The 207,831-nt window shown below is 39.8% G+C and overlaps 2 protein-coding genes, 1 long non-coding RNA gene and 1 other non-coding gene across 6 annotated transcripts; 2 read left to right on the plus strand and 2 right to left on the minus strand.

Annotated features, from left to right (window-relative positions):
* Window positions 1–8,515: 8,515 nt before the first annotated feature.
* CTDSPL2 (CTD small phosphatase like 2) lies at window positions 8,516–84,354 on the minus strand. 2 transcript variants are annotated; one of them, XM_043920407.1, is made up of 13 exons: window positions 84,110–84,354; window positions 59,288–59,497; window positions 40,678–40,816; window positions 38,927–39,076; window positions 34,772–34,987; window positions 31,510–31,588; window positions 31,110–31,221; window positions 28,889–28,975; window positions 18,921–18,983; window positions 18,737–18,816; window positions 15,703–15,829; window positions 13,948–14,043; window positions 8,516–13,342 (listed from the first exon to the last, which is right to left on the minus strand). In XM_043920407.1, exons 2-13 carry the CDS (start codon window positions 59,471–59,473, stop codon window positions 13,277–13,279), a joined length of 1,401 nt encoding a protein of 466 aa, XP_043776342.1. In that variant the 5' UTR covers window positions 59,474–59,497; window positions 84,110–84,354; the 3' UTR covers window positions 8,516–13,276. The 2 variants fall into 2 exon arrangements, with proteins under 2 accessions (XP_043776342.1, XP_043776341.1); XM_043920406.1 differs by having other exon boundaries at window positions 84,105–84,354.
* An 8,106-nt stretch (window positions 84,355–92,460) lies between these two features.
* On the minus strand, window positions 92,461–176,107 carry LOC122705177 (protein GOLM2). Of its 2 annotated transcripts, XM_043920408.1 has the most exons (10): window positions 175,518–176,107; window positions 140,898–140,952; window positions 135,732–135,834; window positions 134,104–134,194; window positions 129,960–130,104; window positions 129,585–129,665; window positions 113,697–113,795; window positions 112,695–112,865; window positions 101,121–101,288; window positions 92,461–94,534 (listed from the first exon to the last, which is right to left on the minus strand). In XM_043920408.1, the coding sequence occupies exons 1-10, from the start codon at window positions 175,842–175,844 to the stop codon at window positions 94,464–94,466; spliced, it is 1,311 nt and encodes a 436-aa protein (XP_043776343.1). In that variant the 5' UTR covers window positions 175,845–176,107; the 3' UTR covers window positions 92,461–94,463. The 2 variants fall into 2 exon arrangements, with proteins under 2 accessions (XP_043776343.1, XP_043776344.1); XM_043920409.1 differs by lacking the exon at window positions 101,121–101,288 and having other exon boundaries at window positions 175,518–175,988.
* A 15-nt stretch (window positions 176,108–176,122) lies between these two features.
* On the plus strand, window positions 176,123–194,466 carry LOC122705178. Its single transcript, XR_006344049.1, has 3 exons — window positions 176,123–176,390; window positions 191,460–191,508; window positions 194,056–194,466. It is a non-coding gene; the product is annotated as an uncharacterized LOC122705178 (long non-coding RNA).
* On the plus strand, window positions 181,669–181,770 carry LOC122706009. Its single transcript, XR_006344270.1, has one exon. It is a non-coding gene; the product is annotated as a U6 spliceosomal RNA (small nuclear RNA).
* Window positions 194,467–207,831: the final 13,365 nt, after the last annotated feature.

Here is a 207,831-nt window from a genome sequence, read left to right on the forward strand (position 1 = left end):
CTGCGACCGCGGCAGATAGTCCGCACGCCGCGCCCGGCTGTGGGCGGCGGACTGACCTCCGCGGCCCAGGGGCGCGCGGTAGCGCGCTGGGCGAGGTGGGCCTCTGAACCCCGAAGGGCGTAGGGCGCCGGGAGAAGCGAGCGGAGAGCACCGAGTTCCTGGCAGCCTCCCAGCTAGACAGCTCAGATTCAGCTCCCGGCCCGTTTGCCTCCACAGCATCACGAAGGGATCGAAGGGAACCCGGGGCCCGAGGACCTTCCTTTCTGTGAGCCCCCTGAACCCAGTACACGATTCATTCTTTCGCAGAATGATTTCGGAACTCAGTCTGAGTCTAGTCTTACCCTCAAGGAGCGCACAATCAAACAGCGAAAACAGACACGGAAACAGATTTCGATACAGTGCAATGACTGCAACAACAAGAAGCGTTTTGAGGTTAAATTCAAAAGGGTAATGTTAACCGCGGAGGGGAGCGGTAGGGTATTTGAAAGGCTTCCAGAAAGCGCTGCAGTAAGGAGTTTCAAAGACCAAGTGAAATTTGCTCCAGTGCGTTTCCGGAAGAAGGTACGCAGGTGGTCCCTGATCTGACTGGCAACTGGAGATAAGCTGAGCAGGTAAACTGATAATAATAAAGGGCTTAAGATGGGCTATCAGGGAAGCACAGTAATGTTGAAGAAGCTGAAGTTGAACGGTTCTGTAAAGACATACAAGACCTTCTAGAACTAACACCCAAAAAAGATGTGCTTTTCATTATAGGGGACTGAAATGCAAAAGTAGGAAGTCAAGAAACACCTGAAGAAACAGGCAAATTTGGCCTTGGAGTACAGAAGGAAGCAGGGCAAAGGCTAACAGTTTTTCCAAGAAAACGCACTGGTCATAGCAAACACCCTCTTCCAACAATACATGAGAAGACTCTACACGTGGACATCACCAGATGGTCAACACCGAAATCAGCTTGATTATATTCTTTGTAGCCAAAGATGGAGAAGCTCTATACAGTCAGCAAAAACAAGACCGGGAGCCAACTGTGGCTCAGATCATGAACTCCTTATTGCCAAATTCAGACTTAAATTGAAGAAAGTGGGGAAAACCACTAGACCATTCAGGTATGACCTAAATCAAATCCCTTAAGATTAAACAGTGGAAGTGAGAAGTAGATTTAAGCGGCTAGATCTGATAGACAGAGTGCCTGATGAACTACGGGCAGAGGTTCGTGACATTGTACGGGAGACAGGGATCAAGACCATCCCCGAGAAAGACATGCGAAAAACCAAAATGGGTGAGTTGGCCTTACAAATAGCTGTGAAAAGAAGCGAAAAGCAAAGGAGAAAAGGAAAGATATACCCATTTGAATGCAGAGTTCCAAAGAATAGCAAGAAGAGATAAGAAAGCCTTCCTCAGTGATCAATGCAAAGAAATAGAGAAAAACAATAGAATGGGGAAGACTAGAGATCTCTTCAAGAAAAGTAGAGATACCAAGGAACATTTCATGCAAAGATGCGCTCAATAAAGGACAGAAATGGTATGGACCTAACAGAAGCAGAATATATTAAGAAAAGGTGGGAAGAGTACACGGAAGAACTATACAAAAAAGATCTTCACAACCCAGATAATCATAATGGTGTGATCACTCACCTAGAGCCAGACATCCTGGAATGCCAAGTCAAGTGAGCCTTAGGAAGCATCACTTATGAACAAAGGTAGTAGAGGTGATGGAATTCCGGTTGAGCTATTTCAGTTCCTAAAAGATGATGCTGTGGAAGTGCTGCACTCAATATGCCAGCAAATTTGAAAAATCCAGCAGTGTCCACAGGACTGAAAAAGGTCAGTTTTCATTCCAATCCCAAAGAAAGGCAATGCCAAAGAATGCTCAAGCTACTGCACAATTGCACTCATCTCACATGCTAGTAAAGTAATCCTCAAAATTCTCCAAGCCAGGCTTCAGCAGTACATGAACCATGAACTTCCAGATGTTCAAGCTGGTTTTAGAAAAGGCAGAGGAACCAGAGATCAAATTGCCAACATCCACCATATCATCGAAAAAGCAAGAGTTCCAGAAAAACATCTATTTCTGCTTTATTGACCTTGGCAAAGCCTTTGACAAGGCTTTGTCAAAGCCTTGTGTTGTGGAGCAACACAAACAAAAATTCTGAAAGAGATGGGAATACCAGACCACCTGACCTGCCTCTTGAGAAATCTGTATGCAGGTCAGGAAGCAGCAGTGAGAACTGGACATGGAACAACAAACTGGTTCCAAATAGGAAAAGGAGTATATCAAGACTGTGTACATTTAACTTAATATATACAAATATATTAAATACATATCTTCTTTATTTAAATACATTATTTAACTTATATGCAGAGTACATCATGAGAAACACTGGGCTGGATGAAGCACAAGCTGGAATCAAGATTGCCAGGAGAAATATCAGTAACATCAGATATACAGATGATAATACCCTTGTGGCAGAAAGCAAAGAACTAGAGAGCCTTTTGATGAAAGTGAAAGAGGAGAGTGAAAAGTTTGCTTAAAGCTCAATATTCACAGTTACTTGTTAGCTGGTTTCTAGTTGAATTGGTTGTCTATCTAGTTACCAATACTGCAGTCATGCAGTCACCTATACATTATTTAAATGTATTTAACTGTTAAATGTGCTACCCACCAATAATGAAATAGACATTTATGAAAACTGAAGGAAAAAAAAAAAAAAAGCTCAATATTCAGAAAACTAAGATCATGGTATCTGATCCCATCACTTCATGACAAATAGATGGGGAAACAGTGGAAACGGCGCCAGTGATTTTTTGGCTCCAAAATCACTGCAGATGGTGACTGCAGCCATGAAATTAAAAGACGCTTACTCCTTCAAGAAAAGTTATGACCAACCTAGACAGCATATTAAAAAGCAGAGGCATCACTTTGCCAACAAAGGCCCATGTAGTCAACGCTATGGTTTTTCCAGTAGTCATGAATAGATGTGAGAGTTGGACTATAAATAAAGCTGAAGGCCAAAGAATTGATGCTTTTGAACTGTGGTGCTGGAGAAGACTCCTGAGAGTCCTTTGGACAGCAAGGAGATCCAACCAGTCCATCCTAAAGGAAGTCAATCCTGACTATTCATTGAAGGACTGAAGCTGAAGCTCCTCCAATACTTTGACCACCTGATGCAAAGAACTGAGTCATTGGAAAAGACCCTGATGCTGGGAAAGATTGAAGGCGGGAGAAGGGGACGACAGGATGAGATGGTTGGATAGCATCACCGACTCAATGGACATGAGTTTAAGCTCCTGGAGTTGGTGATGGACAGGGAGGCCTGGCGTGCTGCTGTCCATGGGGTTGCAAAGAGTCGGACATGACTGAGCGACTGAACTGAAGATGGGCTAAGCTGCATTCTGCCCTTTTGGCCTTTGGGCTCCACTGCAGGATTTTCAGAGGTGTACAGTTTCAGATATTTTTTGTTTTGTTTTTGCTGTTTCCTGGTTTGTTTTTGAATATGTAACACCTCCTTGGTACAATATTCAGGTTGTAAAAAGGTATATACAATCATCAGCCATTCTGTTTTTTTCTGGTGGCAACCATTGTTGCCCATTTCCGGTGTATCTTTTCGGAGTCTACAATAGTACACATTTTATAAAGATAGTCTTCCAAAAAATATTCTACAGCCCACTTACTCAAAGTTTGTTCTTGATTAGCAACACCTGAGAGCTTGTAAAACATGAGACTCTCCAAGCCGGTGCTAGATGACTATGTTAAAGTGTGAGAGGCAATGTTATGCAGCCTTCCATTTATAAAGAGGGATTGGAAGGAGGCAAAATAGAAGGCAAAGACTAGAATGTAAGGTCCCTAAGACACAGTCTTTCATTCACAGTTATATTTCCAGCATTTGGCACAGTATCTAATATATAAGTAAATATTTTATGAATTGAGAATACAGCCCTAAAGTAAGACAATGGCAACTGAGAGGCAGGAACCAATCTGAAAGGTAGTTAACTGTCAGAATCAACAGGATTTAGTGGCTGTGATGATTAATTTTATGTGTCACTTTGGCTAGGTACTCAGGTTTTGGTCAAACACTAGTCTAATTGTTGCTGTGAATGTATTTTTTGTTTGTAATTACCTTTAAATCAAGAGAATGAGGTGGTTGGATGGCATCACTGACTCAATGCACATGAGTTTGAGTAAGCTCCGGGAGTTGGTGCTGGACAGGGAAGCCTGGCGTGCTGCAGTCCATGGGGTCACAAAGAGTCAGACAAGACTGACAGACTGGGCTGACTGAACCTTTAAATCAACAAACTTTGAGTGAACCAGGTTACTCTCCATAAGGTGGATGGGTGTTATCCAACCAATTGAAGGCATTGAGGAAACACTGAGGAAAAAGGGATTCTGCCTGCAGACTGCTTTTGGACTCTGCAGCATCAGGTCTTCCTGGGGGCTCCAGCCTGTGGACCTGCTGTGTAGAATTGAGACTTGCCAGCTCCCACAATTACGTGAGCTAATTTCTGATTTTTTTTTGGCCACACCCACCCCACAATTTGCACAATCTTAATTCCCCCGACCAGGGATTGATCTGAGCACTCAGCAGTGAAAGCTGGGCGTGCTAACCACTGTACCTCACAGGGAATTCCCTGTGAGCCAGTTTCTTAAAATGTTCTCTCCATAGAGACACATCCTGTTGGTTCTGTTTCTCTGAATCAACCCGATTAATACAGTGACAGACTGGATGTGGAGGAGGAGGGGAAGGGATCAGTAGAGTATGATGCCTTTGGAGACTGGAGGAGTGGAAGTGACACCCACCTATAAGTGCTCAAGTCAAAAACCTGGGCGCTATCCTTGCATTCCTCCTCCCACTTACCTCTTAAATTCAGTCCATCACCAAGGTGTGCGATTTGATTCCACTATTAATCTTGAACCTATTTAATTACCCCCATGTCTCTTGCTACTACCATAGTCCAAGCTTTCTCTAGACTCTTCTCCTATAATCTGCTTCCAGTGGGTTTTCCATCTTCTGCTCTTCCCTCTCCACAGTCCATTCACTACATACCAGGCAGTTTTGATTTAAAAAATCAAACATCGTACCCCTTCCTCCCCGTTGAAATCCCTTTAGTGGCTTCTTGGTGTTTGCTTGGGACTTAAATTCACAAGGCTCTGCATGGTCTGACTCCTGCCTCCCACCAAGCCCCTTATGATGCCATTCTGTCTCACTAACATCATTGCTACTGGCCCTTTGAGGCTACTAAGCCTTTTCCTGTTTTTGGACTTTGTACTTGCTATATTCTGCCGACAGTGCTTTGTCCACACCTTTATACAGTTGACTTTCCTTCCTCCTTCGAAGCCCTGTTACCTTTGCAGAAAGTTCTTCCCTGACCTCTCTCCAGCAAGGGGCCTCCCCAGTTACTCATCTTGTCACTCTGTTTTTGTCATAGCATGTATCAGAATTTCTTATGGTCTTGTTTCCCTATTTAGTATCTATTTGGAGCACAGGGATCTTGTCTGTGTTCTTTGCTACTGTATTCACAGTGCCTGGCATGTAGTAAATGCTTCATAAATATTTCTGAAAATGCCTGAATGGTGGTTCTCAACATTAAGGAATGAGGATAAATTTGGGCCACACAGATCTTGACACTCCTTTGAGGTATCCAAGTAGAAATGTGTAGTGTACATTTGGAACTGGAGCGGTCTGAACCTGTTTTAAGGAGAAATACGCAGCCAGCGCCTGGCTGTTTCAGATTATCTCAGCAGAGGTGTCAAACACAGGAGCAGAGAAGCCATACTGGACGTCCAGCCTAGTTGAGCTGTCAAATGGTTCCATCCACAAGTATCATTTTTTTGGCCCTGCAGCTTGTTGGATGTTAGTTCCCTGATGAGAAATTGAACTTGAGCCCCCTCCAGTGGAAGCTCAGAGTCCTAACCACTGAATCACCAGGGAATCCCCAATCTACCACAGTCATTTGAACACAATCACAGAAGACCCCTGGGCCGCCCTGGTGTCCCAATAGTAAAGACTCTGCCTGAGATGCAGGAGACAAGAGTTCCATCCCTGGAGCGGGCAGATCCCCCGGAGGAGGAAATGGCAACCTACTCCAGTATCCTTGCCTGGAGAATCCCATGGACAGAGGAGCATGGCAGGCTACAGCCCATGGGGTCACGACCGGGCACAAACTGCTACAGAAGACTCCGGGCAAGAGCTGTCCAGCTGAGCCCAGTCGGCCCACAGATCTGTGAGAGATACCTCAAGCTTCTTAGGTCTTGAGGTGAATATACTTTCCTAGAACTTTAGAATTTGGAACTCAAGACTCTCAGGCCTGGCAGTTGGTGGCAGATGACAATAGACACTTCACCTCCTGCTGAAGTGATTTCCCAAGCCACCTTACTTCCTCACCTCCCCTTGAGGTCCAGTTGTCCAGCTCTTCCTTAAATGCCATGAGGTATCCCAGTATCTTTCCAGTCAATTCCATCATTGGCCTCAGCTAACATTTTTAACAAATACATCCTAGTAGTCTTATCTGCAGGTAAGAAATCTTGAGAAGCTAAGGTCTGCCATACTTAAGTCTGTTTGGCACATGGTGGGCACTTAATAACTGGAATGACAGCATGAATAAATTTCTAGGGATTTTTCTTAAAAATCCACCCATCAGGTCATTGTTTTTCCTCATGACAGGTAGCCTCAAAAGAAAATTAAGAGAGCTGGGTCCCAAAGAAAGCTGCTTTTGTATTATATTACTAGTCAACCCACACATTGTAGCATGACCTGAACTAGGAAACAGTAAATAATTGGCTTTAAAAGGTGGCAGATCCAATCAAATACACCAAGGTGAAGACACGGGAAAGCAACACCATTTCTGAAGTGGTAGTCATCTGTATTAACTTGCTTGAAGATGTTCTAAGACAATGTATCTTCAATGTTAATAGAAATAAGGTGAGATATAAGGGATAGGAGACCAAAAACCAAGATTCTCACAGTCCCCAGAAATAAGGCTAAGCTGCCCTGTGGATTTCTGGCAGATACCCAGGAGAGATGAAGATGAGAGCGTCTGGTCGCCTTGATTTTAGCCATTAGGATTCTCTTTAGTTCTACCCTCACCAAGCAGCCATCTGATTGTGATTTAGTTTCCTAAGAAGGTAAATGAGTGAAATTGAGCCTAGAAATTAGTGCACCAAGTTACAACTCATTTATAGGGACTTTCCTGGCAGTCCCAGTGGTTAAAAGACTCTACACTTCTAATGCAGGAGGCTTGGGCTCAACCCCTGGTCAGGGAACTAAAATAACACATGCTGTGTGCCCCACCTTAAAAACAATTTATAAAGTACCAAAATCACTGATTTGAGGTCCCTCCTCCCCTAAAGAGCCTTCCCATAACATGAAATCAATGACAGCATGTCTCCTTTCAACTCCTATACATCTTTTCTGTATTTTATACAGTGATATAAAATCAGAGTGCCTTTCTGTTCGTCATTAACCTGGACAAGCCACACTCCCCCTGGAACTTTACCAATCTCCGGGCTCAGATTATCCATTTATAGTGCTAGCACCCAATACATCAACCATTTGTTGTTACTGAGAAAGGAAATTGGTTGCATGGAGAATTAGGTAAACCTGTATTTCTTCCAACTGGTCACCCACTCAATCTGTCCCCTATTCGATGGCCAATGATCTTTCTAAAACAAACCTGATACACTCCCTTGCTTAACTTACCCCCACCCCAACCAAGCTTGGCTTAACATTCCATAAATGTTGCACAGATACTTCAGCCAATCGAAGCCCGACTTCAGATTGTGCTGTTAGCGCTCTCCAAGTGAGTCTTTTCCTTCACATCCCTTTTCTCAACAAATGTCAGTCTCCACTGCTGGACTGTTAACAGCTTGAAAGCAGTTATCAGGGTTGCTTTCTTCTGCCATCCAGAGCCTGGCATAGTAAGGCAGTGTTTTTACATTACTTTTACCGTCATCAGGAAGTCTAGTCAAAGATACCTTCAAGGGTTGTCATACATCAAATATATTAAAGCTCATTATATGAGCTACTGAAAGCTCTAGTTCATTTGGTTCACTAAGAGAATGCTAACTTTGCAAGTCATTTATATGAGCCTGCTACCCCAATTACTTACCAGATTTCTCAAACCATTTAGTAATCATTCTTTAATTTCCTCAGCACCCATTTCTTCCTTCACACTCGGCATTCCTTTCATCAGACGTATTCATAACACTCATGGGTGGCCTCCCCATTAGCACTGCTCCATCTCTTTCCAGACTGCTTACTGCTCCTGTCGCCCCACCCCCACAAACTTTCACTTTTTATCTTGTATTGGGGTACAGCTGACTGACAGTGTTGTTGAGTTTCAGGTGAAGAGCAAAGGGACTAAGCCACATATATACATGTATCCAACCTACTCTGCTCCTTAGAGATCACCGAAAGCGAAAGCAATGTGAAAAAATTGTGTACTTGTAAACAAAGCACTATACAAATATAAGTTGTTAGATATTATAGTTTCTAATGGCTGATAAAATATCACCCAAAAAAAGTGCTTCCATAAAAGTTTTATTTATCCCCACAACAACCCTGTGAGGTAGGGTGATCAGGGCATTTGAAGATGAGAAAACTAAATCTACATTACTTGTTCACGGCTATACTGCATAGTAAATATGTAGAAATTAAATTGAGTATTTTAAACGTCCATGATTTATATTGATTCATGTGGAAAAAGGCAGAGAGAATATTAACTCCCCACTACCTTAATGCCAAAAGGACACTGCCTTGAAAAATCCCATTTCAAAAGATGAAAGTAGTATTTCATTGCTTATTTCTACAAAGATTTATAAAATAAAAAAATAGTGAAATATTTTACAATTAATATATATAATGGTCTCATTCAGGGATATGTCCTTCAGCTGTGTATATGATCAACTATTTCAAGTGCTAGAAACGCAAACTCTTAAAAAGTATGAAAGACAATGATAATGAGCAGTAGCCTCAATCTTCTTTATTCCTCCATGTATCCTGAATAAGTTCTGTGAAATCTGGTAAACTGGTAAACTTTATTTTGTTGCCTACTCTCAAACCACTGTCACATTAGGCAGTGATTGCCCAAATCTATTAGAATCATTTGGAGAGCTTTTTAAAAACACAGAATTCTCAAGCCCCACTCTAGACTCAGACAATTTTGCAGAGGTTAAGGCCTCAGGAATCTGTATTTCGAAAGCTCCACAGAGTAACACAAATGAACAATCAGGTTTGGGAACCACTGATGTATTTTAAAATACTAATATCAAAACCATAAAGTAAGTATAAACCTCTTGCTCTCAACTCCCGTTTTTAAAAATTTCTCAAAATGCATTATAACCCTGGAATTCTGCCTCTGGGCAAGTAATTTTAATTCAAGATACAGAGAAACATTTTATAAAAATGTATCCTAGTGAGTTGAGACTTGGATTCCAATAAGAATTTATGTAGCATTTTGATCTTAAGATACTGAGTTCTGTGGTTCTTATTCTGAAATTTTAAATTCTATTTTATACAGGTTCCTAGTAGGCTTTTAACTCAGGGGAAGACATGAAAAGTAATGACATAATCAAGCACATAAGCACTGAAAAAAATACTACACTCAAAAATAGCTTCATGAGAGGAATAAGAAAGTGGATGAATGACAACCTAAGGCCTTTTGGCCCATACATTTTTGTTCCCAGTCCACTCTTCCCCTATAAGGGGAAATAAAATAAACATTCTTTCCTAGTTGCTTGGCATAGTTATTCGGTGGGTGACTATTAACACTAAGTTAATTTAGATACACAAGATTAAAAGAGATAACAAATAAATACCTAGGAAGACAAAGAGAACTCAGGTCAGAAAACCTTAACTAGCTAACGATGTAGCATGTAACACCATCATGTGAATACAGTTAAATGAAGGCGTCAGTGTCCTTTACATTTCAGCTTTATGTGATTGACAGAAGGTGTGGAAAAGATCTGGTCCTTATGAAGAAGTCTGTGCTTGCTGTAAAGATTTGTAGGAATAATGAAACGCTTTCTTCATTGATGAGATGAAGTCTCTGTTTTTCAGGGAAGTTGACTGAACGAAACAATGGAAAACTTCTTTAGATGGTTAAATGAAAGAAATATCTAATTGAAAAAGTCATTGGCCAAAGATAACTTGAAAAAAAAAAAATGATTCTACATTTAACCATCCCGCCCAAAACAAACAAACCAGGAAAACGAGAGAAATATAAAAAAACAATATACACATCCATTTTCACTGACAGTTACAAGAAAATAGCCATTTATAGAAGTTACAATGCTTTCAACAAATCCCCCTCCAAATTCTGGGAAATAAGATAAAGCCATTGGGTAAATAAATATACATACTAGCTAATATAAAACAATTTATGCTTTTAAATTGTTGTCAACTTTAAGACCCAAGGAGAAATACGCTGCTATAAATCTGATCAGGGCTACATATATTACATGGCGTTAAAAAACACAACTGATTAAAACATCCTGACAATAATACAAATATTTAAAAGAATGTCTTTAAAAGTCAGACATTTACCACCGGAAATATCACAATTATAATATGTACTTCAGAGTTGTAATGTGTATATAGGTCACTTTTTCTGTGTCATATCAGGTATCCATCTCTCCTGCATTTACTATGGTCAGTTTCTAAGAGTTCATGTTTCCTGTGTGAACTGAAGGGGCTGGGCACATTAATTCATAAACACCTCCATTTAACTAAACGGAAATGTTTAAGATAACATCTACCAACAGATAAAGGAAAGAAGGACTAATAAAACATATTAAGGAGGAAGGAAGCTGGATAACGGTCTCTAACTTATTCTAAATTTTGTATTAGTAACAAATTTAAAATGACTCAAATCAAGTAAAGAAAAAATATATTAAATTGATATCAAGAAATTTTCTCGGGCCACAGAAAATTTTCCCTTAGCTTATTTCTTTACAGAATCTTGTTAGGCTTGATTCATTTGTCAGTTGACTTAAAGGAACTCTCCAGCAGGGGATCAAAAGCAGCTTTACCAATAAAAGGTGGCTAAAGTAGTTTTTAAAGTGCCTATCGGCACAACGGTTTATACAGGTGCTTACATTTCCCTTCTAGTTGTGGGAAAGCCCATAGAGTCTGTATGTACTTAATCGGTAAAGCTTTCAGCAATTATAATGTAAGTTCAAAGTTTAGATCTTATATAGGTTTTGCTGTTTGAACATAAAAAGGGAGCAAGGAGAAATGTAACCAGGTTCACAATTTTGAGCAAGAGCATATGTAAAGGTAACGTATGTACATTTTATTTCAAGAAAGACAGAAGACAAACAGCATAAAGATGCCCAGATGCCCTAAAGATAAATACATTTCAAAGATTCTCATTAAAATGAATCTGTATTATTTTTTCCTGCAAGCAAAATACCTTTCTTTAAATTAAAAACAAACAAAAAAACCCCCAATATTCTGAATTGCAAATTTTTTTTTTTTTTGCAGAAAATCTGCCATGATTATTTTTTTTAATGAATAAGGATTTTCCACAAAACAGGCTTGCTCTACATGCTAGATTTTTAAACAGTTCAGTGACACAATATGCTAACTACATACACAACAGATAATATAGTAAGAAAACACTCAACCTGATGAAAAGTTAAAATCTTCATTAATACACTGAAAATTGACATAACTCATGCCTTTAAAATCAAAAATACAAAAATTAAATGTTTCCCTAAAAAGATTTCCTTATTTTAAGGATTCATTTGAAAATGAAGCTGCATGTAATTTGTACAATAAGTTGTACAAGTAAACAGGTAATATACATAAAAAATTAAGTGACATACTCCTCAATTATCAGTTGTCCACCTTTAATTTCCAATACTGTACTTTCTTAACAAGCATACAAAATATCAAACTTCTCTTTAGAAAAAGTGCCGTTCTTTGACATCCTTTACACAAAAACAGTCTGAGCCTGTGGCATGTTAATGCAGTTGAGAGGCAATGCCTACTAACTTTTACAAATTCTACCTCCATAAAAAGCCTCCCGAAAAAGAGATTACACGCCACTATAAAAATATCAACCTCTTGTGGTAGCTGCATCAGAGAACCAAGGCTTGAAGACTATTTTCATATAGCATAGAAAACCACTATGAGAGCACATTGACTGCACTGGTGGCCTGGGCGTCTACTGTGCCACGGGGTTATGCATAGCTACTGCAAGGTACCAAGACTGTTACACAGAGCTTAAATTGATTGTAACCGAGAGCATAACAGAGGTACTACCAGCCCATGCAAAGTAACTAAAAATACTGAATCACTGTGCTGAATACTTCATTCCTGGAGAAAACCAAAGGCATCAGTAACCAAGTCAAGCCCAACAGGTGACCCAATCCACCCTCCTCAAAGACTGGTGAGCACAGTGAGGTCTGAGGTATACCTTTATCCATCAAGTCTGTGTGCCACTGCGAGATAGTACCACTTGGAACACAGGCCATCACAACGGTCTACACCTTTTGAATAGTAAGTCATTCATATATTCTTATCTACCCAGTCTCTTGATTTTTGAAAAGATTTCACCTACAGTAGAATATTACAGAAACAAAATATAAATGCATGTTCTCTCTAAATGAAACTTACATGGACTAAAAGTAGAGGATATTTTTAAACAAATATACAATATGCAGGCAGACAAAGCAGGAAAACGGCCATTCAAATGTATAATAAAAAACTAAAAATTTACTATTTCCAGAAAACTATGAAGCGCCTCAACTAAAAGGAATGCATAATGAAATTCTAATCTATTAATAATACAGGTCAAAAATGTAAAAAGGTTATAAACCTTAACAGGAAAAATAAAACAACTTTTACTGGCCATTCCTGTTGAAATGAGAATTTTAAAGTAACAGAAAAGTGGCTACAAACCCACTTAGAGCACCAAACAGAGAGAAAATAAAAGTCCATTTTCATCTCTGTTATTATCATAAAATCCTGTGTGACTACAGGTCAAACTGCTGGTGGCAGAAACAGAATTCTTTATAAACTGCAGATGTCCTGTACATAAAAAAATTTCACTGGAGTTGCACTAGTTCTAAAGACTCTTCTGTTTTCGCCTACCTACTGTGTGTATTCAATCTGAGATAAAGTCTCTTTCTGTAACCCTTGATTATTATTGGGCACCAAGATAAGAAAAGCAAGACGGGGTACAAAAATGCAAAATTTCAACAGTAATGGCAATGTTTTTGTCTTAGTCCAAAAGGGTCCTGCATCCTCTCCCCCTTCAGTGATCTGACAAGTCTTTGTACTTAATCAGGGGGCAGCAAGTCATGCAAGCGAAACCGGTCTCTGATGTGCGGTCGAACGTCTTCATTCTGTTGGAGAAAGACATTTTAAAAGCCACGTAACTCAAAAGACATGATCCTTACAGCATTATGAACATCCTTACTTTGCAGGGAAACTATGGATATTTATTTTATAATTTACATTATTATCATTTTTGCCAAATACAAAGACACTACACAGAAGTAAACTTAAATTTAGATTAAAAAGAAAAGCCTGTCATTAATGTATCAATTTTGTAAGAACAATTATGCAGTAAGAGATCAAACCAAAAGACAGGTAAAGCATTAAGCCACTGAAGTCTACTTTACATGGTAGTTTTAAATTTAATCCACGGATATAGCAGAAAAAATTCCCAGAATGAAATTTCAGTACCATAAGCATCAATTCTAGACCTGAACTGCGAAACCTACTTAACACAACTAGTTAGTGACTTGCCATAGGGAGTTTGGCGAAATAAAACAATGTATAGAATTTTAAATACTGATAAACATAATAATCTTTATCAACCTCTGCCCTAGTCTTTCACCATGTTTACTTGAAACATCAGTACACATAAAGCAATTGAAAAGATTTATTTCAACAGAGTTAAAGCAACAAAAACCTAACAGAAAGATAAATGAAAAGATATACCTACCAGTTCTACTAGCTTCTCCAGAAATGGAATCAATTTTAGCAGTTCATTGTCATTTTTATCCATAAACCAGCTTTCTATAGGGATTCCATTAGATAGCTAAAATGATAAATAAGGAATTAACTTTATTTTTCATTTACAGTTTGCCTAAGCTGGAAAAGCTTTAAAAGAAATAACAGATTTTAGTAAATATTAATCCATTAAGTTCCTTTAAAAAAGGAATGCCATCAGAGTTTATGCCTGTCACATTCTTTGACATCTTAATAGTGCCAGACACAGATGTTAAGGAATAAACTGAAACCTAACTGGTTTTTCAGAGTAATTCTTAGTGTACATAAAACTTAACAAGAAATATTCATTAAAATAAGTTTTGCATTAACATAACTAAAAACATTACTCATTAGAGAACTATTAGTCAACGCTAGGCCTTCTGAATAAAGGAATACTGCCATTTTTAAACAGAGAGAAAGCATATAAACAAGGATTGTGTCCCATTCATTGTTTTACTCCCAACAAATTTTACTCCCTAACAAGATAACCTGAAACATAGTAGGAACACAACAAATTGACTCAATGGTATTTCGTTGAAATCTAAAAGCAAAACTACAAACCATATTTGTTTTATAGTAAATATTCTCTAGGATACTATATCTTTTAATATTTACACAGAACACTGTGTTTAAGATGGAGGGTAACTGAAATTATTTTATTTACAAACCAATTCTTAAAAACATTTCAAAATGCAAGGAAATGAAAGTAGTGACCTAAAAGGAACATACTTCAATACCATACGCCATCTTTCCCCCTTGTCTTTACTCTTTTTTATGTTTTATTACGGACATTGTGAAACACAGAAGTTGAGGGCAGTCTTGTATCATCTACACCCAAACCCCTTTCCAACATCCCAATTCTGCACTGATTTATTCTGACGAAAAGCTCAGTCGTATCTCGTGAACATGCTCAATGTAAAATCTATCTTGCAAAGACGGCCCATCTCTGTCTATCTATGTATGCATCTGTCTGTCTGTCTATGCCGTGCTGCATGGCCTGTGAGAGCCTAGTTCTCTGACCAGGGGTGGAACCCAGGCCCTCAGCAGTGGAAGTGCTGAGTCCTCAACACTGGACTGCCACCGAACTCAACCAGAGTTGAATTTATATGTCTAAGAGACACTGACAAAGGGTACAAATATGTTGACAAAATACTCTAATATTTCAAAATGTCAAATTAAACAGACCAGAAGAACACGGTATAATTCTCAAACTTGTTTACAATTAAAATTACTGATTTAACAACTGATAAGAATGCTATTGGGGCTTCCCGAGTGGCCCAGTGGTAAAGAATCCACCTGCAATGCAAGAGACATGGGTTCGATCCCTGGGTTGGGAACATCCCCTGGAGGAAGAAATGGCAACCCACTCCAGTATTCCTGCCTGGAAAATCCCATGGACAGAGGAGCCTGGTGGGCTACAGTCCGTGGGGTTGCAAAAGAGACACGATTTAGCAACTGATAAACAACAAGAAGAATGCTATCAAATGGTATGTATCCTACAGTCCCTTCTTAGGGTTTTACTATTTCAAATTTACATGTATGTTGTATTTCATTTAAAAGAAAAATTTCCACAAGGAATATACTAATTTGGCGCTTCTAATTCTAAAAGATGACACTAAACAAGGAAATTCCACCAGTGAAAATCCTGTTGCCCCATCACACTGTTCGGCAGCATTCGTCTTAGTTTGTTTAACAGCCTTCTTCCTACCTGATATGCAAAGGCTTGCGGTGAGTTGTCAATTATTATAGTTTTTGAAAGATCTCTTCCAAGGATATTTAAGTCCTTTATATAGTTTCCTTGTACACAAACACAATGTTCACGGAAAAGCCGGTGCCTAAACATAAAAGTAAAAACAAATTAACTAAAAAATAATACATCTGTAAAAAGCACAACATATACTGAAACATATACACAATACACGTACCACAGGCTTTACAATTTAAGCCTTATCATTTTCTCTCACAAAGGAAATTCAATTACAAGTGTGGGCCTAGGCTTCGGGCTATGGTCTTATTATAAAAATTCTTAGCAATTATTGAAACCTTACAACCAAATATTACCATGCCTTAAAGAACTTTGGTTTATCCCAAAATGTTATATTAAATGATAAAGAGGGATGAAAAACTCTGTAAATTGTTTTTGTAATTTATTTACCCAGGAGAGCTCAGTTCAGATGCAGCATCTGGTTGTCATCGAGGTCCTGCTTTTTAACCAATTTTCCAGATTGTTGACTGAGGCACCAGGAGGTCAAGTGACCTGCCCAAGGTCACACAGTAAGCCAGCGGTTAGCCCCGCAGTGGGACCCAGGGTCCTCCTGGCTCCCAGGCCTTTGCTCTAACCCGAAGACCACACAGCCTCCCTATCCCTGCACATGCCAGAATAGAAAAGGTAAGAAGGAATGTTTCCGTGTTGGCATTAAAAAAAAGTCTTTAGTTTCTCTTACAGGTTTTGAGGAAAGGTGCAGAGGCCAGAACATTCCATCATTTCAACTTTTCCCAAACACCCGTGCTTTAACTGTCTGTGTGATCATTTGAAAAAACAAGGACTGAATGAAAGGATGAATTCAGATTCAAGTGTTACAAAATTGATCTTTCAACTGTGAAAACTGAAAAATGCTATATCATTTTAAAAAGAAAGCTATTAAGTTTTGTAATATATATATAATCTCTATTTAGCACTCAAAATATATTAGTTTCTGAATATTACTAATAACTGGTACAGATCATCTTGAAACACTACTTACATACATTAATAATTTGGTAGTTTGGCTTCCTTGTGTCTTAATCCTACTATAAAATTTTTCAGGAGCTAGGATTTACACATTCATAATATTTTTAATTCTCTAATTTTAAGAAAGGGCATTTTCTACCAACAAAATCTGTCATAGGTCTAAGAACAACCAGTAACTGGTATTGTAATCAGTGGTAATGGAAAAGAGGAAGAATCTTAAAACCAGACGAAACGTAATAGTACAAACAGTTTTTTCTAATGATCATCTACGTCTGAAAGGTTTAAAGACCGTCTTACTTTGAAAATATAAGGCTAGACAAAAGAATTTAAGTCCTGGCTGGACCTAAATAAGATTCTACATTTTATCTGTATAAACATCCAGATACGAGGACACTGGAGGCAGGCACGGTGGGTGCCTGAGAGTCACACTGACAACTTCTCCAACGGCAGCAACTCACCAGACATGAGTGTACATGGAGACTAATGTTTATTGTAATTTAATTATAAACTCCTTCCAGTTATCAGGAATCTGAGGGTTGGTTAGTAGCATGTATTTGCAATTTGAAAAATAAACTACTTTTGCTAGTCATCGAATTAGCAATTCAGACTCATGGGATTTTCTGAATCGACCTTGTCACCAACACAGATGATGCCCTATAGCACTCTTAGTGCATTCAATACACAGTTCAAGAAGTTTTTCCTGTTTTAAGTTTTTCAAAATACAACTTGATGAAACAAGTTTAAACTCCCAAAGGCACAGGTTTTATAAAACTAGTTTAAAAGAGGGCTTTTAACTTGTCACATCACAACTGGATGACTATGATCTGTCCCCTAGTAAAATGAAAGCTCCAGAAGGGAAGGGCTTATGCTGCTCACCACTGTTCCCTGAACACTGGAGGTGCTAAACAGAAATCTTCAGAATGAGTGAAGTCATCAGAGCAAAATCACTCGTATGCTTTTATTATCAGGTAAAAGGAGCATAAATTATAATATACTTTTATGAAAATAAAATACCATTTTCATCTGTGTGTCTGAAGCTTGCTTATATGGAAGATAAAATGGAAACTGACTAAACGACAAATTTTGATCCTTGAAATTAAAAATAAAAAAAAAAGAGGGAAAAATCTCCTAAATGTGGACATTAGGAAAAGCCTTTCACTATAGTTGAAACCACTCAATAATAAAGGTACTATTAACAGTAGAAATTAAGTTTAGGGTTTTCTACTAAGACAATATGGGAGGAAATATTCAAGAAAATGAACACTCAGCTACCAAAGCTTTCAGGAGCCTTTTCCTGTATCCCAGCTCTTGATCAAAAACCAAAGATTAACTCCTATACTCCAGAGGATACAGCAAGACTGCTGAGTCTTGGTATCTCACCTCAGTTGACAGAAGTAATGAAACTAATCTTCAAATTGTCTTAAATTACTGGGAACACTCCCACCTAACCAGTAAATACACTGCATCTGCTGGCTTAGGACACACACGCAAGGAACTGAGTCCAGATCAGAATAACCTGAGTGACTAAACCAATGGCAATTTCCAATTAGACTCGTGTAACATCTTCTTTCCATGGAAGATAAATTTGCTCTTTAAAATAACCAAGAGTTTAATTTGATCTTTTTTGTTAAAATTAACTTTCAATTTCTATGTCACTAAAAAGATGACATAACATGCATTATCTCAGAGACATTAAGTGAAAACATCATGCACAGTGAAAAATTCCACATACCCCCAATTTCCCCCCAATCCCGAAGTGAGGATACAGATGTACAAGTGAAATAAACACATTTGATCTTTGTATCCATTAAAGAACGTCTGTCTGGAGTTTAATTAGGAACTCTTAAAGAGTTTGGGGGCTTAAAAAGAAAAATCACTTATTTTCACCATTTAACACAACAAATCGCTATAAATGCAGCCAACTAAAAATGGCCATCAAAATTAAATAGAATCATAGTAATTTCATTGTTCAGTGTGACAGACATTTCCACTATTTCTTAATTAAATTTACCTGACCAGTTGCTTTTTAGGGTCTAGTATGTTCAGTAACTTGTCTGCATACACCTTCTTAGAAGCAGTAAAAAGAATGATCTATAAATTCAGGGGAAAAGAAGTAATCATTATACATGATCTAAATATGGGTACTATATTGAATAAAATAAAAATACTGTAATAATTAACTTAAGTATGTTTACCTCATACATCTGAGACATTCGTTCCAGGAACTCCCTGAAGAATGGTCTTAATCTCACATAAACCTGAAAAAAACACAAAGATAGGCTTCAGCAAATAAAAATATGAAACAGAAACAACTTATTTATAAGAAATGTTCTAACTTTGAATATGATTTCAAAGTTCATATGAATAAAAAAGTTTACTAAGTACCACTTGACCAAATATATTTCACACACCAAAAATCACTTAAAACAACCTTTTGGTAGGGTAATAATAATTGCTGGTGATCATTTCACTTTTTAATAGTTAAACAGCAGCATATAATAGACCTTCATGGAATGTAATTTCAATAAACAGTTAAACTAGGAATGGCAGGTCTCCCTCTGAGATTCTGATCCACAGATCAGCTCCATCTTCCAGCCAGGCAGCATCCATCCAATTATTAGGCAGGCTGTGTGTCCACCTCTAGCTGACCTGTCTCAATGACCTTCCTCAATGATCACTCAGAATTTCTCCTCACTTGCTTAAGAATACCTTTATTTTCAATTTCTATTAAGGTAAATAATGTTTAAGAAGGAGATGTCTGGATTGGTGGGTTTAACTAACAAGAATTTTTCAGAAATCAAGCTTGTTCTACACTTACTGATTCAGATATGGTATCTAAATTAGCACTACTGGGCTACTTGAGATTGAAAATATAATAATCAAACACACGAGTTATCAAAACCAACTGACAATATCAGGAAAGACTACAGTAACCAAAGAACTGACTCTAAATATATTATTCTCTTATTTGTCTGTCTTTCTGCCTATATTTAACACAGCTCTTGTAATATACTCAAGAAGCATAGAAATATAAGTCATGAACAACCACTAAAAACTGATTTACAAGAGACTTTAACTCCTCTAAATTATATTTATTTTGTTACAAAAAATTTTTAAAAAGAAAAGTTTGTACTTCACTCAAAGGTGATTATTAAAGTCAAAAAGCATGAAAAACAAATACTCATTATAGAACATCTATGCACCAGATTCACTTGATTCAGATTTTTTTAAAGTTGTGGTGGCAACAAATTCAAAATTTAGGCTTCATCATATTTAATTATGTCATCAAGTACACATCTAAACAAAAATGACCTTATGATAAAAATCTAGTTTTGGGAATGTTTCAGAGCAGAACAGGGAAATTAGGCACAGGATTTTAGAAGGGTCTATGTACTAACAGTCTTTGTAATTTCTAAAGCCCAAACAGTGTAAGAGAAACCCAAATATATAGTAAGTATATGATAAAAATCTGTTAAATAAATTGAATTTGATAATAAACAGATTTAGGCAAATAAACAAAACTGCCTTAAGTTAAGCAACATAAACAAAACTGAGAAGGAAAGGCAAGACTACATGCTACAGGACAACTACACACTGGAAGGACAACCACTGAATTTCCTTAAGAACTGATCACTGTGGAAGACAAATTTCAAAAAATTATTAATATCTTAATAATATCACCCTATTCCCACCTACAGGCTTGAATAATAAGTCAAAGTGTGTGTTAGTCACTCAGTAGTATCTGACCCTTGTGACCCTATGGACCACCAGCCTCCAGGCAAGAATACTGGAGTGGGTTGCCGTTCCCTTCTCCAGGGGATCTTCCCGATCCAGGGATTGAACTCATGTCTACTGCACTACAGGCAGATTCTTTATAGTCTGAGTTACCAGCGAAGCCCAGCATAATCAAGATTTACTCATTTCTAAGCCTATTATAAGGCAGTTGATCTCAGTAGCTTTGACTAATCAAAAATGAAGTAAGTCACACACTCCTACCACGAGCAAATAACAAAATCCTTAGTATCCAATCCCTATCCTTTAGGATGAGATACAAAATTTTTAACCAGATTTGCACTTGTAATTAATTTTAACATTTGCATCCTAAAATATTTGGTATAGTTTGGTAGTTTTCAACATACCTTATTTGATAATCCAAGTAACTGACAGATTTAGATATATTACTACTTTAACTGACAAAATCAATTTTTATTCATTATGGAACACTTCAAAATATATTTGTAATGGTTAAGGAAAAACTATCAAATCGGTCAACACTTTTTTTCAGTCAACCTTATCTCATGGAAGATGATAAACCATGAACCATCAGAGCCCTCTGTTCGCTGCTAAGAAGCAGTTAAATGCATTTAACAACCAAAACTACTCCATTTCTGCATGTGTATAAATGCTTCCATTTGCTTTCAATATCCCTATCACTTGTTCATACTGTAAATTAAAATAAGCAAGGCGTCTACAATTTGGGGTCTGTCTCCTCTGAAAACTAAAATACCTCCACTGTAGAGGAACACTTCTATTTAAACAGCATTATCTAGCATAGTAAGTGGAACACTGTACAAAGGGGACACTTTCCAACTTCTTACACTTCTGGATTAGGTCAAAACTGTGACTTCACTATGGTTCTACAACTTTGACTATACTTAAAAATGTAAAACACATCTTAAAATTTGACATCACTTTCACAATGTACCTGTTTACTGGGGATGAAAGGCAGCACTGAGATAGGGGAATATAATGCTAGAGTGTTTTCTTACCATGAGAATAGAAACTGGTCACTGTAAGTGTTGCTACTCTCAGAACAGATTCACTATTTGAAACACGGGAAGGTGTTTCAGGATTAAAAGACATAAGCAGAAACTGAGATGGTTAGGGAAAAAAGTGTTGAAAGGTACACAGCACCAGCGAGCAGGGATGGGACTGGGACCACATGTGCTGAGAAGGCAAAGTCTCAGAAAGAGAAACAGAAACAGTCATGAGGACAGCAGGGTTTCTAAGTCACTGGGATGGATGTATCGCAGCAGAAATATACAGAAGTCAAGAAGCACTAAGCGCCGTCCAGCAGGAAATAAGAACAACTGTAAGGGACGCACAATACAATGAGACTACAATCGCATACTGTGTTAGGTCAGAGAGACACAACCACACAGATACACACAGAGACATGCCTCTAAACGCTTCAAAATCGATTCCACAGATGCCCTTTTCTTCTCCTAACTGTCTCATAACAAAGATTCCCGTCTCAAGTTACTTACTTCCTATTTTCTACATTCTTCCACTACTGAGTATTTCAGAAATCATCCTCCTTTACACTCGCAACTCTTTAAAATCATTTAGTCACCCAAATGTAAGACTAGGCCGTAAGTTTCATTTCAGGCTGGTGTATATATGCTCCTTTAACTATACAGCAATTATTCTAGGTACAGAACAAATAGTTTTAATCACTAAACCAAATATATTTTGAAAAAGTCAAAGTCTTAATGCATAATGCTATAATAATGAACAATTACTATATAAGACACCATACACAAACACATATCTTAAATAAGACTGCCTACTACCCAAAGATGTTCATGCTATGAAATGTTTATTATGTAAAACTTTTGTACATTTCATACTCATGACTCAATTTATTTTGGAACTGGAAGTTTGTACCTCTTAATTCCCCTCACCTGTTTCATTATATGTTCATGCTATAAACTTTTAAAACAAAATCTACTAGAATAATATCTGTAAAAATAGTGATAACTAATCTTGTGTAATATATTGTGAACAGATTTTACCAAAACTTAGATGATATCTGACAGTCAGCCTGTACTTTCTGTAGTACTAAGACAAGAGAATGTTCTGTAACTGTGCATATAAGATGATGCTAATAGGTTATAAATGGTTAACAGAACTAGATTTAATAAAAAGTCATTAAAATAGCTATCCAGTCACAAATTGACTATATTTTGTGAAAGTCTATCTAAATTCAAATTCATGTCTAAGTATGCAATGTCAGTTATATATACTGATTTCTGTAACTAAACCATTATCTTAGTTATCCAGGTGACATTTTATGAGCATGACCAAAAAAAGCCAGGGGACACCCAACAATCTCAATTTGCGGGCAAAACTGGAAAAAAAATTCTTACATGTAGTTCTTTTTAGGAAAAATACTTCTAGTTTTAAGCACAGATAATATGACCCTAACATCTTTTTTAAAAAGCATCTTTTAATATTTTTTCCATGAAATCCTTTGAACTTATTGCTACACTGTTGCAGGAAGGAAAAGATCAAATTCGGTGGTATTCACCCACTTTAGAGTATGGCACCTTTAAACAAAAAGATGATAGGTGGATGCTACATATTTAATCAGCAGTAAGAATTTAAAACAACAGAAAACCAAGAACACTGGAGAATGTAAAGAGTATCAGTACACATACACCAGTATATACCACAGGTATATAAGAGGCTCTGCCGATTTTTTTAACCCTTCTGTACACCTCAGTTTCTTCATCTATAAAATGGGTATAATAACAGTACCTACATAAGGTTACTGTAGTAAATAAGTTAACACATATAAAGCACCCAGAACACTACCAGCACATCAAGACCCTCCATAGCAATTATTACTATCCACGTGATTATTTAAAAGTAATCAGCCATAAGGAAAATAGCTGGAAAGAGTAGGATTTTATGGGGGTAGGACTGGGCAACCACAACTCAAAGAGAAAGCTCTATCTTTACTTGTAGAAGAGGTAAAGTAAGTCAACGGATTACTTAATTATTTAACTTAGTTAACACTGTCTTTGCATCAATATCAGATCACAGAGACAAAACCCAAATCTTTTCCATAGAAAGAGGGTTGCTCAGATACGCCCTGTGGAGGCCTCAACTTCATAATCCATGGGTGATTTTACAAGTCATCTTTTGCTTCATACAGTTTCAATAAAAGGTAGATTGCTGCTGGGGATAGTATCTGTAGGTGGATCAATCTGAGAATGAATAGGTAAATACTGAAACATCATAACCAATAAAAATGAAACTCTCCAACTAAAACCTTCTGTAAAACCTTACACTATATTAAATAGAAATAAATTTGAAAAGATACTTTCTTATGGAGTCCAAATGGGATAAGATGTTTCATGTATTCATACAGAAGGTATATTAAAAATTAGCAATGAAGCATACTTTTTTTCAAGTCATGGCCATTTACATATATACACACACACATATACAATTTTTCAATTTAAGTATGTATGTACACATATTTGTGTATGTATATATATATAAGGTTTAATGTGTTTCTTAAAATCAAGTTTACTGACTTTAAAAGCAAAAAAAAAAAAAAAAAACAAAACCCAAAAGCCCACAAAGCCTTCAAAACCTAAATTCTTTAAGTCTCCAATTTAATATGTTTAATAGTCAACTGTCACCTCTCCTAAAGTTGCAAAATATTTTCAGCTACTGAACAAGAATTTTGTGTATTTTTAAATGAACTGCTGCTAATTTAAAGATACATTTATAAGGAATACAAAAGCCATGATGAAAAAATTAGTACCAATGACTGACTATACTTACTAATAAGGATGGAAAAATTATTTTAAATGCTGACTTACAACTAATTATCAAAAATATTATTCCCTATCAGATATAAAATATTATATTCATCCTCAATACTGTGTCCATGGCCCCAGATATTTTAAGGAACAGATATACATACTACTTTTATATAATAAAATTATGCTTTATGAATGTCAAAACAAAATGCCTCCTGTTTGGTATCAGTTTAAGTCAGAGCGTGAGGCGAGGAAAAGCTTGACTAAGTGTTTACTAACAGAACTCTTCATTCAAACAATTGCTCTTTTTCTTCATCAAGCAAAAATGCTGACTTTTCTAGGAAAGACTGCAGAAAAGAGATAGATGCCACTGACCTCCTACTTCTATTTTTCTGTAGTATAAAATATTTGAAATCCTTACAAAAATTATCCTAGGCTGTAAGCCTCCCAGAAAACAAACTATAATAATGAGGAAGAGGCTGAGCTTTGCTAAACATGGGGTTTCCCACCCACCTTTCCCCCCAACTCTTCCCATAAAAGCAACCTCTACTATTAAAACAAGGCATACTTTAGCAAGTAGCTCCCTATAGGATCCTCTCTCTCCTTGAGTGCTTACCACAATCTGATTTCTGGACAGCTGACCCAAAGTTTGTTGATTTTACTGATCTTCAGAAAGCCACTGACTGGCTAAAGTCTTATTGGTGAACAGAGTCAAAAATCAGATGCCCCTGCCATACTTTACAGAATGAGGAGTTGTACAACACAGTTACGTTTGGTGGCACTGTGGTGAAACATATGAGGCATCTTCTTTTTGTCTTCAATTAGCCACGTTTGGGCTGGGTAGCTCTATTACATCTTCAAAAAACTGAGCTCCAGTTCTTGATGGAGACAGAGGAAGGTCATTGAGGAGGTGGTTCATCTCAAGAGCTAAGTGAAAAATCTGTCTTTTGATTCAGTCCTGCTTGTGGATAGAAGTCATCTTCTGGATGGAAGAGGGAGTGAGATGACCTAGAGTCTTGAATTGGTGGATCTGCAGGAACAGAAACTAAATACAGTGGAGACCTCTTAACTGAGTAACACCACGAGATGGATTTCCTGACAATGTGTCAATATAAGCTAAATATAAAAATGAAAACATGTGCATTGGAACTGATCATGCACTTGTTTTTCCAGATATCAAATGCATTTGTACCATTCTACAATAATAAATAAATAAATTTGTTTTCCAGTATCTAACTGTAAAACAATTCATGGAAAAACTACAAATTAAGGGAAAAGGAAAAAACATTCAAACAAAAAATCTATCTACTGTGCCTTAGCGAATGCCACACCCTCACTTTAAACACTCAGTTACTCTTTCAAATGACTTTTTCACAAGCTATAATCTGTAATCTATATAGTGTCAGTGGTAACATATATCAAAATTTTCATTTGAGTTGGATCTTTTAGGTTTATCCCTAGAGAATGGAAATTCAAATATACTCAAGGTACTAAACTGAGGCTTGAATAATCTATCTCTTCAGTATTCTAAGTCTTGCATTAACTAAGCTGATCCCTACTTATCAATCAAAAGAAGAATGTATATCATGAAGTAAGGCAATCCTTAAACGTTGAGTAGTGACCACCTTAAAATTTCCCTCAAACTTTCATCTGCAAAAACCTTAGAAAGTCCATAATCAGGGTATACTGGATCTAATTCTAAATCTCTCTATATGTTAACAAGAATTTTGATGAACATTTGATTACTTACTTCCATTTAGAATCTGAACATGTAAATTTACTGCATATACTCTCATAATTATTAGACCAAGGGTTAGCAAACTATGGCCTTTGAGCCAAATCCAGATCATCACTTATTTTTATTAAGTAAAGTTTTAATGGGATGCAGTCAGGCTTATTCATTATGTGCTGTCTATGACTACTTTCATGCTACATGGCAGAAAAAGTAGTTGTAACACAGACTGCAAAACCTAAAATATTAACAACTGGCCCCTTATAGCAAAAAGTTTGCCAACTCCTGATACAGACAACTATTAAAACATACAGAAAGCAAATTGCATTTTAAATTGTTTTGAAAGAGAACAGCAAACAGAATTAAAATTAGGTATAGTTCTACCTCAACAAACTTACCATAAAAAGAAAGCAAAAGTAATGGAAGTCCCAAGAGGACACTTTATCTGACTTTGATTCAAATGAAGAATTTTGATCTTATCTTAACATTACCATTTTATTTTAAAGCATATATTCGTAAATGTTATGGAACTGACATATCCAAGAGTATACTGATAAATGCCATGAAACTGTTCCCTTAAAAATGATTAATTTTATATTGTGAATTTAAATCTCAACCAATTATTTTTTAAGAGTATATACAGTCTTTTACAGATGTCTACCTTTAAGTGGGCCACATTACACTGTAGTTGTTAAACATGTAAGTTACATCTTACCTAATAATGTGGTTTCTCCAAAATCTCTTAGATCATCCCAGACCCTTGTGTATATTTCTTCTTTGCCAGTAGATGGAGACAACACCACTGAAAGTTTAAAAGACATCATTCCCTGTTTAAAGGGAGCTTGCTGGTCTGAAAACTGGGGGAACCCTAACCCAAGATTTCTGCAAAGTTATTTTTAAAAAGTAGACAGAATGGCTATGCCAACACCAGAAATCTAATATTAACTATGGACATCCTCAACAACTTACTGAAAGGGAACTGAATTCTGTACATGACGGAGTAACCAAATCATATTAAAACGCAGTCATCTCTGTAACTTAGATTCCAACTTTCTGCTCATTTTTCCTGACACAGGCTAGATCGTTTAATTTTTCTGTTTCAGAAAGTGGAACTCAGATATATAAAAAAGAGTTCTTTGAATTCCACAGAGGTAGATGCAGTACATATGAAGACTATTTTTAAAGTATTATATGCACTGCTAAGAGCCTTTTATTCAAAATAAGACAACTATCCAGATCCACATGAAATAAGGATTTTACATAGAAGAGAACTAAAGAAGAAATGGTGAAAGCAGTAAGAAAAAAATTCAACTTTATGGTCACACTGAAAAGAAATCCTCATGAAAGGAAAAAAAAAAATTATCCACTCTCCAAGTTTCTTATTTCACTACTAAAAGTTATAAAAACAGACAAACCAACTTTAAGAAATAAATTTCAAATCTGGAAAGCTTAAGAAATCACATCAAAGTAATTATTTGTATTTTTCAGTAATAGCTTTCTTTTCCAAACTCAAAGCTTGAAAGCCATTGTTTTTAAGGGCAATTTTGAACATAAAAACAAGGTTATCAAGCTAAAAAGAAAGAACATATTGCTATACTATTTATATTTGCCACAAGATTCCTGTCTCTGAAGTACACTGAACAAGAACCACCTATTTGGCAGAAAATGTCTTAAGAAAAAGATTTACCTTAAATAACAACCAGTTATTAAAAATCTTAAAATTCCTTATTTTTATGTATATTTTGTTCATCCTCTGATCATATATCAGAACTAAAATCAGTTTACATAAAAGGGAAATAAATACAGTATCCAGGTATTACCATACCTACAATTCCTTTCTAGGTTAAACTAGAACTGACAATAACTGCTTAAATAAATCCTCTTATGACTAATTACAAGATCAGGTAGGTAAAGTAGATCCTGAACCACAAACTAACTCTAAAATCTTATGATTCCTAAGATCTAAGAACTATCACATGCCAAGAATTCTACACCAATATTCTGCCTATGAAGAGCACATAAACAGCCATAAACACCTGTTCATCACTCCATGGCAAATGTGCTTCGACTTCACTCAGTTAACCCTTGGGTTGGCTTCCATCTGACAAACAACAAAGTTTTGGACCCTTTGCCAATCTTTCAAAAACTGGGATACAAGGCAATGCTAGTAACAACGTCCATGACAGAAAGGCACTTTGTCATTTTCAAAATGTATTCACACATATTAATTCAAATTTTATGACAGGAAAATCTCAAACAAAGTAAGAACTATGGTCAACAGATAATTCGCAGTGATATGTGTAACTGATATTTGTATTTTGCACTATTCCCTGTCCATCAACCAAATGAGGGAGATACACTCTAATTTTTTAAAGTAAAAGCAGAGTAACTAGAAGAGTGTTAAAGTAACTAGAAGAGTGTCCTGGAATTCTGAATTAAAATAAACTATATTTACTACACTGCAACCTACAGACCATATTACTACAAAAGGCAATAAAAATGACCAAAAAGGAAGCTTTCTTCATATGAACTGTGTTTTGCAAAAGCAACAGCAACAACGCCAGATGTTAACCCGGTAACGTCCCTGGGGACCTGCGGTGTCAGTGCTCCTGCCTCCACCTGCTGGCAAACAGGTCAGGGAATAGTAGAGATCAGTGGGTAGGAAAAGTTCACGCTTTTCTGGTAACAATGTTTAAATGCAGTCCTTTAGCATGATGCTACCTTGTGTTACTAAATCATTAAAATAGAGATGAAATCCATTGGGAATAAACACCTTAAACTTTAGCCAAAAAATATATATATATATATATTTACAAAGGATTTCTCGGTTCAGCATATCTAACAGGCCGAAACCCCGTCAGAAAGCCGTAGTTACCTGGTAAATGACGTCCTGGAAGAGGACTGGAAACGTAAGTGCCGCGTCCTCCAGCTCGTTTAAGCTACAGTGTACTAGTGTTTCGTCCTTAAAATAAAAAGCACACAGTGAAGGAACTAAGATACTGAGATATTTCAAATGATAATTACATGTACTCATGATCACCAAAAACATTTATTAAAGCACCCTTTAATACATGAATTTTATATTTATAGTTCATTACTGCGCATGCATGGCACAGTAATCAGGGACAGAATTTTCTAAGTCATTGAGTCTCAGGTGGGGGCCACTAGGACAGCATGCAGCATGGGCATTATTTGGGAACTACCAGTGAGAAATGAAAAATCTCCAGCTCTTCTGATAACTCAAATTCAGCAAGGAGCAGAAAGTGGAGCTCAGCCATCTATGCTCCAGTAAGTCTTTCAGGGGTTAGGATGATCGGGCGAGTCTGAGAATCACTGTTCTGAGTCCTGCAGTTGCCCACTTTCTGTTAAACCACATATGTATTTTCTTATTATTATTTTTACAATTCGGCAATAGAAGTGTAGCATCTAATTATTTTAAAATATATATCTTTTACTCATATATAGCTCCTTATCTGTAAACTGAATCAGCAGTTAATCAAGACTTCTCTTCTTTGATTACCAAGCCCTCTTTTATCATTGTGAGCAAAGGAATGGGAGGATCATTCATCGAAGGTATGTGCAAATACCTGTATTTCTCAAATCCTGAAGGAAAAACAAGGCGGCTTCCATTTGCAGAAAGTGACAACACTTTATGCTTAAAATGAATTAAAATGAAATACAAATGCTCACAACTTATGATTCCACATTTTATTAGCTGCAGTGTTTCTTTTAACCTAAAGTTAAACTCGGTGGAGGCAAAGAGCAAAACATATTCTAGATATGCCTCATTTTCTTTTAATAGCATATCAGAGTACACAAATTAAGATATTCTCTTAGTATCTTTTAAAAAGGTATTCTCTTTCCTATAATTGAATCATAATGAATTCTACTACTTCTTCATCTATAGCCTATCTAAATTTTGATCATTCTTCTTTATATACTTCTGTAAAATTACTCATTTATGCTCACCAATTCTTGTCTTTCCTTCTCTTTTTACCCTTCGTATTGGTTTAAAAATTTTACGGCCAAGCTTGCTATCATGATATCAACTACCAACATAAAAATCTAGCGAAATCTTTTTCAGTTTCTCCACTAACTTGTATATCAAACCTTAATTACTCATCATCAGTTTCAATATTTTTCTTTCTTTTTCCCTACTTAATCCTCTAATACACATTAAATACTTAGGACTTCTGGATACCTATAGCTTCTACCTCTTTGGCTAGGCAAAGGCTAAGGTGCTGAACTCTCAGAACTATCCATGCTAGTTAATATTTAAAAGAATAACCTTTTCCTGAGAAAAAAATTCATGAAAACTAAACTACATCTCCAATTATAGATTACAAGTAACAAAAGCTAAATAATAAAATATTTTCCAATATTACATAATAAATTATATTTTTGCTAATATCAAGAAATTGCTGGCGGATGTAAATAATGGTGACTATATTAAATTTGGTTAGGAAAAGGTAAGAGATACTCGGTTTTCAAAGCTCTCCTGGTACCCTAAAATATAAATTTTTTTTTTTCCTAAAATATAAATTTAAAATTATACCAAGAAAGCAGTACTAAAGGTCTTATTAGTCAACATTAAGAAGTCATGCTTTTGATAGTCTATTAATAAAGTTATTGATATTAGATAATATGAAAAAAAAAAAACAGGAAAAGGAGTATGGTCTTGCATAAGGTTAACTCATCAAGACCCAGGTCCTCAGGGGAAAATGACTGTGGATTCCCTAGAATGAAATCTAGGCATGAAATTATAACTAACTGGGAGATTAAAAAACAAAATAAAAGGTATAGGAGTCTTGGAAAAATAATTGAATTTAAATAGCAAAGTAGCAATGGGGTGGGGAGAGAAAAAAAAGAAGCCTAATTTATTTTCAAAAGGTACTGGATACCAAGGCAATGGGAGGCCCTGGCATTAGACAGTGCTTAAAATAAAAACATTTCAGAACACCTAAGACATGTTATTACAGTAAATGTATGTGTAAGGCTATTCACTCTCTTGTATTCTTTCAGGTATTTCGGGCTAGTATTTTTTAAAAAGAATTTAACTCCTTTATTTTTCCTAACTCTAGAAACAATATACTTACCAAGTCTAAAACTAGGGAGAATTCTGGTGTGCTTCTTGTCTTCAGTGGAAGAGCAGGTTTCCTATTTAGTTGTTCTTCTGTCAGTGGCGGAACATGTTTGATGAAATAATAGCTATAAATCAAATTTTAAGAAAATTTCAACATTTCTATTTTTTCTAAATATAAAACATCTTACTAAACTTGGCCCGTCTTTAAGTTTTTAATTCAATAATGCATATTTAACCTCGTAAACCAAAATTATAAAACATGTAAGTAAAACTGAAAATTAGTATTTCAGTAACTCAGTAGAAGTATTAATACCTACAGGTAAGATGCTTCTTGCATTATACCATTCAGCCACCCCTGTACACATGTACTTTCTTTCTGTCCCAAGAGGGAAAGGGAAAAAATAAAAACTCACGGGTCAAATACTTCCCAGTCTTCTTCATAGGTGGCCTCTGCGTGGGCTGATGAATATCCACTATCTGGTGTTACTGGTGCTATTTAATAAAGTGAAAAACAAAATGTTGCTTTTATTCAACACTTCCATGGAGTATACATATTTACTGCTTTTATTAAGATTGTCCTGAAGCCCTGTGCATTTTGGGTTAAAGACAAGACAGAAATAATTTGTAAACAGTATTTAAAAGTAATTTTATTAACACACAGATCTAACTCTGGATCCAAAGGAAAAAAATACCGTTACAGAGAAAGTGGCAAGCTATATCATGGCTAACAAAATTTAAATCCCTAACAACTAAGAGAAAATTTACTACTTATTATTAGGAAAATACACTTCACAAAATTTCCATTTCTAACTGAATGATGTTTTTATGTATAAGAAAAAACTTCACAGTGCTCTTATAGCAGCAACACTTCACAAAGGACGCTGTACATACAGGCAGGCAGTATATATGCTGGGACTTTGCTGGTGGTGCAGGGGTTAAGAATCTGCTTTTCAATGTAGGAAATGCAAGTTCAATCCCTGGTCGGGGAACTAACATCTTGTAACTACTAAGCCCGCGCGCCACAACTAAGAACTGGCATAGCCAAAAATTAAACATTAATATGTGTATGTGTGTGCTGAAAAAAGACTCAAAGTTAAGATCCATTCAACTTAAGATCCATGAACAATCTTTAAAGAGGTCCACAAACCCCTAAAAGACTTACACAGGATCTCAAGGTTGTCTATGATCTTGAAAACTAAGAAATGATTTTCTACATAGAAATCAGTGCTTTAGATGACTCATTATTTTACTTCTCACTTACAAGTAATTTAAAAATAATCAAGAAAAAATTCTATATTCCACAACACACAGTCCCTTTTAAATTTGAGCTAAAATTCAATCAATTGATAGAGCTTCAGAAATTATGTTGAGAATTTTCTAATATTTACAACTTAAATCCAATGAGAAGACAAAGATAACCTATAAGCTGAACAGGTAATGTCTCAGAGATGAAAGTTTAAGGTGGGATAGAGACTGAATGTTTGTGTTTCCCCAAAATTCATGTACTGAAATCTAATCCTCAAAGTGATGGTGTCTGGAGATGGAGTCTTTGGGAAGTCATTAGGTCATGAGAGAGGAACCCTCATGGATGAGATCAATGGCCTTAAAGAGAGACACCCCAAAGAGCTCACATAGCTTCTGGCATATGAGGACACACCAAGAAGACAGCTGTCTATGAACCAGAAAGCAGATCTTCACCAGACATTGAACCTGTTGGGGTTTTGGTCTTAGATTTCCTAAATTCCTGATCTATAGATATATTTGTTGTTTATATGTCACCTAGTCTAATGGTAGTCTGTTATTACAATAGCCTGAAAGAACTAAGACAATGGGCTGCAAGAGAAACTGCTGTGAGCTATCTACAGGAATGGAATGGCAGTGGTTTAGTCACTAAGTCGTGTCTGACTCTTGTGACCCCATCAACTGTAGCCTGCTAGGCTCCTCTGTCCATGGGATTCTCCAGGCAAGACTACTGGAATGGGTTGTCATTTCCTTCTCCAGGGGATCTTCCCGACCTAGTAATCAACCTGGGTCTCCTGCATCACAGGCAGATTCTTAACCGACTGAGCTCTGAGGGAAGCCCCAGGAATGGAACACTGGTGGATAACAGTCTTTCAGGACAAAACTTACCTTTTTTACTACTTTCATGTATTAATACCTTCTCAGAGTCAATACAGTGAGTATGCTCAATAAATGACAACAGATACAAGGCAGAATTTTGTTCATCTCCAACAACTTTATGCCAGTTACTGGTTCATAAGCACAAGGGGACAAAAAGAAACACATATCTCCTACCACTGTACTGGTTCAAGGTCTCATCACCCAGAAAAGGGGGGAGAGGAAGTGTTCACAGTGTTTGAACACCTCATGCTAAAGCATTTTTCACATTTCATCTCAGTCTCCAAAGCTCTAAATTATTATTGCCATTTTAAAGCTAAGAAAATCATCTCAGAGTGCTTAGGTTATCTAAAGTCACACAGCTAAGTAAATGGTAGAGCCAGCCTCCTTCCTTCTTGTTCTCTTTGACGACCTTCCTGAAGTTGAGGAAAAGCAACGCTTTTGTCACTCATACTCATCTTCTAAGACCAGCAGGACTTTCACCTGTTCTCCTCTCCTGATCCTCCCAGAGTAACTGCAATGTGCCACCTCCACACTTTGCTCATTTATTTGTAACAGCACTCATCACACTGTATAGCAATTTTTGTGTATACCTGTTCATCTATTAAATCATATACTCTTCAGGGTCAATGAGCATATCTTAATTCATCTTTGTAAACAGTGTCCATCACAAAAAGCAGGTGTTCAATTGTACAAGTGTTAGAGGAACAAATAATGAATGAGAGACGGAGTAAATCTTACTTTTCCCCACTGAAGTTTTGGAAATCCCTTCTCCATCGCCATAGTTGTCAGAAAAAATAAGTACAAAGGTATATAAAGAACCACAAAAACAGAAAAACATCAAACACAAAGTCAAGAGCCTTGGCTTCAGTCTGTATCTTATCATTCACAAGGCTGTAACACGGGGGAAAGCAATCAGCATTAAATGACAGGTCAAAAGTAAGTTTATTTACAAATCTTATCCACCCAGGAATAAATTATGTGCATAATTCATGCTGATCTGCTTGTTAAGTTCAGTATTATTCTTAAGTTAGGTAATAAATGCTGACCCCACATGTTTCTATATTTCCAACTGGCTCAGACCTACCAATTATGGTAGGCCTTTCAAAGGATCCGGATTAGGCTGCAAAGTCTGTGTATACAGAGACCCGAGAACAGAAGTTTCTCCTTTGGGAATGTCATCCATACAAGAAACAAATCTGAAGGTACAAGAATACCTCTACACAGGGACTTCAGATCTTAAGAATGTAAGACTCATGCATTTATAATAAATATGCTCATAAATGTAAGCATATTGTTAGCTGTGTTAAACTTCTCCATGTAGTTAGATTGGTACAAAAAATTAAACTGTAAGTGACTAAAATGGTAAAATAACCTTTAAAAAATTCAATTTCAAAATGACTAGATTTGGGAGGAAATGCTTTAATTCCAATTTTAATTTTATTAATTTCAAGGAAGAAAAATTTATGCATTTAATCTGCCTATTTAAGAAAAAATATGAAGTACTGCATTTTTACAAGCTATTGAAAATGTATAAGAAAAAAAAAAGTTTTTCACCTGTAAGGGGTGGTATATCACGGTTAACTGTTTCCTCTGCTTCTTCTAAACCATTATTTATTGATGGCCTCACTTGAACTGCTTGATTTGAGTAAGCGGCTCCATTAGCTGATGTAGTAGTACTGGTAGTGATCTCATCCACCTGTTCCATATCAAGCTGCTTTACTATCTCCTCAGCTTCCACAGCCTGTCCTGGGGAATCAGATCCCGATGTTCCTGAAATTATGATTCAGTGTACATCAATCATTACTTAACAGCTCACCATGGGAGAGGAAAGACAGAGACAAATTTAAAACAAGTAATAAAGAAGCCTTAGAGACATAATGCACAGTGTAGTAAACACAGACAACACTCCTGAAACCACCAAACCCGCCGAGAGAGAAGCCGACTGACCCAACCACTGGAGCAACCACCGCACAGCACAGCAGCGACGTCATCACCACCGCGCTGGGCCCGGCCCAGTCCAGTCCAGTGGCTCAGCCCTGTCTGGCTCTGAGACCCCAGGGACCGCAGCGCGCCAGGCCTCCCTGCCCATCACCAACTCCCGGAGCTTGCTCAGACTCGGTGATGCCATCTAGCCATCTCATCCTCTGTCGTCCCCTTCTCCTCCCGCCTTCAGTCTTTCCTAGCATCACAGTCTTTCCTAAGGAGTCAGCTGTTCGCATCAGGTGGCCAAAGTGTTGGCGCTTCAGCTTCAGCATCAGTCCTTCCAATGAAGATTCAGGACTGATTACCTTTAGGATGGACTGGTTGGATCTCCTTGCAGTTCAACAGACTCTCAAAGAGTCTTCTCCAACACCACAGTTCAAAAGCATCAATTCTTTGGCACTCAGCTTCATGGTCCAACTCTCACATCCACACATGACCACTGGAGAAACCACAGCCTTGACCAGACGGACCTTTATCAGCAAAGTGATGTCTCTGCTTTTTAATATGCTGTCTAAGGTTAGTCTCAGCTTTTCTTCCAAGGAGCAAGCGTCTTTTAATTTCATGGCTGCAGTCATCATCTGCAGTGATTTGGGAGCCCCCCAAAATAAAGTCTCTCACTGTTTGCATTGTTTCCCCATCTATTTGCCATGAAGTGAGGAGACAGGATGCCAAGATCTTAGTTTTTCGAATGTTGAGTTTTAAGCTGGGTGATTGTGTAATCAGCTGATGATCATAGTACAATATATAAATTACCAGATCAACATGGTGCACAACTTGAATTTTCACAATGTTATATGTCACATATATTTAATAAAAATAAAAATTCATCAATATTTAGAAAAACTAACTGGAACAGAAACAAAGCTGAGGACACCATTATTCAGTGAGTCTTCACTAGACATTTCAAACAGTAAGGAGTAAAGACTATTATAAGCTAGAGTCATATCTGTGAACAGAGTTCTTCTTAAAGTGTTAGCTTAGAAATACCCATTTATAGTTAAATGAGTCAATTCAGAACTTTAAAATATTTTTTATTGAGATATAATTAACTGATTTAATACTTTATATAATGAAATACAATTACCAACTGAGCATTAGCTAAAACCTCTATCCTGCCACATAATTATTTTTTTTTTTGTGGTGAGAACATTTAAGATCTAGTCTCTTAGCAACTGTGAAGTATCAATATATACTATTGACTTCTGAACAACATAGGGGCTGGAGGCACTGAACCCCATGCAATCAGAAATCTGAGAATAATTTTACAGTGGGCCCTCCGGATCCACAGTTCCAAATCCTCAGGTTCAACCAACCAGACTGTGTACCACTGTAGTATTTATATTGGAAAAAATCCTTGTATAAGTGGACCTATACAGTTCAAACCCATGTTGTTCAAGGGTCAAGTGTAATACAGTATTGCTGACCACAGAACTTCTTTTCATTAAAGTATTATTTATTAAGTGCATATTACATGTTGGGCAATACACATATACACACTTTTCCATTATCCTCAAACAGCTTCTGATTTTTTAAACTAGAGATAGTTCTCTAAAAATCAGTCAACTGTTCCCGTAACCATAAGAACCTTTTTATTCCAAGATACAGGAACATTCTCAACAAGATTCCACCTCGTTAACAAAGAAGTCAATTTCCTCATTACATTCAACCATCACCGAGATGAACCTGCTGCCCAACTTCCTCCCACTATGGACTGACTGCAACTCTCCATTTCTTTCTGGAATCCTCCAAATCATCTCTCCATTTTCTTTATGGAATCCTCCAAATATCATTTTCAACAACAAAATCAACCTCCAATAACTCTCAACTTTCTCACAGAATATTCTTTCTCCCTCCACTGCCTTAACTTTAACCTCTTTCAAAAATTTTCTCTCTTCCTATTACCCTTCCCTCAAAGCTGTTTATTGTCTCATAAATTGTTACTCAATCAGAATTCATTTACCTCCATTGCTGCTGCCAGATCACTGGTTTTTCCCAATGTGTAAAATGTTTGCTCCTCTGAGACTAAGGATGTCCCCTGACTATACAATTCTTCCCTTATCCCCTCTGCTGTCACCTACCACCTATTGCCAGCATCCTCTTAATCACAGAGCAATTTAACACCTAGCTACAAGTTTACTGTCTATTAAATGCCTATATAGTTGTTATTACAGGAGATGTCAATGACTCATCCAATAACCAACCTCAAAGGCCTTGCCCTCTTCAGCTCTATCTACACTTGTTATGCTCTTTAGTAGTTATTACCATGGCCACAGCCTGGACACTATCATTGAGAAACTATTCCCCCCTGAAACCTAAAATTCAAATAATTAATCTCCTACCACAACCTCCTAATCTTCTAATTAGCATCTCCCTCATATATTTCTATTACATGTGATCTTCATGTCTGATAAAAGCCAGTCTCCTTTATCCAAACACACCGCTCAGTGGCTTCTCCCCCACCCACCTCATCTAGTTAGACTTTATGGTGTAATCATTTAAACCACTCTCAAGCCGACAGCCTCAGTGTCCTTGCTTCCTTGTCTTTCCACTGTCATCCACCATAGAAATCCCTCTTGAATCAATCTAACAGATTTCCCAGGCACTAGACCCAGGCTAGGATAGGCAACAATACAAACGTAAATAAATTTTAAAAAGAAATGTCTAAGGTATACTGGGTTAAAGTTAAAAGTAGCCTTTTTTTGGGGGTGAGTTTTTTTTTTTTTGGCTGCACTGTGAGGTATGTGGAATTTTAGTTTCCCAACCAGAGATCAAACCCATGTCCTCTGCTTTGGAAGCGTGGAATCGTACCGCTGGACTGCCAGGGACGTGCCTAAACGCAGTTCTGTAGCTCTGTCTCTGGTCTGAAGACCTCACAGCACTTTCACGTGCTGATTGCGTTTTCTGCCCACACAGCATCTTGATTTTATACTGTACCACTGTGCCTTTTAAAAATTGCTTTACCATCCAGAAACATAATTCAAATTAGGATTTAAATAATCAGGCAACAAGTATTTAATGGCTATTTCCCATGAGCCGAATAATACATCTAACAACATGGTAGATGCAAAAATAAAGACACTACCTCTTACCCTCAAATAATTTCATGTATGAAATTAGATACTAATTATCAGAAAAGACAGGACATCAGAAAATATTTGAAAAATATGGTGAGATGGCCATTTGTTTGCAAAGGCATTATACAATGGAAATCTTAAATTCATTTGAATTAGGGTAGTTTTACTGTTTGTCTAAACGGAGGATTCTTAGAGATGGGGAAAAAAAAAACCAAGCAAATGATAATAAAAATAAATTGTATTACAAAAAATAATCTGGTCTCAACTCACTTAAAATATTCAACAAATTCTACTTTACTGATCTCTAGAATACAGAAAATACTTCTCAGTTCTCTCCTATACACACTCTAAAGATGCAAAAGTCATTCTAACACAAAAAATAATACTTTCCCTCCAGCCCTAAGTTTATCATCTAGCTTTTCAGATAGTTAAAGCAGAGTTCATTAACTTACACAAAATTAAACATAACCTACATTTATTTCAGTCACTACAAAAAAAAAAAAAAGTACGTTTTAGAAACTGTGTATTTTTAACGAAGCTGAAAACAAACATAAAATGCTAACAAAAATATGCCCCCCCCAAAAAATAGACCTTTTAAAAAACCAGGAAAACAATTTTTAAACCCAAATTATGGTTAATGATTTATATTTACCATTTTTATTTGCTGGTGAAAAAAAGTTGAAGACAGGAGAAAATATGGTCCCCAACAATGTAGTCCTTGGAGGACTGCCAGAGGAAGGGTTATCTTCTAATTTTCCATTTTGTTTTACATGTTGATGTGTCATTTCATAACTACCAGCTTCTAAGAAAGAAACAAAAGAAAACAGTTGCAATCTAGAAAACATAACTTTCACAAATGTGTTCTAAACCATTAAGAAACTTTTTCCCTCAAAATAATGAAAATTGATTAACATTGATTTTTAAAACCTTATTGTTTAAAGAAATCTTGAGGTAAGTCACTTGCAAATCAAATGATCTTTATAATTTATTTATAATGTTTTATAAATGCTAAAGTTATTGAGTTTTTACAAAGCAAATTTATATCTGGAATTATACAGTATGGAAGTCTTAAATTCAACATTGTTTAAAAGAAAATGAAATAAACTCTGTAAGTAAAGCAAGCAAGTTACCATATGAAAAACATGAATGTAAGATTCTGCCTTGGTTTATTTACATTTTGGGATGCTGTTTACTTCACAAAATTTACCCTCTATTTCTATGTCTAACAAAGAACAGCTGAAAAACAGAGGCAAACAGTTTTACTGAAGACTATACATACAGAAAAAGACTACACATATAGCAGTGTCAAATGTTACTTATGGATACTGCGGCACCACCTCAGAGTACTCAGGAAGAATAATCAGTTTTCCCCCTAAGTTTCTTATAAATAAAAAATTTAATGGGTTTTGGGAAAACATAAACTAGAAATGTTTAAATAAATCATCCTTGACCCTCCACAACTTGACCACATTTCTTTTCTTCTTTCTTTGCTAGAGATCTGTTAACTTGTTTATCTCTTTTCTCCCTGATGGTCAATTCTAGAGATAAATCACCGCATTAAGAGGAAAGAAGTTGAGGGGGGAAAAAAAAAATCATATAAAAAAAAGAGGAAAGAGATTGAGGAATTATTATTACTGTTGTGTTTAAAATCACATTCATTAAAAGGCAGCACTCCATGCTCTAAAGTGCTAGTCAAGCTTTCTCTGCTTGTCCATCTTGTTCTACTCCTTTTAGATGCTGAGGAGCTTGTCAACCCCTCAGAGGTAGTGACCTAGAAGAGGGTTTATAAACAGTAACACTACTGGCTTTGGGCTGGAGAATTCTTTGTTATGGGATGTCCTGTGCACTGCATGACGTTTAAGCAGTATCCTGACCTTTACCTGCTAGATGCAAGAAGCAACCCCTCCACAGGCTGCGGCAAACCAAAAGGTCTCCAGACGCTGAAAAGCGTCCACTGGCAGGCAGACGCCCTACTTGAGAAACACTGGCCTGAGAGCTCCAAGCTGCCTCTGGGCTTTGAAATTTCATAATCCAGAAACAAGTTCTTTATACACATTTCAAAAAATTAGTCTGTTATGTTATTCATATTATATAAAATAACATATATTATTCATATGTATTATTATTCATAATAAAAATTATTACTGCTTTAAGAAATATCATATATATTTTCCTGCCAAACAGTATAAAGCTAGTTGCTCTGCCTTTAACTGTCACTTTAACTCATCAAAGTAGATGTATATTAGGAAGGTAAATTTCTATTTACTTCATGCTATTCATACTTAATACAAAGATTATAAAAAGGCAGAAACTGCTCAAAGTAGATTTTTTAAAACAGAGAAAAAAACATATCAAGTGACCTCTGCTTACACCTAATAAAGCAACAGGTAAACATTAACAAACCTCCATTTACTTGACTTTTCCGTCTTACTCGAGATATCTGTTTGTTAGGCTTTTCTCCTGCTCTTGGTGTTGATGTGATCAAATTATTATCTATATCACGTTCAATTCTACTCCGTTTTGAAGGATTTTCTCTCTCTTCCTTAAGATATAAGAGGAAAAAACATGCATTGAACAGTCATTCTGCTGGATAGGTTACATCTTTTTTTGCTGCTCTATGCAACTTAGTGGATCTTAGTTCCCCCATCAGGGACTGAACCTAGGCCACAGCTATGCAAGTGCCAAGTCCTAACCACTGGGCCACCAGGGAATTCCCTACATGTTACACACTTTTAAAATGATAAAATATGTTCACTGCACTATTTACAACAGCCAATTTTATCTATTATCAATTGATGGACACTTCCTTGCCTATTATAAATAATGCAGTGAATATATATGCATGTGCATAAATAATGGAATATTATTCAGCCATAAAAAATGAACTCCTGTCACCAGTGACAGCATGGATGAACCTAGAGGGCATCTCATTAAGTGAAGAGTCAGACAGAGAAAGACTTACACCACATGGTCTCACTTACATGTGGGATTAAAAACCAGAAACAAAGACAAAACACAAGCTCACCGAGGACAGACTGGTGGTTGCCAGAGGCAGGGAGATGGGGATGAATGAAATGGATGATAAGTGTTATCAAAAGGTACATAGGGTTATAAAATACTCTAAGTCATGGTGACATAATGTACAGCATGGTGACCATCCTTATAATACTGTATTGCACACATGAAAATTGCAATACGAGTAAATCTTAAAAGTTCTCATCACAAGAAAAAATTCTGTAACCAAGAATGGTGACAGATATTAATTCGACTTATTGTGGTGATCATTTTGCAATATATAAAAATACTGAGTCAGGCTATATGCCTGAAACCAATATATGTCACTTCTCTCAGATTTTTAAGAAGATAAAATATGTTGTAAAATGCTTTATTCTCTTTTTTTCATATCATGGAGAAACAAAGAGAAATAATATCTAACAACAGAAGAAAACACAGAAAAAAACCTGACAAGAGTCATGAAAGTATTCATTAATGTCATTATACTACACAAACACCTCACAATCACTCAAAAGAACAGGGGTCATTTCCATGAGTGAACCCCACTGGAATCTGCTGGCATATCACGTATAACCAAAAATGACATAAAAATAATGGAGCCTGTCCCCCGCCATCCATCAATGTCAACCTCAATCCTCAAAAGGTCCAAATCAACACTAAGGAGTCTATTCTTTAACAAAGTTCTCTATTAGCTTCCTTATGTGGGGGGCAAATCCACATTATCAGTTTACACTATTTTGCAATACAGAGTTATGATAGTTTGACTTAAAGATATTTTGACTTTTACAAGTCAAAGTGTGAAAGCAATACAAGATACTCAGTAGAAACTGTGCTTTGAAGTTCGGTTTTTCCCCAGGCCAGCAACACGGCAACATGCAGGCACTATACTCTCGTGAGATGCCGGGCTACGGTCAGCCACTTGACCACGATCACTCACAGCCATTCTGTATCCATACAGCGATTTTCACTTTCAGTACAGTATTCAGTAAGTTAAATAAGATATTCAACACTTAAAAAGTGTTCCAAGCATGTTAAAGTAGGCCAGGATAAGCTACGATGTCAGGGAGGGTAAGTGTATGAAGTGCATTTTCAGCTTACAACATTTTCAATTCACAATGGGTTTATCAGGACATAAGCCTACCATAAATTAAGGAAGATCTGTATTACTGACTAAAATAGTACACTCCATGCAATAACCTGAATTTTTTCCATTTGTACCTCCATTTTTGTCATTAGTACAATTCTTCCAGTTATCTCCTACATGAGCAATTTTCTTACATTACTGTAATACTGGCCTATAATTTCTTGTTGTTTCAATGAAAGTACCTGAAATCTTCTGATAAGGATTAGACTTTTCCACAGCAAATAATAATATACTACTGTGCATTTTCTAAAAGTTGAATATTATTTTACTGTCTCTGAAACAAACTTTGGTATTGCAAATAGCCAAAATTACAATTCCACAATTCCCTATCTGGATCAAAACAAAAAAAGATAATATTGCAAATATCATTCAATACTGAATTTTACTTTTCTCACCAGTTTCTCTTATTTTAGGTAGGTTCACCAAGACAATCTCCTTAGCACAAAATAATTTGTCAGTGATCCACAATGTAATTCCTCAACTGTTTACTATTCCCCTGCACTTAAAAATGATGAACAGGAAGCCTCAAATCTGAAACACTGGATCTTCATTACAAGAAAATTATAGGGGCTCTTTTCATAAAGTCCTGAAGAAGAGAAATAATGCTGCAAAGCCTTATCACACTTAATACTCTAAGCTCCAGCCTTTTCTTGAAGAAGTCTCTTAGTACATCTGCTATAACGTAAATACACACATGCATTCCTGGAAAATTTTCACTCTGCAACCCTAAAAATAACAAGGTTTATGGGGACAAATGGGTCCAAGAGGGTAGAGAAGGGTAAATGGGAGGTAGATCAGCCAAAGCTCCTGTAAATCTGTGACCATAGCACTAAGAAAACCAATGATGGGGACTTCCAGAAATGACCTGGACACCCCAGGTAAGCAGCTCAGAGCAGCTAAAATGCTACCTCAGAGTTTAATAAAAGGTATTAAAAACAGAAGTAGAAACAAAGGTTTACGGGAGCCGAAAAGTGGCGTTTTAAGGCAGGAAGACTGCAAAAATGGACACGAAAGGCAATGCAAACTGCCAAGGAGAAGAGGAGTCCACAGCAGACCAGGGTGTCCCCTCCCCAGGGGGAATCCCTGATACAGGTCACTACTTTTAATTAAAAACTGTGTGGAGTAAGAAATTCTACCACCATTATTCAGGATTCCCTTGTCCAGTTTAGAAAAAGATCATATACAAACCAAAACCCATTCATGTTATACTGAAACTATTTCCCTATTTCTCTCTACATATCAATATCAACGTGTAAAAGCTAACCGGCATCCCTGGCAGCTAACGGTAAAGAATCCACCTGCAACGAAGGAGATGAGAGTTCAATCCCTGGGTCGGGAAGGTCCCCTGGAGAAGGAAATGGCAACCCCCTCCAGGATTCTTGCCTGGGGAACCCCATGGACAGAGGAGCCTGGTGGGCTACAGTCCACGGGGTCACAAAAGAGCCGGACACGACTGAGCGACTAAACAGCAGCATATAAGCTGACTCTTGGTGGGGAGGCACCACACACGTGGCAGAGACAGCTATACTGTGTCAGCTGAGAATACATTCAGATGCTTTAGCTTACGTCTCTACAGAGAAATAGAAAACTATTAACATCAGGGTTAAACTTCTGCAGTCACTGACAATAATATTCTATTCTTCAGAATAATGCATTTAAATGTCTGATGAAGCTCCAATTCTGAAATTTGTCACCACATCCTCATCTTTCTTAAACAATCATGTATATAATTTGGGGACATTTTTGGATACAGTATGAGTTTTAGAAGAGGAACTAGGAAAATTAAGATTTCTACATTGCTGCACAGGTTATTTAAAAAATTTTTAATAACCCTACAAATGTCATCTCTGAAATCTGCATTTTTCAAAGTTGCCTCTTAGACATGCTTTTAAGGGGAAAGTCTTGGGAAGGCAGCATTCTTAAATCTCTGAATCCCTAAGGAAATACAGAGAACTAAAGAAGCAATGAAAACCCAACAGCACATTTATAACATAACCAGGAAACAAGGTTTCTCCCCACAAACTCCAAACAGATGAGGACAAACCAACAGCCATAACACTGAAGTAATCATCTTTATCAGTGTTGAAGAAAGCAAAGCAATGCAACACAGAATGGGACCCATCTGAGACCAGGAGAAGCCACCCCAAACTGCTAACAGGGTAGGTATTCAATGGAGAACATGGCAGGCCAATCTGATAACAACAGATGAAACAGGACAGAGGACGCTGCTGCTCAATCCAATAGCAAAGGAACCCACAACTGAAATGGGAGCAGTCTAGCTCCTATGAACTCTTGACACTGACCAGCTACAGCTCCCTTATAGAACAGAGCTGCATATGAGTGGAAACTGCTAGGAATGGAATCAAAATTTCATTGTAGAAAAAGGCACAACAGAAAAGCAAAGAAAAGTTCCAGATAAACAATGAATAGGGATAAAGAACCCTTCCTAGATGGCTCAGTGGTAAAGAATCCACCTGCTAAGCAAGAGACTCGGGTTCAATCCCTGGGTCAGGAAGAGCCCCTGGAAAAGGAAATGGCAACCCACTCCAGTATTTTTGCCTGGAGAATTCCATGGACAGAGGAGCCTGGTGGGCTACAGTCCATGGGGTTGCAAAAGAGTCAGACACAACTTATCAACTAAACAAAAATAAACAGAGATAAACATATAGCAAAACTGAAAAAGCAATCACTTTATTTTTAACACTATTCAAAAACAACAAAATTGATTACAAGATGCCCTGAACCATACAATATTCTAAAAATTTAGAAAAATTCATATAAGAATGAGAGAAAAGAAAGCGTAGATCTCAAATTCCACACAAAATCATTGTAATAAAATGTTGCTTAGTAGCTAAGTCCATCCTTCTCTTTTGCAACTCCATGGACTGTAGCCGCCAGACTTCTCTGTCCATGGGATTTCCCAGGCAAGAATACTGTAGTGGGTTGCCATTTCCTTCTCCAGGGACCTTCCCAACCCAGGGATCCAACCTGTGTCTCCTGCATTTGCAGGCACATTCTTTACCACTGAGCCACCCGGGAAGCCCATAATAAAACACGGGAGGAGTAAAAGAAAGCATCTCAGAAAAATATGCATAAGAACGCCTTCCCTGGCTGTCCAGTGGTTAAGACTGCATGTTTCCACTGCAAGGGGTGGGAGGCCGATCCCTGGTCAAGAAACTAAGAGCCCTGTGGTGCAAACTCCCCCAAAAGTGCATTAAGAGAATAGATTAAAATTATACCTTTATTTCAAAAAAGACAAAAAACATTAAGAAAGTGATATGACACATACATCAGAGTTAGAAAAAACTCACAAATGCAGAGACAGAACAAAATAGAAATAAAAGAGAAAAACATTTTAGAAATAAAGACTAGGATAGACATAAAAGTTAGTAAACAGGATAGACATGTGCCTTTATGAGAATTAGAAGGTAAAATTGGGGGGGGGGGGGTGTAGTTTAAGACATCAAAATGTAACAAATACTAAGGAAGATCCAACAGACAGAAAACAGTAGTCCCTGAGCAGGAAACCAAAGCCAAGAACATGGTGAAAGAAGGAGTATCATAAAGTTTTCCTCAAATGAAATATCTGAAATTATATACTCAAAGAGTACAGAGGCCTTCTCGTTTTTTTTTTTTTTTTTTTTTTTTGGTCTGTGCGATTCAGCTTCACAGTGTTTAAAAAGTTCCCCCACCAGGGACTGAATCCAGGGCTTTCGACAGGGAAAGCTCAGAGTCCTAACCTAACTACTGGACTGCCAGGGAACTCTGAGAGTATACTGCTGAACTACAACTATCAACCTAGAAAAATAACAAGATAAACCCTAAACTTACCCGAATTTAAAGAAAAAAAGCCCTTTGGAGAACAAGGAAAAATGTTTGTTTAAAAAGAGAAAATTAGACTATCATCAAACTTTGAAAGCAGTGCATTTAATGCTGGAAGAAAATGGAATAACACTTCTAAAAATCAAGAAGAGAAACTGTAAGACAAGGATATCATATGCAGTAAAACTGGTTTTAAAGCACAGAACTCAAGAATATTGTTTCTGTGTCTGCTTCATGTGGCATCTATCAAAAAATGACTATAGACAACAACCAGAGGACTGGGGAAAGCATTAAACACACTGAACACACACAGAACCGTAGCAAGATGAACGAGGGTTAGAGATCATGTGTAATGGCTACAGGCTCAGAACATATACATTACAGTAAAAACTGTTAAGAGATATTTTTAAAATTGTTCACTTTAAAAACATTCTGAGAAAAGCTCACAGAATTCATTTTTAGCTGGTGAGAAACAACAAAAGAAGTTATCTAGGCATAAAAGAAATAAAATCAGATGGGATTCTAAATCTGCAATAAGGAATGGTAATCACTAAGGCAAACATGAGTAAATTCAAAAGATCTTTGTGTTCAAAAGTTGTAATATGTTCTTTATATATAGCTGTCTTCAACACTGATACCTGCTACAATCTCTGCAGCCTCATTATAATCCAATAAAGTATTCTGAAGTCTCAGAGTTTCTTCTCTCTCTCTCTCTCTCTACATATTTATGGAAACACAATAAAGGTATGCTCGTTGTTTTGCTTTGCAATAGTATTAAATTTGGTCTTTAAAATTTACTCTAAAGTTATTTTAGAATTTAGTAATTCTTCAAATAAAATTTATAATTTATTATTAAAACAGATTATTGGACTGAAAAAGGGAGCTGGGTGATCTGTGATTTCATACTCCTAGTGATGAAACTGACAGAATTCTGTAACTCATGAAAGGGGGAAATGTACTCCAAGGAAACTAAACGCAACTGTAAATTACAAATGAAAATAAGATAAAGTTAGTGTCCCTTTGGCTGCAAAATTGTCTTATGCAACAAAACATATTCAAATAGAATTATAGTCCCAATTCAGTTGCACTGTCATTTGAGAACAATCATTCAGTTTTAAAAAAAAGAAACAATATTTTAAACGTACACGATGAGATCTTTAAAAGCCAAAAGAGTTATAGCTTTTCAAACTTAAATTACAAAACCCAATGAGGTGTCTCAGAAAGTAAATTTGTTATATTGCTTTGGTTGAAAAAAGGTACATATTTATGAGAGACTTATAAAGTCTTACACAGTAGTTAGTGCTGAAAACCTACTCAATAAAAGTCAGTAAAAGAAACAAGCAGAGACTTTCCTGGCAGTCCAGTGATTTAAGAGTCCACCTGCCAATGCAGGAAACTGGTTCGATACTGATCCGGGAAGATCCTACGTGCCGTGGACCAACTAAGCTCCTCTGCCACAAGGACTAAGCTCCAGAGCCTGTGCTCCACAACAGGAGAAGCCGCCGCGATGAGAAGCCCAAGAGCCACAAGAGAGACAAGCCCCTCCTGCCACAACCAGAGAATGCCTGTGCGCAGCAACGAAGACCCAGTGCAGTCAGAGACAGACAGGCTAGCAGGCAATTAAGAAAGAAACAGACGTTTCCACTTTCTAGTGATAAAGTAACTCACTGAAAGACTTAACTGTAAAAACAGAAAATGAGTTAACACTGGTATGTGACTTGTACTTATCTGATACTAGTATCAACTAATCATCAAAGATCTTCTTTACCATGAATGCATGGTAACAAACACAAGTGAATTAATTTTTTGCATCACAGTTTATCCTGGAATAACTTGTGTCAATGTTTGTGATGACTATGCAAAAAAAAAAAAAAAGGTTTATGATTACTGCTACCTTAGCACAAATCAAACCCTGAACACCTGAAGTTATTGTATTTTTCACAGCCATGCACTTGCATGGGGAAAAAAAGTCAGCTATACTTAAGAAGAAGAATGTCCTTGACAAAGCTGTAAAATTAATTAAATCTCAACCCTTAAATATGTGTTAAACTCTGTATGATAAGATGGGAAGTATACACAAAACGTTTCTGCTGCAAGCAAGACAGTGCTTCCACAACTGTCTTCAGGAAAAGTATCTGACTGACTGTTGAATTGTAAGCTGAATTAGATCACTTTTTTGATCGCGTCTCAGCCTTTTGGCTAAGATTAAGCGTAGATCACTTTTTCTGATAGAAAACTATCTTTACTTGAAGTAGATTATTTTCTGAAAAGTGAACAAAGCAACTCAAGAAAAACTAATACATTTTGTTGCCAACAATAAAGTTTGAGCATTTGGGTAAAAACTGGGACTTTAGTAGGAGACCTGGACAAGGCCTCATAAGACTCGAGTTTCCCAACACTGTTCTGCTGAGATCAGTGGGGCTGTTCAGAAATGTGATTTCTAAACATTAAATAAATAATGAAATATGTCAGTGTGGATACATATGTAGAAGATTTACATAATAAAGTGAACCATTACTTTCCCAACCAAAAAAACAGTGCATGATGTTACAAAATCATATGTAGGTTAAAAAGATTCATTCCAAGTGCAAGACAGACCCACAAAAAGATCACTGTAGAGCTTTCAAAGTCAATATTGGAACAAGAACGTAAGATATCACACCATTTGTCAAGTTTCGGTATAAAATCTGCAATTATCTAAAAAGCATATTAAAAGACACTTCCGTTTTCTAAACACATGTATAATTTTCTTGTGTGTCAATGATAACCACAAAGTACGTTCTGTGAAGCAACCGTTAAAGAGGTCTATAGGGCTTCCTTGGTGGCCCAGCGGTTTATGAAGCCTGCCTTGCAATACAAGGGACACCAGTTCGATCCCTGGCTGCAAAGCGCCACAGGCGATGAGCCCAAGCCCTAGAGCCCACAATCTGCAACTACTGAAGCCGCCGAGCCTAGAGCTTGTGCTCCTCACCGAGAGGCCACCGCGCTGAGAGCCCCACACACAGCTAGAGGGTGCCCCCGCCTGTCGCACCCAGAGAAAGCCTCTGCACAGCAATGAAGAGCCAGCACAGCCAAAAATAAACTTACAGAGAAAATATTAAAAGAAAAAGAGGTTTATAAAACTGTAAATAATGTCCTGTTTCCCACTAATTTCCTTTTTGTCTTTAGAAAATAGTTAAAATATTAACTGTACCAACATGTAATAGGTTTAGAATTAGAATTTTGGTATTTTCAAAATTCCTCAGTTAGTATCTAATGAGATATATTGATAGATATTACCCCCATAAACAAACAGTTCTTTAGGGTTTCCAGTAATTTATAAGATGGTAAAGGATCCTAAGTTCAAAAAGTTTAAGAACCACTTGACTACTAATGAATTCATGAGACAAACTGTAAAAAATCACTCCCAACAAATGCAGAGAAAATTTGAGCTGGAAGGGAGAGCTGACAAGTGGCAAAGGGTGCAGAGTTTCTTTAGGGGAGGATATAAATGGTTTAAAATTAACTGTGGTAATCACTGCATAACTCTGCATATATTAAAGGCTACTGAATCTATACCTTAAAAGGGTGAGTTTTAGGCCATGTGAATCATATCTCAATAATGTTACATTATATGTATCTATCATATAATCCAACAATATCAATCTTATTCACCCAGGTTTAACTTAAACAAATGTCCACACAGGGATTCAAAACAGAAATAGTCATAGCAACTTCATTCACAAAACCCAGTGGATAACTCAAGTGCATAACCCAGTGGATAACCCAGTGGGTAACCCAAGTGGGTAACCCAGTGCGTAACCCAGTGCGTAACCCAGTGGGTAACCCAGTGGATAACCCAGTGTATAACCCAGTGCTTAACCCAGTGGGTAACCCAGTGGATAACCCAGATAACCTAGTGCATAACCCAGTGGGTAACCCAGTGCATAACCCAGTGGATAACTCAAGTGCATAACCCAGTGGGTAATCCAGTGCGTAACCCAGTGGGTAACCCAGTGTGTAACCCAGTGGGTAACCCAGTGCATAACCCAATGGATAACCCAGTGGGTAACCCAGTGGATAACTCAAGTGCATAACCCAGTGGGTAACCCAGTGGATAACCCAGAGGATAACCCAGTGGGTAACCCAGAGGATAACCCAGTGGGTAACCCAGTGCATAACCCAGTGGTAACCCACTGGGTAACCCAGTGCATAACCCAGTGCGTAACCCAGTGGGTAACCCAGTGGATAACCCAGAGGATAACCCAGTGGATAACAAATTATGGTATGTGGTGCATGTGTGCCAAGTCACTTCAGTCGTGTCCGACTCTGCAATGCTATGGATGGCAGCCAGCCAGGCTCCTCTGTCCATGGGATTCTCTAGGCAAGAACGCTGGGGCGGGTTGCCACGCCCTCCTCCAGGGGATCTTCCCAACCCACGGACTGAACTCACGTCTCTGACAGCAGGCAGGTTCTTCACCACTAGCACCACCTGGGAAGTCCTGTGGTATGTGGTATACTCACACAACAGAACACTATTTGGGGCACAGGAGCGGGAGGCGATAAATTACAGATACATGCAGTAACACAAATGAATCCAAAAACTTTATGTTGAGTGAAGGAAGCAAGACATGTTATATGCATAGGTAACTTTAAAGAAGATTTATATAATCTATAATGATAGAAGATCAATGGTTGTCTAGGATGATGCTGTGAGATGGTCTGCAATACTCCAAGGATACTTTTTAGTCATGGGTGTATAATTCTGTTAAAATTCATGAAAACATATAATTTAAATCAGTGTGTCTTACTGTGTTTCATTATACCCCATAAAATTAATTTGTTAAAAAGTCAACGTAGCAGATAAAGTGGAATTCTAAAGATAACTAGGGTCATCAAAAAGAAGGCAAGATGATTGGAGAAGGAAATGGCAACCCACTCCAGTATTCTTGCCTGGGAAACCCCATGGACATAAGAGCCTGGCAGGCTACAGTCCATGGGGTTGCAAAGGGTCGGATATGACTTAGCAACCGAACAACAAAGATGCTCTTAAAGGCAAAGATTTCAGTTTATACAAAATTTTTGTATCCAACCAGGTGTGTCTCCTAGAACTGCTGTGCAGTCAGAAGAAAAAAAAAAAAAAAAAAAAAAAAAAAAGAAGGCAAGATGAAACAGAGTAAAAAATAACAAATGGGATAAATACAGAATAAATTACAAGATGGGAAACTTTAAACTGAACCATATTAATAACTACATTAAACGTAAATAGACTAAACAAGCCAATTTCAATACAAATACAGAGGGTGGAAAAAGGTGTATCAAGCAAATGGTAAGAAAAAAAGCTGTGTGGTTTTATCAATATCAGGCCAAGTAAATCTCGAGGCAAATAGTACTACCAGAGATAAGAGACATTTCAGAGTGGTAATAACTTACACCCAACAATCACAAACGCGTATGCCCCTAACAAGAGAGCTTCAAAACACATGCAGCAAAAACTGACACGACTGAAAGTAGACGAGTGCATAACTAAGAGACGGAGACTTAAAAGAAGACACAGAGCATCTGATATTATCAAACTATCTGATTAACTGATATTTATAGAACTGTACTAATCAATTCCAGAATGTGCATATTTTTTTCAAACACATGGGACATTTACCAAAATAGTCTGTATGTTAAAAAAATATCAAAAGACACCAAAGAAGTGAAGTCATATAAAGTATATGTTCTTGGATCACAATAATATTAAATTAGAAATAAACAATTAAAAGATATCTAATAAATGCCCAAATATCTGATCTGGCAATTTTTTTTAAGTCTTTTTTTTTTTTTTCCATTTATTTTTATTAGCTGGAGGCTAATTACTTTACAGTATTGTAGTGGTTTTCGCCATACATTGACATGAGTCAGCCATGGATTTACATGTGTTCCCCATCCTGATCCCCCTTCCCACCTCCCTCCCCATCCCATCCCTCTGGGTCTTCCCAGTGCACCAGCCCCGAGCACTTGTCTCATGCATCCAACCTGGGGTGGCGATCTGTTTCACACTTGATAATATACATGTTTTGATGCTGTTCTCTTGGATCATCCCACCCTCGCCTTCTCCCGTAGAGTCCAAAAGTCTGTTCTATACATCTGTGTCTCTTTTTCTGTCTTGCATATAGGGTTATCATTACCATCTTTTTAAATTCCATATATATGTGTTAGTATACTGTATCGGTGTTTATCTTTCTGGCTTACTTCACTCTGTATAATGGGCTCCAGTTTCATCCATCTCATTAGAACTGATTCAAATGTATTCTTTTTAATGGCTGAGTAATATTCCATTGTGTATATGTTGATCTGGCAATTAAATAACGTATTTCTAAATAATCTATGGGCCAAAAGGTAATAAAAATACAGTCAGAATGTATGGGAAAGCAGTACTTTGAAATGCACAGTTTTAAATATTTGAATTAGAAAAAAACTGAAGTGCAGTATTACTGATCTAAGCAAGGGTCTGGGAAACCACAGTACAAATGCCAAGTCTGACACATTGCTTTTGTATGACCAGCAAACCAAAAGCAGTTTTTGTATTTTAATATGGTGGTAGGGGGAGGTGGAAATCAACCGAATGATCCTATTTTATGGCTCATGAAGACCAAACATCAGCGCCCCGAGTCTCACTCGCTCGCACGTTCCCACAGCGGGAGGGCCGGGGAGCGCCTGCACCTGCAGGCGCAAGGACTCAACTGTTACTTATCTGAAACAGTTACAGAGAAAGCTCACTAATTCCTAATCTAAGTTCCCGCTTATATAAGCTGGAAAAGTAAGAGTAAACCAAACAGACAGTAGAAGAGAATATTAAAATTAACAAGTAGAAATCAAATAGACAGTGGAAAAGAAAAGAGAAAATGTACAAAGACAGAGGTTCTTTGAAAAAGTAATAAAACTGATAAAGTTCCAGCTGCAAAGGGATCAAAACAAAAATAAATTGTTCACATCAGGAGTGAAAAGAACATCATTAGAGATCCTACAGGGATTATTAGGTTAATAGCAAAATACTGCAAAGACTTTATATCTAATAACTTGACAACCTCAATGAACAGACAAATTCCTTAGAAAACACATATGACCAAAACTGAAACAGAAACAGAAAAGCTAAAGAAGTTCATATGTATTAAAGAAATCAAATTTATAGTAAAAAGTTATCCCACAAAGAAATCCCAGTCACATTCCAAAAATCCCTCTCCAGAATTCACCACTGAATTCTACTAATAAGTTAAGGTTGAGATAATACTTCATCAACACAAGCTCTTTCAGAAACAGAGAAGCAGAGGAACAGTTCTTGCTTCATGATACCAGCATAACTCTGATCCCAAAAATCTCAAAAGTATTACAAATCAAAACTACAGACCAAACCCTCACGAACACAGATACAAAAATCTTTAAGAACAACAACAAAACAGCAGCAAATCATATCCAGCCATACACGTTTAATTTTCAGTTCAAAAAACTTTATGTTCTACTCCACATTAAAAGAGGAAAATCTCAAGAACATCTCATTATATGCAGAAAAGTCTTTGACAAAATCCAACATAATAAAATCTTACAGCAAACTAGGAACAGAAGGGAATTTCCTCAAACCGACAAAAGATAACTATGGCAGACATTTAGCTAACATCATACCTAATGTAAACAAACTCTCTTCCCCTAAGATCAGTAACGAGACAAATGTCTGTTTTTACCACTTCAACTAAATGTCCTAGAGGTCCTAACCAAGGCAATAATGAAGAAAAAAAAAGGTCTAGAAATCAGAAAAGGAAATCATATCTGGTATATGACATGATTATATATGTATAAAACCCTATGAAAGCTTAAAGACTAGAATGATTAAGTAAACCTAGCAATTTCACACAGTACCGCAGTCAACATAGAAAAATTAATTATATTTATATATATTAGCAACAAACAGAAAGTAAAAACTTTAAATGTATTATATCATTTAAAACAGCACCATTAAACATCAAATACCTAAGAACAGAACTAATGTAGTATGTGTAACACCTTCACATTCGCCCAAAAAAATTAAAAACACTTATATTAACACAGAGATATATCATGATCATGAACTGGCAGACTCAATTCAGTTAAGATGTCCAGTCTCACCAAATGATATATACATGTGATACAGTATTATAATCCCAGTAGGTTTTCTTTGGAGAAATAGACAAGCTAATTCTAAAATTGACATGTAAGTATAAGGGATCTAATAGTATTTAAAGTGGCTACCTTTTATCTCAGTATCTTAAATACAGTGGTGTCTTTTTCAAAATTTGGATAGGGGTTGGCAGCTAGTGTTTATTGAGTATCTGGTACTTTATAACCATCATTTGGTATTTTATAGATAAAAAAAAGCAGGCTCAGTGAATTTAGATAATTTACAATGTTACTAGCATCTCTATCTTACACGTGAGGAAACTGAGGCACAGGAAGGTGAGATGACTTGTGCAGGGTTACATAGCTTTAAGCAGCAACACTGGAGCTCCAACTGACAGACCTGGCTTCAGAGCCTAACCCTTGGCTGCTATGCGCTACTGCCTTTCCAACAAGCGGCAACGCTGGGTCTAACCAGGTACAGCCTGACTCTGTCTCAAAGTAGCTGGATGGGGTCTTTATAGCATCACCCCCCTTGTGCAAGGACTGAAAATTTTCTTGATGAAAATAAGAAAGAATTGAGTCTCTCTATGCTACTGACTTGGTCATTTATTTATATTCTATCATCAGCTCAAAGTTTGAAGTGTATTCTGTCTAAGAAAAACCTTTACCCTAGTATTTTTTCATGAAGCATCAACCTCTGTCGTCAGTTTTTCTGACTGGCTGATAGACTACTTCTCTTGTTTCTACAAGGGTTCTTTTAAAATCCAAGTTAGAAAATTTCTTATGCAGCCACTGGTTTCTTTGGTTCCTTTTCTTTCTCTTCTTTTGAACTTTTAAAATTTTATGGTTAAAACTGAACTTTCTAGACAGGTCTTGCTTTCTCTTTGGCGCTGTCTTCCCTCTCAGGCGTCTGATACTGCTCTCATGACTCTGGCTTTTTGAAACTTGGTCTCTGCATATCAACCAGGTTTTCTGCTCTTCTGTACTGTTATGATTTCTAGTTTGAAGCAACAGTTAAACCTGGACATGGAACAACAAACTGGTTCCAAATAGGAAAAGAAGTACATCAAGGCTGTATATCGTCACCCTGCTTATTTAACTTATATGCAGAGTACATCATGAGAAACACTGGGCTGGATGAAGCACAAGCTGGAATCAAGACTGCCAGGAGAAATATCAATAACCGCAGAAATGCAGATGACACCACCCTTATGGCAGAAAGCAAAGAAGAACTAAAGAGCCTCTTTAGACACATGTACCCCAACGTTCATCACAGCACTGTTTGTAATAGCCAGGACATGGAAGCAACCTAGATGCCCATCAGCAGACGAATGGATAAGGAAGCTGTGGTCCATATACACTATGGAATATTACTCAGCCATTAAAAAGAATTCATTTGAATCAGTTCTAATGAGATGGATGAAACTGGAGCCCATTATACAGAGTGAAGTAAGCCAGAAAGATAAAGACCAATACAGTATACTAACGCATATATATGGAATTTAAAAAGATGGTAACAATAACCCTATATGCAAAACAGAAAAAGAGACACAGATGTACAGAACAGACTTTTAGACTCTGTGGGAGAAGGTGAGGGTGGGATGTTCAGAGAGAACAGCATTGGAACAAATATACTATCAAGGGTGAAACAGATCACCAGCCCAGGTTGGATGCATGAGACGGGTGCTCAGGGCTGGTGCATTGGGAAGACCCAGAGGGATGGGATGGAGAGGGAGGTGGGAGGAGGGATCGGGATGGGGAACACATGCAAATCCATGGCTGATTCATGTCAATGTATGGCAAAAACCACTACAATACTGTAAAGTAATTAGCCTCCAACTAATAAAAATAAATGGAAAAATAAATAAATAAAAATAAAAAGAGTTAAAAAAAAAAAAAAGAAAAAGAGCCTCTTTAGAGTGAAAAAGTTGGCTTAAAGCTCAGCATTCAGAAAACTAAGATCATGGCATCCAGTCCCATCACTTCATGGCAAACAGATGGGCAAACAGTGGAAACAGTGGCTGACTTTATTTTTCTGGGCTCCAAAGTCACTGCAGATGGTGACTGCAGCCACAAAATTAAAAGATGCTTACTCCTTGGAAGGAAAGTTATGACCAACCTAGACAGCCTATTAAAAAGCAAAGACATTACTTTGCCAACAAAGGTCCATCTAGTCAAGGCTATGGTTTTTCCAGTGGTCATGTATGGATGTGAGAGTTGCACTATAAAGAAAGCTGAGTGCCAAAGAATTGATGCTTTTGAACTGTAGTGTTGGAGAAGACTCTTCAGAGTCCCTTGGACTGAAAGGCAATCCATCCAGTCCATTGTAAAGGAGATCAGTCCTGGGTGTTCATTGGAAGGACTGACGCTGAAGTTGAAACTCCAATACTATGGCCACCTGATACGAAGAGCTGACTCATTTGAAAAGACCCTGATGCTGGGAAAGATTGAAGGCAGGAAGAGAAGGGCACGGCAGAGGATGACATGGTTGGATGGCATCACTGACTCAATGGACATGAGTTTGAGTAAACTCCGGGAATTGGTGATGGATAGGGAGGCCTGGTGTGCTGCAGTCCATGGGGTCGTAAAGAATCGGACGTGACTGAGCGACTGAACTGAACTGAACTTCTAATTTGAATGGCTGCTGGTATTCTTGCCAGTTTAGTATCACTGATTCATTTTTATTAACATTTTGCTAATAAGTTTTAATTTGTATTCTAACCCTAACTTGATATAAAAGTCATTAGGATACTTAAGATTAACATATATTGTTCATTTAAGAGGTGTGTATTAGTTTACTATTAAGATAAATACATAATAAAACATATTATTAAGAAGAATAATGCATTATTAAGAAGATGGTTTAATAACAATTTAGATAAGAAAGAATTAACAATTAGAAGCCAGTATAACCTTGCCAGGTGGCTCACCGGTAAAAAATCTGCCTGCCAATGCAAGAGATAAGGGTTCAATCCCTAGGTTGAGATGATCCCATGGAAAAGGAGATGGCAACCCACTCCAGTATTCTTGCCTGGGAGATCCCATGGACAGAGTAGTCTGGCGGGCTACAGTCCATGGGGTTGCAAAGAGTCAACACAACTTAGAAACTAAACAACACAACAGCATAACCTCATTAGGAGTAATAAGTGACAAAATAATCTTTTAATTTACTTCTAACAAAAGGATAGTAGATGGGAAAAGAAACAGTATACTCTGATTTCAGTAAGGCATTCAAATATTAATTATCACAATAATCTTACTGAATATAATAATGAAATCTGAGATGAATTACATGAATTTGTAGCTGTGGTGAAAACCTTGCTCAAAAATATTAATTAATGAATAAGATATTAGCTTGCAAACAGATTTTTATTGGCCCCATCCACTAATGAATAGGCATTAATAACAAAATTTTAGTTTTGGGCTTAAAAATAACTGACAGCCTGAGTGTTTTAACTGACATGAGCAAAAATCTGCTGACCAACAAAGAAGAACTAAAACTACTAAATGAAAAAAAAAAAAAAAAACAAGAAAGCATGAATAATATGAACAGAAGTCAGAAGACACAGGAAAAAAAAAACCCAAAAAACCTATTTTCATTTCTGGTTGTTACCTTTCAGGAACAAGATAACCAAGAAAAAGATGACCAAGATGCTAACCTATTATCATATAATGCCATATAATAAAAACTAGAACTATTTAGCCAGGACAGTGATTGAGTGCTTGCACTTGCACAAGGAGAAAAAGAACATGTGGGAAAAGTAAAGGGTAGGTATACTTTCTTCAAGATGAGGAAGAACTTCACAATATTTAGAGCTGTTCAGAGAATGAACTTGACACAGTGATGTTCTCATCAATAGGGCTAATGACAACCCAACAGAAATTTAAAGATTCAGGAATTCTTGTTTCTGGAAGGAATTTTATCTTTTTTATACAATAATACTAGAGTACATATAGCCCTATGTAAATTAACTCAAAGAAACTTTTTAAAAATTATACTTAAGATTAGCAAAAGAAATCTATCATTATGAAAAAATAACATTTTATTTTTCTACTTACCAAAGTGACAAATTTACATTATAAGAAACTTATCATATATAATAATCTTAAGAACACAACAGTAGTAAACAGTGATAATAAAATCAACATATAATGAATAATAACGCTATTATTTACAGAATGCATTAAAACTTCTCAAACTGCTTTTCCACCTGTTTGCCATCTAATCTGAGGCAGACAAGGTAACTAGTATTAGTCCCATTTTACTGTCTTCTTGAGGCTAAGAGGGGAAAATGCCTTTCCTCAGAATTCAAGTTGGTCCAGAGTATGAAGTATGAATCTAGAGCTTATGCCTCCTGCTTAGTGTCCTTCCTTTCTTTCTTTTGCCACATGGCCAGTGGGATCTTAGTTCCCGAACCAGAAACTGAATCCAGGCCCATGGCAGTGGAAGTGCCAAGTCTTAACCATGGACCTCCAGGGAATTCCCCATTCTTCCTTTAATAATTTTGCTCTCCCTTCAATGAATAAAATATTTTCATTGTAGAAGTGTTAGAATTCAGACAGATAAATCATCTTCCTAATTAGACAATGTATCAATATAAACAAGAAACTAACTTATGTTTGAAATTAAAAAAAAAAAAAGAAGAAAATAAAAGAAATAAGTAAATGACTAAGAAAAAATTTCTTTTACTTCCCATAATATGAAGCTGAAAAAACAGAAGGCTAACTGGATCAGTTAAGTAGAATACTGTTTTCTTGACCGACCATTATTTACACGTAAATACTCAACACCAAAATGTAGACACACTTCGTTAAATTGGGCTCTAGCAATATTAGATTTCACATCTTTATATGCTTAAAGAAAACAATCTAAGTTTCACTTTTAATGATAATATTAACAGGTAAAACCATTACTTTGGGTGTGCTTCCTTTAATGAATTTCTTAATTGAAGACAACAAGCCGGTTTCATTCTTCGGTGTTTTTTCTCCTCCTGAAGGCAGGCTATCATCAACTTCTGAGTATTTCCTCTTTGCTCTGGCAGTGCGTTGTGTTTGGATTTGATTTGATTGCTGAGAAGCTTTCCGTGTTCTCAGTCTCATCTTTTATGGGTGCCACATGTAAAACTATAAAAGAAAAATAATACAGGTTATTAAAATTAAACCTAGCGTACCCACATGTGCCCAGTTTACATAGGTTTGTGGAATCTTAGTTTCCCTGACGGGGACCCCAAAACCAGGCCCTCAGCAGTGACAGTGCAGCACCCCAACCTCTGGACCACCAGAGGATTCCCAGGAAACTAACTTTTTAATTGAAAGGCACGGTGCTTTGCATTTTATTACATTCTTCCAAATAACATTCCCACAACTTCCGAAATATTATACCCTGTGATCTAATAGTGTGTGCACATTCCTTTCAGAATATTATACTGCCTCCAACCTTGCTGACATTACCATTTATTTAATCACTCATTCATTCAACAAGTATTTATTGGGTAAGTAAGTACCTGGTAAAACAAGAGAGAGAAGGTTTTTACCCTCTGGAGATCACAATGTAGCAGAAAAAATCCTTAAGTCATTGAATGAATTAGCTCCAAGAACACAATTCTAACAATCAACAAGTACACAAGTGTGACAAGAATGACTCGATCATTTCACAGGATTTGATCTTACCACATGTAACGATCCTTTAAAAACCAAACTCATCTGGCTCAAGCTGCTGGAGTAGAAGGATGGTGCTCTTCTGCGAGAGCTAACTCCAACTAGCCGCTAAACCACCATCAACAGGAGGATGCTGTTGGGCTCTAGCCCAACCAGAAAAAAAGACACCCCACGTCCAAAGACAAAGAAGAAGCCACACTGAGACAGTGGGAGGGGCACAATCACAATAAGATGAAATCCCATGCCCACTGGCCGGTGACCCACAAACTGGAGAACAATAATACCAGAGACGTTCTCCCGCTGTTGTAAAGGTTCTGAATCCCACATCAGGCTTCCCAGCCTGGGGATCCAACAAAGGGACTAGGAATCTCCAGGGAACCTGACCTTGAAGGCCAGAGGGATTTGTTTATAGGACTAGGGGAAACAGAAACTGCAGTCTTGGAGGGTACAAAAAATGTAGTGCACACCAAGACCCAGAAGAAAGGAGCAGTGACCCCACAGGAGACTGAACAAAAATACCGATTGGTATTGGAGAGTCTCCTGTAGGGGTGGGGGTCGGCAGGGGCTCGGCACAGAGATGGGGTGCTGGCGGCAGCAGATGGGGCAGGCCCCCTCAGCGTAAACCCTCTTGAAAGTCACCATTAACCCTACCATAGAGCCTGTAGAACCCAGGGCCAACTACCAGGGAGGGAGGGAAACCCCACTCATCAGCAGAAACTGGGTTAAAGGTTTACTGAGCGAGGCCCTGCCCACCAGAGCAAGACCCAGTTTTTCCCACCACCAGTTCCTGCCATCAGGAAGCTTACACAAGCCTCTTAGCCTCCTCCATTAGAAGAAGCAAGAACCACAGTCTCACACCAGCTCAAACAGAAACCACATTATCAAAAATTAATTAGGATGAAAAAGCAGAAAGTTATGTCCCAGATTAAGGGACAAGAAAAACAACTAAATGAAGTGGAGATATGCAACTTTCCAGAAAAAGAATTCAGAATAATGATAGTGAAGATGATCCAGGATCTTGGGAATACAATGGAGAAGATGCAAGAAATATTTACCAAAGACCTGCAAGAACTAAAGAACAGAGATGAACAGTACACTAGAAGGAACAAAATAACTGAGGCAGAACAACAGATAAATGACCTGCAGGACAGAATAGTGGAAATCACTGTCACAAAACATAATATAGAAAAAAGAATGGAAGAAATGAAGACCGCCTAACAGACCTCTAGAACAACGTTAAACACAACAACATTCACATTACAGGGGTCCCAGAAGGAGAAGAGAGAGAGAGAAAGGACCTGAGAAAACATCTGAAGAGATAATAGCTAAAAAATCTCCCTAACACGGGAAAGGAAAGTCAACCAAGTTCAGGAAGCACAGAGTCCCAGGCAGGATAAACCCAAGAAGAAACACACCAAGACACATAGCAACCAAACTGACAAATGTTAAAGACAGAGATAAAATATTAAAAGTAACAAGGGAAAAAAGGACAAATAACATACAAGGGAACTCCCATCAAGCTATCAGCTGATTTCTCAACAGAAACTCTACAAGCCAGAAGGGAATGGCATGATATATTTCAAGTGATGAAAGGGAAGAACCTACAGCCAAGAATACTCTACCCAGCAAGACTCAGATTTGATGGAGAAATCAAAAGCTTTCCAGTCAAGCAAAAGTTAAGAGAATTCAGCACCACCAAACCACCTTTATAGTAAATGCTAAAGGAACTTCTCTAGACAGGAAATGAGAAGGAAAAGACCTACCTACAGAAAATAAACCCAAAACAATTAAGAAAATGGTAATAGGATCAAATGAACCAATCAAAAGACAAGAGAGGCTGGCTGGGCAGATGAAACATGCGCATACATGTACTTCCACTTACCACGTCACTGTGCTTGACCCCCCCCTCCATTGTTTGTAATTATTTTATATTGTTAATCATGCTCCCATTAAGGCTTGCAATTGTAATTACCTTCTATTTTTTGTCAGGCTGTTGATTGTGAAAACTGACAGATATCTTTTACAATTGTGATTATGTAACTATTACTCACTTAATACTACTGCATCATGACTGGTCAACAGAAAAATGATAGAACTCTATATCACCCAGAACTACTATTTAATAGAAACACATGTAATCACTTTTTAAAATCTAGATGCATATCAGAATTATCTTGACATTTTTTGAAAAATACAAATGTCCAAGTATCAATTTTTTTTCTCCAGAGCTCCAGATATGTTTCTAATGAGCAGTCATTTTTTAAAAACAACTGGATTATATGATGATCTTTTATCTAGGTTGTTTCACTTTCTCTGTTTCATATTCAGTGTTCCCATTTCACTTAGTTTATGTTTTCCAATTTTTCCATCTCTTTTTGATGTTCTTTCTACTATCAAGCATAGTAGAAAAGCTTTGTATAGACATATATAAATAATATATACAACATGTGTATTTTAGAAACTTATGAATTTTTGCCTAACTAAAAACTTTATGACATTTTGATTCCACTTGTTTGACTTAGTGTGAACAGAATGCTAAATTTCTGATTTAAAAAAACAGACATGCAACAAGCAACAAAGGTTTATTGTACAGCACAGGGAACGACAGTCAGTATCTTGTGAAGTGAAGTGAAAGTCGCTCAGTCGTGTCTGACTCTTTGTGACCCAATGGACTATACAGTCCATGGAATTCTCCATGCCAGGATACTGGAGTGGGTAGCCTTTCCCTTCTCCAGGGGATCTTCCCAACCCACGGATCAAACCCAGGTCTCCTGCATTACAGGCGGATTCTTTACCAGCTGATCCACAAGGGAAGCCCAAGAATACTGGAGTGGGTAGCCTATCCCTTCTCCAGCAGATCTTCCTGACCCAGGAATTGAACTGGGGTCTCCAGCATTGCAGGCGAATTCTTTACCAACTGAGCCATCAGGGAAGCCAAGCTTTCAAAACCTCAGGTTATCTCCATTTGCACTTGCAATTTCTAGCCCCTTTCAGTGTTTTTCAGATGGCTACCACTGTTTCAGCATCAAATCCAAACTGAAAATATTCAGGCATGGCATTATCCAATAGAACTTTCTGCAACGATGGAAAATACTGTGTCTGCACTGTCCCATACGGCAGCCACTAGACCCAGCTGAAAACGAAGCGCTTAACACGCAGCTACTGTGACCGAGGAACTGAATTTTTAATTTCACTTCATTTTTATTAATTTAATTTTAAATAGCCACCTGTGCCTAGTGGCTATCATATTAGAGAGTGCATGTCTAGAGGACGAATCTTATAATAACCTATAATGGAAAATAATTTCAAAATTAATATATATGCATATGCATAACTGAGTCACCTAACTGCACGTGAAACATATGACTCCACTGCGTCTCAGTGAGATATATGTATTAGGGGAAACTCACGTATCAGAAAGAAAACATGAGGGCGTCAATCTCAACCCTCTCATTTTATTGATGAGAAAATTAATGACTGGCAAAACTGTCCCAAGACTCAGTAGTTGAGAATATTCCCCGAATTAGATCTGTTGAAGAGACGACTAAGAATAGAATGAAAACTACTATACTAAGAATTAAGAGATGTTACTTCTAATCCTACTTCAATCATCACTAAACTACAGCCACTTAACTACTTTTTCCCCTATATAATGAATACATTCATCTTGATGCTCAAAATGAAAATGGATTTAGAAAAGGCTATAAAGTGCAGAGGACATACAACTACTCACAGCAGTGAATGCAGTCCCAGAAAGGTCTGACCTGTTAGGCACGCTAAACTCCTAAAGGTACAGAAATTCTTGGCAAAGAGTAGGGTCTTACAGACAAATTAACAAGCTGAAGAAGTGATGTCTTTAATAACCCAACACAATGTCCACAGAAAAAGAGTTAGGATGCCTCCCTTTTTTAAAATACAGAAAGTTCACACATGCGCACACACAAAATCTATTTCAACCAAAAAACCAAACTCAAACGCTTCACCAGAAGAGTACCAAAATATTTTTCAAAATAACCATTTGTTTTTCATCGCCAAATGGTGCTCAGTTTTTAAGTTGTCATCCCCAAATAAAATAAATACTTTTTTCCTAAAGAGTCAATGTGAACTTCTAAAGGGATTTACTCAAGGCATGTATTACTTAAAAAGTCTATTTACAGTGTGTAAATTTTGTTTTAATTTCCTTGTTCTTCAGCACAGCACTCCTTAGAAAAGGAAAATTCCCATAAAGCAAATGCAAAGGGGAATTTTTCACAAAGAAAGTTGTTTGTATTTGATTTTAAATTTTTTTTAATATTTTCAAAAATATCTATGAATGAACCTGTCTTAAATCCAGAATCATTCAGTGAAAATGAAATTCAGACATCAACATCCACAAGCATGCTCACTGGCTCCTGTCTCGTCTACAGCACTGTGCAGCAAAAGCAGCCTAAGACACCACGTAAACGCGTGGACACAAACAAGCGTCTAGAAGCACAGTCGTCCAACCACAGGCAGTAGGCTGCAGACAGGCACTAAGCGACTTTATGACAGAAAATCAGACTATTCTAAACTTTTCAATAGCAATGCTTCATGCCAGATGAAAATGGAATAATATATTTAAAATAAAATAATCAAGGGAAGAACACACAAACCAAAGATTTTATATCCAACAAAAATAACTTGCAAAAATAATGGCTATGGACAAACTATTACCAATATGTAAGAATCTGGGGAATACTGTGCTCAGGGAATCCTTCCTGAAAAATTTAATGAGCACTTCAGAAAACCAAAGTGACTACAGGTATTCCTTTAGAACCACTGGAGATTGTCAAACATATAGCTACTCACAGTTATCGCGCATGTAATAGCTATATTCTCTGACAACATAAATGTAGATTTACTCAACCATTTAAAAGTGAGGGAGAGACTTTCCTGGTGGCTAGGACTCCAAACTTCCCCTGCAAGGGGCATCTATTTGATTCCTGATAGGGAAACTAAGATCCCACATGCCACCCAGCACGGCCAAAAAAGAAGGAAAGTAAAGGAAGAGTGGGGAGAGCACTGCCAAAAAAAAAAAGAAGTGTATAGTGCTTCGGTAATCATATATACCCTCTTCAAATCTTCCAGTATTGGTATTGCTACTCTGATACTGCTGTGAGATTAGTTTAATTAATATTTTGATTTCTAAGTCCAAGTCTGTCATCTACTAGGTTCTTGAGAACCAAGACACAGTATGGAACAAAACAACAGGGATGCAAGACAGAGAAAGTTAAAATAAAGTTCCTCAAATTCTGACTAGGGCCAAGTTAAGATGTCAACAAATCCTGTCCTCAAAAAGCAACAATACAAATTGGACAAACGACAAAAACTACCGTATCAGTTCAGTTCAGTTGCTCAGTCATGTCCGACTCTTTGCAACCCCGTGGACTGCAGCATACCAGGCCTCCCTGTCCGTAACCAACTCCAGGAGCTTGCTCAAACTCATGTCCATTGAGTCGGTGATGCCATCCAACCATCTCATCCTCTGTTGTCTCCTTCTCCTCCTGCCTTCAATCTTTCCCAGCATCAGGGTCTTTTCAGATGACTCAGTTCTTCCCATCAGGTGGACAAAGTATTGGAGTTTCAGTTTCAACATTAATCCTTCCAATGAACACTCAATGATCTTCCAGATCATTGGACTGGACTCAACCAGTCCTTCCAATGATTTCCTTTAGGATGGACTGGTTGCATCTCCTTACAGTCCAAGGGACTCTCAAGAGTCTTTCTCCAACACCACAGTTCAAAAGCATCAATTCTTTGGCACTCAGCTTTCTTTATAGTCCAACTCTCACATCCATGCATGACTACTTGGAAAAACCATAGCCTTGACTAGATGGACCTTTGTTGGCAAAGTAATGTCTCTGCTTTTTAATATGCTGTCTAAGTTGATCATAACTTTCCTTTCAAGGAACAAGAATCTTTTAATTTCATGGCTGCAATCACCATCTGCAGGGATTCTGGAGCCAAAAAAAAAAAATAAAGTCTGTCACTGTTTCCACTGTTTCCTCATCTATTTGCCATGATGTTACAGGACCAGATGTCATAATCTTGGCTTTCTGAATGCTGAGCTTTAAGACAACTTTTTCACTCTCCTCTTTCACTTTCATCAAGAGGCTCTTTAGTTCTTCTTCACTTTCTGCCATAAGGGCGGTATCATCTGCATATCTGAGGTTATTGATATTTCTCCTGGCAATCTTGATTCCAGCTTGTGCTTCCTCCAGCCCAGCGTTTCTCATGATGTACTCTGCATATAAGTTAAATAAGCAGGGTGACAATACACAGCCTTGACGTACTCCTTTTCCTATTTGGAACCAGTCTGTTGTTCCATGTCCAGTTCTAACTGTCGCTTCCTGACCTGCATACAGGTTTACAGGAGGCAGGTCAGGTAGTCTGGTATCTCTTCAGAATTTTCCAGTTTATTGTGACCCACACAGTCAAAGGCTTTGGCATAGTCAATAAAGCAGAAATAGATGTTTTTCTGGAACTTTCTTGCTTTTTCGATGATCCAGCAGATGTTGGCAATTTGATCTCTGGTTCCTCTGCCTTTTCTAAAACCAGCTTGAACATCTGGAAGTTCACGGTTCACGTATTGCTGAAACCTGGCTTGGAGAATTTTGAGCATTACTAGCATGTGAGATGAGTGCAATTGTGCGGTAGTTTGAGCCTTCTTTGACATTGCCTTTCTTAGAGATGGGAATGAAAACCAACCTTTTCCAGTCCTGTGGCCACTGCTGAGTTTTCCAAATTTGCTGACGTATTGAGTGAAGCACTTTCACAGCATCATCTTTTAGGATATGAAATAGCTCAACTGGAATTCCATCATCTCCACTAGCTTTGTTTGTAGTGATGCTTCCTAAGGCCCACTTGACTTCACATTCCAGGATGTCTGGCTCTAGGTGAGTGATCACATCATTGTGATTATCTGGGTCGTGAAGATCTTTTTTGTATAGTTCTTCTGTGTATTCTTGCCACCTCTTCTTAGTATCTCCTGCTTCTGTTAGGTCCATACCATTTCTGTCCTTTATTGAGCCCATCTTTGCATGAAATGTTCCCTTGTTATCTCTAAATATCTTGAAGAGGTCTCTAGTCTTTCCCATTCTATTGTTTTTCTCTATTTCTTTGCACTGATCATTGAGGAAGGCTTTCTTATCGCTCCCTGCTATTCTTTGGAACTCTGCATTCAGATGAGTATATCCTTCCTTTTCTCTTTTGCTTTTCATGTCTCTTCTTTTCACAGCTATTTGTAAGGCCTCTGCAGACAGCCATTTGGGTTTTTTGCATTTCTTTTTCTTGGGGATGGCCTTGATCCCTGTCTCCTGTACAATGTCACAAACCTCTGTCCATAGTTCATCAGATACTCTGTTTATCAGATCTAGTCCCTTAAATCTATTTCTCACTTCTACTATATAATCGGTAAGGGATTTGATTCAGGTCATACCTGAATGGTCTAGTGGTTTTCCCTACTTTCTTCAATTAAAGTCTGAATTTGGCAATAAGGAGCTCATGATCTGAGCCACAGTCAGCTCCCGGTCTTGTTTCTGCTGACTGTATAGAGCTTCTCCACCTGAGGCTGCAAAGAACATAATCAATCTGATTTCAGTGTTGACCATCTGGTTATGTCCATGTGTAGAGTCTTCTCTTGTGTTGTTGGATAAGGGTGTTTGCTATGTCCAGTGCCTTCTCTTGGCAAAACTCTGTTAGCCTTTGCTCTGCTTCATTCTGTACTCCGAGGCCAAATTTGCCTGTTACTCCAGGTGTTTCTTGATTTCCTAACTTTGCATTCCAGTCCCCTATAATGAAATGGACATCTTTTTTTGGGTATTAGTTCTAGAAGGTCTTGTAGGGTCTTCATAAAACCATTCAACTTCAGCTTCTTCAGCATTACTGTCTGGGCATAGACTTGGACTACCATGATATTGAATGGTTTGCCTTGGAAACGAACAGAGATCATTCTGTCATTTTTGAGATTGCATCCAAGTACTGCATTTTGGACTCTTTTGTTGACTATGATGGCTACTCCATTTCTTCTAAGGGATTCTTGCCCACAGTAGTAGACCTGAAGAGTTCATCTTTCAGTGTCCTATCTTTCTGTCTTTTCATACTGTTCATATCATATCATACTGTTCATACCATATCAGCACCATGGAAATCAACCAAAGGCATACAACAATCTGAGAGTACTTTAAAAAACACTCAACTATCAGCAAAAACACTGAAGTGTCTGAAAACAAAACAAAACAAAACATTGAGAGCCTGTGTCATTCTTGTTCGGGGCTGCTCCACTCTACACCCATCTGCAAGCACCCAAAGTCTGGCAGGCTGAGAGGGCTGGTAGCTTTGAGATTACCATAAAAAAAAAGCTCACATGATTGAGTGCAGTTGGACAATGACCACATTCTGGTGGTATCATCAGTTTAAGTGACAACTCTGGTGTAAGCGATCATTTCTGTGGCAGAACTAGGAGGACCCAGTCTTCCCCATCCTTGAGCTCTGGGGCTGCTGGGACAATATTCCTGGCAGAGGAATACACGCACAGCAGCAACTGCAGAGGCACAAGCTAGCACGCACTCCTGGCCAACTCTGCAGCTGTATGTAAGAACACAGGGGATACAAAGTGAACCCATGTAAAATAGGAGCTGGAAAAGACCTGCAAAAGGCCTGAACTTTGAAAGTGCACCCCACACAAATCCACAGGTAGAGACAGAAGCATTACTGCACAAGATGTTTAGGCATATTTGTTCAATCATTAGCTTACCAGAAGGCAATGCAGACATCAGGGTGTGCTCTAGTAATCAAAGCTTCAAAATTAAAACAAAAATTAAAAAACAAAACAAAAAATAACACCAACAGCAAACTAAGCAAAGTCATCAGTAGCTATATCCTGCAGGAAGGCATATTCCACAGATTTTGCCTATGGGAATTATGAAACAACCAACCTTCAGGGAAAAATTCTGAATCTAGAGTGGCTATATGTTATCTAAGGGGCTGGTTTTCAACAAAAAATTATGAGACACGCAAAGAAACAGGAAAAAATGACCCAAACTTGGTGGGGGGAGGGGGAAGCTGTGAATATGTATTATATGCCAGGCTTACAACAATCCAAGGAAAGAAATGGATAACTATTTAGTTCATGAAAGACAAAATTCACTCTTGATCCCTTACGAATTTAAAAAATTCTCTATTTCAAGTGGACATATTTTTTATCTAAAACATATGTTGTTAGAAGTCTTTAAAAGCACAAAAATACGATAAGAACTCACATGATTCCTCAGTCCAGAGATGACTGAAATGTGGATGTGTATTACTGACTGTCTAACACATGGACATCTTACTCAGTAGTTAGTCACCCACAGTTACGATCTGACTTGTTTCTCCCATTTTACACTACTGCTCAGTCACTCAGTGTATGGCTCTGTGCAACCCCATGGGCTGCAGCCCACCAGGCTCCTCTGCACATGGAATTTTCCAGGCAAGAATGCTGGAGTGGGTTGCCATTTCCTACTTCATTTTATTCCGTTAACTCCCTACTAATATTCTCTGAAAAATATGAGAACGTAATTTTTAATGGCCACATAATATTCCAACATTCAGATAAATGTTCTACAATTTATATGGCCACTGACCTGTCAGGAAATTAAACTCTTCATAATTACTCACTAATATCACTTCAAATGTAATAACCTTATATACAAATTTCAGTCCAAATATCTGATTCTTAATTTCTTAGAAGGGAATTTATTAGGTCAAAAATGGTTAACACTTTAGTTAGTACCTCTAGAAATACTAACAAAGTATTTTTTGGAAAGATGGTTTCAACCAGCAGGATACAAAGAATCTGACTAAATAAACATCAGAATTTATTTTTAATTTTCAAAGTGTTTGCTAATTAAAAGTAAAAATTATTTTAAATTATAATCATAACTAATAAAACTAAACATTTTAATTCTATTTATAGGTTACCTACATTTCACAATTTTTTAAATGTCTATGGATGCCCTTTTCTCATTTTTTCCCTAAGAATCTAAAATACTAAGGCTGAGAAAAATTTTGGTTCAACCTTCCCAACCAAAACAGAAACCTCTAAGGTAGCATTCCTGTCTAAAGGTAATCTAGAATCTGCTAGAATGCTTAAAGAGACAGAGTTTACTGCATAATAATGCAAACGTTAAGAAATATTAAATGAACTCTAAACAAAAAATCATTTTTAAACTGAGTAAATCCTGCAAATATGTACTGTCACTCTCCTCACTTAATAAATGTCTAAGAATTTAACTCTAGCAACTTGGTTAGCCATAATTTTCCCTGTTTTAAACACGAAGTTTAAAAATTATATAATCTTTTTTAGTTTGCCAATTAAGGCCTAATTTTGTGGAGTTTAGGTATTTGCAATATTTTTCCCCAACTCCCCAAAATAACAGAACTATATTTAACACTTTAAAATAAAGGTTTAAATGTCAATGCTTATCTGAATACAGAAACATAATCCAACCAAATATTACACACAATCAAAGCACTGTGTAAAAAGTACCATGTTGGTTTTCTGGTAGGTTGACTTCCGAAGACCCAACTGTCAACTCATTCATTCCAAACATAAAGTAACTGTTTCAGCTACAGAAAAGGTTAAAGTGATATATAATGAATAGCTGTCCTTTAAAAAGTAGTACTCATTATTACCATTTCACTTTTTTCATTATTTCCACTCTATGACAGAAAGAAAATAAGATGGAGACAATGGCAAAAGTGTGTTACTCTCCAGATTAATTTCAATAAAAATAACCAGCAATGTAAAAATAGTCTCATTAAAAAAATTTTAATTAATTAAAAAATTTATCAAAATTTTCAATTTTCTATACCCTGCTTTGTTTTTTACTTCTGATCTTTTTCTAACAGTTATTCACAACGGGTGATTTTACTGCAAACAAAGGGCTAAGCAGGTTAAGAGAAAGAGCGGTTCTGGGAAAAGATAAGGGAAACTATAGAGGAGCTGCTGACCACAAGATAGTTTTGGGGGAATCAGTGTTTAGGTAAAAAAAAGTAATCTAGGGCCAGTTAAGAAATTATTCTCTTTCTTTAGTGCCAGTTTAGCCAATTTGAACACTTTTCTTTGGTTCAAACCAAAGAGAAGGCAAGGGAGTTATCTCCCAAGCAACTTGAGACCAAAGAAGTCACGGAATTACAAACTACAGCTTCCAAAAAGAGAGCTACCCTGACTAGTAACTGGAGTTTCGCCTAAAGATCCATTTTTATACATTTAATAGGGCTCTGCCTATGGGAAGGAAAAAGCTGGGGAAAATGCCACTACCAGCATAACAAAAACTACATAATTAAACTTTTCCTGAAAAAAGAGAGAGCTGAGGACCCAGGCCAACCAAACAAAGATACAAGATAAGACAAGCCCTTTCTAGGAGACAGGATGTAAGCACTGGCTTACCTGTGGCAGAGCAAGCAGAGACAGTGGTGCCATAAAAGCAGGTAAAAAGAATTCACCTCAATTGTTAATATAAACTCCTAAAGGCAAAGTGCAGGCAAGCACAGGCCTGTACCACTCCTGGGAGCAGCAGACACAATGGGAACCCAGACCTATTTATAGGCCCTCCGCCACAGACCCCTACCAGGTGCTCACCATGTGGGGACACGAGACTGGAGAGCCTTCCTCTGTGACACAGAGCTGAAGACTGGAGCAGCCGGGGGCTCCCTACCAGATCCTTCTTCTCTAAGGAACAAACACTGGAAGGCAGGAGGAAGGGGAGCAAGGGCAGTGCCCCGGAGCCTAGGTCAAGACGTCACTAGGATGGGGCAGAGTGCAAGCAAAGCCCTCTACTGATCCCTCTTCACGACTGCAGGGGCAGGTCTCGGGCCGGGATCTCAGATCACCTAAGGCAGGGTCTTCCAAACAAGATGTGTAAAGATACAAGGCCCAGTTTGGCATCCCGCAGCAATATCACTGAAAGCCCACACCCGCTCTGACGCCCAGAGCCTATCCAAGACTGAGACTGGATGAGGACAAAGGACTTCCAGACTCCATCACCAGGTTAACAAGCACCAACTGCACTTACCTCTGGGAAAGGGTTAGGGGCACCTCGATTCCACACAGAGCTACAGGCACGCAGGGAAAGCCAAAATCTGGGAGTCGACTGGGAAAACCGAGGAACACTTTCTCATACCTCCACTTCTAGCCTAAGCACAAGGTAACACTAGAGAAATCTGAAGCCAATGGTGCACTTGAGGTATCCTGTGAAACAACAAAACCAAGACAGCTTGACGGAACCCTCTAGACTATGACACAGGATATGCAATTTTCCAGGTATAAACACTACTTAGTCTTTCCTGCCCTATTCATGATACTCAGAATTCAATAAAATACTGCAAAACACACTCTCAAAAAGAAGAAAATACCACCCACCATCAAAAAGCAACAGAAAATCAATGAAGTTAAAAACAGAAAACTTAGTAAAACCAAAAGTTGATTGTTCTTTTTTTTTTAATCAATAAACTGATAAACCCCTAGCAAGAATGGGGAAAAAAAGAGAGAATACACAAATTATCAATATTGAGAATAGTTCAGTGAACACTCCTATACATCCTGCAGCCATTAAAAGAAAAATAATAGACTACTACAATTTTATGCCCACACATTCAACAATTTAGATGAAATGGTCAAACCTCTTAAAAAAAAAAAAAGTACCACCAAAGCGCACAGGTAACCTGATCATATTTTAAAAAACTGAAATTGCAGAGAAAGTCTCCAACATAAAAACTCCAGACCCAGATGGCTCTGACAGGCTGGGACCTGGGACCCTTTTGCTGTGGTACTCCAAAGCTTGCGCCTGGACAAACCTCTCTTCCAGCAACAAAATTACAAAGAAACGGTATGGGACTAAAAATAACTGCCTGCATGAGCAGTTGAGGCAAATTCTGGACAAAAGATACAAACAGACCAAAAAAACCCCAACAGCCACTTTTGAAGAGCCTGGAACAAAAGCAGGGAGTCCCAAGCAAAAGCAAGACACTAAACATGCCCTCTGCACTCAACACCACCTAAGGGGTAGACAAACCTCCTAAGCCACCCCTCTGGCCCTGGACACACCCCTGCACTCACCCCATACAAGGAACAAGCCCGCTTCCCCACAGGGAGCAAGGGAATCTGTTCCTTGGTCTCACTTCCATATGCTGCAGCAGGGCCCGGATAAAGTCTTGCCCGAGTTTCTTCTTTGGCTTCTGGCCAATGTCTATCAATTGGGGAAGGTTAAGAACTCTGGTTGACTTCAACTTCACTGAAGAATTCTACCAACAATTTAAAAAAAAACCAAACAAACCATCCTCGGCAAAACCCAAATCTAAACAAAACTCCTCCAGAAAAGAGAAGGGAACACTTTCCAATTTATTTTAAGAGGCCAACATTTCCTCACCAAAACCAAAGACAATAGGTATTAGTTGGGCCACGTACCGCCAGAAATTACCTACATAATATCTGCAATAGTCTAATTTCATTACCTACACTTAAGAAAGTTTTACACATACATATACAATCTCATTTTGGTAATTCTATCATTTACATTACAAATTAACCATCCTCTAAGTTCTTTAGAGTTCCATTACTAGATAAGTTCTCTGTTATCAGCAATAATAAAATAATACAAGTAAAGATTGGAAAATAAGCTGTTGTTCAGGGGCTAAGTTGTGCCCAACTCTTTGCGATCCCCGGGAATGCAACACACCAGTCTTCCCTGTCCTTCACCACATCCCGGAGTTTGCTCAAACTCATGTCCGTTGTGTCGATGATGCCATCCAACCATCTCGTCCTCTGTCATCCCCTTCTCCTCCTGCCCTCAACCTTTCTCAGCATCAGGGTCTTTTCCAACGAGCCAGCTAGCCAAAGTATTGCAGTTTCAGCATCAGTCCTTTAATGAATATTCCAGGTTGAGTTCCTTTAGGATTGACTGGTTTGATCTCGTTGCTGTCCAAGGGACTCTCAAAAGTCTTCTCCAGACCACAATTCGAAAGCATCAATTCTTCGGTGCTCAGTCTTCTTTGTAGTCCAACTCTCAAATCCGTACATGACTACTGGAAAAACCATAGCTTTGACTATATGGACCTTTTTTTGGCAAAATGACATGCTGTCTAGGTTTGTCATAGCTTTCCTTCCAAAGAGCAAGTGTCTTTTAATTTCATGGCTGCAGTCACCAGTGATTCCGGAGCCCAAGAAAATAAAGTCTGTCACTGTTTCCATTTTTTCTCCATCTATCTGCCATGAAGTGATGGGACCAGATACCATGATCTTATTTTTTTGAATGTTGAGTTTCAAGTCAGCTTTTTCACTCTCCTCTTTCAGCCTCATCAAGAGGCTCTTTAGTTTTATTTCACTTTCTGCCATTAGAGTAGTATCATCTGCATATCTGAGGTCTTAAGATACTTCTCCCAGTAATCTTGATTCCAGCTTGTGCTTCATCTAGCCCAGAATTTCATATGATGTACTCTGCATATAAGTTAAATAAACAGGGTGACAATATATAGTCTTGTCATGCTCCTTTCCCAATTTTGAACTTGTCTGTTGTTCTATGGCTGATTCTATGTGTTACTTCTTGACCTGCATACAGGTTTCTCAGAAGACAGACAAGATGGTCTGGTATTCCCATCTCTTTTAAGAATATTTCAGTCTGCTGTGACCCATGCAGTCAAAAGTTTTAGCATAGTCAATGAAGCAGATGTTTTTCTAGAATTCTCTTGCTTTCTCTATGATCCAACAAATGTGGGCAATTTGATTTCTGGTTCCTTTGCCTTTTCTAAATCCAGCTTGTACATCTGGAAGTTCTTGGTTCACACGGTGCTAAAGCCTAGCTTGAAGGATTTTTGAGCACTACCTCACTAGTATGTGAAATGAATGCAATTATACAGTAATTTGAACATCTTTGGCATTGCCTTTCTTTGGGACTGAAATGAAAACTAACCTTTTCCAATCCCGTGGTCACTGCTGAGTTTTCCAAATTTGCTTACATACTGAATGCAGCACTTTAACAGCATTATCTTTAAGGATTTTTAAATGAGTAGGTCAGGGAAGTAAATCTACCACTGAAATAGATACAATTTAAGTAGATTATATCACAAAACAAACATAGCAAGCAATAGAAGACATTTCAAGCCTAAGAATTCATGACACTAGAGGGAAAAGTATATAATAGAAAACATTTCCACTTTTTCAACATTTGAACCAGATCTCATTTCAGGAATAGAAAAGTTGATTGTTCAGCAGTCTAATATGAGGCAATTAAGTCTGCTTTCTAAGTATCTGCAGTTTTTGGGGGTGGGAGTGGGGGCTCTTCCAAATTGCATCATTAATTCTTCTTCTTCTAGCTTCTCTATCATCTTTAAAATTTCAGACTCTCATCTAACAGCTTTCTCAACACTTCTACTCTGCACCTCAAATTCAACTTAGCCAAAGCTGAATTCACCTTTCCTATCTCACCCCATTCCTTTTGTATTTTTGCTACTCTATTCTTTTTGTTTTTTCTGCCGCACTGTGTGACATGTGGGATCAAACCCACACCCCCTGCATTGGAAACACAGTCTTTACCACTGGACCACCAGGGAAGTCCCCCTACTCTATTCTTGATCACAAGTTATCTGCCTAATCAATCAAGCCAGAAGTCATCCTAAACACCTACTCATTCTTCTCTCCCTTGTCCCCTAAAGTCAGTCACCAAATCCTAACGATTCTACCTCCAAAATATTTCTCAGTCTGTCCGCTTTAAATTCATCCTCTGCACTCCACAAATCTGCCTGTTCCTGCCTACCAACTCCCTTCAAAATAAAGACTAAACCCTAGTAATATATATAAAGCCCTCCAAGATCTACCTCTCCAAATCTTTCTTCATTGCTATCTGCTGCCTCCCTTTTTGCAATCCAGTAACAACAGCTTCCTGCCCACGTGGCTATATCATGCTTCTCCTTCTGTCCTTACTTCATACTCCTTCCTTTCAACTGATTCTTATCCTCATCATTTACAGCTCAGCCCAAGTATCATACACCCCAATAAGTAACCACCCCCACACGCCCATGCCTGTATAAACCTGCGACTATCTCTCTGTAGCTCTTAAAAAATCGTATTAAAATAATCTGTTTATACATATTTAACTGCACTAGATTGTAAGAGTGCTGAAGGCAGAGCTCTTATAACTCCAACAACATGGCAAACATAATAGCTCAATCTTTGTTGAACTGAATTGTAATTTTTTTTCATTTCCCTCAAAGAGACTACAGAACGGAGAAAAAACTGTATCACTGAAACACAAAATCCTCACTGCAGTAATCAATTCTTGCTCACAAAAAGAGGTCTACAAATAAAACTAAAAATATTCCTTCCTCATAAGATTTCCTTCCTCTTCACAAAATCCCTGACCCCAAGCAATACTGGATGCCAACAATTATGGTTGCAAATAGTCTTGTGTGAACAAGATTACAATAATGATATGAGCATAATCTCAGTTGATAATTTGCTACAGAGGTCTTAACTACAAATTTCTATCAACAACAAAATAGTATATTGTATTTGAAGGATTCTTAACAAATTATCTAAAGCTAACCTAATGTGCATTCTTTCAAACAAATTTTTGCTAAATAAAAGAAAAGGGAAACAAAAGTGGGCCAAAAAATACAAAAAATAAAAACTATTAAAAAGATCACAAATCAGATTTTAAAGGCAACAGTTTGGGTTTCCCCATAAAATATAGGTATATGTAAGTTATAAACTGGCTATATAAAGAAACTATAATTGCAAAGTTCTGGAGTAGGCTCCTGAGTGAGTTACTAGAGGAATAGCCCCTGGACTGGGAGGCATCAGTCCTGAATCTACCATGTTAGCTGTAACACTGATTAGACATTGATTAAGATATGCAATCATTCTAGCAATCATTTCATTTCCTCAACAGCAAAAGAAGTTATTGGGCATCGTATCTATGCATTTTACTACAAGTAAATTTTACCTTAAAAAAGATCTGTCAAAACAGGAGATGAGCCATTAATTAATCTGAGCTGTTTTTATTCTTCTATCACATACAACTCATCTAGAAGCACCCTAATTAAGACAAACATTTACTATGTGTTAAAAAGTCTTCAGATGGTTCATCATTAAGCAAACAAAGACCAGATGACCCCTTTGGTCTCCTCTAGCTCTAAATTTCTACAAGTCTATTAATTTATACTCTATTACAGACAGTAGCACTATTCAATTTACACTTAAGAAAATGCTAAAAAATCACTGCCTTAATTACACCCCATGACAAAAGTATCAGCATCTGTTTTCACTGTCTCTTCCAGTTGCATAATCTGAAATTAACAGGTTCAGATACTACAACTGTCCACTTTTACTCTCCACTACCTTCCCAAACCCTTCATTAAAAGACTTTACAGAAGGAAGAGATTTCTTGGTCTCTCCTACTTATCATCCAACAAAAGTCAAAAGTCAACCAGAGCAGGAAGATTAAGCAGAGGAGTATTATATGAATCATCAACTTCAAGACAGGGAGATTCTTTTCATTGAGCCCTTCCCAACAAAGTGTGTGATAAAGTGGTCTTTTTAGGTTATTATTACTTGATATGTAACTTTCTCTCTTTTAAAACTATATAACGTTATAGAATTCTTCAAAAACTACTAAATATAAACATAATAAAAAGTTGAAAAACACAGGGAAATGTACAAAAAATAAAAGAGCTACGGAGTTAGGTTGATGAAATTAAGACTCTTTAAAGTTTTCTTCAATGAACAACCGAAATTTTTAAAAAACACTTTTTCTAAAACCATGATTAATTTTTCTACAGAAACAAAACATATGGGTTGTTAGATTACTGATGAGTAAATGCTCAATGAAAATATAAACTGATTTTTTTTAACATTTATTTATTTTTGGCCGTGTTGGGTGTTCATCGTGGCACATGGGACCTTCTGCCGCTGGATGCAGGCTTAGTTATTGGCGGCGAGTGGGATCTTAGTTGCCCGACCAAGGATGGAGCCCGGGCCCCCTGCACTGGAAGGCAGATGCTTAGCCACTGGACCACCAGGAAAGTCCCTGACCTGATTTTTTAAAGATGGCATTATTCAGTTTGTTGATCACTAAGGCACAGCCACCAACATATGTGTTGTTTTTTTTTTTTTTTTTATATATATTTATTTATTTAGGTATTTGGCTGTGCCAGATCTTAGTTGTGGTATGTGGGATCTTTAGTTGCAACATGTGGGATCTAGTTCCCTGACCAGGGGTCGAACCCCGAGCCCCCTGCATTGGGAGCTTGGAGTTTTAGCCACTGGACCATCAGGTAAGTCTCGACCAACATATGTGTTTTAAAATACTACCGGGGCTTCCCTGGTGGTACAGTGGCTAAGAATCTGCCTGCCAACTCAGGGGACACAGGTTCGATCCCTGGTCCGGGAAGATTCCACATACCACAGAGCAACTAAGCCCATGGGCCACAACTACGGAACCCGTGTGCTGCAATACTAAAGCCCGTGGGTCTAGAGCCATGTTCTGCAACCAGAGAAGCCATGGCAGTAAGAAGCCCAGGCACCTCAACAGCAACTGCAGAAAGCCCCAGCACAGCCACGAAGACCCAGTGTAACCGAATAAATAACTTTTTACAAAGCTGGGGAAAGAGGACAAGGTGATGAAAAGGGAAAATGATTTTTTAAAAAAATACTATGTCAGGACCCCAACTTAAAACTTTGTATATACTCCGCAGAAATACCATTAGGGCAAAAATCAGTATTTGTTATGTACAGAATGAGACAGCATGTACTTCTGCTGAAGACAGACTTGTATTTCTTTCACCTAAGCTTTAAAGGAATAGCAATTTGAAGACTGTTGTAATTTTAACTACCTGCAACATAACTTACACATGTTGTAAAAAGAGCATTCTATTACACAGCATGAAAAGAATTCATACCAATAAAACTTTATAACAAGATGTGCTATTCTAGAAAAAATATAAAATTATGAATTCCTAAGAACTGAGTATTACAATACTCATGAGAAAAGCACATGGGAAATCTGTCACTCCAGTCTATTACTTTTCATCATATTTCTATCCTTTCTATGGAATATACATATATTCCAACATATATAATGTTTTAAATTTACTAGAGTTACCTGTATACATGCAAGTTACAATGCACTTACTGGATACATTAACAAAGAAAAAGTTGAAGAATAAAAACGTAAAGTCAATTTTGGCAAAATTTTCCTAGAAGTACTTTTTAAGTAGTTCTCACCAAAATTGTGCAAGCAGAGGGATACAACTATTTATACTTTTTTAATAAAAACTTCTATTTAAAGAAAGTTAATCTGATATTCAAGTTACTCTCTGGTCAGTAGAAATATGAAACTCTCAGACCACATTAATTTGATAGTAAGAAAAGAATCAATGAGACGTTGGCAAAAATGAGAATTAGTTTTTAACTAAAAATCTTTGAGTACCTGAAATAATTTCCTACTACTCATATTACTACCTACCAAAGAAAAACTAATCCTTGATTGAGATAAACTGAAGACAAAAAGTTAAAACTTCCCTGGTGGCTCAGTAAGGAATCCACCTGCCAATGCAGGAGATCCAGGTTCAATTCCTGGTCTGGGAAGATCCCACATGCTGTGGGCAACTAAGCCCGTGGGCACCAACTACTGAGCCCATCACCCAAGAGCCCAGGCTCCACAACGAGAGAAGCCACCACAATGAGAAGCCCATGGGCCGCAACTAGAGAGCAGCCCCTGCTCACCCCAACTAGAAAAAGCCTTCATCTCGCAACAAGGGCCCAGTACAGTCAAAAATAATATAAATAATTTTAAAGTTTTAAGAAGAGTGAATTTTTATCAAAATTACTAGTCAAAGATGAGGTATGATCATAATTCTCTAAGAGAAATATCCTCTTGTTTGCTACTACTAAAATATAGGATAAAATAAAATGGGAAAGATTGAAGGCAGAAGGATAAGAGGGTGGCAGAGGATGAGATGGTTAGATAACATCACTGACTTAATGAACATGAATTTGAGCAAATTCCAGGAAATAGTAAAGGACAGGTGAACATGGCATGCTGTAATCCATGGGGTCACAAAGAGTGGGACACAACTTAGCAACTGAACAACAACAACAAATATTACAAATGAGAGGGAAAAGTATGATAGTTTGAAATGTGATTATAGTTTTCAAACAATTTTTATCAGACAACTAAAGGATTATATTTTATAATTACCTTATTTAACAAAATACACTAAAGCAGGTACTTATAAGGTCAGTAAGAAGTTAATCATCTTCAACTCAACAGGATAATCATACATATTTGGGGATCATCAGGAAGAAAGCAATTACTGAAACACATAATCATAGTTTTTCTCAACTGAAAAGATACTTAATGGTTCTGTATATTTTTCTTTAACAAATATTACACTCTTAACAAAATGTATTTTAAATTTCTACTTAAACATTAACTGGTCAACACGAGAAACTTAAAATATCATGTTATGATGCTAACAGATTCTTTATCTCCCTTTCTTATTTATTTTTAGCAATGGCTCTGCTTTTTCAGTTTTCAATTTCTCCATATAGAAATATTTAGTCCAAAGAAAGAAGATATTCTTCCTAAACTATATATAAGCCACTATCACTAAATATAATCCCAATTATTTCTGAACTATTCAAATGCCTTCTACTACTACAATTTTATGTTTCTTTAATCAAAGTAATAAACACATTTCCTTGTTCTAAAATTATTATGCTATTATGAAAACCTGACTGCTAGAACCTCAAGTCAAAGCACAGTTGATGATTCATGTTTTATCTAGATAAACTTCCTTTTCTATAATTTCTCTAAATGAATACAGGAGAGCCTACAATTACCATAAAACATGGGGTCACTAATAGAGTTAAAAAGTCTACTGTGACCTTATAGAGAAGACTTTTATGTAAATATTTTACAACATTAATTTTTTTCCAATGGTATTTTAGTGTTTTCCTCCATTCTTTTCTAAAAATACCATAATAAATAGGGCACCTGCAGATGAGGTAAATAAAACGGCCAGCCAAATCTACAATCCATGTTTGTTCTTAAAGTCTCACAATTCTTCTTGGGACCACACTTAAATTTCACTCATTACTGTCAGATTCATAAGATTTTCAAGACCCCAAGAAGCCCAAGTTTCTCACTATAACCCTACTCCCACCACGCCCTTCTTCCTTAATGTTCCTACACACCACACCTTTCCTGATCATAGCTCACTTCTATGTTCCATTGCCTTTGAATCCTCAACTGTTTGTGGTATCAGCAAATTTCTTTGATAAACTAATCTGTGCTAATACTGTCAATAAAAGGCAAGAGTTTATAAACCATCTCTTCCAGAGAATTTGTAATTTTAAACAAAACATTGTAGAGAGAATTCCATAACACAAAGGAGAGACACAAAGTTTGGCATTGGCTATTCTCAAGTTAAACCACACAGTCAACCGCGGAGTCTAGCTTTGTACGTAAAAATTAATGTGGGCATAAATCAGTAGTGAATGTATGTCTGGCATAGATATACGTGTCATAGCAAATGTGAAGCGGGAACTAAAAGTTGAATGGATTCATCTTTAAGTCCCACTTCTGTTAAATCTTCTCATCTTAAAGAAGAGCAAATGACCCCTGTAGTCAATCCAATTAAAATGATCAGGTAAGCACCCAAAAGAACTACTTAGAGCGTATCATATACGAGGTCTTCTCAGCACACTTGGTATTTATGACTAAAGTGTCTTTTCTAGTTTATACATTCACAACAATTTGGTAAATTACAAATTTAGTTAGATACAGTTTATTCCCAATTCTGACAAACCACTTTGTTCTTTATCACATTAATCCAAAACTGTATGAATGAAATAATCTTATACCAGTTCATTCAATCTGCAATTAATCCTATAGTTAAAAGTCTATAGAGTCTAGAACATCCTTTCTGAATAGATCGAAGGTTTTTTTAAAAACCGGCATTGGATGGATTCTGCTGTATAATAATCCCATGAAGAATCCTCTTGACCTAAAACCTCAAACATGGGATCAGCTAGATGAATTGAGGAAAGATAAAACACCCCTAATTCTGAATTTCTTAAGCACGGAAAAAAGAATAGCATTACTAGCTCAAATGCAATGTCCAAGAGACACTATGTAGAATATTATAAAACATACCAATTCTATTTGGTTTTTCTATGCAATCCTATTTAGAATTTCTGTACAGTTACAAGTCCACAAAGGTTAAGGACTACACCACTTATGAGCTTTCACAGCCTATCAACCTATACTGAAAAAATTATTAAAAGAATTGAATGAATGAAGAGCTACAACAATTTGGAAGAGCTCTTAAAGACAAAGTCTACACACAATGTACACTCACCTATCTGTAAAACAAATTTTATTTAAAACACTAATGTTCTATAAACTACAAAAAAAAAGGTCACTAAAGTGACCGCATAAAATCTACACTAGACCAATAACTTATTTTATATCCTTTTAAGTCACATATCTGGCCCTACTGTTTAAACAAACCGACTAAGCAAGTATCCAATTGCCCTTACCTCCACTTCCCACCCCCTATTCTTTTTGCTTTGAAGATAAGTATGAAGTTCAACTAAATCCTAAGACTGCTTCATCTAGGAGCTACATTTTACCTTGACTTTCTTTATGACCTTGGGGGGAAATCTACCAAATGACAATTATAATACTGTTTGTGTGTTCCTGCTTATTAATGAAATTCAATTCTAATATGCAAACAATAGTGAAATCTTTTAAACTGAACCTAGCGAGTTGAAAGCCTTTGAGTTACAAACATCAAATGATGTGTAAGGTAAACCACATTTTTAAAACTTAATTTGACTAGTTAAAAAAATTACAAAGGCCCCAAATTAAGCAAGATTGAAAAACAATTCTGAGAAACACCAACAGCCTCCTATTACTTCTCTTTATGGACAACTGATCTGCAAAGTGGAAAATAACAAGAAGGAATAAAAGTAACTAGCCATTTCCTTGCTTTGTAAGGATAACAGCTGGACAACAACCGAAAACTTGGCTAAGAACGGGAAGACGGTATATAAAGAAACCTAGAATCTGAAAATTAAGAAGATAACCTATCTTTGAAGTCACTAATTGTATACATGTGTTGGGCAGTAATCTTGGTATTGTCTTATTAGCATTGGAAAGGTAAAGCCCTGCCTTGGAGGAACATCTACTAAGTACATCTCAAGATCTTAGTGCAATTTACCAGCAGTATCTTGGTAGGTATTCCCTAAGGTACTCTAAAGTACTTAACATCCTTCACACAGCCAACCACCACGAGAGAAAGAAGTAAATAAACACGACTGACTTATGCAATTATTCATCACGGAACTGTAGTCAAGAATGCAAAGTAAGTATCTATACAGGCATTTACTACCCAAAGAAAGCGTAGAATGCTACGTACAGTAAGATTCACCCTTAACTGACCACTACAGAAACCAGAGGCCTTCACTCTGGATTTGAAAAAGTAACAATGTCAACTCCACATTTTAACAGCAGACAAACAGTACTTCGTGAAATCTCTTCTTCCAGGTCCTCACAAGGTGAATCTAAAAACTGAGACAGAGCAACGCCCCCTCTAAAAGCACCCTACCGTAAAGAATAAAATAACGAGAACATCAGACAGGTCCAGGTTAGATAAGCAGATCCAAGCCGATAGCCCGGAGGGACCACAGGTCTGGGGACTAGAGACGTGAGATCGGGGTGTGTGTGTGGGGGGGGGGGGGAGCAAAGTGACATCCAACCCCAGAAATCACAACACAGGCCGCAGCCTGAGAGCTGAAGCTGGCGGGAAGTGAGCTCCGCTCCGTTCCCGGGGGAGAGTGCAGAGGCGAGCGGCTCCACACCGCGGACGGACGCGCGCCCACAGGGCATGCCTACCCAGGCGCCGGAGCCGCTGGCGAGCCGGGCGCGAAAGGGAGGAGAGCCCGGCAGACGGCCCCGAAGAGGCGGCGGACTACGGCAGGGCGCAGCGGCAGGGTCTGGGCGAGGGGGATTACCTAACTGTGACGACAGAGAAGTGTCCCCGGGCTCCGGCGCCGGCCCCGGCTGCGCAGCGTGTGGTGTCTTTCCCGCTTCGCCCGCAGCAGCAACAGAACCAGCTCCTTCAGCCAGTCGCCATTTCCCGCCTACCGACCTGCGGCACCGCACGGACTGGGACCCGGATGGAACGCGGCCGCCCCGCGCAGGCGCCCTGCCTCCCCGCTCCCCCTCCCGCCGCGACCCCGCGCGGAGGGAGGGAAGGAATGCGGGCGGCTCCGGCGGCCAAAAAAAAAAAAAAAAAAAACAGCCAAAAAAAAAAAAAAAGAAAATCTACCCCAAGAAACAACTTAACTTCCGTAAAGAGCGCTAGAGTTCCTGCGACCGGAAGAAACTCAGGAGCCCGAGTTCCTGACGAAAACAGACGGCAGGGCCTCGGGGCCGGATGCAGCCACAAGGACAAAATCCGCCGGGCTCCGCCGGGGCGCGGGATGTTTGAGCGTGAGGGGCCTCCGTAGCGGCGGTCGCAGGGGGAGTAGGGAGTGGAGAGGCGGGGACCCGAAGACGGTTTTCCCCCCGCGGCTAACGGAACTGCCTCAGCGCAGCGCAGGGGGGCGGGGGGGGACGCCCTCGGCCCGGGGGCGGGGCTTGGGGCTGCGCCCCCTGGCGGCTGAGGCGCAGTCCCGGGCCGCGGCGGGCGGGGCCGGCCCGGCGCGCGGGAAGGCGGGGCGCGGACCGCTGCGGGGCCGCGTCCGGCCGGTCCCGGAAGGTCCTCTTTTCCCGCGCGCCGCCTCAAGGGCGCAGCCGTCGCTCGGGGTCACGTGAACCCACGCCTCGCGTGTCGGGCCGTTCAGATAAAGGGGCTCCTCCTACCGCGGGCCCGGGTCAGAGGGCTGACAGACTCACGGCTGAGCATGGACCCGTCTGTGGCGTCCGGTTCCAGTGGAGAAGCAGGAAACAAAGCGTGCTGACGGGAGGCGCAGGGTCTGTGCGTAAAACTCCGGGCCGCTCTCGTTATTCCGTCAAGAAATAGATCCTGTAAACCCTTCATTTTTTAGGACCGAACCAGACGCAACGGACGCGACAGGGAACAAGGCAGGCACTTCGAGAGTTCACAGTCTGTAGAAGACCGACAAGGAAACAGAATTGAGATGCGTTGTGGAAAAATGACTACAAGAATGAGTTCTTGACGGGCGTCGTAAGAGCTTCGGGGAGACACGGGGGAGGAGGTCTGTAAAGGCTTTAAGACGACGTCTGAGTGACACGTGAAGAGACGATGTAACGAAGGAAGAGTACCTAAGTAAAGGAAACGAGATGGAAAAGTCCAAAGACGCGGTCGCGTTGAGCATTGGGGAGGTTGTTCTATGCCGCAGGGATACAGGAGTTCCAGGAAGATGGTGAAGAGAGTTGAGGTGAGAGGTAGGCAGAGAACCTTGTGAATCTCGTTGGTGCTGTTTCAAAGTGTGGAGCAGGTGGGTTGTTGTCTTCTGAAAGCCTTATATTCTACAGATCATGTCTGTCAGAACTCAGGATTCATTTGGATCCTAAATCTTCCCGGTACCAGAATGCTCTGAGTGCGACATTTATTGAGAGCGGTGGTATACAGCGTGCAGAACTGATAATACTCCACAATATAACAAATTCCTGAAAAACGAATTGAAAATCAACAAATAGTTGTTGATTATCTAGTGTGTACATGGAAAGCAATAGAATATAAGCAGTTTCCCCAATTGATTAATAAAATAACTATTACACCAAGTTAAAATTGGAAATATTTCTGAAACAATTTCAAGTAGTAATTCTTCATTCTTAAAACTTAAATGTTGATACAATATGCTATTTACAAAGCCTTGTATATGCATTTTGATTCTCCCAGCAGAGATAGGCAGGTGATATTAGTACCTCCATTCTTTAGTTGAAGACACTGAAATTTTTTTTTAAGCAAGGAAGAGAAAGGGAAAAAAAGACACCATATCCAAATACGATTACAGTCAGCTAATAAGAAATACCATGAGGATTCAAGTCCTCTTCCTACTCTTTATACCACATCCTACTGTGTTCTATGGCAGTATTACTATTGTTTAGATGTTAAGGTTAGAAAGGTTGATGGTAGTAAACCTAAATGCATTTGCAATTTATTTAACAAGTTTTATAATTTATTTGTTAACTTATGTTAACATTTCAACATCATTTACATACAGTGGTCTCTTTTCTACTAGCCCTTTTTCTGGAATATCTAAAGATCAAATGAGATTATTTATGGTGTTTTCCTTTCTCCTTAATTGGTAGTTGTCAGTGTCATTAAGCTTCAATACCAATACTGTTGAAGATTTTAAGATAAAAGTTTAAAACTTTGGACTTTGAAAAAATGTGAAGTATATTTAGATGTGAAGCATTAGCCACAAGGAAAAAAATGCAGAAAACCAGTGGCGTGTATATTGTTTAAACTCTTTAAATTCTTCAAAACTAGGTTATATGAAAACATTAATAAACTGGCATTTTCACTAAGTAATGTAATACAAGTATCTTGAATCTTCAACAGAGTCTTTCAGTAGATCCCTTATTCCAGAGTACATGGAATATATATTTACCTTTTTAAAATGTATTTATTTGTTTGGCTGCACTGCATCTTACTTGCAGCACATGGAATCTTTGTTGCATCATGCACGATCTTTCATTGATGTGCCAGACTCTCTAGCCTGCGTTGTGGCACACAGGCTCAGTAGTTGAGGTGCTTGGGCTTAGTTGATCTGCGACATGCATGCAGGATCTTTGTTCCCTGATCAGGGATTGAACCCATATCCCCAGCATCGCTAACCGGATTCTTAACCACCAAGGTTAAGACTTCTTGGACCACCAAGGAAGTCTTGAATTATACATTTTAAACCCCCTTAAGTGTGAGTGTATAACAGTAAATTTTATGATTTTTCCTACAAGGAGCTAAAAGTTTATGTCCACACAAACACCTGCTCACAAATGTTTATAGTAGCTTTATTCATAATTGCCAAGACTTGGGGCAACGAAGATGTCCTTCAGTAGGTAAATGTATAAAAAAAACTGTGGTACATCCATAAAATGGAATGTTATTCAGCTAAAAACAAATGAGCTATCAAGCCATGAAAAGATTTATGCTTAGTTGCTCAGTCTTGTCTGACTCTTTGTGACACCATGCACTGTAGCCCACCAGGCTCCTCTGGCCATGAGGATTCTCCAGGCTAAATACTGGAGTGGTTTGCTGTGCCCTCCTCCAGGGGATCTTCCCAACCCAGTGATCAAACTCAGGTCTACTGCATTGCAGGTGAATTCTTACCATCTGAGCCACCAGGGAATCCCTGAAAAGGTATCAGTTCAGTTCAGTCGCTCAGTTGTGTCTGACTCTTTGAAACTCCATGGACTGCAGCACGCCAGGCCTCCCTGTCCGTCACCAACTCCTGGAGTTTACTCAAACTCATGTCCGTTGAGTTGGTGATGCCATCCAACCGTCTCATCATCTGTCATCCCCTTTTACTCCTGCCTTCAATCTTTCCCAGCATCAGGGTCTTTTCAAAATGAGTCAGACCTTCACATCAGGTGGCCAAGTATTGGAGTTTCAGCTTCAACATCAGTCCTTCCAATGAACGTTCAGGACTGATCTCCTTTAGGATGAACTGGTTGGGATCTCCTTACAGTCCAAGGGACTCTCAAGAGTCTTCTCCAACACCACAGTTCAAAAGCATCAATTCTTCGGCACTCAGCTTTCTTTATGGTCCAACTCTCACATCCATACACGACTACTGGAAAAGCCATAGCCTTGACTAGATGGACCTTTGTTGGCAAAGTAATGTCTCTGCTTTTTAATATGTTATCTAGGTTGGTCATAACTTTCTTTCCAAGGAGCAAGCGTCTCTTAATTTCATGGCTGCAGTCACCATCTGCAATGATTTTGGAGCCCAAGAAAATGAAGTCAGCCACTGTTTCCACTGTTTCCTCATCTATTTCCCATGAAGTGATGGGAACAGATGCCATGATCTTTGTTTTCTGAATGTTGAGCTTTAAGCCAACTTTTTCACTCTCCTCTTTCACTTTCATCAAGAGGCTCTTCAGTTCTTCTTCACTTTCTGCCACAAGGGTGGTGTCATCTGCATATCTGAGGTTATTGATATTTCTCCTGGCAATCTTGATTCCAGCTTGTGCTTCTTCCAGCCCAGCGTTTCTCATGATGTACTCTGCATATAAGTTAAATAGGCAAGGTGACAATATACAGCCTTGACGTACTCCTTTTCCTATTTGGAACCAGTCTGTTGTCCCATGTCCAGTTCTAACTGTTGCTTCCTGACCTGCATACAGGTTTCTCAAGAGGCAGGTCAGGTGGTCCGGTATTCCCATCTCTTTCAGAATTTTCCACAGTTTATTGTGATCCACACAGTCAAAGGCTTTGGCGTAGTCAATAAAGCAGAAATAGATGTTTTTCTGGAACTCTTGCTTTTTCAATGATCCAGTGGATGTACATGAAAAGGTTTGGGGGAATCTTAATGCCTATTACTAAGTTAAAGAAACCAGTCTGAAAAGGCTATATACTGTATGATTCCAATTATATGACATTATGGAAAACTCAAACGTTTGGAGACAATAAAAAAGATATGTGATTTCCAGGAGTTTAGGGGTAAGGGAGGAGGAATAAGTGCAACGTAGAGACTTTTAGAGCTGTGAATTTATTCTGTATGGTAGTATAGTTGTGATTACATATTATACGTTTGTCCAAACTCAGAATTTACAATACAAAGTGCAAATCCTAACATAAACTAAGGACTTTAGTTAATAATTATGTGTCAGTGTTGGTTTATCAATTGCAACAATTCTACACTGGTGCAGGATGTTGATGGTGAGGAAAGCTGTGTGTGTGTGTGTGTCTGTGTGTGTGTGTAGGAATTGGGTATATTGGGTCTCTGCTATGTTCTATTCAATTTTGCTATTGCCCTGAAACTTCCCTAAAAAGTAAAGTCTATTGTAAGTATGCTTGGGCATGAATACATAGATACACTCATTCAACTATAAGTTTTATAAACTCTAAATACCAATCAAATATTTCCAGTGACAATTTACTGTCCAAAATGAAATGTACTGTAAGTATAAAATATACACTAGATTTCAGATTTAGTACAAAAGAATATAAAATATCTCATTACTATTCTCTATTGATTACATGTTGAAATGGTAATATTTTTGACATATTGGTTAAATATCAGAATTTCACTTTTTTGACAGCACCATGCTGCTTGTGGGATCTTAAGTTTCCTGACCAGGGATTGAACCCGGGACCTTGGCAGTGAAGGAATGGAGTCCTAACCACTGCCAGGGAATTCCCTCACCTATTTTTTAAAGGAGGCTACTAGAAAATTTTTAAGTTACATAGGTAGCTTGCATTATATTATTAAATAGTGTTGCACAGGATATTCACATGGCTTGTTCTCACACCACAGCTTCAGAAAGGCCCTCCCTGGTTATTCCTATTTGAAAAAGCACTCTTCCATCAACATTTATTTATTCAGATCTAATTTTTCTCATAGGATTTATCACTGAGTATAGAAAGTAATTATCGCTCCCTTTGCCATATAAGTTCCATGAAGGCAGCAACTGTCACTGTTGTATCCCTTGTACTCAAAACAGTTCTCTACTCAACAAGTAACTGAAGAATGATCCGTGTTCTTTCATGATGGATTCTTTAGGCTTATGTGTTAGGGAGTAGGGTGGACAGCATCTTGAGGACTTAATAAATATTTGAAGAATGAATTCCAAATTCACATTTCAGGGTCTCTCAGCATTTCAGCCCTCCATTTCCAAATACAGAAAACTACATTTGTATGTCTTCAAGTTCATTCTGCTGCCACCTCCAATCTGCTATTCAACCCATCCTCCAGTGGATTTTTCATTTCAGTTATTGTACTTTGCAATTCTAGAATTCTCATTAGATGTTTATTTAAACTTATTTATTTTTAATTGGAGGATAATTGCTTTACATTATTGTGTTGGTTTCTGCCAACATGAATCAGCCATAGGTATAATACGTATGTTGCCTCCTTCTTGAACTTCCCTCCCACCTCCCAGCCCATCCCACCCTTCTAGGTTGTCATGGAGTACTGGGTTGAACTCCCTGTGTCATAGAGCAAATTTCCACTGGCTCTCTAATGTTACATGTGGTAATGTATATGTTTCCGTGTTACTCACTGCGCTTATCCCACCCTCTCCTCCCTGCCCTGTGCCCACAAGTCTGGTCTCTGTGTCTGCCGTCTTTATCGCTGCCCTACAGATACATTCATCAGTACCATCTTTCTAGATTCCATATATATGCATTAATATACAATAGTTTTTCCCTTTCTGACTTCACTCTGTGTAATAGGCTCTATCATTAGGTTTCTATAACTTTTGTTTCTGTGCTAAGATTCTCTGTTCACTCATATTTTCATTTAATCTTTGAACATGTTTTTAACACCTACATTAGCAAATAACAATATAACAACAGTAAAAGAGGCCATCTCAGTTTTTCTAGCTATGGATCAGTTTGTCTTTGTATATCCAGTAATTTTTTAAATTGAATACTGAGTACTGTGTATCTCTTGTAGAGATTCAGAATTCTGTTATCTCCTGAAAATTGATGATTCTTCTAGCCAGTACTTCAGATCCTAGGTGGTCACCTTAAACTAGTGTAGGCTTGGTTTTATGCTTCATTAGTTCGTATCTGTGGAAAGCGGAGAGTTTCATAAGTTCTAACTTGGCAGGACTCAGATCTCCATCCTCTGACCCCCCCTGCCGGTCGTGTCAGAGCACGTTGGGGCAGTCTACAGTAGGTCTTACTCTGGGATATAGTCTTTACTCCTAAAGTGCAGTCTCTCTAGTGTTTTAGCTGGAGACACTGTTGTTAAGGAGATTTCCAACTTAGGAGGCCCAGACACTGTGTTCCTCAGCACTGTTTTTATGCCAGCAACTGCTTGACCTCGGGTATCTCTGTTCCATTCTCATCTTTGTCGAAACTGCTATTCAGTTAGGTATCAGGTGGTCTTGCCATGCTATCCTCAGGCATGGACTTGTGGGGACTCCTTTATGGATTTCTGAGGCCACCTCTAAATAGCTTCCTTCTCTGACGCCCCACCCCACAGATTCCAGCGTCTCAGCTGCTCCCCACGTGATCTCCATCTTGGCTTACACTCCAGCCTCTTTACACCCCAGGGAGCAGGGTGACTGTGGGGCTCAACTGCTCAAGTTTCTCCTCTCTCGACAAATTTCAGTTTTGTGCTACCTGAAAACAGTTGCTTAATATATCAGTATCTTGTCCAGTTTTATAGTTGGTACTAATCCAGGAGGGCCAGATAAGTTACTAAATCATAGCCAGAAGCAGAAGTTTGCATTCCCTCAGATTTTTTGATGTGGATCTAAGGAAGGAGGAGCAACGTCTCTCAGGGGGCAAAACTAAGAAAACCTGACCTGCTAGAAATCTTGGTTAGAGCTTTGAGGTGGGGAGCTGGTCTGAGAGAATGAAGAACAAGTAGAGAGAAGCAGAAATGAGAGAGGTGAAGCAAAGCTGTCTGCATTCAAGTCCCTGTTTCTGTTATCCTCAAGTCCAGGAGAAATTTACCCTGTATGCATTTGCTTACATGGGCCATTAAATTACCCCCCTCCCGCCCCGTCTTTTTGTCTGGGATAGTTGGTTTAATTTTCATCTAGAACCCTTAGTGAGGGGTATCTTTTAAAAGGAATTAAATTAGATGTAGTCCAATTAGAATTGAATGTTAATGGCCCACATGTGATGTTAAGACTCAATAACCTAAACTTTGAAAATGAATTCATGTCACATTGTCTTGTTGGAGCTATATGGTAAAACATGTGAAAGAACAGAAGTTTCCAAGGTCAGCCATTATGAAGTGACTACCCGCCTCATAAGTATGTTGGGTTGTTGTTTTTTTGTTTTTTTTTTTTTAATTCTCTACCCTCATAGTCTAGCAAATTTTGTTATAGGGTGATACAAATGAGAAGTCAAAAAAAGCATATAATCTTAAGACTTTTAAATAAAGGGATATGTTTGAGAAATGACTTCGCAGTCATATTCACATTTTCTCTGGAACCATTTTTTCATGTATATTTTATATCTGCATTTTCTCTTTATTGGGTCAGTAGCAAATAACCCAAACTTACGCGGTTCTCCCTATCTTACCCCTTCCATACTACTTTTAGCCTCATTTCTATTCTCCTTGCTCATGAGACTCTAGCCTCACAATTGCACTGTTTCAGTTATGTGAAAGTCTGATTATCTGGAACTTTATAGGCCTTGGAACCTTGCAACTTTGTTTAATTTATAATGGAATAAATGTTTTATACATGAATAACAATCAGAAAAATAGGAAAACAAGTTTAATTTTTAATTTATTAGAACCCAGTAAGTGATGATTTTAAAAGCAGAGTTTCCATCAAATTAACACTGAATTCAGGGCAAAAATATATTTAAAAAACAAACTGTAAGGCAGAAGTAAAACATTATAAAACGAGGATGTCTAATACAGACTGTAGAATGTCAGGATTTTAAGAGATTCACATAGTATAGCACTAAAATGTTAATACAGTCAGAAATATTATCAATTGATCCAAGATTTCTCAGTTTATAAAATGTCTAGACACTGCTAATTGAAGAAATTTTGCTGTGTAAGTAGTAGCTACCATATAACCAAGTGATTGTTTTTATGACAAAGGAACTAAGGCAGGAAATTTCATGGTTTTCATTTGTAAAGATTTTACAGTATTTAAATATAAAGTATTACTAGCAATATGTTTTAGATTCATCTTCCCACCCTAACTTCCAAAAGGTATACATCACTTCCCTTTAATTCCATTTTAAAAAATGCTGTAAACTATCATTATAGGCCCGACTCTACTCACAGCAAAAGCATGAATTACTTACTTTGATGTGGTAGAAAAAACAATTTTAGTAAATCACTACATCTTTTCTTGGTTGCTAAATATTTTAAACAGAGATCTAAGAATTTTTGCACCTCCAATAAGTAAACAACCTTTTTTTTTAACCTCTGTAAGTTTGAATTTTGACTAGAACCTGAGTTATAGGGGGGTAAAAGAAAAGCGTCTCATGTTCATGTGCAATTAACAGTAGCCCTTCTGAAAAACATAGTTAACAAGTTTAAATTTCTCATGATCAAAACCTTTTATTTAGGGGGAGGGGGATAAGATTTAAAAGTGCTTTCAATCAGAAAATACGGATTAGCCTACTGAAGGGTGTCAAAAAAGACAAATGCATTTAAAATAATTTTTAAGTCTAATAAATATGAGGTTTATGGGCTCTCAACTAACATATGAAGTAGATACAAAGATTCTTCATCTTCATTACAAACTTTTAAGCTATTTTAATAAAATGGCTGTAGACCTCACTGTACTTCTGTTTATCTGTGCATTAATAAAAACCTGTTAAAACTGCTTGTTTAATACTTCTGAAAAAGTCTAGTCAAATAAGATCGCTAAAACTACCAGAGAAGCTTTGAAATACTGACTGAAAATTCATTTTAAAGTTGATTTAGCCTCTTTCGGAATCTGGCATTTAAATCAATATCTTCACCAACTTTAACTCTGAAAATATAAAAATTTTAGCCAATAATGGTTATAGTTAAACAGTATTGATATTATGTGAAAAAATAAAAATAGAAAATAGATCATCAATCATGCATTTCACAATTTCATGAAGTAAGGTAAGTATAACTCATAAATATTGTTATGTCTTTGCAGGTTTTCTCAGCTTACATCAGGCCTCAGCTGAAAGCTTATCTACCAAACACATCGGCACTCATGTAAACTAAGGACAGGAGTGGGTGACTTTGCATGTTGCCGCCCAGTGTTTGGCTTCAGGTGCCTCTCTCTTATGAAACTGTTCTAGGTATAACTCCTTGAACAGCATGAGAAAAGAGTGGATAGAACAGAACACCTGTTGGGCTAACAAGAATATGTTAGTGTATAAAAAGTTTTTCAGCTGAATAATTGTTCTCACTGTGGTTCTGCTATGTGCAACATATAAACTGTACAACCATTTTTCCTGTTTGTCTATTTGTGGAAAGAATTAGGCTCAATAAAATGTAAAATATACATTAGTTTGCTTTAAATGCAAAGATTAAAGTTTTTCTTACTTCGTTTTTGGCTCAACTGTAACATAACCCCAGAAGTCTCTGCTTTAATAATACAATATGAAAAGTTCACATATGTACATGGGTACATTCTTTCATTAAAATTTTTCATTAAATCTATCTCAATGTATCTTTACAACTGATCTTTACAACAAAAGTCAAAATCGACAAAGTAGAAATGATTCCATTTTACAGCACTTTAGGTTATCTGAAGTTTTCCTTCACGGCTTAAAGGGCATCATTGAAACGTTGCTTTCCATAGTCTGCAGGATCCATCTGAAGTTCTCGTTCTTCATCATCTATAAGGAAAATAATCAGGTATCAAGAATATTATTTTTAAAATCACTTGCAGAAATCCAATCAAATAATATCGTTTTTTTCCCCTTCAGCCTAAATGTAGTTTTCTACTCATCTTAACACCTTCTGTAAATAGTGTTCTGTTTCTTAAGATGCTTTGGTTAATGAGTAAAAAGTCTGTAACTGTTTTGGAAGATCACTTAATTTTAACATCTTTTGATAGAGAAGAAAAAAGCAAAGGAAGGGAAGAAAGGAAGGAAAAGAGGAGGGGAGGGGGAGAGAAAGGAAGAAAGAAAGATGGGTAAAGAAGAAAGAGGATGAAAGGAAGAAGTAGCACTAGACACTTAGCCAAGCGTTAGAATCCCATAAGCACTGAGGGGCTGGTCCTTTTATAAAAGATATATGTACTATTTCTATATAGATGAAAGTTAGCCCTGTAATGCTTTGATAGAAATTGTTCTTTATACATTTTCATGCCTTTAAAAAACAAACTTTTTTTTCTAATAATACAATTAATCCATAACCATCATTAAAAATTAGAAAATAAAAGGAAAATAAAAGTTACTCATAACCCCCATATTTAATATTTTAGTGAATTTCTTTGCTCTTCTGCAAATAGCTTACCAGAAACTTCCAAAACGGAGTATATTAACTAAAAAAAAACTTTTCTTGACCAAAAAAAAGAAAAAAAAAACTATTATACAATATCAATGGACACTAACATCCTCAAAGTCACTTTTAGAGGCTATATTAAACAACTTCACATAGTGCTTCAGAGTGCAACTTATTTGGCTGCTGACAGGTTGTTCTGGGTCCTTGGCTATCACCTGTCACTTCACTACCCTCAGCTTAACTACCAATAACAATTCTTCCTTCTAGTTTTATAGTTATTTCTATCTTCAGGTTTTGAAGTAAGACTGCTCAGAGTATTAAAATTAGTATTTTAATTAGAGCTTAAGAGGCTCTATATTTTTTTAGTACATGGTTTTTAATGACATCTTTTGGCTCCTCCACAGCCTTAAAAATAAAAATTGGGTAACTTAAAAATTACCCAATAGGTTAGTTTTTGACAGACTGAAAGAAATATTACTATCATAACTGGGAAATAAAAATTTAAAGAAGGTTGTATGTTGAATTCCAAATTCATATGTATACTATAGCTATCTTCAATCTATTCTTTGAGGTTTGATAGGTTTTCTACTCTCAACTTTTCTACTCTCTAATATAGCCTATGGTAACATTTTGTTCAAAGAAAGATGCCATGTGGTATATGTACTACGTATGTAATGTACCAAGTAGAGTATGTGTTAGTCACTCAGTCATGTTCAACTTTGTGACCCCATGGACTGCAGCCCACCAGGCTCCTCTGTCCATGGGATTCTCCAGGCAAGAATACTGGAGTGGGTTGCCATTTCCTTCTCCCCAAGTAGTGTATGTACTATGTATTAACTTTCCATAATGACATGTTATTTCTTCTTTACAGTTAATTATTAACAATGCCAAACAAACCAACTTTCTCTCACCCTTCAATAACTTTCCTGTTAAATTTATAGAAACTCTCTTTTAGAATTGCAGGGGACCATTCTTCATACTCTAGCAAATTGATCTCATATTTTTAATACTGTAATTCAATAGGAATGATAACCCCAAATCTGTTATTTGCAAAGGCTGAAATTATATCCATAATCACATTTGTATTTTGAAAATATACTAATCATTCTCTTATTAAAGAACTCTTTGTACTTTAAGAAATTATCTTGGCTTTGAAAGGGAAATAATCATAGGCACCTCTATGGAACACTCTCCTTAGGACCCATGTTATGGGAACTCACTATGTGGCTATAAACACATCTTTCAGGACTTTAGTAACTAGATGAAGACAATCACCACAGAGCAGTGGGGAAAGCTACTATATAAAGGAGGATTTCTAGAAAATTAACAGGAAAATTGTGAAAAGGAAAAATGAGATTACTTTTGAGACTTTAAATAATTGTAAAGAGAAAACATGAGCAAAGTTATGGGAACAGAAAAACTGAATTCTAGTCGTGGCTGAGGCACGTAACAAACTTGACCTAGTTCCTAAACCTCTTTAGACTTCTAATTACCTTCTTGGTAGAATAGGGATAACAACTATTTTTCCTACTTCAAAGTATATTAATGCATAGGAAGGCAGTCTTTTCTTCTGACAGTCCTCTGCAAATGGAAGGAGGAATCTGTTGGTTTTACCAATTTATGCCTTACAGCAAATTTTAACACGGTGTCTTCACACTGCTTTTCACAATCTCATAGTACTTCTGGTTGCCTTTCTCTTACACTGAGCCATCATCTGCATGAACTAGAGTTCACTCCCAGTGTAGCTGTTCTAACCAGAATTCAAGTTCTACCAACAACTTCTTCACATTTATCTATAAAGACAACAAAATTACCTAACCAAATCTGATACAGGATAACAGCCACTAAATATAATTATATGGACTAATATTTTATTTCATTTTACAAAGCAGCAAAATCTGTAAATAACTCAGCAACATAAAATGACTATTAAATATAAAGATATTTATAATTTATCAAATAATTTCTACACTCTCTCTTGAGTCAAGAAAGGACCACCTCCAAAAAGCAAGCTCTACCAAGCAAGAATGCCTTGGGGAAACAGGCAGTGAGGGTCCATTAAAATGTACGGGTTGATACACAGGCCAAAGTGCAATTACCCTGTAAAGCAGGCAAACCAGGGGAAAGTTCTGCAATTGTTTTACTTTTTAAAAAGTGCTTTATTCAACAAACACTTAACATAGTGCTTACAGTGTGAAAGATCCTATTCTAAGTGCTGAATAAATATTTAAATCATATAATCCACATAACAACTGTTGAGTTAGGTAACTATATTTATCCCTGTTTTACAGTTGAGGATTCTGAGGCACAGAGGTATAGGTAATTCACAAGGTCACAGAGCTAGTAAGTGGTGGAGCTTCGATTTAGAAGCAGCCTGGCTCCAGAATCCAGGGACTTGGGCACTACACTAAACTTCCCTCCATAGATATATTATACTCAGTAATGTACACTTCACATTCTAGTCGACAGACTTGACACTTCTATAGGATTAAAGATAAGAGTAAAGGGAATTTGTAAACATCCATATCCTTATTATAATAAAAAATGACTTAAAAGATACATCCATCAGATGTGTAGTGTTTCCAGATTTCATCTTTTAGTTAGCTTTTTCATTGGGAAGTCAGGGAAAAAATGTTTATAGCAATGTAAATAAATATTTCTTTCAGTCAGGATGCTTCAGGAAACCAGGAATTAAAAATCAAACCAGGACTATAAATTCAGGAAAAACAGGCTTCACTTAATTCTGCAGAAAACACTCTGCAGGCAGTACTGACCCAAATGATCAATATGCATAAACAGGCATCAGAGATACATCTGGAATTCTTTAGCTTCTTACTGGCAGTGAAAGTGAAAAGTGAAAGTCACTCAGTTGTTTCCAACTCTTTGCGACCCCCATGGACTATACAGTCCATAGCATTCTCCAGGCCAAAATACTGGAGTGGGTAGCTGTTCCCTTCCCAACCCAGGGATCAAACCCAGGTCTCCCGCATTGCAGGCGGATTCTTTACCAGCTGAGCCACAAGGGAAGCCCAAGAGTACTGGAGTGGGTAGCCTATCCCTTCTCCAGGGGATCTTCCTGACCCAGGAAGGATTGCAGGAGGATTCTTTACCAGCTGAGCTAGAGACGCTGTCAAAGCCTGCATTTCATAATTCAGAATTTCAGAGACCAAAGTTTGTGTCCTTAGCTGAAACTAGAACCTCAGTCCCACAGGTAGAATTTCTAATACAAGGGACCCAACAGCTTGAGGAAAAACAAAACAAAACAAACAAACAAACAAAACTGCTCCTAATCCTATGGAGAGCAGAGCAGAGCCCCCAGTGGTAGAACCGTTCAAGTGCTTCTAAGGTGCAAGCTTCAATTTTTGAAATCTCTGCCTGTGGTGGCATAAAGTTTCCACTTTCTTTCCAGGGTTTGGGGAAAGATGTTGTTTTAGGCATGCTGAAATATGAAACACATTTGCCCCTAACACTTGTATATAGTGATTCCACCATGAATGTGACCACAACATTTTAGAACTAAGAAGGACCATCTGTTTATTTTAGTTCAACACCCTTACATTGCGGATGAAGAAATGGTGGCCGAGAGAGTACAAAAGACCCGAAAAGTAACACACAGCTGGTCTCCTCATTCTGAGGCAAATGATTTTTTCCCATTCTACTGCCTGCTTTGGCTTCACGTGCAACCTGACCTGGGAACCCAACTATTATTTCTACATAGAATCTATGAATAAATTCTTTTAACTACTGTAATAATAATCATTTGAAGTACATATTGTTGATAAGCCAGAGAAGAACCATAATTTTCCCTCCCCACGTTTTAGACAGTTAATACTATAAAGAATCTCTGAAACATATTTAAAATTATTCAGGTTTCCAGTATATTCCTTTTTAGTCAGTCCACACAAACTTCTCCCCCTGTGTTTGCTGGAGCGGATGTTCTTGCATCTTTCTGTTCCCTGTGGTAAAGGAGTCCCTTGGAAGCTGCCCTATCCTGCTGCTGGCTATCATCTAGTGAACCTCAAAATGGGATTAAAAAAAAATGTCAAATTACAACCCCCTGCTCAAGTAAGATTCACGTGCAGATGACGAAACCCCTGAAATTTAACCATCTCCTCCCTACTTAACTGAGAATATCACCTTATGTCATTTCCTTATATGCATTAGCATCAATGGATTTATTTTCTTGTGGAAGGAAAGGCAGGGGTAGCATGAGGGTACCGGGGACCTAAAGTAGAAAGTGGCCATGAGAACCAGGAGTAGGAGAGGGAGAAGAGAAAGAAGGCACTGAAGATAAATGTATTGTGGATAAAAGTCATAAAAATATCAAATGAGAATTTTGTAGCTATCAACGTTAAGAAGTCATCAACATTAAGGCAGCCAAAATATAAGAAATGATTTTCAATTATCATTGAAATAAATTGTGCTAATAAAAACCTCAGAATTACCCAATGAGATGACAGAAGCGTCTATGAAAGAAAAATAGAGAATGTTTAAAGCTTAAACCAAGCAAGACTGTAAGACCAGAAGTTAATGGGTTATTAACCTAGTCACAGTTATAAGAATAAAAGCTCAATGGGACAGGCACAAAATGATCAGTTAACAATATTTACCAAGGGTCCTATGGATGCTAAGGGCTAATTTGGGAGGGTGTGAAAATGAAGGCAGAAAATGATGCAAACAAAATAGAAGGAAAAATAAATGAAAATTCCTGCCTTCCAAGAGCTTACAGTCTAATTGGTGATATGATATACATGCGTAAGAAAGCCTTAAAACAACATTATAATAATTGCAAATAAATATAATCCAAACAAATTACAAAAGCAACGAGAAAGAAATGGTAAGATTTATGAAAAATGGATGAGACTAGAAAAATGGATGAGTACAATTTTCTCAATGATACCAAAAAGTGTTTGAGAAGTTCTCATTAATATATCCTATGTAACTATAAATCTCTTTCTATTCCCAATAACCATTCTTCCAACACTAGAATGTACTATCAAAATAATGCCTAGGTGGAAGTCAGAGTCACCAGTTCCCCTTTTTCTATTAAATATGGAACATTCTAGGACAATTATATTTTCTTGAGTTTTACAGAGATAATTCTTGTCAGGAACCTAAATAAAACTGAATTACTTTAAAAAGAGTTAAGAAAGAAATCAAGACAGGTTACATTGAAAAATACTTCATGCAATGTATTATAAAATTGAATACATCACACATTAAGTTCATAATCAATTTTTATAGAGAGAAAAAGCTCCAGAAATACTACTAAATGATATAAGCAGGCAGAAAACAGGCCTAAGAACTTGCAGTAAAGCAACGTACTCGGATGCATGCATGGGTAGGGAGCGTGCACACAGGTGGATTCTGAATTTTCACTAAGTTCAAAGTTCAGAGGAACAGTGAACAGGGAAAATATGTTGAATCTGTGTATTAAACATAAAACAGACAAATCTTCACAAACTGTTAAGGATAAACTTTAAACCTCTCAGAAAAATTTTAAAAACAGACTTCCTCTGCTGAATCATTAGTGAAATAGTCTTATCTTCAGTGTGGAAGAGACCATTCCCTTTGTGGCCGTCTGGTCAAAATCTGTACCTAGAATGATTACATGTTTTCAGATGAGAAATTGGAAAAGAATTATCTTCTGGGAGTATTTGCCTTAGGGAAAGTCTAGAGGCAGTTTAAACAATTTAGTGCTAACATTTCTGAAGTGTCTCAGTTTCAAATTAACTACAGGCACTGAAACATGTAACGTAATGACTAAAAATGAAAACAGTTAAAACGACCTATTTAAAGATCTGTAAATGCCCCATCACAAAGTGGTTTTCAAAATAAAATTGAAAAACTGCACAGAATACCTCTCTGTATGAAGATCATACTGCTAATAAGTGGGGGAAATTCTACACAAATTCAACCAAAAAACTTAGGAGGTGGGTTTCACGGTCACGGCATGGAGGCCAGGCCCAAGCTCACCTTGGACGTCTTCCTCTCCACCATCACCATCTTCTTCCTCATTGTAAGCCAGCTCAGCCTGCTTGTCTGCCTCATACTCACCTACGTTACCATCATCCCCATTATAATCCGCCAGTTTAGAGCCATGCTGCGGATCAACAGGGGATTCATTCTCATCAAAGAATCGGCCTGTGAAGTAGGCAGAGGATTAAATCAAGAGTGAAGAGAGAAGAAAAGAAGGGACCTATATTGGAGGGAGATCAGAAGGTAGACAAGTGAAACCTGGCAAATTTCAGGATACTGGTTATAAAAAAAAAAGATACATTTTCTGAAGGTTATTTAAGATAAAAGGAAATAAGAATGAAGACCGAAAATAATTTTCAGAATTTCTCCTGTGTATTAATTTCAGTACTTGCTACTTAAGGTTTGAATGTTTTCTTAAAGAAAAGGGCACAGTTTTCAAAACTGTTTTCCTAATAACCAATAACTTTTCTGATAGAAGTATTTGTCTAACTTAACACTTAAGGAGAAGAATCAAAAATTTTATGAGTAGATACAATACATGTATGAAACCTGTAGTCATTTATTGCTTTATAAATATTACTTTCCAGGAATAATTTTGATAACTTTTCTTATCAGAATAAATGAGTACCATGTAGGCTTGTAGAAACCATGTAGTTTCTTTTTGGAAAATAAGACAGACTAACATACTGGTGGGCTATCTTAAGTTTCTTCAGTTAATAGTGGTTCACCACAGCCATGGGCTTCCAAGGAGGTACGGCAAAGGGTAAATTATCAGAATCCCTAGTAGCGTGTGTTTTGAAAAACATCCCAAGTAATTCTGATTTATTCTTTCTCATTTCCCAAACCAGACTTCTAAAAGTCAATGATAGAGGAAGCTTAAGAAAGTTGACCTACATAAGGCTATTATTATATTGCACACATTCATTGTAACTAGAAATCAAGAAGAGCAATAGATATAGCATGTACTGTAAAAAGCTATTCAACAAATGGACATCAAAAATAAAAATGATAGGCAAACTAAGATCTGACTCCCAAACACAAGTTAAACTCTATTTGACATTAAATTTAAGTAGCATAAAAGTAAATTTTATTCTAATCCCTAAAATATGAATATCATTAACTTACTGGTGATATAAGAATTTGAGACTTTTAGAAATTATAAAAACTCTGTGATAGGTTTAAAATGTGGGGAATTATATTTTTAAAATTCACATTGCAATGAGACAAACTTCCTCTGCTTGGAAAGAAAGGTTAAGTTCAAAGAGAAAAAATTATGGAGGTATTGGTCAATTCCACAGATGGCTCACCACGTCATCAGGCCAATATATTTCTAACTGCTAAATAGACAGTCAATCAGAAAATATCCAAAATACATAAACAGCTTATATAACTCAATATCAAAAACACAACCTGATTAAAAAATGGACTGAATAAACATTTTCCCAAAGACATACAGATGGCTAACAGGCACATGAAAAGAGGCTCAACAACACTAATTATTAGAGAAGTGCAAATCAAAACCACAATGAGGTATCATCTCACACTGATCAGAATGGCTATCATAAAAAAGCCTATAAATAATAAATGCTGTAAAGGGTGTGGAGAGTAGGGGATCCTTGTACACTGCTGACGGGAATGTAAATTGGTGCAGCCACTATGGAAGTTCCATAAACAACTAAAAATAGAACTACCATATGATCCAGCAATTTCACTCTTGGGTATATATCTGAGGAAAATGCAAACACTGAATCAAAAAGATATATGGGCCCTAATTTTCATAGCAGTATTATTTACAATAGTCATGATATGGAAGCAACCTAAGTGTCCATCAAAGGATAAATGGATAAAGAAGATGTGGTGTATATATATCAGATATATACTTAACTATAAAAAGGAAGGGAATTTTGCCATTTGCAACAACATGGATGGACCTGGAGGGCATTATGCTTAGTGAAATAAGTCAGAGAAAGATACATACTCTATGTTATCACTTATATGTGGAATCTAAAAATCAAGACAAACTGAAGAATACAAGAAAACAGAAACAGACTCATAGAGAACAAATTCGTGGTTAACAGTGGGGAGAGAGGAGGGAAGTACAAGATAGGGGATTAAGAAGTACAAACTGTTATGTATAAAGTAAATAAGCTATGAGGATATATTGTCCAACACAGGGAACATAGCCAACATTTTATAATAACTTTAAATGGAGTATAAACTATAAAAATTTTGAATCACCATGTTGTACACATGAAAATAATATAATACTGTAACAGCTATACAGCAAATAAAAAAATTGTCAATCAATTTTTCTTTAACTAAAAATAGTTAAAGAACGAATCATACTCACATAGGTTTTTTGAGGGGAGCAGTTTACAACAGGAAACTGTAGTAAATGGGACTAACAAAAAAGTACATACAATCATCTTAAATCTATTCTAGAATAGAGTTGGGTATATACAATAAATAAATAAGTTGATAAAACAGAGGGGTACAGAAAATAAATAGATGTACAAGAGTTAAGGAAAAAAGAGTAACATGAGAAAAGAGGTTGGTTGTGAGGAAGACAACCTGTCTTCTAATGGCAGTGATACAAAAAAGAAAAATTTTTTGGCGTCTATTATTATCTCTTTCTCTAATGATAAAAGATGCCAACGTAAGAAGGAAAAAAGATTTACAGAAAAGTATATTTTGCTTTTCTTAATATGCAATATTATGGACAAAATGCCTGGAGCAGTTAAATCTTTATGCAATGTGAAACTGCTGCTTTAAATACATAAACATTTTAGCCTGGTAGTTACCAAGTGAGTTTATCCAGGTACACAGTTTCCTCCAAGAAAATATTTTCTTTTTTTATCAGAATTATGAAACAGAGACCAAAAATTAGTCTAAAAAGGTTATTGCAAAATACAATTAATTTAACTAATATTATCAAACAGGGCATATTAATCAAAGAATTGGTTGATGTGTCCCTATTATTCCAACAGAACAATTCACAAAGTTTCTTCTTTCTTTTTATTTTAAAGGTGTTTGATGTTCTGACTAGCTTGAATTCAGTCATAAAATTTTCATACTACAACTACAGTGACACTCAAGAGATAATAAGAAAATCAATAACAAGAATGTGTGACCACAATAGTAATTCATGTATATACAGTACAACAGACAACAAGAGAGAAAAAAACACAGAGTTAACTACATAAACTTGCTACTTGCCAGCCAAGTAGGGGATATCAAACTTCACAGTGAATAAATATGACTATGTAAATAAAATGTATAATGCCAATCAATGTAAAAATTACATATTTTATATATTATAAATGTATAAATTTGTATAAATGTATAAATTATATAATTATCATATACAAAAAGTTATATAAGGGAGAAATCAATGTGAGTTAAGAGCTAGAAAGGAAGGTTTCAAAAAAAGAGGCCATCAGGTTTCTGTAGTGTAATGGTTATCATGTTCACCTTGAAAGAGGCAAATATATTGTACTGTGACAGAGAGAAAGAAAAGAGCATTCAAAGTAAGAAGAATGAAGACAGAGCATTCAAGAGACAGTAAAGAGACTAATTTGACTGGATTTAAATTAGAAAGGAGACAGAGGAAGTTTGGATAAACAAGTTGGGAATAATTATGAAAGACCTTTAAAGTCAGAGATTTTAAGAGGCTTCCTATACCTATCTCATGGTACATTCCAAAGAAAGTCTTGTCTTCAGGACTGGTTCTTGCCTTGATTCTGGGAGATAACTTCTGAGACCTTGAGCCATGCTATACCAGTTTGATTGGACAAATTTATCCTAACAAAGTGATTTATGGTGAATGTTTGTTTTTGCTAGGTGCAAATTTTTTTAAAAAATAACTTACAAAAATCTTTAAAAGTTTCTTTTTAAAATTTTCATTTTATATGTTTACTGCTGACATGTAGAAATGCAATTAACTTTCAATCCCATATCTAATAACTTTGCTAAATATATTTATTTAATAATTTATATACTGTTTTTGAATTTTCTACATATAAAATCATCCTAATATTGGCTTATCAGTTTTATTTCTTCCTTTCTAATCTCTATACTGTTTATTTTCCTTTCTTGTACTTTGTTTTGTTGAGTAGGACCTACTGTGAAAAGCTGGACAGAAGTGATCATAGTGGTTATCCTAGTGGATTTCAGAGGAAAGTTTCTGATAATTCACCATTAAGTATGATGTTTGTGACAGAATCTTGGCAGATACTCTATCAGATTAAGGAAATTACCTTCTAATGCTAGTTTGCTTAGAGTTTGCTGTTTTTAATAAATACAAGCTGGATTTCCTTAATACTCTGGCCACCTGATGTGAAGAGGTGACTCATTTGAAAAGACCCCGATGCTGGGAAAGATTGAAGGCAGGAAGAGAAGGGGACAACAGAGGATGAGATGGTTGGATGGTGTCACCGACTCAATGAACATGAGTTTGAGGAAGTTCGGGGAGTTGGTGATGGAAAGGGAGGCCTGGCGTGCTGCAGTCCACGGGGTCGCAGAGAGTCAGACATGACTGAGCGACTGAACTGAACTGAAATGAATTTCCTGAAATGTTTTCTTTGCATGTATTGAGATAATCATTTGATTTTTCTTATATATTTGGTGAATGTGGTGAATTATAATACATAGACTGCTTTTCAAATGTTAAATATCCTTGCATTTTGAAAATAAATTCAACATGGGCATTATGTATATAATTTTTATCTATCTCTGGACTTGATTTACTAACATTTTTTTCAAGATTTTTTATATCTCTGCTAATAAGAGGGACTGTCCTATAACTTTCTTTTTTCATAGCATCCTTAGTTTTGCTAACCAACATATGCTAGCTTCATAAAATGAGTTGGGAAGTATGTCTACCTTTTCAATTCTCCAAAAGATTTCATGTTAGATTGGTTGGATTTCTTCCTTAAATGGAAGAATTCACCAGCAAAACCATTTGGGCATGAAAATTTCATTAAGGGAAAGTTTTAAATTACAGATTCAATATTTCAGAGGGATATGAGACTATTCAGATTTTCCTCATCTTCTTGAGCCAGTTTTGTATACAGGTGTTCCTCTAGGCTATCATCCATTTCTTCTAAATTTTCAAGCAGCGTTTCAAATATTAACTTATAATCACTAAATGTCCTCTAATATTATTATCTGTAGGATCTATGCTAATACATTCTTTTTCATTCCTCATATTATTAATTTGTGCCATCTCTTTCTGTCTTGATCTGTGCCAGGGGTCTTATTTTCACTAGTCTTTTCATTTTGTGATTTAATTATCAACTTCACATAATGATCCTGAATTTAGTAATCTAGTTAAACTCTATTACTTAAAGCAGCATCTCTTTTGGGATGTGGTAAGACTTTTGATTACCTATTCAACTTATTTAATGTTATTGGTTTTTGTTCAGGCTCTTAAATCTTAAGTTAATATTTGTAATCAATTTTCCAGGAAACTATTAATTTGATCTAAGTTTTCAAATTTATTGTCAAAGTTTTAGAATATTATTTATCTTCTAAATAGAAGAAAATGAAGATATTTTCTTCATTAAATATCACTAGGGGTATGTTAAAATTTTTTTTCTTTCCTAATTATTCTTTATTTTCCATTGCCTTTATGACTGCTCTTGTCTTTATTGTTTTCTTCCTTCTACAGTCTTTAAGCTGCTCAAGGGTCAACCACAGTGTGAGAAGGGAGTGGCTGACTTACCAAGCGAGTAGGGACATGAAGAAGGGCTCGTCAAAGAGGCGCCAGCAGAGCACGGCTTTCAGTACAATCAGGGGTTTGCCAGAAAGAGAACAAGAAGAGGAAATAGTAAAGAATTCTTCCAAAACTTCAAAAGTATTGAGGAGGTGGTGAAAAAAATATAGTGGAAAAACAGTGAACCTGAAGATAAGGGACCTAAATAATAGTCCTGGTACTTCTACTATTTGCCTCAAGTAAATTAAACTCTGGATCTAGTTTTTCTTGTCTACAAAATGAAGAACCCACATAACAGTGGAGTCTCAAACTTTAACGTAAATATAAACAAGGTCAGGGTGGAGTTTGAAATCTTCTCAGCCGTCACGGGAGGTGTGGGTGCTGCTAGTCTAGACTAACAGGGACTACACTACCTCTAAGGGTCTGTTAGGGAACTGCTCACCAAAACCACCCACCATGGCCGTGCATGGCAATAAGAGCTGGCGCAAGCAGTCTCACCACCAGAAGGTCCAGTGAGGAACATGATGCTATCACGGAAGACTAACCGGAAGATTTTGGGAGCGGCTAAAAGGAGGGAGGTGACGCCAGTTCGTAATATGTCCTGCCAGCCTTCCAGAAACCCTCCTGCTAGAAACCAGCCTGACTGAGAGATGCGTGCACCTTCAGGAAAGGCCCTGGATCAGACTGATTGTGGACATGGGCAAGATCATTAGTCAGAAACAACTAGAAAGCTAAAACCTGAGACTATAATCCACGTGGCAGAACACTTCTCCTGGGCTCCCTTACCCTGATGCTCTCTGCTTGAGCTCCCCTTTCCAATAAAGTCTTCTGCTTTGTCAGTACCTGCATCTTCTCGGACCGTTTATTTCCGAGTGCCAGACACAAGCTCAGGCTTCCCAGGCGGCGCCAGTGGTAAAGAACCTCCCTGCCAAAGCGGGAGATGTTAGAGACATGGGTTTGATCTCTGGGTGGGGAAGATCCCCTGGAGGAGGTCATGGCAACCCACTCCAGTGTTCTTGCCTGGACAGAGGAGCCTGGTGGGTCACGGCGTCACAAAGAGCCAAGACACGACTGAAGTGACTTACACAGCATATTCCAGAGACCAAAGAACCCCCTGGTGGTTAAAAAAGTGAAAATTTAGTGGTGTATATATGGCCAAATAAGATAGATGGTTTTCTATAAAAGAAATGAAGATTCTCATAAGTCAAGATGGATATGCTTGAATATACACAAATAAAAACCTACCGTGTTAAATTCAGCTAAGTTGTGGGATACAAGCTCAACAAACAAAAATCAGTCATAATTGGAGAAATGTGGAGGAAAGGGAACCCTTATGCACTCCTGGTAGGAAAGTAAATTAGTGCTACCACTATGGTTTCATGTAGAAAACATTATGGAGGTTCCTCAAAAAATTAAAAAACATCCTACGATCCAGCAATTCCATTTTGGGTATTTATCTGAAGAAAATGAAAACACTAACTTGAAAAGATACATGCACCTCCATGCTACATTAGCATTACTTACAATAGCCAAGATATGAGAACAACCTAAGTGTCCATTGGTGAATGAATGGATAAAGACATTGTGGTATACATGTGTCATGAAATATTATTTAGCCATAAAAAAAGAATGAAATCTTGCCATCTGAAACATGATTGAGCCTTGATGGCATTATGCCAAGTAAAACAGTAAGTACCATATGATCTCTCTTCTATGTAGAATCTAAAAAAAAAAGTAAAACAAACAAACAAAAATAAAACTCATAATACAAAGAATAGATTGATGATTGGCAGAGGCTGGGGTGGGGGCATAGGAGAAATGGGTGAAGGCAGGACAAAAGCAAAAAAGAAAAATGTATTTGATGTAAAATACTCATAAAAATTTTGAGTCATATTCAAAATACTAACTTAAATATGTTTATATAGGCTAATATATATGACATAAGTATATTTTATAGTATATTTAAAAACAATGATTCATACCTATTATTCTAAAAGAGTGAAAATAAAATACATTCTAAATCTTTAAAATGAACCCAAATATTAGCATATTCTTAGAAATTTGCCTTAAAAATTTTAAAACCAAAAGCCAAGGGAAAAAAAAATCAGTCATATTTCTATGCATTAGCAATAAACAATCTGAAAAGGAAATTAAGAGGACAATTTGAATTACAGTAACATAAAAAAGAATACAATGCTTAGGAATAAATTTAACCAAGGGGGCACAAGACTTGTCCACTGAAAACTACAAAAAATTGCTGAAAAAAATTAAGATACCCTAAAGTAATGGAAAGACATCCTATCTTTATGGATTAATAGACCTAATATTGTTCAGATGACAATCCTCCCCAAAGCAATCTACAGATTTGATGCAATTCCTATTAAAATCCCAACTGTCTCTTTAGTAGAAATAAAACAGCAGATCCTAAAATTTAGATGGAATTGTCAGAGATTCCAAAAGTCAGAATAATCTTATAATGAAGGGCAAAGTTGGAAAACTCACACTTCCCAATTTCAAAACTCACTACGAAGCGACAGTAATGGAAACTGTGCTGCTGGCGTGTGGCACCAGTGGGGCAGGACTCAAAGTCCAAAGTAAGCCCACGCACGCGTCGCCCAGGTTCTGACAAGAATGCCAAGACTGCTCAGCGGAGAAAGAGGGTCTCTTCAGTGAACAGTGCTGGGACAGCTGAACACCTGTATACAGAGTATAACTGGATCCTTACCTCACACCATATATAAATATTAACTTAAAATACATCAAAAACCTACATATGAAAGCTAAAACTATTATTGTGGTGACCATTTTGCAATGTATACAAATGTTGAATCATTATGTTGTACACCTGAAACTAATAGAATATTGTAAGTCAATTATACCTCAAGTTAAAAAAAAAAAAAAGACCAGAAGCTATAAAGTCCTTAGAGGAAAACATGACCTTTAATTTGGCAAAGATTTCCTAGACATGACACCAAAAGCATGAACCACAAAAGAAAAATAGATGTATTGGACCTCATCAAAATTAAAACTTCATGCATTGTAGGACTCTCAAAGTGTGAAAAGACAAACGCTAGAACAGGCAAAAACATTTGCAAATCATATATCTGATAAGGGGGTTTAGTATCCAGAATATATAAATAATGCTTAAAACTCAACAGCAAAGAAAGCAACCCAATTTTAAAATAGGCAAAGGACTTGAATAGACATTTCTCCAAAGAGGATATACAAATGGCCAACAAATATATGAAAAGATGATCAATGTCATCAGTCATTAGGGAAATGCAAATGAAAGTCACAATGAGATACCACTTCACACATGATAGGATGGCAACAGTGAAAACAACAACAATGGAAGATGTTAAGTGCTGACAAGGATGTTGAGAAACTGGACCTCTCATATGCATTGCTGATGGAACTGTAAAATGGTGCAGCTGCCGTGGAAAATAGTTTGGCAGCTCCTTATAAAGCAAAACATAGAATTACTGATAACCCAGCAATTCTACACCTACGTACATAACAACACTTAAAGAAATGGAAAACGAGTGGTCAACAAAAACTTGTAAATAAATGTTCAGAGCAACACTAGTCACAGCAGCCAAAAAGTGGGAACAATCCAAATGCCCATCTATGGGTGATTGGATAAACAAAATGTATTCATATAATTGAATGATATCCAGCCATAAGAGGAATGAAAGTTCACATGACTGAACCTTGAAAACATCATGCTAAGAGAAAGAAGCCAGACAAAAAAGGCTACATACTGCATGATTCCATTTACATGAAATATCCAGAATAGGTGAATCCATAGTCAGAAATGAGGTCAGTGTTGCCAAGGACTGTGGGTGTCAGCAAACGAGGAGGGACTGCGTAATGGGCACAGGGTTCTCATCTGTATCAATGAGCACTTTCTGGAACTAGAAAGCAATCGTGATGACTGCACAACTTTATGAATGTACTAAATATCACTGAATTGTGCACTTTGGTGAATTTTATATGCCTTTTACCACAAATTTAAACATTCTCTAACGACACTGTGAAACTGTTCTAGAGAACAATCTGACAATTTGTAACAGGGGCTATAAAGTTAGTCAAGTACTTTGCAAATTCAGTCAAGAGATCATACTTATAAAAGAACACTCAAAGTAGAAGCAGGAAATAATTTGAAATAAAAGGTAATCATAGTCATGACTGCTAACATAAGACACTATGAAATAATTTAAACAATCAATTAAAGAGCAGAGCTAGGCAAACTATTATTATTGCCTAAATACAATGGCATATGTGTATATATCTTCATGTGTGTATGTGTATATATATATATTTAATGACAACTGCATAACCATCTGATAAGTTAAAACACATGTAAGAAATAATGTCAAAGTAAATCACAAAACAGTGCTCACACTGATTTCAACTCTCTCTGTATATATTGAAAAGAATTCAGAATAAGATTTTAAAACTCTTTTACAAAGAAATTGTAGGGAATTCCCTGGCAGTCCAGAGGCTGGGACTCCGTGCTTCCACTGCAGGGGGCATGGGTTTCATCCCTGGTCAGCGAACTAGGAACCCGCATGCCACATAACATGGCCAAGAAAAAAACTTGTAGAAAGTAATAATTTTCCAGTCACTCTACCCAAAGACTGGTTGGGAGGTAACAGAGTGATAACAATTTTTACAGAATAAACTATAAGTAGAAGAAAATCTTAAGTGATCAAATCAAGATATTTTATCTTGGTAAGATTCTGACCTTACCATAATTCTTTTTGTTGAGCTAAAAAGTTTTGAAGCCAATCCTCCAACAAGATTTGGAGGAAATATTTTTTCAACTGTATTTAAAATGTTAGCCATATTCTTGTAATCAAAAACATTTTTTACATAATATTTCAGTCAAGATACATGGATAGGCTTTAAAACATCAAGGAAGGAAAATCAGTTAAATGTAAATAAACTATATGTTCATATAGATGCAAAAATATGAATAATTGTCATAAGACCAATTTAAAAATGTAACACTGTGCAGTTCTCACCATACAATCAACCTGTGTACAAGTAAAAGCCTAAACACTGCTCTGAAGGGTTGTTGCCATGGAAGCCACCCTTAAAAGTAAACAAAAGCAAACTGGAGCTTTCAAACATTCTGTCTATTTAGAAGCTGAAGGGAGGAAGGTTTAAATAGCAGAAGCAGTGAAAAGTACAATTTGATAGAGCTGGCCTGTTCCTAATTCTGTCAACTACCAAAATTTTTTCTTCTATATCTTGAAAACCTACCAATTAGAGAATTATGCAAACAAACAGGTATTTTCCACTTATCATAATCAATATCTCTGAAACAATTAAGCAGTCAAATCTTATTACCCAGTACTATGAATCTGTTCCATTTTTTTTCAATTCTCTCCTAAAACCTAAATGAAGCAAATCGCAACTGGAAGGAATGGAAAAGCAAACAGCATTGAGCCTTCTACCATGCAGTCTTTATCGCTTCCAGAACCCATTTTTCAAAACTCTATCTTCTCTCTCTTCTAATCAAAGTTTCATTTAGCTTAACAAAATATTATCTTTTCTCACTTCTCAAAAAATTTTCACATTCATAAGAACTGATAGCATTTTAAAAAATTAACTCACCTGAATTTTTTTTTAATACTGGAGAACAAAAGAAGCTTTTGAATGTGTTCTTTAGAATATGTAAAACCTACTTTTCTTTAAAATTTTACTACCATCATACTTTCTCTTTATATGTGTAAAACTTTACTATACATTCATTTGTTAGAGATTATAATAATGAAGACGCTAATTGAGCCTTGCAAATAAATATATTTAAAGAAATCTTTTCAGCATAATACTCATCAACTGATTCTTACTTTGCTTCAATTTATGGAAATCACCAGCTCGATCCTTGGTAGCCTGCTTTAGAACTTCTGCTTGAATTCTGGGTTCACTCTCCAAGTTAGGGCCTGGAATTAAACGCTGAAGAGGATTGGAAGGGTTCTGTTTCGAAGTTCTAGAGTTTCCATTGTGGTTTATATGAGAATCTATGGCAAAAATCATCAAATTAAGGTCATAGTTTGCAGAAAATTTTCATAAGACCTACTTGAGAAAAGTAAGACACACTGTTATCTGATACTGGGTTAGCAGGTAGGTTTTTTTTTTTCAAGCTTTATTTTATTTCTTTAATCAAAGCTTATAACCAATATGATTTTAGTTGTGTGACGTTTACTGACCATTCCCAGGTAGATATCTTTAGTACTGATTATAAACTTATACACCAACAGGATATATTGTTTTTCAGTCGCTCACTCTCTGAGACCTCATGGACTAATGTAAAGGCAGTGATATCTGTATCTTCCCTCCAAATTCTAAATTGCTGTCAGAAATCTCCAAAATCCATAAGGTTTTTAGAATTTCTAGTCTCAGTTTTACAGGAATGTTCCCTTAAAATAAGAATTGATATGAATAAAATCCATTGTAATAAACTGAGTAGGTATTCAGTAGAAAACAAACAGAGAAGTATAGAGTAGGTAGCTCAATACAGATGGGTCTCCTAACTTCTAGAGGCCTCTGGGAGATACACTTGAACACATTCTGAAGAAGGTAAATACATATACACCAGCAGTACTGAAAGGGAAGGCAGTCCAGAGTGGCAGAACAAATAATTCTTCTGCTCTTATTAGTCCATTAGACAAAGTTAATTTTATAATGATTTCTCCCTGAGCTTTTATCAGTCATTTGACAATACATAACGTTAACTAGAAGAATGAATGATACTTCACTGTGCTGCTAAATGACATGTTTTATTCCCTATATAACAATACATAACTAGTATTTTGATTTTCAAATGGAATTTTAAGAATAAGACTTCATACCTGGAACCATATTTGGGGAGAGAGGTTTTCCAGTTGGAAGATGGGAGATTACTTGATGACTTTCATATTGAGAAAAGGAAACAGGGGGTTTCTTTAAAGCTAAAAGAAAAAAAAAAGATCTGTATTATTCCCAGTGATACTATGGTTTATAAAAACCAACCACCATGAATCTATTTACACTGCATTAATCCTATGATGCTTATTCTAATTTTGTAATCCTTATAGTTGGTATATTAATAATTTATGGTTACTAATTGAAATATTGTACCATCCATCACAGATTTTGGTGATCAATAAATCTGACCAGAATACAAAACATGAATTCTGTCTTGTTCACCACTACATCCCCAATACCTAGAATAGTGCCTGCCATATAACACGAGCTCAATTAAAATTTGATGAATGAATAAATAAATGAATCTCTTCAGATACAGTGAAAACTTTTTATAGAGATTGTATAAATAAAAATTGACATTTATAGATTACACAAAGCTATGAGAATATGCTATTCTAAGTTGCTCAGATTTTAAATACAAACTAAGTATGACTGATGCAACAAGTTGAGATTTTATTTTTGAAGAGGGAATTTTTAAGTTTTGAACAAAAAGTTTTACTAGCAAAGATGTACATACTTAGAGTTGGGATTCTCTTCTCCCGTAAGAAATGAAGGCAACAGGCAAACAGGTTAATTTTCACTCATTCCACCACAACCTTGGGCAGCTTAATGTGACAGAAAGGCAGAGAACAAGATGAAAACTACAGAGAAGGGAAACAGATAAAGAGGGGAAAAACTGAAAGTCATCTATGAACTTCCAGATGTTCAAGCTGGATTTAGAAAAGGCAGAGGAACCAGAGATCAAATTGCCAAAATCTGTTGGATCATTGAGAAAGCAAAAGAGTTCCAAAAAACCATCTACTTCTGCTTCATTGACTACACCAAAGCCTTTGACTGTGTGGATCACAATAAACTGTGGAAAATTCTGAAAGAGATGGGAACACCAGACCACCTGACCTGCCTCCTGAGAAAGCTGTATGCAGGTCAAGAAGCAACAGTTAGAACTGGACATGGAACAGACTGGTTCCAAATCGGGCAAGGAGTACGTCAAGACTGTATATTGTCACCCTGCTTATTTAACATATATGCAGAGTACATCATGAGAAACGCTGGACTGGATGAAGCACAAGCTGGAATCAAGATTGCCAGGAGATATATCAATAACCTCAGATACGCAGATGACACCACCCTTATAGCAGAAAGCGAAGAACTAAAAAAGCCTCTTGATGAAAGTCAAAGAGGAGAGTGAAAAAGTTGGATTAAAGCTCAACATTCAGAAAACAAAGATCACGGCATCTGGTCCCATCACTTCATGGAAAATAGATGGGTAAACAGTGGAAACAGTGAGAGACTTTATTTTGGAGGGCTCCAAAATCTGCAGATGGTGACTGCAACCATGAAATTAAAAGACGCTTGCTCCTTGGAAGAAAAGCTATGACCAACCTAGACAGCATATTAAAAAGCAGAGACATTACTTTGCCAACAAAGGTCTGTCTAGTCAAGGCTATGGTTTTTCCAGTAGTCATGTATGGATGTGAGAGTTGGACTATAAAGATAGCTGAGTGCCAAAGAATTGATGCTTTTGAACTGTGATGTTGGAGAAGACTCTTGACAGTCCCTTGGACTGCAGGGAGATCCAACCAGTCGATCCTAAAGGAAATCAGTTCTGAATATTTATTGGAAGGACTGATGTTGAAGCTGAAACTCCAATACTTTGGCCACCTGACAAGAAGAACTGACTCATTGGAAAAGACCCTCATGCTGGGAAAGACCGAAGGCAGGAGTAGAAGGGGACGACAGAGGATGAGATAGTTGGATGGCATCACAGATTCAATGGACATGAGTTTGAGTAAACTCTGGGAGCTGGTGATGGACAGGGGGTCCTGGCGTGCTGCAGTCCATGGGGTCGCAAAGAGTAGGACACGACTGAGCGACTGAACTGAACTGATCTACAAGATACAGTTAGTGTCCCATTTTATTCTTCTAAAACTTTCGTGTGGCAGATACGGTGCTTTGTGACCCTATTTCATTTTATTTTTCCTAGGCATAGAGGAAGATCACCCTTCCTTATGGTTATGGGCCATGAAACTGGGTTTAAGCTATGAAAATGTAAGTGAAATTGAATGTGCCATTTCAAAACATGCCAATAAAATCTCCTGCACAAATCAACTACAATCTCTTTTCCCTTCTGCCACGAATTCGGAGGCTACCTATGAAGATGGTGGCATCAAATAATGTAAGAAGACATAGCTTGGAGGAGAGCTGCCAAGAGAGTCATCCACCCTGCATCACACTGCAAAGTGAGCATTTACATAAACAAAACTGTACTGCTTTAAGGAGCTGCAATCTGGAGATTATTTGTTAATACACCACTGCCTTGTCAATCCCATCTAATATACTTGGGTTATTTTCATAATCCTCAAAGTATGTTTCAGTGACTGTATTTCATCATTTATTTTTTTTCATTATTTATTATGTATTTATTATTACACAGATTTCCCCAAATTTAAGGGCCCAAGAAGCTTAAAATCCGCTCTAATATAGCAACCCATTCAAAGTTACAGAAAGTTGAGGTTTTTTATATCTCACTGGGTGCCCATTTCCTTGTTCATATTCCCAGCCGCAATGCTCAACACCCACATCTGTACATAAGACAACTAAATAGCAACAACCAGCCAACATCTTTAGAGAGCAGTACTTTGAAAGCCTAACAACACAATTTTGATTTGCTAACTGACTCTGAGGACACTAAGCATCTAGTAGATATATTGGAAAGAGGAAGTCAGTCACAATCTACAAATTTGTTGATCACTGTTGGACCCTAGCTAGCCTCAGTACTATAAAACCAAAAGACAAGACAGGGTACTTTCAAGATTAAATAAGAAGTGATCATACATGTTACATGTTCTTAGTTTATTTAATAATCCCTCCTGCTCAAGAACAAGCTGACTATTTAGAGGAGAAACTATGCAAATTTAGATAAGTAGAAAAAACTGGATTAAAAAGAGCCTTTATTTACGGATTTGATACCTGGTTGGGCAACTATGCGATGCAGTGCAGCCAAAAAACAAAAACCAGCCTTTATACAACATCTGGAAGAGTTTAGAGCTGACAGACAGGCGCATCTGCTGACACTGTCGGCTCACTCCCACACCACTGCCACAGCTGACTACAGCAGCAAAGCGAGCCCCCTGCATTCTGGGCTCCCTGGGACGGTAAGGAGGGCAAGGGCACCCGCTCCAGCGCTCTTGCCTGGAGAATCCCATGGACGGAGGAGCCTGCTGGGCTGCGGTCCATGGGGTCGCTAAGAGTCGGACACGACTGAGCGACTTCACTCTCACTTTCCACTTTCACACACTGGAGAAGGAAATGGCAACCGACTCCAGTGTTCTTGCCTAGAGAATCCCAAGGACGGGGGAGCCTGGTGGGCTGCCGTCTATGGGATCACACAGAGTCGGACACGACTGAAGTGACTTAGCAGCAGCAGCAGCAGCAGCAGGACATATAAAAGCTATGTTTACATGAGACAGCAGCCTATCAAGTGGACAGTTGTGTTATGTCTAAAAAATCAATGTACACACCTTAATTTTAAAACACTTCATTGTTGAAAAACACTAACCATCACCCGAGGCTTTAGCAAGTTGTAATCTTTTTGCTGGTGCAGGGTTTGAAATATTGCAAGAGGTACCAAAATGCGACACAGAGACATGAAGTAAGCAAAGGCTGCCGGGAAAACGGCACTCGTAGATTTGCTTGACACCGGGTTGCCACAAACATTCAATTTGTAAAAAACACAGTCTGTGAAGTGCAATAAAGCTAAGCATAATAAAACATGGTTTGTCTGTACTAGAAACCACACAGTCATCCCTCAGTATCCGTGGGGGACTAGTTCAGGACACCCCTAACCCCCATGCTAAGTCTCTTAGTTCTCTTTATCCACGGTCCTCTATCGGAAGATTCACACAACCGGAGTGTAAACAGTACACAGTCCAGGGCAGGGTGAATCCATTGACAAATCTGAGGACACAACTGTGGCAATATGGAGCCTTGAGAGTGTGACACGAATTACTACATTTCTATAAAAGTTCAGAAAAGTAGAGAAGCAGGAAGAAGTGCAAAACGAGCTGTAATTCCACCACTTAGAGATAAGCACTGCTGCCTTTTCAAGATTATGTTTTGTTTTTTTCTGTATATTACATAATATACCTTAAAATTAGGATACCATCATATACACTATTTTATAATCTGATTAATATTTTATACATATTTTTCTGTGCCATCTCAATTTCTTCTGTAACATTCCTAAATGGTATAATAGTATTGAATCAAAACTTCCAATTTAATAGGTTTGACTTGAAAGATCTGGGTAAAGGATTGCCACAAGGACTTCAGAGTACGATCTGCATCAGCTAAGCTAATGGGTGGACAGATTTTTTACTACTGAGGAAAAAGTAATGTGTGTTCTGTAAACACTTTGGGTTTTATGCTTTTACTTTGACTTTTTTGTTTATTCTCCTAGAAAAGTTCCTTTAAAAAAAACTCCAGTCTTAATTCTTTTTTTAGGGGAAAGGTGATTTATTTACACCCAAGACAAGATAGAGGCTTTCCCAGAAGGCAGAATTATTAGCTACAGTTAGTGGTACAAAAAATAGTGAAGATCTAGAAAATTACTAATGGACCTGGACACTTAAACTAAGACTGCTAATCTTGCTCTCTAATTCTGTATAGAGTTCTTCAGACTTTTTTTCTATACATATACAAATATCTAGTTTTTCCTCCACAAAAATGAGATTCTATTGTACTTGCTCCCTTCTAACCTGCTTTATTTCATGAAAAAATCATAGGTATATTGGGAATTCCCTGGCAGCCCAGTAGCCAGGACTTCACACTTTCACTGCCGAGGGCCCAGGTTCAATCCCTGGTTGGGGAACTAAGATCACACAAGCTACACAGTATGGCCAAAAACAATCATAGCTATACTCATATGTTAATAAAAATTAGTCAACATCATTTTTTTTTAAGGACTGCATACCAAATTTTATGGATAGAACACATTTAATGACCTAATAAGCTTATCTGTTATATTTATATGGTTTTAAATTTATCATTATAAATAATTTTATGGTGAGCATTCTTGTAACTAGATTAAATTCTTAGCTTCCCCAGTGGCTCAGAGGGTAAAGTGTCTGCCTGCAATGCGGGAGACTTGGGTTCAATTCCTGGGTTAAGAAGATCTCCTGGAGAAGGAAATAGCAACCCACTCCGGTATTCTTGCCTGGAAAATCCTGTGGATGGAGAAGCCTGGTAGGCTATGGTCCATGGGGTTGCAAAGAGTTGGACACGACTGAGCAACTGAACAACAACAAAAATGATAAAACTTGTTTAACCATAAAGACAGTATACAAAGCCCCTAGAGCAGATAGCTTTTATCGTACCACTATGATATTGGGCTTTGTATTTTTTTTTAATAAAGGAGCGGAATCAATTTGGAAATTCAATCATTCAACAATAGCTATTTATTAAGTGTCTACTATATGCTAGGGCTTCCCTGGTGGCTCAGTGGTAAAGAATCCCCCTACCAATGCAGAAGATACAGGTTCAATCCCTGGGTTAGGAAGATCCCCTGGAGAAGGAAATGGCTACCCACTTCAGCATTCTTGCCTGGGAAATCCCATGGACAGAGGACCCTGGCGGGCTATAGTCCATGGGGTTGCAGAAGAGTTGGAATGACTTAGCAGTGGACAAAACAGACCAAGTTATAAAACAACAAATGAATTAATAAGTATCTATAGCATAGAATGCAGATGTCATAGTAAAAATGTTATGCATAAAGTAAAATAGGGATGTGTGATAAAGGGACGTGTAATGACGACCCTGCATGCAGGGCAGCAAAAGACACACAGACGTAAAGAACAGGCTTCCAGGCCACGTGGGAGAAGGCGAGGGTGGGGTGACGTGAGAGAAAGCACTGAAGCATGTCTATCACTATACGTAAAATCGATGACCAGAGCAAGTTCATGTGTAAGGCCGGCAGGGCGCTCAAAGCCGGTGCTCCGGGAGAGCCCGGAGGGGCGGGGTGGGGGATTCAGGACCGGGGGACACGTGCACCCGTGGCTGACTCACGTCAACGTGTGGCCAAAACCAGCACAGCACTGCAAAGTAATCAGCCTCCAATTAAAGTAAATCAACTGAAAAAAAAAGAGTAGTGGATGTTCTATTTTAGATGGTTTGGTCAGGGAAGGCATTTCTGAAGACCGCTCTGGGCAGAGGTGGGAGTGAAATGTGAAGAGTATCTCAAGCAGAGACCAGCAAGCACAAACAAAGGCCCTGAGACAGAAGCGTGCGCAGAGGCTCTGAGTAAACAAAGGAAAGCCCTGAGACGAAAGGAGAGAAATGAAGTCAGAGAGGAGAGCAAGGCCCAAGTTAGAGATGAGGAACAATAAACAAACGTCAGATAGGGGAGCAGGGGGCTGAGGGCTGGGATGAAACTGGCAATTTCAAAGGAAGCAACAACAGTACCGCTTATAGCAACAGTAGCCCCCATTTTCTGACTGCTGAGTGTGACCAGGCTCTATCTCATGCAACTCTCAGAGCCAAGGGAGGGAGGTAGTGCCTTTCACAGATAAGGGACGGAAACTCACAACAGCAGAGATGAGGCGTATCTACTACTCGACTTAAAAATTCAAAGTAGTTATTTCTGAAGAACCTGGCTGATAAGCTTACAAAAGGTAATAGGGAAAAAAAGAGTAACAGGAAGTTTAGGGTTAATCCTCCTCAACCTCTCTGCTAGCTCTCAGCTGCAGCCTCTACTGGGAGAGTCAACAAGAAACTGGCCTTGCCTTTCACTCTCATTTTCTTATTTCAGTGGCAGAGCAACAACCTTTAAAATGTTCACACTCCTAGACTGCTGACTGACAGGGCTTCATAGTCCAGTGCCTGTGCAGAAGGAATGGCACTCGGAAGCAGTGGTGCTCAGCTCTGGCAACAAACAGTTTTACAGCCACCACCCTGACACCAGCGTCCCAGCTGGCTCAGGGGTAAAGAATCTGCCTACCAACGTAGAAGACGCGAGTCGGATCCCTGGGCTGGGAAGATCCCCTGGAGAAGGAAATGGCAACCCACTCCAGGATTCTTGCTTGGGAAATCCCATGGACAGAGGAGCCTGGTGGGCTGCAGTCCATGGGGTCGCAAAAGAGGTGGACACCATTTAGCAACTAATACAGCAACCCTGAATACACTGAATACAGGTATGGTACCCAGGAAGCTGTACCTATTAATAGTTCCAAAGGCGGTTCTGTTGCACAACTAAGAGAATAAAAGACAGAATAAAAAGTATGGGCTTTGGCGTTAGACCAGGGTTCAAATCATGGATCTATGATTTACTAACTGTAAGACTCAAGTGCCTAGTTTCTTAAAGCCTGAGGTTTCATCTGAAAAAAAGGAATAATGCTATTTTCCCTACATGATTTAAGTGAGAATATTTGCTAATAGATTATGACAGATGCCTGGAAAATAGTAGGTGTTCAACATATACTAAGTTTTTAGAGTTGTCAAAGTTAAGCATTTATCATTAAAATGAAAAAAGAATCCGAGATTCAGGTTGAAGGAAACAAAAACATTTAAATGTAAAACTACCAGCCCTAACCAAATTATTAAGCCTCCTGATTACAGAGTTTGCCACACTCAGGAATCCTGACGAATGTTTACTTATAGTAATGTTTTTGGAACTTCATGAAATTCTGATCAATAATTACCCATTAAAATATTAATTCTGAAGCATGAACATTAAATTCAAAACAATGACGCAACATTCTTATTTTGTTCTGTGTACATGAACAGATATAGCATGCTTGTAACTGCTCAAATATTGGCCAGTGAGGCCACCTCAGCCCTCTAAGAAACATACATACATGTCTACAGAGACCCATGTTCTCATATGGCTCTGTAGACCTGGTCTATGAACTGAAATTCTTTCACACTGAAAAATCCATTTATGTAATTTGAAAAAGTAATATGAATTTCTACTGCTACCCATGACATAATAACTAGTATTGGGCTTATCTTCTCTCACATCCTGAACAATTCTTAATAAAGACAAAATAGATACGCCTACTGTTTTCAGGCACTGGACAACCAGCAGTACAAAACCAATCCTTGAAAGAAGGGACACACATGAGGTGAACAGTCTCAGTAAGTAGAGGAGGCAGACTGGGTTGCTGAGGTGGCTGGAATTCGTAGGGCAAAACACTACAGAAAAAGGAGCTGTGTGCGGTGAAACAGTGCAGGGTCTTCACTAGGCATCTTACACATTCAAATGAGATGCTACAAGCACAACTCTGAGTGAAAGGCCACGTCCTCAAATAACAAAATCAACACTGACCTGCCCTTTTTCTCCTCTCAAATATCACTGTAATGATCTCTCTTTTTTTTTTTATGCTCTCTTTTTAATATTCTAAAAATATTTATGTTTTAAATAGGTATTTTATAAAATTACCTTATGAAAATTTGAAACCAACATTCAAAAGGTTTTCAAAAGTCATGTAATGAAAAGACACCTTTCTATCACTGCCCTCAGTCTTCCGCAGAAACAGGCCCAATGGCCGATTCGAGCAGCACTAACCAACAGGACTTTCTGCAGTGGTGGAGACATCCCACACCCGCGCTGACACAAGAGCCAGGAGCCCAGTGACTGTTAGCTGCTTGACACGTGGCCAGTGTGAGCGAGGAAGCGAAAGTGTTGTTTCACTCGGTTTAAGTAAGTAAAGTAAGTAAGTTAGTCTCTCAGCCGTGTCTGACTCTCTGCGACCCCACGGACTGTTGCCCACCAGGCCGCTCTGTCCATGGGATTCTCCAGGCAAGAATACTGGAGTGGGTTGCCGTTCCCTTCTCCAGAAGATCTTCCCGACCCAGGGAGTGAACCCGGGTCTCCCACATTGCAGGCAGACGCTTTAACCTCTGAGCCACGAGGGAAGCCCATTACTCAGTACGTGTGATCAGCGGCCGATGTACTGGGCAATGCAGACCTAGAGAATCCTCTGAGAGCAGTAGTTTTCTAGGCTGGCTACATAATACAATCACTTATGAAGCATTTAAACATTCAGAGACCTAGCTGCCTCTCACATTAAAGACACAATAAACATCTCTGGAGTGGGACCCAAACATTGGTCATTATTTTTTTTAACTTATCATGATTCCAACATATAGCCAAGGTAGAAGTCTTCTGTTCTAGAAAATCACTTATTTTATAAATAGAGTAGCTCTACCTAACATTAGAAAACCAAAAGGAGTTACTTTTCTGTATAAATTATTAAATTAGAAAAGAGCTTCCAATTGCTTACGTACCTAAAAAATCTTTGTATCTTTAAGGAGTTTTCCCCCATAGTAAATCATTAGAGGCAATTTTTACTGAGTTTGAGTAAATTTCCAAGTAAGATGTAAGGTTTTCCTTTCTATTGATATGCATAACATGGAAAAATATTTGCATTGCATACTGTTAAGGAACTCTTAAAAATCAGTAAGGAAAATACCAATAATCCAATAGAAAAATAGGCCAAAATGATTACCAGGCAAATTACAGAAGGCAACAAAAATGGCCAATAAAAATATGAAGAGATGTTTAATGAAATTAATACCAAGGCAAATTTAACATATCATTTCAGATTGGCAAAAAGTTTAAAGTAGAGCAAACCCAAATATTAGCAAGGATGTGGATGAACAAAACTCACGTATCACTAGCAGAAATGTAAACTGATATAAGAATGGTAAAGGTGAAGATACCCTTAAAGCAAGAATTTTACTTCTAGAGTCACACCCTTGTGCTGGGCTCTGCGGCCACTGTGCTGGGAGCTGATTACAGATTAACAGGCTGCTGGGCTGCCGCTCTCGGCCCTCAGTAGCTGGGCAGGGCGCAGGACAGCCAGGTCAACAGCAGCCTCACCTTTTTATATCAGTGTACTAATCAAACACTAGAAGTATCCAGAGACTCTCGTGTGCACAAGAAAACATGTGTCTAGGAATGTCCACTGTACTACCTATTTCAAATAACAAAAAACTGGAAGTGGCCTGTTTATCACATATGAATAGATAAGTGATGGTATATTTATATAGTAAAAGAATTATTATAACTGTTAAAAAGTCATAGGTATAATACAGGCAAGTCTCAAAAGCAAAATACTGAGGGGGAAAAACAAGCTGCAGAATAATACACAATAAGACATCATTTACTTATTTATTTATCTCTTGGCTGCACCACACAGCATGTGGGATCTTAGTTCCCGGACTGGAGGTCGAATCCACACCCCTTGCACTGGGAGCATGGAGCTCTAACCACGGGACCACCAGGTAAGTCCCAAGACATCATTTACTTACATTTTAAGGAGCTAACAAAACAACACTTTGTAGCTTTATAGATGTTTACAAATGCATTAAAGTCTAAAAAGAAAAAATGTATGGAAATTGATATACACCAATCTCAGCATAGTGTATCTTCTATATATATAGTGTGTCTGGAGAATAGATATCTGGGAAACAGACATCATAGTGTATCTGGGGCAAAGAGACAGGATCGGGACCTGAACGGGACACACGGAGGCTTCAATTTATCGGTTGTCTTTTTTCTTTAACAATAATATCAATAACAGAAATACCTGAAACAAATGTGGCAAGATGTTACATTATTTTTGTGTTTTTTAATTTTTAGAGAGCAGTGGATACTTGACTATCCATTATATTATTCTCTATGTTTTTCTATATGTTTGGAATGTTTCTAAATCTAAAACTGCAAGACTCCTGTAAAATCTTGTCCAAACCAACATTAGAAACAAACCAAACCCATTAAGATTTGGCTCTCTGTCTCTGGAAGCTGAGAAGCTGAAGCACCAAGAATCACGCTGACCGCAGACACGTGCTATATCCCCCTCGGCCATTTCAGAGTGACGAGTCAGCAGTGCTCTGCTACAGTCTCTAGTACAGTCCTGGCTATCGTAAACAAAACTGCCATTAACAAAGAGTCGGTTTCTAATTTACAAGGATGTGTTCTTTTCTCTATTTCCTCTGTGGGATTATTGCTCTGTAGGCATTAGGGACTCCACATACACACCAGAACTTGTACTGGTATAAAGAGTTATTACATAGATTACTTCAGGGAGGAAAGACAATACTCAATAAAAGGAGTGACTAGGAGATAAAAATATGTTTCTAATGATACAAACTAATCATGGCAATCACAATGGCAGCTAGGATTGGTCATATATACAGCCCAGGCTGAACACCAGGCACTACTCTTGGTGGTGGTGGTGTAGTTGCTAAGACGTGTCTGACTCTCTGCAACCCCATGGACTGTAGCCCACCGGGCTCCTCTGTCTATGGGATTTCCCAGGTAAAAATACTGGAGTGGATTGTCATTTCCTTATCCAGGGGATCTTCCCAATCAAGGGATCAAACCTGTGTTTCCTGCTTGGCAGGGGGAGTCTTTACCACCAAGCCTCTTGGTGCTTTACATTTAAACCTCGCATCCACCCTATGAGGTTGAAACTGTTACAATCCTATTTCATTGATAAGGATAAGGGCAAATAAATGGTCACATGCCTGTGAAAAGACAGAGCCAAGGGTCTGAATCCAGCAGTTTGACTCTAGAGACCACCGCCCCACTGCTAAGGGTATTCTGGAAAGTCAACCGCACACATGTATTGGGACCGTGGGTGTGCAAGGCATGCGCATGCTGCCAGCTCAAGGTGCAAAGACACAGCACGGCTTCCCTTTGTGTTTGCTCCGGCAGACTGTACAGCTCAGAGTTTCTTTTCACCAGTGACTGTATTAAAATAGTCTTTATACTCAAAATACTTCTCTAAATAATTAAGAGTAACTGTTACAAACAATGATTTTCAAAGCAAAGCACCAATAGTCCAGAGGTTCAAAATTAATCCAGAAGACTTCTGGTTCCTGGGCCTGCATATAAGGAGCTTAGAAGTTGCCACTCTATCCTAACAACAAGGAAACAGCTAAAACAGGCTGAAAAATCAACAGCTCTTCTGGGTCCGTAAGAAAGAGAAAGACACAGGGCAAATTGCTACCATCATATTAGAGAGACAGGCAAATACAGGGAGTCTTGGCTTACAGGAGAGACTAATGACTGCCACAGAAGCCAGGCCATGTAGGGAAACCTGAACTGTGCCTGGTTAATTGCCAGAGGCTCAGTATGGACAGCTCAGATTTAAAACTCTAAGGGGCTCAGTCACAGAGGGGCTCCCACAAAGCTAGGGAATTTACCTCCAGGAGCTCAAGTAGATTCCCAGGTAAATACTGGAGAAAATTCCCTGAGGGTTGTGGGAGGGCAAAAGGAAACAAAGCACTCTGCTCTTAATAAGGTCTGCCCTTTGCAGAAACTAGTTAAACAGCGCCTAACTTGCTAGGGCATTATCAGAGTCTAAGTGACCTATGGAAGGAAAATAACCAACTCTAGCTCACTTGAGCCACCGTGTCCCATCTAAGAGGGGAAGGAAAAAACTGAGAAACACTTGTGAAGTTCAGAATCCAGAGGCACAGGCTCACTCAAAGACTGAGAGCCAGTCGCAGAACTAGAGAGTGCGTCCCCTCTCCACACCTCACTGCCGCCTTAGAGCAGGGCCGCTTCCCTGGTGTGTGTATCCTGCTGAAAGTGAAGGTGAAGTCGCTCAGTCACGTCCAACTCTTTGCGACCCAGTGGACTGTAGCCTACCACGCTCCTCCGTCCATGGGATTCTCCAGGCAAGAATACTGGAGTGGGTTGCCATTTCCTTCTCCAGGGGATCTTCCCGACCCAGGGATCGAACCCAGGTCTCCGGCATTGCAGGCAGATGCTTTAACCTCTGAGCCACCAGGGAAGCCCCGTATATGCGAGGCGCACTGAAAAGCACGAAGCACAATCTGAAAAGGGAGTGAGCTTCCGAACAGACACGGCAGGGACGCTGGAATTGTCACACCAGGAACTTAAAAGAACTGTAACTGAGATGCTAAGAACTCTACTGGATAAAGCACAGCATGCAAGAATATAAGGGCAGTGAAAGTACAGAGATAGAAATCCTAGAAAGAATAAAAAAGAAATACTAGAGATCAAAAATACTGTAACAGAGATGAAGAATGCCTTTGATGGGATCAGTAGTAGACTAGACAAAACTGAGGAAAGAAGCTCTGAGTTAAAGGATTTATTGATAGCATCCTCCAAAACAGAAAAGCAAAGAGGACAGAGACTGGAAGAAAACAGAACCAAATACCTAAGACAACCATAAAAAGTGTAACATGTGTAATGAGAATACCAGATGGAGAAGAGAGAAAAGAACAGAAGAAATATTTGACATATAATGACTGACAATTTCTTCCAAATTAATGTCAAACACCAAACTACAGATCCAGGAAGCTCAGAGAACACAGAGCAAGATAAATGCCCAAACAAGCAAACAAAAAGACTACTTCACAGCATATCATTTTCAGATTACAGAAAATCAAAAGTAAAGAAAAATTAATCCACTGGTGCACTGTTGGTGGGAATGTGAATTGGTGCAGCCACTTTGGAAAACAGTATGGTGGTTTCTCAAACACTAAAAACAGAGCTACCATATGACCCAGTAGTTCTCTGCAGGGTAAATATCCGAACAGCAAAAACACTCATTTGAAAAGATACATGCACCCTAATGTTCATAGCAGCATTATTTACAAGTGCCAAGATATGGATGCAACCTGAATGTCCAAAACCAGATGAACAGATACAGAAGAGTGGTGTGCGTGCACACACACACCCACACCCACACCCACACATACATGTGCACACATAGAGACATGCACGCACGCACACACCCACACACATGCACATACACACCCACCCACGTGCATGCACACACACATGCACATACACACCCACACACGCACGCGCACACACACCCACACATGCAGACATGCACAGACACGCACACACATGCACACGCACGCTCACACACATGTGCACACACACACAAACATGCACGCGCGCACGCGCGCGCACACACACACACAGGAATACTACTCAGCCGTGAAAAGGAAGGAACCTTTGTCATTTGCAGCAACATGTATGGACTTGGAGGGCATTATGCTAAATGAAGTAAGTCAGACAGAGACAGATAAATACTGGATGATATACTTACATGTGGAATATAAAAATTACAACAAACTAGTGACTAAAACAAAAAAGCCACAGAGAAGCAGACTCAGAAACAGAGAACACACTGGTAGTCACCAGTGGGGAGAGGGAAGAAAAGGGGGCCATATGAGGGTAGGTGGGAAAAGACAGCTATTTTATGGGATTATATGAAATCATGTGTGAGACTTTTGAAAATTATAAAGCACTATAGAATTTAAAGAACCTTTCATTTAATTTTTAAAAAGTAAGCACAATATAAAGAGATTCATCAACCTAACACTCAGTGAGTCTAGGACTAGGGTAAGTACTGAAAAAATTCAGAAGAATACATGGTCCTTGCCCTCAATATTTCCTTAACATCTAAGCCAGTGGTTCTAAAACATTAGCAAAGACCAAAGTCACCTGGAGAGCTTGTTAAACTACAGACTGTTTGGCTACATTCCAAGAATTTCTTATGCTGTCTCTCTGGAATGGGACCTAAGAATTTGTGTCTCTATTAAATAACAAGTTCCTGGGTAAGGCTGACACTGCTGGTTCAAGAACCACACTTGAAGAATCACTGGATGACTTCATGGCCTTACAAAAAACCATGCTCATCCTTACTCCTTATTTATAAACCATGTTCTTGCTCTCGCCCTGAACTTTTCTTTGAGGGAATACACTGTGAACTGGCAACTCAAAAGAAAATAGATATGAAAGACTTTGAGAAGATAGCAAAACTACGCAAAGGAAAGGACTAATTGTTTTTGCCTTAAGAGTCAAGCATGTTTGAACTTTTTCTTGATGACTCAGAGTTATTGCTCAACACAGTTATGCTATGTTTGAGCCATTTATGTTTACTAAAAGTATGTGTGGTTTATTTCTTTCAGGCTAAATGTTCCTAGGTTGCAGTGTTGTTGATATTCATTCATTCATTTGGACCTCAGACACTCAGCAATTTCAGTCACAAACAATGACCTATAACCATAGAAATAATCACAGAGATTGAAAAGGAATGAAAACAGCAAAGTTACTTCCTATTTTTCACCATAATAAACTGGAGTCAGCATGGAAGGGTATCTATGATAGCTAAGAAACATAGAAATGGTAAGAAAAACAGAGAGACATGAAAAAAATTGATGCGATTAGGACAGCAGCAGTGATACAGACCAAATGGAAAGAAAGATGCAGACATATTAATGAAGAGACATACACTGAACAGAAGTGGCCATAAAAGTAGGAAAAAAAAAAAAAAAAGTGAATAGGCTGTTTAAATTACAGGGTGATTAACTGACACGCCAAGTCCTAAAAACCTATATAAGGGTATTACTCTGCCGTATTAAACAACACTGCAATCTAGGAACATTTAGCCTGAAAGAAATAAACCACACATACTTTTAGTAAACATAAGTAGCTTGAACATATAGCATAATGGTCATGAGCAATAACTCTTAAGTCATCAGGAAAAAGTTCAAATATGTTTGACTCTTCAGGCAAAAACAAGTATTTTATACACTTTAGCAAAATTTTCCATAAAAGTTATATCCAAAACAATTATATTCTGGGAATTAATGGGTAGTTAGTTAACTGGAAATATTGGTCCCCAAGATATATATGACTTTTCTCAGGTATTACTCACAAAAACAACAGAGTCTCATGAAAATAAGATGACTGCTTCAGTTAAAATCTAGTAACTTTTACTTACCAACAGGAACATCTTCAGCTTTTGCAAGGTCATTCTCTTCTATTCCAGGCATGCCTGCATCACCATCTCGTTTGATTTGTTCTGCTCAAGTAACAAAAATATAATTCTGTAATTTTCCTTACATACATTGAAGGAATGTAACAATCAGTTTGTAAAGCAATGGGCTCCATGGAATGAATATCTATAAATCCTGCTTTCAACATAGCTATAACTCCATAGACTTATTATTTTTTCTTCTCTGTTAAAGGATCCAAATTTGAAACAGATACCTAAACATAATGGAAGTAAAATCAAACAATATTCTTTATGACTGAAAATATTCACTTCAAAGTGAGAAGAAGTCAATGCCCTCTTAACACAAAATACTAGTAATACCTTTTCCGCGTGGGATATGATGGCTTGAGGGCTCTTCACTCTTGCCTGCACCATTCTCAGCAACTTCTGGAATGTTTTTAGGCACTGCATGATTGTCCGTATCCAATTCGTTTCCACCTTTTGATTCAGACTTGTGGGCCTCTTGCTGTGAGATTAAGATTTGCTAACAGTAAGTATTTTTCAGCTCCAAATGCTAAACTATTGACACAACTAAACATTAGTTGTGTTAACTAAATATTCTGAAACAGTTCATTTTTTTTGAATTCCATACCACGGGTCCAAATTCCAAACACTTAAGAGACTGGAGAAGGCAATGGCACCCCACTCCAGTGCTCTTGCCTGGGAGATCCCATGGATGGAGGAGCCCGGTGGGCTACAGTCCATGGGGTCGCTAAGAGTCAGACACACCTGAGCGACTTTATTTTCACTTTTCACTTTCATGCACTGGAGAAGGAAATGGCAACCCACTCCGGTATTCTTGCCTGGTAGGCTGCCATCTATGGGGTCACACAGAGTTGGACATGACTGACGTGACTTAGCAGCAGCAGCAGAGACGTGGGATATGATATTATTTTTTGTTCAGTTTTTATACCTGATATGAAGTCAAAGAATAAGTTTTTTTAAGTCTCTAAATTACAACAAATGGCCTAAAATGTTAGGCAGAGATAATGCCCTTTGGCTATGCTGAGAGAGTGACCCTGTCAGAAGACAGTCTTGCTGAGTGCTGGAGGTGGCTGCAGAGGCCTGGGGGCAGGGTGGGTTCTGTACGGCATGTTTTAACCAAGCAGGAGAGCAGACAGCAGGAGGCTGGCACACAGGTGCCCCCTCAAGTAGGATTGATGGCTACGGCACTGTCGGGCTCTTCTCCAAGCAGAAACAGCAAGGGTGGAGAAGAGGCAAACTTCTTCCCCGGTAACCAGCCACAGAAGCCCTGCAAGGACGGCAGGACGGTACGCAAGCTGGTGCCCCCTGTGAGCTACCTCACCTGACTACACCGCCTCCTGGGAAGCTTGACTCTGCAGGTTACGATCAAGCCTGATTCAGTTCTTTGGGGACCCAGTTTTCCCTTATCCTGGTTGAGCTGTCTCACAGAAAACTGGAAGAGGGACGGAATCAAGTACACATGCTTGGGTTGCCATATTAGTATTTAATGCATAATAATATTAACATTAAATGCTTTGTCAACTCTAAAGCACTGTGCAATGCAATCACTGGTAACATTATAAAAAAACAACAGTACTACAAATCTACAGGAACTCTAGAAAGACAAGAGCCAAATGGTAAGAATTTGTCACAATAAAGAACTGGCACTTAGACCATCAAGTATTCCAGTGTACCAGGCAGATGATGTCAATACTTCTACCATGTCTCATAGTTTGCAACTTGTTTTGAAGCCTATCCTAATAGAGATAAATGAACAGTTTTAAGGAAAACAAAATAAAACTGAGGCTTAAAGAAGTTACGTAACTTGTTCAAATTACAGAGCTGGAGAAGTGTGGAAAGGGATTCAAACCATCCTTCTTACTCCCACAGTGTCTGGGAACTTGGTAAGCTACAGCCAATTCTCAGAGCTTAACTGCTGATGCGTGAAATGATAAACTGAAATTTCTGCACATATCGGTATAAAGGCCAAAGGTCAGAAAACCCATGAGGTACACAACCTAAGCCATCCTGCATCTCTGCATTTTCGCTATAATGCCACAGTATAAGGCAACTTCCATAGTAAGTACTCCACTGCTTTACTATACAGATAAAACAACAAACAAAACTTAAAAGTCAACAAACTACTGGTCCAAAATACTTCTCCATTTAAAACAGTTAACAAAGATATTGTCCTCTGATTCATTATTAATGCAATAGTTTTCTGTGAATGGACAATAATAAATACAATGAATAAAATAGGATGGCTTTCTAAACACAATATTGTTGATTTGGTAAGGAGGCCACTTAGTTCTTTTTTAAATATACTTTTTACTCTGAAATAATTTAAATTTACAGAAAAGTAATCACCAATCACTCAATTTCCCTTAGTGTTAACATCACATTAGCATGATACATTTGCAAAACTAAGAAAACAACATTAGTACATTATTAACTAAACTCCAGCCTTTATTTAAATTTCACTACTTTTTCCATTAAGGCCTTTTTCTGTTCCAGGATCCAATCCAGGATATTATGTTGCATTTATTTAATTTATTTATTTACTTACATTTTTACTACATTACATTTAAGTACTCAGGTCTTCTTCAGTCTCCTCTGTGCTCAGTCATGCCCAATTCTTTGCAACCCCAGGGACTGTAACCTGCCAGGCTCCTCTGTCTAGAGGATTTTCCAAGCAAGTATACTGGAGTGGACTGCCATTTCCTTTTCAAGGGGATCTTCCCAACCCAGGGACAGAACCTGTGTCTTCCACGTGTCCTGCGTTGGCAGGCAGATTTTTTACCACTGAGCCACCTGGGAAACCCAAGTCTCCTCTGGTCTGTAACAATTTATCTTCCTTTGTAATAGCATGAAAGCAGTAAACCAATGAGTGTGGTTGTGTTCTAATAAATTGTATTTCTAGACATTAAGATTTGAGTTTCTTACAGCTTTCCCACATCACGAAATATTCTTTTGATTTTTTAACCATTTTTTAAATGCAATAACCACTTTTGGGAGGCTGATGAGCAGTATGAAAAAAAGGCAGGAGGTTGCACTTAGTTTGCTGACCCCTTCCTTAGAGTAATTTCTAAGACAGGCACGTACTTGGTTAAAAAAAAATCCCTGAACACACATTATGCTTGTTTCTTATAGCTTATAATGGATTTTTTCCTATGAAAAACAACTCAGATTTCACAGAATCAAGTCATGGTAGCTGAAGAACAGGAACTGAGGAAGAGGAGCAGAATGAGGAGCTGGTGTGTCACCCTGGAAAGGCGTCCTCCTAAAAGAACTAAAGGTTAAGCGCCTCCACTGCTCTCCATCTTGCTCCGTTTAGGGCAGGATATTAGTTAGCTAACAATACAAAAATGGGCTAAAATAGAAGAGCACAAAGAGAGAAAGACACTTGCCAGGAGAAAGGAAAAGGCTGACATACGTGCTTTTGGGGGAAGAGAACAAACTTACCGCCTTATTTATATACTGGGCTCATAATACCACAACTGCAACAGCAAGCCTCTGGTCCTACTGAGCTGCTCAAAAAGCTCGTTCAGGTTTTTCCGTTAAGATCTTAAAGAAGACACGAACAAACTTTTGGCCAAACCACTGCTATGGCCCTCTCTGCACGCAGGGTCTCAGCAGTATCTGCTGGCTGCCCCCAGGCCTCACTCCACTAAGGCAGCTCACGCGTGCCTGCCATCTCCCCACAACCTACCCCACGTCTCTGCAAGGAAGGCTGCAGACAGACAGCAGCTGTTTCACTTTATGGGTTAAAAAAAAGATGCCCTCAATATCATGTTGCGAAATGGTGAAAAAACAGAGAACAAAAACCTGGTTTCCTTAGCTTCTAGTCCTTTAGGTGAGAGACTACCAAGGACCAAGAAAAATACTTTTCACTATCCAATCTCTCTTTACTCTAAATCACAAGACTTTACACAAACTATAGCTAGTCAGACTAGACTACAGGGTGTGAAAAGTGAATGTCCTAATGACTTGTAAATTTCAGACAAATTCCCTCTATTTCTAGCAGGACTTCCATAATATTTATCTACTGGAACTGTATGACTTAATAAAAGAATCTGCCACCCCCAAAATATGAAAATAGTGGCTAGCATTTATTTTTGTATTTTAAGAAAGGAATTCAAAACAACAAAGATTGATAAGTGAAAGTTTCTCAATTTTTTTTTCCTATTTCTCAAAAGCATAAAATATGAAGTAACTGATTTTTCAGTAACATGATTATCCACTTACAAACTGAGAAATAAATAGCAAAAATTACTTTTAAAAGTCAGGTAAAAGTTATTTAGCTCAAAATTAGTTTTAAGAGCTGAGGTTATGTTTTTGCAAATGTTTAATTTACTCAGTACTAAAGCCACTAAAGTCATTTTTAGAATTACATAGGCTAAAATACTTAAAAATATAACATTTTATGACAAAAATACAAATTTTATCTTCTAAATTATAAGATTTATAACAAGAACATATTTTAAGTATTTTTAAAATTTACCTTTTGTTCCTGTAAAAATTGGTCTGCTAACTTTTTAATATTTTCTTCATGCTGAGCTCTTAACTCCTTGATCTGTTGTCCACACTGAAAACTAAATTAGAAAGTCATTCTTTTAGACTATATCATCTTGGGTTAATTCTCAAAGATGTTTAGAAGTTGAAAATATACATCTATATGGATAAAGCATTCAGTTAGCAGGAGAGTGGATAGGAAAGGACAAAGAGCAGACATGAAAATAGCTCACAGTCAAAATTCTTAAAATACCTGAATCTTTAATAGAGGATAAAAATATTGATAAAGCTAATTTAAAAACAGAAATTAGAAAGATGAATTTTTAGAAAGAAATTTTAAGCAGCTGCAACAGATGAGTCATCAAATAATACTGAATTATCCAAAAAGTTCATTTGGGTTTTTCTGTAAGATGTTATGAAAAACTCAAACTAACTTCTTGGCCAACCCAATACTTTCAACACAATACTAAAAGCCTAAAACATAAAAAGAGCAAGAACGGAAGAAACTAATAAAAAAGACAGAATGCAACCAGCAAGAGAAAACAAAATGTAAAGGCACAAAACAGATAAAATTATGAATTTCAACTGGACAAGCAGGCAAAGAATACAAAAAGATCATTCATATAAAATATATGTACCTTTTATAATAAATACATTGAAAATACATTATTTTTAATGTATTTATATACATTTAATAAATGTATATATTAAACATATACATAGAAAATAATAATAAATAGAAATAATAAATACATAGAAAAATGTTACCTCCCACCATTTAAAATGCAAATTAAGCTTCCTATATGTATATATAGTACTATCCTTATTCCTATACTAGTGAAATTAAGTTAGAATTATAAAAGTCAATGTTGGTGGGGCTACAGGGAAACATTTACAGTATAAATTAGTATAGTTATTTTACAAAGCAATCTTTCATATATGTGTTAAGATTAATAAAACATTCTATCTCAGAAGTTCTGTATTTGAGAATATAATCAGTGAAATAACATAAGAGGGAAAAAATCCTTTTTGCACAAAGATTTTTATAGTTGATAGAGCAGTGAGAAAAGGAAAACTCCTACAGCGGTCCAGCAACTGGGAGAGATTAAACAAGCTCCAGCACACTAATGCACTGGGATAATTCATTACCTGTAAGTATGTCAATCTTTAATCCTAAAGATACATGGAAAATTACTGAACACTATTAGATTAAAAAATACATATGTAGTAGATGCATATTGACAACCTACAAGAGTAAGATGTCAGAAATGGATAAACAGTTTAAAATATGGTGAATCTTTCTAATTTTTGGTGTGCAGACCTAAAAAATACCTTTTACTGTAAAAGTGATTTCTTACAAGATTTTCTGTCTTACAATGAACTCTACTACAAGGGTAGATTCAACATGCCTTGTAAGAGATATTTTCATGTTCTTCAAGCTATCAAAATAAAAGAAAATAGATTTCACAGACACATAAAAAGACAATAAAAAGGAATTTAAAAGACTTAGTAAAATGAAAGAAGAGAAGAACAGCAGACCCCAGGAAGGAAGAAGTGAGCTGTCTGAGCGCGGGACAGACACCCAGAGCTGGCGGGCCGCGCCGCGCAGCGCCTCACCTCTCCTGCTGCAGCCTCCTCACAAGGCGCGTGCTGTTCTTCCTGTGGTCCTGCAGCTGGTCCTCCTGTCGGAGAAACTCCTGACGGAGCTCAGCAAGTTGCTCTACCGCAGGGCGCGAAAAACAAAACAAAGGAGTGAGGCTTACTTACTCCACTGCTTCCCGTGAGAAGGAACGGGACTTTTAAAAATTATATACAGTTCTCAGTTTATTTACTCATACTCTCAAGAAGTTAAATTATACAACTAGTACCATATTTAATTGCCTTCCATACACATGTATGGGCAATAAAATTTATTTTTAAAACAAGACAGCCTCAGTGGCTTTCACATCAATCAGAAATATTAAAAAATTATACACCTTTACACATTATGTAGACCATATGCTAAGCTGTGGAAACAGAACGTGAAGAGCTGCCTACCTCTCCAAACCTAACTGCTTTACAAAAAGTAGGGGGAAAATCATATATTTTAGATGTGTTAGCTACAGATGCAGAATTCACTTTAAAATCACATTTGATTCCCATCTTAGGTACCAATCGCTTTAGATCTGATTTCTAGTTCTGCTACTGAATTACATCCACATATACCAAAATTCCATTTCCAAAGCTTATAATCTCTGGATCAGAGCTAAAAGTTTTAGTTGTAATGAATAATACAAAATTTCAAACTGGATAGTAGATTAAAAGCTGAGCCAGATGCTCTTTTGTAAACACTTAATCTCTAATCACTGGCCCCACATTTTCTAGAGTCACTCCATCTAATTCTACCAAAAAAAATTCAGCCAAGGAAGAGAAATGTCAGTTTCTTGGACAGAGGATAAAAAAACTTGCCAACAGCCTTATCAGTTAAGCAAAAGCAGTAATTAAGAAACTTCATTTTTACAAATGGAAACAGAGGTCTATTCTATATAAGAAACATCTACTTATTAAGACTAAAATATAATTTCTAACTATAATATGCCAATATTATAACATCTGCTTTTCAGGAAAGGCTTAACAAATTAGTCTTGTTACTTTAAAGGTACCCAGAAATCCTTGTGATGTAAGTTTTTAAAAAGCAGATATAAACACAAATTTATAACTATATCCATGTAAAAACATAGAGAATAAAATTACATGAAAGTGCTATCAGTGATTAAGTTCGGTGGTGGGACTCTGAGCGCATTTTTTTCTCTACAACTTTACTGTGGAGTCATAACTACAGTAACAACAACAAACAAAAATGTTCAAGTCACACGAACGCTTGACGAGGTAGATAAAGTTTAACAATATGCATGTAGTAGCTACTGTATAGGAGTAATAATCAAATATGAAATGTAAATGATTTGCATAAAATGCTTGTAGTTGATAATTATGCTTGCCTATTCAAGCCACATTTTTTATTATTTTTAAAATTTTAATTGAGATATAACACTATGTGAGTTCAAGGCACACATGTTGATTTGATTCACTAACATATTGTAAAATGATTACCATCACATTAGCCAACACCTCCACTATCTTACATAATTACCACTTTTTTGTGTGTGGTGAGATCTACTCTTTCAGCAACTTCCAAGTATATAATACAGTATTGTTATAACACAATATTGTTAACTATAATCATCATGCTATACATAGATCCGGAGAAGGCAATGGCAACCCACTCCAGTACTCTTGCCTGGAAAATCCCATGGACGGAGGAGCCTGGTGGGCTGCAGTCCATGGGGTCGTTAAGAGTCAGACACGACTGAGCGACTTCACTTTCACTTTTCACTTTCATGCATTGGAGAAGGAAATGGCAACCTACTCCAGTGTTCTTGCCTGGAGAATCCCAGAGACGGGGGAGCCTGGTGGGCTGCTGTCTATGGGGTCACACAGAGTCAGACACGACTAAAGTGACTTAGCAGCAGCAGCAGCATACATAACTCACCAAACCTTACTCATCTTGTAACTAACAGTTTGTACCCTTTGGCCAACATCTCATTTTCCCCACATACCTCCCAAACCCTGGTAACCACCATTCTACTCCCTGTTTCTATGAGTTTAATCAAGTCACATTTTAAATTTCTCTACTTGCTCGATTAACTCTACAATATGCAAACATGGTTGATTTCTGTAGTTTTTCAGTCATTTCCCCTACCTCAGATAAAAGTAACAAATCTGAGCCCAGGTATCCATGAATCACACATTCGGCTTGTTACCCGATCCCTGGTCCCACCTACTAAGTAGCAGAAAGCAAGAGGCAGCAGAACTTTGGCCTCAGCTATGGGTGTTGATTCTAAAGAACAATGAGATCCTGGCAGAAGGCAGTGACAAAAAGTCTCGTAGCTTATAGACAGAGTTAGCCAGCAAAGATTCCAGAACTGAAAAGTTACTATAATAAAAAAAAAAAAAAAATCAAACCAGCATAACCTCGCAGTTACTAGGGTAATGGGTCTCAACTGGTGATCTATAGGGCTCCTTCAGGCTTCTTTTTCCTACATAGCAAACCTAAGTTTACCTTCAGAATGAACGTGAGGCATGTATGATTTCAAGATTTGAAATTGCTTCTCTGCTTTCCCAAAATACTTCTAACAGTATTTGAAATATCTTTATCAGGAAATAAAGTCTTCCATTTGTAAATCGAGATAAAAGGCTTAAAACTCAATTGACAAAAAAATAAAACAGTATGAATTTCAGTGCATGTGAAATATCAGGTTCTAACCTATTTGAATACAGGGAAAGGAATATAAAGCATGGAGCTGACAGGTGCTTTGAGTAGTTTAAAATAAAGACTTCAAAGGGGTAAAAGCAGAGCTGCCTGGGGGTCTAGCGGTCAGGATTCTACAGTCTCACTGCCATGGCCCGGGTTCAGGCCCCAGTCAGGAAACTGATAACCCACAAGCCACATGACAAGGCCAAGAAAAGCGGGGGTGGGGTGGGGTACAAACAGATCAAAAAGCAAAACTAAAGATAAAAGTTTTCTACATCACAGTTTTCCTTTCAACTGATTGCCATGTGTTTTATTTTGAACCCAAAGATACTCTGTCTAGTGTGGCTGCTCAAGGTCACCATAGCACAGTGCTCCGCCTAACTTAATAGGATATCAGATCCAAGGCCGGCGGTCCAATCGAGCAATAACAGTAACAGCAGAGTATGCTACAGAAGGGTATGGCCATAATCCCTCAATTTAACTTCAAAAGATTAGGAATATGGTTAAGAAAGGGGTTGCCTAGGATAAGCTTTTAAAGCCAAAAAAAAAAAAACCCCCTTACTTTTCAAACATTTTTATTTCAAATTTTCTTTCAGTAATAGGCATAAAAAAAGGTAAGTTATTCTAAATAAATCAATGTATACTAGATTGTTAGTTTACTTTCTCAGGCACTAAAAACAACTCCAACCTTTTTATTTCCAAGAAAATATTAATTATCATAAGGGTTGTTTTTTCTTTAAGAATCGGATGTGTATTAACTTCAATGTATCTGACGTTAATCTCAATGAAAACAGGCAAATGTGGATTGTACTGTCAACTTGTCAAGGGTTAGTTTCAGTAGAAATAGTTCTTAAGGTGCAAAAGTCACATTAATGAAATCAATCTCACGAGTCCAAGCTTCAGTAACTGCACTAAAGCCAAAAGTTGCACAGTTATAAGCTCAAATCAAATCTTTTTTCTCTGCCAAAGTCTATCACCTAAATTTCAAAGCATCTCAAGATCTACTTCAACTGTGGATACACACAGCACAATAAAGATTTTTACTCAGTAACATGGGCTGTCATTTCCTCTGACATATACAAGGAAAAGCCACAGTCTATTACTATTTACTAAGAAATACACTTTGCCGACAAGCAGAACCAGCTGTAAACTGCCAGCTGTAAGCAGCGCTGACAGTGTGCCAGCTTCGGTGTCGTCCTGTGCACTTCTGCGCGTCAAAGGAACAGAACATGGACACAAATGCAACAGAAACAAATTCAGCCACCCGGAAAGTGAACTTCTAACGGAAAACCAAAGCTGTTCAAAATCGTAGATAGCAAAAAGTAAATAATCCCTGTGTTTGGGTTATAATACACCAATGTTACTTCCGCGTGCATAAATTAGTCAACTCAGGTTGGCTTCTTCAAGAGGATGTTAAAAATATATTACCTAATTCTAAAGAGGTTCAAAATGGTTATATAGAAAAATTTATGAAATTAGAGAGCAAGTACTACCCACATAGATAAATTTAGAGAAACTGCATGCAAAGTTTTAAAATATATATTGTTGTAATCAAAGGGTGTGAGGGAAAAGAGGGGTAGTCCTTACACCCCAAATTCCAAAGGCCAGGGATAGCGTAAAGTAACGAAAGTAGAGTATAGAGCTTGTTCTCTTTAACTATTATTTTTCATAAAAGCTTTAGACATCTCCTATCACCTCATCAACCCCAAACATTCACTGGAAGGACTGATGCTGAAGCTGAAGCTCCAGTACTTTGGCCACCTGATGCAAAGAGCTGACTCAGTGGGAAAAGACCCTGATGCTGAGAAATACTGAAGGCAAAAGGAGAAGAGGGTGGCAGAGGTTAGACAGCGTCACCAACTCAATGGGTGTGAATTTGAGCAAACTCCGGGAGACAGCGGAGGACAGAGGGGCCTGGTGTGTCGCAGTCCACGGGGTCGTAAGGAGTCACACATGACTTAGCAACTGAACAACAACAATCACTTCATCAAAACGAAACAAAAAAAAACTATTCATCTATCTAATCTACCTCCAGGCTCCCTGGTTTCTGTTCCAGGCTTCTTTGTACCCAGGGTAGGGTATCTAAAATATTGAGCTTGGGGGACCTGCCCAAAGCATTCCCAGACTGAATGGATTATTTCAGCAGGCTGGACACAGTACAGAAGGATCATTCCTAACCCTTGCCCTAGTAACCTGATGGTCTCCGAAGCTACACCTCAATTTTCTTTAAAGATTCTTTTAACATTTCATTGCATGAAATCTGTCCATAGCACAAGAATAAAATGCAGATCTCAAATTTTAACTTGTACTTATTATATATAAAACAACATTAAAATTTTTTTATTATCTCTTAAGACAAAAGGAAACATGTTTTGCCATCAGAGGAGTTTTGTTCAAAAACTCTATTTCATTTAGCTGTCTGACTTGAGGATTTCTGAATTCTTCAGGATTTTAGACATTTAGTGACCTTAATTTGTAAGTAAGTCTCTTACCCTTTAAATGATGTATGTCTGCCATCTGATATGATATGTTGTTCTGCAGTTTAACCTGAAAAAAAATTGTTTTAATTTTACTAAAGAATATGTAGTTTTGCTCATATTTACCTTTTCCCCTTCATATTCACTTTGAGCTTGATAATAAGTACAAAAGAAAAATATTTAAGTTACGTGTGCCACATTTTCCAAAGAGAACTGTAAGTTCTGATTTTGTAATATTCATTTTAAATTTGCATAAGAATATTCATTTTACTTAATATATAGTACAACATTGTTCAAAAGTTTGAAAGTTTGAGGTGAATATTGCTTTTCTGAAAAAAAAAAAAAATCAGATTTTTTCCAAAGTCTTACCAGAAGATTTTCAACTCTATATGAAGAAAAAAACTAATGCCAAGACGGAAGTACTCATTGTTCACCAAGCTCCCCTAGGAGGACAGAGATTACACAGGACTCACCGCTGCAGTCACTGTCCTCTAGAAGCCAGAACACAGGAGCAGCGGGAACTGAAAGCGTACCCAAACACAACGCAAATTAAGCCTTACCACTTAATATAAAAATTAAGACAAGGAATATCTTAGATAGTCAGGATATCAAGCAAAGAACTACACTGTCTCAGTTCTTATTTAAATAGGTTTCAGCTAATTGTAAATCCAACTAAAGTATCACTACAGTTCTCTTGTCAATCTCAACAGTAACATTATTTTGAAAGGCATAGATTGATTTACATTCATCAAATGCAGTACCATGAGTGGCAAATGATTATGCTAAATACCACTTAAATCTCTAAAGAAAAACATTTTTAATTTTTCATCTTGAAATAAGTTTAGGTTCATAGGAAATTGCAAAGATAGCACAGAGAAGCCCCATATGCCCTTCACACAGTTTCTCCCAGCGCGTGCATCTTGTGTAACTATACAACTTCAAAACCAGGAAACTGACACTGATGCAACATGTACAGTTCTATGCTGTTTTATCACACGTATGGAAGTGAAAGTGAAAGTGAAGTCGCTCAGTCGTGTCCGACTCTTTGCGACCCCATGGACTGTAGCCCCCCAGGCTCCTGGGTCCATGGGATTTTCCAGGCATGAATACTGGAGTGGGCTGCCATTTCCTTCTCCAGGGGATCTTCCCGACCCAGGGATCGAACCGGGGTCTCCCGCATTATAGGCAGACGCTTTACCGTCTGAGCTACCAGGGAAGCCCCAATACGTATAGATTCATGTAAACACCATCAAAATCAAGATACAGAACTATGCTATCATCACAAATATCTCCCTCATGCTGTCCTTTACAGTCAAACCTATCCTCCTTCCCTACTATTCCTGATCCCAGGTAACCACTAACTTGTTCTCCACCTCTGTAATTTCATCATTTCAAGAATGTTATATTAATATAATCATATAGTATGTGAGCTTTTGAGATTCTTTTCCATCAGCATAATGTACCTGGGCTTCCCAGGTGTCACTAGTGGTAAAGGACCCACTTGCCAATGCAGGAGACATAAGGGACCGGGGTTGATCCCTGGGTGGGGAAGATCCCCTAGAGGAGGAAATGGCAACCCACTCCAGTATTCTTGCCTGGAGAATCCCATGGACAGAGAAGCCTGGTGGGCTACAGTCTATGGGGTTGCAAAGAGCCGGACACAACTGAGCAACTTAGCACACATCACTAGTTCACTCCTCTTTATTGCTGAGTAACGGTCCATGCTTAGTCGCTCAGTCAAGTCCCACTCTCTGCAACCCCACGGACTACACTGTCCACAGAATTCTCCAGGACAGGATACTGGAGGGGGTAGCCATTCCCTTTTCCAGGGCATCTTCCCAACCCAGGGATTGAACCCAGGTCTCCTGCATTGCAGGCGGATTCTTTACTGGCTGAGCCACCAGGCAAGCCCTAATATTCCATGGTACGAACGTACAGCAGCTTGCTTAAGCATCCACCGCTACACGCCATTTTGGTGGTCTCTAGTTTTTGCCTCTCACAAATACACATGGAGCTTTAGTTTTTGCTTCTCTGGGATAAATGCCCAGGAATGAGATTGCTAGGTTTTATGGTAAGTCTGTGTTTAGTGTTTTTTTTGTTGTTGTTGTTTTCTAAGAAACTGCCACACTATTTTCCAGAGTATCCATGACATTTTCAATTACATTTTAATAACTTATTGTGCCAAGTTACTGGATGGGAGAATATAAAACAATCAGAAAACATAAGAACAGTCTCAAAGAATCAGTAGGCAAGGTAGCACCTAAAGTAGTATAATTACTGTAGGATTTCAGAAATGATTCCTACCTAGCATGATCAGGAAACTTTCATGGAACAGGTCTTACCTGAATTAGGCATTGAAGGCTAGGCAAAACACTACATGAATAGAAAAGAGTATTTCAGATAGCAGAGGTGACATAAGAAAAGGCAGAGAGGCAAGAAAACATGAGACATAGATGAAGACCCCACCAAAGCACTGTTTGGCTAAAGCATACGATACAGGGGAAACAGTAATCAGAGAGAAGGCAGGGGAAAAAAAGACTACGGCGGGCCCTTCCACTGATATGAAATGTCGAGACTAGACAAATCCATAGAGACAAAAAATAATTGGTGGTTGCCAGGGGCTGAAGGGAGGGGGAATGAAGGGTAACTTACTAATGGGCATACGGTTTCTTTTTGGGGTGATAAAGAATGTTCTGGAATTAAATAGGAGATGGTTTCTCAACATTGTAAGTATACTAAAAATCAATGAATTGCACGCTTAAGGCAAATTTCATGGTCCTTGAATTGTATCAATATTTTAATGCAAAAAATAAAAATGCAGAGGGTACTATGAGGGCACCATACAGGAAACTAGGGACACAACAATGGGTAAACACTTGGCACCCAAGTTTACTATTTAGAAGAGGTGGTCAAGTAAATAACTGCAATATTGTAAAAATGTTCTTTTAAGCCGGGGTGGACAAACTACGGCCTGTGAGCCAAATCTGGCCTGCTGCCGGATTCTGTATGGATGGCAAACAAAGGATGGCTTTTACTTTTTTAAATGGTTGGAAATAAAAGTCAAAAGAATACTTCATGAATTATATGAAATTCAAATTTCAGTGCCTATAAATAAAGTTTTATGGGAAATAGCCACACCCATTCATTACCATATTGTCCATTGCTGCTTTGGAGCTGCAGTGATTGTGAAAAAAAGATCATGTGGACTGCAAACCCTCAAGCATTTGCTGTGTTAACTCACTTCAGTATGTCCGACTCTTTGCAACCCTATGGACTGTAGCCCGCCAGGCTCCTGTCCATAGGATCTCCAGGCAAGAACACTGGAGCGGATGCCCTCCTCCAGGGGATCTTCCCAACCCAGGAATCACACCCACATCTCCCGAGGCTCCTACATTGCAGGTGGATTCTTTACTACGGAGTCACCTGGGAGGTCCCAGGATTTACCAGCTGGCCCTTTAGAGAAAAAGTCTGCTAATTCCTGGTCCAAACTAACAGAATGAGAACAAGAGATAAATATATGTGAGAGAGATTAAAGGGGAACAGTGAATAGTCTGACTGACTGATTAGACAGAGGAGTAAAAGAAGAAACCTTAAGGATGATGTTTTGGTTTCTAGAGTGAGGGGACTAAGGTGAGCGAGACTGCAGTACCCCACAACAGGAAAACACGGGAGAAACAGACTTGGGATGGGAGGGAGAAGTGGGGAGATGACATTTTTTTCAGATTTGAACCCACTGAATGTGAGGCACTTATGACACATCCAAGAAGAGATCTTTAATAGGAAGCTGGATATATGAGTTTGGAGTTGATCTGAGAGCTATGACCAACCTAGAGAGCATATTAAAAAGCAGAGACATTACTTTGCCAACAAAGGTCCGGGTAGTCAAGGCTATTGTTTTTCCAGCAGTCATGTACGGATGTGAGAGTTGGACTATAAAGAAAGCTGAGCGCCGAAGAATTGATGCTTTTGAACTGTGGTGTTGGAGAAGACTCTTGAGAGTCCCTTAGACTGCAAGAAGATCCAACCAGTCCATCCTAAAGGAGATCAGTCTGGGTGTTCATTGGAAGGACTGATGCTGAAGCTGAAACTCCAATACTTTGGCCACCTGATGCGAAGAACTGACTCATCTGAAAAGACCCTGATGCTGGGAAAGATTGAGGGCAGGAGGAGAAGGGGACAACAGAGGATGAGGTGGTTGGATGGCATCACCAACTCGATGGATATGAGTTTGAGTAAACTCCGGGAGTTGGTGATGGACAGGGAGGCCCGGCGTGCTGCCGTCCACAGGGTCACAAAGAGCTGGACACGACTGAGTAACTGAACTGATCTGAGAGTTACTAGCATACAAATGGCAACTAAAACGACAGGAATGAGATCACTGATGAAAAGCTGCAAGAGGCAGCAGGAAAACTTGACACCAACAGCTGTGTGGTCTGTGATCAAAGAACTGCTCTCTAGTAACTTCTAATTAGCCTCCGTCTATTTTCTTTCCCACTTCTTTTACAGTAGCCCCCCTCCAATCTGTGATTTTGCTTTCTGTGGTTTTAGTTACCAGCAGTCAACTGTGGTCTGAAAATTCCAGAAAGAAACAATTCTTAAGTTTTCAATTGCGTGCTGTTATGAGTAACGTGGTAGAATCTGGGCTGACTTGCTCTGTTCTGCCTGGGATTCCCTAATCATCATCATCACCTGCTGCTAACATCCAACCACTCAGAGCACCACGGCTTGATGACCCAAGATCACCCAAAGCAAGTGCTTCTCCTCCTAACCTATCACCAGAAGGTAAAGAGCAGCCTAACGCTACATCATTCATCTCATCTCATCTGATCAGGCAGGGATTTCATCATCGTACATCATCACAAGAAGGTGAGTCAAGGACGAGACATTCTGGGAGGGAGAGAACACATTCATATAGCTCTGATTACAGGATATTGTTATAATTGTTCTATTTTATTATTACTGTTGCTAATTTCTTACTGCGCCTAATTTAGAAATTAAACTTTACCATAGGTATGTATGCATGTAAAAAACCTAAGTAAATCTAGGGTTTAGTGCTACCTGTGGTTTCTGGTACACACTGGGGGTTCTAGGTATACATCCCCTGTGGATAAGGGGGGACTATTGTATTTTTATGATGCAATTTCTTTTTGCATTCTTTACCCCTCCAAAGAACATAGCTATCCTTTATTTTTGTTTACAAGTTTTCATTACTTTGTTTTTTATTCATTTTTATGATGCTATTCTAGCTTCTCTGTACTCTATTTTAAATTCTACTCTTGAAACAACTAGAGAGATGCTATTTTTGAATGCTAGGCTATGAGTGGCCTCAGCTTCCTGGACTGTCTCTTTTATATCCTTAAACTCTTAAAAAAATTTTAACAGAGAAGAGGAAATTGAATCTATAGACTACGAAAAGTACTAAAGGATATTATAAGCAGCGCTACTTTATTCTTATCAGTTTAATTTTCTCTTCAATCTTTTTAATTGAGGATGGAGACGCTGATCCCAACAGCTCATATATACAGTCCTCATATTTCAAAAGCTGCTCTGGAACAATTAAAGGGAAAACCACAGCTTGTCCAAATAAAAGCCTTTCTTAGTCCAAATAGAATGAACTTATTTCCCACCTCATTCTTTTGCCAGGTAAAGATTTTCCAGTTAGCTTCTCAGACCCCCTTTATGGCACATCTCAAGTTCTCTATTATTCTTCTCAGTCTTTCCAGCAGGATTCTCAAAAAAATCTTACATTCAGTATTTAGTATTAGCAGCAGGTACCAGTTCCCAATTTATCTCACTTCCTATTAAGACGAGTTCCATAGCGCTGCTTATCTCGCCTTCCATGTTCCTTTGAACAGAGCTGCCGAAGATCTACTCAAAGGTCTCTGGTAGATCATTAAACCCAGAAGTTCTCTTCCTTGTACAGTATTTTTATTATGTTGTTTAGTTTCAGAATCTAGATGTCTGCTACTAAATTTTCTGTTCATCTTTTTGACACTGCACTATCACTGGCATCTGATACCTCTTCTCTCCACATATACAACCCAACCCCCCAAATCCTTACGTAGCTCCTAAAACAGTTAGACAAAGAGTTCTTCTAACTTTCAATCTTATCCTTTTAAGGCAATCTGAACGTGTTTTCTATCTACTATGCACTCCTTTGTGTTTTTGCAAAGTCTGAGCATGTAAAGCAATGACTTAACTTTAGCTTTAATCTTATGTTTTCTACTATCCTGGGTCTGCATAAATGAAGACTTATCCCACTTGGTTTCTGATTTTTAATGTTTCCTTCAGTGTCTTCAATCTGTTTTTCTTTACTTTTATGCTTTTCGTTAATCATTTCTGCATACAGATAGGTCTCTTTAGTCCTTTCTTCTTTGGTTTTAACCCTCTGGGAGCCTTCCCTTTTAATACTTCCACCACCTACTCACCTTCAATAGGAAGTTGATTATTTCTCCTCATAGTTTTAATTTCCTTGTGTTCCAACTGGAATTTGTTTATCTTTGAAATGACTCTATCAAAACCTCTCAGCTGTTGGGAAATTAATTTGAGTTCTCACTACTGCATGATTGGAAAAAATGTATTTCACTTTGTTATATATTCTGTTGACCTGGCGATGCTATAAAATACAGATGGTCCTCTGCACCCACCATTTTATATAAAGAATTTGAGCATCCATCTCTGCACAGGGGCTTCTGGAACCAATCCCTTCAGTACTGGGGGATGACTTTTCTTTCTAAATATATTCCAGACCAGTAACAGTGTATAAACCTTATGAAGTATTATTTAATTTATAAATGGATTCTCATTGTCTGGCTTCTTAGGTTCTTTCTGGTTACTTTCAGACTTTTCCCACAACATCGTTATTTACAATATGAAAGACAGACACCAAATAATCATTTTCTTTTTTCAAATTTCTTTGGGGATGAGAGACAGATGTGTGTAGACAGACACACACGCACACATACATTCACAAACACAGCCCCATCTCTTTGTCTAATTTACACCTATGGTCAGATAGACCCCAACCCAGATTTGAACACACCCTCCAAACTCCGACAATGCTCAGAATGCCTTGTCCGGCTTCAGGGTCTACTGGGGAAAGCCTCACATTCAGTCTTTTAAAAAACAAAGCATTCCCTCATCACAGGCAGTCCTATCTCTAATCAGAGTGTCACTTTGTCTCTTCTCTACCCTCAAGGTTACCAGAAATGAGAATTCCACAAGAACAGAAGCTCGGTTCATCCCTTGCCCAGGGCTGGCAGGCTGCCCGACCCCAGTAAACACGTAAGTGTCTGCTGAATGCCGCCTTGGACTTCAGAGTTCCGTATTCTTTGTACTACATGCTTTCCTACCTTGAATTGTACTCTATCCCCACTTGTAGAATTCTAATTATCCTTCAATACTTCTGAACTCCCTCATTTATTTCCCTTTGTTATCAACTTCACTGCCTTGGTTAGGCTTCATGGCGCCTCTCTCCTTCTATAGTACTGGTGTGTCTGGCATTTGAAGTGCATTTATAATAGGTCGCTTATCCATGCTCCCCTTGGCCTTTTCCATGTTAATCACTCAAAATGTGTTTACGATTCTTCCTGAGACATTTTTCCCCGTTCTTCTTCTGAGGCATGTGCTCTTTATCTCTTTTTTCAGTAAGAATTATCTTCTCCTGATATTTTCTTATAGCATTTCTTGCTCATCCCCAGCTACTTCATCTGTTTCCCTCTAATCTTTCTTCCTCTAATACCTAAAACTTAATCTTTATATTTCTACCGTCTCCTTCTGAAGCTCTCTTAACGCCTCCCCATCCCGCATGGCTACTCTGAATTGATTCTGGCAGCTGTTAACGGCTCACTTGCTCTGCTTTTCTCTTCACTCTGGGATCTTGAACACGGCTCACTGTGCCTGCTTCCCTGTTCTCAGGCAAGTCAGCACAGCCATGACCCCTGATCCCAAAGGCTGCAGACAACGGGCTTTTTAGAGATGTCGTCTCTGGCTCCTTTTCCTCCACACTAGAAACATTTTTCCTGATTTCTAGAAACAATTCTATCTTTAGTATTATAACTGCCAAACCTGACTGATGCTCACAATCACCTGGGGAGCTTTAAGAAATACACACCTTGCCTCCCCTCCCCTACTCCAGTTTCCCCTCCCCAACTCCAGTCTGACTCAGCAGCCTGGGGATAGGCCCCAGAATCTTTTTATTTTTTTTCTTTAAAGCTAAAGTGATTCTGATAAATAACCATATTCAGCAATTACTCATCTACAGTATGTCTTTGACTGGCACCTATATGAACTGGATCAAAATGGGAAATTATTAATAATAAGTACTAAATACTTATTCTGTGCCAGGCCTTGTGCTAAGCTAAACGCAATAACACAAATATTACTGCGGTTAGTCCCACAACCACCCTCTGCGGTGGGTTCCTGGTTTCACAGACGCATCACACGACCACAGTAGGTTCTGAGCATTCTTCCTAGTGGTCCCAAACCAAAGTCTGTGTTCGTGACCAACATATATACACTAGATCAACAGTTAGTAGGTATCTATAACCTTTTTATTTCTTATTCCTCATACATTGCACACATATAATTCAGTCAACATTCCAAACACACCTGCAACTTTTATTGATACTTGATCTGTTAAAGAATTAATCTCTCATGAAGCAAGTTTTAGTTTAAGCTATACTCAGTTACATTTTTTTTTTCATTTATTTTTATTAGTTGGAGGCTAATTACTTCACAACATTGCACTGGGTTTTATCATACATTGACATGAATCAGCCATGGAGTTACATGTATTCCCCATCCCGATCCCCCCTCCCACCTCCCTCTCCACCCGATTCCTCTGGGTCTTCCCAGTACACCAGGCCCAAGCACTTATCTCATGCATCCCACTTGGGCTGGTGATCTGTTTCACTATAGATAATATACATGCTGTTCTCTCGAAACATCCCACCCTCGCCTTCTCCCACAGAGTCCAAAAGTCTGTTTTGTACTTCTGTGTCTCTTTTTCTGTTTTGAATATAGGGTTGTCATTACCATCTTTCTAAATTCCATATATATGTGTTAGTATGCTGTAATGTTCTTTATCTTTCTGGCTTACTTCACTCTGTATAATGGGCTCCAGTTTCATCCATCTCATTAGAACTGATTCAAATGAATTATTTTTAACAGCTGAGTAATATTCCATGGTGTATATGTACCACAGCTTCCTTATCCATTCGTCTGCTGATGGGCATCTAGGTTGCTTCCATGTCCTGGCTATTATAAACAGTGCTGCGATGAACATTGGGGTGCACGTGTCTCTTTCAGATCTGGTTTCCTCAGTGTGTATGCCCAGAAGTGGTATTGCTGGGTCATATGGCAGTTCTATTTCCAGTTTTTTAAGAAATCTCCACACTCTTCTCCATAGCGGCTGTACTAGTTTGCATTCCCACCAGCAGTGTAAGAGGGTTCCCTTTTCTCCACACCCTCTCCAGCATTTATTGCTTGTAGACTTTCGGATAGCAGCCATCCTGACTGGCGTGTAATGGTACCTCATTGTGGTTTTGATTTGCATTTCTCTGATGATGAGTGATGTTGAACATCTTTTCACGTGTTTGTTAGCCATCTGTATGTCTTCTTTGGAGAAATGTCTGTTTGGTTCTTTGGCCCATTTTTTGATTGAGTCATTTATTTTTCCAGAATTGAGCTGCAGGAGTTGCTTGTATATTTTTGAGATTAGTCCTTTGTCTGTTGCTTCATTTGCTATTATTTTATCCCAATCTGAGGGCTGTCTTTTCTCGCTGTTTGCAGATGACATGATTCTCTACATAGAAAACCCTAAAGACTCTACCAGAAAATTACTAGAGCTAATCAACGAATATAGTAAAGTTGCAGGATATAAAATTAACACACAGAAATCCCTTGCATTCCTATACACTAACAATGAGAAAACAGAAAGAGAAATTAAGGAAACAATACCATTCACCATTGAAACAAAAAGAATAAAATACTTAGGAGTATATCTACCTAAAGAAACAAAAGACCTATACATAGAAAACTATAAAACACTGATGAAAGAAATCAAAGAGGACACAAACAGATGGAGAAACATACCGTGTTCATGGATTGGAAGAATCAATATTGTCAAAATGGCTATACTACCCAAAGCAATCTATAGATTCAATGCAATCCCTATCAAGCTACCAACGGTATTTTTCACAGAACTAGGACAAATAATTTCACAATTTGTATGGAAATACAAAAAACCTCAAATAGCCAAAGTAATCTTGAGAAAGAAGAGTGGAACTGGAGGAATCCACCTGCCTGACTTCAGACTCTACTACAAAGCCACAGTCATCAAGACAGTATGGTACTGGCACAAAGACAGAAATATAGATCAATGGAACAGAATAGAAAGCCCAGAGATAAATCCACGAACCTATGGACACCTTATCTTTGACAAAGGAGGCAAGGATATACAATGGAAAAAAGACAACCTCTTTAACAAGTGGTGCTGGGAAAACTGGTCAACCACTTTTAAAAGAATGAAACTAGAACACTTTCTAACACCGTACACAAAAATAAACTCAAAATGGATTAAAGATCTAAATGTAAGACCAGAAACTATAAAACTCCTAGAGGAGAACATAGGCAAAACCCTCTCCAACATAAATCACAGCAGGATCCTCTATGACCCACCTCCCAGAATATTGGAAATAAAAGCAAAAATAAACAAATGGGACCTAATGAAACTTAAAAGCTTTTGCACATCAGTTACATTTTTAAAGAGAATAAGATAAGCAAGGTCTCTGGTCTTGGTTGGCTACAATGAATCATTACAAAGGTTTTTATTCACTCATTCATTTTTTTTTTTTGATAAGTCATTTATAAAGCATTTACTGAGCATCCACTATGTGCTAGGCCTGAGGATATGAAGGATTTGGTTTTGGTCACAAAGAATCATTAAAGTTTGTTTATTCATTCATTCTGTCAGGCAGTCTTAAGGAAAGCATTAACTGAATACCTAATAAGTGAAGGACACCACAGAAGGCCTAGAAATACAGCAATATACAAGAAACAGGAGAGAGGTCTGGATAAAGGATAAACATTTTGGAGTCATCAGCATAACTGAAGTTTTCTGCGTAGATATGATTACTTCAGAAAAGAACAGAATAAGAGAAGAGGATCTCAAATAGAAAACTATGAACTTTAATACTTAATAGGAGAGAAGCCAGCAAAGGAGACAAAGAGCCGAGAAGAGCAGGCGTCTGCGCCATGCAGGATAAGAGCTCAGCGCTGGGCAAAGACACCGAGGTATTAGGAACAGGAGGAGAAAACCGCAGATGTGAACAGAGACAATTTTCTGTTAAAGAAATGTGACTGGGAAGGGGAAAAAAGGCTCAAGTATATTTTAAGTGCTGAGGAGCAAGTATAGATAAAGGGATTGAATGTAACAGGGAGACTGGATTAGTAATAGAAAAAGGTCTTTGAAAATGTAAAGGAGATTGGATCCACAGAACAGGTGGAGAGTCTGGTCCTGGAGAAAGAATGAACCCTTTTTTATTCTAACAAGGAGGAAAGACATGTGGGTGGAGATGTAGGTATGCCTGCAGATTTGTTAGTATGGTAGCTCCTGTTCAATTCTTGGTCAAGCAGGAAACAAGATTATCTGTTGAGGTCAAGGAGAAGAGGAAGTTAAAGGGACTCAGGGTCTGAGGAGGGCAGAAGTTTGAAAGTTGTCAGAATGAGTGTGTTGACTAGAGATACGTAATTTGTAAGGTGCTGCTGAAAACCCACCTGGGGTAGCTGATCATACATTTCTATAAGTACCAGGCTGGTTATAAGAATTTCTCCAGCTGCACTTGAAATAGACATGTGAAAGAAAAATGGCAAGAAACTAAACAATAGACCATGGAATCTTAGCTGCACAGTGAAGTCACTCAGTTGAGTCTGACTCTTTGCGACCCCATAGACTGTAGCCTAATAGGCTCCTCCGTCCATGGAATTTTCCAGGCAAGAATACTGGAGTGGGTTGCCATTTCCTTCTCCAGGAGATCTTCCAACCCAGGGACCGAACCCAGGTCTCCTGCATTGTAGGCAAACGCTTTACCATCTGAGCCACCAGGGAAGTCCAGCTGCATAGAAAGGAAAGGAAAGAATAAACAAGGATCCTGGAAAGGAAGAAAAAAGGATCAGCACTCTAGGTGAAATTGAGAAACAAGTAGAGTTTGTTTGGCAGTTCTAATCTTTTTTAAAAATATATTCTCCCAAGAATACACATGTTTGAAGCTTATAAACTTTCAAGGATTTGAAATCTTATGTCAGGTTCATGTCAGAATGAAATAATAATCAGAAGGTTTGTACTCATTAATGTAGGGTAATATTTATAACTTTCATCCCAGATACTTTGTAGGATTGCTCCTCCCTGATTCTTTCCAAACTGGGTTGGCTGGGGGCGGGGGTGGGGGGCTGGAGGGCATGGACAGTGAGGGCTTTCCTGGAGGCTCAGAGAGTAAAGAACCTTCCACAAGGCAGAGACCCGGGTTTGATCCCTGGGTTGGGAAGATCCCCTGAAGAAGTGAATGTCAACCCACTTGACTAGAGAATTCCACAGACAGAGGAGCCTGGCAGGCTACAGTCCACGGGGTCACAGAGAGTCGGACATGACTGAGCCTGCAAGCATATAATAAAATGTGATTAAAATGACAGGAATCACTTCCAGGCATAAGCAATTAATTACAGGGAGCACAATTCACCACTCTCTCATTTTACCAAAGCCACCAGTGTTTCAGATGGTGGCTGTTCAATCCTCTAGGGTCCTAAAATGACAAAGACACAGAGCAATGCCTCCAGTTGACCCACAAAGGGCACGTTGAATATCAATTTTAATCCACATCAGAGGGTGCCGAGGGCTTCCCAGGGAGTGCCAGTGGTAAAGAACCTGCCTGTGAAAGCAGGAGACCTAAGAGACACCAGTTCGATCCCTGGGTCGGGAAGATCCCCTGGAGGAGGACATGGCAACCCACTCCAGTGTTCTCGCCTGGAGAATCCCGTGGACAGAGGAGCCTGGCAGGCTGCAGCTCACAGTATTGCAAGGAGTCAGACACGACTGAGCACAAGAGGGTGCAGATGAAGGACCAAGAAAGGGAAGGAGAGAATGAGAGGGGGGTGATTAAAGCAAGGCTGATTCGGAAGGGAAAGCAAGGCAGACCACACTGGAAAGGATGAGAGCAAAAGTCTCCTCCTTAACTGTCGCATCAAGCCCATAAGGCACTTCCATTGGCACATTTCACTGATTCCTGAAACTTGAAATGTCAAAAAAAAAAAAAAAAAAAATCAGAAGTTTCTCCACAAGTTAGCACCCTTTCTCCACTTTCCCATTACTTTCAGGGGCTTCTTCATCCTTTGGTTCTCCTGCCTCTTATCTCTTTTCGTCCTGTTCACCAGTCCATTAGTGCCTGTAACTATATGATACAAGCTACCACCAAGTGCGGGGAATTCCCTGGTGGTCCACTGGTTAAGATTCAGTGCTTTCACTGCCATGGGCCCATGTTCGATCCCTGGTTGGGGAACTAAGATTCCACAAGCTGTGTGGCATGGCCAAACATAATAAATTAAATAAATAAAAATTATCACCAAGTCCTGCCAGTTCTTCTGCACTGTTTCTCAGGTCTGACCCTTAACTTATTCTATGTTCATTCCAACCACCTACAGGGACCATTTTCATATAGCTGCACTGGAACACAAGCTCAACATTATTACCACATAAATAAATGAAGATATCTAATATAGCATTTGTCTCTTCCCAATTTTATTTATTTCCTAACAGTAGCGAGAAACACCTTTGGAAAAACTTTGTTTTCCATCAAGTCTTTCCACTAGTTAAGTTCCAACAACAGAATACTATTGTTCCTAGTGTGTAGAATATAAAATTCTGCTACTGAAAATTTAATGCCTTCCACAAAGTGGGTACCACTTTCTCTATCCAGTTATCAGAAATGGTCTCTTTGACATAGTCAAGTTAGTTTTAACCATCTATAATGATTAGATTCCTCTTTCCTATGTTCATTTATATCAGCAGATGGTAGTAATGGGGGTCAGGAGAACTGTTTGGGTTCTGGATAAATGGATTGTGAAACTAAGCCAACAGAATTTGCTGATAAGTTGGAAGTAGGGGTGAGAAAGGAGGAGTCAAGAACAACTCCAAAGTTTCTGGCCTGATAAAGGAAGGAGTCACCATTAACTTTTTTGGGAATGGCTGTGAGTAGACGTTCTAGGATTGGGGAAATACCAGGGGGTTGGCTTTGGACAGGTTAAGTCCAAAACCACAGTTGCCATTCAAGAGAAAATGAGTAGGGAGTTCAAGATGATATCAAGGGATATCTGGAGAGATCAAGCCTAGATTCAAGAGAACAGTTTGTTGTTGTTTAGTTGCCAAGTCGTGTTCAACTCCTTGCAACTCCAGGGACTGCAGCATGCCAGGCTTCCCTGTCCTTCACCATCTCCTGGAGTTTGCTCAAACTTATGTCTATGAGTTTGCTCAAATTCATGACTCATCTGGTGATGTCATTCAACCATCTCATTCTCTGTCACCCCCGTCTCTTCCTGCCTGCAATCCTTCCCAGCATCAGGGTCTTTTCCAATCAATCAGCTCATTCCATCAGGGGGCCAAACTATTGGAGCTTCAGCATCAGTCCTTCCAATGAATATTCAGGGTTGATTTCCTTTAGGAGTGACTATTTTGATCTTCTTGCTGTCCAAGGGACTCTCAAGAGTCTTCTCCAACACCACAGTTCAAAAGCATCAATTCTTCGGCGCTCAGCCTTCTTTAAATCGATAGTATATAGATAGTATTTAAGTAAGTGTCAATAGGAGCTCTCCAAGAAACTGAGTATAGATAAGAAAGATGTCCCAGGACTAAGTCTTGGGGCATCTCCTTTGCGGAGAAAAAGGGAAAAAAAAAAAAAAAAAGAATGAGAAGGAATGGATAAAATGCAGAAGAAAAGCTTGATTTCCTAAAAGCCTAATTCAAGGAAGAAGAGGAGGGAATAACCAACTTACCAAATGCTGTTTATAGGTAAGTAAGGTGATGACTATGAATTAACAAGTGGATTTAACAACACTGAAATCACTGGTACCTTGAAAAGGACACTGGTGCTATGACAGGGGCAAAAACCTGATAAGAAAGGATTTAAGGGGAATACATCTAAGCTGTCTCCAGCATAGGCTACCAGAGGAATTTACTCTTAACAGTAATCCTTCTACTTAGCAGGAGGCCAATAGGGTTTCAGCTTACTCTGTGAAAGTTACCTCAGTTACACTCATTATTTTCAAGTAAAAAATTGATCACAGAGTTAGTCCTTGGTCCTCTGACATGGATTTTTCCAGAAATAACTGTATTGGAAAGCTCACTTCAGTTCTCAACACCTAGAGTGAGTACATCCTCAATTTTCTAAGGTTTCAATTTAATAGAATTTTGTTCTGTTGAAGGGAATTCTATGTGCAATTAAATATGATTTAATTTTATGCCACAACAAGAGTTTTTATATTAAATTTTTTTCTCAAATTAAAAAAAAAAAACCAAACCTCCGTTTCAGCCATGGGCTGGGAAGAAGGGAAATGGAGAATGTTGTTCAGTAGGTACAGCATTTCAGGTCTACGAGACGAAAAAGCGCTAGGGATCTGTTGCACAACATGTAGCTAACATTGGAAGTTAAAGTCGCTCAGTCGTGTCCAACTCTTCGCAACCCCAAGGACTATAACCTGCCAGGCTTCTTTGTTCATAGGATTTCCCAGGCAAGAATACTGGGTAGCCATTCCCTTCTTCAGGGGATCTTCCCAACCCAGGGATTGAGCCCAGGTCTCCTGCATTGCTGGGGGATTCTTTACCATCTAAGCCACCAGCTAACATTACTGTTTAAAATGATTAAGATGTAAATTTGATTAAATTTGATAAAAATTATTAGATGTAAATTTTACATTATGTGGGGTTTTTAAATCACAGGTAAAAAAATTCTTTTACAGACATACATTCTGCTGGCAAATAAATCTATAATAATAAGTAACTGGAGGCACAGCAGATACCATAACAATATTTGAGGAGTAAAACGTGTTTTGTTTGTGGGAGGGGCACCATTTAAGGAAGTAAAACCTGCTAAGAAACTTTTCTCACTAAACTGTAAAATAGTTTCCTATTTTCCCTCCAGTTAAGGCAAGAGATACTGCACAGCATTAGTGCAGCATAAGCTACAGGAAGGGGTCCTTTATAAGCAGAATATGTACAAGCACAAAACTACCTGCAGAACGTGGTATGAAAGTCTATATTTATATTCTTTAGTCATAGTCTTTCAGGGTTTTTCCCAGGTCTTTTTACCTGGTTCTCTAGTAACTCTCTTTTATCCCTTGATTTTAGCTGCTCTTCTCTGGATCTATCTTAAAACTTAAACAGCAGCAAGAATAGAGAATACTACATCTGAAAGGCTGATTAATTTGATATTTATCATGAAACTGTAAGGCAGATAGGGCTTGCACTTCCCATTTTATAGAGAAAGCTAAACATTTAAAAAGTGATTTTCCTCTGATCTCATATCAAATGTTAAAACTAAAACCTAGGTCTTCTGATTTCTAATCTAGTAATTTTCCCACTATACCATAGTTACTTTCTCAGGTGGAGGATAATAAACAGCAGGGAATAAGAGATTAGTTTTGCAACTGATCATATTTAACCTTTTTAATGAATGATCTAGAAAACATTCACAGAGCCAAAGAATGACGTTGGACCCTTACCCTGCACGATACAGGAAGATTAACTCAAATGGATCAAAAACCTAAATTTAAGGGCTAAAACTATAAAACTCTTAGAAGAAAACATAGGGGAAAATCTTTATGACCTTTGATTTGGTAACGGTTTTTTAAATATGACACAAAAGCACAGGCAACAAAAGAAAAAATAAATAAAATTACACTTTATTAAAGTTTAAAACTTTTGTACATCAAAGGACACTATCAACAGAGTGAGAAAACAGCCCACAGAGGGAGGAAATATTTTCAAATCATATATCTGACAAGGATTTACTATCTAGACTACATAAAGAGCTCCTACAACTCAACAGAAAACGCTTCAAAAATGAGCAAAGGACTTAGAGATTTCTCGGAAGGTAAAAATGGTCAAGAAACACATGAAAAGAGAGTAAACATCACTAGTTGTTAGAGAAAAGCAAATCAAAACCACAAATGGGACACCACAAGGATGGGCTATCATTTCAAAAAACAGGGCGATTGACAAGGGTACGGAGAAACTGGAACCCTGTACATTGCTGGTAGGAGTCTAAAACGGCATAGCCACTGTGGAACACAGTTTGGTGCTTTCTCAAAAAATTAAAACATAAAATTACCATGGAGCCAGCAATTCCACTTCTAGGTACATACCCCAAAGAACAGAAAATAGAGATTCAAACATAGACTTATATACAAGTGTTCAAAGGAGTATTATTCACAATAGTTAAAAGGTGGAAACAACTCAAGCCAGAAGAATGGATAAAGAGAACGTGGTATACACATACAATGGAATATTATTAAGTCCTAAAGAGGAATGAAGTTCAGATACATGCTACAATACAGATAAACCTTGAAAGCATATGTAAGTGAAATAAGCCATACACAATGGACAAATGCAGTATTATTCCACTCATATGAAGAATCTAGAATAGACAAATTCATAAGAGACAAAAAAGGAGAATAGAGGTTACCAGGGTCTGGGAGAGGTGGGCAGTTACTGCTTAATGAGTAAGGAGTTTTTCCTTAGGATGGTGAAAAAGTTCTGGAAATAGTGGTGATGGTCATGCAACACTGTGAATGTACTCAATGCCAAAAAATTGTAAACTGAAACATGGTTAAAACACTAAATTTTATGTTATGTAAATTTTACCACAATAAAAAAATGAATAATGAAGAGTCTGGTCCTAAATAGCTTTATCTGCAGGCACAAATTCCCTTCCTTCCCCACAGTACCCTGCATTCCACTCTCCTATGGAACTGCCTGACCTTAGAGGGACAACTTACTTTCAAGCTTTCCTGGCTTCATGTGTGTTCCCTCTGTCCTCACTGCTTTCTAAGTTTGGTTGGTGAACTACTCTTCATCCATTAGGATTCATCTTCAGCGAGTCCTTTCTTTCCTGACTTCCTGAAGCAGTTAAATCAATTGTTCCTCTATACTCTCAAATCTCTTTGTAGACAGTTGTAATGTGGCATTTAATCATGCATTATGGATCATTTCTCTGTGTGTCTCCGCCATTAGATCAAGTTCCTTGAGGACTAGCATTGAATCTTACCTTTCTATTCCTAGCACCTAGTACATGGTAAACACTCATCTTTACCAAATAAATGACTTATGTATACAACGTACTTTGATAAATCATAAAGCACTATATCAGGAAGAGAACTTATTTAGTTCTACCCTTTGTGAATTTAAGTTACTTATAGTTTTCAGTTTATGAAACAAGTCCCTGAGGATATGCAGTACATAAGACAAATGAATTTTTTTCATTATGTCCCCATTAACTAATTCTAAGGTTTTCTTCTCTTCATATAAATGCTATTGAACCGGGAAAATATTTTTGAATTTCTAACTAAACAAAATACTAATCTAGATGTACTATTACATGTTTCAAGGAAAAGATACATTCAATAAAGCCAAAAAGATAGTAAGTTGATAATGACTGCCTTTACATGAGAATATTTCGATTATGTCTTCCAGAAAAGTAGTGTAATCAGATATGTGGATAATACCCCTGGCAGCCCAGCACATACATACGCATGCTTTAAGAGCCAGTGCAAATTGCTGAATCAATCACCAAATATTCACAGTGTCCACACGTAGGGCATAGTACCAAATACATTAGGTGTTTACAAAATTTAGACTAGATGATTTTCAGAGTCAAGAAATTCACAATATGAAATTGGAAGACATGAAAAAATAGATCCAGCATAAATGTACAGATATAGTTATTCACTCAACATTCATTAACTAGGTATAAACCAGGTACTTAAAACATATGCAGATTAAGAAATATGGACTCTGCTCAGGAATTAAGTAATGTCATGCCAGGAACTGTGGGAATACAAAGATGAACAAAACATATAGCCCTATCTGGCCCACAATCAAGTTATGGAGAGATAATCCTAAGTAGGTAATTACAGCAATTAACACTGATGACTCTTCCTCAAAACTCTTCCCCTTGGCTGACACGCCACCACAGTATGCAGCTTTTTCTCTTCCTCTCTGCCTACTGTCAGTCATTTAAACCCGCTCCTCCTCTACTACACCCTGAAGTGATGCAAAGCTCCATCTTACATATTCATCATCTTACTCTATAACCTAGACCATTCCTATGATTTCAACAATCAAAATCTTTTCCTAGGTTGTCCTTTCTACTGAATTCCAAGAGGGCATTTTCAACTACCTACTAAATATTTCACAGATTCCTCAAACTGGACTTATTTATTAAACTTGCACTCTTCTCAAACTAACTTCTAATCTAAGGTTCCTACCTCAGGTCATAGCACTATCACCAGTATCATGGGATTCATCTTTGCCTAATCACACACCAAATGCATTACAAAATCTTGTTAATTCTATTTCTCTCTACTTCTCTATCTTAATGACCCAGTGCTTCTCCATCCAGGTGCCACTAGCATTTGAAGTAGAACAGTCCTTCATTGTTGGGACTCTCTTCTGCAGTACAGAACACCTACCATTCCTGGCTCCACACCTAAACCCATTACCACTCCCCAGGCATCAATACTAACGAAAATGCCTCCTGAGGCTGGTTAGGCACAGAATTATACAACATGTTTAGTTAAAGACTCCATTATCCTCCAACTGTACTACTGAAAAAAAAAATTTTTTTTAATAAAAACCTATATTTATTTTTCCTATATCTACTTTTTTACCTCTCTAATCAATTCTCTATTCTGCAGCCAGAGGTTTTAAGCTCAATTTGCTGAAGTAACTCCTCTATTTAAAGTCCTTCCATGTTTTCGATTGTGGGAGAAAGCATGTCGTCTTTTGCCACTAAATATAAGGTTAGCTGTGGGGTTTTGACAGAGACCTCTGATGAATATGAGGAAGTTTCCTTCTATTGCTATTTTGCTGAGAGTTTTTACCATGAATGCGTGTTCAACTTTGTTAAATACTCTCTCTGCAAGGATATTCAATCTCACTACTTTTACTGGAGGTCCTAGCCAGTACAGTATGGGGAAGAAAAATAAAAAGCATCCAACTGGAATGGGGGGAAAACTGTCTTTATTTGCAGATGACATGACCTTGTCCAGAAATAATTTTTAAAAATCTACCAGAAAAACTACTACTACTGAGTTCTAATGACTTTTTGTAGAATCCTTAGAATTCCTTAGGGTCCTGGTGGCTCAGAGGTTAAAGTATCTGCCCGCAATGCGGGAGACCTGGGTTCGATCCCTGGGTTGGGAAGATCCCCTGGAGAAGGAAATGGCAACCCACTCCAGTATTCTTGCCTGGAAAATCCCATGGACGGAGGAGCCTGGTGGGCTATAGTCCATGGCATCGCAAACAGTCGGACACAACTGAGCGACTTCACTTTCACTTTAGAATTCCTTAGATGCCATTAGAGCTAGAACTAATAAGTCCTACAGCAGGGAAACAATCAATATACAAAAATTAATAGCACTATTTATACACCCGCAAAGAAGTGGAAAATGGAATAAGCCCAATTCCATTTTTTATAGCATCAAATACATGAAATACTTGGGGATAAGAACACGTGAGTCTTGAACACTTGAAAATGTAAAATGTGCTGCAAGAATATAGAGAAGATCTAAAACACAGAGACACTCCGTGTTCGTGGATTGCAATAATCAATATGGTGAAGATTCAGTTCACTCCAAATTGATTTACAGAGACTGATTATGGGTTGAGCTGTATTCCCTAAAAGGTCATGTTTAAGTCCTAACCGCCGCCGCCCCCAGTACTGTGACTGTGACCTTACTTGGAAATTATGTCAATGCAGCTGTAATCAAATTAAGATGAAGTCATACTGAATTAGGATAGGCCTTAATCCAATATGGGCTTCCCAGGTGGTGCTAATGATAAAGAACCTGCCTGCTAATGAGGGAGACATAAGAAACATGGGTGCATTTCCTGGGTCATGAAGATCCCCGGAGGAGGGCAGGACAACCCACTCCAGTACTCTTGCCTGGAGAATCCCATGGACAGAGGGGCCTGGGGGCCTGTAGTCCATGGGGTCACAGAGTCAAATACAAACAACCAAAGTGACCCAGCACAGAGCACCCACATGCAATCCTCAATTAATGCAAAAGAACTAGTCCTTGTAAGAAAATAAAACAGAATTAGGGAAGAGAACTCCACATGAAGAGACAGAGATACACAAACATGTTGGGAAGACAGCCATGGAAGATGTTGACAGAGACTGAAGTTATGCTGCCTTAAGCCAAAGAACACCTGAGGTTATCAGAAGCTAGAAGAATCTTCCCCTAGAGGCTCCAGTGGAAGCACAGTCTTGCCAAAACCTTAATTTTGGACATCTACTCTTCAAAACCATGAGACAACCAAGTTCGGTTATTTTAAGCTATCCAGTTTGTGGTTCTTTGTTACAGCAGCCCTAAGAAACCAATACACACAGTGAACACTCAAAAGTTATTTGCTCTGTTGGCAAGATAACTGTTCTTATAATTTTGCTCTCTCTATATAATTTTATATATTTTAAAACTATACAGATATAGGTACCTAATGTGTGTCAATGCACTTTAGTGGAAAGGATTTATGGAATCAAGCAGATCTGAGTTTAGGATTCTGCCATTTTCTCACCTAAGCCTGTTTCTTCAACCATAAAATGAGAAGAATTAATGGAAATACCCACTACAGACTGACATTTAGTAATGTTAGTTCCTTTACTTCCTGGGTGTACTGGAAGAGTTAACCTTGAAGAGTTTTTTTCTTTTGCCGTGCCACGTGGCTTGTGGGGTCTTAGCTCCCCATCCAGGGATGGGACCTGTGTTCCCTTCAGCAGAAGCAAGGAGCCCTAACAACAGGGAAGTCCCTGATCTTACATTAAAACTCTAATATTTTAATTGACAAAAACATACCAATTGCACAATGTACTCTGTACTACAAAGATCTTAGACACATGTCCCCGCGTTTCTTTCATCTTCCTTTCTTATTTCCTTATGCTTTTCTGCTTCTTCTTGCTCCCACAATAAGGGTCAGAGTAATCTCAGGAGGTTCCATGAAGATCATAAAACTGATTCTTGAAAAATGTTGGCTACAACTTTAACAGAGAAAAACCTAAAAGAATATTCAAGGAGATTCCTTCTACCCACTCCAGAGAGGAAAGAAACAATTCATATAATGTGGTGATGTGGTATATGTACTCTGATACAACAGGGAATACTTGAACTGTAACTTCATTAAGCAAGGAACTATGTTTTGTGTTCTGTGAATAAAGACCAAAGGTTTCCGCATTTTGGCTTCCTTGTAAGAGAATTAACATTCCATTTGACTGAACTTTGCGTTCCTCTTGGCACAGGCAAGGCATGCAGTAATTTTAGTTTCTCATGATGCTTTAAGTTTCTCTTAAAGTGTTTTCCTTTTTCTGTTAAACTTCAGTGATTTCCACTACTCTGCCTTCCCAGTCACCGATCCATTCCTTTCTATCCTCTAATCTACTGTTGATTTCTTCTAGTGTGTTTTTCATTTCAGTTATTTTATTCTTCATCTGTTTGGTTCTTTTTTTATATTTTCTCACTCTTTGTTAAAAACTTCTAACTTCTCACTCTGCTCATTCAATCTTCTCCCGAGTTCTCTGAATGTCTTTACACTCATTACCTTGAACCCTCTATTGGGCAGGTTGCCCATCTCCACTTCACTGAGCTCTTCTGGGATTTTATCTTGCTCCTTCATTTGGAAGATACTCATCTGTTGCCTCATTTTGCCTAATTTACTGTTTTTATTTCTAAGTATCTGGTAGGTTGGTTTCATTTCCCCACCTTGGAAAAGCAGGCTTTTGGAGATGTCCTCTGCATCCCAGCAGCACACTGCCCTCCAGTCATCAGAGCCACGTGCTCGAGGGCAGTACCCCGTCCAGGCCGCGCGGGTCATGGTGGTGGTCTACTGGGGGCCGTTCCTTGTGTGGAGGCTACTGGCCCCTAGTTGGTAAGGCTGAGTGCCCTGGGACCCTGGGGCTAGCGCTGGCCCGCTACAGGGTGGGGCTGGACACCAGGGTAGCTAGCTAAGAGGCTGAAGGTGGTGTTGGCCTGCTGGGAGGTGAGTCTGGGGCCCAAGAGGTCCGCGGCGCTAGTGATAACCTGCTGATAGGCTGAGCAGGGTTCCCGGGGCTCTGATTGTAGGCCCTGGGGGTCGTAGAGCTGGTGGTGGCCTGATGTTCGGCAGGGCTGGGGCCCCAGGGGTATCGGGGCTGGTGCTAGCCTGCTGGTAGGTGGACTGGGTCCTGGTACAGGGGGCTGCACTGATACAATTCTCTATCTGACACATCTATTCTAAATATGTCTTCCAACCCATGACTTGCTTTTTCTTTCATTTTTTAAAAAAATAGTGCCTTTTGAAGAACAAAGCTTTTAATTTCGATAGTCAAATTTATCTCTTTTTCTTTTTATGGTTCATGCTTTTTGTGTCCTCAAAAACCCACACAAATCTAAAGTCACAAATATTTCCTCCTGTGTTGTTGTCTAGAAGATTCATAGCTTTACTTTTTACATTTAGGTCCATGATCCATGTTAATTTATTTGTGTGTGTGAAGTAGCACAAGTTATATATACCACCACCACCCACCTCATCACCATAAAGTTGCTTTAATATCTTTTGTTGAAAAGACTTCCCTTTCCTCATTAAACTGCCTTGGCACTTTTGCCAAAAATTAATTGACCATATATCTGTGGGTCTATTTGTGCATTCTATTCCATTTCAGTGATTTATATGCCCATTCTTTTCAATAACTCCACAGTCTTGATTACTGAATCTATATAGTATTACATTACTATATAACAAGCCTTGAAATCAGGGAGTATAAGTTCTCCTACTTTGTTCTTTTAAAAATTGTTCTGGCTATTCTAGGTTATTTGCATTTCCATACATTTCGGTATCAGCTTGTCAGTTTCTACAAAAAAAAAATAAAACAACCTTCAGAAGTCTGCCAGAGTTTTTAGTGAATCTTATATTAGTTTCCTGGAGCCATTATAGCAAAGTACCAGTATTCTTGCTGGGAAAACCGAAGGTCAGAGGAGCCTGGGGGACTACAGTCCTATAATCCACAGTCCTGGGGTCGAAAAAAAAAAAGTTGGACACGCCTTTGCAACTAAACACCAACAAAACAAACCACAAGCCCAATGACTAAAACAACCAGAAATATTCTCTCATGTTTCTGCAGTCCAAAAGTCCAAAACTGAGTTGTCTATGGTACCATGCTCTCTATTTGAAGGCCCTAAAGAAGGATTCTTCCTTGCCCTTTTCTTAGCTTCTTGTGGCTGCTGACGATACTTGGCATTCCTTGGCTTATAAATGCATCACTCCAGTCAAGGCCTCCATCTCCATGTGGCCTTCTTCCCTGTGTCTCTTTATGTATCCAAATTTCCTCTTCTTATAAGGACACAAGAAACTGGATTAGAGTCCACTCTAATCCTATAACCGGTAACACTTTGTATCAGCACTAATGACTATCAAGAACTCATTGGAAAAAATTTTTAATATGGTCCTTCCTAAAGTAACTTAAAAATTTTGTTGAGAAGACAAAGTTAACATTTAGGAAGCTATCGGTGAAAAATGAAAAACAAAATAATTTAGAGTGGCTCAAACAATAAATGTTAACTGTGTATAAAAAGAGCACACGCCAGGTCAGAAGTCAGAGGGCTTCATGGTCAAGGTACCCAAAGGCTGGTGTAACAGAAAAGAGGCAAGAGACTAAGAGCCAGATAACAGGAGCAGAAGCACAGGAACAGGAACTGACGTGACACGGAAGGCAGGCGAGGAGACACAGGTCGGCACTGCAACACATCTGGAGCAGTCTGGGTCAGGAGACAGCGGGACAAAAGTCGACAGAGGCCCGCCGTGGAAGGCCTGAAAGGCTGGACAGCAGAGTTCTGACTTGACACAGGGAGTCACACAACTACTCCAGAAGTAAGGCAGGAGGGAGAGCTGGTTTGCTCAAGGGGGCGGGACTAACTGAAATAAAACAGAGTTCGGGGCAAGGAGACTAGTTAGGGAGCTCCTGCTTCCTTTCCAATCAATTCTCTATTCTGCAACCAGAGTGCTTTTTTTAAAAATTCAATTTGACCAAGTAACTCCTCTGCATGGTGAACCACTAAGTCTGAGATGCTCAAGGAATCAAAGATGATACCAAAATTTCTAACCTCAGTCTCAATAATGGCTGCACGAGCATTACAGGGACCAGGAAGGCAGGAAAGGGATGCAGTCTAGAAAGGAGGCATGAGCTCTGTATGGTTTATGAATAATTTGAGGTGGCAATTAAATGACAGCTAGAATTTGGCCAGATTATGATGGGGAAGGCAAAGGCAGGAATATTCATGTGTAGAGTGTTAGAAAAACTGCACAAGGCTGCTCTTCAAATTACAGAGGCAGGCATCAGTGGAGGAGGAAATGGCAACCCACTCCAGTATTCTTGTCTGGGAAATCCTATGGATGGAGGAGCCTGGTGGATCACAGTCCATGGGGTTGCAAAGAGTCGGACACTTTGCGACTAAACAAAAAAAAAAAAAGCCAGGTGTTGGGGAGTCAGCTTAGACGGGCATAAGAGGAGTCAACTACACCTATTTAGAAAAGGACCAGGAAAGGTGGCAAGGGTGGAGTCAGACAACCAGGGCAAAGGGCAAGGCAGGCCAGCTAGAGCTTGGACCGGATCTTAAGCAGGAACACGGGCAGAATCCCATCCTGGAAAGAAGGCTGGTGAGAAATAAGGAAGTAGTTGTGGAATAATAGCTAACATAATACTTACTAAACATTTCTTTTTTTTTTTTTTAAACAATATGGTATGTTCAAACCATATAAATGAATTTATTCATTTAAACCTCACAAGAATGAGAGAGGTAACTATTATTGTCCTCATTTTACAGATGTGGAACGAAGGCATAGAGAAGTTAAGTGACTTGCCCAAGGTTCTGCACATATTAAATGGCTGAGTCAGGACTCGAGATCATGGTAAGTGAAGGGCGCTCGGTCATGTCCGACTCTTTGCCACCCCAGGGACTCAGCCCATGGAATTCTCCAGGCCAGGATACTGGAGTGGGTAGCCTTTCCCTTCTCCAGGGTATCTTCCCAACCCAGGGATGGAACCCAGGTCTCCTGCATTGCAGGCAGATTCTTTACCAGCTAAGCCACAAGGGAAGCCCAAGAATACTGGAGTGGGCAGCCTATCCCTTCTCCAGCAGATCTTTCCCAGCCAGGAATCAAACCAGGGTCTCTGGGCATTGCAGGCGGATTCTTTACCAACTGAGCTATCAGGGAAGCTCTGAGATCATGGTAATGAACACTTATTCCGTGCCATGGTTTTTACATATATGCATTTGGTATGTATATGAGCATTGTGTACATACACACACAATGAGGCTATTTTTTTGGGGAAAAAAAAAGGAATATGTTTCCCACCCTCCTTTCTGGCACATGACCTTTCCCTGTTCAAGCAAATGTATGTACGGCCTCAGGGAAGATTACGGTTGGTAAAGGGAAAAGAGGTCAGTCATTTACTGTTCGGCTTCAAACCTCAAAACTGATTCTTTTTTTTTATCCATTTGTAACAAAACAACAGTTTTGGGAAGGACATTTTCTATATTCAAACAGCTCTGATTTATCAAGAGCTTGCCTTGGCCCACCATAACTGGTACAAGATACAGGCAGGAAGAATTCAAGTAAGGATAGGAGAAATAACCCCACCCAGGAAATAGGAGAAAGGGTCTTTCTCACAGAAAGAGGAAAGAAAAGGCAGCGTGTGTGTCACAGATTCCCTCTTGGCATGGGCTGAACTGTGTTCCCACAAACCCACACACTGAAGTCTCAACACCCAGTACCTCAGAATGTGACCTATTTGGAAACAAGGTCTTTAAAGAGGTAAGTAAGTTAAAATGAGGCCACTGGGGTGGGACCCTAATCCAACATGACTGGTGCCCTTATAAGAAGAGGAAGAACCCCAGAGATGCAGGAACACAAAAGGAAGCTATGAGACGACAAGGCAGCAAGGAGGAGGCCCTCTGCCAGCCAAGGGGAGAGGCTCCAGGAGAAACCAACCTGCCGGTACGTCAGCCTTGGACTTCAAGACTCCAGGACCGTCAGAACGCAAATTTCTGCTGTTTTTAGCCAGCCAGTCTGTGGGATTTTGTATGGAAGTTGTAGATAACTAACACACCCCTCTAGACAAAAACACGTTAGGGAGGAAGGTTAAAAAAAAAAGAAAAAAACAAACACAAGGTAAATATGCAGGGAATCCCAGAGAAGTGGAGCTCGTTTCTCACTTCCAATGACAATTTCAGGCGCCCTTAAAGAATTTCTGTGTTCTTATGATTGCTGGAGGGAAGGGACAGTTGGGAGTGTGGGAAGGACATGTACTCACTGCTGTGTTAAATGGACAGCCAGCAGGACCCACTGTAGCACAGGGGACTCTGCTCAGTGCTCTGTGGCGGCCTGGATGGGAGGGAGGCACGAGGAGGAATGGATACACGCACACGTATGGCTGAGTCCCTTCACTGTTTACCTGAAACCATTACAACATTGTTAATCAGCTATACCTCAACACAGAATAAAAAGTTCAAAGTGTAGGGAAAAAAAGAATTTCTGTGTTCTAACAGCCCAGGTAACAAACTGAAAATGGGAGGACAGAATAATAAATTGGAAGATATCCAATGTCACCTTGCTGATATCTGTGGAGCAGGGATTTCAAGATTTCCAAAGATAGTCTGACAGTAGCACCTCACACCTAGACTTTGGTCTCTAATGCCATTTTCCAATAAAAGGACCTAGGGCTCTGTGGAGAAGGATTCTAGGACTGGGGCAGGAAGTACACAAGATAAGTCAGAGCATCTTGTGGTGACAGAAACTAAGGAAGAGGTTTGTGACAATGAGGGGGTATTATGCCCAGAAGCAATTGAAAGAGGTCCCAACGGCCAAAGCTGGAACAATCTGAGCAACAACATAAATAGAGTAGCAGTGGATTATAAATTAAAGTATAAAATAAATATCCATGAGTTCATACTGATATAAATAAATAACTGAATAGTAAATAAGGGAGAAGAGACTAAGGTCCATGCAGAAAAACTGCAAGTAATTTATGTAGACACTCTGCCCTTAAGGAGACAGAACATAACTCCCAAGTCATTAAGCGCTGGCTGTACATAGCAACCTCCTTTCAAAGAGTACAGCACGGAAGAGGAAGGAAAAAATGCATTCTTTTCCTTTACGGTGACTTTGCAGTGAAGAAACCTACAAACACTACACAAGCCAGATGATCAAGGTCAGCACCGAGTGGCGAGTCACCTTGAGAGACGTTCTGATGCGAGGAGAAGGGCGCTTTCCTCAGCGGTCTTCCTCCCCCAAACCATAACCTGAGTCTAATCCTGAGAAAAGCATCAAACTAATGCCAACAGAGTGGCATTCCACAGAACACCTGACCAGTAATCCTCAAAACTGCCAAGGTCAGGGCTTCCCCTACTGGCTCAGTAGTAAAGAATCCGCCTGCCAATGCAGGAGACATAGGTCTGATCCCTGATCCGGGAAGATCCCACATGCCACGGAGCAACTAAGCCTGAGCTCCAGAGCCTGCGACCATACCTGCTGAGCCCACGCGCTGCAGCTACTGAAGCCCACACACCCTAAAGCCCGGGCTCCACAATAAGAGAAGCCACTGCAATGAGAAGTCCGAGCCCTGCAGTGAGAGAGAAGCCCCCACTCGCTTCAACTGGAGAAAAGGTCACGTAGCAACGAAGACCCAGCACAGCCAAAAATAACTAAATAAATAAAAATTATGGAAAAAAACAAAAACGGTCGAGATCATAAACAAAGTCTGAAAAAACTGTCACGACTACAAGAAGCCTATAGAGACATGACAACTAAATGTAATGTGGAACCTTAGATGGGATCCTGGAACAGAAAAAGGGCATTAGGGAAAAACTGAGAAAATACAAAGTATGGACTTCAGTTATTATTAATGCATCAATTGTGGTTGTTCAGTCACTCGGTCATGTCCAACTCTTTGCTGCCCCATGGCCTGCAGCACACCAGGCTCCCCTGTCCTTCAGAATCTCCTGGAGTTTACTCAAACTCATGTCCATTGAATAGGTGATGCCATCCAACCATCTCATCCTCTGTTGCCCCCTTCTCCTCCTGCCTTCAATCTTTCCCAGCATCAGGGTCTTTTCCAGTGAGTCAGCTCCTTGCATTAGGTGGTCAAAGTATTAGAGCTTCAGCCTCAGCATCAGTACCTCCAATAAATATTCAGGATTGATTTCCTTTAGGATGGACTGGTTTGATCTCCTTGCAGTCCAAGGGACTCTCAAGAGTCTTCTCTAGCACCACAGTTCAAAAGCATCAATTCTTTGGAGGTCAGCCTTCTTTATGGTCCAACTCTCATATCCATACATGACTACTGGAAAAACCATAGCTTTGACTAGATGGACCTTCATCAGCAAAGTGATGCCTCTGCCTTTTAATATGCTGTTTAGGTTTCTCATAGCTTTTCTTCCAAGGAGCAAGCGTCTTTTAATTTCATGGCTGCAGTCTCTGTCTGCAGTGATTTTGGAGCCCAAGAAAATAAAGTCTGTCACTGTTTCCCCATCTATTTGCCATGAAGTGATGGGACCCAATGCCATGATTTTTTAATGCATCAGTAGGGGTTGATTAATTATGACAAATGTGCCATTTAATAACAGGAAAAACTAGGTATGGGGTATGAAGAAACTGTCTGTACTACGTTTGCAATAATCCCATAGATCTTAAATGTTCTAAGATAACGTGTTTTTTTTTTTTAAAATGGGTAACTTGAACAATCAATAACCTCAGATACACAGATGACACCATCCTTATGGCAGAAAGCAAAGAAGAACTAAAGAGCTTCTTGATGAAAGTGAAAGAGGAGAGTGAAAAAGTTGGCTTAAAACTCAACATTCACAAAACTAAGATCAAGGCGTCCGGTCCCATCATTTCATGGCAAATAGATGGGGAAATAATGGAAACAGTGAGAAACTTTATTTTTTCGAGCTCCAAAATCACTGCAGATGGTGACTGTAGCCATGAAATTAAAAGACGCTTGCTCCTTGGAAGAAAAGCTATGACCAACCTAGATAGCATATTAAAAAGCAGAGACATTCCTTTGCCAACAAAGGTCCATCTAGTCAAAGCTATGGTTTTTCCAGTAGTCATGTATGGATGTGAGAGTTGGACTATAAAGAAAGCTGAGCACCAAAGAATTGATGCTTTTGAATTGCGGTGTTGGCAAAGACTCCTGAGAGTCCCTTGGACTGCAAGGAGATCAAACCAGTCAATCCTAAAGGAGATCAGTCCTGAATATTCATTGGAAGGACTCGTGTTGAAGCTGAAACTCCAATACTTTGGCCACCTGATTCGAAGAACCGACTCACTGGAAAAGACCTTGATGCTGGGAAAGATTGAAGGCAGGAGAAGGGGACGACAGAGGGTGAGATGGTTGGATGGAATCACTGATTCAATGGACATGAGTTTCAGTAGGCTCTGGGAGTTGGTGATGGACAGGGAAGCCTGGCGTGCTGCAGTGCATGGGGTTGCAGGAAGTCAAACACGACTGAGCAATGGAACTGAACTGAACTTAAAAAAGGGCTGCCTTACCAAAACTCCCTACTTACACTTCATACCTAAGGCAGCTATCTCATCAGGGCAAAGGGAGTTTTGGCTTGGAACATCCATGGAGTGGGCAAGGGTATACAGGGAGGTGATGCCACCTAAGGATCCTGATCTCCAAAAGACTGTGAACCAAGTACCGACTGAGTCAGGCATTGAAACACCACTATTGATCTTAAGGTAAAGTCCCTTGAGGAACCCTCAAACCACATGCAGATTTGAGGCCACTGCCCACATTGCCCTGGGGATGTAGATTTAACCTACATCTCAGACACAACTGTGACAATGAGAATCTTAATAGTCAGGATACCTTAGTTAAGCTGTAACTAAGGAACTCTCAACGTGACTGGCTTACACAATAGGAATTTTTGAAACTTCGTTTATTTATTTATTTTTGGCTGTGCTGGGTCTTCAACGGCCAGCGGGGCTACTTTCCCGTTGCGGCGCTCGAGCTGCTCACTGTGGCAGCTTCCCCTGCTGCGGAGGACAGGCTCTGGGTGCACCCAGAGGTTCCAGCAGCTGCAGCACATGGTCTCGGCAGCTGCAACTCCTGGGCTCTAGAAGACAGGCTCAGTAGTTGTGGTTGCACGGGCTTAGTTTTTCTGAAGCATGTGGGATGTTCCCGGGTCATGAACTGAACCCATGTCTCCTGCATTGGCAGGCAGACTGTCTACCACTGAGGCACCAGGGCAGCAGGGAAGCCCCAGGAATGTTTCTTTATTTCACATAACAAGTGCCAATATACTATTGTAATACTTCACTCTGCCAACTTCAGTGCCTCAGCCATTCCTTAGCTAACTTTTCTGGCACTCTGGTTACCCTAATTTCAGGCATCATGTGGTGAAGCAACAACATCTGGCAAAAGAGACTGACCGCCTCTTCATATGTGACTCTTTGAAGAGTACTGCTCAGGTACTTTGTAGAATGTCCCTGAATGTGAGTTTGTCTGATGCTTTCTTATGATTAGACTGGAGATTTTTGATTTGGGGGAAGAATATCACTGAAGTGCAAGTATGACTCTTTTAAGGAGCAAGGAAGCTTCCCCTAGCAACTCACTAGCCAGCCCCTTCCTAAACTAAGCACCGGGAATAATGAAATTACCGTAATCAGTTCAGACCAATCAGGACACAACCCTGAGTCATCAGGAAGGATATATACCAAACCAAGGGTGTACAAATGACTACTGAAGGGGTCAGCACCAGTGTGTGCTTTAGGTAAAAACCCTGAAAGGCAGAACCTTTACTTTAAAGAGACTACACTAACATGAATAAACATTAAAACAAGTCTAGTTTAAAAAGGAAGATACTTTTAATTGTCAATTTACTTGTTTCTCCAACATTATCACCATCCAGAAGGATTTTAGATCATTTACACACGATAAATCTATCTTCTCAGCTCCTGAGGGAGTAGCAGGAATAAAGGAAACACCTCTAAAAGACAAATTTCATCTATAGCTCATCTAGATACCTAGGGCAACATTTCCCAAACTAGTGTGCTTTGCTACATTCTTCTGTACCATGGTAACAAGTTGGCCATGAAAATAGTAATCGGTGATCAAATTAACTGATAGAGACTAAGTTAAACAAAATTAAACAGGCTTCTTTACTAACACATCTCTCAGAGCCTTTATATGCTAGCAGGATTATAAATTTGAAGAGGAGAATATACTACTTACACTGTTTAACATTTTCCTCCAAAAAGAAGGTTTTGCTTTTTTGTCCTGACCATCTATGAACAATTTCTAGGAGAGTATTCTGTTTAACACCACCTTGAGAAATACTGCTGTAAGGGGAAAACAAAGACTCAAGAATATAGTTTATTATTATTAGACAGTTGGGGGGGGGCGGAAATCAGCAAAAAATAAGTATACTGAAGAAGGCAGGAAGCAAATCCACAGAATTCAATGATAAAGAAACAAGAAAGGAGATAGTTCCCAAAATGTTAGAGACAATCAATTATTGAGAAATTGAACAGAATAAGAATAAAAATACTTTTTGATTTGACCAGGAAGACTGCCATTTGTGACCTTGAAGAAAATAGGTCACATTGCATAGGTCATAAGTTAATAATATAGCACTTACCTCAAGTGCTTCAGAAAAGAGGAGGAAAGAAGGATGGTATACAGAATGAAAAAAATTAGGATGGGGATGAAAAAAGAAATGCATGAAACATTTATAGACCACCAACAACTAGAGTTTATCAGTGAAAGTAAAAACAAAGACATTGGTTGATTGGGAGAATGGAGTATATGGAAGAATACAAAAAATTTTAGAACAGCGAACACCTATACGCGGTTGAAGGTAAAAATGAAAACCTACTGAAAGAAACTGATAATCACAGTCCAGTAGATGGAAGAAATGGAATCCAGAGTATAAATCACTAGAAAAGATTTATCTTTCTTTCCAGATTGTAGAGAATTTGAATAGTAATACCTAACCATTCAAGTCTGAAGATCTCCTTTAATACTCCAAAATTTCATGGATATCTGTTTATTCCACCCCAGAGAACTTTTCAGTCTACAGAGTTCAGTATGTAGTATAAGTTTGCTGATCTGTTGCTCCTCTCAGAAGCTATGTTATGGTGAAAGTGTAGGCTACTGAAAAGCACTTACCTCAAGTGCTTCTGTGGGCCTCAATCTTCATGAAATAAGAAACAAAGTAGAGGTTGGTGACAGTAAGGAAATTGGGAGCTCAGGAGATTTTAATTTATAATGATTAACTATAAATAATTGGCATACAAAATAAAAACTCATAATGAGAACTCAGACACACACAAAAACACTGTGATGATTACCAAAAGAGGGTCCAGAAAGAAAGGTATCTATTATACTTATCCCACCCAGAAATTTTCACAGGTCTGGTATATCAACAAAAATTGCATAGGTCATAAGTTAATAATATAGTTCCCAATATGCTGGTGAGAACAAAGACTACTCAGCATCGGTCTAGTTACAGTCTAGCTTTAAACTTTCACAATTAAAACTTAGTGTGGCTTTCCAACACTAACCTTAAAAGTTAAGCATACAAAATTGTATTTTTATTTCCTTTCAAGATCAATTAGGACAATGACATGAGATTCTGTTGCTTAGAATGTTATTTTTAGAGTCTATCTTTTGGGTTAATTTCACTAACAATTCAAACTGAGTACATAATTTTGTATTATCTATGTCCAAGTCACAAGTGTGGCTCATACATATATGGCTCCACAGCCCACTTATAAAAATATTTTTATCACAAAAAAAGGCAGTAATTCTTATTCTTTAACTGCTTAATACATAGCCCTGTAGAGATTTACAAGAAGTTAGACTGCTTAAAAAATATATGGTGATCGCCATAAGTAGAAGGGTTAGAGGAAGCCACATTCTTTAAATAAAGAAATTAATAATGATCAGTGCGCATAGAATAAAGGATAGGGCAACAATACTCACACCAAATCCGGCAGTCTCTAACCCTGTGTATCTGTAGACGTAAGGCGGCCGGCCACATAGACGGGCCAGATCATCACGACTGCCAGCTCATCAGCCCGGCTTGGGGAAAAGGCGGCATCCACGGAGAGGCCACCCTTGAGAACCAAACACTTACAGTTTCGTCTGGAAGGGACCGCAAAATGTGGCCGTGGCGAACCAGTTAAAGTCTGACAGAAACATGGTTGTGAGCGGCAAGGGGAGCCTCCAAGGCAGCGACTCTGGAAGGCAGAGGCGGCCACGGCCGCGCGAACACCCCCGCCACGGAGCTGAAGGAAACTATGGGGGCTGGCGGAGGCGGCTTCGTGCTTACCTTGTCATCTTCGCATCTCTTCCCCAGGCCCTCCCGGGCCTGCAGCCGGCTGCTAAGGCGGCCGTAATCGGCCTCCTTCTGGTCAATCTGTTTCTTGTGCGAGTCCACCAAGAGCAGGAGGTCCGAATTGCGCTTCTCCAGGCGCCCGCGGGCCACCTCGGTGCGCTGGACCTGGCCCTGCAGCTCCGCCACCTCCTCCTGCAGCAGGACGTGGCGTGAGGAGATGCTCCAGTAATTGAAGGCGAGCACCGCGATCACCACCAGCAGGACCGCCAGAACCAGGGAGGGCAGGCGGCCGGCCCGCCGGTTCGCCCCGAAGCCCACCATGGGGCCGAAGCAGGCCGCGCCCCGAGCCTCGGAGCCGACACCTGCGGGCAGACGCTCAGGCCGCGGCTGAGGAGTTGCCCGGGGGACGCGGCCCCAGGGCCGGCCGACGCGGGAAGCCGGCTGACGCGCCCGCCCGCGAGCCGGAGAAGGGGGCGGGGCCGCCAGCCGCAGGCCCCTCCCCGCCCCCCCCTTCAAAGCCGGCCGAGGCGCGTTCCCTAGGCTTTCCTTCAGACCCTGCACCAGCGGGGCGGAACCCGGAGAACCCGGCGCCCGCACCGCAGGCCGGACACCTCAGGGTTAGGAGGCGGGGAAATAAGCCGGAAAGGGGTGGGCTTAATTCTGGCCCCGCCCATCGGCTGGTCCGGGTCGCCAAGGGAGCCATTTCCTAGTTTCCGTCGACGCCTCCTCTTCTCGCGAGAAACTGGACATCTCTCGCTGCTCGCTCTGTTGTCTCGCGAGGGTTCTCTCTGGGTGGACGTGTGTGGTCATTTTGGCTGTCTGGACGAGCTCTTGTACCTGAACCGGAATCCCTTCGGCTTTTACCTGGTCAGTACCCTTGACCCACGGTCTAGGCCCTCTGAGGTTTCGGTTTTGAGGACGTCTGAGGCTGCTACCGCTATGTAGGGAAAACTTAGGTGAGCTGCGGGCAGAAGGGGAGACAAGAAGGATCTTGTACTTCCTTCAGTAGATTTTCTCGCTTGTGCCGTCGTTGTGAAGAGAAAACAAGCACCAAAAGAAAACGACCGTGAAATAGCAGTGTCCCAGATATTACGCAGATAAGCAAGAACTAGAGCTAAGCTTCATAACTGAAAGGGGTGGTGCCAGCCTGGTTTCCAAGGTTACTGCTTTCACACTGAGGGAAAGAGCTTCAGAAAGGGTGAGCTTTTAGAAACTGTTCCTAAACTCTCTGCTACATTTGCCTCGAGCTAGGCTTCCAAGTAGAAAGTCCACAAGCTGCCCGCAATGAATAATAACACAGTCTGTTACTGATGGCAAGCACATTCTACGAGAGAAATAATAGCTCTTTTACAAATTGCTTCTGCATGCTTTGTTGTTGTTTAGTCGCCAATTCGTGTCCCATTCTTTGGGACCCCATGGACTGTAGCCCTCCAGGTTCTTCTGTCCATGGAATTTTCCAGGCAAGAATATTAGGAGTGGGTTGCCATCTCCTGCAGGGAACTTCCTGACCCAGGGATTGAACCAGTGTCCCCTGCTTTGGCAGACAGGTGGTGTACCATTTGAGTCACAAGGGAAACCGTTTTCCTTGTTATCCTCTCAGCAGCACAGTTTTAGGGATGAGGAATCGAAAACACAGAGATGGCCCAGAAACTTTCTCAAAGTCCCGTATCTTGAGCCAGAATTAGGCTTGAATTCGGGTCATTGGTGTCTAACATCATTGCTCTTTGCGTTATAATAGGCTTCCAGGCTAACTGTTGCTATATGTTCAGCTTTAATTAAAGTGATGCAGAAAAATCCCCTACTTCTTTTTGTTTTTTCTGCATATTTACTTTGCCCTTGCATGAAAGTTTTAAAAGTTATTGACTCTATCCTGTTTAAGGAGAATGTGGTGCTGATTTATTTTTTTCAGACCTCAGGTTCAAGATCATACATGCACATAAAACCCTCCAAATGCAAAAACTTTGGTATTTTCATTGAGATCAGAGTGATACGATTCTGAGGCAGGAAGACTTGTCATAGAATAATTATTCTGTGCTTCTTACCCATTTAAAAAATAAAGTTACCTGCCTAATAGTCCTAGAGTAGCCTGGAAATATTATCGAAACCTTTAAGAGTGATGATTTCTCTCCCACAGATACAAAAAATAAAAACACCAAAATTATTAATATTTACTTCACATCAAGCTTGAGTCATTTGCCCTGGTTTCGTAAGATCCAAGAAAGGACAACCTCGAAGGACAACCAGACTTTGGCAAAAAAAAAAAAAAAAAAGCAAGACAAAAATGGGAAATCCTTGATTATAATGGATTCACCTATCCTTTCCTCGATTTCATATTGGCCTTGCTTTGCTTAGCCTACCAATTGAAAATTAATCTGTAAAGTGATGTTAGCTGCTTAACATGTTACTCTTTCTTTATAGAAACTTTTCATTTTTATATGAGATTCTGGCATGTAAAAGTATGTTATTACTTTCACATTCACATACATTTTTTCATCAGGTGCTTAACTCTTTGCTAGATATGGAAGTAACTTGCCCAGAGTCATACATCTAGTAAGTGGCAGGGCAGAAGCTGGAAAACCAATCCTCTTTCCACCCTTCCCCCATGGAAAAAAACTTTTTTTTAATCTGCTTTGATGGTTACCTCTTCAAGCTCTTCTCCCTATTTAGTTCAGTTCAGTTCAGTTCAGTTGCTCAGTCGTGTCTGACTCTCTGCGACCCCATGAATCGCAGCACGCCAGGCCTCCCTGTCCATCACTAACTCCCGGAGTTTACTCAAACTCATGTCCATCGAGTTAGTAATGCCATCCAGCCATCTCATCCTCTGTTGTCCCCTTCTCCTCCTGCCCCCAATCCCTCCCAGCATCAGGGTCTTTTCCAATGAGTCAACTCTTCGCATGAGGTGGCCAAAGTATTGAAGTTTCAGCTTCAGCATCAGTCCTTCCAATGAACACCCAGGACTGATCTGCTTTAGGATGGACTGGTTGGATCTCCTTGCAGTCCAAGGGACTCTCAAGAGTCTTCTCCAACTCCAACACAGTTCAGAAGCATCAATTCTTTGGTGCTCAGCTTTCTTCACAGTCCAACTCTCATATCCATACATGACCACTGGAAAAACCATAGCCTTGACTAGACGGACCTTTGTTGGCAAAGTAATGTCTCTGCTTTTTAATATGCTATCTAGTTTGGTCATAACTTTTCTTCCAAGTAGTAAGCGTCTTTTAATTTCATGGCTGCAATCACCATCTGCAGTGATTTTGGAGCCCAAAAAAATAAAGTCAGCCACTGTTTCCACTGTTTCCCCATCTATTTCCCATGAAGTGATGGGAACAGATGCCATGATCTTAGTTTTCTGAATGTTGAGCTTTAAGCCAACTTTTTCACTCTCCTCTTTCACTTTCATCAAGAGGCTTTTTAGTTCCTCTTCACTTTCTGCCAGAAGGGTGGTGTTATCTGCATATCTGAGGTTTTTGATATTTCTCCCGGCAATCTTGATTCCAGCTGTGCGTCATCCAGCCCAGCATTTCTCATGATGTACTCTGCATATAAGTTAAATAAGCACAGTGACAATATACAGCCTTGACATACTCCTTTTCCTATTTGGAACCAGTCTGTTGTTCCCTGTCCAGTTCTAACTATTGCTTCCTGACCTGCATATAGGTTTCTCAAAGAGGCAGATCAGGTGGTCTGGTATCCCCATCTCTTTCAGAATTTTCCACAATATATTGTGATCCACACAGTCAAAGGCTTTGGCATAGTCAATAAAGCAGAAATAGATGTTTTTCTGGAACTCTCTTGCTTTTTCGATGATCCAGTGGATGTTGGCAATTTGATCTCTGCTTCTTCTGTCTTTTCTAAAACCAGCTTGAACATCTGGAAGTTCACGGTTCATGTATTGCTGAAGCCTGGCTTGGAGAATTTTGAGCATTACTGTACTAGCGTGTGAGATGAGTGCAATTGTGCAGTAGTTTGAACATTTTTTGACATTGCCTTTCTCAGGGATGGGAATGAAAACCGACCTTTTCCAGTCCTGTGGCTACTGCTGAGTTTTCCAAATTTGTTGGCATATTGAGTGCAGCACTTTCACAGCATCATCTTTTAGGATTTGAAATAGCTCAACTGGAATTCCATCACCTCCACTAGCTTTGTTTGTAGTGATGCTTTCTAAGGCCCACTTGACTTCACATTCCAGGATGTCTGGCTTTGGGTGAGTGGTCACACTGTTGTGATTATCTGGGTAAAGAGCCCAAACCAGATGTCATCAAGACAGTGTATAAGTGCTGTATTGAGGGGTTTCCAGGTGGCTCCATGATAGAAATCCCTGTGCAATGCAGGAGATGTAGGTTGAATCCCTGGGCCAGGCAGATGCCCTGAAGAAGAAAATGGCAACCCAGTCCAATATTCTTGCCTGGAGAATTCCATGGACAGAGGAGTCTGGCAGGCTACAGTCCATGGGGGTTACAAAAGAATACATCTGACAAAGTGGCTTTGTTACGGGAACCGCTTGGCTCCCAGAAGGAAGGAAGGCTATTTCATGTTCTCTCTTTTCCCTTGTCTCACGGTCAAGCCATTCAGCTTCAAAAGTAGGAGCTTCCCTAAAACTAGAGCTCTCGAGTCAGGAGTCATTACATTTCTCCAAATAAGCTCATAAAGTTAGTCCTGTAAAGGCTTCTGTGTACTTTTTGGATCCTCTAGATAATCTCGACCACAACTGGGACTGTTTGAAATTCTGCCGAGACTGAGGCAGCCCCTCCTAGAAGGGTGCCCTGATTTTCAGCCTGTTCAGATGGGAGACCCAGATACAGGGGCAAAGTAAAAGGACAGGAGGCAGCTGAAGTTTTTACACCCAAGTCTGCACCCTTAGGACACAAGTCTGGCATTTCTCACAGAGCACCACATAGGGCACTTCTGCCCATTTCTCTTGTTTTCTACAGAACTGGTCTAGTTGTAAAACAGTATCATAATTAAGACCCTTGAACCGGCCAGTGTCCCCCATCTTCCAAAGGATACTGTGGCCATTCAGTATCACAGAAGAAGATCAGGCATGTGTTTTTCAATTCTGGGGATCAAACTTGTCCCCGTTTTTTTTTAAATACATTTTAAAGGAGTGGTTCTAGAACTGTTAGCTCCCATCTGTAAGAGAGAACAAAGCGGCACCCACAGGCATGGCTTCTGTCCACTGTAGGCGTCCCGCCCTGCTCTAGATGGGGGTGTAGACAGACTCCACCGAAGCCTTCCTTGCCTGGCTGGACTTGGTCTGCCCCTTACGGACGCAGGTGCTGTACTCCTCCCTCCCAGTTCTGCCACCAAGGCGAGGTGGAGATGCACCGGGGTAGACCTGATGGCATCCCAGATTAATTTCTAGTTCCTTACCACAAAGACCTTTGTTTGATTCATCCTTTTCTCTGATGCCACCCGGGGTGAAGCAGCGTAGCTTTCCGGTCCCAAGCCGGGACTTCTAGGGGAGGCATCCGTCTTACGTATGTCTGTGCACATTGCCCAGTGCAGTCCTGACCGCAGGAGAGGTGGTGAGTCGTAAAGGGATGAGCAGCAGCCACGATGTCCCTTCTGAGCGTCACTACGCCAGTATAAGCGATAGCAAAAGAGATGGTGAGGGGCTGGCATGAGGAAAAAAGTGATTTTGTCCTCGAGTTACTAGGGCCATTCCTTCCAGTTCACTCCCACAGATTCCACAGAAGGAATATCTAAGGAGTTGGGACAAAAGCCACTGGAGAGCTTCCTCTGGTCCACTAAGAGCTACCGTTACCAAAGGAAGAAGCCCGCTGTACTTCCTAAGCGTTAACCTGAGAGATTCTCTTGGAGCTAGAGCTCCATCTAGCTTCTGACTCCCAGCAAGGCTCGGCACTTCCTGACTACCAGTTCAAGTTTGGGATCTAAGTAACAGTACACAGTAACAGCACAGATCACAAGTCCCTTGAAAGTCTGTGATCCGACAGATTAGGTTAGCAGTTCTGAGTCTTTTAGTAAAGGAAAAGAGAAGAAAAAGTGTAAGGAAGCAGAAACAAACTTTTATAAATAGGGTCCTCATAATGTTTATCTCATACGGTCATTGTGTGAATTAAATGAGTTAATACAGCAGTGCTTAGAACAGGCACTTAGCAAACATTCAATAAATGTAGCTACTACTGTGCTCACTTTGGCAACACACATACTAAAATTGGAACAATGCAGAGATTAGCCTGGCCCGTGCAAGGATGGCATGCAAACTCGTGAAGCACTCCATAATGTTTGTAGAGACGTGGATGGACCTGGAGACAGAATGAAGTAGGAGAAACACAAGCACTGTATATTAACGCGCATGTGAGGGGTCTAGGAAAATGGTGCAGATGAGCTTGTTTGCAAAGCAGAAGTAGAGACACAGATGTAGAGAACAAATGTATGGCTATCACAAGGGAAAGGCGGGGTGGGAGCAGTCAGGAGGTTGGGGTTGACGTACACTGTTGGCAGTGGGTGTAAGACAGATAACTCGTGAGAACGTACGGTAGAGCGCAGTGGACTCTCCTGGCTGCTCTGTGGTGACTCGAATGCAGGGAAGTCAAAAGAGGGGACATGTGTGTGTGTGCAGCTGATTAACTTGCTGTACAGTGGGAACTAACACCATCTTGTAAAGCAGCTATAACCCAATAGAAATTAATAAAAATGATGTCGCTGCTACTGTTGCCATTACTGCAGCAGTGGTTTTCAGTTTGTGGTGGGGGCAGGAATGAATCTGTCTGTTCCCCAACCTTTGTCTACATATTGAATAAATAATTTCTGCATAATCTCACCACTTTTTTTAAAAAAGTCTGAGGTGCTATGGTTATGAATAAAATAAAAATTATTTAAAATTACTAGTGGTTTATAACCTTTTCCATTATATATATTTTTAATCAGTGAACACTAAACATACAATTACTATCACATGAGTATAAACTATCTGTACAGTTTCTGACATCATAAAAGACGTTCTTAGAGTCAGAATATTGGTAAACTCAAATCTAAAGGGCTGTAGTTTTAGTAAGACTGCACCCAGCATCTATCAGCCTCTCCAGCCTTATTTTTTCCCTGTATCCTATTCCCTAGCTCCAACGATATCCTGTTTTTCAGGCTATATCATCTCTCTGACCCTTTGTTTGAGTACTTCATATTGGAACGTTTCCCCAACTTATTTTCTTCTTTCATTACCATTTATTGATGAATTTCTCCATTATTAATAATAGTAATACAAATCTCTCAGATACCCATATGATCACAATTATATCATTACTATAATTGTTGATCGAGAAAATATTCACTTGAAAATTTTATTATGAAGTGAGTAATCTGTTGATTCACAACATTGCATTAGTTTGAGGTATACAGCAATGTGATTCAGTTATATTTTTCAGATTATATTGTTACAGATTATTATAAGATATTGAATGTAATTCCCTGTGTTACACAGTAAATCCTTGTTGCTTATCTCTTTGATGTATAGAAGTTTGTATCTATTAATCCCATGCTTCTAATTTGTTTCTCCTTCCCTGTCCCTTTGTTAACCATAAATTTGCTTTCTGTGTCTATGAGTCTGTCTGTTTTGTGTGTAGATTCATTTGTATTACTTTTTAGATTCCATGTGTAAATGGCATCACATAGCATTTGTCTCTGTCTGACTGACTTCACTATAATGTTCCCTAGGTCCATCCGTGTTGCTGCAAATGGCAGTATTTCATGTTTATGCTGAGTAATATTCCATTGTGTATATGCACATATATACATACCACGGGCTTCCCAGGTGGTGCTAATAGTAAAGAACTCGCTTGCCAGTGCAGGAGACAGAAGAGACACGGGTTTAATCCCCAGATTTGGAAGATCCCCTGGAGGAGGGCATGGCAACCCATTCCATATTCTCGCCTGGAGAATGCCATGGACAGAGGAGCCTGGCAGGCTCCAGTCCATGGGGTTGCAAAGAATCAGACATGATTTACCTGGTGTCTGGAACAGTGACCAGGGTGGACAATGTCCGCTTGTCTGGCTTGCTTCGGCCCAGCAGCGGCAGAGGGCCACTGTTGGCCTGGCATGTGTGCTGAGTCCCGTCTGACTCTCTGTGACCCCATGGACTGTAGCCCTCTAGGCTCCTCTGTCCATGGGATTCTCCAGGCAAGAATACTGGAGTGGGTTGCCACGCTGTCCTCTGGGGAATCTTCCCGACCCAAGGATCTAACCCCATGTCTCTTGTATCTTCTGCAGCAGCAGGCGGGTTCTTTACCACTAGCGCCACCTGGGAGGCCCAGCAGAACTTGTCAAAGCCCGGAGCAAGGGGCCTGGGTAGAAGCACCGCACTGGCTGGCTGGGTCCTTGGGTTTGCTGAGAAAAGGGAAGAATGCAGTCTGTTCCTTCTTGTAGAGCCTTTATAATTCAACATTTAATTGAAGGATAACACACACAGAAAAATGCACCTACGTGTACAGCTTAATGAACTTTCATGAGATGAAGAAGCCCGTGGAACCAGCGTCCTGGTCAAGACACAGAGTGTTACCAGCATCCCAGAACCTCCCCCGCCATGCCCCTTGCAGTCATCCACCTCCACACCCCCCATGAGAGTAACCACTACCCTGACTTCTAAAACCACAGGTTACATCTGCCTGTTCTTCATACGTGTTGATCCTGTGAATCACACAGTATGTGTCTTTTAAGGCTATGTTTCTTTCTTCACCAGTAGTGGGTTCATCCTCGCTGGTGTGTGGTACACTCCTTGTTCAGTCGCTCAGTCGTGTCTGACTCTTTGTGACCCCATGGACCGCAGCAGACCAGGCTTCCCTGTCCTTCACTATCTCCCGGAGTTTACTCAAACTCACGTCCATCGAGTCGGTGATGCCCTCCAACCTTCTCATCCTCTGTCGTCCCCTTCTCTTGTTGCCTTCAATCATTCCCAGCATCAGGGTCTTTTCAAATGAGTCAGCTCTTCGCATCAGATGGCCAGAGTGTTGGAGCTTCAACTTCAGCATCAGTCCTTCCAGTGAATATTCAGAGTTGATTTCCTTTAGATACACTCATTACCACACTGCTTTTATCCCAAACTATTGTTGACAGATGTCAGAATTCTTTGCGGCATAGGGTTTTTACAAATGGTGCCGTGGAGAACACTTTAGTGTGTGTGTTTCGGGCACACACATCCTGATGCTGTTTGGCACATACCTCCAATTGTAGAAAATAACTTGCTCAGCTTTAGTAGATACTGCTAAGCAGCTTCCAAAGTGGTTGTGATACTGACCAGGGTTCTTGGCCTTCCCCAGTCAACAGAAATTGATGAGGCCAGGCCAAGACATTCAGGCGACGCTTTATTGGGGTTTCTGTGGTTGCAGGAGGGAGCGAAGACAAGTAACAGGTCCCGTTGCTCACTCCCTGAGGCCGGGTGAGCTGGTGCCTCGCATGGGGTGAGGGTGTGGGTGTGTCCAGTGTTTTGCCCACCTCTTTATGATGTTTAGTGCAGGGGGCATGTGAAGTGCCCTGCTTTTGCTCCCGACACACAATTTTTGCTCCCAGCTCTTTAGAAGTAGCAGTTGGGTTTTTGGTCTTTTTTCGATGTTTTGCCCAGAATTTACCCCAGCTGTGCATGCACGCAGTTGTTTTTAGTCCCACGTAGTTTCTTTGCTTGTTGTTTGAGGAGACGTTTGTCTGGGCACAAGCACTCCAGCACTCCAGCGCAGGGCCCCAGGCCCCTGCCTGTCTAGGTTTTACCAACCGACATTCCCGCCAGGGGCATGTGAGTTCCTGGTTGCTCCATATCCTCTTCAACACTTGGTGTTGCCTGCCTTTTTCATTCCAGCCTTTCCATTGGCATCAAATGGTGACGTTAATTTGCATTGCCCTGATGAGTAATGCAAATGAGTGCCTTTTTGTATGTTTTATTGCCCATTTGGGTATCCTTTCGGGGAAAGAGATGGTTCACATTTTTTGTCTGGGCAGGTTCTTAACTGAGCAGGCTCATAGAAGCCTTGACTCCCTCCAAAGAGACAGTCTACCACGTGCATGCCACATTCTCCTCTGGGGACAACCAGCCCCTCTCTGGAATGGGAGGTCCTTTGGTTCTGGAGGCTAACAAGCCGGGTTTGAATCCCAGTTCTGCCTCTGACCGGTGCAATGACTCTGGGCTTGGTCTTGCCATGGATTAGATGGCAGTAATCATATCTACCTCACAGAGAACTCCATGAGTCCTGCAAATTACCCAACACACGGGGGTTCAGAAAGTAGGGGTTGGAGTTACATTCATTCAGCAAATCTTTTGAGGACATTTAAAATTATTGTATAGGGATTTCCCTGGGGGTCCAGTGGTTCCAGTGAAGGGGGTGCAGGTTCAATCCCCACTCAAGGAACTAAGATCCCACATGCCACATGGCATGGCCAATAAAATAAAATAAGATTATGGTACAGAAGAAGCTTCCCTGGTGGCTCAGATGGTAAAGAACCCACCTGCAATGCAGGAGACCTGGGTTGGGAAGATCCCCTGGAGACGAGAATGGCTATCCACTCCAGTATTCTTGCCTGGAGAATTCCATGGACAGAGGAGCCTGGCGGGCTACGGCCCATAGGGTCGCACAGAGTCGGACACAACTGAGCGACTAACACATTTTCAAGGTACAGAAGAAATATTTAATGATATTAAAGAAGTTTGGGATGTATCATTAAAGGAACATTACTAGTAAGAAAATAGTAGTCTCAGCATATTCTCCTTTTTAAAGACAGTAAGAGAAAGAACTAGAAGGAAACACATCTTCATATTCATCATGGTTATCTCCACTGACAAGATTGTGGGTGATTTTAATTTTCTTTTTTATGCTTTCCTTAATATGCTAAAAGTTATGCAATAAACAGGTATCAATCTGTAACTTGAGGAAAAACAAACAAGAAAAGTTATGTTTCCCAAAAAAGGCTATTTCCTTTAAAAAGAAGATCATCCCAAAGTAAAACAGAGTTGTACTCTTGGAGAAATAATCTTGGTGACAAATCTCCTGAATGCCAGACTTGCTCTATCAACATGTGGACATTTCTTTTTGCAGTAGAAAGAATTCATCAGTTAATATTTTCTGAATGCTTATTATATGCCAGACTCTCTGTGCTAAGAAATTTATGTGTGGAATCATCTGTACTTTATACAAGAAGCGAGTGAGGCTCAGAGAGAGGGAGGGACTTTCCCAGGGTCACACAGCTGGTGTGTGGAGGGGTCAAGCTTCAGACAGGTGACTCCTGAGTCCCTCTCAGGTCACCGCTGGGCTGTGGGCACGCTCCCCGCCCCGCCGCCCCCACGGGTCCACCACCACCTCGGGCACCTTCTTTCTCGGGGATGGAGTCATGAAGCAGATGCAGTCCTCTGCAGGGAGAGTTTGGGACTGGCTCCCACTCTGATTGCCTGGAACTCATTACTTCAAAGCCTGCAGTGCCTGCCAATGCTACAGACTTTCCAAAGGAGGACAAGGACACCCCCTGCTGCCGAAAGCCCAAGGAAGCTGGCTGCATGGCTCAAGCAAGCCCAGCCGTTCCAAAAATAATCTAGAGTGAGTGGAAGGGAATTCAGCCAGCCCGGAGGCCTCCCAGCCCCTCGCCACTCCCCTCTTACCTCTGAAGCCTGTTTCCAGAGCAGACTGGATGGCTACCATAAATCACGAGGTAAATAAATGTGCACAAAGCTGCTCTGTTCCCTTTTTAATTAAGAGCGTTTCTGAAGGCTTGGTGTTTTGGTTTTGTTCACCTCGACTGCGAGTCATGGAGTCCCTGCGTCATGCCTGTCAGTAACAGGACGTAGAACAGAGGTCTCCGAGGTGCCCTTTTGGAGGGGGCTGGGGTGAGGCAGGGGTACTCTATGGTCTGCCCTCTCCAGCTCCATCTAAGGTCATGACAGCCTTTTCTTTGCAGAGAGGAATGAAATAAGTCCTCTGGGTCCTTTTACCCAAAGAGCACAGACAGAGGAACAGATGAAAGCCCACTGCTCCCCGGAAGGGGCAGAGTCAGCATCAGGACCACCGCCCAACCCGCCCAGGGCTGCTCCTGGCGCTGCTCTGGGATGACTGCTGTTTGCAGCATGTTTCCCCCCGACACTATCCCCTCATGTCTCAGTTTCTAAAGAGAAATTCCGGACACTTCAAGAGCTTTGCTCGTGCCCTTGCCCTGGCCCGGAATGTCCTCCCTGCCTCTCTCTGGAAGGCCTTTCCGGTCCTCAGAACGGGTTCAGGGTCTCCTGCCCCCACGAAGCATCACCAGGCTCATGCTGCCTGGTGCCGGGCTGCCTTCCACCGAAGCGTTCTGTGAGCCTCTGGTCTCGGTCTGCAGGTGCAGTTGGCTGGATGTTCTACTTGCCTCTGAATCCTGCTTTTCTCTCCCAGGGAGACCCCCGAGTGCCTAGAGGGCACGATCACACTTTAGAACTCTTCCACCGGCCTGAAGTGCTTACCACAGCCCGAGCACACAGCACAGACCAAGAGTACTCATGAGAAAGGGGAGAGATGAGTCAGTGCCACGTGCAATCACAGAGGAATCAACAGACTGGATTTTCTGTCTACATATGACTTCCGTTATTTAGATCTGGGTCCTAGAAAGTAGAGACTTCATGTTTTCTTCTCTATATCCCCTTCTCACCACTGCTGTCGACACAGTGTCTTACACAGATTTTTGGTGAATGAATACATACTGTAAATTTAAACATAGATAGTCTCAAAGCTCCAGAAAATTATGCTCCAAAAGTAATTCTATAAATTGACTTCTTATACTCTGGAAAGAGGTGTCAATGTGTCAGCAAAATTTAGGGCTAGATAGCCACACTGTGTTGGCCTCCAAGGCACAGCCCATGTCTTCCTCATATAATTATACCGTATGCCTAGCATAGCGTCTGGCACAAAAGTGAGAGTTGATAGGTGTTTGTTGAACGACTGACTGCAGAACGGATGAAAATAGAATTCAAGAGCAGTGTCCATAGTGAAGGTTCTGTATAAGCTTGATTTCCCACAGTTCTTTTTATCTACAGAGTAGAACCCAATGGAATTCCAAATCACCAATGTGTTGTTTTCAACTCTAACCTCCCAGATAGAAGATCATGTACACCCCATTGCCATTTTCATGAATTCAAGATTTTATAAAATCTCTAACAAACAAAACATAAAAAATACTGCCTTGGAAGGTGTTGCTGCTGTTCAGTCACATGGTCGTGTCCAACTCTTTGTGACCCCCTGGACCACAGCACGCCAGGCCTCCCTGTTCATCACCAACTCCCGGAGTTTACGCAAACTCACGTCCATCAAGTCAGTGATGCCATCAAACCATCTCATCCTCTGGCGTCCCCTTCTCCTCCCGCCCTCAATCTTTCCCAGCATCAGGGTCTTTTCAGAGTTGGCTCTTTGCATCAGGTGGCCAAAATATTGGAGCTTCAGCTTCAGCACCAGTCCTTCCAAAGAATATTCAGGGTTGATTTCCTTTAGAATTGATTGGTTTGATCTCCTTGCAGTCCAAGGGACTCTCAGGAGTCTCCAGCCAGTTCAAAAGCATCAGTTCTTCTCAGCGCTCAGCCTTCTTTATGGTCCGCCTCTCGCATCCACTACTGAAAAACCCTAGCTTTGACTAGATGGACCTCTGTCAGCAACGTGATGCAGAGACGTATTTAAGCTTACAGTGGGCGCTTTAACAGCTGCAGGAACAACAGGCTGTGAGGGCACAGAGGAGACAAGAGTCGGGCCTGTGGGCTGAGTCAGGGCGTGGGGAGGCTCAGGCGAGGTTGGTCTCCACACCCTGGTTGAAGACACAGGGGCTTAACACAGCTGCTTAGGCAGGTTAAGCCTGTGTCTGCCTGCTGGACTGAGAGAGCCCGCCTGGGCCTGGCAGGCCTGGGCGGCCTGGCCTCTTAGCCAAACAGCCAATGCACCAGCTAAGGCCCTCATGTCTGTGGTTCCCTGAGGTCCCTGAGTTGGGGGTGGGGGGTTAGCACCTCAGCCAGTCAGCAAAGTGACCTCTACAAGAGAGAGCCATTTGGAATCATGTGGGAACAATGGCCAGACACCTGTGATAACTGACCTCAGTTCACATCTGGAGGGTGAATGGAGTTTACCCAAACCCAAGGGAATGAGACACCCCACAAGTGTCTGTTAGCCTTCACCCCATCATTGCTCTATAGGCGGCAGGTGCAAGCTCAATATTGTTTTGCAAATAAATTGTAGCCAGGAGACCCAAATCTGAGGGTCCCTGCCTTTCCTTTATTTATTTATGGTTTTAATATAGATTTCAGTGGATCTGGGTAAATCCTATAATAACGTTACTTTCCTAGCCTGGATACAGATGAGTGCAGTTAGAAATCCTGCCCTGTACAATGCATGCTGGGAGCGTGCCGAGCACTTGAATGCCACGGGCCAAGCACGCTGGGAGGGAGAGAAGGCCAAGAACCACACCCTGCAGGTTCATTCCTTCAGAGGCAGGGGCCAAACAGAGTGTGCAGTACATGCCTATCGACTGCTGTCAAAGAGATGCCCTCAATATACCATCCAGGGACCATCCAGTCATGGAATCAATGATGGCAGCTACACTTGCACAGAGGAGACCACTGTGGGCCAGGCTCTGTGCCAGGCCACTCACCCTCATTGGTTTATGACCACTGGTGCTGCTTCACAGAGAAGACAATCCCATTATAAACAAGGAAACGGGGGCTCTGAGCGATCAAAGAAGTTATCTAAAGTCCCATAAATAGGAAGCGGCAGTGCACAAATTCAAAAGCAAGTCTAAGTTCATGCCTACCTGATCGATATCTGCTTATCTACATCTACGCATCACGGGTCCATCCCACCTCCTATCCATCCATTCATCTACCTGTCCATCACCTATCCCGTGGTGTTAATAGGAGTCACATCCTCAGAGTCTCAGAAACAGCAATGACCTTCTCCCTCTTCCCCACAAAGTGACTCTGGGGTCAGAGTTCAAACATGTTTCTTTGTGGACTGATCCCTGAACTCAGGCTTCTCAGGACCTCCGGTTAACTCACTGCTGAGTGGTCTAGGTGCTCTGTTGCCTAGCAAGGTCTTACTCTAGAAGTGAGGTAGGATGGGCCCCAACCAGTTAGCCACCCTCCTGTGACTTTCTGTGAGAGCTCTCTTTTCCCTTTAATGAATAACAAACCATCAAATCCACAAATATCATTCCCCAGCATGGAATATATGGGGGCGGGGGGTGGACAATCAGTTCCTAGCAGAATCTGACATACTCAAAGCCCCAACACAAATATGTCTCATCCATGCCTGTCACAGATGACTGAAATTCTACTGTTAGAAAGTCGTTCCTCTGCTTTACCCAAGCAATCCAATTCTGCAAATATAAACTTCAGATATGTTTAAAAAGTGGAGGGCATAATAACGGCATGTAGCAGCACTATTTATAATATAAACAATTTAAAAACAACTTAGGATGATTAAATACACGAAGACTGGTTAAACAGAGGAATAGCTAAACTGTGTTAAATCCATACCATCCATCCATACCACCCATAGGTAACATGTAACAATTAAAAGAATGAGCCTATTCTATACACAATGAAACAATCTCCCAAAGGTGTAAAATGAACAAGGCAAGATGAAGAATTCCATGTTGAATAACACCCATACAATTGGTCAGTTCAAATGCGAGGAGACCAGCTCTGGAAGGATGGAGACGTTTGGTATCAGCGGTGACTGCAGAGAGGGAAATCGGGTGCATGGGGGCCTGAACACGAACAGTGGCTGTCACACTGCTTTTTGTGAATGCCGCCCATGAGGTGGTCCTGATGGAATAAGGGCTCTGCAACCTTGACTAGCACAACACGTATTATGTAATAGAAAATGAAATTTAAATTTAAACATATGTTAGGAAGGTAGAATGAGGTCATTATGATAAAATAAGTTGTTCCTTGTACTTCTGAGGATTTGAGTCATTTTTTTTTTTTCATTCATTTAGGAAATACTGATTTAGTCCCAACCATGTGGGGTATGCTGAGTACACAGAGGTGAGTAGAAGAGATCTTACTCCTATGTGGGAGGCATGTATGCCTGGGAGTGTACATATCATCAGCTAACACTAGCTGAGTGCCTGCTGGGAGCCCAGGGTCCAAGCAACAGGCATTGTGGCCCAGAGCACAGTTTCGGGGCTGACCGACCGTCTGGATGCTAAGCCTACCTCTACACTTAAAAGGGCATCGATAACCCTCTGTGCCTATTTTCTCATCTGTAAACAGGGACTAATAACAGTTTGTTCCTCATTGAGTTGTGGTGAGGATGAAATTAGCTGACACTTGTGAGGTTCTTAGAACAATTCCTGGCTGGGCTCACCGTGCCAGCGTCCTGTGTGTTTATTACTCCCCGCCCAGCCCAGCATGCTACAGATACAGCGGGAATGAGACAGCCCCAGCCCACACGCAGAGGGTTTACCATCCCTGGAGGTAGACATTGAACACTTAGTTACCATTGTGTCTGTCTCCCAGGGAGAGACAGAAAAATAAATAGGTAACTATCACCCCACGTGCTGAGCACTCCTGGGCCATAGGACTGCAGGTGGAGGAGGAAAAACGCTGAGCCTAAAGGCAGAGTCGGAGAAGCAGAAGCTGGGAAGGGTGCTCCAGGCCAGGCAGGGCACAGCTGAGCAAAGGCAGGCAGGCCCGCGGAGGGAAAGGAGTGTGTGATGCAAGGGAGGGGGAGCTGGGAGCAGGGAGGGCAGGCAGAGGCCGGCTCAGGAAGGATCCAGGTTCACCCCCAGAGCAACGGGAACCCACAGAGGCTTTCAGCAACTCGGTAAGACTCGCCCTTTATGAAGCCAGCACTGTCTGCAGGCAGCAGATGGCCCGCACGGCGGGCAAAGTTGGAAGCAGGCGACGAGAGAGGCCGCCAGGTCAGAGAGAGGAGCATCTAGAAAGTCTCCCTCCCAGAAGAGAAGCTTGCAGGGGAGAGGCTGCTTAACCCGTCGTGTGCCTGCCGGCCAGCCCGCGCTCCACAGAGGTTACTCCTGTGAAGAGGAGGCGAGGGATCGCCCACAAAAGGGAGAGGCTCTGTGTCCCTTCAGTTCTGCCAGGACGGGCCTCTGGGTCTCCTTCTCTCCCTGCTGTATCTCCAGCACTGAGAGCAGGGCCTGGCACATAGACGCACCCAGCACGGGCTCGCTGTCGGGAGGCCAGCAGAGCGCACAGGACGTTCGAGGGCCACCAAGATGACGCAGCCAGGGAGGCAGGAGACGAGCCACGCAGCTCAGCAGCCAGACACGCAGGACTTCAAGGAGCGATCTGTGGCCACGGAGTTCAAGGAGCGTAAAACCTTAAGAATCCAGCTTCCAATGCAGGGGACGCCGGTTTGATCCCTGGTCAGGGAACTAAGATCCCACAAGCTGCGGGGCAAATAAGCCCAAACGCTGCAGTTACTGAGCCTGCGCTCTAGAGCCCGTGCACCCCAGCTGGAGGAGGCTGTCGCTGAAACTAGAGGCCTGCTTGCCATAACAGAGTCCCCGCACAGCCGGAAAGAAAACAGGGAGGATACAGTCCAGTAAGCATCCATCAGATTTTGTAACCACTACCATGACGATGCTGTCACAGCTCTGTCAGCCTAGAAGCTCAGGGAGCATCACATACATACGTACACAGATTATATTTAGGACCCGACCTTGAGGGGCACATACAGCGTAGAAGACACAGCTCATTTCCTTGATGTTCACAGGCTAGTGAGGAAGATCTTGTTATTCACAGCAAAGGCAGTTCACAGTATTACAAAACTCCATTTCTGGTTTCGGTAGCTCTCCCCTGGATCACTTCCCTAGAGTCCTATAACTTGATAATGAAAGCATGGAATAAATAGGTTTACAGACCTTGTCTTCACTCATTAATTCTTGAGGTGGGAGTTCCTCAGTGTTTGCCAAGAGAGTTGCTTAAATACAACTGCAAATTTGCAAAATAGATGTTGTCATAAGGAAGAAGGCATCCTAGCTGTATAAATATTTCATAAAAATTTTTCATTACAATAGAGACAAAAGATTGGGGAAATGCTGGCAGTTATGATTAGTATTGTCTAATAGGTCAGATACGAGTACAACAAGTATCAACACTTTGAACCAAAGTCTGCGGTGGTCCCTTTTACTTCTTCCTCCTAAACGATTCAGTGCCAAAGGCATCAGGTGGAGCAGAGAGGTGGGCGTTCACGGTGGGGAGGGAAGGCAGGAGGCCAAGGAGACCCACAAGGAGACCCACAGCCCCAGGGACGAGGAGGACTCATTCAGGGAGGGTGGCCCGGCCTGTGGTGTCACCAGCTGACCAGGGTAAGGGGCGGGTTCCTCAGAGGGCTGAGGAATGGTAGCCTGGCATGTGGTATCAGAGGGTAAGGAGTGTCTCTGCATATATGTGTGTACACAGGCTAATGTATATTCCTTAGCTTTGCCTGGGAGCAGCAACATCTCAGTAGGAATGAGCACATCTACTGTCCAGATCTTGGATTCTAAATACCGTTTTCCATTAAAATGTGGGACTTCCCTTGTGGCTCAGTAGCTAAGAATCTGCCTCCCAATCCTGGGGACACAGGTTTGATCCCCCGTCTGGGAAGATTCCACATGCTGTGGAGCAACTAAGCCCCTGCACACCACTGCTAAAACCCATGCATGGTGCAGCCAGCAAGTCACAGTTACTGAAGCCCATGTGCCTGCAGCCTGTGCTCTCCAACCAGAGAAGCCACTGCAGAGAAGCCGGTGCACTGCAGCCAGAGAGGACCCCTGCTCTCCGCAACTAGAGAAAGGCCACACGCCACAATGAAGACACGACACGGCCAAAAATAAATAAACATAGCAATGTGCACAGGTCAGAATGGGACCTTTGGAAGGAGGTCACCATTATCCTCATTACCTCCACCATGGTTTCAGTTCAGTTGCTCAGTCGTGTCCAACTCTTTGCGACCCCATGGACTACAGCACGCCAGGCCTCCCTGTCCATCACCAGCTCCTGGAGTCTACTCAAACTCATGTCCATCGAGTCAGTGACACCATCCAACCATCTCATCCTCTGTTGTCCCCTTCTCCTCCCACCTTCAATCTTTCCCAGCATCAGGGTCTTTTCAAATCAGTCAGCTCTTCGCATGAGGTGGCCAAAGTATTGAAGTTTCAGCTTCAGCATCAGTCCTTCCAATGAACACTCATGTCTGATTTCCTTTAGGATGGACTGGTTAGATCTCCTTGCAGTTCAAGGGACTCTCAAGAGTCTTCTCCAACACCACAGTTCAAAAGCATCAATTCTTCTGCACTCAGCTTTCTTTATAGTCCAACTCTCACATCCATACGTGACTACTAGAAAAACCATAGCTTTGACTATACAGACCTTTGCTGGCGAAGTGATATCTCTGCTTTTTAATATGCTGTCTAGATTTATCGTAGCTTTTCTTCCAAGAAGCAAGCGTCTTTTAATTTCATGACTTCAGTCACCATCGGCAGTGATTCTGCAGCCCTAGAATATAAAATCTACTATTGTTTCCACTTTTTCCCCAAGGTCAATTTCTATTGCCTGAGGAAGGCCAAGAACTCTAGTTGGTAACATAGACATGGGGGTATGGGGGAATGGGGATTTAGTGCTTAATGGGGATGGATTTTAAGACAGGGATGAAGAAAAAGATCTGGAAGAGGATGGTGGGGATGGTTGTACAATGTGTGTGTGTGTGTGTGTGTGTGTGTACTCAATGTCACTGAACTGCACACTTAAAACTGGTTAAGATGGTGTGTTTCGTGTTATGCATGTATTTTCCCACAATAAAAATTTTAAATTAAAAAAGGAAACCAATTGTTAAGTTACATTCACTTTAAATGTTTAGTTTCAAACTGTTGGTGGGAAAAGTGACAGCAGCATTTATGCGTGTCTTGAATTAAATATCAAATAGTCTCTAACTCAGGCTTCCTGTTCCAACACCATAGAAAGAATCTTATCTTGGAAAGGAAGGTTTCTGTGTTTGTTTCACATGGCCAAACATTAACTTTATGACTCTGTGAAAATTTGGGAAAACTCTTTCTGCCAAACCTGACTGTGAATGTCCATTCTTAGAGAGTCTTAGAAGATTGGAGAGCCTTGTTCTTCAAAGCAAATCTGCTGGTAGTTACTAAGCCAAATAAAGCAATCCAACCCAGTGGCAGAACTCCAAGGTGTGACGGTGCTGTGGGCAGGAAAGGCAAGCCCGTCTGTTTCAGAGTTTGCTTGGCCTGAAAAACTAGAGCACGCATGTTTGCTTATTGAGTTCAGAGCTTCTGCAGTGCTCGGTCACACCAAATTCCTGTAGCCACGAAATAGGACACAGGGGACCCACAGGCAGTTTACACACATGATACTACGAACAGCGAGTGTGGAGTCACATGGTTTCACGGAGGAGCCCTAGGGATAACCCAGGAAGGTACTTTAATGTCTGGCTGCACTCCACCACACAGCTCCACCAATGGCATGACTACAAGCCTACTTCAAGGTCACCAGTCGCTAGCTTTAGGAGCAGAGGGCTCCATGCATGTCCCCTGCTTGGGAAAGGACTGGCTGAGTGATAATGACCTGACACTGCCCGCACCCATGGAAGATATGCTGAGCTAAACAGCCAAGCTCTTCGATTCACTGGGGCTCAGCCTCTTCATGTCAAGCCCCAGATATGCCAGGACAGACACTGCTTTAGAGCCTTCCAATGCTATGATTTTCTCCTTGTTTTGTTTGGCCACCCCGCACGGCATGTGGGATCTTAGTTCCCTGACCAGGGATCGAACCTGTGCTCCCAGCTTTGCGAGCAGAGTCTCAATTGCAGGACCACCAGGAAGTCCCCCAGTGCTTTGACTTTCATAATCTGTAACTACCTAGGCAGTAATTCGTGAGTTGATAGTGGTATGACTATCAGGTTTTTTTTTAATTCCTTTGTTAAGAGTATGTGTGTGTTTCTTTAATTGAGAGTAAAATTAACTTGAATTGGTCATTACATAGAATGACTCGTCTCAGAAGTATACTTTAGTCCAGAATTATACTCATGCTGCCCTGAAGGAGGTATGCCATCTGACAGTGTAAATGCAAGGAGACAAACATATAACAGAGCCCTACTGCAAAAGTAAACACGATGGGACAAATATAACGTATGTCCTTTAAACTTAATCCTTTTTTTCTTAAACTTAATCCTCTTATGCCAGGTCTAATATAAGACAGTTTGGTTTAAAGGACATGTGTACATATGGGTTATATTTCAGAAGATGAGTAATTGATCTAAATCCAAACAAAAACAAGCTGGGTTCCAACAGGATCATTTACACACATCTGTAGATGCATGAGCAATGGGCTCCCCCACGGCTCAGTGGTGAAGAAGGCCTGCAGTGCAGGAGCCACAGGGGCCTGGGGTTAGATCCTTGGGTCGGGAGGATCCCCTGGAGAAGGGGATGGCAACCTTCTCCAGTATGCTCGCCTGCAGAATCCCACGGACAGAGGAACCTGGTGGGCTACAGTCGCAAAGAGTTGGACACGACAGAAGCACATTGGCAAGTACTTCACAGACAGCTATGCCGAGGTGGTTAGATGGATGCTATGGGATGGCTCAACCAGTTGTTTCAAAGGGCGTTTCAGCGCATCCAGGAACAGCTGAGACTCGGCCTGTGTCTGTACTGCCTGAGGGCGGGTTCACAGGCTGAAAGCACGACCTGCGACACTCCCACCCCGCTCTGCTTTCTGGTTGAGATCCTCTGAGATTTCCTTTTCTGAGTATTCGTGGCCACCAAATGTCTGGGATTCGATCCCAGTTGTAAAAGCTCTCTGTTACCATTGCATGAAACCAGGCACTATTCCCCGTCCCATCAGTGGGCACAGGAGCCTTGGCAGTGTTAGTTTAGAGGTCACTATTGGCCCAGAGTACGGTTTAGAAGCCATGATTGGCTCCAGGAGTTGGTGATGGACAGGGAAGCCTGGTGTGCTGAGTCCATGGGGTCACAAAGAGTCCCACACGACTGAGGGACTGGACTGAACTGACTGATTGGACCAGAGTGCTTCCCAGGTGGCAGAGTTGGTAAAGAACCTGCCTGTCAATGCAGGATGCATGGGTTCAATCCCTGTGTTGGGAAGATCTCCTGGAGCAGGAAATGGCAACCCACTCCAGTATTCTCGCCCAGAGAATCCCATCAACAGAGGAGCCTAGTGGGCTACAATCCATGGGTTCGCGAAGAGTCGGACACAACTGAGCGACTGAGCACGCACAGCTGGCCCAGATGAAAGCCAGAGCTCCATCAGCAGTCTCTGGGTCGACGCGGAGGGAGGCCCCTGGGCGCCCTTGGAGGGAAGTGCGCAGTCGGAGCCCAGACAATCACGGGGAGAATGCTGCAAGCCTCCGGGGGCCACCCTAAGGCAGCGTCTGCCCTCGGCCACAAGGGTGGCGGCTGGAGCCTTCGGTGGTGTTTCCATGGGAACGCTGTGGGGTGTGCTCGTCTATTTCTATGGAATCTGTCACCATGGCACCTACTCGATCTGAAAAACACGGGCTAAAAACAGAACATACAAGAAAGCGGGGAGTCACCTCCCTGCAGTCCCCTTCTCCCGCAGTTGCTGTGGTACCTTAAGATTGCTCAGTGGACTTTTCGCTTCCCGGTTTCCATGCTGGAGATGGCCTTTAAAAGATAAAAGGCTTGCCTGTCGGCATCTGCGTCGTCTTGGGGGTAATGTGTCCCGAGGCTCCAAGAAGTTTGCTCTCTGCTCGCTGCAGACGTGAAATCCCTGAGGAGGAGGTAGCCCACCCAGGAAGTCCTCTGGGGCTTGTTCAGGTCTTGGGGGATGGGGAGGGGGGTGTAGGTGCCGCCAGTTCACACGGGTGAGCCAGGAAAGGACTGTGTTCACTCCCACAACAAGGGTCAGGCACTCTCCTGACAGCCTCTTTGGGGAGCGACCCACAAGGCCACAGAGCTCCGCGGAAGGTCTTCCCTAATTCAAGGTCACCCCTTGTCTAAGTCGCTTCAGTCATGTCCAGCTCTTTATGACCCCATGGACTGTAGCCCGCCAGGCTCCTCTGTCCATTGGATTCTCCAGGCGAGAACACCGGAGTGGGTTGCGGGGCCCTCCTCCAGGGGATCTCCCCCGCCCAGGAATCGAACCCATGTCTATTATGTCTATGGCCGGCCAGTTCTTCACCACTAGCGCCACCTGAGAAGCCCCTTCACAGCCGAGCGTTCATTCCAGGCTCTGGATTCAGACAGAACCTGAGTTCAGATTCCAACTCAGTCACCTGCCAGCCACGTGAGATCCGTGGTCACCCTCCCAGAGGTCAGTGTCCTCGTCCGTAGAGTGGGGTGAGAAGGCCCGGGGACAAGCGGCTCGCTCTGCCCTTGGCTCTCAGGCTCGCCCTGGCTTGACCCACCGAGGAAATGCTGACTGCAGAGCCGCGGGAGGGCGGGGTGTACCGAGGAGGACCGCGCCGGCCTCGGGACAGGGATGCTCAGCCCCGCCCCCGTTTCCCGCCCTCGGTCCTGGGGTCGCCAGCGGAGCCCGGTTCACGAGCCGCCGTCTCTAGACTCCCGCGATGTCCGCGGGCACAGCCCGTGTAGCCGAGAACGGGCTCCTGCTCCGAAGCAGGCGTCCCCGCGCGGAAGGTCGTCACCCTGCGGACTGCTGACCCAGGACAGCGGACTTCTCCGGGGCGGGAGGAAATTCCAGCGAGGTGCCCTCCAGGCTCCACCAACGCCGCAGCCGCGGAGAGACGCAGGCCCGGCCTCCGCTCCCCTCCCGCCCCCGCCCGCCAGTGGCGCGCAGTGACTCTCTACCCGGAGTCACACGGGGGCCTCTTCTTGTCTAATCTCCGCGCCGAACGTTTTCAGGAGTCAGTAGTGGCTAATGAGAAAAGGGTCAGCCTTTATCGTAGAAGGAAGGGCCCACTCCCTGGGCTCGCTGGCGTGCGCCGCAGTTAGGCCCCGGCTCACGGAGGCCGGGCCCCTCAGGCTGGCACCGCACCCCGCAGACCCCCGGGGCCGCTTCCCCCGCAAAGGCTCCAGTCCTCGCAGCTCCCCCTGAGAACACTGTTCTCCCCCGACAGGTCTGGGGCCTCGCTCTCATCCACAGCTTCCTCCACCCAAAAGCAGTTTCCCAGAACCATGGCGCCTCCCTGCCAAATTCCACATGTCAGGAGCACCCAAGAGCTCCCCTGGGGAGTCTTGTGCTTCCAAGGAACCGGTCCCTCCTCCAAGGCCCTGGGGAGGGAACATGTGACCTAAGCTAAGCCAGCCTCATAATCCCATGTCTCGAGTTCATGTGACCCAGCTTGGTCCAATCAGAATGGCTCCTGGGGCGCTTGCTGAGGAAGAGAAGCGGGGTAAGGTATGGACGCGGCGTGTGGACCGCGCCTCCGGTCCCCCGACTGTCACAAGCAAAGCCGGCCTGAGGGTACAGCCTATGTGCTTAGCGCTCAGTCGTGTCAGACTCTGCCACCCAGCGGACTGTAGCCCGCCAGGCTCTTCTGTCCATGCGATTCTCCAGGCAAGAGGACAGGAGTGGGCAGCCATGCCCTCCTCCAGGGGATCTTCCCAACCCAGGGATCAAAACCAGGTCCCTTTACTCTGAGCCACTAGGGAAGCCCACAGATACAACCTACAGATGAACAATTTCTATTTGTCAGCCATACCTGAATAAAGAGGGAAACGTAAAATGGATCAAGTATTCACTTGCACATTTTAAATAAGCGTGGGGGAGCCAGCCTGTAGGTGAAACTGGCGCAGTAACCAAGAAGCTCTGCGGCCACCACCACGGTCGCAAGCACCCAGGCGTCCCGCCTGGCCCTGCCTCTGAGTGTCTTAGTTTTCCGAGTCAATCCATTTCATTTGTGTTTAAACCAATTTCAGTTGGATTTTCTATAACATGAGGAGTAAAAAAAAAATTCCTGGAACATTACTTTCTCCCTGTTAGTTTCAGACCCTTCGCCTCATTCAGAGCTCAATTCCAAAGTTAGGTCTTGAAGGAAGTTCACCTAATTCTATTTCATCCTTTCTCTCCAGCCCCTGTGCACTGTTTATGAAGCATTGACCATATATATGCTCCTAACTATAAGATCCTTTGAGATTGGTAGCGTCTCCACTTTTCCAAAGAGGACACTGAGGTCCAAAAAGGTGTGAAATCATTTTCTCTGAGGCAACACATTCAATAATGGATAATAAGAGCAGGACCAGAAATGGTATCAACTCTGTATGGTCTATAAACTATTAATAAGTTCTGGTTTCTTTTTCTAAACAGTCAATTCTTCAACACCCCAGTTGGATTACAAAGTTCTTAAGTCCAAAACTATTTTCCCTTCCATTGTAGCCACTTGCAATGTGTTTGTTACCAGATGGTCAGGGAGTCCGCAGCCTGGAACACACTTGGCTCAGGGGCCTGACAATACCCGGAGGTCTGCTGAGTACTTTAAGAAGCACCGGGCACTGAGCTAAGGGCTTGACATATCTCATTTTTAAAAAGTGGTTCATTGTATTTACGTTATTCTTGGACCCACGGGCAAGTGGCCTTTGGCCAAGGCCTGTGAGTGGAACCTGTTTGGATTGGAATAGAGTCTCCATTCCGAGGGACACACACAGAGGCTGAGGCAGAAAGGCCAAGGACTCTGGCGTCGACTTCCGGTTCTACTTCTTGTGATCTGAGTGGTGTTAGGCAAGTTACTTTGAGTTTTGGGCTTCTGTTTTCTCACTTGTCAAATGAAGATATAACCCCCACACCTTTCTGGGTTGTTGGAATGTTAAACCACGTCAAACACCCAGCACAATAGTTGGCACCGTTTTGCTTTTTCCCCTGTTACGGTTCTTCTCGCTGAGCACTAACAGCCACGTGCCCCATCCCACCCCCACCCCAGCTCTTTGGATGGCGCCAACCCCACCCAGGAGCCAAAGAGATAAAGAAATTCAAGAGAACACTGGCCTCCGGGGTGTGGGGGGGAAGTTTCCATCCCATTCTTTGCCAAACATAGATTTGCTGCTAGAAAGCCAGGGCACGCCCAGGAATGGCTATAGCCCAGGCTGCTTCGTTTCATTGCGAATTCATTGTGGTTAGATTATTATGAAGGCTTTTTCCTTTTGTCTCTGCCTAGTGAGCCACGAACAGTTCCAGTTCTGCCTTATTAAAGAAAGGAAAGGGGGTTTGCTGGGAGGCTCCGTGCACATTTCAGTGAAGACGTGCGATCGTTCTTCGGAGCAGCCAAGCTCCCCTTCGATGTGGAGTGTCATCACACAACCAGTGTCTACTCGCTCAGGGCTGCTTGTCTGCCAAGGTAGCTGTTACACCTCTCTAGGTAAACTCGATGGAGCAGTGCCTCTCTGGGGCTTAGCTGAGGGCCAGGAAGAGATTCCTTTACATTTTATCCCCTCTTCTCATCTCCTCTTTTACCCAAAGAATATGGGTAGGCCAGCATTTTTTATTCACCCAAGAATGCCTCTTCTCATGTTGAATAGTTAGTTCCTTCCACTGGAAGCAGTGCAGTTCCTATTTATGGGAAGCAGTGCTCTCAGAGTGCAGATGTTTGCGACACCTGTGTCGGTACCCTGGCGTGCACGCAAAGGTCTGGCTCCATAGCTTTCCTCTGAATGAGGCTCAGTGTGAAAGCCTGAGAAACTTTGCTGTTGTTCAGTCACTAGGTCGTGTCTGATTCTTTGTGACTGCATGGACTACAGCACGCCAGGCCTCCCTGTCCTTCACCAACACCCAGAGTTTGACCAAACTCATGTCCATCGAATCGGTGATGCCATCCAACCATCTCATCCTCTGTTGCTCCCTTCTCCTCCCGCCTTCAATCTTTCCCAGCATCAGGGTCTTTTCTAATGAGTCGGTTCCCTGCATCAGGTGGCCAAAGTATTGGAGCTTTAGTGTCAATCAACTCTTCCAAAGAATATTCAGGGTTGCTTTCCTTTAGGATTGACTGGCTTAAGCTCCTTGCTTCCCAAGGGACTCTCAAGAGTCTTCCCCAGCACCCCAGTTTAAAAACAATTCTTCAGCACTCAGCCTTCTTTATAGTCCAACTCTCACATCTATACGTGACCACTGAGAACCTTAGGTAGCAATTAAGAACATGGGTTTTAGACTCAGGTATATGGACTAACTCTGAGCTCCAACTCTACCGCCTACTAACTGTGCTCCTCGGGCAGAGTGTTCAGCCTCTCTGGGTCTCAGTATCATCACCTGTACAAAGGGAGTGTGAAACAGTCAAATGACTTGGAGCTCATGTGGTTGTTTTAAGGGTGAAATGAAATAACACACATTTAGCAATAATTGGCATATCGGATAGGAAACATTCACTACATGATAACTCTTCAAAAAGCCTTAGGACCCTGCGAAAAATGACAAACTTACATCACAGCCAGTGTTAGGGTCCCTGCTTGTATTTCCTATTGGTGCGGGTTTTGAAAAGTCTACAGATCAGCAACCAGACCTGACGGTATTATGAGCCGTGTGATTGCTGCCAGGACTCTCCTCTGAACCTTGACAGCGGGACCGCCAGGAGAGGGCAGCAAAAGAGAGCCAGAGACGAACTCTGCAGCTCTTAGAATGACGATGCTTACAAGTCAGGGGCATTTACTTGGCATGTCCAGGCCGGTACTAATTTCAAAAGGTACTAAGTCTGGTAGATGCAGTCTGGCAATATTGATCACATGCTGAGTGAGTGTATATTAGTCCTGCGGGTGGTGGCTGTCTATCTGACTCCTGGTTTTCATAGATGATTTACTTTAGGCAATCACACAAGCATGGCTCTATTGTAGAAAACAACAAAACTTAATTGCAATGGAGATATTAGGTGATAGTATAAACCAAGGGTTGGCAAATTTTTTGGTATAACCTGTGAGTTAAGAATGATTTTTGTATTTTTCAGTTCAGTTCAGTCGCTCGGTCATGTCCAACTCTTTGCAACCCCATGCACTGCAGCACACCAGGCCTCCCTGTCCATCACCAGCTCCCGGACCTTGCTCAAACTCATGTCCTTTGAGTCGGTGATGCCATGCAACCATCTCATCTTCTGTCACCCCCTTCTCCTCTTGCCTTAAATCTTTCTCAACATCTCCCAATGTTTATATTTTCAAAGGTTGTTAAAAAGAAAGAGGGGGGAGGGGAAATAATAACAAAATGATAGTTAATTTTATGGGTCAACTTGGGCAGTCACAGGGTACCCAGGTATTGGGTTAAACATTATCTCTGGGTGTGCCTGTGAGGGCATTTCCAGATGAGATTAGTGTTTGAACTGACAGACTGAGTGAAGCAGACTGGCTTCCCCAGTGTGAAAGAGCATCACCCAATCCACTGAAGGCCTGAAAAGAGGGAAAAGGCAGAGGAAGGCAGACTCTGCTCCCTGCCCAACTGTCTGCACTGGGACTGTGGTCTTCTCTTGACCTCTGACGAGCACTTACACCATCAGTGTTCCTGGTTCTCAAGCCTTCAGACTTGGGCTGGAACCACACCACGGCTTTCCTGGGCCTCCAGCTAACTGATAGCAGACTGGTGATGCTCAGCCTCCATAATCCCACGAGTCAATTCCACGTGTCTATACGTGTGTATATCCCCTAGAGAAGGAAATGGCAACCCACTCCAGTGTTCTTGCCTGGAGTATTCCATGGACAGAGAAGCCCAGCGGGCTACAGTCCATGGGGTCGCAAGACTCAGACACTACTGAGCAACTAAACCACCACATACACGTGTATAGATATCCTATTGGTTTTGTTTCTCTGCAGAACCATGACTAATACAGAAATGTATATGTTGCCCAAAACCTACAATATTTACTATCATCCTGTACATAAAAGTTTGTTGAGCCCTCATCAAGCCTACTCAGCACATGGTCTGAATATAATTCAAAATCATGGTCCATCAAAATGCAAATCCTCATATATTGCTGATGTGTTAACAAAAGTCACCAGTCTACTATTCTTACTTAGGAAACACAGTTTATCTGGGTCAGAGAAACCCTCAGGACCAGAACAAAACCAAGACAAAACAGGATAGGAGAGTGACAGGCTGATCCAACTTATGAATATAGATGCCAAAACCCCAAACAGAATATCAGCAAACTAAATCCAGCAGGGTACCAAAATAGTTAATACGTCACGACCAAGGTAGGGTTATGCCAGAAGCGTAAGTTTGGTCTAGTATTAGAAAAGGTTAATAGAATTCATCACATTACCAGACTGAAGACAAAACACTTGCCACCTCAATAAAATTAGAAAAAAGAAATAGTATTTATCATCCATTAAACATGCTTAGAACTCAGTTACTTTGAACTAGAACTTGACAAAGAACATTTAGCAAGAAAAGACAAGAAGGACAAAACACTTACATCGTACTTAATGGTATAATAGTGAAAGCACTCCCTTTAAGAACTGAGACAAGGCCCAAGAGGTCCCATTAACACCACATTATACCAGCCTGTGTAGCAAAACAAGAAGAAGAGAGCAAGTGGAAATTGTAAGGATTGGACCGGAAGGGAAAAAACTTGCTGGTCTTGTGATTATCAGCATGGAAAACCCAACATTATTTGGAAATAAATTATTAAAATTAGAGAGTTCAAGAAGTTTTCTAGGTATTAATACAAAATCACCATGGAAAGTAAATTGTATTTCTATTTACCAGTAACTGCTAAAAACGTAATTTTAAAAGATAACCCCTGTAATAGCACGCTGTGTGCTGTGCTCAGTCGCCCACTCATGTCTGACTCTGTGCAACCCCAGGGACTAGCCCGCCAGGCTCCGCTGTCCACGGGATTCTCCAGGCAGGAATACTGGAGTGTGTTGCCACGCACTTCTCCAGGGGATCTTCCTGACGAACTTATGTCTCCTGAATCCCAGGCGGATTCTTCCTGACCCAGGAATTGAACCCAGCTCTCCCACATTGCAGACGGATTCTTTACCATCTGAGCTACCAGGGAAGCCCAAGAATACTGGAGTGGGTAGCCCATCCCGTCTCCAGGGGAACTTTCTGACCCAGGAATCAAACCAGGGTCCCCTGCACTGCAGACGGATTCTTTACCAGCTGAGCCACCAGGGAAGCCCATAATAGCATGAATAAATATCAGATATCCAGGAGTAATCCAACAAAACATGTGAAAGTCTTTTCCAGGGGAAAACTTTACTGCAAGTTTTTATAAAAAGACAAACAAATGTTCATGAAAGGAAGATTTGATCCTGAATACATTATCTCTCGCCAAACTGATGTACATATTCTAGGCAATTCCAATCAGAATCCTAACAAGATTTTTTAAAAAGAAACTCAACAAGCTGATTATTTGGAAGAGCAAAGATCCAAGAAACGCCAAGTCACATTTAAAGAAGAACAACAGACAAGTGTGTGTGTGTGTGTGTGTGCGCATTTCCTTTCCCAGATATCAAAACATATTCTACTACCATAGTAACTAAGATTGGGCAAACTCCCAAAACCCAACAACAACAACAACCAAAAAGTCCAATTAAAAAATGGGCAAATGACTTGAATAGACACTTCCCCAAAGAAGATACACAAATGGTAGTGAGTACATGAAAAGATACTCAATATCACTGATCATTACAGCAATGCAAATAAAACCACAGTGAGACAACACTTCATACCTAATAGGATGGCTATTATTTTTTAAAAAAGAAAAAGAAAACACCAGAAAATAATAAGCATTGACAAAGACATGGAGAAACTGGAACCCATGTTCCTTGCTGGTGGGAATGTAAAATGGTGTAACTTCTGTGAAAAGAGTATAATAGTTTCTCAAAAAATTAGACATTGAACTACTGACTATGTTCCCCAAGAAAATGAAAAGCAGAAACTTAAACAGATATTTGTGGACCTATGTTTACAGCAACTTTACTCACAATAGCCAAAAGGTGGAAGCAAACCAAACGTCTATCAATTGATGATGTTGTTGTTCAGTCACTAAGTGGTGTCTGACTCTTTGCAACCCCTTGGACTGTAGCACCCCAGGCTTCCCTGTCCTTCACTATCTCCCACAGCTCACTCATACTCATGTCCATTGAGTCGGTGATGCCATCCAACCATCTCATCCTCTGTCACCCTCTGCTCCTCCTGCCTTCAATCTTTCCTAGCATCAGGGTCTTTTTCTATGAGTTGGCTCTTCACATCAGGAGGCCAAAGTATTGGAGCTTCAGCTTCAGCATCAGTCCTTCCAAAGACTATTCAGGGTTGATTTATTTTAGGATTGACTGACTTGATCTTGCTGACCAAGGGACTCCCAAGAGTCTTCTCCAGCACCACAATTCAAAAGCATCAATTCTTCAGAGATCAGCCTTCTTTATGATTCAACTCTCACATCCATACATGACTACTGGAAAAACCATAGCTTTAACTATATGGACCTTAGCTGGCAAAGTGATATCTCTACTTTTTAATATGCTGTCTAGGTTTGTCATAGCTTTTCTTCCAAGGAGTAATTTTGTGACTGCAATTACCATCCACAATGATTTTGAACCCAAAAAAAATAACATCTGCCGCTGTTTCCACTTTTTTTCCATCTATTTGCCATAAGGTGACGGGACTGGATGCCATGATCTTAGTTTTTTGAATACTGAGTTTTAAGCCAGCCTTTTCACTCTCCTCTTTCACCTTCATCAAGAGGCTGTTTAGTTGCTCTTCACTTCCTGAGTAAGAAATATGTGGTGCACACATGATGCTTCCCCAAGGGCTCAGCAGGTGAAGAATCTGCCTGCAGTGTAAGACGCAGGAGACATGAGTTTGATCCCCGGGTCGGGAAGATCCCTTGGCAGAGGAAAATGGCAATCCACTCCAATATCCTCGCCTGGAAAATCCCATGGATAGAGGAGTCTGGTGGACTCCAGTCCAAAGGATAACAAAGAGTTGGAGACAACTGAGTGACTACTCATGCATATAATGTAACATTATTGAGCTTTAAAAAGAAATTCTCATAGGTGCTGCAATATAAGTGAACCTTGAAGACATTATGCCAAGTGCAATAAGCCAGACACAAAAGGAGAAATACGATGTAATGATACCACTTATATGAAGTACCTGGAATAGTCAAATCTGTAAAGGCAGAAGTAGAATGGTGCGCGGAGTTCCCTGATGGTCGGGTGGCTAAGAATCTGTGCTCCCAGTGAAGACGGCCCAGGTTGAACCCCTGGGTCAGGGAACTAGATACCACATGCTGCAACTACAGATTCTGCATGCCGCAACTAAAAAGAAACCTGTGTGCTGCAATGGAGATGAAAGACCCCGCATGTCACAACTAAGACCCGACATAGCTAAATAAATAATAAATACTTAAAAATTTTATTTAAAGTAGAATAGTGCTTTGTAGGGTCTAGAGGGAGGGAAGAATGAGGTGTTATTATTTAAAAGGACAGGGTTTCA

Source organism: Cervus elaphus, chromosome 12 (assembly GCF_910594005.1).
Source record: "Cervus elaphus chromosome 12, mCerEla1.1, whole genome shotgun sequence".
Taxonomy (NCBI): domain Eukaryota; kingdom Metazoa; phylum Chordata; class Mammalia; order Artiodactyla; family Cervidae; genus Cervus; species Cervus elaphus.

Coding starts and splice junctions, on each gene's coding strand:
- LOC122705177 (XM_043920408.1), bottom strand. CDS start 175,844: ATGGTGGGCTTCGGGGCGAACCGGCGGGCCGGCCGCCTGCCCTCCCTG. Junction 135,835..140,897: donor AGACATACATCATTTAAAGG/GTAAGAGACTTA, acceptor GCCCTGCGGTAG/AGCAACTTGCTGAGCTCCGT. Junction 101,289..112,694: donor TTTCCATAAATTGAAGCAAA/GTAAGAATCAGT, acceptor CCTACTTCACAG/GCCGATTCTTTGATGAGAAT.
- CTDSPL2 (XM_043920407.1), bottom strand. CDS start 59,473: ATGAGACTGAGAACACGGAAAGCTTCTCAGCAATCAAATCAAATCCAA. Junction 40,817..59,287: donor TTAAAGGAAGCACACCCAAA/GTAATGGTTTTA, acceptor TTATATCTTAAG/GAAGAGAGAGAAAATCCTTC. Junction 28,976..31,109: donor TCTCCCTAGTTTTAGACTTG/GTAAGTATATTG, acceptor TTTTATTTTAAG/GACGAAACACTAGTACACTG.